General features: G+C 43.9%; 2 protein-coding genes across 13 annotated transcripts; both read left to right on the top strand.

The window, feature by feature from the left end:
* The first annotated feature begins 13678 nt into the window (after positions 1-13678).
* Positions 13679-151995, top strand: SLC23A2 (solute carrier family 23 member 2). Of its 10 annotated transcripts, XM_061592427.1 has the most exons (18): positions 13897-14202; positions 22976-23041; positions 67423-67688; positions 70553-70651; positions 80206-80322; positions 85823-85980; positions 104425-104513; positions 110190-110260; positions 111488-111669; positions 120218-120338; positions 124131-124287; positions 125242-125389; positions 126911-127016; positions 141078-141207; positions 142335-142472; positions 144448-144543; positions 145807-145927; positions 149325-151995. In XM_061592427.1, the coding sequence occupies exons 3-18, from the start codon at positions 67584-67586 to the stop codon at positions 149350-149352; spliced, it is 1866 nt and encodes a 621-aa protein (XP_061448411.1). In that variant the 5' UTR covers positions 13897-14202; positions 22976-23041; positions 67423-67583; the 3' UTR covers positions 149353-151995. The 10 variants fall into 10 exon arrangements, with proteins under 10 accessions (XP_061448404.1, XP_061448407.1, XP_061448408.1 ...); XM_061592420.1 differs by lacking the exon at positions 13897-14202 and adding an exon at positions 13679-13777 and having other exon boundaries at positions 145807-151995; XM_061592423.1 differs by lacking the exon at positions 13897-14202 and adding an exon at positions 13687-13761 and having other exon boundaries at positions 145807-151995.
* Positions 151996-162009: 10014 nt separating this feature from the next.
* Positions 162010-206434, top strand: RASSF2 (Ras association domain family member 2). 3 transcript variants are annotated; one of them, XM_061592923.1, is made up of 11 exons: positions 162010-162138; positions 178211-178302; positions 179014-179089; positions 180401-180543; positions 182942-183030; positions 192726-192886; positions 195686-195787; positions 196348-196399; positions 197992-198113; positions 201567-201664; positions 202395-206434. In XM_061592923.1, the coding sequence occupies exons 2-11, from the start codon at positions 178244-178246 to the stop codon at positions 202462-202464; spliced, it is 972 nt and encodes a 323-aa protein (XP_061448907.1). In that variant the 5' UTR covers positions 162010-162138; positions 178211-178243; the 3' UTR covers positions 202465-206434. The 3 variants fall into 3 exon arrangements, with proteins under 3 accessions (XP_061448907.1, XP_061448908.1, XP_061448906.1); XM_061592924.1 differs by lacking the exon at positions 162010-162138 and adding an exon at positions 162627-162644; XM_061592922.1 differs by lacking the exon at positions 162010-162138 and adding an exon at positions 166364-166458.
* The last annotated feature ends 2723 nt before the right edge of the window (positions 206435-209157 follow it).

Here is a 209157-nt window from a genome sequence, read left to right as displayed (position 1 = left end):
TAAGGAGATTGCAGAGAAGCTAAATGAATTCTTTGCATCTGTCTTCACAGTGGAAGATATAGGGCAGATCCCTGAACCTGAACTAACATTTGCAGGAAGGGATTCTGAGGAACTAAGACAAATAGTGGTAACGAGAGAGGAAGTTCTAAGCTTAATGGACAATATAGAAACTGACAAATCACCGGGCCCAGATGGCATCCACCCGAGAGTTCTCAAAGAACTCAAATGTGAAATTGCTGATCTGCTAACTAAAATATGTAACTTGTCCCTCGGGTCCTCCTCCGTGCCTGAGGACTGGAAAGTGGCAAATGTAACGCCAATCTTCAAAAAGGGATCCAGAGGGGATCCCGGAAATTACAGGCCAGTTAGCTTAACTTCTGTCCCTGGAAAACTGGTAGAAAGTATTATTAAAGCTAGATTAACTAAGCACATAGAAGAACAAGCCTTGCTGAAGCAGAGCCAGCATGGCTTCTGCAAGGGAAAGTCCTGTCTCAGTAACCTATTAGAATTCTTTGAGAGTGTCAACAAGCATATAGATAGAGGTGATCCAGTGGACATAGTGTACTTAGACTTTCAAAAAGCGTTTGACAAGGTACCTCACCAAAGGCTTCTGAGGAAGCTTAGCAGTCATGGAATAAGAGGAGAGGTCCTCTTGTGGATAAGGAATTGGTTAAGAAGCAGAAAGCAGAGAGTAGGAATAAACGGACAGTTCTCCCAATGGAGGGCTGTAGAAAGTGGAGTCCCTCAAGGATCGGTATTGGGACCTGTACTTTTCAACTTGTTCATTAATGACCTAGAATTAGGAGTGAGCAGTGAAGTGGCCAAGTTTGCTGACGACACTAAATTGTTCAGGGTTGTTAAAACAAAAAGGGATTGCGAAGAGCTCCAAAAAGATCTCTCCAAACTGAGTGAATGGGCGGAAAAATGGCAAATGCAATTCAATATAAACAAGTGTAAAATTATGCATATGGGAGCAAAAAATCTGAATTTCACATATATGCTCATGGGGTCTGAACTGGCGGTGACCGACCAGGAGAGAGACCTCGGGGTTGTGGTGGACAGCACGATGAAAATGTCGACCCAGTGTGCGGCAGCTGTGAAAAAGGCAAATTCCATGCTAGCAATAATTAGGAAAGGTATTGAAAATAAAACAGCCGGTATCATAATGCCGTTGTATAAATCTATGGTGCGGCCGCATTTGGAATACTGTGTACAGTTCTGGTTGCCTCATCTCAGAAAGGATATTCTAGAGTTGGAAAAGGTTCAGAAGAGGGCAACCAGAATGATCAAGGGGATGGAGCGACTCCCTTACGAGGAAAGGTTGCAGCATTTGGGGCTTTTTAGTTTAGAGAAAAGGCGGGTCAGAGGAGACATGATAGAAGTGTATAAAATTATGCATGGCATTGAGAAAGTGGATAGAGAAAAGTTCTTCTCCCTCTCATAATACTAGAACTCGTGGACATTCAAAGAAGCTGAATGTTGGAAGATTCAGGACGGACAAAAGGAAGTACTTCTTCACTCAGCGCATAGTTAAACTATGGAATTTGCTCCCACAAGATGCAGTAATGGCCACCAGCTTGGATGGCTTTAAAAGAAGATTAGACAAATTCATGGAGGACAGGGCTATCAATGGCTACTAGCCATGATGGCTGTGCTCTGCCACCCTAGTCAGAGGCAGCATGCTTCTGAAAACCAGTTGCCGGAAGCCTCAGGAGGGGAGAGTGTTCTTGCACTCGGGTCCTGCTTGCGGGCTTCCCCCAGGCACCTGGTTGGCCACTGTGAGAACAGGATGCTGGACTAGATGGGCCACTGGCCTGATCCAGCAGGCTCTTCTTATGTTCTTATGTTCCTGACTGTTAGAGCCATACAACAATGGAACCAGTGACCTAGGGAGGTGGTGGGCTCCCCAACACCAGAGGCATTCAAGAGGCTACAGGACATCCACCAGTCAGGTATGGCTTAATTTGGATTCCTGCATTGAGGAGGGGGTTGGACTTGATGGCCTCATAGGCCCCTTCCAACTCTACGATTCTATGCTTTCCATCCAGAGTCTTCTCTGGAGTCCTCTCTGGAGGTGCTGGGGATTGAACCTGGGACCTTCTGTATGCAAAGCTATAGCCCCATGTAGAGCTGAAAGGGCAATTCAACAGCAACAGTGGACCACCAAATAAGGGCCAAAAGTCAACGGGGAAACAAATCCCAGTGTCAACTCAGTCGTTATCTCTGCTAACTATGCCACCACTCTAATTATAGGACCAAAATAATATCAACCAACTATTACAGGCTCATTGACCTGCACATCCTCCAATATGATACCAGCTGCCACCACCTACCAACAATGTCTTTGGCCACCATGTGAAGCTCTTTAAACACTAAAGTGCATTATAGATTCTTAACACTTTTTGTTCAAACCAAGACTGGACCTTCTAGTCTTCATGTTTACTTGCTGCTCAAAATCATGTGTATGGGAAGAGCACGTTCTGGCCAGGCTTGAGTTTAAAGAGGAAGTGCTGAATAGGCAGCAGAAACGCTTGCCAAATTATTTATTTATCTGTCCATTACGAATTTATGCTGCCGACATTGTCCACCATATCACAAGGAAACCCTGACCCTACATGGCTTTGCAATTTATTATTTTAAAATATCTGTAAGGAACACAGAGGACGAAGGACAAAAAGGGTTGAGCAAGAGTGTATGGTACAGTTTGTGACTGACTGAGGCAAGCCCTGCCCCCCACTATGCAGAGTGGTGGCCCTGGAGTGCTCAGCAGCCGCCCCCTCCTCAGGCAGGGGGGCCAGAGGTTTCTCAGGGGAAGGGGGTCACCTTACAAGGGAGGTTGACAGGCTGCATTAGGCTTAGGAGTTACAGCAACTGCTTCCACGTGTTGTTGGCAACTTCTGACCTCAAAAACAGCAGCTGCCTGGGTGGGGACAGCGGGCAGAATCACGGCAGGTTAAGCCAGGGTGTAACCAGCTTTGGGTGGGTCTCTTTCCAGCTCAGACCACTGATACTTTAGTAACCTCCAGAGGGAACTACTGTCTCGCAGGATGCCTTTGAGAAGCCTTCAGAAATGTCAAGTCCTGCCACCAGATTGCTGACTGGAGCTGCTGATCAGAGCAAATTCCTCCAATCTTACACAGTCTCCATTGGTCGCCTATTTGTTTCCAGGCTCAGTCCCAAGTGATAGTTCTTACATTTCAAGCCATTACATTTTCAAGGAAATGTGAGGTTAATTTTTCAATAAATAAATAAATAAAATTAAGCCTAAAGGGTGTAATATTCCTAAGTGGGTCCCTCCTCATGCATCTGCTCACACAGCTGCAGCCCTTCCTGTGGACCACCCTGGACTCCAGGAGAACAGCCCACGGCTGCTTTATTAAATAGGATACACAGGACTAGCTCTGAGGTGGCCAGTTTACACAACTGAACTAGAGGGATGAAACACACACACACCAAGCACAACATAAATCCCACCCACTGAGTCACTGGAGAGGCAAGGGCTGCAGTCAATCTCATTTTAACCCTTTATACACCATATACCACAGGGTATTGGGTGGCGCCTGGAGAAATTTGCACAATGGGCGTTGGAGCTGGGACAGAATCCAGCAGGTGAGGGGGCCTAGAAAATTATGGATGGACAGCAAGGTGCTCTGATGCTCTGACTCTCTGTCATTCTGAGTACCTTGGCTTCTAAAGCTTAATTCTGCATGTGACTAGGCAAAGTGGGTTTGTGCAGCATGGCAGAGGAAACATACTGTGGCATAGAGTAGCCGCCCTCTCCTGTTGGAGTTGCCATTATCCTCCTTGTCTACAAGATGCAAGGACTCTAGATGTATTCAGTTATCTAACTTTGCACCTGTCCCCTTTCGCACATAGTCACCAGAGGCACAGACTTAAACTTGGTCATGCCAAGGACCAAAGCACTTTTCTAAAAAGCACTGTTGCTACCAGTACACTAATCAATAGTCCTTTACATATATTTGTAAAGGTGAGGACCCCTACCCAGATCTGCACACTGAAACCTTTCCACTCCCTCTGGTTGCTAGATGACTGAGCATGCTCAGTCTGTTCTATTAGCTGCAGTAGGTTCCTTTAAAAAGCCCAGCAAGTGTGAACATCTGTGTTTTCCTTGCCTATGCCTGGTAGGATACAGCTAAAATTCAAATCTTTGTTTGAGCAATGTTATGCTTTTGTGCACAAGTTATGGGGGGAAGAAAATAAAGGCACCATTTGCAGCAAAATGAAAAAGGCCAGCAGAATGGAGGAGAGCAGCCGGAAGTTGATTGTCAGCCTACTAGAAATAGGAAAGAACTCTTCGTCTTCTCTTATACTCCTTAGTGTGGCCACCCGCTCCATTCCAGGCTTCCCACTTTTTCTTCCAACAGTGCCACCAGGATGCACTTATTGCATGTGTATGTTGTTCTCAGGCAAGAAACCAAACATTGCATACACTTTTTATGAAAAAGCGGGGGTGGTAGAGAAGAGATACTTCTCACTGAAAGCCTCTCTGCAGGATCACTACAGTATTGCTTTGCTTTCGTCAGATCACTTCATATTTATTTTCAAATTTCAAAAAGCATTTCATTTCATTCAGCTATTCCTTCCTTGTGCTCAAGGAAACACAAGCATTCTGTACTCATTAGCTGCAGCACTAGGGGACTGAAGAAGACCTGCCCTGGGAGTGAGTATCTGAGCATCTGGGTGCTTGCCCCTTGCTCCTTTGGGTTGCTGTCTTTTGAGACAGCTGAAGTCCCTGGTAAGTGCTGCAAGGACTGGGACCCCCTGCTTGACCCTGGCTTCAGAGAGAGGCTGCAGTTAATCTTGCAGCCTGTTGCATCAGCTCCTGGCTAGGTCAGGAGGCATAAAAGCCCAGCTGCCCTTGGGTGGCGGGTCTGCCACCAGCGGGCTTGCCACCGAAGGGGCAACACCAGGGAGTCCTGAGGGCGAGGGTGCTACCCCCCTTCTATTACCTTTTTACTTTTTAAAATTTGTTTTCTGTTAAACCAATCTAGATGGTGGTGAGGAGAGCGCGTGGTGCATGTGTAGTTCCTGCACAGGGTGAGAGCCTGTGCAGTGAACTGAATGCTTGCACTGAGTGATGAACGTGGTGAACTGCTCCTTATTCCCACTATATCGGGGGGGGGTAGACCCACAGGTGTCTTGTCTCTAGGCATAGGCACTGGTGGGGCTGGGGCAGCCCCCTGCTGTAAGGTCACCACTTGATTACTGAGCTGGTTCACTTGTTGGTCAAGGTCTGATTCTCCGTTCGGAGAGTCTGGGTGTCAGCTCAGAGTTGCTGGAGTTTGGCCAGCACGTTCTTGAAGGTGCTCTGGTCATCCTCCCCTATGCCCGCTCGCTTCCTTCTCAGTCATGGGGTCATTGGGTGGAGGAGGAGGTGGCTGAGTCAAACTGTCCTGACCGAAGTTGAAGAACTCAAACTCTGACACGGTTGTGGTTTTTTCTTTTATTGTAGTAAGAGACAGGTTCAATTCAGGGTGGTTCATGAATCTATCTGCGCTTACTCAGAACTCAGCATCTCTCCAGAACTGGCTAAGCATGACTTTGCAACTCTAAGACATTGACTCAGCAATCTCTGCCTCCCCGAGTCCACTTAAGTATGCTGGGTGGGCTTCCTGCTTGCATGTGCCAACTGTCAGTGCTGAGAGTGCATGCATAAGTGAAGACTGCATCTTAACTGGGTCTGTTGAATTTCCTGCCTCATTCACTTCCTTGTGTGAGGCAAAGGCAGGGCCTCAGTCACCTTCTCATCTTACCTCTCTGATGGAGGGGGGCTGCTAACTGACAGTCTGGGTGTGGGAAGTGGGGGTGCACCCGGCTGGGAAACGTCTGACAGGCCAGGTTGAGTTCCCACAGGGGGGTCTGGAGTTGTGGGGCTGAGCTCTCAAGATGGGAGCCGGGGTGCCTTCTAAGTCCGTTCTGCTATGTGGCCCCTCCCCAGGTTGATCATCCCAGTCCATCCTCATCCTCTGCCTCGCTCTAGTCTGATGGCCCCCTCCCAGCAGGGCTCACGACAGACATATCCATGGATTTGATTTAAGCAGCCTAACATTATCACCACTGATTCAGACTGAGATGGCCTAGCGTGACCTGGACGTTTTTTTTAAGATGTTCTAGAAGTGGTAGACTTACATTTTTATTGGCAGCCTTTCCACCAACTAATCACATCCATTTTCAGTCCAGTAGTAATTTCTTTTGTTTTGTCTACATGCAGTTCCAATCTAATATATATTTTTTCTAGTTCACACCAGTATGATTCTCCCTGCACACACTCTAACAATAAACTGTACAGTATGCTATGTGGAAGGTATTATTTGTATAGGTGGTATACATGTTCCAAGTAACTCTTCCAACAGGATGCTGAAGTACTGCTGCCAGGAGAGTTCTTGGGCAATGGTGTGGCTGTTGGACCTCACACGTGGCAGAGACCACATCAGTGTTGACAAACTCTGCATTCTGAGAGGTAGGAAGGGGCTCAAAGAAACAGTTGCACACCCCCAGGCCTCAGAGTCTTTAAAATGTTCTAGGTAGGCTCCAGAGAACTGTGCACTGAGTTCCACGTGCACATGGAGCTTTGGACATGCTCTCCAAACAGCATACGCAACCTCCTCTATCTCAGTCATGCTGCACGGGAAACTACTTTCAAACCTCAGGAAAGTTCCAAAGGCAGTTTGTGTCATTGCATGAGATCTGTTGTTTATTTATTTATTTATTATTTGATTTATATAATGTATACAGTAGGAGCTGATTACAAAACTAATTTCATAAGTAATTACATAATTCTCAGTGCGGATTTAAAACAGGTATGGTGTCACCGACAGCCAAGAACACATGCAAAGAATGGGGGCCTATTCGATCAGGAGACAAACTTAAGGATTATCCCAGAATTCAATTCCAAATCCGATTTTGCAAATATTCTACACCACCTCTACTTGGGAATAAGCCTCAATTAACTTGACAGGCATTTTCCCAGATAAACACATATGGGATCATATTAACAGCTCTTTTATTTTAGGTAAATTAATAGGATCCTTGCCACAGGCAATAGGAGCACCCCTTACAGAGAGAGGGGGGAGTTTAAAGAAGGATGTTCAGGTACACCGCTAGGTAGCACTTCAGGATATCTTGAGGGAGTCCAAAGTCACCCAAAACTTTTGTCTTTATTTGACACTCATGACTTTCCCTGCTATTTTATAATAAGTAATACTGTGAAATCAGCCAAGCTCTCTGCAAACAAGAAGTCATTAGCAATGAGTGACAGATCAACAAAGAACTGCAGGCCAAAGTGGAATGTTGTAACATGCTGAAGTTGGTGTCACTGGACTAGAGAGCGTTCAAGTGCTCAACCAGTTCACTTGTACTAAAAATGATATTGGTGCACTCTTTTGGAGATTGAACCACGTGATAACAAGGCAGCCTGATGAGACTTAGGCTGCCATTCTGCACACCTGTAACCTTTGTGGGAAGGATGGTTTTGCTCAACAGGGGTCCCAATTGCATGGAAGAGTTGAACAGATTAAGGTTCCCCCTTTAAAAACCTGCCTAATGAAGGAAGGACTGGGGGTGGAGCTGGCTGGGATGGGGAAGTTTTGGGCGAGGCCACATTCTCCCACCACCACGTCATTTGAATGTGTGTAGGTGAATTTCTGGAGTGGTCTGATGCCATCATCACATTGTCCCTGTACTCCTTCCGTCTTTTGTCAGATTTTCTTTTTTTTAAAGGACAGAACAGCAGGCCATTCTCTTACATTTTTCTAAAGGTGGATGGCTTTGATATGTGTAGTGACTTATCAAGTGGGTGAACCTATCTCTTTGCATCTATATCTTAATAAAATTGATCTTTTCAGATGTGTTTTTTCTATTTTTTATTATTTTTAAATGTTTTATTCTTGTACAATCAAAAAGAAAAAAGTGAAAAAGAGGGGAGGAAAGAATACAAGTTAACAGAATGACAGTCTACTATATTAATGAGAAATAATTATATGGAGAAATGTTATCTATCACTTTTTCATTTCAATACTGAATAAACAAGGCCCATCTCTTAATCTATTTATTTATTTATTTAATTTTATTCGATTTCTATACCGCCCACAGCCCGAAGGCTCTCAGGGCGGTGCACAACATATTTTGCTTTATGTCATTTACAGCTTTCCTTATATATATATATATATGTCAGTAACGCCGTCTACCAAATTTTAACAGCCACTCTGTAATAGATGGAGAGTTTGTATTTTTCCATTGTTGAGTTATATATACTTTGGCAACAGTCAGAAGACTAGTCACCAAGATCAACACTACTAGTTTCTGATCACAGCATACAGAGGATAACTGTTTTCAGGTTTCTAGTAAAGTATACCCTATTATTTCCTGTATTATATTCAATACCATTGTCTAAAAAATTTTTGTTCTAATGCAAGTCCAAAAGTATGCATGTAATGTAATCCACTCTTCTTAACTCTCCAACAGAACATATCCTGGTGGTATATTTTGCTCGGTCTATGTGGAGTGAGGTACCACTGACAGACTGATTTAAATCAATTTTCCTTCAAATTGACAGTAATTAATGTTGAAACATTATATTTTGAAACAACCAATCCCATTTCGTTTCTTGCATTGTTAAATTGCATTTAATCAATCCCTTTCCCGTTTTCTTCTGTGAGTTGATTGCAGTGTCCTCTTTTTAATTTAGATAAAATCAGATATATATTTTTTAATTGGTTTTTTTATCCATTTGTAGTAGAAAATCCTCAAATGAGGGTATTGTGACATGGTACATCATACTTTGTTAACAATTGCTTCATTATGTTTCTTATTTGAAAAAATTGAGAAAGCAGTGGTCATGCTCAATTCAGTACTATTGTTGCTTGTTCATATGAGTTAATATACTCTGGTTTAATCTGGGTCCCAAAATAAAGCAAATCTTCCCATAATGAAGGACTGATTTTTTGTTGTATTTGAGTTCCCATAAATTCACTATTTAGAAATGATGTTAAAGGAGATAAAGAGGGATCATGTGCAGTCTTCTTTGGTTTAAATCAGAGTAATTCCTACAGTTGCTCCTTATATAAATTCTAGTTCAGCCTTTAATAATATATTATCAGTATTCCCAAACCACTCAATTTTTGATAATTTTATAGCTTTGTAATATCTTATGACATTTGGTATTCCCAGTCCTCTGATACTCATTTTTGGTACAAATTTTCATTAGCCATTCTGTTTTGTTTGACCAAACAAATTTCATTATTTTTTCCCTGTAACTGTTTAGAGCTTTCTATTTCCAAAGGAAATGTGCTAAGTGTAAATAAATTTTTTGGGAGCGCATCCATGGAGGCTGCTACTATTTTCACTGGCCATGATAGCTGATATTTATTCCATTGTCTTCAGTCATTTTCAACTGGTGTCCTTATTCTTTTATAATTGTGTTAATGTATTGTTTGAGGTTTTGGATGCAACCATATTCCTACATACCTAGTAGGGTTCTTCTTCCATTGCATGCCTGTGTAACAGCCCTCTGTTTATTCTTTTGTCAAATTAATCCCAATACACTCTGACTCAGGATGCAATCCTCTTGAGGGGATTCAGGATGCAGCATAGCTGTGGAGGAGGAGGGAGAGTGATGGCATAGCTGAGTTGCACTGGAAGGAATCCCCCACCCGGGTGCAGCCAAGACTTGGCCAGCACAGCTGAGGCTAGTACAAGGCCTGAAAAAGGGGCGTTCGGGGGATGTCAGGGACAGAACTGAGGGGAGAGGGACTTACACCGCATCCTGGCCCCATTTGGCTCCATCCTGCAGTTCCCAGTCCCAGCAGATCCTATGCTGGGAGAAAAGGTGTCAGAAGGAAATATGCATTTGTTTTCCTTCCGCTGAGCTCTGCCAGCGCATCCAGCATGCTCTCCTCCCCAGGGCTGCTGAACAGAGGTAGGATGTGGCGGCCCCTTCCGCTGCCCTCCCTTCTGCCAACTCCATTCCCTCTGGCCTCCTCCATGTTGGATTGCTCCCTTAGTTGTGTTGATTTTATACCCTGAGGCTTCACTATATATTTTCAATATTTTAAAAGTTTCATTAATCAGTATCTCAGCCTGTAGCTGTATCATCTGCATAAAGCACTATTTTAAATTCTTCATTTCCATTCTTAATGCCTGTTATCTGTTTATTGTTTATTACAAGATTGGCTAACAATTCCAAAAAAAGTGCCAACAGCAGAGGAGATAACAGGCATCCTTGATGAGTACCTCATTTTATTCTATGGATTTCATCACAGGATCATGCTAGAAGTTTCTGCACCGTAATGGTTCCCACCTACACCCTCACTTTTCTGCAGTTTAGTAGTTCCCACAGCTCTCCCCTCCTCCCATATATATATATCCGTTGGCTTGCCACTAGGCTTAATAAACCTAGAACTGATTATCTGTGGCCTGTTTGATTGAATCCTCTTCTTTAGCCTTTCTCCATGGTCTAAGAGGAAGGGACTCTTCAGGCAGATAAGGAAGATAAGAGACAACCTGGGGCTCTGAGGATCCTTGGGATCTTACCTAACCCTTTCTTATAGATGTAAAATAGTATGGGAGACAGAATGGAACTATGTGGAACATGGCAGCCTAACAGGAGCCTTCCAATGCTACTCTCTGGTAGTGATCCCATAGGGTTCTGGTAGGGGCTGAGCCACTACAACATAGTGCCCCCAATCCCCAACCCACAGTGCAGTCTAGGAGGATACTGTGATCCATGCAGCCCTCCCACTGCCATCCCTCTCTCAATAAGACAATTAATCAAAGCAACCATGGCAGTTTCCATGCTGAAACGGGCAGAAACTGGACTGAAACAATCCAGATACATCTTCATCCAGGTACACCTGCAGTTGCCCAGCCAGGTTGCAAGATTTGAGATTTCCCCCTTTACTTCGAAATCTCTTGCTGGAGGTGATGCAGCCATTGTATCTCCTGCCCATTCCTCCCTCCCACCTTCTACAATGAAGGGGAATGTTGGTGTGCAGCTGTAGATGGAGGAGATGAATAGATCATAGAAGTAGTGATAAAGTGTTTTGCATGCAGAAAGTCCCAAGGTCCAGTCAACAGGATCTCAAATAGCAGAACTGGGAAGGAGCTTTCTCTGCCTGCAAGCTGCTACCAGCCAGAAGAAACAATATTGAGCCCAAACTGACCAATGGTTTGAATCAGTATAAGGCAGCATCATATCATAACATATAGCCAGAGAAAAAATGTGTGACTTCTGCCTGGCCTCTCTATTTAGATAGAGGAATCTCTGGGTTGCAACATGGCGATCCTAGTTAAAGACGTGACCCATTGATTAACACAAGTACTACTAGGTTGTAGGCTATGGTCTGAAGGCACATGAGGCCAGCTCCCTGCTGAAGCTACGCAGGGTCAGGTCTGGTCAGTGCCTGGATGGGAGACCGCCTGGGAACCGTATGTAAGCCGTCAATCATGAAAAGAAAGGTGGGGTATAAATGTAATAAATAAATATATAATAAATAATAGTTAGTGCATGGTCTCCTCTCTGAAGGAAGGAACCTTCCTTCCTGCTCTATGGGACATCTGAATTCTTTAGAAAATTAATAAAAAGTTTGCAAGTGTAGCCTGGGGAGAGAAGGGGTAGCACTAAACTGGATTCCTTGTTAGTTCTGCTTCAGTAGGAAAGGCCAAACTCCATGTCTCTCGGTTTCCCTTTCTTAAAAACTTGCTTCCAGCATTTGAAACATTAGTTGATTCAGTAAAGACCATTGCTTACGCACTGTGTGTTGGAATCTCACAAAGAAACACTCCCTAGAGCCACCTGGGAAGATCAGCTTCTAAGGGCTTACACTGATTATATGTTGTCAATTGGCGGTCGCTCAGTGGCAGAGCCTCTGCCTGGCATGCAGAAGGCCTCGGGTTCAATCCCTGGCAGCATCTCCAGGTAGAGCTAGGAGAGTTCCCTCTTTGAAACCCAGAACAGCCACTGCCAGCCAGTGTGGACAATACTGAGCTACACGGACCAATGGTCTGACACAGCATAAAGCAGCTCCCCATGTCCCCTGTTACAACATTTATTATTGTTGTTGTTGTTGTTAATATAGTACTAACTATGAGCACAGTGCTTTAAAGAATACAAGAAAGCAGGTTCCTGCTCCAAGGGGCTTTCAACCTAAAATTGGGGAAGGCAACAAAGGAAGAGCAGGAAGATGGAGGCTTGGGTAAATGGGAAGAACCTGAATTACTTCAGCTACATGTTCTTAGGCTTTCAGCACAAGCCTATCTATACATGTATTATTGTATCTTATTCTTGCATTTATATACTGCCTTTTTTCTGTCATGGAACTCAAGGTGGTGTACATAGAGTTCCCAGGCAGTCTCCCATCTAGACACTAACCAGACCTGCTTAACTTCCGCAAGGTAGGTGCTTCATGTGCCATCAGACCATGCCCTGGGACATGCCTATTCAGAATTCAGTATGACTTATTTCCTAGGAAATGTACTTTACAGTGCATCATTAGTTACAGTAGAGTACAGTGATGAGAGTACAGTGTCAAAGGCTTTATGGAAACAGTGGGATGTGTGGGAAGTAAGAGAGGCAGTAACACAGAGGTGTTTGGGGAGGAGTTCCAAGTGCAAGGAGAAAAAGCTCAGTCATTTATGTAAACACAGATTTTCATGTAGGTGTAATAAAAACCCAACAGTCATCTGGCTGCCTCCCATGGAATTTGCTTGGTCATTGACATCCTTTGTGAGAATGCAGCTATGGAAAAGCAGCATGTCATTATTTGTGCAAAAAACCCAAAACACATCCTGTAGCAGCTTATAAACTAACATATTTATGACATAAGCTTATGTGGACTAGGAGTCTGCTCCATCAGATGCATTTGTGCAGGATATCTCAGGCTTCGAGATGCAGAGGAGGACAGGATTCCTGTAAATTGTGGAGAATCAGAGATTTTTTAGCAGATGCATTTTCACTCAAAAGGCACATTATACCATCACCATAAAGGGGTGCCCACATGGTCTTGAGGCAACAGCCTGGTCTGGGGTCTGCTATCACAGCGAACTTCAGCATTGGCCCCAAGTTGTTCTGGCTATCCATCGCTTGCCTATTGAGGGTGAGCTTCTTCAAACATCTGTGAATGACAATTATGTGATTCTAAGTGGCCCTGTGACATTGCCATTAATAGACTAAATGTAAATGTACTGCTCTCAAGTCGATTCTGACTTATGGCAACCCTACGAATAGGGTTTTCATGGTGAGTGGTATCCAGAGGGGGTTTCCCATTGCCTTCCTCTGAGGCTGAGAGGCAGTGACTGGCCCAAGGTCACCCAGTCAGCTTCATGGCTGTGGGGGGATTCGAACCCTGCTCTCCCAGGTCGTAGTCCAACACCTTAACCACTACACCACACTGGCTCTCATTAATAGACTGCAGAGTGCATTTTTGATATATTGCCGCCCTGGGCTCCTATTGGGAGGAAGGGCGGGATATAAACCAATAATAATAAATAAAATAAATAATAAATACATATTGTTACAGTTAATTTCAATTACACCACTGCTTTGGGGGCATTGTCAAAAAGTGCCCTATAATATTTCAAAATTTTAAATCCCTCGTCTTATTATCCGCGGAGCTGCTTCGGGGCTTCACCTGCCTTGCCGCGGGCGCGCGCGCGCGCGTGGGTGTCGGGCGGGCAGCTGAGCCGACTCGCTGCTGAGGCAATCACAACAACGTTAATAACCCGAAGAACACATAATTCAGTCACGTATAATTGTTTCCAGGTTTTGTTGATTTCACCTGTATTTTCTTGATAATTGGCTTCTTGTTGCATAGAGACCGGTTAGATTTTTGTGTTCTTGTTTTTATTATTAAGATTATTATTTATAATTAGCATCGTCCTCAGGCGGGCGCGCTCCCCGACCGCGGCAGCGACGCAGCAGGCGAGCAAGGCGGGGAAGCGAGGCGGCGGAGGGCCGGCCGCGCACTGCCCGCACTGCCCGCGGGGCCGGCAAGCGCCATCTTGGGAAGGGGCGGCGCTCCCCTGCACGCCGCTCCGCCTCGCCTCCGCCTCCTCCATGCCGGGGCCGCGAAGGCTCCTCGCTCGCGCTCCCTCCGACGCCGCCTCACCCGCCGCCGCTCTCAGAGGCAGCGCAGCTCGAGCTCGCGACAGGCCGCCGCCATTTCTAGCCGCTTCCAGGCATGGCAGGTGAGGTGAGGTGAGGGGTGGCGGGCGGGCGGGGAAGGTCGCGGGATGGAGGAGCGGGAAGGGCGGCGGCAAGGACGAAGGGGCTCGCTCTGGCTCTCGCCGCCGCCGCCCCCCGCGCCTTCCTCAGCGCCCACCTGGCGGGGGAGGTCTCCCTGCCGCCCCGCGCCCTCGGCAGCCTCTCCGCCCTCCCCAAAGGGCATTTCTGGCCGGCTCGTCGCAGGACCGCTCGCCGCCGCCGCCGCCGCCGCATTGTGCCCTCCGTCGCCGGCCCAGACGCTGCCCAGCGCCCTGCGCGTCGTTCTGCCCCGGAAGAGTGGCCCTGCCCTAAAGCGTCGCTCCCGCGCCCACCGCCGCTCCTGCCGGCCAGGCATGGCCAGGCCCCGCAGCCCGCCCTGCTTGCCGGGCACCTTCCTGGGCAACTGCAGCCCGCCGCCGCCTCCCCGCTACTCTCCAGAATTCGGCCGTCTCGGTCTGTCCGCTCCCTGGATCAGTCGCGAACTGCTTTGCCTGCCACTCTGCCCTTCCCCTGGCTTACCATGTGCAATTGTTGCCCCCGCAGAACGGCCGCTCTTTATAGACTGCTCCTGTAACAATCCCGCTGCACAGGCACACCTGGCGCATCCCGCGTGAAAGCCGCCTCTGCCTCTTGCCGATGTGGCGGGGGCCAGGGACTTCCACACACTCTGGCTCCATCAGTTGCTGCTTCTTTCCACCTTGCCCTCTTCTGCCTGTCGGTGTCACGGCATCCCTCCTCTCTTCCCCAGGCCTGGATTGTTACCGTCTAGATATATATTTTTTCCTCCATGCCAAGCTAGAGCCTTTGGCATATTTTGTGAGATGACCAGCCCCTGGCTCTCTTTTCTTCCTGCTGTAGCTGATTTTAAATCTCGCGTTCTACTTTTAGCAACTCATTTCCTACACCTATGGAAACTAAGTATCTTTCTGTTTATTTTTATATTAACCAGCATCTCTGTAGTTTGATTAGCTGTAACTGACCCTTTATTTAAAAACAACCCTTTTTATCATGTGTAATATTCATTTCTTCACCATCATTTCTCTCTCTCTCTTTCTGTCTGTGTTATCATGTCGCCCTGATTATGTTTTGCTGTTCCAGCAGATATTAGCCTCATTTTGCTCCCTTGTTGTCTGTACATTTATAATAGCTTTCTAGCCATTCCCAGTGTGATACAAAAGCAAATATCAAGCTAATTACTGCAGGATTTTTGCCTTCAAATTGACTGTTGGGTAAGAGAATTGAAATGGGTTGGTGCCATTGAGAACCGTCCATTTGATTAAAAACGAGTACTTCCTCCAGCCCCCAACACTCTAGTGGGTGTAACCTCTCTTTTCACTTGTTATGTCCATCTTTTTTTTTAAAAAAAATGGGTAGCAGACATATAAGGCTTGTAAACTGGGTGAAGAATTTAGGTTAATTCATCTGCAGTGATGGACTGCATTCTCTGTTGGGTTGGGCTAATTTAATCTTGATGCTAGGATAATGCATTTCTGTTACTTTTTCTTATAAACTACCTTCTGTTCAAACTAGAATGCATTTCTTGTATATTAACATATCTTTATTGGAGTACAAGGAATGAGCTCTGATTTGTTTCAGTGAGCAGCATAATTAAAGCTTTTCTCTGCTTATAGATCAAGTGTATTGTCTGAATGCTGAATGACATAGTTGATAGACATAGTTGATATCTTTTAACATTTATCAATACACTTATTCTTAAAAGATATGTTCACCTAAAGGAGTATGTATACTTGCTCACTTTTCATCTCTTCATTTTGAAACTGACAATGGGATTCCCCTGCCCTTCAAAGATAAGCTTGCAGCACAACCTTGATCTACCCCTAAAGGTTTTTATTTTCATGGGCAGCGCAGAGTATAGTGAGGCTCTGTGCAAGATTCTTGAGTGTGGGAAAAATAATTAGGTTGATGCAAAGTAGATCAGGCTGTTAGTTTCTCGAAATCAACCCTGTAGTGAAGGTTTTTCCCATTCTGCTTTAAATTAATTTGACTTTTTAAAACTACAGTTGGGGTTCTGTGCATGCAGTCACATCTGTAAATGCAGATTTAACTGGTACTCTCAAATTCCATAATTACTACATTTCTGTATTAATTGCAAACTACAGTTTTTGCACAACTGATTCATTCTAGCTGTTCCTTCTATCTTATTTGAATGCTCAATCCCCTCTAGAAAAGCAGAAGATGAAACAATCTATGAATTTGTTTTGGATGACTGAAATAATTGCTTCTGTTGTGGAGAGTTTTTAGTCTTCATTTAACTGGAAAGTTGAAGACTCCTCAGGACAGGAAAAGCTGTGTTGGAGAGATCAGAAACTTGGCCTAAATATATCCCCTGGTGTGTGGGCTGACTATTAAGATTTGTGCATTTGGGGGAGGTGGGCAAGAACAGAATGACTCTGGGCACAAATAATAGCATGGCCTTTTGCAGCGCATTACTGACTAGAAATTAAGAGGACATTGGATATTTGATGGGTGGAATCCTGCCATGTAGTCCAAGCAGTTTGCTCATTTACAGAATTGCCTTTGATGGATCAGTCTTGCACTCCAGTAGCAGCAAGCTGTTTCAGAAAATAATCTTCTCCTTTGGATGACTTGTGATTTTTTTAAATTAGTTGTTAAAGAACTATTTTTTAAATCTTGCAATACTGTTTATATTAGTCTGAAACAAAGAATTAAATATTCCACTGATTGGAATAAAAGCTATCCTTGAAGCAAGTGTTGTTGCTTGGTTGAAAATGGAAATGGACTGCCTTCAAGTTGATTCTGACTTATGGCGACCCAAGAATAGGGTTTTCATGGTAAGCGGTTTTCAGAGGATTCCCATTGCCTTCCTCTGAGGCTGAGAGGGAGTGACTGGCCCAAGGTCACCCAGTGAGCTTTGTGGCTATGTGGAGATTCAAACCCTGGTATCCCGGGTCGTAGACCAACACTCTAACCGCGTTGCCACACTGGCTCTCTTGTTGCTTGGTTAATCAACTGTAAACAAAAGGTTTTCCATGAAACTGGATTGGATGGCAGAAATGGATGGTGCTTGAAATAATAATAATAATAATTAATATTTGTATCTTGCCTTTCTTTCTAAAGGAGCCCAGGGTGGCAAACAAATGATAAAGCACTAAAAATATTTTAAAAACATCTTTTAAACACTTTTAAAATTATTTTTAAAAGATTAAAAACAATTCTAATACAGATGGAGACTGGGATAAGGTATCTCTTTCAATGAGCCCTTTAAGTAAAGTCTTCAGTAGGTGTCAAAAAGACAACAGAGACGGCACTTACCTCATATTTAAGGGGAGTGAATTCCAAAGAGTAGATGTCACAACACTAAAGGTCCACTTCCTGTGTTGTATAGAACAGAACTTCTAATGAGATGGTATCTACAGGAGGCCCTCACCTGCAGAGCATACTGATTGATTGGGTACATAAGCTGTAAGATGATTTTTCAGGTATCCTGGTCCCAAGATATATAGAGTTTTATACACCAAAACCAGCACCTTGAATTTAGCCTAGTAACTAATTGACAGCCAGTGCAATTCTTAATAATAATAATAATAAATAATAAATAAATAATTCTGCATGAACTGAGTGTTGATCGGGAATACTAAATATATTTGTAAATGTCAATTTTTGATTTCACCTGTGATTTATACTAGTAAATATATCTAGATTCATAATCTTAACACCTAGTTAAATTTTACAGCAGAAAGATAGGTCACACATTGGCATGTATTTCTGTGAGTGGAGCTTAATGGTTGGGGACGGGGGGGGACTAGTTAATAGAGCTTAATACAAAATACTAGGATTATAGTCCCCCTCCCAGCTGTAGTTCATTAGCCCTCAGTTAGTTTCTTCTGTTTATTATTATTATTATTTATTCAGTTTCTATACCGCCCACAGCCAACGGCTCTCTGGGCGGTGGACAACATAAATATAAAAATACAATAAGATAAAATCACATAATAATTACCACACACATAATAACAATTCTCAAAGCTAAAAACATATTACACAATTAATTTAGTATACCAGAGTGTTATAAATATACTAAAATATATTAAAATGCCTGGGAAAAGAGGTACGTTTTAACCCGGCGCTGAAAAGAAAGCAATGTTGGCGCCAGGCGCACCTCGTCAAGCAAACTGTTCCATAGTTCGGGGGCCACCACTGAGAAGGCCCTAGATCTTGTCGTCATCCTCCAAGCCTCTCTATGAGTCAGGACCCGGAGGAGGGCCTTCGATGTTGCATGCAGTGTACGGGTAGGTTCATATCGGGAGAGGCGTTCCATCAGGTATTGCGGACCCACGCCGTGTAAGGCTTTATAGGTCAAGACCAACACTTTGAATCTGGCCCGGAAACATATAGGCAGCCAGTGCAAACGGGCCAGAACAGGTGTTATATGTTCGGATTGTTTGGTCCTAGTCAACAATCGGGCCGCAGCGTTTTGCACGAGCTGCAGTTTCCGAACCGTCTTCGAAGGTAGCCCCACGTAGAGCGCATTGCAGTAGTCCAGTCTTGAGGTTACCAGAGCATGGATAACTGAAGCGAGGTCGTCGCTGCCCAGATAGGGACGTAGCTGAGCTACCAACCGAAGTTGGTAGAACGCACTTCGTGCCACCGAGGCTACCTGGGCCTCAAGTGACAATGAAGGATCTAAAAGAACTCCCAGACTACGAACCTGCTCCTTCAGGGGGAGTGTAACCCCATCCAGGACAGGTTGAGTATTCACCATCTGATCAGAGAAACCGCTCACTAACAGCATCTCAGTCTTGTCTGGATTGAGTTTCAATTTATTAGCTCTCATCCAGTCCATTATTGCGGCCAGTCAACGGTTCAATACATTGACAGCCTCACCTGAAGAAGATGAAAAGGAGAAGTAGAGCTGCGTGTCATCAGCATACTGATGACTACGCACTCCAAAACTCCTGATGACCGCACCCAGCGGCTTCATGTAGATGTTAAAGAGCATGGGGGACAGAACTGACCCCTGCGGGACCCCATACTGGAGAACCCAGGGTATCGAGCAATGCTCCCCAAGCACTACCTTCTGGAGCCGACCTACCAAGTAGGAGCGGAGCCACTGCCAGGCAGTACCTCCAACCCCCAACTCCATAAGTCGCTCCAGAAGGATACCATGGTCGATGGTATCAAAAGCAGCTGAGAGATCAAGGAGAATCAACAGGGTTACACTCCCCCCGTCCCTCTCCCGACATAGGTCATCATACAGGGCGACCAAGGCTGTCTCAGTACCAAAACCGGGCCTGAAACCGGATTGAAATGGATCTAGATAATCGGTTTCATCCGAGAGTGTCTGGAGCTGGTTAGCAACCACCCGCTCTAAGACCTTGCCCAGGAATGGAACATTTGCTACCGGCCTATAGTTATTTAGGTTTTCTGGATCCAAGGAAGACTTCTTTAGAAGTGGTCTAACAGCTGCCTCTTTCAGGCAGCTGGGGACCACTCCCTCTCGTAAGGAGGCATTTATCACTTCCCTGGCCCAGCCGGCTGTTCCATCCCTGCTAGCTTTTACCAGCCAAGAGGGGCAAGGATCCACAGCAGAAGTGGTCGCACGCACCAGTCCAAGCACCTTGTCAACTTCCTCAAGCTGCACCAATTGGAACTCATCCAATAAATGAGGACAAGACTGTGTTCTGGATGCCTCATTAGGTTCAACTGCTGTAATATTGGAGTCTAAGTCCTGGCGGATGCATAAGATCTTGTCCTGGAAGTGCCTAGCAAACTCATTGCAGCGAGCTTCCGATGACTCTATAATGTCCCGAGGACCAGAATGTAATAGCCCTCGGACAACCTTAAAAAGCTCTGCCGGGCGGTAGAGAGATGACTTGATAGTAGCAGCAAAATATCGCTTCTTTGCTGCTCTCACCGCTTCTGAGTACCGCTTAGTGAAGGCCCTCACCAGTGCAAGATTGCATCCATCAGGAGTTCGTCTCCATCTGCACTCAAGCCGCCTCCTGTCTTATTTCCTCACTCTCAGCTCCGGGGTATACCACGGAGCAGTATGAGCTCTACATAGGAGGGGGCGCGCAGGAGCGATCGTGTCAATGGCCCGGGTCATTTCCGTGTTCCACAGTTCGACCAGGGCCTCAACAGGAGCGCCAGTCTTCTCAGCCGGAAAAATCCCCAGAGCCTTTTGAAAACCTTCAGGATCCATCAGTCTCCGGGGGCGGACCAACTTAATGGGTCCCCCACCCTTGCAGAGGGGAAAGGCCGCTGTGAGTCTAAACTTCAACAAGCGGTGATCTGTCCATGACAAAGGAATAGACGAAAAATTCCCCACCTCCAGATCACCTTCTCCATGTCCAGTGGCAAAAATCGGATCTAGAGTATGTCCCGACACATGTGTTGGGCCTGTAACAAATTGGGACAGCCCCATGGTTGTCATGGAGGCCATGAAGTCCTGCGCCGCCCCTGATAAAGTAGTCTCGGCATGGATATTGAGATCCCCCAGTACCAATAGTCTAGGGGATCTCAACAGTGCCTCCGAGACCAGTTCTGTCAGCTCAGCTAGGGAGGCTGTTGGGCAGCAGGGTAGACGGTACACCAACAGAATTCCCAGTCTGTCCCTATGGCCCAAGACAAGGTGGAGACACTCCAGACCAGTAGTCACATGGACAGGGTGCTTGATGAGAGAGAGAGAACTCCTATAGACCACAGCAACCCCACCACCCTGACCCTCGGATCTACCATAGTGCTGAACCATATACCCAGGTGGGCAGAGCTGGGAGAGAGTAACTCCTCCCTGCTCACCCACCCAAGTCTCGGTTATACATGCCAGACCGGCCCCCTCCTCCACAATTGAATCATGGACAAGGGAGGTTTTATTATGTACCGATCTGGCATTTAAAAGCAGCACTTGGAGATCCGAGAGCTGGCTGAGAGGACATCCAGCAACCCTGTGGATGTGAGAAGGACCGGAACAGGGCACAGCCACTAATTGTCTGGGCTGAGTTCCCCTTACCTGGCATGTCCTTCTCCCACCACCATACCTCCCGCTACCCGTCACTACGCTAATTGGGGCCCCCGCAAGTCTCCCCACTCGATGCAAAGTCCTCTCTCCCAGGCACATGATAAAACACACACATACACACACACACACTCATTCACACCTAAACAGATACAATCTGACCACTTATAAAATGGCAGCCAATCACTCCCCCAATTAAGTAATAAAAACTGCCAGCCGCTAAATGTTGTAAAGCGCCGTTATATTTACCACCCCCAATATAAACCGTATTCCGAAAAAAAAGGGGGGGGGACAGGGAAACAAATCACATCCAGTCTCTGATCATTCTCCACGGCGTTCTCCCGCTGCTCCGAGTCGCACCCACGCTCTGATTACTCCTCGTGGCATTCTAACCCTCCGCAGCGTTCTCCTGCCGCCACCACTGCCACCGCCAACAACCGGGCCGCACCGACAACCTGGCCTCCTCCCGCGGTGCTCTCACCACCGCTGGGCCAGGGTGTTTCCCACAGCCCTTCACACTCAGCCGCTCCGTGTAGTGCTGTCCCGCCGCCGTTACTCTGTGCCGAGCTGCACTTGGCCACGCCCAAAACTTAGCCGACCTCGTCAGTGCTCTCACCACCACCGGGTTGTTCTGCGGCCCCTGGACGTTCACTCGGGCGCCCGCGTTGTTATCCACACCCCGGCCGTCCCGTTCCTCCCGTTCCTCCAGTGCCACTCTGCGCGGTGTCTTCTGCGCCCCGAGCCTGGTCTCCTTCCGCGGTGCTCTCACCACCGCTGGGTCCAGGCTCTCTATATTCTCCGCACGCAATGCCCCGAGCTCGGCTGCCTTCCTCAGTGCTCTCACCACTGACGGCAGGCCGATGCTCTCTGCGGCCTTCGGCACCCAAAACAAAGGCAAGCCAAACGACCCAGTCGCCTCCACAGCACTCCTTCGGCGCCACCACTCTTGCTCCCACTCCACGATAAGGTGGACAAGCCGCATCGAAAAAAAGGGTGTGTGTGTGTAAACTAAATTACGAACTCACTTAAGAAGATGTAAAGGCGGTGGGTTAGCTATTATAAATTCGGTTCGTGGAGCTCCGAGTTAACACGTCCGCCCACTATGCCGCCATCTTGGAAATCTTAGTAATGCCCTTTTAAATGGCTTTTGCCCTATAGCCGTCAGTGCCAGTAAATCTTGAAAGTAGGTCTCATTGATTTCATTTGAACTTGTTTCCAAATAACCATGTTTGAAATCAGTGAGGGTTAACTGGAAACTTCACTTTCTTCCTCATAGATATCTGAACTATTTCTCTCCACCTTTATAGAAGCTCAGTTTTTGATTTCCACAGGTTCTTCCTGAAACTATACCTAAGGTGACATAATTAGGTAGCTTAAGACTCATGTGTGTAATCAAATACTAGCAGTGTAATTGAAAACTATTGATTTGTTCAGTTCTGTAGTCAGCTGGAAAAGTCTGTTATGTAAAGATGACAGTGGGTGAGCAATTCACCACATGAGTGGGTATGCACACATGCAATGACCACAAACAAAAGATGCAGGGGGTACTTGACAGTCCTCAGTGCCTAAGTGGACACAGAATAGGATGTGTAATGCTAGCAGTATTCCAACTGTGTTACAACTGAAACACAACATGAGGTCTCATAGCTGTTACAGTTGTGCAGAGGAGGCCACTTTGGCAGGTGCAGCTTTTGTATTTATTAAATAAGCTATTATGAAAAGCTTTCATTGAATTAAATGTGCTTTTTTGTTTTACTCAGAATCTGCAGGAAGAGGATATTAACAGTCAGGCTAAGCATGGAGTGCCCATCGTGATGTAGTGGAAGGTAGGAACAGAATAAAACATTGAAAAATAAATCTGCATGTCCTGTTCCTTTGCTGTCTTCAAAGCAAGGATGGGATGCAAAGTGGAATGTGTTTTTGTATCTTTGATTTGATAAAAGTCTTTGAAAACATCTGTCCAGCAATTTTGTGGAAAAACGGTACAGGTACAAGGACCTTCATTCTTCAAATAAAGAAATCAAAAGGGGAGCTTTTCACCATTATTCTGTGAAAGCTTGATGTTTGCACAGTCAGCCTATAAAGTTGGGTTAAAAATTCTCCTTCTATGGGAACACCTGTCTAAGTCTTGACTCTCAAGTTTCTGTCTCCGTGCCATGCCCACTTTCTTCAAAAGAAACCCACTGGTTCATATTCTTGTCTGAACATCATTCTGCATAGATTCCAATGTTTGTTACTGGAAGAGATCACATACCCTGATGCTTTCTAAAAAATAAATATTTCAATACCAATTATCTTGACATAGATTTGTCCTTAAAGGATATATATGCAAACCTTTGCACAGCATGATCTTTTTCTACAAGCCCCTACCTTTGGAGTGTAGATATACTTTCTAAATGTTTGATCTGTTTCCGATGAATGGTGCTTTTTGTTTGGATAATAGTAAGTATTTGTGCTGAAACAGAATTTCATTGATCTTCTTTCATGACATTTCAGACCCAAGCTACCAGGGCATTATTGCCAATAACAACTCTTAAAATGGCCAAAGAGGATTCAAGCATGGAATAACTGATCAGAATAATAGAAAATACCACCTAATTTCAGGGTGGATTAAAAAAGACATTTTTTAAAAACAAACCTGGATTTAATAAAGTAAATCAGTTTGCTTTGTGTTAGATCAGCTTTTTTTAAAAAAAAACCCAAGATGTAGTAATTTATTTATTTCAAAAATAACCCAGTTTAAAATGAAATCTGAACTCAATGCAAATACATAATTTCTCAATTTTAACCCTCTTATGAAATTATGGCAGGCTGCTCTTCTTTATAAAGAAAAAAGTGTGGAGAAAACATCTTTTCATCTTCTTCAGGTGAGGCTGTTGATGTGCTGAACCGTTGCCTGACCGCGATAACGGACTGGATGAGAGCTAATAAACTGAGACTCAATCCAGACAAGACTGAGACATTGTTGGTGAATGCCTTCCCTGCCCAGATGGTGGATGTTTATCCTGTTCTAGATGGGGTTACACTCCCCCTGAAGGAACAGGTACGTAGTCTGGGGATTCTTTTCGATCCTTCGAGGCTCACGTGGCCTCGGTGGCACAGAACGCGTTCTACCACCTTCGGCTGGTAGCCCAGCTACGCCCCTATCTGGACAGGGACGAGCTCGCCTCAGTTGTTCACGCTCTGGTAACTTCTAGATTGTATTACTGTAATGCGCTCTACATAGGGCTGCCCTTGAAGACAGTTTGGAAACTTCAGCTAGTGCAAAACGCAGCAGCCAGACTGTTGACGAGGACCAGCTGGTCCGCGCATATAACACCTGTTCTGGCCCGTTTGCACTGGCTACCTATCTGTTTTCGGGCCAGATTCAAGGTGCTGGTTTTGACCTATAAAGCCTTATATGGCGTGGGACCGCAATACCTTGTGGAACGCCTCTCCCGCTACGAACCTACCAGGTCACTTCACTCAGCAGCTAAGGTCCTCCTCCGGGTACCATCTCACCGAGAAGCCCGGAGGACAGTTACTAGATCTAGGGCCTTTTCTGTAGTGGCCCCTGAATTGTGGAACAGCCTCCCCGAAGAGGTACGCCTGGCGCCTACGTTACTATCATTCCTGCGCCAGGTTAAGACCTGGCTATGCTCCCAGGCATTTTAAGGTTTAATGTTCATAACTTTTAAACTTTTATATTCTGTTTAACATACTATTTTGTTTTGTTGCTTGTGTTTATCGTTTGTAATCTGATTTTACTGTGTATTTCTGTATTTTAACCTTTTTGTACACCGCCCAGAGAGCTACTTGCTATGGGCGGTTTATAAATGAAACAAATAAATAAAATAAATAAAATAAAATCTTTGTCAGTCAGCTTACAACCCAATAGGTAACACTAAAGGTTGTTTGAAATTTGTTTAATAGAATTACAGTTTTTGTGATGTATGTGGGTAGAATTCTAATACATCCTAACATAAACATCATTAACTAAAAATAAGCAATGTTATTGCTTCAAAAATAGCAAAAAAAGTTGCATATTTAAGAAACGTTATTGTCAATCCCAACAGCCATTTCTGGGTAGAGCCACTGAAATCCATGGACTTAATTTACCCATTGATTTCAATGAATACGAGTTAGTTGGATGTCCCCCATATGTTTTAAAGGTCATAGTAGCCAATTAGTATGCTCTTTTATTTAAGAAATATCAAAATAATACATGGAAAATCTTGACATATAAATTTACAAATTACAGTATAATTAATTTTTTATAAAACAATCGAATTTAAATTTTAAAAGTTCCGTGCATTTTTTTAGCCAAACAAATTGATTTTTTAATCCATCCTGATTTCCTGAACTGTGGCACTAGAGAGCTGGTGTGGGATGGTGGTTACGGTTTCGGACCTGGGAGACCAGGGTTCAAATCACTGCTCTGCTATGAAGTGAACTGGGTGACCTTGGGCCAGTCATTGTCTCTCAGTCTAACCTAGCTCACAGGGTTGTTGTGAGGATTAAATCTGGAGAGGAAGAACCATATTTGTATGCCATCTTGAGCTCTTTGGAAGAGAGGTGGGATATAAATGTAATAAATAAATAAATAAATAGTACTTTTGTTTCTCTTGTTTAATTGTGTGGAATATATATATTTAGCCCTTTTTGCTTTGATAAAAGAAAAGAAAAAGTGAGCCTAGGCAATTTCATGTCTTATATTCTTAAAACGACAGAAGAGCATGTAATGGGATTATTTGAGCACCATGGACAGAAACATCTCTGATCATTACTAGAACACAAATGTTATATATGCAAGTGGTGGTAACTCCTTTCAGGAGTACATGACTTTACCAAAATAATCATTGTTAACCCTGCTTCTGTAAGAGAATTCCCATAAGCAAAGGAGCTTACACCCCACTAATGACAAGAGAATAAACCATTTTAATTGCTGTGCTAGCTCTTCTTATCAATGGTAACAATGCTGTGGAAAACACTGGCTGTGCTTAAATATAATGCTAAACCATGTTCTGTGCTATGTGAATGAACCCATCCTCCTTCTGGATTTGCACACTCTGCCCCTCTCCTGAGGCCAAAAGGAGGAGTCCAGAGGCTTCCATTTCTGCTTTTAGTTAACCATGGCTTCCCATGTCATCTGAACCAGGAATTGTAGTTTAATCCATGATTTGAAGTTAGCTTTTTAAAAAATGAACTAACCGTGGTTTGAATGAAATGGAAAGCTGTACTTTACTAAAAGCAGAAGCGAAAGCTTATGAAATCCTCCTCTTGACTGGGCAGGAGGAAGGGAGGAGCTCATGAGTCCTGCAGGAGGCTAAACTCATTCATATAGTGCTAAACCATGGTTTAGCATTGCACCTGAGTATGGTCATTGAGTGCATTCAGACATAATACCAAGTCATAGTTTGAGGATACATGAATGAACAATAGTAAGGCTTGGGCTCCCTCTCTCTGCAGCACAATTTCTAAACTGAGTTCAGAGTTCTTGGTAAATCATAGCCTGCTGTTGCCTCCAAAGTTAGCTCAAACTATAGTTTGCTCCCAAACCAGAATTTGTTACTGTTCTGTTGCTACTTTCCAGGCAAATCGTGGTTTGAACAAATTGTAATTTGTTACCTTAGGTTGCAGTGACAAACAATGGTTTGCTGAGAACCAGAAGGTATTAGTTATATATGGTTCTCAGCAAACCATTATTTGTCACTTCATCCAGATGCAACAAATTATGACATGCCAGTTGCATAAGTCATAGTTTGAAACTGATGTGCTTTGAAACTGATCAGAATTTGTTTTAAACTACAAGCAGAGATTCAGGAAAAGGGAAACTGAACACAGCTCATGCCCTCATCCTGGCTGTATGAAAAGAAGATAGTTGAGAGATAGCACAAGAGCTCAAGGCTTACTTGGGCTTGTTCCAGCTTATGCATATTGTGCTAAAATGATTCAGCTTGATGTGAATGCAGCCATTGTGTCTTAATTCTGTGATGTGCCTTGATTGTCAAAGTGGAGCGGGTATTTCTTATTTCAATAAAAGGGTGAAAGTTCTTTAGTTGGCAGAAATGAAAATATTGTTACCATAGTTGAAAAAATGGGGATCTGAGAGTTGAGTTTTTCTTGCCTCTTTCAAAAGAGTAGGTCATTAAATAGTGGAAGTACTTGAAGTTAAGGTCATTATCATTATAAACTAATTTATAGTGTCTTAGTTCCAAGCACAAATGCATTGTAAGGGCTGTATGACAAATTTGCTCTGTTCAGAGTGAAACTTACATGTGATTTCTATTAGGGCTATGCACATACACCCCAATCCGGTTTGTGGCACCTATTCGTAAATACAGATCGGGTTCAGTTCAGTCTGGACAGAGATGGATCCAGTTCATCCCGATTCGCATCTGAATTTGGATCACAATCCAGACATTACAAATCTCCAGAAATCCCATTGACTTAAATTGCAAAACCAAAATGGCCACAAGTTTCTTCTTTTGTGACCTGGAGACATTAAATATGGAGACATGGTAGCTGCGATATCGGGGACAAAACCTTCCAATTTGCAGATGGATAGCTCCAGGGGCTTCATGCTAGCCAGCTTTAAAATTTGCTTTTTCTAAGAAAGATTTTTCTAAAAAAAGACCCTATCATATAGGGGACAGATTGCTAACAGCAGTAGTGAGTGAGGGAAAAATAAAAATATTATTTAACAATAATGTTTACTGTGCTTAGCAATTGGAAATAATAACAATAATAATAATGTTTAACTCAGAATGCTGGCTAATATGCCCATAAGGTTTGGCTGGCTAATAATAAGAAGACTACAAAAAATGTGTAACTACACAAGCTGGCTGCTTCTTATTGTTTGGGGGTAGCAAATGGATAATAACAATTCTGACTTCAGAAAGCTGTGGCTAAATATGCCCACAAGGTTTAATAATAATTCTTAGTAATGAGAACTGAATAAAAAAAACAAAAAAGAACATTAAAAAAAATATCAATAAGTATGGGAATGGAATTGATTGGAAAAGAACAGAAAACATACACAAGCAAATGCAACCCCCCAAACATTTCTAAGAGACAGAACTTCACAAAAGTTTGGCATTTTAAGACTTCACTGCTTTCAAGCACTAACTGGAGGGTGTTGGGTAGGGTGATAGCATTCTAGTCTTCCTCCTTCTGTCCCCACCCTGATGTTCTCCTTTGTGGTGTTGTAATTGTTCCATTTCAGAGACACCACCTGTGATGCCCTTCCCTGGCTCTCCCTGTCAGGTTCCTACCTGCTTGTGGCTACTGCCTTTCACGAGGCACCACCAGGGACTCCACCAGTCCGGACTGTCCTTTTTTATGGTTTCTCTGCTCTAGCACAGATCTCACTAGATCCCCCTGCTAGGCAGCACCACCAGTCACGTTCTATAACCAATGTTCCCAGAGACTTTGCCTGAGTCTCCCTCTATCCGGTTACTTTTGTGACTGCGTGCTTATGCTGTTCCCAACCCCCTTGTATCAATGTAGATAACTCATATAACTCGGGGTTGCTCTGGATACTTGTAATGTTATTATTCTCCTCTTCACCGCTGCCACCATTTGTTACTGTTGCCCTTCACCTTGATCATTACCTTACCCTCCCTTCTGGTCTGTGAAACCCCAGCCAAGGATCAGGCCTTCGGTAAACCAAAATAGTATTTATTAAATAACAGAAATAACAAGATTACTTTTCTAATGGTACTTAAGCATATGGTTTCACCTATTCCTGTGATACTTGACTTATCATTAACTAGAACTCCCACTCCCTCTTTCTCCACACTCTCCTGACATCCACCACCTAACACCCACCTCCAAACACCCCCAAAACTACCCACAATCCCTCTAAAACTCCTCTCAAACACCTCCCAGATTCAACTGTCATTCTTCAATTTATACTCTCAGCCATTCAAACGCTCAGCTAATCATCCAGCATTCTACTGCTCATCTATTCCCGCCTCCTCTTTCATTCCACTTACCATGTATCTTCTATACAAACAGCACTTACCATATTTACATTAATACAGGAACATCACAACACCCTGTCTGGGTTCATTAGCGATTGTTTTGAGTACAAATCTGTACAAATTGATTTGGGACTAGCCGATCCGTTCTGTAGAGATTTGTAGCTGCTTCAGCTATTCTAGACAGGAAACAAATAGGCTCCAAATTGGCCCTATTTGGTTTGTTATTTCAGATTTGTACAAATATAGTGCACAGCCCTAGTTTCTATATAGCAGATACTGGGTCTGGCCCTTAAGCTGCACCTTAGCTCCCTCTGCAACAGATGCCACATTAAGGGGGAGAGTTAGCCCCTCTCCATTTTAGCACAGAGAAAATGTAAGATTCAGGCATGAGTCTTAGGCATTTCCTTTACTTAACAGAACAATCAAACATTACAGAAGAGAAAATAAATGAAATTAGTCAATAACATAGAAGCATTATAGAATACAATAGCTATTACTATAGTTAGAAAATATTGATGCAGAGCTGAGAAACCCTCTTAGATGATCCTAATATAAGCAAGGCTATTTAGGAAGCAAGGAAAGGCCTCTCAAAAAGAAGAGCTCCAGATGCTCAAAGGGAGGGATATTTATACTAAGTTATAAGTTTAGGAATGCATCATAAATCTAGTTCCTAACCTTCTTAAATATCATACATACCATAAAATATCCAACTCCATGAAAGACTTTTTTGATAAGTCAAATGTCAACTATATGCCAACACATTGCAACCTTTGTAGTAATTTTGAGTAAACACAGTCTATTACCATCAAAGTGAAATAATTTTAGCCACATCTAAAAGAATTACATCAAATGCAAACAATTGCTATTTTATTATCAAAACCTAAATTATATGATAATGTATCTGATTCATTTTGAAGCATAGTAAAAGTATTAATGTTAAAAACAACATTTGCTATAAACATGATTTGTAATCTATAAATGTTGCAAATGGATTGTTTGAGTCTGGGCAATTCAAGGATTTCTCTTTGTAACAGGAGACATGGGTATATTGGTCCAAGCAAGAGAATATGGAGTAGTCATGTACCAGTCTGGTTTGCAAGTCTGGTCTGTCTCTGAAGAGCATCACAAAAATAGAAAGATGCATTCTATTCCCAGAATAATAATTTTAATTGAGCTGCATCAGGGTAAGGAAAAGCATGAGTAAAAGAATCAGCTATGGGGCATGGTTGAACGTCTCTGGAACAAGCCAAAATGGGTGCAGAAGTGTCTATATTTGCCACAGCTTTATGTGGCTGTATTGTACTTCTTCCTGTAAGTGTTTGAGGCTGCATTTGCAGATGAGCATAATTTAATTGTGGGTGTTTTTATAAATGATTTATAGTTAATTTGTGGAGGAATATTTAATTATTATTTACCTGCTGTTTAGAGGGGCTGAGATTTGATCTTTAAAGCTCATACTATACACAAAGACCATTTGTGTAGTCAAATTTATTTTGTAGTTTTCCTTGCTGTTCAAATTATACAAGACAAAATCCTGTATGTGCTCCAGGGAATGTTCTGTTACATACTGGAAGTCGGCATCTTAGATATTAAATGAAACTTAATATCGTATTAACATGAAAGTTATAGGTGTTTTTCATATACTTTTAGAAAATTTATTCAGCCATGAAGCTCCCAGGATGACCTTGGGTCAATCACTTTTTTCTGTCTTCTCCACAGATTTAAAATAATGTGGGTTGTCTTCAACTAGGCCCTATTCAGAGTAGACCCACTGAAACTAATGAACCTAAGTCGTTAATTAACTTCAGTGGATCTACTCTGAGTAGGACTAGCATTGAGTTACCCTCTGTATGTGTAACAATGTATGCAATTTTAGAGGAAAGATTAGATAAAATACTTATAAATTAATCGAACAAACCTTCAAACAATCCCTGATTCTGATTGTCCCCCACATTCTAGAAGCTTGACACGTCACTCTGCTTGGTCCTGCAGCTCACTGATGAATTGCTCACTCATCACTTAAGAGTATCTGGCATCTATTTTTTTTCTTGAAATTTGTTCAGCCTTTCTGTCTGTCTGAAGGTTATCATAATGATGACAAGATACAGTCTTCAATGTCACATGAAAGCTATTGCTTTCTGATCCCCCAAGTGAATGTGATCAATCGGATACATCCACCAATGAGAATGAGGTACTCTAATACAAAGTAATTTAATCCTGCTGAAGTTGCTAATGTCTTCAAATGCAGGCAGATAGCATGTAAGTAGAGTTAACCTGCATATCCGTTTCTTGGCAAAGATGAATGTTCAGAAAAATATCCTGTATCAGCCCAAGGAATGGATAACCTTTGCAGAAAAGGCAGTCTGATTCAAACCATGCTTAACTGGCTTTTAGATAATAGTTGGAATGTCTACTTTTCAACTGTTATTATACTACTTGATCTTGCAATATTTCAATATAGAAAGGCACTTAAAATATTTTTGATGTCTGACAGAGGTTTGTCACTCATAAAGTTGTACCTCTAGTGTTGCAGAATAAAATACAGTATTTACATCACTGCCATGTCTGGTGCTGTAGCAAGTAAAATGCCCTGCAATAGAGTACTTTTATTGATGTGTAATTTGAACGTGTTTCTTTGCTTGTCTTATGAGCAGACAGGCTATTTACTCTGATATGAGGAAATTCCAACTGTGGCAATAATTAGAAACACACACGCACACACACACAATCTGTCAGTTGATATCCTTGGCTTTGGTGCCTGAGTTAAAAAATCCAAATGACATCCTACCTAATTGACACTCCTCCTAATTAACATTAGGATAAAATCCATTGGGAGTATATGTCCTGCTGAAATGAACAAGAGGACAATAAAATTCTTGTGCATTCAGGTTAGTTTCTGCTAAGGAAAACCTCTGAATAGATGCTGCCCCCGTTCTACGCTAAATCTGCTGCCTGAGGTAGCCACCTTATGTGTCTAATGGTAGGGACTGTCTGTCTAAACTAATTGGAGTTGGGCTTCTTCATTTGTCCTCTTACACAATTTGTTTAATGACAAGCCTATTATACAGCCATGAGAGTGGCTGTATACTGTAGCCAGCATGGATTTTTCGCCTTCTGCCATGTTAAATTGAAAATACCCCCCAGTGCCATTCTGATCCTTCCCATAAGCTCATTTCAAAACAAAATCTTACACAACTTATAGTCTTGAACTTAGAAACGCTTGCTTAACAACCCCCTAAGTTTCCATGGCAATAACCAAAACACTCAGACTCTAGAGCTGAAAGTGTAAACAAAAAAATCCAGACCCCTGTTGGACTCATAATTTGTTGAAATTAGTTAAAAATCAGCCATGTTCACAGAGTTCCTGTAATCCTATTGTTGATCTTGCCCCATACTCTGACCTTCATCTTCTGCAGTTTAAAAGTTAAAACAAATGCATGGCTGATTTTTAATTAATTTAAGAAATTTAGCATTGGAGTGTATGATAGCGAAGGCATGCTCAGTAAGAAAGAACTGTCAGCATTCTAAAAATGAGACTCATGGTTGTTTGGCTTGGCTAACAGGGGCCACATCCACACCAGACCTTTACTTCACTTTAGACAGTCCTGGCTTCCCCCCAAAAATCCTGGGAAGTGTAGTGTATGAAAGATGCTGAGAGTTACTAGGAGATTCCTGTTTCCCTGACAGAGCTCCAGTGGCTGGAGTACTTCAACAGTCAGCCCCTTTTCTGATGATTGTAGCTCTGTGAGGGGAATAGGGCCTCTCCTAGCAATTCTCAGCACCATTCACAAACTACACTTACCAGGATTCTTTGGGGGAAGCCATGACTGTTTAAAGTGGAATAAATGTCTGGTGTGGATGTGGCCAGGGACAGCTTTGGTTTAAATTTGGGTGGAAGACTACATGTGTCTGCTGTAGAATAAAATGGTGGGAGAAACCCTGAAAAATAATGATACTGTTAACAATGTTTTGCTTTTGGAAAGGAAAGGGGCTTTCCCTCTGCCCAGTGCCCACTCACCATATGCTCAGAGGCACGTTACCAAATCTGTCCAAGCTACACAGGAAGTGGATTGGACTGTGAAAGACCAACCCAAATTGTGTTTGCATTTTTACAAATTCGTAGGGCAGTACAGTATCTCAGAGAAGAGGTCAGGTCTCCTGCTCGCTTGGTGAATTCACTATAGCTGCCCAATTTCCCTGCTTTTTAAAGTTTGATAGAAATATCTGTGGACTTATAGGTATATTCTTAAACTGCAGGGTTTTTTTGCCTATTAGTGAATTTTTAACTAAGAGACAGTCTCTGCCTAAGTTGTATAATAAAAAAGTAGGTAGGGTTGATGCAATTGTGTGTGTGTTGCTTTTGGTAAGCAAGCTGCTATCCTTCTTTCAAGGACCAGCTTGCATAACCATTCTTTAATAGCTCATTGCCTCTGACCTGCATTTGTAAAGGTCTCATGTTCTTTGGCAATCCTCTGTGCTGCAGAATCAGGACTGTAGGACAAGTTTTCTAAATATCAGACTAGGTGCATCTACATTACTAGTGCTGTTTCTAGAAAGAATCTAAAGCAAAAAGCCAATGGTTTGAAGTCATATTTGGCCTAGGAAAAACAGCTGTTGCTTCAGCTACAGCTAAGTATGAACAGAGTTGAAGAAGACATTTTGTGGAGGATGCTTAGGAGAGTTTTCTGTGGGATCTGCCAAAAATGTTCTGAAGTGATTTTCAAGCTTTCTATAGGCAGGTAACTCCTTCTGTATCAACATGTCAGTTGATTCCTATAGGATTCTAGGACATGTTTTAGAATGCATGCACAGTTTGTGCATGACTCTACCATTACAGTTACTGCCAGATATTGATTTAATGTCACCACTGTACTAGGTATGCATGAGTGGCAATCATTTCTGCTCAGAGGCTTATAATCTACAGCAGATGATCAAGATGGAGTTGGGAACTGGCACCAAGGGAACAAAAAAGATGGTTCAAGAAAGGCTTTATTAGGTTAGCTTTACAGTGAATCTGGAAATGACTTAAGTGTTACTTCAGAAAGCAATCAGATCTGGTGAAACAAACAAACTTGGCTGGGTGGGTCTTTCAGATGGTTTTGGGATAGTGGAGTGATACCTGCCAGCATTGGCTCTCATGGTTCTGAACACGTTATTACAGCTTCGGTTTTTACATCATATCTATTTATTTTGTTTGCTAAGTTTCAGCTAGGCATAGATGATGTCTGCCCTGGCTCTCAGTGTGGTCCTTGATAGTTGTGTTTCATTTGTAGCCACCTCTGTTAGTAAAGGTGTATCCAAATACTCTTTCTGCTATATGAAGAGTTTTTGGTGTAAATTTTATGATCATATACAATGTCACCACCACTTATTTTTAAAAGATAGCTCTCTTCCTGTTTGCCTTTTTTATACTGGATCACTCTTACTTTCATCAATCATTCAATAACTTTTTAAGGCTTGGAACAACACATTTTTATTCTAATCACAACTGGAATGGTTTTCTTCTGAAAGCAGTTATGACAGCTAACAGTTTGTTGAATGGCCAGAAAATCCCTGTCAGAGGCAAATACAGTACAGGCATACCCCGCTTTAACGTTCGCAATGGGACCGGAGAGTATACTTTAAGTGAAAATGTACTTTAAGTGAAGCAATTGTCTTCACTTGTACTGCACTCAATCACCACTAGATGGCAGCGGTGTCATGCCAATAAAATCTACGTTATTGCGAAGTGCGTGAACGTTAAGCGGGGTATGGGGACGTATGGAGCATATACGTTATAGCGAGGCATTGTTAAGTGAAGCGACATTAAGTGGGGTTTACCTGTATGTATTTCTCCTCAAAGAAAGGGATAACTAACTTTTTCCAGTAACTGGAAAACAACAGGCTAATTTGTTTGTTTAAAAGTTTCAGTACCAATACCAGGGTGGGGTTTAACATGAAATAAATTAGTGAAAGCTATTTTACAACAAATTCTAGAAACAACTGAAAATAGCTAAACAGAGGTGAAGACTAAAACAGTCACACATCAAACAATTACAAAACCTGATTAGGGTATGTCTTCACTTGCTGACCAAATGGCAACAGTACCAGCGCTGGATGTAACTGTAGTGGGGGGCACTCCATAAATGCGGTGCCGCCACAGAAAAGGTTATACCATCACCAGATGTGCCTCCCTTAACAGTGTGATTTGTAGAAGACCCGCTGTACAAAGCAAACTGTGCGTTTTGACTGGGAAAGATGAATGCCACACTTGCTCTGGAGAGAAAACTCTGGTCAAGTGTTGTTGCTGTTAAATGCCAGATCCATCTAGAATAAAATGTCTTATCATCCTGTTCAGTGATTAGTGAACCACCATGGATTTATCAAGAACAAATCCTGCCAGGCTAATCTTATCTCATATTTTGATCTGGTAACTTACCTGGTAGACTGTGGGAATGCTGTAGACAGTGCCGGATTTAGGCATAAACTAAACAAGCTACAGCTTAAGGCCTCACAATCCGCAGGGGCCTCAAAAAATTTCAATATATATATATATATATTAACAAAGGGCCTCCAAGCTTTATATAGCTTAGGGCTTCACCAAGTCTAAATCCGACACTGGCTGTAGACTTTGCCGCCCTGGGCTCCTACTGGGAGGAAGGGTGGGATCTAATAAACAAACAAATAAATAATAATCAACTTCAGCAAAGCTTTTGACAGAGTGCCCCATGATATTCTAATTAGCAAGCTAGCTAAATGTGGGGTGGATGGAAGAAATATCAGGCAGATCCACAGTTGTCTACAGAATCATACTCGAAGAGTGCTTATCAATGGTTCCTTCTCAAACTGGGGGAGATAACAAGCGGGGTACTGCAGGACTTGGTCCTGGGCCCAGTGCTCTTCAACATTTATATTAATGACTTGGATGAGAAGATGAAGGAAAGCCTTATCAAATTTGCAGATGATACAAAATTGGGAGGGATAATGGGCTCAAGTTGCAGGAAGCCAGATTTCGATTGAACATCAGGAAAAGCTTCCTAACTGTTAGAGGAGTACAACAATGGAACCAATTTCCTAGGGAGGTGGTGAGCTCCCCAACACTGGAGGCCTTCAAGAGGCAACTGGACAGCCTCCAATTGAGTATCCTTTAACATGGATTCCTGCACTGAGCAGGAGGCTGGACTCAATGGCCTTACAGGCCCCTTCCAACTCTACTATTCTATGACTGTACGATTTGATTGTGGGTAACTTGAGAGGGAGTCTTGGCATGTATAACTGAGGCATGGGTGGATGAGCTGGGAGGCCTTTTGCTAAGCCAGTTGTTTCCACCTGGGTACTGAGCGCAACACCAATCCAGGTCAGAAGAGCTGGGGAAGGGGGCACAGTTGCCCATAGAAATTCCATATCCCTTGCCAAGAGTCTGATCTGCACTGTGTCTGGGTTCAAAGGATTGTTTGTGGTACTGGACTAGAGAGACAGGACAGGGAAGTTGTTAGTGTACCATACACCCTGTGGCACCACAACCTTCCTAATCAAGCTGGAATATTTTATTTATTATATTTATATCCCTTTCCTCCAAGGAGCTCAAGGTGACATACATGGTTCTCCCACCTCTCCCATTTTATTCTCACAACAACTCCGTGAGGTAAGTTAGGCTGAGAGACTGTGACTAGCCCAGGATCACTTAGCAAGCTTCGTGGTTGAGTGGGATTTGAACCCTGGTGTCCCAAGTCCTAGCCCAACACTCTAAACACTACACCACACTGCTAGTCTCAGATGTGATGTTGGAGAACCCCTTCATGGTAGTGTTATATGACTGCAGCGACCATGCTGGGGTTACCTCTAATGGGCTGGCTCAGGGCTTCATGGCCTCCATGACAACCATGGGGATGGCTCAGTAATCACTTGCATGACACATGTGGCCAGACATACCCTGGACCTAGTCTTTGCCACAGAATGGATTGGTAATATGTTGATTGTGGGAGTTCACTGTGAATTGATTGTCATGGACAGATCATTGCCTGGTGAGTTTTGGGCTACTTCACGTTGCAGGGGTGGGGAACCCATTGAGATATTATTACTACTATTACTACTGTTAATGGTGATGATAATGACTTAGCCTGCCCTCTAAGAATCTGATGGATTTCTAAATACTTGGGGGGGGGGTTGGCTGACACGGCTGGCGTTTCTGTTGAGGCTCTTGTCACACTTTGGAATGGTGAGATCTGTAGAGCCACTGACACAATTGCTCTGAGTGCCTGTGCCTCATTGTGGAGCACATAGGTCATCTTGGCACTCTAGTGATCTCCATGCGGTAAAACATGAAGAGGATTGGCAGCTAGAGAATAGGTGGTCTGAACCTGACTGAACACAGGCAAGGTCGCATTACTGCACCTACCATATGATGGTGGCAAAGAAAGCTTACTTTACCCCCCCCCATTCTGCCTGCAACTAGCCATCTAGCAGAGCTTTTCTGAGTTGTGAATGAGCTTTTGTAATCTGACTAAGAGAGCATTGCTCTGACACCCTCTACAAACTGCTGTAATAATTTTGTGAAGCACTTTAGGGGCAAAATTGCTCATTTGGACATAATTGGATGCCACAGTTAGAGCAAGTCCAGTGAAAGCATCCGGAGCACTGTCTGTTCCATCTGTATTGGATCAGTTCCTATTATTGCAACCTGATGATGTGGACAAGCTGTGTGGCAACCACCTGCTGCCTTGACCCCTACCAACCTTCACTTCTTAGAGCTAGCCATAGGGGATTGACTGGGTGGATCTAGGGAGTGTTTAATGCAGTGGTTCTTACCCTTTTGGGGGTCATGGACCCCTTTGAGAATCTAATAAAAGCTATGGACCCCCATTCATAAATTATTTTATTGCATTGTAAATTGATTTTTTGTGCCCAGTTCATGGACCCCCTGAAGCCCATCCATGGATCCCCTATGAGTCCACAGATCACAGCTTCAGAACCCCTGTTTTAATGTTCATTGGAGGGCAGGGAAGTACCATCTGCTTTGAAAGAGGCAGTGATGTATTCCCTCCTTAAAGGACCTCCTTAGATCCAGGAGTGTTAAACAATTATCACCCAGCAGCACATATCACTTTTTGGGGCAAGATACTTGAGAAGGTGGTGGTGTTCCAACTTCAGGCATGCTTGGAGGAACGGATCTGGATCCATTCCCATCTGGCTATGGCACTGAAACTGCCTTGGTTGCTCTGGTTGGACATTTGTTGCTGTTTGTTCTCCTTGACGTCTTGGCAGCTTTTGATACTGTGGACCACAATATTCTTCTGGAACAGCTCAAGGAGGTGGGGGCTGGGGGCACTGTACTTAAGTGGCTCTGCTCCTATGTCCAGGGCAGCTTCCAGAAAACATTTATGGAGGAGGCAGTGTTTGGCACCGTGGGAACTGTAGAGTGGTATCCCTCAGGCTTCCATCTTGTTACCCATGCTATTTAACATCTATCTGAAGCAACTAGGAGCTGTCATCAGGAGATTTAGAATGAGGTGTCGTCAGTATGCTGATGATGCCAAGCTCTATCTCTCTTTTCCATCTCAATCAGGAGAGGTGGTGGAGATTCATACTTTAAAAAAACAAAGTATGAAAGTAATGAACACGTGTATCGCATAGCTACACTTGTTGCTAAAGCTCCCTGTCCAGTATTCGCTTGGCAATCGACCCAGATTTGCTTAATGTAAGAACCTTATAGAGTACAAGTGGTAGGCAGTTGTTAATTGCTCTTAGGCAAATCTCTTCCCAACATGTCCTGAAGCAGTTCTTGAAGGACTTCTATAATCCTTGTCCCCAGGTATCTGTTGTAACCCTTATCCTTTCTGCTCAGACCTGTAGCACTTGTTTCCTTTCTCTACCCTTCATTAAAGTAGAAATGGCTTGCCAGCAGGTTCTTATTGGGTGGGGCAACACAATTCTAGATCCCACTTGGCCTCACTGGTGGAGAAGACATGAGGGCTGAGCCAGGATGTGAGGGCCAGGCAGTGGCCTTCCCCAGCACTCCATCTCCATTCAGAGACTGTGTTAATTTACATGAATGAAGTTTAATCTGTTGAATTGTCTCACACTTTTTTGAGAGATCCCTAGGAACACCAGACTCAAAAGCTTGACTCTGTCTATTGCAACAGTCTGCTTTCACCTGTGGTCTGTCCCTGTGTTCTGATTCTTTATGAACTGAACTAGTTTGGTAAAGACAGTGAGCTCCTGAGCTTGGCTTTGGTGCCTCATTAGGTATCTCAGTTTTAGAGTCTACCTGACAAACAAACTTGTCCATGCTGCAAGTTAGGGAAGGGCAGAGAGAAAATAAATACTTTAGGGTATGTTTGTTAACTCCTCCTTGAGAGTCCCTCCTTCTAGACTCATTCTTGGCCTTTAGATTTTCCTTCCTGTTGGACAATCAAGGAAAAACTGGCTGCTATATAAAGGATGAACTGGCTGCTATATAAAGGACAAACTAAGCAACTGGAAACTAATTGTGGAAAGCAATTGGCTTTTTTTTTTTTTACTGGTTACTGGGTTGATTTTTCTGACCACAAACCCTGAAATGGCCTCATGCTGAGCTGCACATATTGGGAAAATGAGAAATTAGGCCTGAGTTACAGCTTAGGTGTCCAGCCAGCCAGCTTACTAACTGTAGTGTGCACAGCAGTATTTCTGTTCTTCTGGGGCTGTGTTCATCCTTTGCGATTAACACAGTACTCAAGAAAAAGAAGGAAATAATAGCCGCTATGATTGTGTGTGTAGTAAGTGCTTTAAAAGAGTAAAGGGTAGCCATTTTTTCAGATCGCTTTAAGTTATATCTTTATTTCACCCTTTAGCAATAAGCACCCAAGCACCCAATCCTGCTCTACTCATTGTAATAACTGCAGAAAAAACAAACTCTTACTTCTTACTGCAGACAAACAAACATGCAGACTTTGGGGGACTTTTCCAGATAAGACTTCTGTTGTGCGCTCACCCTGCCTTATTCATTGAATTTTTCAGAGGGTCCCATTCTTAAATTGCTCCGTAAATTGCTCCTGTTCTCAAAACAAGCTATCATTCTTTAAATGGAGGTTGTCATTGTTGATCATGTCACAAATTAAAAAGAAGACAATTTCCCACAAACATCGGGGTGGGTTGGCGCCTGCATTCCTACCCCCCCCCCCAGCTACAGGCCTGCCTCCATCTATAATGTGGCGTATGATTTTATCATACTAACCTTACAGAATTAAAGCATGATAATGTGCATGAAACACTTTAGTGTTTAGTTAAGTCCTATATAAATGCTATAATTAGCGTCTGTGGTACAAATGTTGAGAAGTGCATGAGAAGTGTGAGCTGTCCCATGGCTTTGGGAAGATTCTCATTCTGATTTTCCTTTTTTCCCTTCCCCAAGTGCACTCATACTCTATTTTGCTGCTCCGCTATGCATTCTTGTCTAATACTGCAGTGATAATTGCTGTCAGCCACTGTGATCATGGTGAATCCAACACAGTGCTTACTTCAGCATGTGGAGTGACTCTGCAAAGGCTTTGGAGGAAGGAGGGGGAGAAATGGAAAGCCCACATTGTGTAACTATTTTTCATGGGCTCCTACCTCTCTTAGATTCTGTAGTAGTGCTATAAAAATAGAATAGTAGGAACAATCTGTTCAGTCTAGATTTGTGCTGTTACATGCCTGCATTTAACCACTTTCATGGCCACTATTATTTATTTATTTTATCGTTAATTTATATCTTATACCCCATTCTTCCTCTCATGAAAGCCCAGGGCAGCTAACAATAAAAATAGAACATTAACAGCAAAAGCAGAACCACCATGCAAACTACAACATATGACAATAATCAAAATAACATTATACAGGTGGTGTCTCTCCTGTTTATGCTCCAAAGGCCTTAAGCTGATGCCTGAATGCATATAGTGGGGTGGGGAAGCAATCTGAGCTGTCTGAGAGGGGAGTTCCACAGCAGGAGTGTTGCCACTGAGAAGGCCCTGTCTCTTAGGGGTGACCTCTTGGGCCACATTCCACAAGGGCGCAATAAGCTGGGCCTCGCCCGCAGACTGCAGAACTGGGTTTGTCTGGTTCCAGGGAAGCTTTATGCATTTTGGTCCTAAGCTGTTCAGGTCTTTGTACGCTAGTGGCAACATCTTGAATTGGGCCTGGCAGCTCACTGGCAGGCAGAGCGGTGCTTTTCAGGATCGGCCTAATAAGATCCCATCTTCCTGCGCCACACAGCATGTGGGCAGCAGCATTCTGTGCCACCTGAAGCTTCCAGATCAGGAAACCCTGTGTGTAGCTCATTGCAGCAATCCGATTTTAGAGCATTGTGCCTCGCTCTTTAGTCAAAAAGGTTCCTAGAGCGACTTATATACAGTCAGTTAAAACCATTGGCAACCAGGTGAGTGAGGGCTGGTGGAGGGGCAAAATGCTCTGTTTCTTGTTTGTCAGCGTCCTTGGCTTTTGCACTGGCCTCGGAGGAAGGGGTTTCACTTCCTCTGGAGCCAGTTTAGAAACGCAGCAGACCTGAAAGGAAACACTATTTCCCCTTTGTGAGCCCACTGTGCTTCTGGCTACAGATGTATGGGTAAAGATTGTGTGTCCCTCTGATGAGTAAAAAGCAAGCCAGTAAAATTTTTTGCAGGCTAGTAACTCTTGGGGGGGCCTAGTAATAAGGCTGTGCTGTTACATAACATAGGAGTTCTTTGTAAGCACCTGTATAAATACCATGTGGAGTTCAAGGATATGTAAACAGGAAGAAACATTTGCTCTTAAAACAGTATTGTAACTGAAAATGGGATGCTTTCTAGCTCCAAGCCTCAGGCTTGCATGGGTTGTTTCTAAATATGCTTATAATATATAAAACACATTTTCCAGTGATTGTCTGCTGTGTAGTGGAATGAATATGATGACATCCTCCTTTACTGTGACTTAAAAATCACCTGCCTGCACAAACTGCTGTGGCTTGAACCCTGACTGGGAGAGTTCTAGAATACAAATGAATGTCATACATATGAAGAAATTATTTGTACAGTTATGTTTTAACACCTTGCCCAATGGCAGATTAAAAATAATAATTAGTGTGGGTGAGTGTAACAAAGGTGATTTCTTTAAGTACTGGATATACCTTTTACATGCAGAAGGATGTATTAGTGGAAGTTCCACGTGCTTCTGCAATTTGGAATGTGAAGTTTGCTGCAGTACAAGTTCATGTCTGTATACACAGTGCCTTGCAAAAGTAATCAGACCCCTGACCAATACAGAATTACAAATGGTACATTGCAATTTTGTTCTGTATGATATTTTATTTTGAAACACTGAGACTCAAAATCAGTTATTGTAAGGTGACATTGGGTTTATGTTGGGAAGTGTTTGTAAGAAACATAAAAAACTGAAATATGTTGCTTGCATAAGTATTCAACCCCTCTGCTGTGGAAGCTCCCACTTTACACAGATGAAAGAAGTTGCCTTATTGAGGATACAGTTACCTTAGCATTGGCCTCCACCTGTGAACCATTAAAGTTGCTGTCACATTGTCAGAATGAAAAACCCACTGTTGAAGGATCATTGGTCAGGCTGTGGATCTGAAGGAAAATGAAGACCAAAGAGCATTCTACAGAAGTGAGAGATAATGTAATACAATTGCATAGATTAGGAAAAGGGTACAAACTGATATCCAAGTGTTTGGATATCCCAGTGAGCACAGTTGGATCAATAAGGAGGAAGCGGAAGCTGCATCACACCACCCAGGCACTGCCAAGAAAAGGCCATCCCCCAAAACTCTGTGCTCGAACAAGAAGGAGACTTGTGAGAGAAGCCACAGAGAGGCCAACAATCACTTGGAAGGAGCTACAGAGTTCAGTGGCTGGGAGTGGAGTAATGGTGCATATCAAGAGCTCTGGTAACACTGGCCTGTACGGGATGGTGTCAAGAAAGAAGCCTTGACTCCAAAAGTACCATCTGAAAGCACGCCTGGAATTTGCCAGAAAGCATGAGAGTGCCCCAGCGGCGATGTGGGAAAAGGTTTTGTGGTCAGATGAGACCAAGATACAGCTTTTTGGCCAAAACTCAAAGCGCTATGTGTGGCGCAAACCTAACACTGCCCATGCCTCAAGACAGTGAAGTATGGTAGTGGCAGCAATGGGGATGGTTCTCATCAGCAGGGACTGGGCATCTTGTTAAAACTGAAGGAAGAATGGATGGCGCAAAATTCAGGGAAATACCGCAAGAGAACCTGCTTCCGTCCACTATAAAACTGACGCTTGGGAGGACATTCTGTTTTCAGCAGGACAATGATCCCAAGCACAAGGCCAAAGGAACATTGGAGTGACTCAAGAACAAAAAGTGAATGTCCTTCAGTGGCCCAGTCAAAGTCCTGATCTCAATCCCATTGAGAATCTGTGGTGCTCTTTGAAAATTCTGCTTCACAAGCGACATCCAACCAACCTGAATGACCTGGAACAAATCTGCCACGAAGAATGGGCCAAACTCCCTCTGACACTGTGTGCAAAGCTGGTACATACCTGCACCCAAAAGATTTAAAGTTGTTATTGCAGCGAAAGGTGGCTGTAGCAAATATTGATATGTGGGGTTGAATACTTATGTAAGCAACATGTTTCAGCTTTTTATGTTTCTTACAAACATTTTCCAACATAAAACCAATGTCACCTTACAAGAATTGATTTTGAGTTTCAGTGTTTCAAAAGAAAATATCATACAGAACAAAATTACAATGAACCATTTCTAATTCAGTAATATGAGAGCATTGGTCAGAGGTCTGATAATACTTTTGCAAGGCACTGTAGCTCACCTTTGTCCAAGAGGACTTTTGGCAACTGAAATCCTATTTTTTAATTCAGTGCACAAAATATACATGTCACATTAGGACAATGCTACTGTCTTTTAAAACTTTATGGAATATAGAAAGCTGCCTTATACCAAGTCAGAACCTTGGTCCATCTAGTCAGTATTACTGACATTGAAATCTGGAGAGCCGCTGCCAGGGGTTGAACCTGGAACATATTGCATGCAAAACATGTGCTCTACCATTGAGCTGCCCTTCCTCTTTTATTGGAAAACCAATAAAATACATATAGTTTAGTATAGTAATAGAGAAATGAACAGGGATATGAATATAAAACACATTTATGTTTCAAAAATGTAAGCTTTGGATCCAAAGCAAGTTACTTGTACTTGAGCCCCATTGATTCAGTGGGACTTAAGTAAATCTTGAATATTTGAATTTATTTCAATGGGACCAAAGTGCAACTACTTGCTGTAGTATTTCTTCTGTTTGCTAAATGAATCACAGGAATCGGGGTGGTGGAGATTCAAATTTTTTCCCTCTTCCTCCTCCGTGTTCTAGCCCCAAACAAGGCAGAAGCTCAGTAGTGGTGTAAAAACAATAACTGTGAAGGGTATTAAGCCAGCCACAAGACTGGCTGCCCCTCTGGAAGTAAATAATACTTAATTACTTTTAGTTCAGTGCTGGAGGAATAAGCGCATTAATAATTCCATTTATTTTTGGCATCCTTGTCATTAGAGGCACAGATAGCCTCGGTGGCACGGAGTGCTTTCTATCAACTTCGGTTGGTGGCCCAACTACGCCCCAATCTGGACAGGGCCAACATTGCTTCAGTTGTCCATGCACTGGTAACCTCTAGATTAGACTACTGCAATGCACTCTACGTGGGGCTGCCTTTGAAGACGGTTCGGAAGCTGCAGCTTGTGCAAAATGCAGCGGCCAGAATGTTGACAGGGACTCGGAGGTCCGATCATATAACACCGATTCTGGCCCGCTTGCACTGGCTGCCTATATGCTTCCGGGCTCGATTCAAGGTGCTGGTTTTAACCTATAAAGCCTTACACGGCCTGGGACCACAATATCTGTTGGAATGCATCTCCCGATACGAACCTACCCGTACACTGCGATCAACATCTAAGGCCCTCCTCCGGGTGCCGACTCAGAGAGAAGCCCGGAAGGTAACAACGAGAAAAAGGGCCTTCTCAGTGGTGGCCCCCGAACTATGGAATTCGCTCCCTGAAGAGGTACGCCTGGCGCCAATGTTACTATCCTTTCGGCGTCAGGTAAAAACCTTCCTCTTCTCCCAGGCATTTTAACATTTTAATTTTAACATCTTAACATTTTAACAGTTTAATGTTTTAATATTTAATATACAACATTTTAACATCTTAATATATGAACCAGTTTAATACTTTTTTAACAGTTTATATTTTAGTACGAAGTTTTGTATTTGTTGATGTGTTTAATTGTTTTGGTTTTTTGGTATTTCATTTCATTTTTAGTTATTTAATAATGTTTTAATTGTATTGGATGTTTATATGTTGTGAACCGCCCGGAGAGCTTCGGCTATGGGGCGGTATAAAAATCTAATTAATAATAATAATAATAATCTCCATTTTAGAATACAGGAATACCCCGCTATACGGACCTTCACTTTACAGACACTCGCAAGTACGGATGTATTTACAGTAGCACCATTCCCCTGTTTACGTATGCTCGTTTCGCAAGAACGGACACTTAACGGCATGACACCACCGCCCGATCAGTTTCCAGCTACAAACTTTTTCTTAAAATAAGGCCTACTGTGTTTATTTTAGTTATAAATGCGTTATTTACATCCGTTATGCCCGTATATGATGATTGCAGTGCAGTATACGCATCGATAAGTGAAAAAAGGTAGTGCTTCACTTTAAGTACATTTTCGGTTTACGTACTCGCTCTGGACCCATTGTGTACATTAATGTGGGGTACAGCTTTCAGATTATGTACTGAAATAACATACAGAAGCTTGCAGGGTGTGAACAATAATCTTGGAGAACAAGATTATCATTATTTATTTATTTATTTAAACATAAATTAAATTTTATTTTATATGAACAATTAAACAAAAAACAAGAGAAGGAAAAACCAAATAATTAGTGAAATAAGTTACAACTGTTGTCTCTTAACATGTAGAATCACAATGATATTGTGTTGGCAGCAAAACAGAAACTTAGTGGGATCATATTGGAGATGTTCTATTACAAGATTTAACAAAGTATTTTAAATAATACCACAATGAAAGAAAAATCCCTAGGATAACCATATAGTTCTAGTAACCGCTGGTGGAATACTGGAGGAACTTGTAAAACTTGCTGCTACAGTATTTAGAACTGAGCATGTGGTGTGAAAGACTCCTTTTCCTAATGTTTTGGCTTCTTGTTTTTCTCCACCCACCACATCTCTGAAATATATTGTATATGTAATGGTTAACCAGACTTGTGCCTTGACTTACTTTATGTTTGTTGCTATTTTGTGTTTTTATTGTGTTTTTCTATTGATTGTGTATTTTTATTGTTTTTATTATATTTGTAAGCTGTCCTGAGCTCTGTTTTTAACAGCAGAAGGGCAGGATATAAATCCTCTTAATCAATCAATAAATATTCCATAGTGTTGGAAACTAGAATCTAGGCATTTAAGGCTGAAAATGTAAATTTTTAAAAAAAAGATTTCTCACATCTTTCCCCAGTTTTTGGTGGTAATTCCTAGGCACAAAAACAAAACAACTGGACAATCCAAATATTAATATGCAAATATTTGCATAATATGCAAATTAGCCCACCCAGATTTGTGGAACTTGAATATGGCAACCCTATCCAAATACCATTTGCTGGAAACTGCAGGAGGGGAGAATGCTCTTTTCACTTGGGTCCTGCTTGCAGGCTTCCCATGGGCAACTGATTGGCCACTGTGAGAACAGGATGCTGGATTAGATGAGCCACTGGCCTGATCCATTACACTTGTTTTATGTAAAGAGAGCTAGTAGTATGCTATAGTGTTTATGGTGTTGGATTAGGACTGGAGAACCATGTGCTCAGATCCACACTCAGCCTTAAAACTCACTGGGCCACTCACTCAGCATAGCCTTCCTTATATGGTTGTTGTGAGGATAAATGGAGGGGGAGGAACTATGTATGCTACTTAGAGTAAAGGTGGGATATATATGTCGTAGATGTATAAAGAAAAAAGAATGGAAAACAAAATCTGTTCAGTTACAATAGATCTGCCTTGTCATTAGTAGCTTGCCCATTCTCTGGTCAAGTTCTCAAGGTGCTCTTTAAGTACATTGTGATGAGCTGACTTGTGAACGCTTTTTTATGGGCTGATGTATCACTTGCAGGGCTGTACTAAATCATGTGGAAATCATGTTTATATAGTTTCAAATCTGTGGTGGGTGGATATTTTTGTGTGTGTGTCGGGGCAGAAAGAGCAAGCTCTGAAATGCCAATGCTTTGCATGTGCATATCTTTTCTAACAGCAGAAAGAAAATCTTTTACTGTGATGCCATTCTTCTGAAAACAGCAATTAAATCTGCATGGCTTGTAATTTGCATTAATTATGGTGTAAGTCCTGTATAATTGCACACTCGGAATATGGAATCCACAGTGAATTAAATTCTTGAGACATTGATATGGGGAGACATAATTTTCTTGGTGTATTTTACCCATTAAAATGAATTTTGGACATTTTATTTCTTTATTTATTGTATTTATATACCTCCCCATAGCCGAAGCTCTCTGGGTGGTTTAAAATAATTGTACTGTATACAAATACTAAAACAGGATTACAATGCAACTACAGTTCTTCCTTTTCTTTAATACTGTGACTATAATTCTCAAGTGTCTTGAAAACATTAATATGTTTTTGTTGTGTGTTCTTTCTCCTTAAATTCTGGGTTTCATGTAGCTAGCTGCATTCTAAGTGAGTTTATCCTTTATTTATTACTTAAATCTTTAAGTAAAAGAACACCTATTTTTTTTATATATATTTCCAGAAACTATATAATTGGAAGTTTTGTCCTATACGTTTTGTGGAGCTCAAAATCCAAAATCCAGTGAAGAAATAAAGCCCAATTGCTTTCCCCTCAGTATTGTTCACACTCTAAAGAAGTGAAATAATTGGATTGTGAAATAATTGGATTGTGTTTTATATGTGTTGCAAAACTTGTAAGAAGAGAGATGTTTGCATCATCACAGGTCCTTTGTGGGGCCAAATTTGGGTCTATTTGGGTCTCCACAGTGAGTTACATGCACCAATATTTCCAAAGTTTATCCGGTACTAGAAATATGATGTGCAAATCTTTTTGGTTTCTCAAAATATATAATCTTTATTTTTGAAATTTTAAATACAGGTGATCATATTTTCTTTTACATAAAAATGAAACCAAAATCAATGGCATAACAGTCCTTGCTGTGGTTGATGGAAGTGTGAATATTCTCTTCACTTCTGGTGCTTTTCTCTGCTGCTTTGTGGGCAGGGCACAGGGAAGCTAGGTGGCAGTGTTGGCTTGTGTTTTTCCCCATCACAATTGCAAGTAAAGGCTGTGGGTGTTTGAAAAATGTTGCATTCTGGGCTGTCTCATCCTATTACCATAACAACGTGAATTCTGTGTTATCTGCAAACCATTTTAACACTTCTGAACAACTGTTACATCCACTGTGTACCAGAAATGATTATTTATGAAATAATAACTGAATTATACTGTATAGGTAAAGAGATTACACTGTCAGCTTTTCATTTTTAAAAAACAAATTAAAGACCCTGACTTGCGTTGCTGATAATTTTCTCCTACAGAAAGTGGAGGTAGGAACTAGAGGATCAGCTATCCTTGACTTGATTCTAACCAATAGAGATGACTAGGTGGATGAAGTGGCAGTTTACAGGAACTCTGGGGGAAAGTGACCAGGGCTGGTTCTAAAGGGCAGCCAGGTTGGGCACTGGCCCGAGGGCCCCGGAGCTACAGGAGCCCCTGAGGGGCCCTCTGCTCCCCTTCCACGATCCGCACCCCCCACGCCCCCCACTTACCTGTCAGCCGGCTTTTTAGCATTGCCCTTAATGAAGATGGCCGCAGCTTTCCTAAGGTACTGAAGCTGCTGCCGCCATCTTAGTTGATGGCAGAGATGTGCGCGCGTAGCATGCACATGTGCCATCAACAAAGATGGTGGTGGAGCCTTCATTCCCCTTAGGGAAACCGCGACTGCCATCTTCATTAAAAGCAATGGTAAAGACTAGACAGGTGGGGCCATGGGGGGGGCTCTGCACGTGCACATATGCACGTGCGCGCACACCCACCCACCCACCGGGGGGCCAGGGCAAGCTGATGCCCATGGGCCCCCGCATGCCTGGAGCCGGCCCTGAAAGTGACCATGCTATACTAGAGTTCTTGATTTTAAAGGAAGCAAAAGCTGAGAATAGCCATACGTATACCCTGGACTTCAGGAAAGCCAACTTTAATAGAACCATGATAAGTAAGGTCCGATGGCAAGCAACTCTAATGAGAAAAGGAGTCCAAGTTGGGTGAGAGTTTCTAAAAAAGGAAATTCTAAAGGCACAATTGCAAACAATTCCAACAAGGAAAAAAAGGTAGAAGACAGTAGAAGAAGCCAATGTGGCTTCACAAAAAGCTTAAGAAATGACCTACAAACAAAAAAGGACACATACAGGAAGTGGAAGGAAGGCCAGGACACAAGGGAAGAGTACAGACAGGTAGCATGGAATTGCAAGGATGGCACCTGGAAGGCTAAAGCTGAGAATGAGCTGAGGTTAGCAAGGGATGCCAAAAGCAACAAAAAAGCTTTCTTCAGGTACATCTGTAGTAAAAGACAGAGAAAATAAATGGTGGGTTCTGCTACTCATGAGGATGGCAAAATGGTAACAGATGACACAGAAAAGACAGAAGTGCTAAGTTCCTACTTTGGTTTTTAGTTTTCTCCCAAAAGAGGGCCTATGACCCTTCTGGCAAACATGAAGTATTAGTTGAAGGGGCAGGATTGCACCTTGAGACTTTGAATGAGTTCAAACCTCCAGGGCCCATGAACTGTATCTGAAAGTAGAATCATGGAATAGAATTGTAGAGTTGGAAGGAGCCTATGAGGCCACCAACTCCAGCCTCCTGCCCAATGCACGAATCCTAATTAAAGTATCCCTGACGGGGCTGTCCAGCTGCCTCTTGAATGCCTCCAGTGTTGGAGAGCCCACCACCTCCCTAGGTCATTGGTTCCTTTGTTATACTGCTCTAACAGTTAGGAAGTTTTTCTTGATGTTCAGTCAAAATCAGGCTTCCTGCAACTTGAGCCCATTATTTATTTATTATTTGATTTATATCCCACCCTTCCTCCCAGCAGGAGCCCAGGGCAGCAAACAAAAGCACTAAAATCTTTAAAACATCATAAAAACAAACTTTAAAACACGTTAAAACAAAACATCTTTAAAAATGTTTCTTAAAAAAAGCTTTCAAAACATCATCTAAGATTAAAACATTTTTTAAAAGGTTTACTTTAAGAACATATTAAAAAGCAGTTCCAATACAAACGCAGGCACATTATTCTGTGTCCTGCACTCTGGGACAATTGAGAAGAGATCCTGGCCCTCCTTTGTGTTGCACCCTTTCAAGTTCTTAAACAGTACTATCATATCTCTCCTCAGTCTTCTCTTCTCAAGGCTAAACTGCCCAGTTCTTTCAGTCTCTCCTGAGTTTCCAGTCCCCTGATCATCCTTGTTGCCCTCCTCTGAACCCATTCCAGTTTGTAATGAAGGAATTGTAATAAAGTAATGAAGGAATTGGCTGAAGAACTCTCAGAACGGACGAATTGGTCATGGGAATTAAGTGACCACGTAATGCTGGAATTTGTGATACTGGGGAAAGCCAGAGAAGAATATTATCAAACATGGACCTTGGATTTCAGGAAAGCCGATTTTAGCAAGCTCAGGGAAATGATGGGTAGGATCCCGTGGCTAGATAGACTAAAGAAAAAATGAGCCCAAGAAGCATGGGAGTTCATGAACAACATATTACAAAAAGCGCAATCGCAAACAATTCCAAAGAAAAAGAAAATCGGAAAAAGCCAGTGTGGCTACACGGAAGACTGGTGGAGGAGGTAAAAGTAAAAAAGAGCATGTATAAAGAATGGAAGGACGCATCACCAAGGAAGAGTACCGACGAGCGGCTCAGGCTTGCAGGAATAGTGTAAGGAAAGCTAAAACCCAGAATGAGCTGAGGCTGGCGAGAGAAGCGAGGAACAACAAAAAGGGGTTTTTCAGATATGTTCGAAGCAAGAGAAAGACCAAGGAAACGGTGGGACTGCTGCTCAAGGAGGATGGCAAAATGTTGACAGATAACAAGGAAAAGGCAGAACTGCTCAACGCCTGTTTTGCCTCCATTTTCTCCCAAAAAGGGAACAGTGTGCAACCTTGCATCGGTAGCAATCTCAGTAAGGGGTCGGGATTGCAGTTCGAGATTGATAAGGAGATAGTCAGGAAATACCTAGTTAACCTAAATGAGTTCAAATCTCCAGGGCCTGATGAACTGCATCCCAGAGTATTGAAGGAACTTGCTGATGTACTCTCGGAACCTCTTGCCATCATCTTTGAGAAATCCTGGAGAACGGGAGAGGTGCCGGAGGATTGGAGATGGGCAAACGTCATCCCGCTCTTTAAAAAGGGTAAAAAAGAAGATCCGGGGAATTACAGGCCGGTCAGTCTGACTTCAATACCGGGAAAGATATTAGAACGGATAATAAAAGAGTCCATTGGCAACTATCTAGATGACAATGCTGTGATTAGTAGGAGCCAGCATGGGTTTGTCAAGAAAAAATCCTGTCAAACTAATCTCATCTCTTTTTTTGATCGGGTCACTAGCCTAGTAGATGGTGGAAATGCTGTAGATGTCATCTATCTAGATTTCAGCAAAGCGTTTGACAAAGCCCCCCACGACCTTTTGATTAGCAAACTGGTCAAATGCGGACTAGATGGAAATACTGTCAGGTGGATTCACAACTGGTTGGAAAACCGTACTCAAAGAGTGGTCATCGGTGGCTCTGCTTTGGACTGGAAGGAGGTTTCGAGTGGAGTGCCACAGGGTTCTGTCCTGGGGCCGATACTCTTCAACATTTTTATCAATGACTTAGATGACGGGGTGGAGGGAAGCCTTATGAAGTTTGCGGATGATACGAACTGGGAGGGATAGCTAACACAATGGAAGACGGATAAAATCCAAAGGGACCTGGATAGACTAGAAAATTGGGCTGAAATTAATAAAATGAAATTCAATAAAGACAAATGCAAGATTCTGCATTTAGGCCACAAAAACAAAATGCACAGGTACAGGATGGGAAATACCCAGCTTAGCAGTAGTGCATGTGAGAAGGACCTTGGAATTGTAGGGGATCGCAAGTTGAACATGACCCAGCAGTGTGATGCTGCGGCAAAAAAGGCAAACGCGGTTTTGGGCTGCATAAACAGAGCTATAGTTTCCAGGTCGAGGGAAGTAATAGTCCCACTATATTCTGCATTAGTCAGGCCTCATCTGGAATACTGCGTTCAGTTCTGGGCACCTCATTTTAAGAAAGATATAGACAGGTTAGAGCGGGTTCAGAAGAGGGTGACGAGGATGATAGCCGGTATGGAGAACAAGTCTTATGAGGAAAGGTTGAAGGAACTTGGCATGTTCAGTCTGGTGAACAGAGGGGTGACATGATTGCACTCTTTAAGTACCTGAAGGGCTGTCACATAGAGGAAGGAACAGATTTGTTCTCTGCTGCCCCAGAGGGTAGGACTAGGTCTAATGGTTTTAAGTTGCAGGAGCGTAGATTCAGATTGGACTTTAGAAGGAACTTCTTGACAGTAAGGGCAGTTCGGCAATGGAACCGACTGCCTAGGGAGGTGGTGGGATCCCCTTCGGTGGATGTCTTTAAGCAGAGGCTGGACAGCTATCTGCGGGAGATGCTCTAGCTGTGGATTTCCTGCTGTGAGCAGGGGGTTGGACTCGATGGCCTACAAGGCCCCTTCCAACTCTATGATTCTATGAATCACTGTCTATTTTTGCGAAATCCTGCCAGGCTAATCTTATCTCATTTTTTGATTGGGTAACCTCCCTGGTAGATTGTAGGAATGTTGTAGACATAATATATCTTGCTTTCAGCAAAGCGTTTGACAAAGTGCCCCATGATATTCTGATTAGCAAGCTAGCTGTATGGATGATCATTATAAAGAATAATTTGAAAATGAAAAAGACCATATGTGACCAGGAGAAACTAAATAAACATTTCTGCATGTGAAATTGTGCAATTTTTTGTGAAGTTGCTATAGTTGACAGTGCCTTGTACAAAAAGAAAGCAGTGGGCCAGACTCAACTCTGTGGCATGCTGTAGGGGACTTTCCCCTAGTGGTGTGGAAGTATAATTTGGGGTGACCCAATGTTTATTTTGGGGTGCACAGCTACAGTTCCCTTATTCATAATTGTGGACTGTGGTCATTGCACATTGATGTGCTTTGCACAAAAACAGCACCTTTTACCCAAGGGAACAATGATGCATCTTGAAGGGGAGGATTTCCCAGTGATGGAGATGTGTGATACAAGGTATCATAACTCATATTTTGTGGTGTAGGGTCCAATAAACTATTCACACAGCAATTGTTAAAAAATGAACTGGGAAATGGACACCAAAAACAGGATCGTAAAAACACCTAACGCAGTAGTAACTTCAAGGTCACTACCAGTTTCCAACTCCTGAGGTATAGATCTTGCAAAAATTGACATTGAACCTTATTCAGCACACTTGGTATCAATTTACCATTTTTGGTGGTACCGTAGGTCATGTGCTACTTGGAGCAGACCATTTAGGACAGCTTGTAACTAGAGCAAACTTTTGTCAGTCTGGCAGGAAGTGGGTTCCCAGCTGATGGAAGATAAAGCATAGGTGGCCTGCTTATGCTTTTGTTGTGCCTAGATTGCATCACTTGGTTTTTGACAATATCATGATAGATTGTTAGAACAATGAGCAATGGTGGGCTGGCTGACTTGATGCTGCCTTATGGAACTTGATGACTGGTTTTGTTTACCTCAAGACCTATAGTTTCAACAATAAGCTTAATGGATTGTGCTACATGTCTGTAATTGATAACAGAAGGGGGTGGACCAGAATGAATTGTCAATCTGACTATAGTTCTTCAAAACTGGGATCTAAAGTTTGAAGGGTTTGGTTTTGTTCTTCTAGGGGTTTCTACTGTGCATTTCAGAATATGTAGAACAATTTATGATGATGTAAAGAACCAGCACTTCTCTTTTTTTAGTTTTGTTTATAGGGATCAAGTATATTATTGCTACTGTAATGTTTACTTAAGGTTTCTTTAGTAAATGTTATGTCAGAGGCATGTAGTAACACCTTGTGACCATGTGGTGTGTCTTGGTCTTTTTAGCTGCTTGTAATGTAAAAACACTTATTCTGATTGGATAAAGTACAGCTCTATAATATCTGGAATATAAAATCCTTCTGCATCATGTGTGTGTTGCTATCTCTATAGCTGGCAATAGCTGGTAGGAAGCATATGAAACAGATTTGGATATCTGCACTGGTGTCTTGAGGTAAGATAGTAAACTGACTAAAAGATATAACTAATGTAAGAGAGAAGCTCAGCCTGGTGAGATAAAGACTAATTTATATACAGGTTATATACTTGGCTGAGGTTTTGATTTTGCAAAGATCACCGTTCAGTAATTTGGATTTTCATAACTTGAAGATTGTCCTCTTCAAGTTATGAAAATTCAGATGTTTGAGAAGTAGAAATGTCAGTATATTTCTGTGTCCCGAGATAGATAAATCTACCCTAATATTAAAACTGTCTTGTGTGTAACGTTAATAACGTTGGGGTTATGGCTAGGCACTCAGTAGGTGGCCTTAGGCAAGCCACACTCCCTCCCAGCTTTAGCTTTCCCATCTGCTGCATGGGACAATAATACTGATAAAAGTTTACAAGATAATGTATGTGAAATGCTTTGAACACTCTAAACGAAGCAGAGTGCCGCTGTCTGATGAGGAAAATGTGGAGGAGGATGCCATGTAGGGGGTTAGGAGGAAACTTTGTTTTGGAGATTTGATCGGGGACAGTGGTAGGAGAAATAGGAAAACTGTTTTTTTTAGATGGCCTTCCTGTCCCTCAGACCTCTGCCTATATAGAGAAAAGAATGTCAATTTTAATTTTCTTGAGCTGTTACCAGTCATAAAATTAAGTCTATATTATGTATCTGAATTGCTTGGCATGAAAGGTGATGTCTGTGCTTAGGAAAACACCTGCTTAAAAAACAACATTATTAGTTAACCTTTTGTGATCCAAACAAAAAAGTGGCAATTACGATGGACACCAAGCAAGAACAACTGATTTAACATTTCAGAACATCATGTAACTACTAGAGCAGAAATTTAAATATAAGAGGTGCAAGTTGATTCTGAACAGACAACTTTTTGCTGTCTCCAACTGAAGGTAGGAGATACCTCCAGCACAGCTGTTTTCAAAAAGCATGATCTGAGTACTTTTAAACTCAACACTGTGAATTAATTCTGTACGTTCTCTCTCTCTCTCTCTCTCTCTCTCTCTCTCTCTCTCTCTCTCTCTCTCTCTCTCTCTCTCTCTGTGTGTGTGTGTGTGTGTGTGTTTGTGTGTTGGGGTGGGCAAAGTGCTGCATTAGTAACAGACGCAATCATACAAAAAGCAAAAAATGGAAGTTGATAGGAACAAAACATAGGCAGGACACAGGATAGTCTTGTCCACGCCATATCTAGGAGGCATTTGACCATCATTGTTCCTTCTACTTTACAGCACAAACCTACAAACCTAACATTTGGGGGTGACCTTTATATGATCTTATGTCGACTTCAAGGTCATCAGAACAGGCCCATCTTTTTATTTGTTTGTCTGTTTATTGAATTTATATGCTGCCTTTCTTCCCGAAGGAACCCAGGGCAGTAAACAAACAAAACAATGTAACAAGAAAAAGAAAAGCATACTAAAATTAGTTAAAAACATTCCAAACCCCAATTACAATTTACAATATTCCAAAACACAGTTGAAAACATTCATTCATCAGTGATCTTCAGGTTGCCCCTTCAACCATCAAATGCCTGGGTAAACTGGATTTTTTTCCAAATTTCTCCTGAAAGTCAATAGTGATGGAGACAGACACAGACAGGGAGCCATCACTGAAGAGGCTCTGTCACAGGTCAGTGCCAACCAGGCAGCACCCTGTGGCAGCACCATCAACAAGGCCTTGCCTGCTGATCATAGGGTCCGAGGTGGTTGATACTGGGGAAAGCACTCTTTTAAATACTTCGTCCCTAGCCATTTAGGGATTTATAAGCTAGTACTAACACTGTGAATTGGGCCCATTAGGTCACTGGCAGACATTGTAGCGCTTTCAGGACCGGTGACACATGGTCCCATCAGGCTGCCCAACTTACCAGTCTAGTAGCTGCATTCTACACGGATGCACAAGTCCTGCTCCCATCTGCAATATCGTTGATGGGAAAACACCAGAAGGCTGTTTTTGGTTGTGGCACACACTTTGTGGAACTTCCTATTCAGGAGAGCCACATTGCCCCCTTTATGGTGGCATCCAACCACCAACTGAAAAAAAAAATTTAGGCCAAGGGTGGGTAGCCTTTGGCTATCCAGATGTTGCTGGACTCCAGCTCCCATCATCCCTGACTACTGACCGTGCTGACTGGAGCTGATGGGAGCTGGAGTCCAAAAACACGGGGGGGGGGGGCACAGTTTAGCCACTCCTGGTTAGGCAGCCTATTAGTTGGACAATCTTTTTCCTTCTTCTTATTTCTCTCTCTTTTAAAAAATAAAACCACAGCAAATCAGATAATATGATCTTTGACTTTTATTCATTTATTATTTAATTTGTATCCTGCCCTTCCTCCCAGCAGGAGCCCAGGGTGGGAAACAAAGCACTAAAAACACTTCAAAACGTCATAAAAACAGATATCTTAAAATACATTAAAACAGAACAGCGTTAAAAACATTTAACATTTTTGTTGCATTTTTTGTTATTTTGGGGAGCTGCCAGATTTTTGAACTGGAGAGGGAGACTATAAATACTCGACATAAACTGATGGATAGCAACCGACAGGCAGTTCTTAACACGTAGGATCTACCTGTATTTAGCCGCTAGCCCAGCTGTTCTCATCCAGATGTTTTGGCCTACAGCTGCCATCAGCTCTGGAAGTCACCATTTCAGGAGTGTTGCACTAACCACTTCCTACACCTTTGTTGACATATATCTATTCTGGCCCGCTTGCTTTGGCTGGCTGTATGTTTCCAAGCCCAATTGAAGGTGCTGGTTTTAAGCTATAAAGCCTTACACAGCTTGGGACCACAATACCTGATGGAATGCCTCTCCTGACACGAACCCACCCGTACACTATGCTCAACATCAGAGGTCCTCCTCCGGGTGCCTACTCCAAGGAAAGCTCAGAGGATGGCAACAAGGGAGAGGGCCTTCTCAGTGGTGGCCCCCAGATTATGGAATGATCTACTTGACGAGGTGTGCCTGGCACCAACACTTTTATCTTTTCTGCTTATCTCTTCTCCCAGGCATTTTAACAGCATTTTAACAGCATTTGAATAGCATGTGTTTTAACTTACCTGTCGGTTTTTATGGGTTTTAATTTGGTATGGTACACTGCCCAGAGAGCTTCGACTATGAGGCGGTATATAAATGCAATAAATAAATAAATCTAAAAGATCATGGTATAGATGTAGTGTGCTGGGCAACGTTACACAACACAACCTTGAAATAATGGAAATGTTTTTTGTTTTTTTTAAACTAACCTAAAAATGATTTGGTATTGACCAGGAATGTATGTTATTATTTATTATTGCTGCTGCTACTGCTATTAAAACAACCTAAAATCACGTCAGAAAAAAATAGGGTGGGTCCATAAAATGTACATCTCGAGTGTCAAAAGCCAGGGTAAAGAGCTGTACCTTCAGCATTCACTGAAAACTGTATAGTGAAGTTACCACGCGCACCTCAGTCAGAAGGGAGTTCCACAAATTAGCTGCCACAGAGAATGCCCTCTCCTGGACCATCCCCCAAGCTTCTGAGGGTGGTAGAGAAGGAGGCGGTCTTTCAGATATTTGGGACTTGTCATTTAGGGCTTTAAATTCGAATGCACCTTGACTTGGGCCCAGAAATGAATTGGCAGTCAACGCAACTGTTTTAAAACAGGAGTTATATGAGTTCTAATGCCAGTAATCTGGCTGCTGCATTTTGGACCAGTTGAAGTTTCTGACTCATCTTCAAGGGCAGCCCCACATAGAGGGCATTGCAATAAACAAAATCTGGAAGTTACCAGAGCTTGGCGTACTATGGCCAAGTCATCTCTGTCCAAAGGTGGCTCAAGTTGGTAAACCAGCCGGAGCTGGAAAAAGGACTGCTAGCCACTGAGGCCACCTGAACCTCCAGTGACAATGTTGGATGCAGAAGTACTCCCAAGATGCAAATCTGCTCCTTCAAGGGGAGAGCAACACCATCCAAAACTGTCTCCACACCTCCTGGAAATGAGAACTCAGGACACATAACCCATATGTCTTTTTGGGTTTCAGACTCAGTTTATTGGCCCACATCCAGCCCATCACTGCCTCCAAGTACTGGCTCATTATGCCAACCACGTCTCCTGATTCAGATGGAATAGAGAGGCAGAGCTGGGTGTCATCTGTATATTGATGGCGCCTCACTCCAAATCTCCTGATGACAGTTAAATAGCATGCAGAACACCATAGGTGTTCCATGGAACACCATGGTGCTGAGCAATAGCTCACCATAACTACGTTTTGGAAGCAGCTCTGGAGGTATGAGCAGAACCACTGAAGCACGCTCCCCTCAACTCCCATCTCCCTGAGACACTCTAGAACGATACAGTGGTCAACTGTATCAAAGGTCACTGAGAGATCAATGAAAAGAAGCAGGGTCACAATCCTCCATCTCTCTCCTGGCAGATGTCATCAGCCAGGATGACCAAGGAGGTTTCCGTGTCATGGCCAGGCCTGAAGCCAGACTGGAATGGATCCAAGTAATCAGTTTTCTCCAAGCATGCTTGAAGCTGGACTGTCACCACCTTCTTAAATACCTTGCCCCAAAAGAGGATATTTGCCACTGGGCGATAGCTGCTTAACATTTCTGGGTCCGGGGAAGTCTTCTTAAGGAGGGGATGCACCACCACCTCCTTTAAGGCAGATAGTACCTCCCCATCCTCCAGTGAAACATTAATCAGTCCCTGGACCCACCCAGTCAATCTCCTATGGCTAACTCTATGAAGCCAAGATGGGCAAGGGTCAGGTGGTTAGCTGCACTTCATCAAGCAGCTTGTCCACATCTTGAGTACTGTGTCCAGTTCTGGACACCACACTTTCAGAAGGATGCAGACAAACTGGAACAGGTTCAGAGGAGGGCAACAAGTATGATCAGGGGACTGGAAACAAAGCCCTATGAAAGAACTAGGCATGTTTAGCCTTGAGAAGAGAAGACTGAAGCAAGATATTAGTTATTGTAAACTGCCCAGAGAGCTTCGGCTATGGGGCGGTATACAAGTTTAATAAATAAGTAAATATATCACTGTTCAAGTACTTGAAAGGCTGCCACACAGAGGGAGGGCCAGGATCTCCTGATGTTCAGTCAAAATCAGGCTTCCTGCAACTTGAGGCCATTATTCCATGTCCTGCATTCTGGGATGATCAAGAAGAGATCCTGGCCCTCCTCTGTGTGGCAGCCTTTCAAGTACTTGAAGAGTGCTATCATATCTCCCCTCAGCCTTCTCTTCTCCAGGCTAAACATGCCAAGTTCTTTCTCCTCGTAGGGCTTTGTTTCCAGTCCTTGAGGTCTTCAAGAGGCAACTGGACAGCTACCTGACAGGTAAGCTTTAATTTGGATTCTTGCATTGAGCAGGGGGTGGAACTCAATGTTCTTATTGGCCCCTCCAACTTTATGATTCTATGACATCCTCAGGCTGTAATAATCAAAACTGATCCTGTATAGATGGAACAGACAGTGCTCTGGATGCTTCCATTGGACTTGCTCTAACCATGGCATCTAGCTGTCCAAATCTGAGCCAATTTGTCCCTGAAGTGCCTTGCAAAGTTGTTACAGCAGGTCTCCGAGGGTGTTAGAGCAACACTCTCTTGGCCACATGATAAAAGCTCATTCACTATTCGGAAAAGCTCCTGCAAGTGGGTACTTATGGATGCAGTGGTGGCAGAAAATAAGCTTTCTTCATTGCCACCACTACCACGTGGTAGGCATGATTGTACAATCGTACTTGTGTTTGGTCAGGTTCGGACCAAGGTTTACACCACCTGCACTTTAGCCACCACCCCTCCTGTTTCATCGTACACAGGTCACTGGTATACCAAGGTAACCTAAGTGCTCCACAGCAACAGTGGGGGCACTCAGGAGTGATCATGTCAATTGCTCTATGCATCTTACAGTTCCACAGAGAGACAAGAGCCTCAACAGGAGCACCAGCCACGACTTCCCAGGAGGATCCCTCCGCCTGTGCTGCCTCTGAGACGGGCTCCCGTCTTGGATGAAACTTATCCAGTTTTAAATTCAGTCAGAAGGTTTTTTTCTGACTGGGGATGATTTCTTCCGGATAAGGAAGAAGCGTGAGATCTGCCACATAGTTTTGTTTTGATTGTTGGAGCCTGGAATTCGTCAGAATTGTCTGTCTTCCAGCAGTTCAGGCAGAGCGAGGATTTTATGCTAGCTCAGCTGGATAAGTGACCCGTTTTTTTTTAACGGACTAGCAGGCAAACCTCCTGTCTACATTTATCATTTTCTTATCTATATAGCTAAAGAGATTTGTCAAAGTAACAGCAATTAAGATAACCTAGATGAGGTAAGACTTTCCTTCTTTATTTACGGAACTAAGGGGGAAGAAAATATAAATAGCTTATCTTTTTTTTTTTATTGCAAAAAGCTGACATGGAAAATTGCGTTTTAAAGATTACAACGGATGAGAGCTTTCTGATTGGGAGAGATAAGAAATATTTTTGATTTACAAGACTTTTGTGTAATATATATAAGGGACTATTTTTTCTGATCTACTTTTTTGTTGTTGTTGTTGACGAATCTGCTCATTCTCTCTGCTACTAGTTATTTGAACGCTGTGAACTAAAAGCTGTTTTTGCACTTCTGGACATTTAAGAGATAAGGACTGTCTAGCGTGTGACGTTAGTTGGTTGGAAAGATTAACTCCTTTGTAACTGGATAAAGAAATAAACTGCTCTTTGCTTGGGACATTGAAAATTGAAGGAGTTTTGTTCTTTTGGTTTTAAGAATGGCAATTAAGAAGATCATGGATGTACAAGAAGGGACTTTATTTCTAGACATGCTTCAGAAAATAATGGATGGGATTAACTCAATAAAACAAGAACTGAGAAATAATAGACAAGCATGGAGAACTGAATTTCATGAAATGAGACAGGAGCTGAAAGAAACTCAGGATTCTATGAGAAAGGAGAATAAAGATAGATCTGGAAAACAAAAAAAGGATGAAAGAGAAATTAAAGGCAAGGTTCAATCTATGGAGATTGGCTTAAATATGGACATGAAAAAAGATTTGGATTACCTGGTTGTGACGGATCCTGGAGATAAATATTACAGTTTGGAATACAGCGCTGTCTCTGAAGGAATTGAAGAGATTGGAGATAAAGATATTATCGGTTCAAAAAAATTCCTGGACTGGAAGGATTTGATGGAACTTGAAATGGAGAAAGTTAATAGAATTAATCCCTGTTTTGTGTCAATGGAAAAACCTTCAAGAAATGTACTAGTGTATCATGTGGAAAAGAGGAGCAGAGATGCGGCTTTGAAACAATACTTCAGTGTTACGTTTGGATTTGATGGTAAGAAAATATCTGTGATGGAGGAAATTCCTATCAGACTTTTATTATATGACTATGACAGCAAGATTTTTGGGTGCGTAAAGATGGAAGATGGACCCAATATGGATAATGACAGAAGAGCGATTTGAAACTACTGGACTCAGTAGATTTGATGAGTTGGATTAATTGACATGTTTATTTAGAAAAAAAAATTGATTGACATATATCTCAAGGATTGGAAACTTCTCTTTGACTTTTTGTGGAAGATTAAAATGATATGATGTTAATGAGATTTGAAACCAACTAAGATAACTGCTGGAGGAAGGTGATTTTATAATCTATTAAGAGATAGGTATGTTATATATTATAGATTTATAGTTGAATTATAGTGTTTTGAAATTACTGGATTTAGTAGATTTGATGAGCTGGATTAATTGGCATGTTTATTTAGAAAAAATTGATTGATATATATCTCAAGGATTGGAAACTTCTCTTTGACTTTTTGTGGAATATTAAAATGATATGATGTTAATGAGATTTGAAACCAACTAAGATAACCGCTGGAGGAAGGTGATTTTATAATCTGTTAAGAGATAGGTTTGTTATATATTATAGATTTATAGCTGAACTATGACAAATCAGAAGTCAATATTTTATATATATGTATTTTTTTTGTATTGTATTAGTTATTGATTTGTGTTTTCTTTTTGTATTATTTTGGTTTTGAAAATTAGAATAAAAATTAATTGAAAAAAAAAAACAGGAGCACCAGCCACGTCAGCCAGAAAATCCCCCAGAGCATTCAGGAATCCATCAGATTCCATAAGTCTCTTAAGGGTGGACCATCTCAATAGGTCCCCCACCCTTGCAGAAAAGAGTAGCTACATTCAGATGTGAAGGTATCTTATAGATCTTGTCTGGGGATTGGGCTGTCCTAGATTGACCATTAATACCTTGATTTTTTTTATAAGTCTCCATCATCCCACAAAAATAGTATCTCAGTCATATCGTGTATTGCTCTCTACGAGAGCTTGTGTGGACTTGAACTCTTGGTAGTCCGTATTCTGCAGATCTGTGGTGCCTGCATTCTCTCATAGTGCTTGTAAACTTCTAGTGATTTCCAGGTACTTCCTGTCCAGGTCAGAAGGGGAAGAGCAGAGAGAGAGAGAGAGAGAGAGAGAGAGAGCATCTTCAGCAGGAAGCTCAGTCCTTTTCTTTTCACTGGCACTTCCCTTCTTGGGGAGCAGGCAATGAGGTGGAGGTGAACTCAACTAGACATGAAGTCCAGGAAAGTCCCCACTTCACTGATTATCTGTCCAGGCAGCACCTGTGAGGAGGACATGAAGGCCTGTATTGCTTACTCTTTAACCTGGCCCAGCCCACCTTTGACAAGTGGCAGCTGGGAATCACTCAAGTACTATAGGATGTTTTGTTCCTTTTGTCGTATGTTACTTCATTTTTTAAATAGAGAAACCGTTTACAAGCTTTATAAATAAAATGGGATTCATGTCTACCTTGACCACTTCCACATCCATTCCTAAGCTAGTTCCATTCTTCCTAAACAGAGCTTGAGTCTTTGCATTACCTTGTTATGAGGGAAATATGTGAGCTGGCTATTCATCTAGCTTCTTTGATAAGCTGTAGTGCTAGAAATGCTTTCGTTATTTCAACTTCTGGCCATGTATTAGAATTATAACTTCAACCTGTCCATGTGGAATTTTCCAGTTGATAAGATCTTGTATCTTATCAGTGGTACATCCAGGCTTCATGCATCCATCTTTCTGCAACTCTTTCTTCCACTGGAAGAAAAGTAAGGTTGATTTGGTGTCACTGGCCTGGACGGTGCTGAAAAGAGACTAAAATCTGTGCAGAATTGAGGCTCTGACAAACATTGGCTCTGTCATTGAACTATTGTGGTTAATCAAAGCTTTGCCGAAGTCCTGTAATTATGTGCTTCACTTGTTTAAAATGCTTAAAAGCATTCTTGTTTTGCTAATCAGGACAGTCTGTAATTTCTTTTAAAATGTTCCTGGTCTGGTGACCAGTCTAAACCTATTTGGAAAGTGATGCCAGTCTCACTGCAATTATCTGCTGGCAGCCAAATTCATTTTGACTGATTCCCCCACTTTCTTTCTTTCTTTCTTTCTTTCTTTCTTTCTTTCTTTCTTTCTTTCTTTCTTTCTTTCTTTCTTTCTTTCTTTCTTTCTTTCTTTCTCTTCCTTCCTTCCTTCCTTCCTTCCTTCCTTCCTTCCTTCCTTCCTTCCTTCCTTCCTTCCTTCCAGCTTGCTGACTCAAGAATCTGCTGCAGATGGCTGTACAAGCATTTTCTACTTCAGGCCAGGTCAGATAGTAGAAATATAATTATGGAGTATTTGTAGTTTACATAGTTGCTAGGCCTCCTGCTTCTGTGAAAATGAAAAGCAAAAACTACAATAGCCCTCTTGTATGCATGGATTATATTAGAATTCCATCAAGTGTGACAACAAAACTCAGTGATGCCCCATTACTGCAGGCCTTCACAATACACGAAGTTGAATGCAGGTCTGCCCACCACATAATGTGCCTGACAGATATTTCATAGACAGCCCCTTTCTGTTTTCTTTATAGCCCCAGACAGACTGCAAAGGCTGGATGGTTGCTGAGCTTCTAGTGGTCTCTGTTTGCCTTGGACTTGCAGGCCCTTCTGTGTCTCCTAAAAGGCATGTTAGCATTTCTCAACCTCCTTCTCCCTTGCCTATTGACAGCTTTTAAATGTGCCTGTAGTCACTGTTTCTAGGCAAGCTTATGAGAGAAGGGAGAAAACAGGTCATATTTTGTTAGGAATTTTTGTGCAATTATGTAGGGATTTATTTCTCGTGGTGATTTCTCAGTGGCTTTTTCATTGCCTTTTACCTCAGGAATGTAACTGAAAATGCCACAGACTAGCTTTTGAGTTAAAGCGAATGAACATTGGTTTAATAGTCTTGATTGCCTTTTAGAAATAATTCCTCTTTATTGTGCCTTTTGAATAAAGCATTTTGTTATTGCTGTTTCTGGCTTCATGATTTATCATATACTTTTCCTTGGCACCTAGCCCCACATTTGTTATCTGCTTTCTAACTGCAGCTGTCTCCTGATAGAGAGCCAGTATGGTGTAGTGGTTAGAGTGTTGGACTAGCACCTGGGAGACCAGGGTTTGAATCCCTACTCAGCCATGAAGCTCACTGGGTGACCTTGGACCAGTCATTGCCTTTCAGTCTAACCTACCTCACAGGGTTGTTGTGGGGATTGCATGAGGAAGGGGAAACCATGTATGTTATCTTGAGCTCTTTGGAGAAAATGTGGAAGATAAATGAAATAAATAAATAATAAAATAAATTTCAGAACAAGAGCAGAACTTGGTTGTTGACCATCTGCCATTCTTTGAAGGGACTCTAGGGATGGTAAACCTTTGCTCTTCTAGATGTTGTTGAATTCCATCAATCCCAGCCAGAATGGCTAATGGCCAGGGATGACAGAAGTTGTAGTCCAGCAATATCTGGAGGGCCAGAGGTTCCCCGTCCCTGACTTAGAGGAATGGCAAACACCTGAGAGCAAAGTTACCATAACACAAAAGTATATGAACAAATGATTGATACTCTTTCTGGTTAAGGAGAAATTATACTTGCAATAAGACACTGAGGAAGGGATTATTGGCATCTCAGAGGCTCAATCCAACCTTCAGGGGCTAGTCATCGGGCTCCAAGCACTGTGTCCAGTTCCAATGATTCTGACTTACTGTGTACCTCAACTGCTTATGCAAAGCCAAAGGCAAAATGTTCTTTAATGTACCCACCCACACAGCAGCGGCAGCAGGTCTTGCTGAGTTTTGTTCCCTAGCTTCTCTGGATAGGGCTCCCTTCAGCTGAGAGAGGAATGGACTGAAGAGCCCTTTAGCTGTGTCTCAACTTGTATGTAAGTGGGCTAATGGATTGAACCAATGTTATTGGGACCCCTCTTGACATTTCAGTTGCTTGCTAGGGCTCTGGCACATGGATATGGTGACCTTCCCATCATTCCATTTCTCTCATGTTTCCTTTACGTTCCCAGCCATAGATACCTCCAAACAGCCATGTGCCTCAGGAAGATCATTTTTCCCAACTGTTCCATGTGAGGGAGGCTTCGCGTCTGTCCTTGAGTAGTGCATTCCAACTTTTTTTTTAAAAAAGGTTATTTGTTCTATATAGCCTCTAACTATTGCTGTATTAATCTTAACACTCAGTCCATCCTCTCAGTATTTTAGAGGAATATTTTTAATGCATTTGTAATGAGCCATGTACTTCAATATTAGCCTCATGTTAAGGTTATATTGAAAGGTGAGACAGGCATGGTGCACTAACCTCAGTGGATGTAAAGTGGAGCAATTATTGCATAGAGATCTGTCTGGTAGTAACAGGAATTTGGTTAATCTGGTCATGCAAGAACAAGATGTAAGAGACTGTGAAGGGAATTTTCAACAGAGGCAAACATTTCTGGACATTTTTCAAGTAGCGTCCCTTTGTAAAGCAAGACTTTGCAGCAGTCTAAAGAACAAATGTGTGAACTCAAAAGACATCATACCCAAGCATACCAGCTGCACATAATACACATGACGGAGCGCTGGGTAGCTGTTGGAACAGCTTTGGATATTTTGATTGTTGAAATCTGGGCTTGCATAATTATTTTGTGTGAGAATTTTGTGGGAATTAACTCATTCTTGTTCATTCTTCAAAGGCAATCTGTACACAGTGAGACTGAAACTTGATCTGTTTTCACCTCTCTACTTCTGATTAGACTCATTGTCTTAGTGGGACCGGCTCTAAATTGGCATGATTTTTAAAAGTCTCATTTTAAAAAACTTGATAGCAATAAAGTACCTAGGCTTTCTTCGGGGTGCTTCTGGTTGTTTTTGTGGTTGTTATTGTCATTATTATTTACATAGCACCATCAGTGGGCATGGTGCTTCAGAGGAGCCTGACCTGGGCAGCTTACAATCTGAAATTCCACAGCGAGAGGCAGTAGAGCAAGTTTCCCCAATTAAATGCCCTCCTGGTGTTTTGACTGATGGGAGTTGTGGGAGTTGTGGCCCCAAACGTCTGGGGGATACCAGGCTGATGAAGGCTGCAATAAAGGGAGAGGAGGAAGACAGAAGTGAGGGCAAAAGGAAAATAACATATGTTCAGTTCATTACTTGAAATGAGTTTTAGTAGGCAGGGGATAAAGAGTAAGTGGTTATGTCAAAAGCTTCATGTTAAGTTTTCAGGAAGAACTGGAGCAAATTGGCATCATCAGCTTTGAATAGGTCTGAAAAATATTTCTGATTCCTGTCACTGGCATCAAATAGGTTTGGGGAGTTTTCCTGCTATGTTTGAAGGAAGACTGCTTTCTTCTGTAGCGCAATCTTGATCATTGGGTGAAATTCTCAATGTAATTAACTTGTCATAAAACCTGGATTTTGAGTGAGGTTTATATACTACAGTAAATGTTTTGTGGTATTATTTTGCAAAAAAACTTTTTTTCCACTCACTTTTCATTTCTTCACTTCTAGGCACCACAGAAGCTCACATTACTTACAGGACCTAAAGATCTATTGTGAATTCCTGTGATGCTCTTCTGATATCTGAGGTGCTATCTTTGTAAATTGAAAACTCCATCCCCTGCACTGATAACATAGTGACTACGTGAATTTTCAGAGCATTGTGGAAAACAATGGGAATTGGCAAGAACACCACTTCTAAGTCAGTAGAAACTGGAAGTCCAACAGAAGGCAAATATGAGGATGAATCCAAGCATTCTGCTTTCTTCTCACTACCAGTAAGTTAAATATTCTAAAAGGTTAAATTGCTTTCCTATGGTGACACAATGTAATCACTCAGCCACAACATCTAGTTCAGCTTAAATAATCACACTGACAAGTGGTATTGAATTAGTCAGGTATTTCTAGGCACTGATCCTCTAAGGAGTGCCCCATAGACATGATTGAGGTCCAGGTAAAAACTCACACTGGGGAAAAAGCATTCTGCCATGGTGGAGATCTGAAAATAGCATGGGTAGGTGGTGCATGTGATATGCCTCCCACTGGTGTCACAGAGGGACTATCTGGAACTTGCTATTTATTTTTGGAGGAGTAAAAGACATCTTGCTAATCTGAATCTCTTGAAAGCTGAGACCTTAGAGTAATAAGTTTAAAAATAATGATGATGATGAATAAATAAATAAATGTATTTATAATAATAATAAAAAATATGTTCACTGATTGGATTGCTCAAGTGACCAAGGCTCTTATTGTTTGGTATTTTAAAAATATAACATGAAATAGGAACTAAGTTTTGTGGTCCTATTTATTAGCAGAAATATAAAAATGCAAGCAGCAGAGTAAGATAAACCAGTCCACACCTTCCCTAGGCACAAATAACAACAGACACAATCTTCTTAGGTAAAAGATAAATAATATTTCCTCACAACCTTTCATATGTTCAGAAACATAGGCTCTATGCTTAGATAAGAGAAAAAGTAGAAAGTCCATCTTAGTCTTTAGTAACGATGCTCTCAAAGGAGAGCATCTGCCATGCGGCCTCCACAGCAGTAAAAAGATCAGCAATGGAGATTATTCAAGAAATCTCCAGGACAAAGGAGGAGGAAGCCAGGTAACGAATCCCACCCATTAGGAAGTTACATCATGTTAAACAGGTACATGGGATATTTCCTCAAATATCCCTTAAAGTGAACATGCAAGTCTGCCTATTCCAACACTTATTTCATTGAGTACAATTACCTAGATAAGGTAGATGGCTTTAAACAATTTCATTTTATGCCACAGATTACAAAACTACGTTCAAGTACTGTAATTCATTAAAGATCTTTTGAGGATAGTTTGACGTTGGTTCATCTCAACCTGGAAAAACCAGGCCATAGCATCATTCTACTGTTTGGTGTACTGTCAGCCACTGAAGGCTGCAGTAAAAAGATGGGTCTTTAAGGCCTGTTGGAAACAGGCCTGATTTTCCATGAAATTAAATGCCTCCTTGGGCTCTTTTGGGAGGAAGGGCACAATATAAATTGAATAATAAATAAATAAAATTCCACAGCTTTGAGGCTACTGCCAAAAAGTCCCTAATCTATGCGCCTCCAGCATTATTATCTTTGCAGACAAGCACCTAAACTAGGCCTCTGAAGCAGATCTTAAAGTACTGGGAGATTGGTGTGATTGTATGCAGTCCTTTAAGTAATCTGGTCCCAAGCTGTTGAGGGCGTTAAAGGTCATTACCAGTACTTTAAATTGGACCTGGAATTTGCTGGCAACAGTTGCAGCTGGTACAATATATGCTGTAGGTTCTGACTACCTGGCATCAACCAATAATTTGACTGTCGCATTTGTACCATTTGGAAGTTTCTGAACCATCTTTAAAGGCAATTCCATGTACAATGCATTGCAATAGTCCAGCCTGGAAGTCACTGCAGCATGAACAACTGAGGCACAGTCCCCAGTTATTGTTGCAGCTGGCACACTAGCCAAAGCTGATAAAAAGTACTGCTGGCCACCACTGTCACCTGAGCATCCCCAGTTAGCTTCAAGTCCAGCAGGACAACTGCGAACAGTCCTTCAGAGGGAATATAGCCCCATCCAAGACTTGTTGCAAACCTGCATCCAGAGTAGTTAGCTTTCTCTCTTGCAGAACCTCTGTCTTGTCTGGATTAAGTTTAATGGTTTACCCTCACCCAGCCAACATAGCCCCCAGGCATCAGTTCAACAGCCTCCTTTCAATGAACAGAAAGAAAAGTGCATATTGATGGGGCTTCAGCCCAAATCCCTAGCTGACTTCTCCCTGTGGTTTCATTTAGAGATTAAACACTTCAATACTGGATAGTTCTGAAATATTCTAATTTGTTTCTGAGCGCTTTCCCCCAAAGGGTACCATGATTACTGTTCAAATTCTCTTCCTAATTATACTCAATGCTTTTCTAGGAAAACTGCTATTTAAATTTTTTTTGTCTCTGCTTTTTCAAAAGTGATGCATCATTGCAGGGGGTACACTCTTTGCCATCAGATTTTGTTAACAGCTGTTTTCTATTACTTCTCTGGAAGTATATTGGTAACCACGTCCAGGATTATTGTATTATCCTGGATGAATAGTTTAAGTTGACATAATAAGTGACCTCAAACATTGCAGACGTAAAACCCCTCAAAAGTTGCATACGTTCATCAGTAGGACTTGATTTTCAATAAGAGTGTTATCTTGTGGTAGTGTGCTGCACACACTTTGCTGGCACACTAGAGAGCTAATGTAGCAAAATGGTTAGTGTGTCAGACTGGGGCCTGGGAGAACAGGGTTCAAATTCCTACTCAGCCATGGAGTCAACTGAGTGACCTTGGGCCAGTCCCAATCTCTCAGCCTCACCGGATGGTTGGATAAAATGGAGAGGGGAAGAACTATGTACACCACCTTGAGCTCCTTGGAGGAAAGGCAGAATATAAATGCAGTAACAAATACTTTTTTTTCTAGTTGGTCAACTATATAGGAATAATAGTTTCTCGAAAGATGGGAGTTTGCTCTTTAAAAATTCAGTGAGTTAAAAATGCTGTGCTCTTTGTTTAGAATATAATTATGTATTTTTCCTAGAAGATACAATTATATAAAAATCTATAGGAACTATCTATTCCTTTTTATTTTTCTTAGGTTGTGATGAATGGCGGAGCAACATCAAGTGGTGATCAAGATACGGAAGACACAGAACTTATGGCAATCTATACTACAGAAAATGGAATTGCAGAAAAGGTATCTTTCAGGAGTAGAATCAAAGATGGGCTCTGGTACAACCAAATTAACTGTTGCTTGCTCCACTCAGGACGGCTCTGAGATTGTCTCTAGCTGGTCACTTGATATTTTGTTGGTGGGGAGGCATAGGAAGGTAATTCAGCCACTGTCAAGAGGAGTATGTGAATGCTGGTAATATGTGGAGACGATGAGGAAGATCTTGAAGAATTGAGATGAAGACGGTGGGGATGTGTTTTAAGAGAACTCTCTGAGTTACAAAAATGGATCTACTGATTAATTTTCTTGTAAATTTTCTGGTTTAAGGCAGGCAGTGCAGTTTTGAAAAAGACATTGCTACCGCTAGCTCAAAATGAACGATGAAGTATGGAGCAACATTGTTCTGTGCTCTTGGTTGATCATGATGAACAATATATCTGGTTCATGAAATCATATTTGTTGCATAGTTATTGCCATGTGATAGCTGGTTTTATGAGACTGCCTGTCAAACATTTACAGTGTTCCCATCCTGTGAACCCTATATATCAATGGAAGACAAGGTTTATCAAGTGACACACTCTGCATTCAGTAATCATTATCTTGACAGGCATTGTAAACAGACCTTGACAATCCTGTAGAAGCTCTCAGCATTCTCTTGTCCTCCTCAGTTTTAACACTTCTACTCATATTACTTGTTTTTTCCCTTTGTTTTCCTTGTGGTTCCTGACATTATCCATGGTTTTTGTTAAGGCTTCAAGGCAATGCCTCTAGATATGGTAAAGGCCAGCAATACTCATTCCATAAATTCTGCTTACAAAATGAATATAGCTTGTGTAGTCTACCAACAAGTGCTGAATTTACATTGCCATATTCCTTTTTTTGAAATTAAAATATTTCAAAAAGGTTGGAGACTGTAAAGCACAAAGAAACAAGGTTCATTTCATAAAGCGTCTTTTTTTTCTGAACCTTTAGGCTTTTTTGCCATCACATTTTCATACTTCTGTGCAAATCTTCAAAATGAGAAGTAAGAATATCTGGTTTCCCTCAAGATTTATAGAAGAGCTTTTGGAACTACAAGTTGCCCTTCCTGATCTTATGTGATCTGAAAAATTACTCTTTAACTAATTTCCCTTCTTTTCTAATCGTCCATAATTTATATTTAACTATTAATCTCTGAAACAAAGGTGGCATTACAAACAGAAATCCTCAATCATTTTGCCTTCCTGAATAAATTATTGTTTACAGCTGAACTCTGGAAAAAGGTTTGTGCAGCATGACAACTCCTGATATTGTAAGACTGAACATCAAATTGTCTACCTCAGCCCATGCAATGCTGTATAATCCTAAAATCCACTGATAAATTATTATGGTCAAAAGCATAAAAAAAATCAAGTACAGTTTTTCCAATAGGTGCTTTTTCTGCAAGCATGATCAATATTTACTTCATTAAACAAGTGATTTGATGTTCAGTCTTATAATAACAGGAATTGTCTTGTTGCACAAACCTTCTTTTTACAGAGTCCAGCTGTAAATACTAAGCTTGTTCAGGAAGGCAAAATGACTGAGCATTTCTGTTTGTAATGCCACCTTTGTTTCAGATATTAATTTGGCAGCTAGGGATTTGCAAGGGAGCCGGTGCCAGTGTTGGACCACCTAGACTATTTCCATGATTGTAGAAGGTAGCAATCATAAGGGGATTAAGCAATTGCATCATGTTTAACTACTAGGATAAAGTTATACAACTGGATTTCCAGGCTCTAGATTCCAAGACATATAGTTTTACTGCCTAATCTATCTAAAGTAATATTTTTTCCTGGTCTGACTTGTAGAGCAGAACAAACACAACCCCAGATAGTGCAGCTGCTGCCTTAGTACGGGATACTCTGCCTGTGGTAGTAAGAGGAAATAATTTCTGGCCCTTTTTCTAAAGGAATCATGGTGGCTTATGTTACCATTCTTATTTTGAACAAATGTTTCCCACATCACAGCCCAGCACTGTATCAACTCTTTTTACATGACGCTCCTTGTGTCCAGTGATGTGGGGCAGACTAGAAAATTTTCCACCATTATATTTTTCATGGGGAAAAATCCAGTTTTAGAAATACATTGTTTTCATAAAATTAATAACGAATTACACATAATTAATTACAATGCAAATTAAATGGGGCCACTGCAATGGGCAAAGTCAAATTGAAAAATCAAAGTTGCAATTAATTTTTTTTCAAGCAACTCCTGGGAAGCACATATATTTGTGCCCACAGCTCATTAGCATTTTATGTTAACAGATCTCTTTTTTGAAATCTCAATAATGTAAAGGAAGCTCACACTAAATGATCTCATCTTAAAATATTTATAAGTATTCCAGTAAAATAATTTCCAGTATTTCAGTTCAGCTACTTTGGGCTATCAGAAAAAACTTTTTAAGGTATTTATACAGCAGATAAAAAATACAAATTTTCCTTACTGTGAATTCCTATTTGTAGATAAGGCTGGAGGACATTCTCTGATAGGGATGGCTCCTCCTACTGGTCTTGACAGGCAGGGTCTTCAAATCATTTTACCTCCTCTCCAGGGGGAGGAGTGGTCCCGCCTTCCAAATCGTCCTGGCAGATCAAACACAACCCCTGAACCCCATCTGAAGATTCTGGTCAGAAACCCATCAACTGGAACAGTGAACACCGAAAAAACTGATAACAGGGAAAGAACGGAAACCGGAAAACGAAAGGCAAATAACAACCCATGGTGGAAGACACAGACAAATCTAAACATCATATGAACATGTAAGGCAGTGGCATAAGTTCTACACACCCCAAACCCCTCCCTCCAGACAGATGCTGCGGAGGACAGAGAGGTGGGCAGAATGTCCTCCAGCCCTGTCTACAAGTAGAAATTCACGGGAAGGAAAATTTCCATTTTTGCTCCGTAGGGCTGGAGGACATTCTGTAACAGGAATATAGCAGAGTAGTATGTGCAGCCACTGGCCGGGCTTCCTCTGTCCCCATCTAGATATGCAGCAACCTCTGGAGGACCTTCCTTCCAAACCCAGCATTAGCTGAGGAATATGAGTCTACGTTGTAATGTTTAACAAAGGTCTGTGAAGAGGCCCAGGTGGCAGCTCTAAAAATATCCATAATGGGGAACACCCCCCCTTGCATGTCGCTGGTGTCACCACCCTCCTGAGCAAATGCATGACAACACCTGATGACTCACTCCATCTGCAGAAGATCCTGCCTCCGAGTACTGATCAACACCAGAGAAAGAAGCACTTGAATCTGACTGGTTCCCCCCTGCGGACGACCGCCAAAGCCAGAAGAGGCAGAAGCAACATGCAAAGCCATCAATGCCTTCCCACACAACCAGGGGCGGAGAGCAGCCAGCCATGCACAAACACTGCCCACATGTTGCTCAACACCCACCCACCCCGGAACGCCCAATGCCGAGGATGCTGAAAAGGCAAGAGAACACTGAAATTCAAAGCCATGCTAATCGATGATGCAGGAAGAGGGAAGCAATCAAGTAATCCCGCAGGGATGTTGTATGCCGAAACGCATGACCAATGGAGCAGTTGGGGCAAACCTTAGGCATGAAAAGGTGTATCAGATTACACCACTACCTTAAACAGGATGGGAAAAAATAAAACACAAGCTATGCATGGAAAGACATGACCTCTAACACTGACAACGTACTGGTTGACATATATTGCCACCAGAAATTCCATCTTAAGGGACAAAATCTACTGAACAAATAGCTGTCAGAACAGCGAGGACACAATTCAAACCTCAAAAGAGAAATTGGTGTGCCCCTGGAGAGAAAAAAAAGCCAAACTCTTCATGAGATGTTTCTGGAAGAGGTGTGAAGACAAGGTTGGATCACCCAAACTCGCTAGAACCCTACTTGAAATGGCCGCCTGTATTTTAATGGTGCTGTAGACCAGCCCCTTATTGACCCCCTCCTGGAAGAAAGCCTCCGAAGCACAGAAGAGAAAACACCTCCGGGGGAGCTGGACACCCCATTGCTTGAGACCCGCTTCGAGGCAGGTAGAGTATTTAAAATCTTGGGTCAACAGACGGGCACCCTGAACATCTGAAGCCAAGGACTCCAGGTCCAGGCAAATGACCTGAATCCCTAGGGTGCTGACCCCAGGGTGACTACCTGGGTGGGAAGAGCACCCCAACTGAACAGGCTGGCATCTGTGGTCAGGATCAGTCTCTGCAGTTCCTCCCACTCCATTAATTGGAGAGAGAAGAACTACCATTGTAGCCCCCTCCACTCTGGGTCTAGAATGGACACCTTAATTCTCACCTTTGCTGGAATGGGATCTTGGGATGGAAGCAGATGCTGCTGAAAGGACAGAGAGGAACCACAACCATCAGACCAGATGATCGCCTGAGAACATCAGATGTTGAGACGGCAAGTGCCATCCTGCAATCAGGTGTGAAGGGACATGCCTAACGGCAACCGGTAAATTTAGCTACTATACTTCAGAACAGTTTGACATCAGCCAAAATTTTGAGAAAGAAGCTTCTCCAGCTAGATGAACCTTCTCTCATTTATGTGTCTGCCAGAAACATGGCAGCTTGTGCAGCACCAGCCATCCTCATAATCAAACCTTTGTTTAAAGGGACATAAAGGACTAGAAGGGTTGGGGCTGCTTTTTCTCTTAATTAGACAATACAGAAACAAACATTTTCTCCCCAGATATCTCACCCCTTATGTTTCAGAGGGAGGAGGGAACAGACACAGCCAACCTGAAGGTCAACAAGGTTTGAGGGAATTGCTTTGTGTAACTCCTTCGCACAGAGAGAATACACTGGTCGTTCAGATAGCCACATTCTGACATGATATACGACCTTCTCCAGTGAGTGCACTAAACATATCCACAGCTCCACTCCTTGATCTAAACTCCAGGCATAACAGGGCTGGACACAAGGAAGAGGGGATCCATTGCTACCTGTAGTGAGTTTCAACATAGACATCACAAACTTGAGTGATTAACACAGTCTCCTAAATCTAGATTAGCACCCATTGCTTCAGCTGATAAATTCTGGGTAAAGGGACCCCATCTCTGCCATCAAGGCAGAAATAAGGGGAAACTAGGACAATTCAAAAACTTCAAGGAAAGAACCAACTTAGCCTTCCAAACGGTACTGAAGTGTTGTAGGAGACACAAACAAGCACCCATAGCCAGGAACTGGGAGGAGGGATCAGGCACCACAGGCTGTTCCTTGTTTTACACCAAAATCTGCCTGGCCATAGCCAAGGAATCAGGTGCAGAACCCAATTCCTCCACTGAAAACTCAAAGCAGAAACAGCCACAGACTTCTTACTGGTGCATCCCTCATAACCTGGATAAAACACTGCTGGAGGAGCTCAAGGGAGAAGATCCTGCAGAATGGCTGCTTGAAGGAGAACTGTAAGATCTCCTTATAATGTGACTCATAGTCCCAAGTCCCCCTTACCCTCATGTCTCCCCCAAGGGGGGAAGGCCCCTTAATCTCCTGGGAATATATATATAACCTCTAACCAGGAAAGAAGCGGAGGAAAAACACCTTCTGCAGAGAAGGACACTGGCACACCAGAAAAAGCAAGGTTACTCACTCCACCCTGATAATAGCACAACTGATTCATGGGCAGGCAGAAAGGTTATAGTGCTTTGTAGCAACCCTAGCAACTAAGTTAGTCTTATTACTGTACACCGTTAAGTTTTCCATATGGCAGCAAAAGCCAGAGGAAAATAAACTGATAGGTTTACCAAAAATGGAGGGGAAAACCTTCACTGTCCCCATAGCTGATGAATGAGAGGAACGCCTCCAGCATCACCAATTATGCCACCAGACAAGATCAGCCTCACAAGACCTCCTCTCGGTCCCACCAGTCAGAACAGCTAGGCTGGTGCGGACCAGAGAGAGGGCATTCTCGATTGTGGCCCCCACCCTCTGGAATTCCCTTCCTTTTGACCTTTGACATGCCTCCTCCCTGATGGGTTTTCGCTGAGCCTTACAGACCTGGCTATTCAGGCAGGCCTACAGGATTTCTGGGGTGGATTAGTCTTATGATGTATTAATTGAAGGCTGGTTTTAGATTAACTGCTGATTGTGGCTTTTTGATTTGTATATTGTATTTTACTATGTTATTGTATGTCGCCTAGAGTGTCCATTAATTCGGACAGATAGGCGACTCACAAATAAAATTTTATTATTATTATTATTATAAGCTATAAGGCCTCCATACTTTTTCCCAGTAGGGGCTGAAAAAACTTCACAGGCAAGCCGCCTTGGTTGAGGCTGAACCACCAGCCCCTCTTCCTCAGAAAGTCCACCCTCCTCCCTAGCAGGATCAGAAGGTGAATGAGAAGAGTCAGGCAGTGGTCTCTCTTTCTTTCAGGGAATTGTTGAAGGCAAAAGCATGATCTGCATCATCTTCCCTCACAGCACGATTCTTAGCCGAGTGCACAATGTCGGGAGAAGAACTGGAACAGAGAGGAAGGAGAGCCCACAGAACTGCTACTTGTGGGATCTCTTTCCCTTATGCCTCCTGGAATGGTGCCTCCTTTATAGGCTTTCTGTGAAGACGATCTCCCCCTCCTCAGTTACCACGAGGGAGGGAGTCCTTACCCTCTTAGAAAAACTGGCATACCCATGAGATAAACCCTTCGAGAAAAGCTCATGACTGACATAGGAAGCAACATGATGGGAAAGGCACAAGACTTAACCCAGGACATGAATTTAGGGAACTCAGAGTGCGGGGGGGGAAACATTATGGCCATCACCATGAAATGGAGTACTCACCCCCCCTCCCGCTTCTGCTTGGGGTGGGTGAAGAAACCGCCCTGAATTCTTTTAGCCATGAGGCATGTTGGTCAGACATGTCTCCCACATAACCAGAGGCGTGGTGGGAGACTGTTGAAGCAGCAGAGGAGTCCATTAAAATGGCGGTCATGACTGTCCTGCGCAGCTATGACAAGTGCGGGAAGCTCCTAAGGACACGCTTCACCGGCACGCGAGCGCTGCTCAACCCCCGGATCGAAGAACAGCCAAAACCCGGATGACAGCACTGAAGCAGGCAACATTGCAGGGGAGCCTGGTGACCACAATCCCTCTCGGTATGGGTGTTGCAGAAACACGGTCCCCACAGAACTACCGGCCAGTTGGACCCACAAAGTCTAAAGTGGCAGCCATAATAGCAGTAAAGCACAGCACCTTGCCAAGCTCTGTAACCTCCATGCTGCAAAAGTGGTCCCAAATGCCCAGCTGGAAAGTCTCATCCCTCATATTCCACCCCAAAACCACAGTTGTAAAGGTGGGAGAAAGTCACGACAAAAGGAAAACTGAGGAGATAACAGAGAAGAGGCTTGTGGTGAGGGACAAAAACGAGACAGAAAATCTGAAGAATGAAGGAGACGAGAAAAAATTACTCAAAAGAGGTAAAAAAATAACACAAAAGAGGTAAAAAAATACAAAGGATTTGAGTAACAGCAAAAAGACCCAACCTTCACAGACTGTAGGCAGGGTTGGTCTGGAAGGCAGGCCGACTCCCGCCCTTGGAGAGGAGGCTAAAGGATTTGAAGGCCCTGCCTGTTAAGACCACTAGGAGGAGTCACCCCTATTAGAGAATGTCCTCCAGCCCTGTCTAGCAAATTAACATGACATAATTCTAAATGTTTTGTTTACTTAAAAGTATTGTTTAGTCAAACATACGAAATCTCCATCAGTTTTAGACAAGTTGAAAAAAATGTTTCAGCAAACTCATGTCATTGGCCTGGTTCATACCTAACATGAAGCCATGGTTTGTTTAACAAAGCTTAACCATGAGTTGCCACACAGTTGATCAAACAAACCATGGCTTGTTTTTTTCAAAGTTTGTTTTGTTTCTCAGCTCTGTTTTGGTGAGTGTCCTGGGTGGGGTGGGCACCAGTCACAAAATGGCTGCCGGGGGGCATGGCATAACATGAAATGGTTGCCATGGGCAGTATGAAATAATACAAAATTAGACTGAATAAAGTCATGGCGAAGCTTTTTCCTTAATGGCATTTGTATACTAGAAGAGTTTTAATTTACTGAAGTTCTGCCTGCCATACAGCTGCTAAAGGACCGTACTTTCCCCCAGTGACAACCCTAAGCCAAAGCCTAGATTGCCCTCCTGTACCCACTTACCTATGAATAAGCCCTATTAAACACAAAGAGACTTTGGAGTAGACATGTACACCATTGTAGTGTAAGTTAACTATACTGTGAATTCTTATTATGCCTTAACGTGGTCCTGTGCAGCAGGAGACATTACTAAACCTCTTTACAAAGTTTTCACATTCGCACATTTGGGGGTGCGGGGTTGGCAGTATTCTTTAAAATCCTCCTGCACTTATTGTGTACTAATGCTTGCAGAAAATAACTTCTAGGGCCTGATCTCAGACAAACCTACCACAGGAAAGAAGCAAGTAAAGGCAAAATACAGAGAATCCTCAAACTAGAAAACAAGACAGAAACCAAAAAGTACACTAAAGGGGGGGGGACAGCAGCTTTTTAGGACCCCAGGGATTCCTCTTGCCTGATGTCCACACAACTCACTTATTAATCACAGCTCTGACTAAAAACACTGACAGATGGGGCAGCCAAACTGGTTTAGTTCACGGAAGTTGCTTAGAGGGGTACCTGCACATCTTGCTTCAAAGCTTTTTTTTAGGAGGGTTATAGACTTTATTTATTTAAATTATTTCTATCCTGCCATTCTACCCTGTAATGCGGCATTCGGGGCAATTCACAATAATACACAGTAAATAAAAATGCAATCAAACATTAAAATAGATAAAAATACATAAAATACAATTAACAATTCAAGGAGAGTGATTTTAAAAGGGGGGGGGATACAATCAGTTTCAGGCTTACTTTAAAATATAAACAAACCCAGAAAGCTCAGAGTTGGGGTCTGCTGTCCACACTTGTTGCTGCCATTCTTCCCATGCATGCCACTTTCACAACCCCTGCTCTAAAGGGAAGCATTGCTTTCACTCCTGCCATTGTATATGTGGTCAAATGTGTTACCATGTTGTGTCTTGCTCGAATACAACCCTGATTTGAGTCTATCAACAACGATTCAGCTGTATATTCTGAAAGGAACACATTCCTTTTAGTAAGTAGTAGTACTTAGGAAATTTCTCTTATGCAAGTTTAGCCCCGTCCGTATTTTTAAATGTCCTTGTACTGATTTCATATGCGGTTTGCTGTTCCTCATGCTCTCCTTGTTTGTGTAATCCAGTTGGTTATCATAATCTTCCTTTTGGCATAATGTGCTGTGGTTATATCACAAGAAAGGAATAATGCCATTCTTGTATTAAAAGGCCAGATGTTGGTTATATGAAAGAGTGGTGTGTGTATCTCTCTTGCATACTTAGTGCAAATGATCACTTGAAAGGTAAAAGGGTTTGGCTTTAGCTACGTGTATTAACATTGCTTTGAAACAGGACATAGATCTTGCCAAAGGTGCCCTCATAATTATGTTGCGAAGCATGCTGAATTCAGTGCATTATTCTATAACATTAAATGATTATTGATTTATTTCTCCCCCTGATCTGTTTTTGACAGAGTTCTCTGGCGGAGACACTAGATAGCAGTGGAAGTTCAGACGCACAGAGAACAGATATGATATACACAATTGAGGATGTTCCTCCCTGGTACCTCTGCATATTCTTGGGATTACAGGTACAGTTAATTTATGTTAAGGGAAAATATCGCTGTTGTATTAGTCCTGCTGAGTAATATTTAATATTTTAAGTATTACTCAGCAGGAGGAGAACATTTAACTAATGCAGACAACTGGCATAGGAATGAAAGACTGTAAGAATTGGTGTTGGATTGCAAACAGCTTTATTCTAGTTCTCTAGTCCTCTGAATTTAATTACTGAAGTTGGGAAGGTGAGAAGGCAGCTGCTTTCATGGTGCTTCAGTGTAGCAACAAGACATTAGTATGCTGGACAGAGTGAAAGTATTTTTGGAGCCTCTGGAAATAGGAAAATGTTTGTCCTGTTGCTTAAATAGGCAGATTTTGCATGGCTTATGAAGTAACTCCAGGTTACCAAAAAGTCCACAAAGCTAATGTGTCTCATTACTGGGTGCATTAATTGGGCACCTTAAATATAACCCATAAGCTAGTGCTGTGGTTTATCAATGGGTGATGCTGGGATTTTTAGTCTGCACAACTTTGCTGCCAAAATGAGATCACTGGGAGGGCAGAGGTGGTTTCACCATGAGCCAAAAGGAGGAGACTTAGATCAGTCAGCTGATCTAAGATGTCATTAAGAGCAGCAGAGTAGGAGAGAGACAGATCTAGCCCTTGGACACAACAAGCCATTGAAATGAATGGAAACTTTGGAAGTGCATGATAATGCTTTTGCACAGTTTTTATTCATTTCATTTGGCCTTGTGTAGTCTCAAATTTAGTAGGAAGGGAATGCCATTGATCTGGCCCTGCTGAAGAGCCATATGTGTACATGTCCTCTGGTTCAGAATAATTCAGGAGAAGAAAACCTAAGGGGGCTTTGTCTGCAGTGATGTTTCCAGCCCTCTGAGGAATGGCTGAAATACCTGGATAGGTTTAGCCTGAAGAAGAGAGGATTAAGTCGGGGTGATACCAATATCTGAAGGACTGTCATGTAGAAGATGGAGAATCTCTGTTGCTGCCAAGGGCAGGAGTAGAACCAATGGCTGGAAATTGTAGGGAAGCAATTTCAGCTAAACAGAAGGAGGTGTTCAATAATAATGCAGGCTGCTTTGGGAGGTGGTGGACTCTCCTTTGCTGGAGGCGTTTAACCAGAGTCTAGATGGATATCTGTGAGGGATGCTGTAACTGAATTCTGTATTGTCAGTCCTGCACTGAACAGAAGGATGCAGTAGATCCCTTCCAACTATGATTCTAATTGATAAACCTTCTGGCCTGTGAGCTTTATTGTTCCTGTGCCCAGGCTCACTGCTTTTGGTATCAGGGTGTTCCAAAGGAAAAGGTGCCTTCCAGTATGTTTCTGATTAAACAGTGTTATTGAGTGCTCTGTAATGCTGAAGTATCATTTTTTAAGTCAATGACTGTCTTTTGTATGCATAGAGGCTATTGCCATTTTATTAGATATTTAAAGTTTTAGAGTTTATCTGTTTATAATTTATATAGCATCATTATCCTTATGGGAATAGATATATAACCAAAATTTCCCCAGAGCTCTTACAATATAAACCTATCTCCGTCTCTATGAGTGCTTGACTCTGCCCAGAGGTTTTTCCATCACCTCTGCAGAGACCGAGAGTTTGCTGAAAGCAGGGCAGTGGCAGAGACTAACTGGCTCTGATTTGTAACACCTGGGGCTGGTGAGCTAATCTGTGGGCTCCCAAGAGCTATAAATTGTGAACCAGCGCAGCCTGACTGGCCAGTACCATTGTTGATCCCAAAGGGGATTGCTGCATTGGGGTTGCAATGATGGTGAGTGTGCCACCTCCTAATGTTATGCTTTTTTGTGGTATGTTGTTCTAGGTCTATGGGACGTTATTTCCTTCTTTCTTTTTTAAGAAATGTGGATTAATGTTGCCTCTAGTATTGCCAGGGTGGGAGTGTGCCAATCTAGTGGGAATGAGCACCCCTAAATGGGGGTGGGGGCAGGCAAATTATACGAACCCCAGGAGAGAGGTGGGGTAGGCTGCTGGAATCTGTGGGTTTTCCCCTTCTTTCTTCTCTCTCTGCTATAATTCCTTTGTATCCCTCTCTCCTTTCTTCCCTGCTGTCTGGGTATCTTCTTGCTGTGGTTGATTGGATGGGCACTCTATTGTGAGTGTCTGGTACACTGAGTACTGTTTTGATTGGTGGTTAGCTGGTTGCAACATGTGTGTTTGTGGGGAGTTACACAGGGCTGGGATACGCTGGTATCATGTATCTCAGTGACCAAGGGGAGAGATAGGCATGGCCGGAGATGGGGAGTGTGGAGACAGGACAATAGATGCTTGTATCTCATGGCTATATCCAGCTCCGCACAGCCCCACGGTTCTATTGGCTGCTCTTCCACTGTGCCCAATAGCCTGGTGGTGCTGTTGTTAAATGCCAGGTCAGTACATAATAAGACTATGCTCATTCACTGTTTAATTGTTGGTGGGAGAGACAGGTGGGCCAGATCTTACCCAGGTCTGCCCTGCTTGGGTACTCGGCACAGCACCAACCCAGGTTAGGGAGGGTGGGATTGCCGTGGTTTACCAGAGTTTATTCTCCATCACCGGGAAACCTCTCCATCTTGGAGCAAGACTTGAGGGCCTGCATCTGAGCTGGGCCTTAGAGATAGACTAGGGATACTTTCGGTGTACCATTGACCCAGCTGCCCAACAGCCTCCCTGACCAAGCTGGCCAAGGTAGTCTCAAGCGTGATGTTGAAGGAATCCCAGATGATAATCCTGGATGACTTCAGTATTCATGCTGAGGCTGCTGCCAGACTAGCTCAAGATTTCATTGCCTCCGTGGCAGCCATGGGACTGTCTCGGGTTGTCATCAGCTCGACGAAGCACAGAACAGGACATACCCTTGATTTGGTTTGCTCCAAGTGGGGAGAGGGGTGTTTTGGAAATGGGGAGGGGGGTCTCTGTGATTCCACTGTCATGGTCAGACCACTTCCTGGTGAAGTTTGGACTCATGACAAATATCCCCTCTGCAAGGTGGTCCGTCCCCTGGAGACTTATGGATCCTGATGATTCCTGAATGGGGGACTATCCAGTGGATAGGGCAAGCAATCCTGTCAAGGCTCTTGTCTCACTGTGGAACTGTGCAATGCGGGGGGCTATTGACACGATCTCTCCTGCACATCCTCTCAGGCGCTGTGGAGCCCACAATGACCCCTGTTAATTTAGGGAGCTGTGTACAATGAAGCAGGCTGGACAATGGCTAGAGTGCTGATGGCTTAGAACTTGCTTCGAGGCTGACCAAGCACTGGCCTCCGTGGCAAGCATGGGATTGCATAATCACACCTACCATGTGGCAGTAAGGGCAGTGAAGAAGGCTTACTTCACGTCCTTTATTGCATCCTCGAGTAATCATCCAGCAGAGCTCTTCTGGGTCGTCCAGAATCTGATCCCACCTTCTACTGGGGATGGGTCTCTGGAGGCAGTGGAAGCCTGCTGTGACCTTCTGGCCCATAATTTTGAGGAAAGCAGCTCTACTCTGTAGCAATTTAGATGCTACCATTGTGGCTCCAGCTACGTTTTCTCTGACTTTGTGGGATCAGTTTCAGTTTAGAGGCCTGATGGTGTGGACAGGGTGCTCGCAGGGATGCATCCAACTCCATGCCTTCTCAATCCCTGCCCGTCATGGCTATTGGAATTGAGCTGAGGAAGGCTGACCAGGTGGGTCAGGGAGTGGTAAATGCCTCTTTACATGAGTGGGTGGTGCCTGCTGCCTTAAAGGAAATGGTAGTGTAGCCACTACTGGGAAAAAAACAGCCCTAGTCCCAATGTTGTAACAGCTATCGCCCGATCGCAAATACTCTCTTCCTGGGAAAGGTGGCTGAGAGGATTGTGTTGGAAAAGCTGTAGACATTCCTGGATGAGACACATTATCTGGATCCATTCCATTCTAGGTTCAGGCCTCGGTTTGGGACTGAATCAGCCTTGGTCACCCTGATGGATTATCTGTATAGAGAGAAAAACAAGGGGAGTGCAACTATGTTCTTGCTGCTTGATCTCTCAGCAGCTTTTGATAAAATTGACCATGGTATCCTTCCGGACCGGTTCTGTGGCATGGGCATTGGTGGCACTGTGTTGTGGTGCTTCGTACTTGCAGGATCGTGTCTAGAGAGTAGTATTGGGAGAGTGCCCTTTGCCCCACTGGTGTTTACACTATGGCGTGCCACAGGGCACTATCTTGACCACGGTACTATTCATCTATAGGAAGCCATCGGGAGTGGTCATCAGGAGTTTTGGAGCAAGGTGCAATTAGTACACTGATGGTACCCAGCTCTATTTCTCCATTTCATCTGAATCAGGAGAGGCTGTGCAAGCCCTGGACCAGTGTCTAGATGCAGTGGTGGACTGGATGAAGGTCAATAAACTGAGCTTGAATCCTAGAAAGATGGAGGCCTTGTGGGTGGGTGGTTCCCATGTCTGGGAGATAGGTCAATTGCCTGTCCTGGATGGGGTTGCACTCCCCCTAAAGGAGCAGGTACAGTCTGGAGGTATTCCTTGATCCATCCCAGAGGCTCAAGTGAGCTCTGTGGCCAGGTACCTGACTCATCCTTCTGCATGCAGAGCATGCACTTTACAGTTCAGCTAGGGCGCACTCCCCAAAGTCTATCATACTCGAAATGCTGATTAGAATAATTTTCCTTACAGTGAGGATTCTTGGTAGGATAATATGCAATTTGTTGCTTTTATTTTATACTGGCATTTCCTGATCTTTAATAGCAATCTGCCCAAGTGAAGGTCTGCATCAAGGTGTTGGTCATTAGGAAGTGGTGGTGGTCTTCAGATGGCTTGTAACAACTTATTGCACAGATACTTATTTATTGTCTCATTATACTAGTATGGTTTGGATATAACCATTGTTTGTTAATTTCAAATCCCATATATCCAAATGTGTATCTGTGGAAAGAAGTACGGCCAGACCTCCACTTCCATGCCCATACTTGGATGTTTTTAAGGCTGGAAGGGCCACTATTTTGAGACCTTGCAGATGCATATCATGAACATCTATAAGCCAGGTTTCCTGGAGGCACAGCAGATCGAATGATTGCATACAAGGGATAAACTCAGGATCAACAAACTTGTTTAACCAACCTGCCATCTAAGGTTTTACAAATGTTTTATAAATATGTTTTATTATAGGTTTTCCATATTGTTACTTATATTGTAATGGCCATTGGCTAAAAACAATAACAATAAAAACGTCTGATTATATAAGCTGCTTCTGCTTGTTTTGTGCTGAGGTGTGGCACCAGTTCTGCTTTTGTTTTGCTGATGACATGAGTATTCACAGTTAAGCTTTGTTTTAAAAAAAAAATGTTTATCTGTAAGTAGAAGTTAATTGATGGTTGCTTGGAAGTAATTTAACACAATCAGTTGAGTGTCAAAACTTGGAAATATATTGCACTAGAAAATATGTTGTTGAGCTATTAGTAATTGTATAAACAGGTTGAAGGCAACAATACATCCTGATTGTAAATAAGATAACCCTTTGTATTTGCAGCACTACCTGACCTGTTTCAGTGGCACTATAGCAGTGCCCTTCTTGCTAGCAGATGCCATGTGTGTTGGATTTGACCAGTGGGCTACTAGCCAGCTGATTGGGACCATATTCTTCTGTGTTGGAATCACAACTTTGTTACAAACAACTTTTGGGTGCAGGTGAGTTAGAGGATGGTATTTTATCGCATGTTAACTCTTTAGAGGTATTTCTGTCCCTATCCCATGCAACTTGTTAAACTGTGGCCAGCGATACAAGAATTAGTGCAGCCTTTTTAAAAAAAGTTGACAGAAATAACTAGCCCATCTGAACATACTTACTTATTTATTAGAATAATCATTAACTATTAAAAATCAAATAAGCAGTCAAACAGCATGACAGATGATTAAAACATCAGAATCATGTGAACCTGCCTTCTGCCAAGTGAGGCCGTTAGTCCACCCATCCCACTGTTGCTTTCTCTGACTAGCAGCAGCATTCCAAGCTCTCAGCCAGAGGCCCTTCCCATCCCTGCCATTTGCAGTTCTTTAGCTGGGGATGCTGCTAAGGATTGAGCATGGAATCTTCTGCTTGCAAAACAAAAGCTCTGCCTTTGAACTTGGGTGACGTGGCACATCAGCAGTCTAGAATGGGGAGAAAAACAACAGTGAACTGCTTTCCAGTTACAGTCACTGTGCTGCCTAGTTGCCTGGAGGTGATTCTTGCTCACCATAGGCCTGGGGTCACCAACCCGTCGCCTGCAGGTGCCATGGCACCATTGAAGGCCTTCATTGGAGCCCTCTTGCAGGGGCCCCAGACCTTGAAGTTTCACTTTAAAAAAAGTCTATAACCCTACTAGAAATAAAGTTATGAAGCAAAATGTGTAGGTACCCTTCTAAGTTATTTCTGTGAAATGAGCCAGTCTGTCTGCTTCTGCCTATCACTGTAAATAACCAGTGAGTAAAGTCAGAGCTGTGATTGAAAAGGGAGTTGTTTGGACACCAAGCAATAGGAATTCCTCTCCCCTTTAGGGCATTTTTCCTGCTTCTGTTGTATTATCTAGTAGTCCTTGGAATCTCCATAGTTCCCCCTTCCTTTTTTCCTGGTAACTAAGATGCATATTTCCTGTGGTGGGTTCTTCTGAGATCAGGTACTCCCTAGAAGTTACTTTCTGCAAATACTACTACACAATAAGTGCAAGAGGATGTTAAAGACTCCTCAACCACCGAATGGCAAATGCAAAATGTGAAAACTTTGCAAAGAAGCTTAGGCATTTCTCCTGCTGTACAGGAGCTGATGTCCAGGCACTCAGTAAGAATTCACTGTCTAATTAAGTTACAGTAGAATGGTATACATATCTGCTTCAAAAGTAAGTCTCTGTGTTTAGCAGGGCTTACTCATAGGTAAGTGGGTGCAGGATGGCAGCCTAGGCTTTGGTTTAGGATTTGCATTGGGGAAAACAGGGTTCTTTTAACACCTGTATTTCCACAATCAGGACCAGCAGCATAGCTGACTTTTCAGGATGTCTGGTAGAGGGGGCAGGGGAAGAGAGTAGCAGCAATGACTGTACACTCTCTAATTTTGTGTTATGCCATAGCACCATTTTGTGACTGGTGCACTCAGTGCTCTCTCAAAATTCAAAATGTGCCCTGTGGACCAAAAACGTTGGTGAGCTCAGCCATAGGCATTGAGGAATAGCTTAGTTGTGTTACCTCTAATGGCTGGTAGACCAGCTAGCGTTTTAGTAAATTAGCAGAGTTTAGCTTAGTGTAGCTTGTTCAGAGTTCTGTGCAGCATGGGTGTGATTTTACCTGAGACAAAGCAAGCTTTTACCTTGCTTTGCATCTCTGAGACTTTGTTTCAAAATAAGGAAAGACTACTTTATTAAAAGAGATACATACTGGATAGGAAAAGTGCTACTTCTATCTCACTAAATAAGTTGGAGGATGCAGTGACCGTGCTTGGACATTGCCCCTCATGCGAGAGGAGAGAGACAAAGAGAACATGGCTCCTTCTCCTCCGGTGGTCAGTAGAGAAGACAGAAATGAGAAGGCGAGCCAGAGGTGTTAACAGCTCCCTGAGATGTATCAGTTTACATGGAAGGAAGACAGAAAAGATGAGCACAGGTAAGGGCAGTCTAGCCAGCTAGGAGGACTGTCTCTCTCCCCATGCAAAGAGGACCAAATGGGAGTTGCTCTTGTCATACTTCTAACACCCCTTCTCAATGAGCATTTGGTTCCGTTCACGAGGTTCATCCTGTCTCACAGTTTCTTGAACCTGACTTTTCCCAGTGCCTTCATCAGAGTGTCAGCAGTCATCTCTACGGTTGGACAGTACTCCATCTTGAGTAGTCCTTGAAGATAAGTGTCTCTAATGAAATGATGCTTCACATTTATGTGCTTTGTTCGTAAAGTCACACCTTCTGACTCCACAAGTCTGATGCATGCTTGGTTGTTTTTAATGCATCATGACAGGCCCAAGTATAGAGATGCCTAGTTCTTTAAATAGTGAAAGCAGCCATTCCAACTGTCTGCTTGCTTCAGAAGCTGACACATAATCTGCTTCTGTGGAAGAGAGTGTTACAGTTTCTTGTTTCTGACTTGCCCAGCAGATCACTGAATTTCCATAGTAGATGTTTCCACTAGTGAATTTCCGATCTGTGGTGTCTTCAGCCCAATCAGTGTCTGTGTATCGCACCAGCTTGGGATCTTCGGTAGCAGCTAACTTCAGGTTCATAGCTGCAGTGCCCTTCAGGTATCTCACCGCTCTCTTGACAGCTTCCCAGTCCTTCTTGGTTGGCAAGCTGGTTTTCCTTCACAAGTATCCCACTGCTATTATCACGACTGGCATAGTTACAGTGCTGATATACAGGAGTTTCCTGATGGCTTGTATGTAGCTTTCATGTCTTCCTATGGTTGGTTATTGTGGTCTGATTTCAGGTATCCTACTTCCATTGGAGTAGATGCAGGATGTGCATCCTTCAGTCCTAGACTCTTGAGAAGGTCCTGGATCTTTTGCCTTTGGTTCAGCGAGAAGGATCCATCATCTTCTCTTTCAGTTTGCATTCTGAGGTGGTGAGTGGCATCACCTAGGCACTTCACTTCAATCTCCTTGTTCAGATGATTTACTGTTGCTTGTCCAGTGGGTCATCATAAGCTAACAGGAGATTATCTACATACATAAAAAGATAAGCCCATGTATTCTCTCAGAATCTACTGTACAGGCATGGTTCCACCACACCTTATACAAATCCTTCTTTCAGGAATAATTTGCTTAGTTTCTTGTGCCAGGCTCTGGTACCATAGATGGATTTTTGTAGTTTACTTCTAGGGTTTCTTTTCCTTGAACTTTAAACCCTGGTGGTTGGTGCAGGTATATTTCATTTTCACCATGCAGGAATGCAGTTTTTATGCCCATGTGTTCCACCTGCATTTTCTTGTTGGCTGTAACATTCAGAATCATTCTAATAGTCGTGTGTTTTACTACTGGAGCAAATGTTTGATCATAGTCTATGCCATACTTCTGGAAGTACCTTTTTGCAATAAGCCTTGCCTTGTATCTTGCAACATTTCCTTCACCATCTGGCTTTTTCTTGAAGTTCCACTTTTACCCCATGGCATTCCTCTCATGAGGAAGCTTGGTCAGTGTCCAAGTCTTATTTTTGTGTAAGACTTCCAGCTCTTCTCTAGCTGCCTGCCTTGATTTCTCAACTTCAGCCTTGGATAGGTCTTCCAATTTCTTGCTAGGTCTCCAGCTCTGGGAGTTCATCTCTCACTAGGTAGGTGAATCTGGTGAGGTAGTGCCAAATTCAGAAGTGCAGGGTCCCTTCATGTTAATCACAGCCCCTCCCCATTTTTTTGCTGTGGGGTTGTGAATGAAATCCTTGATAATGCCTAGGAATCAATAAGCATGAAAGAGAAGGGTGTTGGCTACTGAGAAGAGTCTTCTCAATTGCTAACTCACCTTTCACTCTGATTGGTGCCAATCTGCAGGAAAGGACAAGGAAGTGTTTTAGAAGACTTTTCTCAGTGGCCAACTTTTGTGCTGATTGGCTTGTAGGATGCTGGAGACATAGGGACCCTGCTAGGGCCCTGCTCCCAAAAAGTAAAGGGTCTGAGACCCCCTGAGACCCTGCATGACTACACCCCTGGGTGGCACACCTCTGTTGGTGCGTTCAGAGCATCTAGATGCTGGTGCTTCGGCAGTCCCTTCTTGCTCCAGTGCTGCTTCTGGCTCAGATTCTTCCTCTTCCTCTACATTACTGTCATCCCTTTTGTTGTGGATGAATAGATCGATTCCTTCTTCATCATTGCTGTCATCTGCTTGAAGTGGTGCCCCTGCTGGTTGGTGTGTGCACTTTCCTTCTTCAAACTGAACAGCTCTACATACTCTAATTTCTCCAGTCTTGGGGTCTATTACTATGTACCCCTTCTGCTTGGCAGAATACCCAACAAATATTCCTTCCCTTTCTGTGTTATCAAGTTTGGACCTCTTTTCTTTTGCTATGTGCATAAAGCATTTGCATCCAAACATGTGTAGGTGTGACATACTTGGTAGGCGCCCATGCCACAACTCAAATGGTGTTTTGTTGGTTGCAGTTATAGGAAGCCAATTCTGCAAGTAGGTGGCAATAACCACTGCTTCCCCCCAGCATTTATGTGGTAGCTGTGCATCTTCCAATAAACATCATTTCCATAATGCAGCTGTTCCAGTATTCTGTGACCCCATTCTATGGTGAATAATGTTGGACAGCGGCCTGGTATTCTGTCCTTTCCTCACATAAAAATTCCTCCATATTCTTGGATACAAATTCTCCACCATTGTCAAATCTCAGTATTTTTGGCTTGTAGCCAAACATGTTGGAGACAGCTCTAACATAGTCTTTGAATTTCTAAAGTACTTGACTTCTCTCTCTTAGCAAGTACTTAACAATATATCTCAAATAATCATAAATGAAAGGCAATAGATAGCGATTTCTGTCTTGTAAGGGGGTCTTTAAGGGTCCACATGCATCAGTGTGAATCAGTGCTAGAGGCCTTTTAGTTTTCCTCTCACTTTTCTTTGAGAAACTTGGGTTTGTACTCTTAGCTTTGAAACAGCATTCACATTTTTCCATAGATTTGCATTTTTCAGTTTTTATGGCTCTAGCCAAACTGTCCTTCTCTAGGGCATTAATTCTAGAAAAATGGGCATGTGCTAATCTTCTAGGCCAGACACATGCACAGCCTACACCACATTCATCTCGTAACATTGTTGGCATACTCAGGTGGATAACACTGCATTTCCAAAAGGCCACCTCTGAGTCTTGCTGTACAGCAGATTTCATCCTCATCAAAAACATTGCAAATGCTATCAAACAAATGCAAATGAGCCCCAGATTTCATGACAGGAGCACTCACCAAACTGTCCTGAAATTCAAGAATGAGCAGAGACGCCTTAAGTTCAAACTCTCTAGCACCTTTTGGTATCTTGCACAGCAGCATTACATTGCCTACTGCCTTGGCTTCAATATATTGTTCTTGAAGGCAAATAAGCTTTTCTTGAACAAGGCCTCAAACTTTTAAATACATTATTATTATTGAAAATGTGACAGCTTACACCGAAATCTAATAGAATTCTGCCACTCATCAGAAATATTAAAGCTATTTCCCTTTCTGTCTTTGATCTGTTTTCTGGTCTTTAAAATTGCCCTTCTGTGCTCTAGGCTTCCTTGGGCAGTCTGTGAAAAAATGTGCATCTTCCCCACAAGAAAAAACTAGTCTCTTTTGTTTTTCTGCTTTACTGCAGGCCTGTTGTTGCCTTAGGAGCTCAGAATGACTCACCGCCCTTTGTCTGTAGTGAGAGAATTCATTAACATTTTCACAGCCTTTCAGTTCCTGATTCCTCTACTTTAATTCAAGTTCTTTCAGAGATGCTATAGATTCTTTGATGGATTTGTCTGAATGTTCCAGAATACACACCATTATTTTATGATTTTCATCAGTTTCAAGACTTGCATACAGAATAGCTAATTTCTGTTGGTCAATTATAGTTTGTGCACATCTCTCCAGATCTTGGATTAAGGTTGTGAATTTGTCTAGATGCTGTTCAAGAGACTGAAGGTAACTTTTCTCAGTGTAAACAGCATTTTATACATGAACATACGTTTTTGAGGATTTCTGATGCATTTGTTTAAGCCTTTCCCAAATCTGTTTAGCAATTTCACATTCCAGGCATTCATTCAGATCCTTATCATTTAGACATGTCATAAAAATACTCAGAACGTTTGAATTTTCATATGCCGAACGAGTTGCAGCTTCTTGATCCTCGGCTCCAGGTTTTTCTTAAGACAGGATTCTTCATAAACCTTCTCCGTCCAGGTACTTTTTAACTCAAACACTCCCCTGGGGATAGTTAGTTCCATCCAGTTTCCTGATGTAAGCTTTGAAAACTAATTCTTCCGCCATGGTTTCACACACAGATCTCTGCAAAACTTGTTCAGCGGGTTTTCAGTCCACACAACTCAGATAAGCTCTGGGCCCATAACCTGTTGGCTGTAATGACTTGTAGGCCAGTTAAGAGTTTTAGTAAATTAGCAGAGTGTAGCTTGCTCAGCGCTCTGTGCAGTGTGGGTGTGATTTTACCTGAGAGAAACAAGATTTTTCCTTGCTTTGAATCACTGAAACTTAGACTTGGTTTCAAAATAAGAAAAGACTACTTCATTAATAGAAATATACACTGGATAGGAACAATGGAACTTCTGTCTCGCTAAGTTGGAGGATGATTGCCCTTCACGCTAGAGGAGAGGAGACAAAGAGAACATGGCTCCTTCTCCTCCGGTGGTCAGCAGAGAGGAATAAACAGGAAGGTGAGTCAGAGATGAGAACGGCTCCCTGAGTTATATCAGTTTACATGGAAGGAAGATAGAAAGAAACATATGAGTACACGCCAATTGCAGTCTAGGCAGCCTGGAGGTCTCTCTCTTTCTCTTTCTCTCTCTTTCTCTCTCTCTCTCTCCCTCTCTCTCTCTCTCATCCAAAGAGAACCAAATGGGAGTTGCTCTTGTCACACTTTTAACAAGTTGATACTGTTGTGCACCACCCAAATCTCCAAGCGGTGAGATTTCCAGGGGTCCCTGCGCTTGCCCAGGGTTTGGTTTCCTTGGGAAGAAGGTCAGCTGAGACTGTGATATCTTTATGTTTATTTACACACATTCCAACCTGAGCTTAGGACAGAGCTTGGAAGATTACTTTTAAAAAGTAATAAATTACAGTTACATGGCCCAAAAAAGTCGTAATTACTGTTACAATTACAATTGCTCTGAAACTTTACTTTTTCTCAAAAGTAATCACTACAGTTACATTTCAGTTACTTTAAAAAAACCGCCTACAAAGTGCTGGCCTTGGCTGCTGCACATCTCAGTAGCCTAAAACAACATTGAAAATAAACACACACAGAAGGTAGTAGAATAACAAGGTAACACAGGAAAGGCTCTTGTCCACCCTGGTCCTGTTTAAAGATGGGAGGAGCTGAAGAAGGACCTCAGTCAGACAAAGATCTTCATATCTGAGTACTTTCATGTATGTAAAGTCATTCTTTCAGGTTTGCTGCTCCCAAGTGGTTGTAGGATTCAAAGCTTAAGGCCAGCACATTGAATTGTGCCCAGAAACAAACCAGTTGCTAAAACAGTTATATTAAGACAAACAAAATGTGTTCCATTCTTGTCTTGACCAATATGGAAGTAGCAGCAGACCAAACACACTACTCTGATCTCGTGTGTGTGCGTGTGCGTTGGAAAGTAGCTTCACAGCCCAGCCAATTGCATTTTCCATTTTTCCAGAGAGCACACACCTTCCATATGCACTACACAAGAATGCAACTGAATCTGGCACACAAAAGCCCCTTAGGATATCAATATAAATTGGCTGAGATAAACCTAATGTATTCCTCTTTTTTAAAATTACAAATATTGCTGTATTGAAGTAAAGTGTGCTGGAGACTGTTGTGATGTGAATTAAGAACAGCAAGAGAATAACACATAAACATGTCATAGGCCATCAAAATCAGTGTTACTCCTCCACACCAATTATGTTCTTCACTCATATTTCCTAAAAACAAAAGTGATAACCAATGTAGAAGCAAACAAATATCCTAATTTATTTAATGTCATTTTAATGGATTCAATTTACCTTTTTCCCCACTACACAAATGTCAACTTTCATTGTAGACAATAAATCTTGACTTTTATTGTTAATATATCTTTTGTACTCACAATTACTTGCAAAATGCTAATCAGGCTTATTTCCTGCCCAATCCTTTTAGCTTACCACTTCAAAAGCGTGATTTAAAGACAGTTTTTGAATAGCCTTCCCCTCTTCATGGCACTGGAAATTAAACTCTCCCTCCGCACTCCAATCTTTAGCAGAATGTTTATTCTATCAGGGACAATTTGCTCTAATTAAAATGTGTGTGTTTGTTCTGAAACTGTAGTCATTTCTTGAAGAAATGATTTGGTGTCGAATCATTCCATATAACCATATCAGTTTTATAAACAAACTTGAACCTCAAATTACAGAAACAAAAATAGGATTTGTCCTACTGGGTCAGCCACCTAAAGTAATAGTCACAACTAAAGACCACATATATTTTTTTAAAAAAATACATAAAGTGTGCGAGCTTGGGGAGTGGGGGGGCGGCTGAGCGAGTGGGGGGCAGGTGGGGTGAGAGAGCAGGGGGGCAGTAGGATGAGTGAGGGAGTGAGCGAGTGGGGGTGTGGTGGTATGGCCAGTGTGCTAGCAGGCAGGTGGCGGAGGGAGGGCGAGAGACATCCAGAGTGAGTCCGGAGATCACCCCTGAAAGCCAGAAAGGTCTGGTAACCCTAACACACACAGAGAGAGCTCTTCACCTCCATCCTGCTGCTGTCTCCTCCTCCTTCATCATTGACCTCTGGCTTTCTCCTTCCACTCCTTTCTTCTCCACCACCGTCCATTCTTGAAGTATTTTTTTCCCTCTTTCCACTTCCTCCCTTGTGGCCTCCTAACACAGAGCACGAGGGAAGAGTGACACTGCACAGAAGCCCAGTATGAGGCACATGTCTTTCCTCTACCAATCACAACAGCAGAAGACTTCCCCTGCTTCCCCCCCAGGTAACGCCCAAAAGTAACACCAGAAACAGTTGCAGCTGGAAAGTAATGAAATTACCACTCGTTCTGTTACAAGCAAAATGTAACAAAGTTACCCACTCATTACTCAAAGTAACTTGTTATTTGTAACGAGTTACTTCCAAGTGTTAGGTCCAAACCCAACACGCAAGTCGCCCTGTCAACCCCAACTCGCTTATTACACCCGGGAAGAGTGCGGAGTTGAGTGCAAATGAACCCACTATCAGAGATCAAGTAACACGAGACAAAAACCTTTGCAAAGGGGACCCAATACTTACAAGCCGAAGCAGGCCAGCATGGGAACCTCGTTTATTGGTGTCATAGGGTTTATATAGGCTCACCCCGAAGTTTACAGTATCGGGCATACGTCACAAAATACAAAAGAAGCAGTTGCTAGACACTATAGCTTTGGGGCAGACAAAAGGAGGTAAAGGGGTGTAGGGGGAAGGACGAAAGTGGAAACACTAAGATTATCTCTTAGATTCCATGTCTGCATACTTCGCATGTCCTAGAGATAAGCACTATGCAACTACAGAAGAAGGGAAGAGTAAAGGGGTGGCGCAACCGGGCGCTCCATGGGTAGGAGACAGACATGAAAATTACTACGCTTGCATATCAAAGGGTTTCACAAGTCAAGATCTGAGGGGCAGCGGAACAGCTTATAACATTTCTATGCAAGGCACCTTTATAGCAATAAACAAGGTCATAGGCATGGATGTGATACAAGAGATACATAGTAGGGAAGTTTCCAGCTTAAACCGGCTTTTATTATGCGAGCCACTGGAATGTAGGTAAGGGTCAGGTCACCAGGAAATAAACCGACATTTTATATCAAAAGTCAAATAAAGGCCACTTTGGTTCTATTTCCCATAAAGCCCAAGCTGGTTTAGATAGGACAAGTGAACTATAATTTTACAAGCACTGGGGATTTCAATTTAACCCCAACACAAGCTATGGCTTAGGATGAAGGGGTTCAAGGCATCAGCAGTCCAATATCCAGTTTTTCCATCAGGGTTACAGGAGGCACCCCAAAGCCATGGTGCAGAGAGCCAGTCTCTCTGTCTGCCTCCAGTCCCCAGCCTTTCTCAGACACACTCAAAACACAAGCCTCTCCTCGGCCCCAGGAGGGTGTGTGTGTGAGGCTCTCCTGAAGAGTTTCAGTGACAAAAGGATCTCCCTGGCCCATTCACCCCTTGATAGGCACCTGATAGACCCATTAACCCACTTGGCCACTCTGTTAGATTAACAAAAGAAACTCATCTGACCAGCAGAGTGGGTTTCTCACCCCCAGGCACAGGATTCCAAATCAGAGGCTGGAAGGGGACTGATAGAAATTATTCATCTCAACCCCAAACCCATAACAATATAAGCATGGGTTAGTGGATGGAACACGGTGTTTATGGGTAGTTTTGCTCTGTGCCTTCCCCCCCCCGGCCAAAAAACCCTTTTTAAGGTAGTAGGGGATTCTGTTCCAATAGCTATCAATTCACAAAGTGGCTTTTAATATCAATTAGATAATGAGAAAACTGAAGTTTCTACCTAATTTGCATTGTTCTGTGCCTCAGAATAAATACTTAAGAGATTTGAAAGCAGCACAGATTTTTCATTTTTGTCCAAAGTATAGTGAGTACTCTCACTTATTATATATTTAACCTAAAAGTAAAAAAATGTAAAAAAAAGATATTGAAATGAAAAATGATATTGAAAATTTGCATTAAGTTCTTGCTATCTTCTTCTGTGGTATATACAAACATACAGGTAAAGTATAGTTGATCTAGTTTCACTTCAAATGATCCACAGAAAGAAATCAACTGTCTTTTTACCTATCTTAGAAAAGACACTTTTTGTGCTTTACTTTCCCGTGACTTGCTAAGAATGTTTCTGCTGTTCTTTTCAAGTAATGTGATGGTATAAGGCACCTCGGCTGTAATTCCTGGAAAGTAAATAACGTTTTATTACTCCTTGTAAATGCAACCTCTTATCCTGTTCTTCCTGTGAACTACCCTGCCCTGTAAATTCAGACAAACCAATTCTTAAAAGCAGTTCTTCCTTGAACAGAGGAAGACTAAAGTTCATAACAGTCATATAGAAAATTCTTCATAGAAACGAAAGCTAGAGCTGTTACTTCTGTTTATCTCCTTGCAAAAATCAGCACTAAGTGTAGTTAGTGTTGACGTGCTGATCATGCTGCACCATGGTTAAAGCAAACTGGGGAAGGGAGAAGTCGGGCGTGCAAGAATCGACGCCATGCTCCTGATCTCCTAAGCATGAGCAGGAGATTGAGAATATTACATCTGCCCCAGGCTGTAGTCTTGTCCTTTCAATCTACCTCTTTCTCTTTCAATCAAACTGTTCTTATAGTTCATGAGCTGAAATTACATTGGTACAAAAATTCTGGTTTCAGTCAATTACCTCTGATTTTAAGATTTTACACCAGAATATATTCATCTAAAAGTCTGTTATATATCTACAGGTGAACTTTGATGGCTTGGAAGGTCAAAACACATACTTGAAATTAAGGGCATTTTATATCAGCTCTTTGAACTATCACCATAATAATAAAGTCTTCCCATCCTTCATGAAATGATGTACATTTCTGTGTAAGCTCTAATTTGCTTTCAAACTAGTTGAAATAAGTGCTGACATCTTAATTATTGCTCTTGCTAACTATATGAACTCTGTGCATTAGAAGAATATTAGTAAATGGATAAAAGGTCATTTACACACACCAGTCCTTAAAGTATTCTGTTTTGGTATCTCCAGATTTTTCTCTTAAACTTTTTGCATTCTAAGTGTGCTCCATTTTAAAATGCTCTACATGAAAGCCTAATATAATAAATTAGCACTGGGCTTTTTCTGTTCTGATTGTGAAGCTATGCAAATCAAGGTGCTGTAGTATGTTAATAGGTTTTTTTTCCAAGGAATAAATAGGCTACAAGTCTAGCTAAGCTTGTGCTGCATGTAGGCAGGCCCTCGACAGAAGAATTCCAGGGTATTGTCAGTGTTTCTGAGAGATTATTGTAATGGACTGTTTGGGAAGGAAGAAATGCAGTTGATAAGCCTGATATTTCTAAGGTATTCTTAAAGAAATTTGCTAGCAATGTAAATTACACAAAATCTGTAAAATGCTGAAAAGATTAGCCTTAATCATTGCAAAAAGTGAGTTCATGTCCTTAAATGAAATTTGATTTAGGTGTGTTTAAAGAGAGAAATAAATTCTAAACACTCAATGATCCAATTTTTGAATAATGTTTTTAATTGCATACATTTAATTAGGTTTTTTTTAAAAGGGTTATGTGTACGTGCGGGAGGGGAGCAACAGCTTTGCCAGGGGCACAATATGATGACCAACAAAATATCTGTGATATTGAGTCATCCATTCAACGTACCTCTTTTTGCCTTTGCTAAGAATAATGTTCAGATTTTGTTAATGTTGTTAAATCAGACAAATTTAGTGTCTGTGTGTTTCTACCAGCAAAGCCACTAACTATGCTCACTGCACCTACTTTCAATATGGGTGGTTGTGTGGAGCTGCTCTTCAAAACCTGTTGTCACAGCTTATCTCCTGTGCAAACTTGTTATGCTTTATAAATAATGATCTTCTGCAAAAATAACTTGTATAATATGCATTGCACTTCACAAACTTCCATCAGCAGAATGGGGACAGAAGCCATTTTCAGCTATTCCCCCCAGGGCTGTGGAGTCGGAGTCGTGGAGTTGGAAGCAATTTTGGGTGGAGTCGGAGTCGGTAGAAATGTACTGACTCCAACTTCAGAATAAAATTAATATTTTAATATTAATATTAATACATTAATATACATTTGCCATTTATGAAGGAGTCAGAGTCGGAGTCAGACAGTGGAAAAATTAATATACATTTGCCATTTATGAAAGAGTCGGAGTCGGACAGTAGAAAAATAAAGGAGTCGGAGTCAAAAGTTTGACATACCGACCCCACAGCCCTGATTCCCCCTCCCACCTGCAGTTCCCACAGCTTTCCTAAATCTGCTCCAGAGCATATTCTTCCCAGAGCAGGGGGAAGTGATTTCTAACCTGCCACAACAAATGGGCTTGGGTGGGTAGCAACATTAAAAAGGAATGGTACAGAGTAGTGCTTTACTGATAAAGTAATGTTGAGACAATGCTGAGACTGGCTTTAAGAGAATCCTTGTCGAAGAGGAAAGCCGTACATAGGAGGAGGCCCATATGAGGAGCCCTATTGGATCAGACCAAAGGCCCATCTCGTCTAGCATCCTCTTTTCACCACATACCTCTGCGCCAACCAGATACCTCTGGGAAACATTGCCCTCTAATCATTAAGCTATGCAGAACCTAACCATTTAGGGCCTTTCTTGATTAAAACCACCCCTTTGAATTGTACCCAGAAATCAATAGGCTGCTCTATTACTGACTATTGTTTATGCCACATTCCATAAAAAGCTCTCAAGAGTGGTTTATATTAAAAGTAATGTTTATCTGTCATATTCATCTTCAGTATGTAATATGAGAGAGCTCACTATATCGTCATTTTACTGATAGGGCAACATAACTGTTAGTCCACAGATAAGCTGGGATGTGAACTTCACTCTTACTAATCTTGCTGCCATTTATATCAACATTCCTTGTAACCTGGTCAAACAAATACTAAGTTATCCAAGAGGGACGCCATCTTCTTATTCTTAGAAAAGATTCACTAATAGGCAAAAAACCTTGCAGTTTAAGAATGTACCTATAGCCCACATATATTTCTATCAAACTTTAAAAAGCAGGGAAATTGGGCAGCTATAGTGAATGCACCAGGGGAGCACAAGACCTGACCTCCTCTCTAAGATATTGGACTGCCCTACAATTTTGTCAGAATGCAAACACAATTTGGGTTGGTCTTTCACAGTCCAATCTGCTTCCTGTGTAGCTTGGAAGAATTTGGTAACGTGCCTCTGAGCATATGGTGAGTGGTGGCAACACCTGCCATCTCCAAAGATGGAGAATTACATTTTTGTATGTTTGTTGGTGTTCTTCATACTTTGCTTCTTTCCTGTGTTACTACTGTTTCTACAGAGAATCTAACCTAGAAATTTATATTTCTCTCATTCATCCTAGATATCTGTGTCAAATTTATTTTTAATAATTTCAAAGCTTTTTTAATATCATATGATAGTGAAGACAGCCTTTTGTGTTTCAAACTGGAGGTTATGTTCTATTTCTATTTTGGGTGCATTAACAGTTGAATCTGAAACTGCAGTTTGATGTAAAATCAGACTGATTACAATATGTTGCTACTTTGGCAGTCACTCTAGCTGTTGGAAAAAAACAAACTTGGCCTGCCCAAGATGCCAGCTAAAGATCAGCCCCACAGGAAGTGGCTCAGGGTTTATGTGCCCTGCCACCTGTGCAGCCGTGGGCAAGCTGCATAGTCCCAAGGAGCCCAGTTGCCCCCCCAGCTGGCAGTTGCGGACAAGGAAGGGGCTGACTTGTGCAGCTGTGGCAAGCTGAGCAGGTCCTAGCAGCTCGGGAGGACTAGCCTCAGAGGGAGGCAATGGGAAACCCCCTCTGAATACTGCTTATCATGAAATCCCTATTCATAGGGTCGCCATAAGTCGGGATCGACTTGAAGGCAGTCCATTTCCTTTCATGCTTAAACTACTCCACTTAAGGAAAGATGGGCATGGTCAATTAAAAACATAGAGCACACCTAGAATTTTGCTAGAATATATTTCACCTCCCACTATTTTATCTTGTGCAAACTGAGACACTCCTCATGGCCATTGGAGACTATTCTGCAGAACAGTTAGTGCCATGGACAGCACGATGAAAATGTCGACCCAGTGTGCGGCAGCTGTGAAAAAGACAAATTCCATGCTAGCAATAATTAGGAAAGGTATTGAAAACAAAACAGCTGATATCATAATGCCATTGTATAAATCTATGGTGCGGCCGCATTTGGAATACTGTGTACAGTTCTGGTCGCCTCATCTCAAAAAGGATATTCTAGAGTTGGAAAAGGTTCAGAAGAGGGCAACCAGAATGATCAAGGGGATGGAGCGACTCCCTTAGGAGGAAAGGATGCAGCATTTGGGGCTTTTTAGTTTAGAGAAAAGGCGGGTCAGAGGAGACATGATAGAAATGTATAAAATTATGCATGGCATTGAGAAAGTGGATAGAGAAAAGTTCTTCTCCCTCTCTCATAATACTAGAACTCGTGGACATTCAAAGAAGCTGAATGTTGGAAGATTCAGGACAGACAAAAGGAAGTACTTCTTTACTCAGCGCATAGTTAAACTATGGAATTTGCTCCCACAAGATGCAGTAATGGCCACCAGCTTGGACGGCTTTAAAAGAAGATTAGACAAATTTATGGAGGACAGGGCTATCAATGGCTACTAGCCATGATGGCTGTGCTCTGCCACCCTAGTCAGAGGCAGCATGCTTCTGAAAACCAGTTGCCGGAAGCCTCAGGAGGGGAGAGTTCTTGCACTCGGGTCCTGCTTGCGGGCTTCCCCCAGGCACCTGGTTGGCCACTGTGAGAACAGGATGCTGGACTAGATGGGCCACTGGCCTGATCCAGCAGGCTCTTCTTATGTTCTTATTATTCCACAATTGTTTTTTGAGCTTTTTTTTAGTGTTGCAAAGTGTTGCTGTAGTTCACAGATTCACAGAAACAGAAGCAAAAGAAAATGATTTACTATAGGAAACTTCACTAAAATTGCAAAGTAAATCAAACATATTTAAAGTGACTATCTGACCTATATCAACTGTTTTAATATTGTTGCTTCCTCCGTGCTAAAACAAGATCAGCACAGCACATCTCTTGTTTCTGTTATTTGGGCTGATTGCAGGTGTTGCCACCACTAACTGTATACTCAGAGGCACATGTTACCAAATTCTTCCAAGCTACACAGGAAGTGGATTGGACTGCAAAAGACCAACCCAAATTGTGTTTGCATTTTGACAAATTTGTAGGGCAGTCCAATATCTCAGAGAGGAGGTCAGGTCTCATGCTCCCCTGGTGCATTCACTGGTGCAGCTGCCCAATTTCCCTGCTTTTTATAGTTTGATAGAAATATCTGTGGGCTATAGGTACGTTCTTAAACTGCATGTTTTTTTGCCTGTTAGTGAATTTCTCTGCTTTTTAATCCGGGAGGTAAGAAATTGGATCCTGTGCAAGGTTGCTGAGAATGGATTGATCATTTGCATGCTTATTGAATTCAGTGGGATTTACTCCCCTGCAATCATGCTTAGGATAGGTAAAACTGACCATGGGGAGGGAGGCCTGGAGTGGGTAGGAGAAAGGGAAGAAGAGGGGAGGAGAGGAGAAAGGGAGAGTAGAGGTGAAGGAAGAGAAAGGCAGATCTGATCATTTGCTTATTGAATTCAGTGGGATTTACTCCCCTGCAATCATGGCTAGGATAGGAAAAACTAACCGGGGGGGGGAAGTAGAGGGAAGGGGGGAGAGGGGAGCAGAAGGAGTGAGAGGGGAAGGAGGGGATTGCAAGGGGAGGGGGAAGGTGTGAAAGAAGGGGGAGAGAAGGGGTGATGGGAGGGGGAAGGAGGAGGGGAGGGCAGGTTTGATAATTTCCATGCTTATTTATTATTTATTTATTTATTATTATTTATTTCGTTTCATTTCTAGACCGCCCATAGCTAGTAGCTCTCTGGGCGGTGTACAAAACTGGATTAAAATACAATAATATAATAAAATCAATAACACATAGCAGCAAGTTAACTAACAAAATTAAACGTAAAAACATTAAAATGCCTGGGAGTATAGCCAGGTCTTAACCTGGCGCCTAAAAGAAAGTACCGTAGGCACCAGGCGTATCTCCTCAGGTAAGCTGTTCCAGAGTTCGGGGGCCTTATTGAGTTCAATGGGATTTACTCCCATGCAATCACGCTTAGGATAGGTAAAACTGACCATGGGGGAGGGAGAGGGGAAGTAGGAGGGGATTGGAGGGGGAAGGGGAAGGAGGGAAGGGGCAAGAGAGAGGGGATAGGACAGCCTTTCCCAACTAGCATTGCCAATGGTCAGGAAAGATGGGAATTGTGGTCCAACAACATCTGGTGGCCCACTAGTTGGGAAACACTGGGATAGGAGGAGAGGAGGGCAGGTTTGATCGTTTGCATGCTTTCTGAATTCAGTGGGATTTACTCCTGTGCAATCATGCTTGAAATGGAAATGGAATGCCTTCCAGCTGATTCCGACTTACGGCGACCCTATGAATAGGGTTTTCATGGTAAGTGGTATTCAGAGGTGGTTTACCATTGCCTTTCTCTGAGGCTGAGAGGCAGTGACTGGCCCAAGGTCACCCAGTGAGCTTCATGGCTGTGTGGGGGTTCAAACCCTGGTCTCCCAGGTCATAGTCCAACACTAACCACTACACCACACTGGCTCTCTGCAATCATACTTAAGATAGGTGAAACTGAACTGGGGGAGAGGAGGGGGAGGGAAGAAGATTGGATGGGTGGGCACTGGGCAGGGGGGAAGCCCCTTTCATTTCATTTCCTTTCAAAACATTGTGAACAGGATCGTTCTTTTTCAGGGTTTCCTCACCTTTCTATTCTACAGCAGGCACATGTAGCCTCCCACCCAAATTTAAACCAAAGCTGTCCCTGACCACATCCACACCAGATCTTTATTTCCCTTATAGTCATGGCTTCTCCGAAAGAATCCTGGGTAGTTATTGAAGGGTGCTGAGAGTTGCTAGGAGACTCCCTGTTCCCCTCACAGAGCTTCAATCAGAGCAGCTGACTGTTCAACTTCTCTAGCCACTGGAGCTCTGTCAGTGAAATAGGAGTCTCCTCTCAGCACCCTTCACAAACTACACTTCCCAGGATTCTTTGGGGGAAGCCATGATGGTTTCAAGTGAAATCAAAGTCTGGTGTGGGTGTGGCCTCCTGATTAGGCAAGCCCAGCAGCTGTGAGTTTGGCTTTTAGAACACTGACAATTGGTTCTTACTGAGCATGCCCGCTGTTATCATTCAGTTCAATGCAAAATTACTTAAATTAATTAAAAATCAGCCAGGATTTTTTTTACCTTTTAAACTGCAGAAGATGAAGGTCTGAGTATGGGGCAAGGTCAGTAATAGGATTACAGGTACTCTTTGAACATGGTTGACTTCTAATTAATTTCAACAGATTATGAGAACTCTGACAGAAAAAAGTCCAAAAAGGGTCTGGTTTTTCTCTCTCTCTTTTTACACTTCGAACTCTCAATTCTCTCTGACTGTGTATTGCCATGAAAATTTAGAGGGTTGTTAAGCAAGCATTTCTGAGTTCAGGACTATAAGTTTTGTAAGGTTTTGTTTTGAAATAAGCCTACAGGAAGCATCAGAATGGAATAGGGGTATTTTCTATTTAACATTGTGGAATGCGAAAAATCCATGCTGACTATAGTTGACAGCCACTTTCGTGGCTGTATAATTTGCATGAAAGGTACGACACTGTCACAAAAGTCTGAGCTCTTTTCTTTTCTCTTTTCCTTCTCTCAGGTTACCTTTGTTCCAAGCCAGTGCTTTTGCATTCTTGGCTCCTGCCAGAGCTATTCTCTCTTTGGACAAATGGAAATGCAATAACACCGGTAAGCAAAAGTAATTTCCATCTTACTCCTTCCATTAGTTCAGAGTGGGAGATGAAATAGATAAAAATTGTGTTAGTACAGTTTTAGGCTGATAAATAATTTTGTCTAAAGTTGAGAAATAGTGCTCTAGTGACATACTCTGTTCCCATGGATTTTTAGAGTACTCCTAGGGGCACATTTCAGAATCTGCCCCATAAGCACCCAAATCTGGGCTTCAGCGAGGCTTGCCAGATTACTCTAGCATTCCACTTAGACATGACCCTAGGAGGGGAGTGAGTGAAGGTAGGCCTCAAGTTGGTGCTTGGAAGTGGCTACTTACTATGTGAAGAGTGCCAAACCAAATGTTTTGGTGGGGTGTTTTAGTTTGAATTTGTCTCATTCCAGTACATGCATTAAACAACTCAAGAAATGAACAAGTCTTCCAGCGGCTACTAGTAGTGATGGCTGTATGGAAGCTACATCTTTCAGAAGCGGGCTGGGAGCAATAGTGGCAGAGGACTGTTGCTTTCATGCCTGCTTGTGGGCTTCTCAAAGGCATTCAGGTAGCTAATATGGGAAACAGGATGGACTGATCCAGCAGGGCTGTTCTTATTTATACTTAAGTATGTTGGCGTATGACCTGGTTCACACATAATGCTAAACCATTTAGTATGGGGGGGGATGTTGTTGGACTGCAACTCCCATCATCCCTGATCATTGGCCATGCTTGCTATGTCTGATGGGAGTTGGAGTCCAATAATATCTGGAGGGCCACAGGTCACCTACTACTGTATTACAGACAACCATGGTAAATTTACATGTTCACACTTTCCCTTCCAGTACAGCTGCAAGGAGACTGAAAAATTCCACTTCCATTTTAGAGTACCCATTGTTTAGAGTTATGTCAGGACCCTTAACTGTTGTTAATAACTGTAGTTTCTTAAACCAGCTTCATACAGTACAGTTTGAACTTTTATTTGTTATCATTTATTAAATTTCTATCCTGCCCTTCTTCCCAGAAAAAGCCCAGGCTAGCAAACAAGGGACAAATCTCCAAAAACATCCTTAAAAATGTATTTAAAAGCAATTCCAGCACAGATTCAGACTGGGATAAGTCTCTACTTAAAAGGCTTGTTGAAAGAGGAAGGTCTTCAGACTTCCGGGAAGGGTGACTTCGCTTGTGCCTGCTTTTTGAGATGAGCTCTCGTCTCAGAAGAAGCTTTTTCAGATTAAATCAGTCAGAACGTTCTTTTTGACTGGTGAAGATTCTCTCCCGGGCAGGGAGAAACGTAGAGATTAACCATAAAAGCCTGTTTTTGTTTGGGAGGACTGGATCTCATTAATTTATGAGAGAAGGTTCAGCCAGCAATGCCGGAGGACGTCCATCAAGCTCTAACTGATTAAGCGACACGTTTATCTTTTCTTTAAAGAAGAATGGACTTAAACAAGCAAGCATCCTTCTTTCTATCTTTCATTTGGTTTAAATCGTTGCTGCAAAAAGAGATTTGTCAATGAATCAGCTATAAAGATCTTCTGGGTGAGTTAAAACTCTTCTCCTTTATTCACGAAACTAAGGAGGAAAGAAATTGAAAAAACCTATCTTAGTTTTTATTGCAAAAAGCTGGCCTGGAAGTGCATTCTAAAGATACAAACGGAAGAGGGATTTCTATTTCGAGGAGGGAAAAAAATAAATAAATTTGATTTATGAACTTTGGAGCATTATATGTTTGGGACTATTCTCTTTTTGGTCTATTTCATTTTGACGAATCTACTTGTTCACGACGCCACTAACTCTTTTGAAGCTGGGAACTAAATCTGTTTTGTATTCCTGAACATAAGAGATAAGGCAGGCTGTACTGTCTACACTGTGACTTCATCGAGCCTGGAATATTAACCCAATTGTGACTGAAATAATTTTTGTTTTTGTGGTTTTAAGAATGGCAATCAGGAAAGTGGCTGAGACCATGGAAGAAATTATGTTTCAGAAAATAATGGATGAGATTGAGATAACGAAACAAACCCTGAGACAGGGTAGACAGGAGATGAAAAATGAATTTAGCAAAATGACGCAGGAGTTTAAAGAAATAGTGGATTCTGTGAGAGAGGAGATTGTTGAGAATAGAGATGAGAAAAGAAAAATTAAAGGGAAGATACAAGCTCTGGAGATTGGAACAAATGTAGAATTGGAAAAAGATCTGGAGTTTATGGATACTAGAAATAAAGCTTACTGTTTGGAACTTAACGTTGTCTCTGAAGAAATTAATGAAGATAAAGTTATCAATGTCTTGGATAATTTTTTGGACTGGAATGATGTGATGGAGCTTGATATAGAAAAAATCTATGGAATTGACTACAGATATGTGACAATGGAAAAATTCTTAAGAGATGAGCCAGTACATTTTGTAAAAAAGAAGAATAGAGATATGACTTTACAGCAATATTTCAGCAACATATTCAGAATTGATGGCAAGAAAAGATTTGTGATAAAGGAAATTCCCATCAGACTCTTATTATATGACTATGGCTATGACAGCAAGATTAATATGGGATACTGATAATGGAAGAATGGATACTGAAAATACTGGACTGAACAGGACTATTGAAGATGGAAGATGGAATCAATATTGATATTGGAAGAATGGCTAATGAAATTATTGGATCAAACTGGTTTGACAAGATGGATTAATCTATATGTTTATTTGGACTATAGCTATGATAACAAGATTATTATGGGATACTGATAATGGCAGAATGGCTACTGAAATTATTGGACTTAATAGGATTATTGATAATGGAAGATGAAATTAATATTGATAATGGAAAAATGGCTATTGAAATTATTGGACCTAACAGATTTGAATGAGAGGGATTAATCGATATGTTTATTTGGAGAAAAATTGAAAGATATATCTCTCAAGGAACTGAAACCTCTCTTTGACTTTTTGTGGGAAGAATAAAGTAATGTTTATGAGATTTGATGATTAATTAAGATAACTACTGGAGGAAAGTGATTTTATAATATAATTTAGGAGACAGGATTGTTATATATTGTAGACTTATAACTGATCTGCGATAAATCGGAAGTCAACATTTTATTTTATTGTTTAATTATTTTTGTTTTGTTTTGTTTTTTGTCTTTAAAAATTTGAATAAAAATTAATGAAAAAAAAAGAAAAGAAAGAGGAAGGTCTTCAGTAGGCACCAAAAAGATAACAGAGATAGCCAAAGTGTAGGTGCCACCACACTAAAGGTCTGCTTCCTATGTTGTGTGGAACAGACCTCCTGTTAAGATGGTATCTGCAGGAGGGCCTCACCTGCAGAGCACAGTGATCGACTGGGCATATAAGGAGTAAGATTATCTTTCAGGTATCCTGATCCCAAGCTGTATAGGGCTTTGTACACCAAAACCAGCACCTTGAACTTGGCCCAGCAGCTGATGGGCAGCCAGTGCAATTCTTTCTGCTACAGGGTAATATGTAGGCAATACAGTGAGCAGTTGCATAGCCACGTTTTCCACCAGCTGTAGCTTCCAGACCAACCTCAAGGGCAGCCCCACATAGAGTGCATTACAATAATCCAGCCTGGAGGTTACCAGCACATGGACGACAGTCCTCAGGCTATCCTGGTCCAGAAATGGCTGCAGCTGTCTTACCAGTTGAAGCTGGTAAATGGCAGCTACTGAGGTCACCTGAGCCTCTAGCAACAAAGATGGATCCAGGAGCCCCCTGACTCCAAATCTGCTCTTTCAGTTGCATCTGCAGTTGCAAGAGCAGTTGGCATAATGAGCAAGTTTATAATCCAGACGATCCCATCAAAGGCATGTAATAGATCAGTTAACCAGACTCAGGAACCACCTACTCACCAAACCTTCCTCTTGCTAGGATACAGGGTCAGTTTATTGGCCCTCATACAGCCCCCCCCACTGTGTCCAGGCACTGTAGCTTAGAGCAGCCTTTCCCAACCAGTGTGCCTCCAGATTACTAGACCACAATTCCCATCTTTCCTGACCATTGGCAATGCTGGCTGAGGCTGATGGAAGTTGTGGTCCAGCAACATCTGGAGGCACACTGGTTGGGAAAGGCTGGCTTAGAGAAATTGTCGTTTGTCTAGGTTTGGATGTCCCAACAAGCCGTAGTTAATGTAAACCCCTTTTTAAAAATACATATTGTGTAAAATATGTATTCACCAAAATTCAGGGTCCTTATTCAATAAGACTGGTTTTGGGGTTGTGTCAATATAATTGAACAGGAAACACTCTTTCGACTGCATCTGCAAGAGCAGTTGGCATAATGAGCACGTTTATAATCCAGAAATGCTAGATGAGGCTGTGGGTGTTGCATTTATCCCCCTGACTTACTTGCCTTGGCGGGCTGCTGATTAGGAGACAGGTGGTAGCATTTTACCCAGCACAGGTCCCAGTTTCTTCACAGTGCTCCAAATCATCTTTTCCAGATGTGTTACAATAAAAAGGCAAATGCTTCCAGATTCTGAAAGAATAATCTAAAAAGTGTACAAAATATTAAAATACATACTTCTATTTGTAAATGTGTGGCTTTGATTTTTTGGTTACAGAATCAGTTTTTGATTCTTGTTGTGTAGAAGCTCAGACTCTCCTGGGCATCGATGATGCTGAGCATGTGTTATAGTGTGTTAATTGCTGTATTTTAGGTCAAATGGCCTGACTACAACTCTAACAGCAGATCAGGATGATTACATTTCTCCATGCCTCAGGGAGAACTACTGTGTGGAAATTAGGAATTGTAAATATAGAACATTTTGTTTATGAAAAGAATCCTTGTTCTGTCTTCTTTGACTAGGCCTAATCTTCATGAGGCGTCAGACAGGAGCTGCTATTGCAGTCTAGCCAACCAAATTAATAGGCGACAGATTCAGAGACACAATATGCAGAAGTCACATTATCTGTGCTACGAAATCACCCCTACACAGCAAATGGAGCTTTGCCTCTTTTTGTGCCAATTGGAATCACCCACTCTTGTATATGTAGCAATAGAGGTTAGCCCTTGAGGAATGAATGCAGTAAATATAGCCTGTTGTAGGAACAGAAACAATTTTTTTTACAAACTATATGGGGAAAGAAAAAAATATATAACCTATAAAAGGAGAGGGGGGATTGAAATCAAGATATATGAAATTATGTCCAAAAGAAGTGTTTGGGCAGTGGGGGTAGTAGACAATTGACAGTAGAATGGCCAAACAGTTGAGATAAACCAGTGAAAGGAAACAGGAAGTTAAAACACCCAGTGACACTGTACTAACCAGAGGAGCAATCCATATGAACTCTGCCTGTGCCAGCAGTTCCACGAGTGGCCAGTCAGATGCCTTTGGTCACTTACAAGCTGAGCCCAAAGGTGATGGTTCTCCACTGCTCTTTGTATCCAGTCTCTGGTGTTCAGAGGTATAGTGACTGTCTTTCAAAAGGACAAGAGCAAGTTGCTAAAATTCTGCAGTTGTCTGTCTTGGAGATTTTCGAGGAACGTTTGGATGGGTTGGGGATGCCTTACGCAGATGATCCTCTTCATGTTACAAGGGCCTCCTTGGGCTCTTTCTTGTTTTAGATAAAATTTAGTGTTGAGGTGCAGGGAACCTCAGACATTAGAAGAAATTTTACTCTTCTGTCTTTCAAAGCATTGTACTTTATTCTGTCATAACAAGAAGTGTTTTTTTTATCCTCCCAAGCAATAACGGTTACAAATGGAACAACAGAGCTGCTGCATACAGAACATATCTGGTACCCCAGGATACGAGAGGTAACTTGCACAATGTATTCCGTCCTGTGTCCTCTCTTCAGGAGGTGCTTTTCATCCAGATGTCTGGCTGTTGAAGCCCTCTTTCATGCTGCCCTTTGCATGTAGCTTCTTCTACACGTTCACTCTGTGCAGATTATAATCGTTCCTATATGTTCATTGTGGGTGCAAAGCCCTCCCCCATAAAAAACATGTTGAGGTGCACTATGGTGTTGATGGGGACATGCTGTCATGTCAGGAGAGTTGGCATTCTGTGTACAAGTGCATCTGGCTGGTAATAACTAAAACAACCAATTAGCTTCTAACAAACTATTGGATTGTCTTACTCAGCAATGCAGTCAACTGCTTTGAATGAGAATAATCAGCATTTATTGTATTTTTTGTTTTGGAAAGCTAGGTAGAATTGGAAGGAGCACCTAGCTTTCTCAAAACTATCTGTAATTTTGCTGTTCAGTTTTTCCTTCTCCTCTGACGTTCAGTCTTTAAATGCAAATATCCTTTATCCTTAAGAATCCAGGACAGTTGTCTCACTGCAGGGGGGAAAAGTACCATAGACTCCAATTCACAAATGTGTCATGGAACTTTTCTCCCATCCCATTGCTTTGGGCTACCAATTATTCCTTAATTTAAAACATCCCCTCTCTCTTTCCCATCTTCAAACCATAGTTCCATCCTGCCAAGAGGCCTGCAGCCAAGGGGGGACTGACAGTCTCCTGAGACCACTGCGCTGCTCTATACCAGCTTCTAAAGAGCACATGTGACCAAATGCATCATACACTCTGCCCCTAAGAGCTAAGAGCATCACCTCCGTGGCACCACCAGCCCTTGCCGGTTTGATCTGAGAGCTTTAACGGTTAGCTTGGAACCCAGGTCTGCCTGTATGACAGTGTGATGTGTTATTGACACAACTGCCATACTAGTCTAATGACCCCACTGTGCATTGAAAACTAAGCAATGTGCTTAAGCAGTAAGAGGACGTGGATGAAGTTGGTAAGTTTTCTGTTGAATCAACTTCTGTTGGTATCATTAAACCTACCTCTAAACCTCAGTATTCTTTAGTCTGGAAAACTTACTGCTTAAGCACTAAGCTGAATAACACATGCCATTGCCCAGTTCTGCCTAGTCAATTAATTATTTGACTTGCAGTTCATAATCCATTAAAAAAAACTCAGAAATATATAAAAACTGTAAAAATCTAGTTAAATTATTGTGCTTTTTCTTTGTGTTCAGATCCAAGGTGCTATTATTATGTCATCTTTAATAGAAGTGGTGATTGGGTTCCTGGGCCTGCCAGGAGCACTCCTGAGTTACATCGGACCTCTGACTATTACACCAACGGTAGCTCTCATTGGCCTTTCTGGTTTCCAGGCTGCTGGTGAAAGAGCAGGCAAACACTGGGGCATAGCGATGTTGTGAGTATTCTTGGTATCTCAACAATTGATGTAGTAAAGTCGGTGTGTATGAGACTGCCAGTGTCAGTCACACTATAGATTACTTCCTCTTACCCACTACAGCAAATATCCTAAAACTAATGTGAATCTATAAAATAAGGATTGTCCTAAGTTATTTTTTTAAATATTTCTTTAAAAGTTGGCTTTCTTGATGCTTACAGCAGCTAGCAGTGATAATGAAAATACAAACCAAAACATAGTAAACAAACACATAAACAACCCGTGATGTATGGCTTGGAAAAACTGACCCAAAAGGCTGTGCTTTGCATTACTCACAGGAGAAATGGAAATGGACTGCCTTCAAGTCGATCCCGACTTATGGCGACCCTATGAGTATTTTAAGGTCTGTTTTTATGATGTTTTAAAGTGTTCTAGTGCTTTGTTTGCCGCCCTGGGCTCCTGCTGGGAGGAAGGGCGGGATACAAATCAAATCAAATCAATCAATCAATCAATAAAAATCGCCCCATAGCCGAAGCTGTCTGGGCAGTTTACAGCAATTAAAAACAATAAAAACAAATATACAAATTTGAAAACACAAAAAACAATTTAAAAACGCAATTTTAAAAAAATTAAAAACAGTTTAAAAACACATGCTAAAATGCCTGCGAGAAGAGGAAAGTCTTGATCTGCTGCTGAAAAGATAACAGTGTTGGTGCCAGGCGCACCTCATCACAAACAACATTCCATAACTTGGGGGCCACCACTGAGAAGGCCTTCTCCCTTGTTGCCATCCTCCCAGCTTCCATCAGAGTAGGCACCCGGAGGAGGGCCTTAGATGTTGAGCGTAGTGTATGGGTGGGTTCATGTTGGGAGAAGTGTTCCATCAGGTACTGTGGTCCTAAGCCATATAAGGCTTTATAGGTTAAAACCAGCACCTTGAATCCAGCTCGGAAATATACAGGCAGCCAATGCAAGCGGGCCAGAATCGGTTTTATGTGTTTGAACCGTCTGGTTCATTAGCAATTTGCCTTTCAAAAGGTTCCTTCTCGTCGTCTTCTTGATTGGGCTGTTGGTAGTAGACTCCAGCCATCATACTCCTTTTATTCCTTGCCCCATTAATTTTAATCCAAATACTCTGGGTGAAGCTACCAAACTCATCCTCATGTATTTTTGTGCAGGGATATGTATTTTTAACATATAGTGTCTCCCTTTCTATTCCTTCTGTTCTTTTTGAACAAGTTATATCCTTCAATTGCTGTATTCCAGTCATGGGAGTCATCCCACCAAGTTTCAGTTATACCTATCAAGTCGCATTTACTCTCTTCTATTAAGAGTTCAAGTTCATCTTCTTTGTTTCCCATACTATGGGAATTAGTATACAAACATCGAAGCCTGTGATTTATGGTCTGGCTTCCTTCCTACATTTTTATGAAGACTATTATTGGGACCTATTAGAGCTGCTCTCTCAGTTCCCGTTACTGTGCATAAGACTTCATCAATCATTAACTCTGACCTAATCATTGGTGTGCACATGGGCAATGGAACTCCTGAGTCTGGATGCTCAAGGGGGTAAAATGTCCAGTCTCACATGAATCTGTGGCTTCTGGGTCAAGGCGTAGCATCTCGGTGATTTCTAGGTCATTGAGGCCTGTCCATGACAGTGGCAGGGGTCTCGGTTATTGGTGGCCAGCACAGGGGGCTCCAACATCTTTTCCATGGTTGCTGATCTATATCTCTCAGGGACTCCGAAAGTTGCTCTGCCGTGTTCCAATCCACCTCAGGAGATCATTGAGAAGGGGCTCTTTCTGAGGAAGGTACTGAGGTGGTTGCCCCACAAGAGTGCTTGTTTCCCTCTGGCCTTTTTTTGCCTCTTGTTTTTTGCACCTAGGGTGTTGCAACTTTCAGAGGAGTCGTCTTTGGCTGAGGCTGCTGGGATTCCCCCAGTCCCTGGGGCTTGCATGTTTTTTCCTTTTGCTGCCGCAAAGCCAGCCATGGTGCCCTTTCACCAGTCATTTGAGGATATTTGGGGTGCAGAATGGGCATCTCCCAAAAAGTCTCAAATGATCCCAACCTACCAAGCAGCATTACATCCTATAAGGTGATGCAGCATCTTGGATTTCCTTCAGTAGACCAACCCGTGGCCATTTTGGCATCAAATACTGCTATTCTCTCAGAAAAGGAGCCCCCCCAAAAAAGATCCTTGTGATACGCACATTGAAGCTTATTTGATGTAGTTTTGCCGTGGACATTGTGGCCTTTAGGGCTGGAGTGACCTCCCCAATGTTTGCTAGGGTTGTTTTCATGTGGGCTGAGGAGTTGGGGACTATGGAGGATCTTCCCAAGTTTCTCCATAGTTCTTTTAAAAAGATCCCTCATGCTTTGGCCTTGTCAGCAGATGCCTCACTAGATGCACTCCAGTTTTCTGCTAGGTCAACAGTGGCCAGGAGAAACATTTGGCTCAGATAGTGGGAGGTAGATCCGACCTCTCAGAAGAAACTGGTAGGCCTCCCATTCTGTGGCTCGCAGCTTTTCAGGGAATTACTTGAAAAGTATTTGGTTGAAATGAAGGACAAGGAAAAGGCGCTTCCCTCAATCAAGAAGGATAACTGGAAGTTCCTTTTGCAATACCAAAGCCTTCACAAAGCCCACAGGGTATACTCATTTCAAGGCTTGCTGGGGGAGGTTTGGTGGGGGGTCCCTCCAGTGGTCCCTTCCCTCTCCTCTCCCAGCTTTCCAAAGGTGACAGGAAGGCCACCTCCACTTGACATAACCAACTTCCATTGGGCACTCAGCTTCTGCCCTTGGTGGACGGGTGGCATAGCATCACTGAAGACAGGTGGGTGTTGGACACTGTCAAAGTCAGCAGCTCACTGAAATTCTCCCAGAATCCACACAACAGGTTTCTTCCAACTCCTAGATTCTGGAAACCCAACAAGCACCAGAACCATAGGAAGGCCATTGACCATTTCATAGCCATTTGTGCAGCAGAACTGGTGCCTGCTTTGCAGGAGAGATGTGGAGTTTCTTCAGTCCTTTTCTGGAGTGGAGGACACTCAGCCTGCCTCTCACTTCCTCTACTTGGTGGGTGTTGTGCTGGGTAGTTATCACTGAGTTGGAGTGGATTGTGAATGGGCAGCCTCTGAAGTTCTGTTAAGGCCCAGGTATTTGCGGTTTTGTGTTACTGGGTTCCCTGTGTGTTTGGGGTGTTTTGTGTGTTGTGTTTGGTGGGGACTGAAGAGTCCTCTTGCACTGCCAGTTGGTCTGGGGAGAGGGATGGCTCCTCCCCCTGGAGAGGAGACAGAAGATTGGAAAGGACCCTGCTTGTCACTCCCAGAGGGAGGGTCATCCCTGTCAACAGAGTGTCCTCCACTCCAGTCTGCAAATAGCAATTCATGGTAAGTACAATTTCCACTTCTTATTTATTTATTTATTTATTTATTTATATACCGCCCCATAGCCGAAGCTCTCTGGGTGGTTTACAGTAACTAAAAACATTAAAACAAATATACAAATTTAAAAACACATCTTTTAAAAGCAATTTAAAACACAATTTAAAAATTTTAAACAATTTAAAACACATGCTAAAATGCCTGGGAGAAGAGGAAAGTCTTGACCTGGTGCCGAAAAGATAACAGTGTTGGCGCCAGGCACACCTCATCAGAAAGAGCATTCCATAATTTGGGGCCACCACTGAGAAGGCCTTCTCTCTTCTTATAAAATCCATGATACCTTTTTCCTTTATTGAACACATAGGTAATGTTCAGGTTGTTGCAACATGACTATAGTAGTAAGGTTAGCACTGGTGATGGGAGAGGCACCACTTTGAGATCCTCTCCCAGACAGGAGTTGGTGTTTGAAGTAGTATAACATCAGTCAGTGGTAACTGCCTGTATCTGTGGTGCTCCTCTTTTGCCTTCAGTGATGATGAGAAACTTTGGCTAATTTATACTAACTCTCTCCTGTTCACAACAGTAGCTTGATATTGCTAATGATAATGCTTGGTCACACATACATTCCTGATGAGGGCTGCTAATAGCAGTGGCATACCACTACTGTTGCAGAAAAATGATTACAGGACTGGCATGTTCATAAGTACATCATTCTTAAGTCCTACCTCAATCTTCATACCACCTGTAGATTCATTCTACACCACCTGTAGATTCATGATACAGTGGAGGTAATTTTGGCCTTTGCCTGGCGATATGAGTAAAATTGCATTTTATTGGTAAGGACTCTTTTTTTGGCAAGGTTTTGCTCCCCTGGGACCTTTTTCAGTAATCCGACGTTGTTTTGGCCATTTCCTTTGATCACCCTTTTGATTAAGCCAAGTAAAATTATTGAACAATCTATTTGCTTGGTTACAGTTCAGAAAGCTCCAGCTTTGATTTGGATTTGGATTTGGTAGAACGAGTCTTTAAGAACTGCTGCTTTAAAGAAAACCTGTTTGTGAGGCTTTATACCTTGGTAACCAGCTCAAATTTTGCTGTGCAAAGTTATTTGAAATTCTAGGAGTCTTAGAAAAGATCTCATTGTGATGGGAGAGGTGATAGCACTCCTGTGTGACTAGCTGGGCATAATAGGTGCCTATAAAACTTGCTTTTGCTGTAAGTGGGATCTGTACTGTGCACCGAACACATTTTGTGGGAATGAAAATTGGTAGTCCAATTCCTGTCTAAATGCATTTAAGCTAAGTCTGTTTTTTTTTTTAATTTGGGCATTGTTGCTTTCTTTATTGTAATCAATATAGGCAGATCATAAGTGACCTTACACCTTCCATGCTTAAGGCAGTTAAGCAAATTGCAAGAAAATTTACTCGTCTGCTGTTTAACTACAAGGGTGAAATATTTTTTATCTTGTGAATATATTGCCAGAGTTCAAATCAAAATCTAAACTAGTCTGCCAAATTCAAGGAAAGCAGAATAAAAGTGAACATTATAAAAAATGTCTTCATTCAAAGTTGATCACTTACACATTACACACAGCGTTGTCCAGCATTACCAGAACCATTAACAGTTTATTATTTAATTAATTAATTTGTTAGTCATCTAACAACAAGGCAATCTCTAGGCAACTTACAATCAAGTTTAAAAACATGCAAAATTGATAAAAACAAAACAAATCAATACATAAAATACCATGGGGGGCGCTAATCAGCAACCCAGAGCAAACTCACATAAAGCCTTGACTCAAGGCAGATTCAGTTGGATTGTTGACTCTGGAGATACTTATTGACCTCTTAAATCAATAATGTAGTGACAGGAGATAAGGCAGGACTGGAATCACTCCTGATTCTGCAAGTCTTGACTCTGACCCACTTGCTGAGCAATTGCAGCAAGATACGGATTGGGATGCATGAGGGGAGTGTAGCCTGGTTGCTCTGGCGACACAAGATCCCCCTTTAGAATTCTCCTTTAGAAGTGAGGATGGTGTGAGAGTTTTGTTTGCCATCAGTGACAAAATCTGTCGATGATGTGAGTACATTTACCTATGTGATTCCGATGGCTAAGATCACATAACAAAGAGTCATTTCAGTTTGTGTTTTTAAAATTGTCACAGAATCAGCAGCAGATTGGTGGAATAGCTAGTTATGGTGTAAAAAAGGGCAATAAAAGAGTGGAATCTGGTCTTAGGATGTTGGTGAATCCTCCTTCCCACTGCTAGCCCCTCCCCCAAAAAAACACCCCAGCAACTTTGCATAAACAAGTGAACATCATGAAAATATGATTCAGCAATAGATCAAAAGTTGTCAAAAAAGAAGCCATATTTTAAAACTATTTAAAGGTTTTTACTTTTTTTTTTAGAAAAAATAGAATCCTTCTTAGCACAAGAAGGTTGGTTGTTGTTTTTACTCATTCATACTTAACAGAAGGTCAAGGTGTCAAATAATACTACTGCAATGAACAAATCTTTGTGCCTCAGGAGGAACAAATGTCCTGTTTCCTTTTGGATTAAAGATTATCTCAGCCTCACTCTTTGATATATGGGGATGTAACCTGCGCTCCTGGAATTTCAGGGAAGTTTATTTACGGTATTATAGCTGTGTTTCTGTGAGTTAGCATTTCTCAGAGCTGTGTTTGTCACTCAGCATAAAGACAGTCTTGTTCCAGCACAGAAAATCTTAACGTGCACACAGATATTGTTGATACATGCATTTCAAGGATTTGGTTATGTAATCAGAAGTCAGAGGTTAATAATAATTCAGACCTCACCTTGAGTTTGCTTCCCATGGCTGTTGTTTCACAACTGGTGGCAGTTAAGTGAGGAAGCCCAGGCAGACAGGTGTGAGGCAGGGAGCTACTTCTGATCTCCATCAGAAGAGAAAGTGTAGATCTCCTCTTTTCTCCTTGCCACATTTCAATACTAATCATAGACTTAGATGCCAACAGAGGCAAAGAAATATACTTAATTAATTTATTGAGCCTCTCCAAGATTCTAGGCAGCTTACAGATGCTGTTAATGCAGATTAAAATGCATTATAAAAACAAACACAGGAGATGAAATGTCAGTCCAGCCCCCCAGAAAAAGCTCAGAGCCATATGAAGAAGATGTGTTTTGTAACTCTGTCTAAAATAAGGATCAGGAGAACTACTCACCTCTAGGGAAAGGTCTTTTCACAATCTTGAAGCAACTGATTATAATTTTGGGGATTCAGGGTATCTCTTCCTCAGTTTCACTTTGATTATATAGAAATCCAAACCGGAAGTGAGTTAAAATGGTTGTTCCATGAAAAACGATCTCAAAAGTCATCTTCTTGTATTTCAGCAGTTACTTACAAAACTGATAACTTTAACCAATGAGATCTTTTTGATCCTTCTTAGTTTACTGAATGCACCTGAGTTGTATTTGGTGACAACCATTTAGCTCAAATCGGTAAACAAGGCCACTTAACACCACAGAGAGCCTCTGATTCAAAGCCAGTATGTCAGTAGACATTCTGAATATTAAGTGGTATATAGATATCAGAAATAAAAATAAGAGGAAATTTCATCCCAAATCCAAACATGGTAAAGATTTATTTTATTTATTTATTTCGTTTCATTTCTAGACCACCCATAGCTAGTAGCTCTCTGGGCGGTGTACAAAACTGGATTAAAATACAGTAATATAATAAAATCAATATCACATAGCAGCAAGTTAACAACAAAAATTAAACGTAAAAACATTAAAATGCCTGGGAGTATAGCCAGGTCTTAACCTGGCGCCTAAAAGAAAGTACCGTAGGCGCCAGGCATATCTCCTCAGGTAAGCTGTTCCAGAGTTCGGGGGCCACCACAGAAAAGGCCCTAGATCTAACAACATTCCTCCGGGCTTCCTGATGAGTTGGTACCCGGAGGAGGGCCTTAGATACTGAATGAAGTGAACGGGTAGGTTCATAAAGATCTTGACCCTGAGCTTAAATGTTCAGTTGTTGCTTATCAAGGCTGGGCAGACAGAATAGTTTTCTCCCAACGGTCTTATTGTGGCATACACCTTTGTGGTATAAATTGGGTATGTTCCTACGTTTTGAAGTATGTCCTGCAGATTACCAACATTTCTTTTCTTTCTGAACTCCTTATGGCTTTATATACTCTAAAAGATGTTTTTTTCTTTAAAATCTGTATTTAACTTTAAAAAATTGTTTTTTATCCAAACAAAAATGGATTGCTTTCAAGTCAATTCCGATTTATGGCGACGCTGTGAATAGGGTTTTCATGATAAGTGGTATCCAGAGGGGGTTTCCCATTGCCTTCCTCTGAGGCTGAGAGGCAGTGACTAGCCCAAGGTCACCCAGTCAGCTTCATAGCTGTGTAGGGATTCGAACCCTGGTCTCCCAGGTCATAGTCCAACACTCTAACCACAAACCACACTGGCTCTCATTTTTTATCAGAATTACTCTTAATTAGGTTTTGAGACTTTGCATTCCCATGACTCTGAGGAGTCTGAACATTAGATTTCTCTCTTTAGGACTGGGCAGATTGTTCTGTCTGTCTTTACTCCCTAAAATGTGGATTTGATCAAGATTTCAAAATGTGCTAAAGCCTAAACTGGCCTTTTGCAGTGGTAATTTGGTTTTTTTCTCTGACAAAACTTCATCTGTTCTAATGGTCGTAAGTCTTGCAGACCAAAAGGCAAATTCACTGCGGCATTTTTTAAAAGTTCTTAAAGCTTGTGGGCAGAACTAATTCAATTAAGCTTATGCTTGTAAAACCATTTTTAAAAGGAAAAGAGCAACACCTCCAGTCTGCGTCTGTATTGGGATTGTTTTTAGATTATTTTAGATGGTTTATTGGTATTTGCCCCCCTGGGTTCCTTTGGGAGGAAGAGCGGAATAAAATAAATAAACATAAATACTTTTTTTATTTTAAAAGGTTAATTTCTTGCTTGCTCTGACTAAAAATAAAACCACTGTGTCCTGATAAAAATTATTTGTCTGCAGTTGTTACTGTAGCTTTATATATGCAAGTAGGCAGTAATCCGCACAGTAGTAACTGCTGGACACCACAAAGTTCTGTTGGCTAACTTCTACCTCTTACCTTAGTGAATAGTTAATTGCTTCATTAATTTTCTCTCTTTCTTTCCCCTTCACCAGGACTATTTTCCTAGTGCTGTTGTTTTCTCAGTATGCCCGAAATGTCAAATTCCCATTACCAATCTACAAATCTAAGAAAGGATGGACTGCATACCGGTTACAACTTTTTAAGATGTTTCCTGTAAGTAACCTGCAGAGTTCTCTGCTCAGTTTTAGCTGTCTTTTCTTGTTCCTTGAAATGGTTTACAAAGAATATAAAATATATTGTAATCTTGTAATTAAAAATCAACATTAAAAAGTTTTTTGAAAACAAAAAATAAAATCTATAAAAATATTCATTATAAACTAAAATTATGGATTAAAATACATGTCTGAATAGGCTTGACTAAACAGGTAACTTTTCAGCAGGCACTGAAAAGAATACAGTAAAGGTGCCTTTCTGATATCAATGGGCAGGGAGTTCCAGAGTGTAGAAACGGCCACACTAAAAGATTGGTTCCTTGAAAGTACAGAAATAACATTATGTGGAACTTGTAAAAGTGCTGTTTCCACAGATTGAAGTGGTTGCGTAGGCACATATAGGGTGAGGTGACCATTCAGGTCAACCGGTCCCAAGATGGTAATACTAATAGTAACACCTTGCATTTGACCTGGTAACAAATCAGCAGCCAGTGCAGATTTGGTCTGAACAGGGGAGTAATATGCTGACAGGGCCTCACCGTGCTGCAGTATTCTGCACTAACTGCAGTTTCCAAGGCAGGTAGAAGGGAAGACCCACACTGCAGTAATCCAGTCCTGAAGCCACCAATGCCTGCACTACTGTGGTCAAGCTCTTTGGATCCAGGAATGGCCGCAGCTTGTCATATTAGCCAGAGCTGGTAGAAAGCATTACTAGCCACTGAGACTTCCTGGTCCTTCAGTGATATAGCTGGATCCAGAAGTATCCCCAAACTTTGTACCTGTTCCTTCAGTGGGAGTGGAATCCCATATAGGGCAGACAATTGGCCAATTTCATGGACACAGGACCCACTCACCCGTATTGTCCCCATCTCGCTGGTATTCAAGTTCAGCTTATTTTCCCTCATTCGTCTCACTACTGCATCCAGGCACCGGTCCAGGGCCTCTGCAGCCTCTCCTGATTCAGGTGTTTTGGAAAAATAGCACTGAGTGTCATCAGCATATTGATGGCACGTTGCCCAAATCTCCTAATGACTGTACCCAGCAGCTTCATACAGATATTAAACAGCACTGGGGATAAAACAGTTCCCTGTGGAGAATACCATGGTCAATGCTTTCAAAAGCTGCAAAGAGGTTGCACTCCCCTTGTCCCAGTGTCAATAAGACCAAGGCTGGCTCAGTTCTATAGCCAACCCTGAACCCAGATTGGAATGGATGTAGATAGTCTGTGTCATCCAAGAATGCCCATAGCTGCCCCACCACAACCGCTCTAGGGAGGGGGCATTTCCAAACCAAGGGGTCCAGGGCTGGCTTCTTTAGAAGTGGCCATACCACCCCCTCTTTCAGGGGGCAATATGATTGTACCACCCTGCCACATGGCCACCCATACATATTATATCACTACCATTCATCACCACTATACATAGCACAGAGATTGGGGCCACAGATGATAACCCAAGGACCAGTAATACGCACCTCCCACACCACCAGGTGAAAGATAGTAGTTCCATATTCTCCAGTTCAGAGCAAGAACCACCAGTCGGAGACAAGGGTGCAATCAATTCTTGTTTTATTAAAGTAATGGATACATCAAAGGCTGTGCGCCTCATAGACTCACTATAATCCCTAACTGCACTCTAGACATGCTCTGCAACTTGTGAGGAAAGTTGACTCAGCGCCCACTTCCGGGTGCAGTAGCCTCAAATAGGAGAGGTCTTGGGGCATAACCTCTCACTCAGTCGCACACATGCCTCCTTCTGCCCTGTCTGCTTCTCCCGACGTGAGCGTGGTGAGGGGGGGGCGAGCCTCTGAGGGCTCATTGGAAAGCACAGGTTCCTGATTGGCAGGCGGGAGGGCGGAGAAGCGTCGGGCGTTTCTAAGATACTGCTTGGTGAAGGAGGAGTGTCTGCTCTCTCAGGAGCATCCCCCAACAGTCCCGTGGGAGTGCTGGGGGGCTGAGCACTGTCCCATTGAGGGGCAGGACCAGCCATGGGAATTGGTGGGGTGGGCGACTCGCTCTCTTCCCCAAGGTCGGGGTTAGACTCAACAACAGCTGGATCGTCCATGCTCCCTAACGGGTGAGGCTTCTGAAACTCATGCCTTCCCCCTCCTTCCTCGGGAAGGAGGCTGGGTTCATCACCCCTGGGCTCAACACATATCTACACTCCTCCCCTTGCCTCCTGCTCAGGGTGGACCCACCAAACCAACCTTCCCCTCACCCAAGCTCTCAGCCTGAGTCAGGGCCACAGACCTGTTTCTCCTCCTATGATAGCTGGCCTACAATCCCAAAGTCTCCCTCACAGATGATCCCTCCGCAGTCATTCCTAGCACTCATGGCAGAGTCTGTTCTTATAGCCAAGGCAGGCTCTGGACTGCATCCACACTCCAGCTGTGTTCAGTTACAATCCACTTTCTGCAACCAGGCAGAAAACTCCTCTTACCTTCAGGCAGGCAGCAATCCCACCAAGAAAAGTTATCAGAGTTATCTAAATTGAAGCTTCCTCTTTGGGGGTTTTCCCCTTTTTGAATTTATAAGAGGCTGCAATTGATTTTTCTACAACTACATGAAATCAATGCTCAGGGCAAAGCATTGGGGAAACTTTGAGTGTGAACAGTCTTTTCTGTTTCATGATTTCAGCCTAAAGAGTTAAAATCCTTTTAGGGTATGTACCCCTTTGGAAGTCTGAGGCAGTGTTGGTGAGATGTGCTTTGGCTGTGAAAAACCAAATTCAGTATTAGGAATTATTTTTAAATGGGATGAAAATAAAACAGGAAATAACCACAGATCTATGTAACAGCTTCTATAATTTGGAATGTTATGTGGATTTATTTATTTATTTATTTGATTTATATCTTGCCTTTTCTCCCAGTAGGAGCCCAGGGTGGCAAACAAAAGCACTAAAAACACTTGGAAACATCCATAAAAACAGACTTCAAAATATATTAAAACACAACAACAATTATGCTTTCCCCACCTTAAAAAGGATATGGTAGAGCTGAAATATAACAAAATTATCAATGATTTCGGGAACATTTTCCCCATGATGAAAGGCATAAAGATTTAGGCTCTTAGACGGCCATGAGGAAGGACACAGGATAATGATGTGGAGAGAGTGGTAGAGAAACTGTTCACTCTCAAAGCATGGAAATTAAAGCTCATTAAGTGAAAATTATTGGCAGTAAGTTTCACTTCTAATTACTCACTTAAATGGCTTTAATAAGAATTGAACAAACTTAGCTATCCATTCTGTTGATGGCAATTTAGCTGAACAAGATCCTCCATATTTAGCAACATTTTATCTCTAATAATCAGATACTGAACTAACAGGGGATGGACTTCATTTTGACACCTTGCTTATGAGCCTGGCCACAGTTGCAGTTAGTGCTATATTGAACTCCATACCAGCTCTACAGAGCATGATATGGTATTTCCCAAAAATCTGTTTCTTTACTAGTCAGTTTGCCCTCTGAGATCCACTGTCGCTTTTTTGTGTGTGAGTTTATATGAGTTGATCAATATGCACAGTGCTTAGTTTATCTTAAAATAATCAATAATCAATCCCTTAAGTGCTTATTTGGAGGCATTCCCAGTTTGGGGAATTGTATGAAAGATCCATTTTAAATTGGAAATATTATTTAAAAGGGAACCTTTCCAACAAAATCCAAGATAGGGTCATTCTACCCCTCCCCTGTTTGAATATTATTATGCTGTGTTGGTCATGAGGTCCTCTGTGGCCCTGAGCAGTTACCATTTCCTTGCTGCTATATTCTAAGTGTCTTTCTATTCCCACTGCAGATAATTCTGGCCATTCTGGTATCCTGGTTGCTGTGCTTCATCTTTACTGTGACTGACGTGTTTCCACCTGATAACACCAAGTATGGATTCTATGCACGCACTGATGCTAGGCAAGGAGTGCTTTTGGTAGCGCCATGGTTCAAGGTTCCATATCCATGTAAGTGTGTTTAGCAAGTATTTGAAGGAGAGCCTCCCACAAAGCTCTGCTTTTTGATGTGATTACACCTTAGTTTACTTCTTTCTGCACCTTGCATGGGTACAGAAGTTGTTTAGTCATTGGCATGTGCCTGTCGAAATTGAACTTTGTGGTTGGGCTCCGTGTTGCTTTCAGTGCAACTAATCACTGAGCTCAGTGATAGAGTGCATATATGGCACATGTAAGACCCATGGCTCAGTCCCCAGGATCCCAAGTTAGAAGGGAGCAGGACTGTGAGGGATCTCTGCTTTGGAGAGCTGCTGTCAGTCAGACTAAAGACACTTACTGGTCTTACTGGTCTAGCGGGGCCACTGCATAAGGCAGCATAATATGCACTGGCTTAACTTGTGAGAATTAAGCTGATGTAGCTCTTGGTGCTATGTGAGCTACAGAAACATCCTTTCTCTTGGGCAATGCTGTGTTTGTTATGTGACTACTGAAGGCAGCTTTGATTTTTGTTTTTTAACTATTTGTATGATCTAAGATGGAAATGGTCAGCTGGCAGATCCAGCTCTCAAGCAGTCTGATCTGACGGCCTCTAACTTTGCCCACAGCCCCATTCATGAGGAAAATGTACAGGTTTCAAGTTGTGTGAAGTCCATGTTCTACATCCAATTAATCTCACTTTTGGATTTTTTTTTATGTGACACACAAAGAAACCTATCTGTACGTGATGCTAAGCATGTATGCATAATCATGTGGGAATCACTTCTTACCAGATAGTACCAATTCATTACAGAAGCTGACTTCATATTTGTGTAGCAATTTGTCTAGTATGACCAGTGTCAACATGTCCCTGCCCACCCCCAAAATACAGAAATTGGCCATCCTTTGATCTAAGAGAACATTTTGCATCTTAAAAGTAATTTTGTTTTAAATATAAAAAGAAAGATTGTGGGATTTTTGTCTTCACAGTTCAATGGGGATTACCTACCATTTCAGCTGCAGGCGTGATTGGAATGCTCAGTGCAGTGGTTGCTAGCATCATTGAATCAATTGGTGATTATTATGCCTGTGCGAGATTGTCTTGTGCTCCTCCACCACCAATCCATGCAATAAATAGGTGAGCTTCCTGAAAAAGACCTTGCATCCCTCTCACTGGTCCCTCCTCCATCACCACCACTACTCAGTTGCCCTGGCAAAATGGGTGCGAATTTATTTCAGTTCTTGCAACATGACTAAATAGAATTGTGGGATCAAATTATTCACAGCTGTGGTATAACTGAGGATGAGTTTACATCTGTATATTCATAACTTAATGTTGTAGCATCAAGTAGTGATTTCAGTGATCAAATTACCATAATTGATCAAATCCCTCAAACAGAGGTTTTGTAGCACGTCACCTTACTTCAAACATGTTTTCACTAGAGACAGTGCACATTCATCTGCAAGTCATGAAGTGTGGAATAATCAATAGATTATATAGGCAAATCTGCACTGAGCAGGTTCAGAGAGAGAATTACTCAGCTACATTCTTCTCAATCACATTCCGCTTGGTTTTGTCTGACATATGAGTATCTCACAAAAGTACTTCTATATTCTGGTACTGCATGGCTCCTAGACTCTCAGCTGATTCAAAATAGTTGAAGCTGAGTTAGGATTGGCAGGGTGGTCAGCTGACTGGTCATATCATGCCCATTGACTACATATTTCCCTTTCCCCAACATGCTAGCTTTCTGCACGAAGAGATTAATGTGAGACGCATTCTGCCTTTTGATTTCCTGCCATTGGAATTGGTTCAGTTCAGGAATGCTTTTTCTCATATTAGAATCATCTCTCTGACTCTTAATGGTAAAGCCCAGGACACCTAAAAACCTTTTTTAAAAAAATAAAAATCAATAGCATATAATCTTGTTTGTTTGTTTGTATGATGCGTGTCCATAAAAACTATGCTCAGAGCAGCTTATGGTAGCAGTGGGAACACAACAGGTAGCAAAGATTAACAGTTATAATAGCAATTCTACAAGATCAAAAATCTGTAACAACATCAGTGCAGTGACAAGTTCATGCAGAACAATAATGATTTTTCATAAAGAATCTATTCAATGGATGCAGGATAACCTATCATGATAAAAAAATTCATAATGAGCAGCTTGGCATCAATCCATCACCCCTAAGTATTATCTAAACACAATCATAAAAGCTTCAGGTGTAAAGACAAAAGGAAGGGTGAGATTCCTTAGAACAAGTGTTAGGGCAGCTGGAAAGGAGATGAAGGCCCAGAAATTGAGAGTTGGTGAGAACTGCAGGAGAGTCTGTCTTCTAATGGGCACGTTCTTTCTTGGGTCTGTCTGCTGCAGGTTAGTAGCAGATGGTGTGGCTTTTTTCTTTTGCTTCTATGAAGTTGAAAGTACACTGCTTTGCTCTGTTGATAGTATTCTGAGTTATAAACGCATAAGAATATTTGGCCGGTTGGCCACATACTTATTTCACATTCCAAATTACCCAATCCTTAACAACAGTTGTTGCCACTCCTGCTTGAGTGTAAGAAAATAACAGTTACATTTGCCTGGCCTGAGCTGGTTTCTCATGCTTTTCTAACATGCTGTATAACTCCATCTCAAGATTTTTCTTTCAATTGCAGAGGCATTTTCATAGAAGGCCTTTCCTGTGTATTGGATGGAGTGTTTGGCACTGGGAATGGATCTACTTCGTCTAGCCCTAACATTGGGGTCCTGGGGATTACGAAGGTACCATACTTATTCAAATAAGTGAGTGCTGTATCCTTGAGATTAGTCGTGGTGGGAGCTTCCCCTCTACATGCGTAATGAAGAAAGAGGAACTTGCCCAAGAGCAGACTTTGATTAAAGTTGTACAGAGAAAGCACAGTTTTAAAATGCATCCTGTTTTCAGTAAATCCTAATGAAACTTTTGGGCTGGGATTAGACTCTGGCTAAAAGATCCTTTTAATGCTGGTTTTAATGTTAGTACCTCTTGTACTTGCAGAGTAGTTAAATATCCATAAAGATTAGCTGTTCCATCTGTTCAGTGCCTGAGGGCAAAGTGGGATTCTACTCTCCGTTATCACTTGTGAACATGAAATAAATTGGTTGTTCCCACTTAGTTAAAGTTTGATGAGTTGTCTAAATCTTTATATAAAAAAAAGTCCACCCTTTTAGATGTGGAATATCCTGAAATATCTTAGAACCAAACAACACATGATCGTCCCTGACCTGTGTCTTTAAACTTAAATCTGCCCCAATCACATATGAAGCATCTTTGAGCTCCACCAAGCACCAGCAATGATGACATTGTGGTACTTGTTAAAAATGTAGTTTTCTTGTATATTGTATTTTTTTGTGTAAATTGTTTCAGGATTTTTTACGTATGTGAAGTGATACATAAATTGAATAAATCTATTGTAATGTAAATAGTTTTTGATGTTTAATTCCAGTAAGCTTCTTAAATTATACCTTACTTTGTTTATAAGCTGAACTTTATTTATACTAAGATATTAATAAGTCTTTTAAGAATTTCTGTACACTACCTTGAGACTCATTATAGCCAGTAGTATATAAATATTTTTATAAATTAAATAAATAAGCGGTTTAAAGCACAACAGGGGAAGACCACATTTATTGATTTGTTTCATTTTTATTCTGCCCTTCAGCAAACCAGGTGATGGCACGGCAGGGTATACAATTTTTTAAAATACAGTGAATAACAATACCATTTAAAACCAGGTAACATCCATTAACATTACATCTCCTCCTCCTCTCTCCCAAGTATCAGTGGCCTAGTATATCAGTGCCTTACATCATTAAAAAAACTGATGAAAGTGGTAAGTTTTTAGCTGGGATCAAAATCCAACCAATGTAGGTGCCAGCTGAATTTCAAAGGGGAGGACTAATCCTCTTTCCATGCATTGCTCTTCTTCCTGTGACCCCTTTCTCTCACACACACCCCTCTCCTCAAGCCTGGCTCACTTTCAGTATTGAAGCACAGTAAAAATGTCCTTGGGACATTGATTGCAGGAAACGGGGAAGAAGAAGGAAGTTCAGTATTTCCCCTCATTTGTGTCCCCATTTAGAGCTGTAAGTTGAACCTCCCCATTCAGCGTGCTTTATACATGATTGGGACTGACAAACATTTAAAGACACAGGTCTTCTAGAGTGCAGTGTTTCCCAACCTGTGGGTCACAAAGCTTATGCAAGTGGGTCTTGGGCTTTATAAGTAAACCCTATATAATTATTGCTTTTAATCTGGTATCATGAACCTCTTACAACTTTTTGTTTTGTTGACGTATTGTAGTGCTCTGAGACACTTGTAACTGAACACCAGAAGGGCTCGAGTCTTACATTTTAACACTTGAGAACCGCTCTCTGACCGCTGGCAACAGACCTGGTGGCAGTTCACCACAAGGTGCTCGATCAGGGAGTTGTTTTGAATAACTGTTACAGTTCTCCTGTGATGCATAGCTCCTTGTGGCAAACAGCCACAGGATCTGCTGCCAGGGTTAGTTAATAGTTAAAGGTGCTTTGAAGTTTGCTTAGTCAAAATTTGTCCACTACTTTTATGTTGAAGAACCATCACTCAGTGACGTCACTAATGTCTAAAAAGTTGTCTTTGTGCAAAAGACAACACTGAATTGTCATGTGATAGGACCCTCAAAGATAAATTTCTGGGAGTGAGGTTATCTGAATTTTGGCTTTATGTTGCCAAAATTACTCAGTTACCAGTGAGTGTCCAGAGCTTGCTGATGAAGCAAAATCGGTGCTGCTGCTGCCATGCAGTAGTACATATCTTTAGGACACAGGTTTTTCAGCAATGACTGCTATGAAGACAAAATACAGTAGCAGTCTATGTATCGATAATAGGGTTGCCAGGTCTCCTCTGTTCGCCCAGAGACTGGATTTTTGGGGTCCTCCCTGGGACTCTGGATGAGTCACCTTAATCTCTGGACTCTCACCTTTCATTTAAAGAAAATAAGTTTCTAAGTGGTCTGGTTTAAGAGATATACCAAAACGTCACACACACACCATCAACTTCCGTTAAATGAGCTGGTAGCTGGCTGCTCTAACCCTGCCCTTTCAGATTTGTAGCCAATAAGTGAAGTCAGGATTGTGATTGACAAGGGATTTGTTGACCTCCAGACCATAGCTAGACCCCATTGCAAGGCCAGAAAACTGATGTTTTTTCCTGTTTATTTGAAAATCTCATAAATTGAGTAAGTATATAGCTTTCAGCAGTAGCAAAAGTCTTTTATTTCTTGTGTGCAGGAGTCATACAAGTTTAAATTTTCCTGGGCTTTTGAGAGGCCAATGTTTTGAAATCCATCCCAATATGAATTTTTAATCCAGTACTTGCTTTTCTGGGAGTAAAGCTGCAGTGTTAATCCCACATGCCTAGAGTAAACCTCATTGAATTCAATAGAACTTACTTTGGAGTGGACATACCGTATATTCCGGCGTATAAGACGACTTTTAAACCCAAAAAAATCCTCTCAAAAGTTGGGGGTCATCTTATACGCCCAGTCGTCTTATACGCCGGAATATTTCTCCTGCTCGCAGCCTGGCCCGGCGTCCCCTCCCCTGAGGGGAATCCCCATTGCTCCTCCGTCCCCGCCATCTCCGCCTCCTCCACCGCGGCGAAGGCGGCGCCCTGCGCGGCCTCCTCCTCCGTCGCAAAATGGCGGCCGGGGTGGGGAGCAGCAGCAGCAGCCTCCCCGCGTCCTTCTCCTCTGTGGCGGCCTCGCCTGCGCCGCCTCCCGCCACTGCTGCTGCTCCTCCGCCCGCGGCTGCTCAGGCGAGCGACGGGGCGGCGGTGGTTGCTCCTCCTCGGGCAGCCAACGGTGGGCCGCTTTTGCTGCTCTCGCCGCCGCAGGCTGCGCCGGCACCTCCGCTGACGCACAACCACCGGGCGGCGGCAGCAGCGGGAGGCGGCGGAGGCGGGAACCTGCTGCCGACAGCTGCCCCTGCAGCCTCCTCCTCGGCGCCCTCCGCCGCCACCTCCGGCCCGCTGGCGCCGCGGAAGCCGGCCTACAACTGGCAGGCGACGAAGCCGACGGTGCAGAAGCGCTTCGCCTTCCTCTTCAACAATGAGGTGCTCAGCGACGTCCACTCTTGGTGGGCAAAGGCCGCGCCGGGGCGCAGCGCATCCCTGCCCACAGGTCGGTGCGGGCTATGGGGCGAGGGGGCTCTGGCCACGCAGGGAAGAAAGGGGAGAGGGACGCTGGCTTTTTAAACGGGGATCAGGGTCAAAAGCTGGGGGTCGTCTTATACGCCCAGTCGTCTTATACGCCGGAATATACGGTAGTTAGAATTGTGCTGTAAAATAATGGGGCTTTTAAGTGAACATAGCAAAGGAATGTGTTCCTGTTGTAAATCTTTCTCTCCCTCTCCAATCCTATTTTTAAAGCAATTAGGCAGGGCTTACATGGGTATCACTGCTTTACTATGTAGGAAACTAATACTTATTTTATTTTTTAAAAAAATGTTCTGCAATTACCAACTGGTTTTGGCAATAAACTAATACATTTCCAGTGTGTGTCCATATATGGAGTTTTTTCCAACAACCCTGTGAGGTAGGGTTGGTGGTTTTTATTTATTTATTTATTATTTAATTTATATCCTGTCCTTCCTCCCAGCAGGAGCCCAGGGCAGCAAACAAAAGCAGTAAAAACACTTTAAAACATCATGAAAACAGACCTTAAAATACATTAAAACAAAACAACTTTTAAAAAGTTCTTTAAAAAAGCTTTAAAAACATCTTAAATAAGAAGGGTAAAAAAACATATTGTTTAGAAAAAAATGTTTTAAAAAAACATTAAAAGCAATTCCAACACAGACACAGACTGGGATAGGTCTTAACTTGTTGAAAGAGGAAAGTCTTCAGTAGGCGCCGAAAAGATAACAGAGTTGGTGCCTGCCTAATATTTAAGGGGAGAGAATTCTACAGGATAGGTGCCACCACACTAAAGGTCCATTTCCTATGTTGTGCAGAATGGATCTCCTGATAAGACGGTATCTGCAGGAGGCCCTCACTTGCAGAGCGCAGTGATCGACTGGGTATATAAGGGGTAAGACAGTCTTTCAGGTATCCTGGTCCCGAGCTGTATAGAGCTTTGTACACCAGAACTAGAACCTTGAATTTGGTCCGGTAGCAAATGGGCAGCCAGTGCAATTCTTTCAGCAGCAGGGTGACATGCTGGCGATACCCTGTCCCAGTGAGCAGTCTCGCCCCCGCATTTTGCACCAGCTGCAACTTCTGGACCAACCTCAAGGGCAGCCCCACATAGAGCGTATTACAGTAATCCAGCCTGAAGGTTACCAGTGCATGGACAACAGTGGCAGGCTATCCCAGTCCAGAAATGGTTGGAGCTGTCTTATCAGCCAAAGCTGGTAAAAGGGACTCCTAGCCACGGAAGTCACCTGGGCCTCTAGCGACAAAGATGGATCCAGGAGCACCCCCAGACTACGAACCTCTTCTTTCAGAGGGAGTACAACCCCATCCAAAGCAGGGAACTGACCAATCATCCGAACTCGGGAACCACCAACCCACAGTGCCTCCATCTTGCTAGGATTCAGACTCAGTTTACTGGCCCTCATCCAGCACACCACCGAGTCGTTACAGAGAAATAGAGTTGGGTATCGTCAGCATACTGCTGACACCTCACCCCAAAGCTCCTGATGACTGCTCCCAAGGGCTTCATATAGATGTTAAACAGTATGGGGGACAAGATGGTACCCTGTGGCACCCCACAACACAACTGCCAAGGGGCCAAAAGACAATCACCCAAAGCTATTCTCTGAGAGCGACCTTGGAGATAGGATCGGAACCACTGTCAAACAGTGCCACCAATACCCATCTCACCAAGTTGGCGCAGAAGGATACCATGGTCAATGGTACCAAAAGCCGCTGAGAGATCAAGTAAGAACAACAGGGTCGCACTCCCCCTGTGCTCCCGATAAAGGTCATCCATCAGGGCAACCAAGGCCGATTCAGTCCCATAGCCAGGCCTGAACCCAGACTGGGATAGGTCAAGATAATCTGTTTCATCCAAGAGTATTTGCAATTGCTGTGCCACAACCCTCTCAATCACCTTCCCTAAAAAGGGGGCATTTGCAACCAGTACCGACTGGTTGTCACAAACCAATGGGTCCGGGGTGGGCTTTTTCAGGTGTGGTCGGATCACCACCTTTTTCAAGGTGGCTGGAACCACTCCCTCCCACAATGATGCGTTGACCACACCCTGGATCCACTCGGTCAAACCACCTCAGCAAGCTTTAATAAGCCAAGAAGGGCAAGGGTCGAGAGAACAAGTTGATGGCCGCATCATCGCAAGCACCTTGTCCACGTCATCAGGCTGCATCAACTGGAACCGTTCCCAAGAAGTTGCAGCAGATATTGCACTGGACACTTCATTGGGGACTACAGTAGATGTGGATGAGGCATCAAGACTGCTATGGAGGGAAGCAATTTTACCCTCAAAGTGCCTTGCAAACAATTCACAGTGGGCCTCCGAAAGGTCTAAAACTCTATTTCCTGGAGTTGATGTCAACAGACTCCTGACAGTACGGAAAAGCTCCACTGGACGGCTACTTGAGGATGCGATGGAGGCAGAGAAGTGGGCCTTCTTCACTGCCCTCACCACCACACAGTAGGCACGGTTATGATGTTTTACTCGTGCCCAATCAGCCTCACAGCACGTCTTTTGCCACTTGCACTCTAGCCGTCGCCCAGCCTGTTTCATTGCCCTTAGCTCACTGCTGTACCAAGGTGCAGACCAGGCTCCACAATGCTGGAGTATCTACTGGGAACTCCCCCAGGGTATTCAGGAATCCAGTGGATTCCATTAGGCTCCGGGGGCGGACCATCTTAATCTGTCCACCACCCCTGCAGGGAAGGATCGGAGCCATAAGGCTAAACTTCACCAGGAAGTGATCTGACCATGACAATGGGGTGACATCCACCACCACCCCCGTCTCCAGATCACCCCTTCCTCCATCTGGAGCAAAAACCAAGTCGAGGGTGTGCCCTACCCTATGCATCGGGCCAGTGGCAACTTGAGACAACCCAATGGTCGTCATGGAGGCCATGAAGTCCCAAGCCGGAACACTAGAGGGAGCCTCAGCATGGACATTGAAATCACCCAGGACTATCGTTCTGGGCTCCTCCAACACTACAGCCGAGACGACCTGAACCAGCTCAGTCAGAGAAGCTGCCGGGCAGCAGGGTGGACAGTACACCAGCAGCAACCCTAGTTTACGGTCTCCTTGGCCTGACACCAGGTGCAGGCCCTCACAGCCAGCTCCAAGACAGAGTGGTTTCCTGGTGACAGAGATGGAAGTTCTGTAGACCACAGTAACCCCCCCTCCCGGTCCCTGCAGCCTGTGCTGGTGTTGCACCGAGTATCCAGGTAGGCAAAGCTGGGTCAGATCACCCACCCAGATCTCGATAATGCACACCAAATTGGCACCTTCATCCACAATTAAATCATGGATGAGAGTGGTACCTATCTGGCATTAAACAACAACACACACAGGGCAGTGGGCACAGCAGATGACCAATGAGGAACCCATCCATGAGAGGAGTGGCAGCAAGGAACAAGGTACAGATAGCCTTGCTTTCATCTTCTATGGTAATTCACTACATCCCCATGGCTATATTTCCCTCTATCCGTGATCACTGCAATTGGGGTGCCATGACCCATGTGATTGGAAACTAAGGCAACTTACAACAAGAAATAAAACCCTTTAAAATCCAATAACTATGAAAGCAAGTATAAACAGTTGCAAAACAGCTTAAAGTGGCATGATTCTGAATGTTGGGTTGGGTGAGTAAAGTTCCTTATCCCTTGAGGTTGCAGCTCTGTGCACGCGTCACTGTTTGAGTAAGCCCATTGAATACATTGGGACTTGCTTCTAAGTAAACAAATATAGGATTGTACTGTAAATAACTTTACAGGTTGTGTAAATAATAAACATCTTTGACAATCATGCTTATATAAATATTTCTTCATACTATGTCCTGATAAGTAGCTGATTTCACACTATGGTTGTACATTATTATTTCCTCTACATTTTAAGGGTGCCCTTATTCCTTGGGATGGTTCCCCTCTGTCATTTTCATTCTGAGGGGCAGATTAGGCTGAGAGATGGTGAGTAGCCCATGGTCACCCAGTAAATGTTATAGCTCATTTCCATTTTAAAAAATTAATTCAAATTATTTACATGCAGGCAAACTTTATTAAGTAGATCCACACAATACATTTAAAGCACATCCAACTTACATTTAAAGTGCATGACTTCCCCTAAAGAATCCTAGGAAGTATAGTTTCCCACACACAGTTCCCACCACCCTTAACAAACTACAGTTCCCATGATTCTGTGGTGTGATTCATGTTTGTCAAATGTGTGTTGAATATACTTTAAATGAATGGTGTGGATCTGCCCTAGGTATCACGTGCATTCATTAGTGAATTGAAAAGAACAGTTTTAAAAGACACTTTTTTAAACAGGGGCAAGGTTGTAGCTCAGTGGTAGGTCATATGCTTTGCATGCAAAGGTCCAAAATTCAATTTCTGGAAAAAACTATTGCCTGGAATCCTGGAGAGCCAATGCTAGTGCATCTCATCAGTACTGAGCTAGATGGTACGAAATGGCCTGAGTCGGCATAAGGCAGATTCCTTTGTTCCTAAAAGTGGAGAGACCCAAGGGCCACAATGACTCCAGAATTTATTTATGTATTTTATTTACAACGTTTATATGCCCCTTTATTGTAAAAAATCTCAAAGCAGTTCACAGAAAGAATTAAAACAATAAAATTATTGGCAAAAACAGTTAAAGACAGGTATTTAAAAACATCTAAAAGAATAAAACCAACAATGAGTTAAAATACAGATTAAAAACACAATAGCTTCTACATGCCTGAGTAGGCTAAACAAACATGTTTTTAGCAGGTGTTGAAAAGAGTACAATGAAGGCATCTGCCTAATGTCAATAGGCAGGGAGTTCCAAAGTGTAGGTGCTGCCAAACTAAAGGACTGATTTCTTACAAGAGCAGAATAAGCACTATGTGGCATCCGTAACTTGGAAAGCCCACCTTGAACTTGGCCTGGTAGCAAATCAGCAACCAGTGCAGTTTTCAGAGCAGAGATATTATGTGCTGACAGGGTCTCACTCATGTCAGCAGCCATGCCATAGCATTCTGCACTAACTGCAGCCCAGGGTCAGGTTGTGCCACATGGGGATTTATGTGACCTTGGCTGACTGGCTGCCAGGATTTTTTTAGTTTTGGTTTTTAGTTAGGAAGCTTGATTGGTTGTGGGATGCTGAGTTGTCTGTCTTAGTCATAGGAATCTCATTGTGGTTGGTATGGTATTGCATTTAGGAAATCGGCACTGTCTTTTGTTTTTCTATTTGCATTTCATTTACTTTTAACCTCATTCCCTTACATCCATAGAAGCAACAGCAGTGGTTCAGCTCAATTTCCTTAAACCCACTGATGATGCACCTTGTTGGTTGCATGGTGGTTTGTTTCTTTCCCAATAGCGGTAAAAGAGAATTCACATACTGGGAAGTGTGGCTGCAATTGTGGTTCCCAAGCTGCTGCCTGTGAAGGTAGATCAAACCATGTATGTTTTCTCCCTGTCAGTTATTACTCACTGGGATTGGGTTGGCTGCCAAAGTGAGTTTATAGCAACCCACAGGGTAGACAGAAAAGGGTAGAGAATCTTCTTACTCTTACTCATTTCTCAGACCTCTTTTGGAAGTGAAGGGTCAAATCTGTAAAGAAGGAGTACCCATGTTAAAAGGTAGGGGCAGGGCATTCCAGGCAAGGGGTTGCCAACCCTGCTTGGATATGGATATCTCTGTAGAAGATCCCTAGTCAAGCTTTACCAACAGCACAATCCAAACCTACTCAGATGTAAGTCCTATTAAGTTCTATGGGGCTTAGTCCCTTAGTAAGTGTGTTTAGAATAGTAGCCTTCGGGGGCATCCATCTTTACTCCTGAGTGCTCCCATCTAACATCTCCACGACACTAGGCTCCTTTCTTCTTACAATGGCCTTCTGGTGACTGGGCTGGCCTGATGGCACTTAAACCCTTTTGGCCAGAAGCAAGTTGGCTAGATTAAATGTTCCCTACCCAGGCTGCATCTTTTAGCTAAGATTTTTATCTTAATTTCCAATCAGAGAAATGTTTTTCTTTGAATTGCTTGTATGTTCCAAGCAACTGTGGTTGATGCTTAAAGTATCATGGCTGATGACATCACTAAAGCCCACCCCATGACATCACTCGGGCCCACCCTTGTGACATCATTAGGGCCGCCCTTAAAATCTCAGGGTTTGGGATGCTTCTGACCTGGCAACCCTAATCGATAATGATTTGAGACTGCATCTGAAAATCATCAAACCCCACATTAACATACTTGTTGGAAAAATGCAAGTTCAGCCATCCCACCTTGCGAAAATGGACTTTATCATGAACAAAACTATTTAAAATATTTGCAGTTCATTATAACTAATGCTGCTTGTGTAGCCATATGTTTTTAGGAAAAAAAGTATAGCTTATGAAGCAATTTCCTGCAATTAGATTATTGTCCTCCTTACATTCCCCTAGAAAAATGCTGTGAATAACTTTGTAGGTACTATAAATATTTCAACAAATTGGACATTAATAAGTTAAGTAAATTTTTGCTTGGATGCCTCCAGTAATGACTATAAAATAGGCAAACCAACAGCTGCCAAAGATCTAAGGTCCAACATTCATGTGACAATAAATCGATAGGTCACCACACCAAGTAAATTTGGGAACCACTGTTCTAGAGTCATGCATAGTTTGGCCCTTAACTGTTTTGTTTTTTTTAAATCTTCAGTGATTTGTGTTTGAAAGTCTAAATGTGAACATCGCCATCTGCTGGATGCATCTCATTGGGTGAAAAGTTTCTTAAAGAAATAATGGAAGTGTAGTATAGGGTTGATCTCTATTTTACATTTAATGAGGGAATATTCAGATGGCCAACCCTCAATGCAAAATGTATAGATTTGTGTCCCTCGTGATCCTGAAGGTTCAGGGCTGGTTGCATGCAGCAATAAAGCTAGAGAGAGAAGATGGACACTGGATGCAACAAAACTGAAATCTCATTTCTACCCAAATAGAAGCTTAATCCTGCCCACCAAAAGTCAGTTCAAAGTAGAAAGATGTGCTTTCTGTTTACTTTCTTATTGATTGGGAAACCGACAGACAAGGAAATGGAATCAAATAAGCCATTGTGTCAATATTCAATGCTATTCAGTATTCAGCGCTAGTGTTACTCAGAGTAGGTCCACTGAAGTTAATGGACATTATTAACTAAAGTTCATTCATTATAGTGGGTCTACTGTGAGTAGGATGTAGCTGAATACAACCCAGTGAGACATTCTATATTTAAAGTTCTGCCTTGGCATGCTGAAGTGGTACAGGTGTATTGTATTATTAATAATAATAATCGTATTTGTTAGATGTTTTTCTCACTGAAGTGACTCAAAAGTATTAGGTAGTATATCTGGTTCTTCTTTCATAAGATTAATTGTAACCCTAAACAGAGGTCCACCAGCAACATCTTAGTTAGAACATTAATGCCTCTTAAAAATGTTAGGGATACCAGGGTTATCAGTCTGATCACATTTGTGCTAATGTGCTACATACCCTTTTTTCATTTATTATCTGCAGTTTGCTATGCAAATATTTAGAAACTTATGCACACCTGTTTTACAGTCGAGTAAGATACTGATCTTATAACTTCCAATCATAGATGAAATAATTTTTGAGCAAAGGGCTAGCAATGTCAAATCAGTTGTCTTAAGTTGTTGTTTTTTTGTACAAGCAAATGCTACAAAGACATTTTTACATTGTTTCAGAACAAAATGTCTGTTTATGGGATTGTAACAAACAGAAATTAAAGCTGTTTTAGAAAAATATCTCTTTGAAAACATGTTCCGTGCTGTGTTCTGCCAGTGCAGCCTGCCTTCATTCATGGTCTTTCCCAGCATAGAGATAGCACTAAATAAGGCAGCGGAACAGTGTTGTGGAAAAGACCTTTGTCCACATGGAGAATGTGATTTGGTTCAAATGAAATGTGATTGTCACATGAACTCTGGTGCTTGTGAAAAAGCTTTTAAGGAATTGAATTGTGCTGCTCCTGAGAACCTTTGTTTGGAGTGAAGCATCCTTTTATTCAGTTTTGCTCTTCAAAGAGTGCAGCTTCAAGCAATGGAAATGGTTGTGCTTTATTCTGAGATTGTTAAAATCTGTTATGTAATTCTACAAGAATAATCTTTTTTAAAAAAAACCTGAAATGCCCAAAAGCAAAGATTGTAATGCCAGGTCTCACATTTAGTTGAAATGAAATGGTTTAATTAAAATCACTTTGATCAGTTGCCTCCATTGATGAATACTTGGGACCACATGATAACAGAACTCTGACTGCCAGGGCCGGCCCCAGACATGCTGGGGCCCTTGGGCACAAGCCTGTCCCAGTGCTCCCCTTCTGTGATTCGTGGCAGATCGCTGCTGTAGATTGCACGCCCTGCCATTCCCTTGCTTAACCTACCTTTCTCAGTTGTTCTGCAGTTGCACACACAGCTCTGCCCTTAACAAAGATGGCAGCCGAGGTTTCCCTAAGGGGCTGAAGCTTCTGTTGCCATCTTGGTTCATGGCAGGGGCCCTTAGGGAAACCTCAGCCGCCATCTTTGTTAAGGGCAGCACTGCGTGCGCAACCGCAAAACCAGGTAGGTTAAGCAAGGGAATGGCGGAGCTCTGAAGCTCTCGCAGTGTGATCCATGGCAGCAATCATGCTGCAAATCGCGGAAGGGAAGCAGAAGTGCCCCTCGGGCCCCTGTAGCCCCAAGGGCCCTCGGGCCAGTGCCCCACCTGGCCACCCTTTAGAACCCGCCCTGTGATAGCTGGTCTACAGTTTCATCCAAGCAAGTGATCATATGATAAATGTGGCCATATGAATCAGTCTTGGGTGTTTTAAAAATTAAAAAAAGTTTCAAACTCTTGAGTTGGTTTATGGAGCAAAGAAAAGCTGAGAATGTCGGGCACCTTCCACCTAATAAACTGAAGATGGTGAGGTTTAGTTGGGATACCCCTCTAATAATAGAGATATTAAACTTTGTTTTTAATTCTCCATGCCACTCAGTCCCTAATGTGTTTCCTCTACACCTGTTGTTGCAGCTACCCATAGTCCTTCCCCTTTGCTGTTGTTGCCTAATTAGCTCTGAAAGAGATTGTAATGTGGCATTGTAACCCTGGTTTTGCTGGCACTGTAGTGCTGCATGGATATAAACAGGCCCATCCGCATCTCAATATACTTGTCAAGTATCCCTCCTTATTGAGAAGGGTACTGCTTGCTCTTCAGCAGAGAGCCATCATGGCATTTCCAGTAAGACGGCGTGAGGAAATTGAGTAAATGAAGATTCTTTTTCAGAGTGTTTTTTTAAAAAAATCCTTTATCTTCTGAGCAGGGTTTTAAAACTAATGAAATCTCAAGTTTTCATCATCAGCAAAAAAATCTGTTGGGCTACATCAGCATGCTATCTTAAAAGATCATGATCTTCACAGAATCCTGGAAATGTGGGATACAACAGGTTACTTTACAGTGTGGGATTTTTTTTCCCCAGTGGTTCCCTAGTGATGAGGGAATAATCGAGGGTGGGATTCGGAGAGCAAGCTTTGCGGCGGTTACAGGAGCTGCAGTTGTTTCACCTTCTGCACTCCAAGCCACTCGCCCCTTGATGACACTTGAACACTTAATTTCGACCTCTGAACAAAACCATAAGGGGATGGTGTCAGGTATATACTATACTGCTAGAGGTCTTCATGGGAACTTTAAACGTTTTGCAATGGAAGGCACATTTAGGATGACCATTGGATGACCAGGACTGGAATAAAATATGGAACTCTGTGCCTCTGCAATCCACTTCTGCCTATCTTAGGAGAAATGCTCTTAAAGTGTTGCATCAGTGGTTTACAATCCCAGTACAACTCTCCCACATAGCAGGTGGGCTATCCCAGGACTGCTGGAGAGTATGTGGGCATAAGGTGACATACATGCACCTTTGGTGGGAATGCCTATGGGTAGCTCAGGTCTGGTCAGTGGTCACTCAGGAAATGTTAAAATTACTAACTGAACAGATTGAATTTACTCTTCAGTTGTTACTTTTGAATGTACTTGAGGATTAAAATTTGGGTATTAAATTGAAAGACCTGCTAATGTTTTTGACGGTTACAGCACGCCTCTCCAGTACCCCAAAATAGAGAAGGCTTGGATTTGTACCTTTGGCATTGGCAGTGTTTGGACCATAGCACTAGCCAAAGGGCTGACCCACCATTTAAGAGTCCTCAGGGGCAAGGAAAAATCAAAGAGTGTTACAGTATATGGTACAGGTTTATTGAATCTTTTTTATTATTTGGACCTTGACTGCCCCTTCTGCAATGCAGCGGCAAGTTTGGCTGACAGCTTGATTGGTGTCCTTGATGGAAACTCACATGGCGGGGTCTCAGGTTGGTTGGTGGCACCTTGGATCTTTGGCCTGAAAGGCAGTGGAGGAATAAAGACTTACTGTGACATTCTGGCACTGGAGATCCATTTTGCTTTTGCTTTATTGCAGTATTATGGGGTATGTTTATATGTTTATGTGTTTGCCACATGTGGTTGTTGGTTTCTTCCGTTTTGTTGTTGGTTTTTTTAAATAAAGTTTTTCAAAATTCAAGAAACTGTTGGAGATCTCCAAAGCATTTTACTTTATCCTGTTTTGTGTTTCAGGTTGGGAGTCGACGAGTTATTCAGTATGGGGCAGCCTTCATGTTGCTGCTTGGAATGGTTGGCAAGTTCAGTGCGCTGTTTGCATCCCTCCCTGATCCAGTGCTCGGAGCTCTCTTCTGTACCCTCTTCGGTATGGACTTCTCTCCATATAGTCTGTCTGTTAACGATAAGCTCTGTATGCAGCCATGTTAGCTGCCACTTGCCCAGCTTTTCCTTGGAAAAAAATGGAGGATTCTCTTGTGTCCTTAATTCACTTGTAGCACTTGCTGGAAGGAAGTGCCTTCCAAACTCTCGCCCTCACATCTGCGCTCTTCTCACACAAAATGGAGGAGGGAAATTTTACTATTGAGCCGTGAATTAAACAGAGAAAAGACACATTGACATTCACATCCCCACAGAAAAGTCTGACTTGAATTAGGAAAGTCTAGAAAACTTGTAGGACATTTTAAAATTGAGTTAGCATCATTTTTCTGTCAGGATGAATTTTTTGGGTGTGGGTATGTGTATGTGTGTTAATGTTTCTACTATTAAGCAACTGATTTGAATCCATAAAAAAAATTAAATGCACACACATTCCCAATCTAACAGTCTGCTAACAGTGGGAGAGGGAGGTTTTGTGCAGCAGAAAAATGGAACTGGATTTGGAAATCCAGTCAGTTTCAAGCACAGTGTATCAATGTCACTTCTGAAGGCTGTATGTCCAGTTAATCTGAGTTTTGGCATAGTTCTCGTCCTGTAAGTAAACAGCACCTGTTCAGAAGTGACATAAAAATGGGACACATCCAGCACTTCAGAAGTACCATTGGCACAAATTAAGATCAAACATACAACAAATTATCAACAATGAAGTGGCTCTGAGGAATGTTATAAGGGATATAGCAACAAGGGTGAAAGGGCTGCATGTGAATGTGGACTGAAGCTGCACTTATACCTGCACTGGAGCACTGAAAACCTTATACAGCACTTCTTAATGTGCAAAAACAGTTTAATCTTTACGTAGTGACAGCAGAGATTATACATGCATTTTGCACTTTAAAGAAGTGCTGTATAAAGTTTATAATGCTCTAATGAAGACATGTAAGTGTCCATATGACTCTAATGCCATGCATAAGACTATCACGGTATACTTACACATCACTCACTTACAAGATGTCTCTTGGCTTCTGCAAAGATCGAGTTTCTCTGAAGGTTTTGAGAAGTTGTAGTATTTCATGCTGCATGCCATAGAGGCTGAAAGTCTTACTTGTTTTTGTTTAGGGATGATTACTGCAGTCGGACTTTCTAATCTGCAGTTCATAGATCTGAATTCTTCCCGGAACCTTTTTGTGCTTGGATTTTCTATCTTCTTTGGACTGGTCCTTCCGAGTTATCTCAGACAAAACCCGCTTGTCACAGGTACAAAGTTTTCATTTTTCTTAATCTACTATATGTATTAAAATAAAATTAAAATTGAATCATAGAATCATAAAATAGGTGAGTTGGAAGGGGCCTATAAAGCCATAGAGTCCAATCAAAGTTAAATGCAGGAATCCAAGTTAAAGCAGCCTCCTGAATACCTCCAGTGTTGGAGAGCCCACCACCTAGGCCATTGGTTCCATTGTCATACCACTCTAACAGGTGGGACATTTTCCTGATGTTCAGCCAAAATCTGGCTTCTTGTAACTTGAGACCATTATTCCATGTCCAACACTCTGGGACAATCGAAAAGAGATCCTGGCCCTCTATGTGACAACCTTTCATGTACTTGAAGAGTGCTATCATATCTCCCCTCAGTCTTCTCTTCTCAAGGCTAAACATGCCCGGCTCTTTCAGTCTCTTTTCATAGGGCTTTGTTTCCAATCCCCTGATCATCCTTGTTGCTTCCCTCTGAACCTGTTCCAATTTGTCTGCATCCTTCTTAAAATGTGGAGTCCAGAAATGGACACAGTACTCAAGATGAGGCCTAACCAGTGCCGAATAGAGGGGAACTACTACTTTGCACAATTTGTAAACTATATTTCTGTCAATGCAGCCTAAAAGACTCTCAATTTTGTCTCATTTGCACATCTGATAAACATTTCCTGCACCTCCTCATCCAAGTGATTAATAAAAACGTTGACGAGCACTGGGCCCAGGACTGAGCCCTGCAGTACCCTGCTTGTTACCTCCCCCCACTTTGAGAAGGAACCATTGAGAGGCACTCTTTTAGTACAGTTCTGTAGCCAGCTGTGGATCCATCCAGCCCACATTTAGCTACCTTGCTAATCAGAATGTCATGGGGCACTTTGTCAGTCATCTTATTGTGAACAAAAATTATTCATACAACCCATGTGGAAATGGGTCTTGTAAACATTTCAACCTGTACTCAGTCAGCAATGACTGGAATTGTTCATCAGTCAGCTGGCATAATTAGTAAGCTTTAATTGAAGACTAAAGTTTGGATTACCAGTATTACTTGGTGGTGGTGGCGGCGGTGTGTTGGTGTTCTTGAAGGCTTCATAGGTTAATCCTGAAAGAGACGTAGGTCCCTCTCCCTATATTTAATCAAAAATATCTCTTCAACATGGATCTTCCACAATCCTTATGGGTTAGAACATTGTTTTTCAAGCTGTTTTGAATCTGGCAAGAGCATTTTTGTTTATCTTATTGTAAGTTAGCTTGCACTTAGGAGAAACTGCCAGGGTTTTCATAGGCACGTTTAAAATATTTTTGAAAACAATGCCTAACGATGGGTTCAAATCCAAAGAAAAGAGATTTAGACTACTACTAATGGTACATGCTGTGTAACAGTAGAACAGATGGTGGGTCCTCCTTCACTAGAGGTTTTAAAGCAGAGGCTGGAAGGTCACCTGTTTGGTATGCTGCAGCAACATTTCCTGCACTGGTAGGGGCTTGGACTGAATTAACTTCCAAGTCCCTTGCAACCCCGTGATTCTATGAACTGCCTTACAGTGTCAAACCACTGGTCCATCTAGCCCAGTAGAGCCTCCTCTTCACTGGCAGCAGTTTTCCAAGATGTCAGGCAGAGGTCTTTCCCGTTGTTTGCCACCCAATCCTTCTAATGAGATATTGGGGACTGAACCTAGAATTTTCTGCATGCAAAGCCTGGGCTTTGCCCATGAGTTATGGCCCTTTCCTAATATGAGGGAAATTGGCACAAGGTCTGCTGCCCCACTCTATCGACTTCCCAGCAATTCTGTGCATCGTATCCATGTGGGAGGCAGGGGTGGGTGGAAGAGCAGCATATATGAGCATTGCAAAGTGTTCCCTATTATCAGGCAACTGTACCGGGTGGCCTGTGCGATGTTGGCTTCTGAAACGGCATGTATGAATACAGTAGCTCTCCACATTATAGCCTCACTCTCTCCCCCCACCCCTTATTTTCTTGTAGGAATAGCCAGCATTGATCAAGTACTGAACGTTCTTCTCACTACAGCCATGTTTGTGGGAGGTTGTGTCGCATTTGTTTTAGATAACACCATTCCAGGTTAGTTGTGCAGTGTGCTGCCTCTTTTCCTGTTTGCCTTCCTCCCTTCCTGTCAAAGACACTGTAATGCTTGAAAGTCCACACCGCGACCACGGATTGACATGGGCCACAATCCACCAGAGTAAATTGTGTATTCTTGCACATTTCCCATTCATTTTAATGTGGCTTGTGCCGCAGACCCTCCCAGTGGATTGTGCTGCTTGGGCCGGATCTGTGTGTCATGTTCTGCTGCCCTGAGGGAGTTGGAACTCTGCTGCCTCAAAGGATCAGAAGGACTGCTTTTTGCTTGAACATCGGACTTGCATGCCCGAAACTCACCATATGGATAGACTGAATGTGCATCTATGGATAATTTAACTGTGGACTATCTTGTTTCATTTTTTAAAAAATTATGCATCTCCATTCAGAGTGCGAAATACTCAATTACAATTCTAGGTCCAAACCAGGGGTGGGGGAACCTGTGGCCCTCAAGATGTTTGTTTTTACATTTATATCCTGTGTTTCCTCCAAGGAGCTCAAGGTGGTGTACATTGTTATCCCCCTCCCCATTTTATCCTCATAACAACCCTGTGAGGTAGGTTAGGCTGAGAGGCAGTGACTGTCTAAGGTTACCCTCGGAACTTCATGGCCATGTGGGAATTTGAACCCTGGTCTCCCAGGTTCCAGTCTAGCTCTCTAAACACTATAAGCGCGCTTATTGAAAGTGAAAAATGAAAAATGGAAGAACAGTCTCCTAAGTTATAAAGCCAAAGCTTCATTATGCTTTTTTGTACAATTTCCTGAAAACAATGTCCATGGTATCTCATGTTCAATGTACATGAAGTAGAAGCCACTAAACTGGGAAGGGCTTATACCTGGACATACATATTTTGCATGAAAAATCAAACTAGTCACTTTGCTTACAACTACTTTAAAACCAGTTTTGTTTTCTTTAGTCCCTTTCACATGTTCTTCTGTGAATATACTAAATGCCTAGAGGGATAGGGCCACACCCTTTTGAGCAGGATGTCTGGAAAGAGGCATGTAGGTGCCTATAGTTCTACATGCATAGGTGCTCCATACATTGACCCTGTGTGATCGGGATCCCAATAGCGTAGAGCATCTGTGCATGTACACCTGTACCTGTATGGCTGCCCCTTTTCAGGTGTCCTGCTCAATGTGCAGGCATAGGGAGTGGGGGCAGCTTCCTTGTGAATGGGGCTCCTGTCTCTGATGTTCACCTCTTCTTGATGCAGCTCTTTCCTCCTTCCTTTTAATTTCCAGGGAGCCCTGAGGAAAGAGGAATCCGGCAATGGAAGAGAGGAGTGGGTAAAGGCAGCAGATCCATGGATGGCATGGAAACCTACGATTTGCCTTTTGGCATGGAAGTTGTGAAGAAGTACAGGTGCTTCAGTTTCTTACCCATCAGTCCTACCTTCATGGGCTACACGTGGAAAGGCTTCAGGAAAAACAGCAGCTCCAGGAGTTCAGAGGAAGCCTCTGAGGCAGCTGTATAGCCCCTGCTGAAGCCTCCGTCTTCTAGCTGCAGTCAGCAGATACATCCGATACATCTGCAGTTTCTTGCTGATCTTGCTTTATTTTATGGGGTTTTGTATATCTGCGTTTTACATTCTGGAACCAGAGCCGAAACAGGTTATAAAAATAGCTTTCCCATTGTGGACAGTGATAGCTATCTACAATCTCTCTATAATTGTATTATGTTTTTGTGTTTTAAAGTACTGTTGGAATTGCTTATCTTGTGTTTTGGGACAACTACTGTTCTGCTGAAAGTTTAAATCTAGATCCAAAATTGGTAAACAGCATTTGTATAAACATAGCACTCATACATTCCATTTTAAAAAATCCCTCATAAGCCTACAGGCATTTGTTTATACTATTCTGGCAAATTATACCAAAATTTTCCATACTAGGCAGTGCTTTCAAACTTTTCCAGTATTTAGTATGTAATGGATATGCTGACAAGTGACAAGGAACATAGCACATATTCCTAAGAAATCGACATAGATCTGGAGTGCTTTTAACATTTCCTAACATAGCAGGCAGAGTTGACTGAGGTGGTAGCTTTGTGCCTATACCTCCCTGCATATTGCACATCCCTGAACTGACAGTAAGAATGCCTAAACAGTTTGTTATCTTGCATACCTGCAAGTCAGACTTTTAAAACAATATTTATTAAGGACCCAAATTCACTAGTCTTCAGTGAATTGCTTAAATTAGAATAATCAGCTTGTCTCTCAATTTGTATTGGTCTATTTACGACATTTCTGCCAATCCCAAAAGCAGCCTTCAGTTAATGTTGCCTTGTTTTTTTCCTTTTTTAAGCTGAACATGGGACCTGTTTTTAAAACGGGAGAGACTCTGTGTGCATCACTGTCCACTGGATGGTTTAACGGGTATTGGGGGCCCATTGTGGGTGCCATTCACTTTTTTTCCTGTACTAGTCTTGGCTCTGACAATACATGGTTGTCAATGCTCATCATGCATTCATAATTGTGAAGATTTATTCCTGTTTAATGTTCGTACTGTTGCAAATTAGTTTTTAGCCATAAACCTTTTGTTCCTTTCTTATTTCTTTCCAATGTGGCCCAAAAGGCATTTTTAAGCTGTGGAAAGATTTGTCAGAGAGGCATTAGGGTAAGTGTTCCCTAAAGGCCAGTATGCTCTAAGGTGCTTGTGTTTTGTAGTCAGTCTCTCTCTCTCTCTCCTTCTCTCTCTCTCATATATTCCTAATGCAGGTATGGTAAATGGTTGGTCAGTTTCTCAAGCATGGCTACTAGAGAGACACAAAGGGACTTTCATTTATCTCTGAGGAAAGTGAAAGGAGCCTGGATGTATCAAGTATTGAATAGTTAGGAAGGGAAGCAGATCAGTGGATGGTGAATGTTTCCTGCCATTTCTACTACATTTTCCTTGTACAGCTTTTCACACCAGGATTATTTCCCCTGTCTGATCTTTCCTCACATAACTTCCAGCAGTGTGCTGTCTTGGAATCAAACCAAGTATCATGAAAACCAGCCAAAAGAGTAATTGTTTTAAAATAAAAAAGGTTAAATCAGGACTGGTGCACAGTCACTTGAGCATAAGAGACCTCCCATGACCTTGAGAAATATATAACACTAAGGCCACAATCCTGCTCGTACTTACCTAGAATTAAGCTTCATCGAGCACAGTGAAGCTTCCTTCTGAGTAAGCACACAGAGGTGGCATGTTTGCTTTCCACCTTGTATGTTGTGTGCAACCAAAGAAAAGATGGGTGGAAACAAACAGTTCCCCATATGTGGGTGGTGGCTAATAATAATGTAAAATGCCAAAGCCATTTTTTCTGCACACATTAGAGCAGCCTTCACCAACCAGGTGCCCTCTAAATGTATTGGACAAAAACTCCCATCAGCCCCAGCTGATGGGAACTGTCGTCCAAAATCTAGAGGACACCACATTGCATGAGTGAGGCAAAAGTTGTGTGTTTGTCATATTGTCAGAGTTTAGCATAGCCTTGTTTTGGTCATTTTTGTTTTGTTTCTTGCTAAGGTGCCAGTTGCTTGCTGATAGCAGAACTGAAATGTCACTGAATGCGATGTGCTACGATAACACACTCTTCCACAACTTCCCTGTTTGCTTCAGTAGGCTTATACAGGAGTAGATCCCCAATGGACAGTGCCCAGCACAAAAAACAAGAAGTATAGCTGCTAGCCATACAGCTGGTGGTAGGGCATGGTATTGAGTACCTGTCGTATTCTGCTAGCAACTGTGGTAAAGTAAACACTAAACTTGTAGCTTAACTATGCTTAAGTTGTAAACTTATCTTTAAGTGAAACAGAACTACGAGCCAATTCATACTTCATACCGAAGCAAGCGAGTTGCCCTTTTTGTCTCACTTTTGAGATGCAAATTACTGGTTTTAGAGGGTTCTCCCACCATCCTGGGATGTAGAATTTAAAAATGAAAAAATGGTTTCCAAAAACCTTGACTAGCTTGGCAGTCTTTGTACTGCATTAGCTGCACCAACCTGACTACAGACAGCTGAGAATTATTGAATAAAATCTTTGCCAGAGTTTTGCAGTGTTTACAAGCACAGTCTGGTTTATTAAATGACTCTGCCCCCCAAATCCTGTGAAAGACAAGACGATCTTGTCTGCTTACAAAAGGTTTTAACGGTCAGGATGTAGAGCATTCAGAATGTTAGGTGTTTCTGCAGTTATGGAAAGAATATAGGGAAAGTTAATGCATATACTTTGTAGTCTTGAGAAAAAAATGAGAGAGAAATTGAGAGTCAAATACAGGAAAGTGTGTGGCTGTGTGGCAAAGTGAGGTAGCAAGACTTGGGTATCACTAAAAGTGGGAGATGGGAGTCAAGCACTATTAAAACGAGTACAGCAATATTCTGGCACAGCTCCCATTAGTTTCAATGGTGCTTGAACAGGAGGATTAAGGTAGACTGCACCCCATGTTAAACAGTTGGGGGAATGGTCTTCTGAAGCATCCACCTCTGGGACCAAAATGGCTTAAGACTGTATATATGAAACAAAATTCAGAAAACTCCTTTCTCTGGATGCCCTCCAAGCCCTGTAAATTTCAGTTGTGTGTTGGGGGGGGGTATTTGATGCATCTCTTACTTTTTTTTTAAAGTGGTGTATGAACTTCAGCTACCAATTGATGGGCTTCAAAAGTGTGTATGTTGTAAACAGTATTGTTTAAGAGCAAAGAACACTTAGCTACTTACATGTATCCTAGCTGGGAGTAAAAACAACGTTGTGATACTTTCAATTGTGGCTTCTTTGTAGCCTCCTGCCTTTCTACAATCAAAATTAAACAATGCGGTCAAAAGAGAACATCTAATCAGAAGGGCTGGGGAAAAGCAATGAGAAATTTCAGTCAAAAGAAGTAAATATTCATGATTAAAACATCACCATGATGTCAAAGATCTATAACTATATATTCAAAGCAAAATCATTTGGGAGCTTTTGTATTTAACATAAAAACCTATGTTAATTTTTTTAATTAAGTCCTCTGGCTAAGATGTTTAAATGTGTCTTATAAAATGATGCCTCCTGAATTTATATTTAATTGTTAATTTTATCTGTGATTGAAAAAATGTATTAATCAGAATAAGCTGCATCAGGGAAGAGGTTTTTAAATTTACACGGTCAATTTGTTTTACACCGTTTAATACTAACTTTCAGTATGGCAACTTTGTAAATGAGTATTGCAGTATTTTATTTCCATACACTTTAAAAGGAAAAAAAAACACCCAACAAATAACATTTTCGCCCAAGATAATAATAGTCACAGGTTTCCTGGGCGGGAGTGATATGATTGTCATGACAATGTCATGTGATAGAATTTCTTCGTTGATGAATTGCTAGTGATTGTGTATACTTTATTTACCTATGCTTATGTTGTTAAGTGGAAACAGAGAGGAATTCTTGATCACCTCTCTCCTAAAAACATGGGACTGGCAACATTGCTTCAGGACCAGCAGCAGAGCACGTTGAGCATAGAGCATGTGCAGCCATGGGACAAGGTGCAAGGCCATCTCCGATAGTAGGTTTTTATTCTGCCTACTATTTCAAGGCGACATTTGGATACATCCAGTCCCTGACTCATAGGGGACAATCTGCAGGGGAATTCTCCTAGGCAAGCTTCATTTGAAGTGAACAGGAGTTCCTGTGTTCCTGTTCATTTCAGAGAGGTTTGTGAAGGAGAACCTTGCCATATTACTTAACGTGTACATGTTTGGAGGGGTGGGTGAGGAGAATGCCTTCTGGATTTTCTGCTTCAAGCTCCAAAATGTCTCGGGCTGGCTCTGGATGAGAATTAGAAAGAGATGCTAATCAGATGTAAAGATTAAGCAGTCAGACCAAAACATGTCACCCTCTCACTGATGGCACAAATTAGGCTTCTATCATCTGTGAAGTGCCGAACTCTAATGGCCTAACTTCAGGCTGCTTCCCATGTTATGGCCTTATTGGTGAGCATTCCTAGAGCCACTAGTCCTCTTGGCTTTCCCCTTGGCGCCACCTGGCTCTCAACCCAATCCCAGCCATACCAGCCACAGGTGGAGTTCCCAAGAGGCTCATGTAGGAGTTTGTCAGGAGGAAGGGGAAGAGCCTAGTGGTCAGAAACGTGGGTCATTTAGAGCCATTGGCTGAACCTAAGCCCAGGTCACCTGCAGAAGTATGTTACCTCTGTCAGTGTACTCCAAGGAGGCAGCTGCTGATGTGCTTCCTCCCTACTTTTGCTGCTTTTGCCCGCCTGGGAGAATAGCCCAGCCTATTGAAGGTGTATGATAAGCTGTTTGTGCGCACATGGATTTTAGCCAGTTTTAACATGGGCCATTTGGCTGTCGGCCCACCTACTCCTTTCCCTGCCGCCCTTGCTTTAGAAGTAAGGGACAGAGCCTCAGAAGCGACCCCCATCTCTTTTGGAGGCCTGCATCCAACTTTCCTGCAAGCTCAGCGCTCTGATGTAGCTTGTTCAGATGCAGTAGGGCCTCTTTGCAGTAAGGCTTCTTTGTCTTTAAACCATAAAGTGGGAAAGCAGCCTTTTGCCCTTGGACGTGTGCCGGCATTCCAAAGCGACACAACTCATATCTCAATATGCATGACAGACCAGCACAAAATGGCCTTTTTCTTTTGTTCTTCAGTGGCCTTCCTGAACCAAAATAACCATCATTAACCACCACCAGAGGAAGGTGCGGGGAGCAAGTCCCTGCAGAAAATGTATTCTCATCACTTGTGTTTTTTGCATGGTGCATGGTGCATTTCTAGAGCTTCTCACTCAAAAGGTTTCTTAGCCTGCCTGCACAGAGGACAGCAGATTGCTGGGGCTTCACATTTTGTAGTGCTAGATCCTTTGTCATTTGTGCTGTGAGGAGGCCACGTGTTAGCCAGTATTTAGCTTCTGCCCGTTAGTCTCTATACTGTTATAGTGCTGGGCTGCTTTAAGTATTGAGAATTCATCTTCAGCAACATCCAAAACATTCCTGTCTGGTTATGATTTACTTGTGGCTGTGATTAGTCATCAGTACATTTGATCGCAGAGAATTCCCTTGTGTGTTGCCTGGCATCTTTCCAAGTGAACCATCTTGCTGTGCATCTCCCCCCCTTCTTTGTTCTGTTCATAACAACTTTTGATGTAACAAACTCTTGACTGTTTTTTAGACAATGGGGATAAATAATTCCCCCCCCCCCGAGTTTTTTGTGAATGACTTGGACTACACAATCTCATGTTACATACCAAGTTCGGTTTTTTCTTTGAGATGTGTAATTCTTTTATTGAGATTTTTATGGATTTTGTTGTGTTTTGCTGGGATTTTTTTCTAACATTGCTTTATTAAACATTGAAATATTTAAGAAATATGTAATATTTGGACCAGATGTTGTGAATAATAGTAGATAAAAGCTATTTTATTCTGTATTTTTAAAAGCTGTTCAGTACAAATAAAAGGTGACATAGATGCAACTTTACAACTGGGCTATAGTGGTCATTCTTCAAAGACACAAGAATCAACATTTATTTATTTATTTATTATACTTTTATTTATTTATTTATTATACTTGTATACTGCCCCATAGCCGAAGCTCTCTGGGCGGTTTACAGTAACTAAAAACAAATACAACATTAACACGCATTGCCAACTCGCTCTAAAGGCTTATTTAACAATAGGAAGTAGATGTCATTCCGGTGCAGAGAGCCCTTCTCTGTCTCTGTGCTACACCAGCACAACAGTTTTTCCTCTTTACAGACACCTGTAGGCTGCAGTACCTTGGACAGCTACATCAGGATAAGTCAGAAACGGGGCTTGCCTTTCTCTAACCATTTCATCCTCTTTTGAGTAACAAAACAGAGCTTTTGAACATCAGTTTTTCCAACATGATGCATATCAAGGCAACACATTTCATTCTTCCAATCCATGCACTTTGGTTTTCAAGCAGTGCCCCTTGCCAAGCAAAGATGTTGATAGCCTTAAGGTTGTGAAGCTCTGCATTTGCTGATCAAAACGTGTAACAGAATAATTAAACACAAAGTCAAACCTTCCCCCAGCCTCCAGAAAAAATAAATCCAGAAACTCAACCAGCTTCTTGCTATATTGGATGTTTTGCTGAGAAAAAGACCAACTCACTTTACTCTTGCATCTCTATTTTCTAATAGAGATATATTCACTAATAGGCAAAAAAACCCCTAGTGGTTTAAGAACGTACCTATAGCTCACAGATATTTCTATTAAACTTTAAAAAGCAGGGAAATTGGGCAAGTATGGTGAATGCACCAGGGAAGCAGGAGACCTGACCTCTCTGAGATTTTGGACTGCCCTACAAATTTGTAAAAATGCAAACACAATTTGGGTTGGTCTTTCACAGTCCAATCCACTGCCTGTGTACCTTGGAAGAATTTGGTGCCTCTGCTTTTTAAAGTTTGATAGAAATATCTGTTGGCTACGGTGAGTGGTGGCAACACCTGCAATCAGCCCAAATAACAGAAACAATACATGTGCTATGCTGATCTTGTTTTACCAAGGAGAAAGCAACAATATTAAGGCAGTTGATATAGTTCAGATTAGTCACTTTAAATATGTTTGATTTACTTTTAGTGAAGTTTCCTATAGTAAATCCTTTTCTTTGCTTCTGTTTCTGTGGATATATGAAGTACAGCAACACTTTGCAACACTAAAAAAACTCCCAAAATAATTGTGGAATAATGGCACTGACTATTCTGCAGAATTGTCTCCAATGGACATGAGGAGTGTTTGATTTTCCACAAGATAAAACAATGGAAGGTAAAATATATTGTAGCAAAATTCTAGGTGTGCTCTATGTTTTTTGTTTACCATGCCCACCTTTCCTTAAGTGGAGTGGTTAAAGCATAGCAGACTGAAAACATGCATCTTGGACAGGCCAAGTTTGTTTTTTCCAATAGCTAGATTCATTCCAATAGCTAGATTGGTTCCCCATCGGAAAGGGTGTGAGACAAGGTTGTATTTTATCACCCTATTTGTTTAATCTGTACGCAGAACATATACGGAAAGCGGGATTGGACCAAGATGAAGGAGGTGTGAAAATTGGAGGGAGAAACATCAATGATTTGAGATATGCAGACGATACCATACTCTTAGCAGAAACCAGTAATGATTTGAAACGAATGCTGATGAAAGTTAAAGAGGAAAGCACAAAAGCAGAACTACAGCTGAACGTCAAGAAGACTAAAGTAATGACAACAGAAGATTTATGTAACTACAGTTGACAATGAGGACATTGAACTTGTCAAGGATTATCAATACCTTGGCACAGTCACTAACCAAAATGGAGACAATAGTCAAGAAATCAGAAGAAGGCTAGGAATGGGTAGGGCAGCTGTGAGAGAACTAGAAAAGGTCCTCAAATGCAAGGATGTATCACTGAACACCAAAGTCAGGATCATTCAGACCATGGTATTCCCGATCTCTATGTATGGATGTGAAAGTTGGACAGTGAAGAAGGCAGATAAGAGAAAAAACTCATTCGAAATGTGGTGCTGGAGGAGAGCTTTGTGCATACCATGGCCTGCGAAAAAGACAAATAATTGGGTGTTAGAACAAATTAAACCAGAACTGTCACTAGAAGCTAAAATGATGAAACTGGGGTTGTTATACTTTGGACACATAATGAGAAGACATGATTCACTAGAAAAGACAATAATACTGGGGAAAACAGCAGAGAGTAGAAAAAGTGGAAGACCAAACAAGAGATGGATTGATTCCATAAAGGAAGCCACAGACCTGAACTTACAAGTTCTGAGCAAGGTGGTTCATGACAGATGCTCTTGGAGGTTGCTGATTCATAGGGTCGCCATAAGTCGTAATCGACTTGAAGGCACATAACAACAGATTAATTGCTTAAGTAGCAACATATTACAATCAGTCTGATTTTACATCAAACTGCAGTTTCAGATTCAACAGTTAATGCACCCAAAATAGAAATAGAGCATAACTTCCAGTTTGAAACACAAAAGGCTGTCTTCACCATCATATGATATTAAAAAAGCTTTGAAATTATTAAAAATAAATTTGACACAGATATCTAGGATGAATGAGAGAAATATAATTTTCTAGGTTAGATTCTCTGTAGAAACAGTTGTAGCACAGGAAAGAAGCAAAGTAAGAACACCAACAAACATACAAAAATGTAATTCTCCATTTTTGGAGATGGCAGGTGTTGCCACCACTCCCCATATGCTCAGAGGCACGTTACCAAATTCTTCCAAGCTACACAGGAAGTGGATTGGACTGTGAAAGACCAACCCAAATTGTGTTTGCATTTTTACAAATTTGTAGGGCAGTACAATATCAGAGAGGAGGTCAGGTCTCCTGCTCCCCTGGTGCATTCACTATAGCTGCCCAATTTCCCTGCTTTTTAAAGTTTGATAGAAATATCTGTGGGCTATAGGTATGTTCTTAAACTGCAAGGTTTTGCTTTGCTTGTTAGTTAATTTTTTATATAGTGCCATCAATGTACATGCTGTTTTACAGGGTACAAGAGAGCAGATCCCTGGCCTGATGTGGTTAGAACCTAAAATTCAACCCAACAGAGATAAGGGGGAAAGAGGGAAATGGAGACTGAGGTTAAAAAAAACACACTTCGGATACATCAGACTCATCTAAATAAATACATATCCCTTCCTTTAACCCATGCACAAATCTGTAGTTGGTACACAACTCTTTCTTCACAATACACCCCCAGGTGGTATAAGAGCAGGACGCAGACTGTGTTGAAGTCTGGGGAAGTTTGACCATCTGACTGCCTTCTGCAACTTTGGCTGGGGGAAAGATGTTCTCCTTCAACACAAAGCCCCCTTTAAATAAATGTAAAGTGAATTAAGCCAAGAAATATACGACAGGTTACTTCCTTGTTAAGAGGAATAGATCTCTGTTTTCCTCAGCAGGTCTCTTTTTTTTAATTTTGCTTGGTTCCATTGGTGGACAACACCAAGGCATTCAGCTGATACTCTGTTCCTGCCCATGCTCCACACTGTGTCACATTTATGGGTGGGGATTCCCACCTGCAGGGTTTTCTGATTAGAGGCCCCCTGAATTGAATGGTATAGGAGGGGATTATTGGAAGAAATTGTAAGAGGTGGTACATGCTTCCTATTCCAAAACTGGCTTTCCCAAGAAGGTGCGGGGCAATTAGGTCCCCCCACTTAACGGCTTTTCAGAGTCACTTGGGACCTATTGTTTTGATTCTTCATGCTGGGGTAGCTAATCTGTGGCCCTCCAGATGTTGTTTAACTCCAACTCCCACAGCCCCAGCCAATTGCTCCCTACCCCCGTACCCCCCAGTACCAGGGATTATGGCAGGAGTCCTCCAGAAACATCTGGAGAGCTGCAGGCTCACTATCCCTGCCTGAAGTAGTTTCCAGCACTGCCTCATGAGTCAGACTGGCCCCCGTTACCTCTCACAGGCCAATAAAGGCCAGGTAAAACCTGGTCTTTTCAGAGTGGCATGTTTGATTAGGGGTTGGTGAAACGCATCGAGACAAAGCCTGCCTGACATTGCACTGTTCAATTTGGCATTCTCATTACAAGATGGAGAACCTCGCATAATTTCCCCTACCACATTAAGCAGACGAATTGCTCTCTCGCTCTCGCTCTCTCTCTCTGTGTGTGTGTGACAGAGAGAGAGAGCACTTTGTAACTTGAATTCTTCCACAAGTGGAAAGAACATATGGAAGATTTATGCATTTTAACCTGTACTTTGTTCTTTGTTCTTTCCAACAGGGGGTTGGACTGAATGGCTTTACAGGCCCCTTTCAACTTTATTATTCTATGATTCTAAGGAGTTCAGAGAGAGGTTTTTTCCCCCCTCAGGGCTGAGCACCCTACTCTTAAAGAAAAGACAGTTCTGTGCGCAGGCATTGCAAATGCCATGCCAAAAGATGCTGGACTCTGTGGTGTGTATATAAATGATGCAGTGGACCATATTTGCATCTTTTTTCTTCTTCTGCATAATTTATTCTGCATGCCCCGCTAGCAGTTTTTCTACTCATGGGGAGGGGTAAGGAGTTATCCAAGCACTGAAGCCACACCTCCAGCCCATGGAAATCACATTGAGACGCTTCCTTAGCTTTTGAGGTTTCAGCAGGCATAGCCCACCCATTTTTAAGCATATCATAAGTCAAGGGCATTTTATCCTTGACAGAAACTTGCCAGGGAGCGGCGTGTCGCTTGAGAAATAGCTGCTTTCCCAAACTAACCCACTTTGCCTCATTGCTGAGTGGAGATTTGAATCTGGGCTTCGTCATGACTGTGACTCTGCACTGGAATGGATGCTCTCTTGTGCCTCAAATAAAGGTTTTCTCAGCTGGAAAACTGGGGGAGCAGGAGAGGGAGTTCAGAGCCAAGCCTGCATCTTTGCTTGCCCTGCCCTCCCCAATCTGGTGACTCTCCTTGTACACCAGCTTCTCTCAACTTGGTGGTCTCCAGATGCTTTGGTCTACCTTCCCAATGTTTTGGCCCTGCTGAAGTTATAGTTCGAAACACCTAGATGTCACCAAGTTGGGGAAGGCTGTTGACGCAGGATGTCTTGCCATTCTTGTGCCACGTTTAGACCTTGGTACCAGACTCTGCTCCCATCACATTGAGGAACAGACACAGTGAAGGTGATTGTTCCCAGGGAATGGTGGCAGCTATGCTGCACTGATGATCTGACCACTGAGCAAGCCTGCTTAAATTTCGGGGATGGAGCACCCCATGGCCTGTACTGGCCTATTGCTGTGAAGAGGTTCCAGCACCTGTCTGGTTGGGTTTCCCTGTAGTTCCCTTGTTGGGCCAGAGTTTGGCAGTGGCACAAAAGCCATATTGCTGCCTGATACTCCTGAAGTTCAAATATTGGTGGGTTAGGCTAGGCTAGGCAGATACACTTGGGCTCCTCTTGGGCTGCAACTGGTGGTGTGAACCAAACTATAGATGATGCCAACTGTGTGAAAGCAACTCACATGCACATTTTTAAAAAGAATGTAACTGGGCTCCCTGAGCAATACTGGGACCATGTAGAGGGGAGTTAACACCTCCCCAACCCTGTTGTTAGCCCTGGGAGGGAAGCTGTAAAGAACACATATGACACAAGGCCAGGGTGTCTTCTGGGTCAGCTGTTCCTATGGAAATAGTTCTCAATTTGTAAAGGCAGCTCACTGAATAGTTTCTTATCCATTCCAGTCAGCTGTTTTTGCCATCAAGGCCCTAAATAACACAAGAATTAACTGAGTTTTATAGGTATATGTGTATGCTTGAGATCAGTTTACAACAGCCACAATAATTAAGCTATTTCTAGAAGAAATAGCTTATTCTTTTGTCAATATTTGAAGCAGCAACGCTGGATAAGACTTGCCCAAATAGAGTTAAGTATTATAAATGTTTAATATTATACCGTACAAAGGAGGTTAAACTAATTGCAATCTGAAAACAGCCCTTTGTGAGTTTTCCTTCCTTGCAATTAGATACTTGATAACTGAGAACAATCAGCACATGCATGAATGATTGTGAATAATGTGCATTATCTCAGCTGAAAGGTGCCATGCAAGAATGTATGTGGTAGCTTCAAAAGTGTGCAAAATAAATGAAAATCTTTTACAGGTAAAGAAATGGGAACAAATTTTGGTAACCTGGTTTTTCTAACATGGATTTCCTGAAGCTGACCAGAACTTCATTTTTTTCTACAGAAGTGCAGCAGTGATTTAAAAATGTTCACTAAGGAACAACAGGAGAGAATGTTTTGCTTGCTTAAGTCCACTAAAAACCAGTGGATCGACCTCTCTTAATACTGTATTGGATTTGGCAACCATTTCTGGGTATTTCCACACAGAATTTTCAAGCACTCTGGTGCTTCAGCATGAATCTGGGAGTGTTGCATAATGTATTATAAAAATGTTTGGTTTTAGTTGTCAAATTAATATCTGGCCATTATGATCCTGCATTGAGCAGGGGGGTGGACTTGATGGCCTTATAGACCCCTTCCAACTCTACTATTCTATGATTCTAAGTGAAATAGGTTTATTAAAAGTTAGGGGTTGAACCTAGGAACTTGTGTGTCCAAATTACTGTGCTTTAGCACTGGGGACGGCTTGTCAAGGATTATCAATACCTCAGCACAGTCATTAACCCAAATGGAGACAATAGTCAAGAAATCAGAAGGCGGCTAGGAGGGCAGCTAGGAGAGAATTAGAAAAGGTCCTTAAATGCAAAGATGCATCACTGAACACTAAAGTCAGGATCATTCAGACCATGGTATTCCCGATCTCTATGCATGGATGTGAAAGTTAGACAGTGAAAAAAGTAGATAAGGGGGAAAAATCAGCTCATTTGAAATGTGGAGTTGGAGGAGAGCTTTGCAGATACCATGGACTGTGAAAAAGACAAATAATTGGGTGTTATAATTGACTTGAAGGCATATAACAACAGTGTATGCAGCCAGTTACACTCCTCCTTGCTACTTGGTGGAATGAGAGTGGGGGGGGGAGTGGCTTTTCACATTATCTTGGTAGGGTGTGAGCCATGAGAGCAGAGGTGGGGAACCTGTTCAGGCAGAGAGCCAGATTCTTACCTGTCCAACCTTCCAATGGCCAAGTGGGCAGGACTAAAAGCTAAGGGAGCAGCACTAAAATAAATCTGAACTGATGTTATATGTGACTAGACCACATGGAGAACAGCTGCTATGTAAAGACTGAGAGGGTGAGCTGTGAAGTCCTTGGTTTGAATCTTCCCTCTGCCAGGAGCTTCCAACTCATTTGCTGGCATTGTCATTCTTGTTATGTGCCTTCAAGTCAAGGACTTATGGCCACCCTATGAACAGCGACCTCTAACAGCATCTGTTATAAACCACCCTGTTCAGATCTTGTAAGTCCAGGTCTGTGGCTTCTTTTATGGAACCAATCCATATCATTTGGTCTTCCACTTTTTCTACTCCTGTTTGTTTTCCTCCCAAGTCTTTTCTAGTGAATCATGTGTTCTCGACATAGCTGATATAGCCCAGTGGGGAGGAGAGCCTGGCTGGGAGTCCAGAGTCTGTGAGTTCAAATCCCCGCTTGTGTCTCCTGGGTGTCAAGCGCCAGCTAAAGATCACCCCCACAGGGAGTGGCTCAGGGGTTACGTGACCTGCCACCTGTGCAGCCGTGGGCAAGCGGCATGGTCCCAAGGAGCCCAGTTGCCCCCCAGCTGGCAGTTGCAGATAAGGAAGGGGCTGGGTGGTGCAGCTGTGGCAAGCTGAGCAGGTCCTAGCAGCTGGGGAGGACTAGCCTCAGAGGGAGGCAATGGTGAACCCCCTCTGAATACAGCTTACCATGAAATCCCTATTCATTTCAGGGTAGCCATAAGTCAGGATCGACTTGAAGGCAGTCCATTTCCATTTCATGTCTTCTCATTATGTGCCCAAAGTATAACCTCAGTTTTATCATTTTAGCTTCTAGTGATAGTTCTGGTTTAATTTGTTCTAACACCCAATTATTTGCTTTTTTTGTGGTCTGCTGGGATGCCGTTATTATTATTAATATTAGTCATTAACATCATCCTCATTTGTATTCCACCCCTCATCCTGAAGGTTCCCTGGGCGGTAGATAACAAGATGTTAACATAAGCACATCAATACCACAAAACATAAAAACCCCTTTCCCGGGACCTTTGGTAGATAAGTTTGCATCTCCTGTGGCACTCATTGTTTACTGTGGTAGGGCACAAGCTGCCTTATTGTGGTGTTGGATGAGAACGTGAGGAATTTCATATTGTACATTGTTTGCTTGATTTTTGGCTTTTAATTGGTTTTAACTGGGGTTGGTTACAGGGACCATACAACTCCCCTGTTACAACAGCTTCACTGGCTGCCAATTAGTTTCCGGTCACAATTCAAAGTGCTGGTTTTGACCTACAAAGCCCTATACGGCTCAGGTCCAGACTATTTGACAGATCGTATCTCCCTACATGAACCTGCCCGGGACTTGAGATCTTTAGGTGAGGCCCTTCTTGTGTTCCCTACACCTTCGCAAGCACATTTGATGCAGACACGAGATAGGGCCTTTTCGGTGGTCGCTCCTAGGTTGTGGAACTCCCTCTCGAGTGAGGTACGATCAGCTCTCTCCTTGCCATCTTTTCGGCGACAAGTAAAGACTGTTTTATTTTAACGGGCATTTGGGACAGAGAACGACCAGGATTAATGTCTCATAGGCTTGGTGATCATATTATATGATTTTATTATTTTAAATTGTTCGCTGTTTTAACTTTTATCTTATAGTTTTTAATTTTCCCTTATAGTTTAATTCTTTTTAAATAATATACTCTGTATGTTTTAATGATGTTGTTTTTAGTTGTAAGCCGCTCTGAGTCCTATTGGAAAAGGGCGGGGTAAAAATAAAGTTTTATTATTATTATTATTATTATTATTTTATCTGTTTCCATTTTATCTTGTCATTTTGAGACTTTTTTAATAAAGTGACTATCAAATGTAATAAATAACAACACAAAACCTCAAGAGATTGATAATTCAGACAATCCCAAATTTACAATCAACCAAATCCGTAAACCAGGGAAAATAAACGCATCAATCTGAGGCCTAAACACGGGAGGTGTCCTTACATGGTTTCTGTGTGCAGAGTGCCACATCTGGGGAGCCACCACAAAGAAGGTGCTGCTTGGCTTCTTCACACCATGAGCTACAGATGCCAACAGATCCATAAACTGGGCCTCTCCTACAGATCTTAAGGCGGAGGGGCAGGTAATAGAGGCGGCGCCTCTTCCAATACTTTGCCCTTAGGCCCCATAGAGCTTGATAGACCAACATCTGCCCTTCAATTGAGCCCAGCAGCAAGGAGGCTGGGAGTTTCGCGATCCCGCTTTGTAAAGTGCGCTGAATGAGGAGGGCCAGGAGTCCTGCTCAGGCCCCAAGGGGTGGAGGGTCTCCCCCAACAAGAGCCCCCCTTCAACAGGGTCTCCAGCAGTCTAGATTTCTTTCTTTTTTCAGACAAAAAAGGGGGTGTATTGAAAGTGGGAGGCGCGCCCTGCCCGTGGCGGGCGCCTGCCTGCCTGCCGCCCCCAGCGCCCCCTTGGAAGCCGAGCGGACTCCTCCCTCCTCGGCTGGCCCCGCGCCCCGTCCGGCATGGCCCTCGGCGGGGCGGGCAAGAGTGCCTCGCGGCTCGCAACGGGAGGCGTTCCCGCTCCTTCCCTTCCGAAGGGGGCCAGGCAGAGCCCGGCTGCCTCGGGCGCGGTCCAAGGGGCTCGCAGGTCTGGGCCACGCGGGCGAGCACCTGCCTGACCTGTTTGGACCGGGGGGGGCTCGCCGGGTCGCCTCCCGCCGGAGAGCAGCGCCCCCTCTGGCGCCCGGCCCGGCCCGGCCCGAGCAGCATCGTCCGGCCGGCCTTGGCCCCCGCCCCCTGGCCGAGGCGCCTCCAATGAGCGCGCAGGAAGCGGGGGGGGGGCGGCGCGGCGATTGGCTCCTGCGGGGCGGGGTCGAGACGCAGCGAGGGAGGCGGTGGCTCCGGCAGCTGCCTGCCTCTGCTGCACCGGGCGGTCTCCAGCCTGCGAAGACGCCCGGTGGGATCGGGCCGCGGCGGGACGGGGCGCCGCGCAGCCAGCTCACGGTAAACGCTCGTCGGGCTTGCCCGGGGGAGGCGGCGCTGGGCACGGTGGGCGCACAACAAAGCGCCCGCCCGGCCGCCTTTCCGTTGGGACGGGGGCATCGGAGCCGGTCCTCCGGCACGGCCGGCCGGCGGCCTGGCCACATGCCGGGCAAGTCGAAATCTTGGGGGCGGAAAGGCTCTTCCCTCTGCCCGCGCCGCGCCGCTCCCCGGCTCGTCGGGCATCCTTGGACAGCCGTCTCCGCGCGGGCCTGGAGAGCCGCCCGCCGAGGTGATGGGGAAAGGCGGCGGGTGAGGGTTGGCCCAGGAGAGTCGGCTTCGGGGACCCTTCGGAAGCAGCCCCCCGCGCACCCCCAAGTCTGCGCCCGAACTGCGCGTTGCCTCTCCGCGGGCAGTGAGTGGGGCTTCCTCTCGGATTGGCCCGGCGGGCCCTGCCGGCAAGGAGTCCGGCGGCGACCCCCGCCGCACCGCCGCCACCCTTCCTGCAGCCTCGGCAGGCCGATTCCCGAGTAAGCGCCCCTTCGGGGGGAGGGCGTCTAGGGCCCTGGCGGTCCCCCGCGCAAGCCCCTGTGGGATTGAACGAGCGAAGGGGCGTCGGCTGAGGGCGCTGGGCTCCTGTGCGCCCCCCTTCATCTCGGTCCCGCAGGACTGGGGCCCAGGGAGGAGGGCCTAGTGGTTAGAGTGAACGAGCCTGGCGGGAGCGGGCAGACCAGTCCAGGCTCTGGGAGGACCTGGGGCGGGATGAAGGTCGGCCAGGCCCGGGTCGAGAAGTTTGGGGGCTCTTTCCTCGAATTGTGCGCCCCCCTTGACTCGCCTCATCCATCTCGGCGATGGGCTGTCGGTGTCTCTGGGGCAGCCACGCAGATTCTGGCCCATCTTCCCCACCCCAGCACTTCGGGGCCTCTTTGGCCTCAGATTCTCTGATCCGCAGAGGAGGAGGAAGTGGGGGTGAGAGGGGAGGGGAGGGCAGAAGAGGAAGGCGGCGGCGGGGGCGCTGCCTGCTGCAAAGGGCTGCTGCCCGCAGACCGGGCGGTCGGGTCAGTTCCTGTTGGAGAAACCGTTGGCTTTGTGGGGTGCCGGGCCTGTGGCTTTAGGGGGTGGCGAGAGGGCCTGTTGCGGCACTCTTGTGGGGATCCTCCAGGCACACCCACACCCCCGTGCGCAGATGATCACTTCTGGAGTGCTCCGGCTTCCCCTCCACCTCTGACCTGTGAAGTCCGCAGAAAGGGCTTTTGCTTAGACTGCGGAAGCTAATGCCATTATTTGTGTTCCACTGTCAGGCACCAAAAGACTGCTTGTTGTTTGGGCTGCAACAGGCTAAACGCCCTCGAGAAACTTTTGCTTTGACTCTGTTTCGGCTGCATTTGAGAACGACTCTTCTTTGCGCCCCACGGCTCCTTCTGTTGTCTTGCGAGCAACCTCCAACATATCCTTGCCTGTTTTATTTGTTAGATTTCACCACAGTATCTTCTGGGTATTCTCCACATCTGTTTATTTCTTCATCTGCTCAGTGCTCAAAGGCTGAGGGTGCAGCACATTCAAAATGATAAATATCATTTTATGGCTACAAGCACAGAAAAAGCCCCTGCTGCCTGTGATAGTTTCTTTCTCCAATACAAAGATTGTTTGAAACGGGAAGGGGGGGAGGAGTCCCACACTCTCCTGTGATATTGCATGTATGGTTTGTCCTAGGTCAGGTGTTCCCAAACTGTGGCCCATGGACCACCAACGGGCCACCAACGTCATTACAAATTGAATTCAATGGAATACAATATATATAAAAATAAAATACAGTTAGAATTCATACCACCTCTAGCACAGCATATGACAATTGTTACAAGAGGCAGAAAAATAATTAAGTGGTTCGCCAAAACCCTGAGCAATTTCCAAGTGATCTGTGGAGGGGGGAAATTGGGGAGCACAGTTCTGGGTCCTGAACTAGCGCTGCAAGCCACACTTTTCTGCTCCAACAATTCTTGAACAGGGGCAATCACACAGGCACTTGCTAGGGAGCTGCTATTGTAAAGTATATTTCCTTGTGCTCACTTTGGGCATGTGATTCCTAGACTTTTCTAGTGATCGGGATGCTTAGGACCCTAAACAAACAAACCTGTCATTCTCTAGTTTCATCTTTCTTTGTATTCTGAAAGGACCCAGACCGTTTTGATATCTCTGCCAGTAAGACCCAGGCGCTCTCTGCTTTCATTAGAAGCACCCTCTTGCCACTAAAGGGATGGGAACAGTAAAGAAAACAAACTCTGTGTCAGTGGCAGGGTACAAGCTTTGCATGCAAAAGGTCCCACGTTCGGTCCTCAGCATTTCCACGTAGGGCTGGGCCAGGCTTCTGTCTGAAATTTGGGAAACTGCTGCCAGTCAGTGCAGATGATCCTGAGTTGGATGGAGCATGGGTCAGGCATCTTCCTACATTCCTAATAGTCAAGGATTTTTAAGCGTTATTAGAACAATAAAATGATACTTTGGCTATCAAAAGCCTAATCTCCCAGATGAATATAGTGATATCAGATAATGGTGACTGGATGTGTCTAGGCAGGCAGGTAGGAGGGAGTTGCAAGATGCTGCCCCAGTTTCAGTGGTGGTGGGCAGGAGAAGGGTAGCTGGAGCAGAGGGGCTGACCACCATCTGGGGTGGAGACCTAGATGTTTGGTTCCTGCCCTCCACCTCAGCCCTGGAAGTTACTGGTGCTTCTCTGCTGCGTCCTCTGGTTGGGTGGTGCTGTTGCTGAATGCCAAGTCCATAATAAGTCCATGCTGGTCCATGACTTGATCATGGATGAAGGGGCTGACTTGGCATGTACCACTGAGACGTGAGCTGGGTGGGCCTGACCTAACTCAGCTGTGCTGTGTGGGTGCTCAGTACAGTGCCAGGCTAGACTGGGGCATCAAGGGGCGTGTTGCTATTGTCCATAGAAGCACCATCTCCTTCACCAGGGAAACTTGATCTTGAGATGGGCTTAGGAGGCCTGCTGCTGGTGCTGGGCCAGAGAGACAGACGGGGGGTGCTGCTGGTCTAACGGCCACCCTGTTGCCCAGCAGCATCCCTGATTGAGCTGGCTGAAGTGGTCTCTGGTGCGGTGCTGGAGAACTCCAGGGCGGTAGTTCTGGGTGACTTCAGCATCCACATGGAAGCTGCTGTTGGGCTGGCGCAGAACCTCATGACAACCATGGGGCTGTCTTAAATGGTCATCGGGCAGGGCGTCCCTTTGATGTAGTCTTTACGCCAGGTGATATGAGATGGGGGTTGCAATGTACTCTCTTGTCGTGGTCAGACCATTACCTGGTAGTGGCAATTGCCTCCATCAGGCTGATGGGCCCATTTGGATGGCCCGTCCTTGGAGACTGATGGCACCTGACGTGTTCCTGACTGCCCTGGAGGGTTTTCCAGGAGAGAAAACCGAAGATCCGGTTGAAGTCCTGGTCTCGCTATGGGATGGCAAGATGAAGCAGGCAGTTGCCATGATTGCTCCCTAGTGGCTTCTCTGGCATTGTGGAGCCAGAGCGGCTCCTTGGGATTCTGGGGAGCTTTGGGCTATGAAGCAAGGCAGTCGAAGACTAGAGCACAAATGAGGCAAGTCTCCCTCCGAAGCCAACCCAACACTGGTTAGTGCATATAATTGTGCCTACCACTTGCAGGTTACGGAGAAGGCTCATTTTGCAGCTGGCCGTAAAGATGTGAATGCTTGGGGGTGGGGCGAGAAAAATTGGGGGGAGAGTTTCTTTCTGAAACCTTTTTTGATTTTGATTTTTAAAAAAATTGGGAGAAGGGGAAATGGTTTCCCCCAAAATCTTTTGGTTTTTTCCCCCCGGGCCTTCACATCCCTAGCTGGCCCTGACCTTCGGCCAGGCTGGCTACAGGGACTGATGAGAGTTGTAGTCCAGCAACATCTGGGGGCCAAAGGTTGGGAAAGGCTGCTGTGAAGCATTCAAGGGTCTTCTGTAGCCAGCTATGCACTTTGAGGATAAAATCAGTCGACTTCTATTCTGTCTGTGCAATCTGGATAATGGTAGTGAGAAGCTATGTCAAACACTGAAGGCCTTATTCCCGCCAATCTTCCTCAATCTCACTTTGGCTTCCGAAATGTCGTCACAACAGATGAAATGGATTGCAGCTGACTAGAGGTGTGAAGGCTCATGAAAAAATAGAAAAAAAAACTTTTTTCACCATTTTCCCCACTTTTTAATTTTTTTTTCCAGGGGGAAAAAAAGCTTTGCAGGGAGGAGGAAAAAACAGAAAAACACCCCAGGTTTTTTCCAGGCCTTCCAATCTCCATAGCTGAAAACCGAATGCACCCAATTCAGAGCTCAGGTATTTATTTGAGGACAAGCTGCGCCTACATTGCAATGAAAACTGCATCCTCATTTGCCACTTATACTACTACCCTGTCACGTCCCAACAGACTTGCCGTTATTTTCCAAAGAAGCACAAGAACACTCTGTCTGTAAGCCTGGCGTACACTAAGATGCTGGGAACGCTTCAGTGTGAATATTGACATAAGCACCATCACATAAACGTACAGCTGTGAAGCGCTTCCCTGGTGTCCTGCTGGCTAATGCTGGGGCACAGGCAATTCTAACAGAAATATTAGGGCTTGGAATGACAAAGGGAAATATTCAAATAGTGGATCTATAGATTATCCACACTGTGAAGATAAAAGTCGCTTGGCTTCAGCGTGACCTTGACCCTGCAGCTGCTGCCGTTCCAGATGAAGGACCCAGTGCCAGCGCTGGTGATTTGTTGGCGGATCGGCTTCTGCTTCGGCAGTCAGCTGACGTGGACAAAGTGCTGTGGCTATCCGCCCAGCCACGGGCCCTCTGGGTCTCTGCCCTTCCTGGCTTAGGAAATCTAGCAGAGGGGGTTGACTGGTTGGGTCCAGAGTGTGGTGTGAGGTCCCTGCAGCCTCGAAAGAGGCGATGGTGAGGCCACTCCTGAAGAAACTGGCCCTGGGACCCTTGGACTGGAATAACTGTCGACCGGTCGCAAATACCCCCTTCCTGGGGAAGGTGGTGGAGAGGATAGTGGCAGGGCAGCTGCAAGTGTTCTTGGAGACATGATTATTTAGACCGTTGGTGTCCAACATGGCTGCCGCTCGCCACATGTGGCAACATGATGACTGGCCTGCGGCAAGGTGGTGCTTTATTTCTACTACCTACTTTTTAAAATAAATGTTTAAATCAATTTTTTTTATCAGGTACCAGTTCAAAAAAGTGTCCACTGTCCGCCCTTTACACTCACAGATTCATCCTTGGGTGCTATACGATTTTCCAATTGTGAGAAACAGGGAATTCACGCAAGAGCCATTTTACTTTGACATCTACAATTCTCAACTAACTCAAGAGCTTGTGAGGCTTCTTTCTTCGGAGAGGCACCTTTTCAAGACGGATGTGGTTTTACTTCAAAGCACTCAACATCTGAAAGATGATTAAATTGTAACGGATGTGGACTATATAATCTATATAGGAAATAAGAACGTGTGTGTGTGTGTACACCAAGACACAGGATTAACTCCTGTCTCCTCCCCCCATACTTTTTTACATGCAACTTTTGAAAGCTAGTCACAACACAAGTATGATTCGTGCCATTTCATCTACCTCAGTGCCACTCAATCTTTGCCCTGGTGCTGACCAGGAGAGCTCTGGACCGCTGCTCTGAGGGGCCTAGCAGCCAGACTTTCATTACATGATGGCTTGCCGCTAGTTGGCAGAACAGATGGGTTTTCTGGGATCGGTAAAAGGGGTTTAAAGTTATTTTTAGTTCAGATGATGGCTTTTTGGGGGGTCACCTTGTCCCCTGAGAGTGATTATATGAAATGGAAGCAAGATGTATTGGGTCTGTTTAGAGCCTGGCATTCAGGTTCCTGTTTGTGGTACAATTAATGTCTTTCAAAATATCATCTATTTCTAGGTCTCTGTATCTGCACTGTAAACTGGTATCAGCTTAACTCTTGGCTCCCCTCAGTAAAAGCATGTTTCTAGCCCCTGTAGTCATGGATAAAAGTTGGGGCATGTGTGGGTTGTGAAGTGGGGCTGTGCTAGATGTCAGTGGTCGGAGTGGCCTCTTAACTCCTTGTCCTTTGTCTGTGTCCATTCTGGGCTTGCAACCGACTGCTTCTCGAGTGACCTATTTCTCTAGGGCAGGGGTAGCTAACCTGTGGCCAGACATTGCTGCCCTGTAACTGGCATACTCCCTGATCATTAGCCATGGTGGCTGGGCCTGCGGAGAGATGTAGTCCAGGAACCTTTGAAGGGCCACAGGCTCCTCATCCCCGGCGGAGCTGATAAGGCGTTCAAACTTCATTGCAAAATTAAGATCATGAAACTGGCATAAATTATGCAAAACAAGCCAATAGATACAGGCTATAATATTACTCTGAATGCTTCAGTTGGACTCTGGATTTTTCATACCAAGCTTCCAGCCTTGCTGCATACTGCAGGTGCATGTAGGGAGCATGGCGGCTGCCTGATCCTGTGTCAGACCACTGGTCCATCTAGCTCAGTGTTGTCTACACGGACTGGCAGCAGCTCTGCAGGGCTCCAGGCAAGGGTCTTTTCCCATTCTTCCTGGGAATGCTGCGGTCTTCTGCACACAAAGCAGCTGCTCTGCTACTTGGCTATAGCCCTGCTTTCAGAGGACTCCTTAAGGCAGCCTTCTCCCATTTGATACCCTCTGGATGTTTTGGACCACAGCGCCTGTATCCCCAGCCAATGTGCGCCCTACAGAAATTCTGTTAGCGAAATAGTGTTGTTGGGTTTTGGTGTGGGTTTTGTTTTTTGCTATTTATTTTCTTAGCATGTCGCTGCTTGCTCTTGTCTGCTGATTTCTCATACACTGGTTTCTGTGCATCCTTTGGTACATTAAAATGGGGGGGCATATGACTGGGGGAGAAGGAGGGGCTCTGAGAGTAAGAAGTGAGAGCTGTGGTTACTCTGGGCTGGTGCGAATCTCTTAACCAGGAGAGAGACAGAGAAAAGGAATCTCCCACCGTCTTAGCTCTCTTGAGCACCAATTCTCTCTCCCCCCCCCCGCCGCCGCCTTTTCCCACAAGCCTTAATTATGATTCAGCCAACCAGACTTTTGTTTGTTTATATCGGGGAAAATGTACCCATGGCCTACAGACTGGTCCTGGTCCACAGAGCCGTTTTTAGTGGACTGCCACCCTCTTCCAAAATCGGGTGCCTCATCTTTGAACTGATAAAACTTTATATAGATCAATGTGTGTGTCACTTTACAAGTATAAGAGGGCAAGTCCCTGTCCTGCGGTGCTTACAGTCTAAATAGTGGCACAGGAGAAGGAGATGAAGGCAGGGGAAAGAGGATATATACTTGGGCTTGTTCCAATAGGGTATGGGGAATCTGGTGAGCAAATCGTTGCTTGTTTCTGATTTCCTCACCAGCTGATTTGGGGGTTGAGGCAGCTTACAAAATATCAAGCAGCTGCACATTACAATTGCATGATTGTTTAAGTCACGCATAGGGAAGCCATGGCCCTCCCAATGTGGCTGAACTACAACTCCCATCATCCCTGGCCATTGACCATGCTTGCTGGGGCTGATGGGAGTTGAGTTGTAGTTCTGCAATCTGGAGGTTCCCCATACCTTGTTTAAGGGTGTTAAAAACCCTCTGAAATGTCAAAATCTATTCTTAAAGCATCAGGCAGTAAAATATTCACTAACAGGCAAAAAACTTTGTGGTTCAAGAACATACCTATAGCCCACAGATATTTCTATCAAAGCAGGGAAATTGGGCAGCTATGGTGAATGCACCAGGGGAGCAGGAGACCTGAACTCCTCTCTGAGATATTGTACTGCCCTACAAAGTTGTCAAAATGCAAACAATTTGGGTTGGTCTTTCACAGTCCAATCCACTTCCTGTGTAGCTTGGAAGAATTTGGTGACTGTTTTGTGTATCGCCATGAAAATTTAGAGGGTTGTTATATACGTTATATGACTATACATTTTGTAAGGTTTTGTTTTGAAATGAGCTTATGGGAAGCCTCAGAATGGCATGGGGGGTATTTTCAATTTAACATTGCGGAATGCGAAAAATCCATGCTGACTATAGTATACAGCTACTCTTGTGGCTGTATAATATATAAATTGCTCAATATTGGTTATTTGTATATCTGTCGTGTTGGTTGCTTTGGGTTCCCTGCATGAATTTTGAATTAAAAATGAATTGACTATAGGTGCTCTCGACCTGCTGAGAGTCCACCAACCTGCTGAAAATGGAAAGAACCAGCCAAGTGGGTCTGCCTGGGGAAGGGAGCGTCTCGTAGGCAAAACACGACCGTGCCAGCCTTCTGGGCTTAAAAAGGAGCCCTGGTTAGCAGCGCTCTGGCACAGCCTGGCAGTGAGGCCAGTCCATGCATGGGACTGTACAATCCCACCCTGATGGACAGGCAATAAATAAATTTTCTAACAATCCTGTGACCCACTCCCCATCTCTAACTCCTGGTTTAGGGACGGGCAGCACCAGCCCTTTATGATGGAGAGAAAGCCCTCTCTTCCAAGGTCTGTGTGCTCCTGGGTTGCCTGGCCTTGAAACGGGTCCTGGGATGAGCCTCTCTTCCCACAAGGACCAAGTGGGATGTCGGGACAGAGGCCTGTGCCCGGTTCTGAGTGGCTGTTCGCTGGGGCTTCTGACAGATTTTCCTCTGGGGACTTTGGAGGAGCATCGTAAGGACAATCCCTGCAGGCACTAACCGTCTGTCTGAACTTGAGGCATGAAGTTTGTGTTCCTCATGCTGCTGCTTTCGTTTGACACACTTTTATTTTTAGCAGAGGATTGGTGTGTGTGATGAATAATCTTGAGTTTCCTTTTGCATGCCGACTCCTTTTCAACTTCCTGTGGCAAGTGTCCTCCAAGTAGCAAGATAAGATGGGTCCTGAAAGTGCAATAATCTTACCATCTTTCTTCACCGCCTTGAGGACTAGAAGCCTGTTTCTTTGCTTAATTTATTATTTATTTGTTTCTTACATTTATACCCCACCTTCCTTTTCATGATAGAAACCCAAGGCAGCTTGCATATGGTTCGCAGGCAGTCTCCCATCCAGGCACTGACCAGGCCTGACCCTGCAGGGAGCTGGCTTTGTGTGCCTTCAGACCATAGCCTGGGTCTTTAACTAAAGCTATCATTGCCCAGATGGAACTGTCACACTAGTGTGGCTTGGGATGGGCCTGTTAGGGTCTGATCTTAATTACGCCTAGGCCTATGGTATCCCTGAGGAAGCCAGTCCAGTCCTGCCAGTGTATTCACCTAGCTAGAGGAGCTATTGCGTGGCATGCTTGAAGCCTCTGCCCTTAGATCCTCTTGCTGCAGGCAAAGGCAATACCCTGAGGATCACAAGGAGCATAAGGCTCTCCCTTGGGCCAGGAGTCAGGCAACAACGCCACCTGTCCCTATTTTCCGATCTCTGCTAAATCATTGTCCCATTTTTGCCTGTTTTTGCCTTTCCTTTTAGCAAAAAAAATCTGTTTTGCTATGTCAAAATGCTGCATTGCTAGACCAGTCTTCAGTCTTGTCTCCCTGAGAAAGCTCTGAGTTGGCAACTGAATGGATTCTGGCTCACATCTGTGTAATGCAGCCTTCCCCAACCTGGTGCCCTCCAGATGTTTGAGACTGCAGCTGTATCAGCCTAAGCCAGCATGGCCATACTCCCATCAGCCCCAGCATCTTACGGCTTCGCTGGCTGGGGCTTATGGGGGTCGTAGTCCAGAACATCTAGAGGGCACCAGATTGGCAGAGGCTGGTGTCATGCGTATGCTCAGCACAGTGCTCACCCAGTTGGTGCACACTCTGTAGCTGCTGAGTAGTATTTTGAACTGTTGGTAACCTACTGCAGGGCAACTAGATGTTTTAGTATCTCTTTCACCCAAGGAATAAATGGCTTCTTAGAATCATAGAATAGTAGGGTTGGAAGGGGCCTATAAGGCCATCAAGTCCACCCCCCTGCTCAGTGCAGGAACTTCTTTCTTCTAAAGAAGTTGGGTAGAAGTTACTGCAGACCATGTGCAGAGTTTAGTAGTGTGAGACTCTGGGGAGGGACCTTGTGGAAAGACTGAATCCCCTCCCCCAATCTCTGGATTGTGTCCCTCAATTTGTTTACGAAATGCCAGTGGGGAAAGTCTCTACAGCCGCCATGGGGTTCAATTCGACCATTCAGTTCCCAGCCTGCAAAAGAGTCTGTGGGAATGTGCAGGGTTAGCCCCATACCCCTGGCAGCCCCACACTCATGGGCCAAGCTCCTAGGCTTTAGTCTGAAAAGGGGTGTGGCTTCTCTGTACTCAGGTTTCCAACACAGGGATGGGATCTTCCGTCGGTTAGTGCTGCTGTTCCCCATGCTGGAAACCTTTTGCGCCTTGAAAGTGCCCCCCTTTGGACTGAGGCAGTTGCACATTGGTTCTGGGTGTGGTGCCATTGAGAGCCTCAGCTTGGCTCTGTGCGTTCTTGCAGGCCTCTTCAGCATTTGGAACCCTGGCATTCTGCATGCCTGAGCAGGGCTCTTGGATGTGCAGAATCACTTCTTTTAAGCAGGATATCCAGATGTGCTCAGTAGAACTTATGTTGATGCGCCATGCAGGTTTGGCTGTTTCATGCCCGTGTGCTGCCCCTCCCCCTTTGTCCACTCCATCCCTCATTCCTTTGCAGCGAGGACTGCTCCTGTCAGGGTGATGGATGGCGGCATTGTCTCGCCGTTACAGGAGAATGGCTGACAGACGCAGGAGAATTTCAGCACAGTCAAATGTGAGGGGTGCCTATGAGAGCGAAGGAGCAAACTATGCTGGAGGAGGAAGGGTGGGCGGGCATTGTGGTCCCGGGGCAGGAGAAACGGGTTGCAGACTTAACGTCTGATGGTCTGGTACAAAAGGCCAACCTCACTTGATGCTGCACGATACCCTGTTGTTTGCAGATGCCCTTGCACTCCACCGTTAGTTGTGTTTTTTGAAATCCCATTTGTATCCCCCTCTTCCTTTCAGGGAGCACGCAGCATATGTGGCATCCTCTGCAACCTTTTATGTCACTGGACTACCCCTCCCATAATCTCTGTTGGTTGGCTGAGACTGATGGGAGTTGGAGCCCAACCACCCATCTCTGGAAGGCGCCAGGCTCTCCATCCTTGCTGTAACCACAGAGTGGCAGCTGCCATATCCGTGGGCTGTGGGACGGCTCGTGAGAGTGTTGCTTCCAGCACCTCCTCCATCTGGCCCCAGAGCCAGAAATTTAGGAGTAGCAGTTGCTTGGACAAGCTTTATTGCAATAAAGAAAATACTGATGTACATCAGGAGAGAGAGTCAAAGAGTCTCCCTCCCTAACCATGGACTCACAGGCTTATATAGTTTTACATACGTCACAGCAAAAAGCACATCTTATAACCATATCTAGCAATATCTTACACCCCTTTATGGGTGGTCACCTTACACATTTGTTGCCCTGCCCATCCATGTGCCAGGTAATTGGTACCTGCCCCTATCCGAAACCTTGCCATTCTAAAGACCAGCTTGTACCATCCTAAAACCCAGCTTGTACCAGCTGCTCACGGCTTAACATTTAAACTGACACTCTTTGTGAAATCTTTTGCTCGACCACAACTTCTTGTTTTCCTTATCTTGGTTCAGTTCCAAGCTGCTAGCTGGCATCACACAGAACTTTCTCGTTTCCTTTGTGGCTGCAAAATGTACCTTAAGATGTGATAGAAAGCCTCCCGGCTCTTATAAGCAAATAGAAGCATACTGATTATAGAATCCTACTTCTCAGAAAGGTCAAAGTTCATTATTCATTCGCATGAGGAAGCCTGGCTAGCCGTGAGGGACTAATACCTGCTGCTTTGGCAGACATTTCTAGGCCAAGCAATTCTGCAGCAGAGTAAAGATGGAGCATCAGGGATCGAGGGGGTAACTTGGAGACGCTTTGCTCTGCCCTAGAAAGAAACTCTTGCCTATTTTATTGTATGCCACGTTGAGAACTAAGGCATAACCCTGAGAAGTAGGATAAGCAGCAAAGCCCTGTCAAGTTTAAGGGTACCCTCAGCAAGATTCCCTAGCCAGCCCTCAGCCCCTTCCTCTGGCCTTGTCGTGACAGGTGGCAGCCATTTTTAACTTTCCGTTTTGGTTTAGCAGCCTGGCACTGATAGGAGAAGGGGCCGGTGTGGGCAGCTGCAAGCACAACCATTTTACTTCCCCACAGTGCTTCCGGACCCAACACAGTGTGTCCCGGACGCGTTGTGGGGGAGGCGGAGAAGATGGCAGTGGCCATAACTATCCGGATTGGCCCTTTCTCCTATCCATCCCAGGCTGTGGATTCTTTTCAAAAAGTTCAAGCGCATGACGCACGTGCAAAAGGGATGCAGGATCATCAGTCCTGGGGGGGGGCATGGGGGGATTTGGGTCCTGCCACTTGCCTCACCATCCCAAGCGCTGCCACTGGGCCTGCCAAGCTGGGGGACAGTGTCTGGGCAAAGGTTATCTAGCTTCATGGGTGGGTCATTTGAAGACCGGCAGCAGCGTAAATCATCTTAGGCAGGTATTTAAGTCAGTGCTGCTTTTTCATTTAAAAAAGTGTTAAAAGCAACGCGCAAGAATAAAAACAGTAACAATGCATCATAAAAACAGCAACGGGTCATAAATTTACTAGAACTTTATTACCTTAAAATTGTAGAAAATGAAGCTTCCAAAGCTGTAAAAAATGTTGGTCTTCTAGTCCCCTCCTTTAAGCATGCCTATTTAGAACCTTGTTGTCTTTTTCTGCTGTAAATGGCCCCAGCAGGTTACTTCCTCCCATGCTTGTTTGTCTTTAGCACAGCTGGTTCCAAAATCTCATATTTAGGGAGAAATACCTGCTTGCACAGCTGGCTCTTCTTATTCCTTCTAACTGTTATCATAGAATAGTAGAGTTGGAAGGGGCCTCTAAGGCCATCAAGTCCATCCCCCTGCTCAATGCAGGAATCCAATTTAAAAACACGAGCCTGTCCAGCTGCCTCTTGAATGCCTCCAGTGTTGGAGAGCCCACCACCTCCCTAGGCAGCACGGCAATGGAATCAATGACCTAGGGAGGTGGTGGGCTCTCCAACACTGGGGGCATTCAAGAGGCAGAGATCCTGGCCCTCCTCTGTGTGGCAACACAATACAGTCCATCTTCCAGGAGGTGCAGCCCGTGGTCCCAGAATCCAAATCTCTCTCATTGGTACCACCTTCATAGCCAGTCATTCACCTGGAGTGTTTTTCTTTCTCTTTGGCCCTGTGCTGATTTCTAACCTTCTATGCCTGACTGTGTTACTCAACCCACAGCAGTTTGTGAATATTCTGTGACATCAGAGCAGGCTCAGTCCAACTAAAGCCTCTGGGACTTTGAAGACATGGAATAGATAGTCTCTTCAATATGTATATATGATGACATAATATTGTGCAAGGGAGATAATTACCCGGACATAGACTGGCTGCATATGTGTGTTCCAGTCATGACAAAGAGGTAACATTTCTAGGTACTCTAAATAAATGTGCCCTAGAACAGGTGGTTGTGGAACTTACCAGAGGGGCTCGAACCTGGACTTCAGTGGTGCCCAGGAGATGGAAGTTGGTATTGGGACAGGGGCTTCTTAACTTGTTCATCAATCTAGAATTCTAGTGTTAGGGGTGAGCACTGAGGTGGCCAGGTTTACAAAATTGTTCAGGGTTGTTAAAACAAAAAGGGATTGTGAAGAGCTCCAAAAGGGCATCTCCAAATAGAGTGAATGGGCAGTAAAATGGCACATGATTTCAATCTAAACAAGTGCCCAGTGATGGTTGATTTTATGCTCTCAAGATCACATCTGTGTGTCTCAAGCTCTGCCACTCTGCCAGGGCTGGCCCTAAGGTGAGGCGCTTGCTTCAGGGGGCAGACGTTGTAGAGGTGGTGGCAAACCCTTCTATCCAAACAGGGGCGGCTCCAAAGGGTGGCCAGGTGGGGCCCTGGCCGAGGGCCCCTGGGGCCCACATCCCTGCCATGAGCCAAGATGGCGGCAGAGGCTTCAGCCTCTTAGGGAAACCTCAGCTGCCATCTTGGTTAAGGGCAGCGCTGCGTGCACAACCGCACAACAGCAGAGAAAGGTAGATTGAGCAAGGGAATGGTGGGGGCTCTTGGGCTTTCGCAATTTCCTGCTGTGAATCATGGAAGGGAAGCACCGGGGTCCAGAGCAGGCTTGTGCCCAAGGGCCCCGACATCCAAATTCCCCTGAGTTCTCCTCCTCCCCTGTCCAGCTATTCCTACCCTTCTGATCCAGCACACTGTTGGTGATGGTTGCTGCTGCTGGGCTGGCCAGCGCTCGCCCCCTCCTCCCAGCATGTCACAAAGGCCCTTGACTTAGAGGTAGGCAGCCCTGGCCAGGTGCTTCCAGGGGGCGTCTCACATGCACCTGCGTTGCTCTGCCTAAGTGATGCACGTGGGCTGTGCCATTGCTGCATTGCAGCAGCCAGAAGGCTTCCAGTGAAGTGGCGTGGGAACAGTGGCAAGGGGGGGCACAGCTGTATGTGCCACGTGCCCTACCCTGTGCCTCCTTGGCTAGCCTGCGGCCCTCAGGGGCAGTGGGGGAAGCGGTCCTATTGCCAGGGGTGAAGAAAGAGTCAAGTGCACAATAGTTTGGTTGGCTTCTATATGTGGAATGGGGAGAGAGATCATCTTCAGTCTTTGGCACATGCAGTAAATTGTCATGAGCAGCCCCAAATGCTACTGTTTGAGGTGGGAGCAGAGGGGATGCACAGCAAAGTGGCCATGAAATATACAGTATAGGGGTGCTAATGGAAACAAGCACAACAAGACAGGAAATGGAACGTTTAGTCAGCTGTTCTGCTGGTAGGCTGGGATATTATTAGGACTTCTCTTTTGCTCCCCCAGAGAACAATGCACGACAGATGCAGTGAGAGCTTTAAACTTCTGAGCTTCCTGCTTTGTATCCTCAGACATAACAGGCCTGTGTTGTGGACACCTGCTAGATTACAAAGGCCAAAACAGAGATTATGCCCTGAGTTCTGTATATGCTGCAATGGGAAAGGTGTTCTGTGCAGTATTGGGCGTAGCAATAGAATTTAGCATTTGAGAACCTCACCTTTCCAGATAGATAGATATAGAAAGTTTCTAGCCCTTATGGCTTCAAACATATGCTTGAACATACATGAGTGATGCCTGTGAAAATTTCAGAAGCTATGTGGGGTGGGCTAATAAGCCTGAGCTTGGTCCACTGTGGGGCTTCAATGCTCTCTATAGTCCTTTGTGTTACTCAGTGACATGCAGATCCAGTCCAAATTGTATAGCATCACTTAAACTTCCAGAATGCATTGTGCAAAATAAGAGAAATTGTGCAAAACATGCTTAATTTGAGTAATGTATGGGCTGCAGAACTATTCTGCAGAATAGAACGTGCAAATAAAGTGTGTGCTGCATAACGCCTCTTGTTTTGCATAATTTACTTTGCAGTTCTACATAACTAACCCTTGCTCTGTGCATGGTGAGAGGACTGAAGGACTGTTCTGGCCACTGAATCTCCCAGACTGCAGCAGGCATTGCCCAGGCCGTTCCCTAATTTCCCTTTTCCCTCTTTCTTTTTGAATGGAGAGTGAGATTCTCAGGAAGATTAATTCCGTGCCTGGTACCACTTCAGTGGATCTTCTTGTTTTCTGTGGAATTGGCAGCATATACGTGGCCTGAATCATACTGCCTGTAACTGAGGGGAGTCAGTAGCTGGAAGCCTGAGCCGGCTGCATAGCCTGAACTCCCCAGATCACCAACCTAAAGAATAGGGAGGTGTGAAGAAAGTTCTGTCATGTGCAGAGCATGCTGGCATTTAGTGGTGGTCTGGTGTGGGCAGGGGGAGGCTTGAGGTGCTGGCCCTCCACCCGTCCCTTGTTTCTGAAAGTGGTCTTTCTGGAAAGTGATCAGGGCTGACCTCCTCCTGCACTTTTTGATTCCCCACACCATTTGAAGTCTGCAAATTGCCATTGAATCTCATGATCACTGGATGTTCTTTTCGTTTATCTAAGAAAGTAAATCATAGTCCTTTAAAGAAGTTTTTTTTTCTTTGCTTTCCCACAGGCCTCTGTTCCTGATGAAAGACTCTTTCCAAGGATGGACTACATCAGCGGGAGCTCCCGGGTCCCTTGTGGACACAAGAAATACATTTCCAAGTAAGTCACAGTCTCTCTCTCTCTCTCTCTCTCTCTCTCTCTCTCTCTCTCTGTGTGTGTGTGTGTGTGTGTGTGCCAGGCAGACCTTCACTCTTTGCAGCTAGTTCACCTATCCGACCCTCGTGCTCCAGAGATAGTCAGTCCAGGCAAAAGGGCTCTGTAGTTGGCCTCCCTCTTCAAAGGTACCTTTTTCTCTAGCTGCCTTTCTCCAGCTTTGCTAGGATCCAGTCATCATAAACGTATTCTGCAGATGGATGGGACTGCCAGCACTTGCCTTGCTGCTGTGGAGTGTGCCAAAAAGCCCTGAAAAAATGTGGAGGGGTGGGTGTCCCTTGAAGGATGCTAGCAGACGTGTGTGTGTCTGTATGAGGGTGAGTTTGCCTACAGCAGGAATTCTCTGTTATGCTTCATTTCCAAGGCCCACCTGAATCGTTTTGCTGTTGCAAGTGGCTCAGTGCCCAAGAATCAGCCGCAAGGTTCCTTGCTCCTGGTGTCAGTGTGCATGGCTCTGTGAACTGGCCTGAAGTCCATCTAGAGAAGGGACTTTGCATGTGAGCTCAGAGACAGCTTGTGCCCCAGAGCATGGTTCCACTGGTTCAGTGTTTTTAAATCCAGTTTTGGATGTCAGGATCCTGGAGGTGGGTGCGGCTGGCTGACCTGTGCTGCATTTGTTCTCTGCCGACTGTTCTTGTTCCACTTTAACCCTTCTAGAAATGAACTCTTGCTCTACTTAAAGACATACAACCTCTACTATGAAGGTCAGAACTTGCAGCTACGGCATCGAGAGGTAAGAGAGGCTTCCTATCCAGAGACAAGTTAGGGAGCATGTCATGACCAGGGTGGTGTGACCCGGGCAGGGCTGGCTCCAGGCATGCCGGGGCCCTTGGGCATCCGCTTGCCCTGGGCCCCGGCGTGTGTGTGTGTTTGCATTGGTGCGTGCACAGCCCCCCCCACCTACCTGTCTCCTGTCTTTTGCTATTGCCATTAACCAAGATGGCGACGGTGGTTTCCCTAAGGGGATGAAGCCTCTGCTGCCATCTTTGTTGATGGCATGCATGCGTGCTATGCGTGTGCATCTCTGCCATCAGCTAAGATGGTGGCAGGGGCTTCAGTACTTTAGGGAAACCACGGCCGTCATCTTCATTAAGGGCAATACTAAAAGGCAGGAGACAGGTAAGTAGGGGACATGGGGGGGGGGCGCGGATTGCCGCAGATTGCAGAAGGGGAGCGGACGGGCCGCTGAGGGCCCCCCTGTTACCCTGTAGCTCCAGGGGCCCTCGGGCCAGTGCCCCACCTGGCCACCCTTTAGAACTGGCCCTGGCCCTGGGCATGCTTCCAAAAATACGGCTCTGCACCCAGGTAATCGGAATCTGGCACCCAAAAGAGCCTAGTCCTGCAACCTGTGTAATACATGTGAAAAATATCAGAGGTGCATGTTTTAAAATTATTGTTACACAGAGTTTTTGTTCCAGTTTTGCTAGTTTGCTAAACACAAGGCCCTGAAACTCTGCCTCCAACTCTGTGATTTTTATTTCGCCTCTCCCTTTTGGGAATTCAGTAGGCGCTGCCCATGTGCTTTCAGTCATGCATTCACAGCTGCAAGTGCTAGGAACCTGCTTTTCGAAACTGAAACGATGATCACGAGGAATGCTGAGCTGTGCACACCACACGCAGGTCTGCAGTTTTTCCAGTATGTAGTTGAAAAAGGGAAGCTGCCTTGGTATAAGTCAGACCAGTCCTGCAGTGTAGACTGCCATGCCGGGCAGCAGCGCTCCAAGGGCTTAAGCAGGAGCCGTTCCTGGCCCCATCTGGAGGTTCTGAGGATCTAACTTGGGCCTTTTTGCGGGCAAAGCGTGTGCTCTGCTACTGAGCACTACAGAGTTCATCTCTGGCAGTCTGGCCACGAAGCAATGGTAACATTCATTCGGAATGTCTGTGCAGTATTTGTCGTGCTTCTTGGTTAGTTGCAGGTGTGTGCAGGCTGTATGGGGCTTAGTGGTGTTTTGTGCAGCGCCTTTGCAGCAGGCCAGTTTCTGGAGCATTCGTTAACCGCCACCCCCCACTCTCCAACCCCCACCCCTCTCTCTGTGCCCTGTAGGAAGAGGGGGAATTCATTGTGGAGGGGTTGCTGAACATCTCCTGGGGATTGCGCAGACCCATTCGCTTGCAGATGCAGGATGAGAACCAGCGCATCCGCCCCCCGCCTTCTTCCTCCTCCTGGCATTCTGGCTGCAACCTGGGGTCAGTACCTCATCCAGTGCGGTGTGTTTTTTACAGGGGCTAATAGCCATATGCTGCAGGCAAATGAGTGTGAGTGAGCTCCAGTTCATATTTTATTTAAGGAAAAACAGTTCTGCGGAGCAGCAGTTTTCTGCTGCAACCGCCATCCCTGCCTGTTTTTCTCCCTGTGAGGTTCCTGATGAGTGTTTGGAACCTTGCAAGGATTTGGCGGGGGTTGGGAGATGGGCGGGCTGGTCAATTTGGAGCAGAGAAGCAGCACGTGGGAGATGAATTAAAGCATTCCCTCTGACTTTTCAGTCACAGCCATTTTTTTCTGTAGTTCTGGGCTCCTGCTGGAAGGGCGGGGTAGAAATCAAATAATAAATAATAAAATAAAGTTGCCTATCCTTGAATAAAATGGCTTCTGGGGCTTCCCCGAGAGGGGTTCAGATCACTGGAAGGACACATGAGGAAGGTCATAGGGCTGTGCAGGCAAGCCCTGCCCCTGCCACCAGTGTGCATGGTGCACGCACCCCAGTCACATGTTCACCCATCATGTGCAGAGTCCCTTTACACACCCAGCCAAATGCCTGTGGCTGCGGTGTACTTCAGTGGTGGTGGGGCAGGGGTAGCTCATTCAGTTCCACCACCCCCACCTTCACACACACACTTTCAGTGAATACACAGCCCAGGCTGCATAAGTGGCATCATAAGCTTGGTCCTTTCTGTTTGTGGGACACTATAATCTAAATGATCACAAGTTGCAGATAAATTAAAGTGTTTTTGTAGGCAGAAATTACAGTCAGGATAGCAATAAAGCCTCATTTTTCAATGCTTTGGAAATTGCTGAGTGAATTCTACTGTAATCAGAGTCTGTTATTTGCTGCTGCTAACGTGGCACAGATCCGCTGCATGCATTATGCAGAGGACAGAGGTAGAATTGTGGATGGTAAAATGTCTCTAGCCCTGCTGGAAAGAAAGCTATGGAGCAAAATGTGCAGGTACGCTTTAAGTGATTTCTGTGAAATGAGCCAACGCCTGCTAGCCAATGAGTGAAGTCAGAGCTGCTTTTCCCTCCCTTTTAGTGCATTTTTCCTGTTTCTGCTTTTTTCTGTTTTTTTCCTATTCCTTGGAATCTCCATAGTTTGCCCTTCCTTTTCCACTAGCAACCAGGATGCATCTTTCCTGTGCTGGGTTCGCCTGAGATCAGGTAGTGCCTGGAAAGTATTGTCTGCAAATACTACTACACAATAAGTGTGGGTGAATGTTAAAGAATCCCCCTCCCCCCAACAGGCAAATGTGAATATTTTGCAAAGAGGCGTAGACATGTCTCCTGCTTTTCAGGAGCTAAACAATGAGGAGCATTAAGAATTCACTATATTGTTAACTTACAGTACAGTCATTACACATCTACTCAGAACTAAGTAAGTGGGTATAGTATAGCAGCCTAAGTTTTAGTTTAGGGTTGGCATTGGGGAAAAAATAGAGTACTTCTGCCTTTAACAGGTGCATGGCAGGCAAAAATTCAACAGGTCAAGCCTTTTCTATTATGGATACATTTTCTTTTATGGGGAAAGCGTCACCATGACTACATTTTGTCTCTGGTGCCCCCAGCACTCTCCCAAAATTTGAAATGTGCCCTCAGGTCCAAAAAGGTTGGTAACCCCTGGTATACAACCTAAAAACAGATCAGTGCAAATAAAGATAAGTCTTACAAGATGTGCAACGTACAAAGAGGCCATTTGTACTTAAAGCACTTCAAATTAAGGGCCAAAAGCCCAGTAAAAAGTGTTGCCTAAAAAATGGATAATGATAATGCCAGGCGTACCTCTCTGGGGAGAGCATTCCACAAGCAGGGAGCCACCACTGAAAGACCCATTCTCATGTCACCACCACCCCCCTCCCTTGAGGAGAAGGGCCTTTGATGAGGAACGCATGATGGCACAAAAAAGGACATTTTGAAAGAGGCCTGTTGTATTCTGTTAACTTTAAGTCTGTGATTCAGAAGTTTGTCCTGAGCAGGACCCAGTAGTTGAGGGGAGAGATGAGGGAAAGGAGATGCGGGGGAGAGAATAAACAGAGAATGTGACAGGATGTCAGGAATAAAGATCTCCTTAAGAATTATTTAAATATATTTCCTCACAGATAATGCAGTAGATCTGAAATGACTTTTCTATAATAAACACCTTTCCATATCTGGAAAAGGCATCTATGCTGATATTTTGGCGATAGGCCAAGGAATTTAAGCTTAATTAATTGGTTGAAAGGCAAATGATTGATGAACTAACCATTCTTTGATTGGTTGGCAGCCCTCATAAGAATTGTTTGCATTGATCTGTGTGTTTAGACCAGTTGGAAAAATCTGGGCAGGTTCTTTGGCCAGCCACGAAGTCTGTCCCTTTGCCTCTTTCACGCCCAGGTCCGTCATCAAGCCGACAACCTTGCCAGACATTCAGGTGACGGAGGCCGAGCCCTCGTCAGACGGAGATGGAACCAATGGCGGAACCGGTAAGGCAGAGGGAGCTGGGGGTGGGGGAATGGTGGCTCCTCGCTGCTGCTCAGAGGCCGGGAATCTCCCGCTGAGAGCTCTCACCTTGCATTCTTTGAATAATACTGTAATAACGGAGCATAATCATTATCTACAGGAGGGCTGGAGAAATCTTTCTGGATAAAACTCTGGCCTCAGCCTGGAGGACAACTTTGACAGGTGGGCAGGGAAACTCACCTGTGTCAATCACACCAAATCATTATGATGTCACATGATTGACGGGCCGTTATCCTTGGGAGCCACAACACAAAGGGCATTGCCAGCCATATGTTTTGCAAGCCTCCCCACACTTCTCCTTTCCACCCCTGATGTTGGAGGTGAGAAGGGCAGCTTCCAAGTGCACTGCTGGGAGGGAGAAACAGCTTCCTCCTCCTTGAGCTCCTGCTGCCCATCAACTGCACCATGCTGCAGCCAAGGAGCCATTGGGAGCCCACCTTCAGCTCCTGGTAGGAACATAAGAACATAAGAAGAGCCTGCTGGATCAGGCCAGTGGCCCATCTAGTACAGCATCCTGTTCTCACAGTGGCCAACCAGGTGCCTGGGGGAAGCCCGCAAGCAGGACCCGAGTGCAAGAACACTCTCCCCTCCTGAGGCTTCCGGCAACTGGTTTTCAGAAGCATGCTGCCTCTGACTAGGGTGGCAGAGCACAGCCATCACGGCTAGTAGCCATTGATAGCCCTGTCCTCCATGAATTTGTCTAATCTTTTAAAGCCGTCCAAGCTGGTGGCCATTACTGCATCTTGTGGGAGCAAATTCCATAGTTTAACTATGCACTGAGTAAAGAAGTACTTCCTTTTGTCTGTACTGAATCTTCCAACATTCAGCTTCTTTGAATGTCCACGAGTTCTAGTATTATGAGAGAGGGAGAAGAACTTTTCTCTATCCACTTTCTCAATGCCATGCATAATTTTATACACTTCTATCATGTCTCCTCTGACCCGCCTTTTCTCTAAACTAAAAAGCCCCAAATGCTGCAACCTTTCCTCGTAAGGGAGTTGCTCCATCCCCTTGATCATTCTGGTTGCCCTCTTCTGAACCTTTTCCAACTCTATAATATCCTTTTTGAGATGAGGCGACCAGAACTGTACACAGTATTCCAAATGCGGCCGCAACATAGATTTATACAACGGCATTATGATATCGGCTGTTTTATTTTCAATACCTTTCCTAATTATCGCTAGCATGGAATTTGCCTTTTTCACAGCTGCCGCACACTGGGTCGACATTTTCATCGTGCTGTCCACTACAACCCCGAGGTCTCTCTCCTGGTCGGTCACCGCCAGTTCAGACCCCATGAGCGTATATGTGCAATTCAGATTTTTTGCTCCAATATGCATAATTTTACAGTTGTTTATATTGAATTGCATTTGCCATTTTTCCGCCCATTCACTCAGTTTGGAGAGATCTTTTTGGAGCTCTTCACAATCCCTTTTTGTTTTAACAACCCTGAACAATTTAGTGTCGTCAGCAAACTTGGCCACTTCACTGCTCACTCCTAATTCTAGGTCATTAATGAACAAGTTGAAAAGTACAGGTCCCAATACCGATCCTTGAGGGACTCCACTTTCTACAGCCCTCCATTGGGAGAACTGTCCGTTTATTCCTACTCTCTGCTTTCTGCTTCTTAACCAATTCCTTATCCACAAGAGGACCTCTCCTCTTATTCCATGACTGCTAAGCTTCCTCAGAAGTCTTTGGTGAGGTACCTTGTCAAACGCTTTTTGAAAGTCTAAGTACACTATGTCCACTGGATCACCTCTATCTATATGCTTGTTGACACTCTCAAAGAATTCTAATAGGTTACTGAGACAGGACTTTCCCTTGCAGAAGCCATGCTGGCTCTGCTTCAGCAAGGCTTGTTCTTCTATGTGCTTGGTTAATCTAGCTTTAATAATACTTTCTACCAGTTTTCCAGGGACAGAAGTTAAGCTAACTGGCCTGTAATTTCCGGGATCCCCTCTGGATCCCTTTTTGAAGATTGGCGTTACATTTGCCACTTTCCAGTCCTCAGGCACGGAGGAGGACCCGAGGGACAAGTTACATATTTTTGTTAGCAGATCAGCAATTTCACATTTGAGTTCTTTGAGAACTCTCGGGTGGATGCCATCTGGGGCCCGGTGATTTGTCAGTTTTTATATTGTCCATTAAGCCTAGAACTTCCTCTCTCGTTACTACTATTTGTCTCAGTTCCTCAGAATCCCTTCCTGCAAATGTTAGTTCAGGTTCAGGGATCTGCACTATATCTTCCACTGTGAAGACAGATGCAAAGAATTCATTTAGCTTCTCTGCAATCTCCTTATCGTTCTTTAGTACACCTTTGACTCCCTTATCATCCAAGGGTCCAATCGCCTCCCTAGATGGTCTCCTGCTTTGAATGTATTTATAGAATTTTTTGTTGTTGGTTTTTATGTTCTTAGCAATGTGCTCCTCAAATTCTCTTTTAGCATCCCTTATTGTCTTCTTGCATTTCTTTTGCCAGAGTTTATGTTCTTTTTTATTTTCTTCATTCGGACAAGACTTCCATTTTCTGAAGGAAGACTTTTTGCCTCTAAGAGCTTCCTTGACTTTGCTCGTTAACCATGCTGGCATCTTCTTGGCCCTGGCGGTACCTTTTCTGATCTGCGGTATGCACTCCAGTTGAGCTTCTAATATAGTGTTTTTAAACAACTTCCAAGCATTTTCGAGTGATGTGACCCTCTGGACTTTGTTTTTCAGCTTTCTTTATACCAATCCCCTCATTTTTGTGAAGTTTCCTCTTTTGAAGTCAAATGTGACCGTGTTGGATTTTCTTGGCAATTGGCCATTTACATGTATGTTTAATTTAATAGCACTGTGGTCACTGCTCCCAATCGGTTCAACAACACTTACATCTCGCACCAGGTCCCAGTCCCCACTGAGGATTAAGTCCAGGGTTGCCGTCCCTCTGGTCGGTTCCTTTGCAGCCCTGTTCTTACGTGACCCACACCTGATGTCATGCAGATTGGTGTGGCTCTCCCAAAATGGCATCACGGGCCAAGTGGGTAGACAGGGGGGCACTGCCCCGATCTATTATGATATCCCACTGTGAAGTGTAATAAATCAGTTTCTGAGAGGCACAGCCATCTTTCTGGTAGCTAAACCTGTCCGAAAACTCCCATAATTCTGTGACTGAAAGGAACAAAACAATCTGTTTCTTTGTCCTGGTTCTCTTCCCTCATCTAATTCTGACTGATCACCTACATGCCAAGTCCCAGAGTTCTGTTGCGGCTGGTGTTGCACCCACCACGAAACAGGTCTGAGGGGCAGGGCAAATAAGGGCTGTCCCAGAGGTCCCCATAGAGTTCTGCAGAACATAGTAAATTCGGGTGAGCAAAACCTGACCAGGACCGCCACAGTCGCATCCCTTAACCATTCCCTCTCTGAGGGAACAGTAAAATCCCACATTTACATGGGAAGCTGCAGTGGGGGCAGCAATGGTGGATCCTTCCAAGGCAGTGAGAGGGCAGCTTGCCACAGTCGTCATGGGCTGCACTTGTGGATTTTGAGCATGCTGCAGTTTTTCCCCGTGATGGACTTATCAGGCTTTGTTTTCTTCCTCTCATCATCTGAGTGGATATTGGGAGGAGTTTCCTCCTCTCCTAATCCTGGGACCAGCTGGAATTATCCAGTGAAGCTGAATTCCGAGAGATTCAGGACAGCCAAACGGGGATGCTTCTGCATGCAGCGCTAGCTTCTTCAAGATGTGGTGATGGCCACTAACCTGGATGGCTTTAAAAGGGGTGCAGACAAGTGCATGGAGGATTTGGCTGCTAGTCATGAAGCATGTGTACTGCCCCCAGGAGGAGAGGCAGCGGTAGGCCTCTGGAAACAGCAGCAGGAGAGGGCTCTGGGACTTAAGTCCTGCCTGTGGGCTTTGTGAGAGGCATCGGGTTGGCGCCTCTGGAAAACAGGATGCAGAACTCAATGGGCAGGGCTCTTCCGAGTTCATGTGGCCAGCATAAAAGTGTGCGCACGGAGTGGTGTAGAAGAATGAGCTTTGTTCCCCTTTTCCTTGGCAAGCCAGCCCTCCTGTCTTTAGAAGGGGAACAACAGAAGTCATTGTTACGGAGGGTGGCCATGGAGAGAAATAAACAGAAGCTGTCTCTCTCCGGATCTCTGTCTGACCACAGATTGGCCTTCCTGCTTAACGAAACAGAAAACCACCACACAGGCTTTGGCATTTAAAGGCTTTGTGCAATCTGAATTGTGCTGTTTTATTATTTCTTATTTTTAAAACCAAAACAAGCAAACAAACCAATCCTATCAGTCCATCCTACACCAAAGTCAGCATCTGCATTGGCCACACACAACGAGAAACACAACGTGAACGAGGCAATTTATGGGGAGTAACAAATGTTTGAAATGCTAGACACACGGTTTTGAGCTGGATCTTCAGGAAGGGGGAGGAGGGGTAAAGCCCAGTTTTTTTGTGGCCAGCCTGCCACAGTGCCATAGTTAGCCATGTCTACTCCCAGGACTCTAAGGCCACGTGCCCCCTGGAAACCAGCACTGGGACAAACGAAGAGGAGTGAGTTGAAGGTCCTGCAGCTGAAATTCCAAGTTCTGGCTGCTCAGAAGCATTTCTGCAAAAAAAGCCTTGATGTTTTCCCCTTCGTCCATGTGTAATCGTCAGTGGTCAAATGTGTTTTGTCGTGTCAGTTTACAGTCCCTGGGTCAGTTAGAAGCTTCCCTCGTCAAGCTGCAGAGCTTAATTATTCCATAGCGAGGGTTACCAGCCTTTTTGGACTGGAAGGCACATTTCCAATTTTGAGGGAGTGCTGGGGGCACCAGTCACAAAATGGCTGCCATGGGGGCAGGGCATCAGACAAAACTATGGAGGCTGCAAGTACTAGAGAAAAGACAGAAGCAGGAAAAGTGCACTGAAGGGGAAGGGAAGAGTCAGCTCTTTAGGAACCCAGGGATTCCTATAGCCTAGTGTCCAAACAACTCATTTAACAGAAATTGCTTAAAGTGTATCTGCACATTTTATTCCATAACTTTAGCATAACAACAAAAAGCTTTGCCTCGATTGGAACTGCAACAACTGCAGACTCAGGGTCACTCCTGAGTCCAACAACTTTATCCTTAAAATGTGCAGCCAGTTAGTCACAGTGGGCCCTCAAATGCACCAGGGGTCCTTCCCTCCTCGCATGGTACTCAGCATCCTCCAGACCACCCAAAAGAGCTCTGCAGACCACATGGTAGAGGATGCGATGGAGGCTGCAGAACGGAGTGTTCTTTGCAGTCCACGTGGTAGCTACAGTCATGTGCACTATCCAGTGTTTGGTTCACTTCTGAGCAACACTTGTGCCACTTGCTCGCGAGTCTTCATCCACCTTGCTTCATAGCCCATAGTTCCCCAGAATACCAAAGAGCCACTTGCGCTCTGCAACACCGGGGAGGATGCTCAGAGGCGATTATGTCAACCGCCTGTCTCTCCTCACCTTTCCATAGCGAGATCAGGGTGTTGACGGGATTGTCAGCTTTCTCCACTGGAAAATTCCCCACCCCACCCCACCCCAAGTATTCAGGAGCCCATTCAGAGTAATACCATAACAAGTAGGCAATTGTCAGGCAGCCTAACCACCCCTAACCAGGAGATGAAAAACAGCACCATCCAGAACTTAAATTATCAGTCAAGGCCCAGAATGTAAAATGGCTGGCCAAAAAAGTCTTGGCCATTTCCCCAAAGTGGCCAGGTGGATGGCCCTGAGGAGGATGGTTCAAATTCTGGATGCCAACAGAAACAGCCTTGTGCCTATAGATCCCAAAACTCAGGCAGAGTTGACTGTGAGGAGTATTTTTTCAAGATGCTCTGGCCCTTGACCGTTCAGCACTTCCAAGGTCAAAGAGTCAGCACCTTGACCTGGGCCTGGAAACAAATTGTAGGTGACAAAAATAGGTATAAAATCTGAATGGCTGGTTCCAGTTAAAATCCTGGCAGCTGTATTTTGGACCAGATGAGGTTCCTGAGCCATCTTCAAAGGCAGCCCCACCTAGAGTGGATGCACTCGCTTCTCCTGGAGCTGATTAGAGCCTGAATGCTTTTCCCTTGTGTTACTTTGTCAAGGGCCATGTAATGAATGAACAAGTTAAGGCCCCTCAGCTCTGCAGCTTCCTCCGGTCTTACCATCTGCTGATCATTGCCTAGGACTTCCTTTCACACCCCCTCTTCCCATTTGCAGTGTCCTTCTCTGCACTGCCACGTCTCCTGCCTCCAGTCCGGGCGGTGGCATTTTGTAGCTGTTGCAAAATCATTGAATGTAAATGGTGGAAATCACATATGCTCTAAAAACAGAGTGAGCTGTGAGAATCCAGCCTAAATTGCTTGTAATCTGAACGTGGGGGGGGAGGGATCTTTTTATTTAAAAAACTCCCCTTGAGTCCTTTGAACCTTTGGGGGTATTTGTGTGTGTGTGAAAATGGTGACAGAATGGCTTTTGGAAATGCACATCCCGTTTTATGCTTTTAAATGGGTTTCTCTTTGAGTTCCATGAAAGGGAAGGCTACCTTGAAAGGCTTCAGATCCAGGAGGAGTGGGTTGCAGTGGAAGAGGTGTACATGGAAGTGGTCCCCAAGACGGGCTTCCCATATTGGGGCTTGGCTGTCCAAGGCCATCCCAGTCAGGCCATCTAAAAGGCAAGCATAAGGACTTGGAAGTTGTCTAGCAAGCACCTGGCAGAGGCTTCCTTTTATTTTTCTATTTAGAGAATGTTTATGCTGCTCCCAGAGTGTCTTGTAAATCACACACGCACACAAAGACAGCCTCTGCCCTCAGGCTTACAATCTAAAAAGTCACGTCACACAAGGAAAATGGATTGGGTAGTAGTAGGAAATAAGAAAACTCATGTGCAAGTTTCTAATTATCTGTTCCTCTAATGATTAGCTAGGTCGGAAAATTCCAAGAGATGAGTCAAAAACTGCTGGTCTGCCTGCTGCACCAGTGGGATGGTCTTGCATCCCTTCTTTTACTGCAGCCTAATAGACAGTTTGCTGCTGATAGTAGACAGTTGACGAAGGGAAGAGCCTGGTTTTGCTCCTTCTCGTTGGGCCTCTGGCCTTTAGCGAAGCATGGCATAGTGGGTAGAGCCTCAGAGTTAATTGGTGACCTGGGTTCAAAACCCAGCTTGACCATGAAGCTGATGAAGTGATCCTGAGTCAGTTAGCCTAATACACCTTGCAGGGTAGTTGTGAGCATGAAATAGGATAACTTCCCTCCCTCGCTGTCCTAAACTCCCTGGAGGAAGTATGCAAAAGGAAGAAATTTGAAGGATATTTGTGTGACCTTCTGCTGCTCAAGTCTGAAACCTCCATGCACCAGCTGAGAAGTGATGCCCAGGTAAGGGGAGAGTTGCCCACTCCTCCCCAAGTGGAAAATATAGCTAAGGGTGTGGCAGAAAGTTAGATGTAGCATGCAAGAGAGCATGCACATCTGAGCTGCACATGAGAGTAACTGAAGGAGTGGAGGGAGGAGTGGGAGAGTTCCCAAATGACGCTGTGCCTCTTTCTACTTCCTTCCTGGCAGGGGGATGGGATATCAGCCTTAGGTTGACAGGGAGAGACAGACAGACACCACCACCACCCTGGACTCTTTTCTTAATGTACCACATGCGTACGGGTTGTTCCTCATTTTTTAAATTCTACCCAGTTTGTTGTGAATCTGAAACTGCAGGCGTGGGAGGGTTGATGCATGGTGTGATCCAAATGCAAGTTCAAGGAGCCTGTTAAAATGGATTAAGATGGATTTCATTATATTCTGGGTCCATGCCATGAATCTTAGATGAACTCTATGGAAGTGGCCTGTTCCCCTCTCCTCGCCCCTCTCATTTCACAGAACATGGCACTTGGAGACAACTCTTGAACTAGAATTGCCACCTTTTTCAGTCTGGCAACGATATATTTATAACTATTCAGGAGGCAAAATTTGCTCTAGCTGCGGGAAAAGTAAGAGGTAGATACCAAAAACACCTTGTGGGGTGACTGGGATGTGCCCAGTGCTATTATGACTAGTATTTATACCCTAAGTCATGGGGTGGATCGGGGTATCTTTCGCTCGGGAGAGGAAATGTTATTTGAAATGTATTGTTCTTTTACTGTATGTTGTTGAAGTGTGTTTCGTTGAAATATGACTTGTATTTTAACATGTATTTTGTAGTTTCCTTTTACATGTGTTTAATTGTGGTAGTCTATGGCTCTGAGCAATAAAAATTCATTCAGTCTGGCCAGTTATGGGCTAAGCCAGCCGTTCACCATTGGTGAAGCTGAGAAGTCAAGATGCCAAGGTGCTGGTTGTGGCCAACTTTGAATATCTAGTCATATCACTTGAGTTTTAATTAATTAGGCATGGGCTTGGAAAACAGGCTGCCAAGGGTGATCGATGCTCTTATTATCCTTCACAACTATTCCAGTGTTCAGAACCCCTGCATTATGTACTGCATTTAATATCGCGATTGTTAGGGAGCTCACTTCCAAATGACCTAGAAAGCTGAAATGTGTTACAAATGTAGCCCGAGAAAATGATGCAATGTTGGCTTCTTCTAACAATCAAAGTGAAGTTCATAAATTTTATCTCCTAGTAGTGGCAATGCTCCAACCCCCAGTGAGCACAAATGGAAGGGAATGTTGGCTGCAAGAGGCGCCCTTTGGGAACTTGAACTGGCTTTTGCAGCATTCAGGAACATTAGTTGCGCTTGCAGAATTCCAGCTGAATTCAGCAGTATTTCAAGAAAACGACTTCCCAATATTCCTTTCTCCTTTCTCTCTACTTGCTGCTCTGCTTCTCTGCCTCCTGCAGCCTCTTTTCCCTACTCCCAGAATCCTGTAGTTAAAACCTATAGCAGCATTTCATGTCTTCAGACACACAAGTCTGCCTTCACCAAAAGCACAAGCTCACTAGCCTCTTTGGGGTTTTTACTTGAGTGTAAAAGCAACCTGGGGAGGGGGGAAGCATGCTGAGTGCCATTCTGCATGAGGTGAAGGGTAAACTTCTGAGACAGGGAGCCGCCTCCTTCTGGAGGTTCCTCCTGCAGTGTAGGCCCTTCATCTTGCAGGGTTCTAAATTACGCAGAGATCCTCCATACTTACAGGTGGCTCTCTGCTTCAGAGGTCTGCCTTCCAACTTGTGGAACGCGATGGGGGTGGCAGCAAAGGGGTTGGAGTTTTGCACACTTCTCCCTGCTCGAGTGTTGCTTTTCCATATGAATAGAATGCCTGAAAAGGCTTACTCTGTATGCATAATGCGTCTTCAGCTTGTTGCAAACAGAGTCCCATGTGTTAGGGAGAACCCATGAAAATTGGAAGCTGGTAGTAGCATCCCTGTGCTAAAATGCTTTTCTTGCTAGAAGAAGGCAGCAAGGTGGGTTATTTATTTGTCCCATGATTCTTACCATCTTTCTTGTGGACTTCCTAGAAGCATCTGGTTAGGCACAGTTGCGTTAGTCTGATTTTGCAGGGCTCTTGCAACGGCAGAGAGAGAGAGAAGGAAGGAAGACCTGTGTGTGTTGCTTACCCTGTGCTTTTTCCACTTACTGGATGGGACCCGCCCTGTCTCTCCTTTTTAAAACTTTAGCCTGCAGGTATCTGACCTCTTTGAGGTTCATGTTCTTCTGATACACCTTTTATTTCATCTCCATTTCAGATGACAAAGATCTGAAAGCCCAGCAAGAAGATGCACCTCAGCTGATGCGGACACGGAGCGATGTTGGCGTGCGCCGCAGAGGAAATCTCCGCACACCGAGCGAACAGCGGCGGATCAAGCGACACCGCTTCTCCATCAATGGGCATTTTTACAATCATAAAGTGAGCCTTCCCTCCCTCTGTGTCCCCAGACCCAGTGAGAATCTCTTTAGGATGCCAGAGCAGCTTGATTTATGAATGGCCACAGATTGAGAATAGAGCTCTCAATACCTGGAAAAGAATGTTGAAGGCAGACATAAAAAGGTTGTTCCTTTTATTGTTTGATATTTTTATTATTTATTTATTTATTAAAGATATATCCCACCCTTCCTCCTAGAAGAACCCAGGGTGGCAAACAAAAACACTAAAAACATTCCTAAACTTCTTAAAAACAGACTTTAAAATATATTAAAACAAATCATCTTTAAAAACACCTTTTTTTAAAAAAAAGCTTTAACAACATATTAAAAAGCAATTCCAGCGCAGATGCAGACTGGGATAAGGTCTGTACTTAAAAGGCTTGTTGAAAGAGGAAGGTCTTTGGTAGGTGCTGAAAAGATAACAGAGATGGCGCCTGTCTAATATTGAAGGGGAGGGAATTCCACAGGAAAGCTACCACAACACTAAAGGTCCACTTCCTGTGCTGTGCGGAATGGACCTCCTGACAATGTGGGGAGGGCCTCATCACTGATGGTCCCTGGAGCAGAGTTTCTTTTGTGACAATTTCCATCTTCTCGTCAATCTCCATAGCCCAGCTGTCTCTGCAAAACCTGCTTGAATGGAGAGGGCCATTTATATGTGTGTGTTTATATGGAGAGCCCGGAGAGGCAGTGACACAGGTGGAGTGCAGTTTCTCCAGGCTGCTGTCCAAAAGAAAGGTGGCTGAGAGCCAGACCTTCACTTTGGTTTTTGCGTGTGAGAACCTGGTTCTCCACCCCCTACATCCTTCACGTCCAAGGGCTGAGGACACTTGTCCCCAGCAATAGGGTCCTTGTTGTCTCGAGAACTGCAAACATTGGTCTCCTGAGGACTAACGTGAGCGCCTTATGATGGGTTTCCTTGTTCTTTTGATGAATGCATCTACTCATGCTTGACCAGCTCTTTCTTGAAGGGGTTGAAATCTTGAAAGTAATTATTTCAAAATCAGCCACCTCCCACGAACCTTTGGGGAGCTTCCTATGTCAGGAATAGCTAACATAGAGAACTCCAGATGTTGTTGGACTCCAACTCTTGTCAGCCCCAGCCAGCATGTTCAGTGGTCAGGGAAGATGGAAATTGGAAGACAAGGGGCCCATTCCTTGAGGGACAAGCAGTTATCCTCTTGTGCTGAGGATTCTTCTCCAGAAGTGGGTGGGTGGAGGGATCTGGCAATGGGTGGTTCAATCGTTAGGAACATAGATAGTGGGTATGCAGACCACAGGATGATTTGCCTGCCTAGGGCGAAGGTTGCAGATGTCGCCCATTGTCTAGATAGTGTTGGGGAGGAGTCAGTGGTCGTGGTGCACAAAGACATGTGGAAATGCAGGTTGCTAGGTTGGATGCTGAAAGCCAAGACCTCCAAGGCAGCTTTCTCTGAAATGCTACAAGTGCCACACAGGGCCAGCTAGACAGGTGCAGCTGTGTATTCTCAACGCATGGATGAAACAATAGTGTTGGGAGGAGGGATCTGGATTTGTTAGGCACTCGGAGAACATGTTGGGACAAGCTGGGCCTGTGCAAAAGAGACGGGGTCCATTTGAACCAGGATGGAACCAGACTGCTAGCGCGTAAAATCAAAAAGGTGGCAGAGCAGCTTTTAAACTGATTTTATTTATTTATTTATTTATTTGATTTATATCCCGCCGTTCCTCCCAGGTGGAGCCCAGGGCAGCAAACAAAAGCACTAAAAACACATTCAAACATCATAAAAACAGACTTTAGAATATATTAAAACAGAACATCCTGAAAAACATTTTTTTGAAAAAGCTTTAAAAGCATCTTTTTTAAAAAGGTTACAAACATATTAAAAAGCAATTCCAGCACAGGTGCAGACTGGGATAAGGTCTCTACTTAAAAGGCTTATTGAAAGAGGAAGGTCTTCAATAGGTGCTGAAAAGATAACTGAGCTGGCGCCTATCTAATGAAGGGGAGGGGATTCCAAAGGGTCGGTGCCCCACACTAAAGGTCCGCTTCCTGGGTTGTGAGGAACAGACCACCTGATAAAATGGTATCTGTGGGAGCCCCCTCACCTGCAGAGTTCAGTGATCGACTGGGTATATAAGGGGTAAGATGATCTTTCAAGTATCCTGGTCCCAAGCTGCGTAGGTCTTTGTACACCAAAGCTAGAATCTTCAGTTTGGCCCAGTAGCTAGTGGGCAGGCAGTACAATTCTTTCAGCACCAGGGAGACATGTTGGCAATACCCTGCCCCACTGAGCAGTTGTGCTGCTGCTTTTTGCACCAGCTGCAGCTTCCAGACCATTCACAAGGGCAGCCCCACATAGTGTACATTACAGTAATCCAGCCTAGAGGTTACCAGTGCGTGGACAACAGTGGTCAAGCTATCCCGGTCCAGAAACATTGCATATATTAGCAAAGTTCAGCTTGCATGTTTGTATAAAATTACAGAACATTGACAATATGCATATGTCATTTGATAATTTAAAAGCTCAATAATAATTGTTCCAAAATCTCTTACCATTTCCCAGTTAATTTTGAAAGTTATTTTTTGTCCACAATCTTATTGCTGAGTCACCTGGGAAGTATTCCTTTTCTTCCCCTATTTTTAGTTTCTGCAAAATCATACACAGCTGCTTTTTCTGATCTGCCCTCCAAGAAGTGGCGCAGACCACTTTCTCTGCTGCTAACAGCCTCAGTCTTTCACACCTTCATGCCTTCCAGCTCTTCTTCCATATTCTGACGCTTTTCTTCTCCTTTCTCCCAGACGTCGGTGTTCACGCCAGCGTATGGCTCTGTCACAAATGTCCGCATAAATAGCACAATGACGACACCACAAGTTCTGAAGCTGCTGCTCAACAAGTTTAAGGTACGTGTTGCTCCGGCTGTCCTGATCCTCCGCATTGCTTCAAGCTGCTTTGGGTGACCCCAGGAGCGGCCCAAGCCTCTTTGATGCCTGAGGTGGGAAATCCAGGCCTGCCTGCCAGTGGTGTGTTCTCCTGCTGGCTCTTCCTTCCCTCTGGTTCATTTCAGTGGGGCTTGCACAGAAGGGCTGTGCCCCATAGGTTGACTGTCTGACCCAGCTGCCTCCCCTGGGGGATGAGGGGCTAGGTGAAAATATCAAATGAAATGAACCGCACCAAATGACAGCCGGAGTCCACAGAGACCCTTTGGGGCAGGGCAGGCACCCTCAGTCCCACCAGGCTCTGAACAAAAACTGCTTAGATCATCTAGGTCATGGGTAGCCAACCTGGCGCCATCCAAGACTCCAGCTTCCACCAGCCCCAGCGAGCAGGGCCAGTGGTCAGGGACGGTGGCGGCTGGAGTCCAGGAACAACTGGAGGACACCAGGCTGCCTACCTGTGATCTAGAGTAATGCGCTCTATTTGTGTAAATGTTACCTTTTCTGTGCTCTTTTCCTGTGTTTAGATTGAGAACTCAGCAGAGGAATTTGCCTTGTACATCGTTCACACCAGTGGAGGTGAGCAGACCATTCTGGTGTACCAGGTTGAATGGGGTTAGGGAGTAGCAAAGTGGTAAAGGATGTAAGCCATGGGTTAGCAACTCAGTGCCCACGGGCACACCTGTGCCTGCAGATGTTCAAATGTTCCACTCCTGTTTGAAATTATGCTTGAGAAAAGCCTTCTGTTGCAGCCAACAGAAGGCTTTTTTCAAGCCTAACTGTGGTTCCAGGTGTGTGTGAGTGTCTCAGAGAGAGATCCCAGCTGGGGAGAGAAGAATTAACCCTCCCCTGAAAAAGCCCCCTCCTCCCCCACCTCAACCAGGCTTCCAAGGAGGCTTCCCTCAAGCTGAATTACAACGGAGGAGGGGCAGTTTTGGGGAGGGGAGGATGGTCACTTCCCTCTCCATCTGTGCCCCCCCAAACACACACCCCCCAACAGCAAGTAGGTGTGAAAGAAGCTCTCCACTGTGAAACCCAATGGTGGGCTTTTCTGCAAGCCTAACTGCAGCAGGTGAGGCCATTAGAGAAAAAGCTTCCTGTTGGCTCCACAATGTGTGCAGGGTACCCAGGACAGGTTTGAAAATGTGCCCCAGGATTGGTGAAACCTGTAACCTGTGAGCCAGGAAGGCCTTGGGTAGCCTGTGGGAGTGTATCCGGCCCAGGAAAGGGATTTTTGAGGCCTCGCCGCCACCACCACCCAAAAAAAATTGCCATTAAAAGAGTAGACTGTTGTGCCATCACGATGTCACACAGCGTGCCATCGGGCTGGGGCAGCGGCTTATCTGGCAAGCCAGCAGGCTGTGTGTCGCGACAGAGCGGGAGAAGCCAGAGGAGACAGGCCAGCGATGGCACCTCGGTGGCTGGGCGAGCAGCAGCTTTGCTGACCCACAGGGAGGGGAGGGGAAGCTCTGGTGGCCTGTGGTGGGGAAGGGGGAGGGCTTTGGCGATGGTAGGTGGGATTGGCGAGCGAAGTGAGCAGGGCTGACAGCCCCTAGCGTGTGTGTGTGTATATATATATATATATAATTTTAAAAAATATTGACAATTCCTGTGGGTCCCCCGCATGCCATGATACCAAAAGGATTTTTGGGACACCCAAAGACCCCCCCATTTTTAAATTTCATTTAAAAACATTTATTTACTGACTGCTCCAGTAGGTGCTGTGATGCTAACTGTGTTGTTTTTTTGGGGGGTGGCCCTTAAAGCCACCACCATTTGTGTGTTCAAAAAATGTTTTAATTTGATTTAATAATGAATGATAAAAAATGATTTAAAATAGTGTAGTATAGCAGATGGGAAAATCTTTTCGAAGGCATCCTTGAGAACTGCAGTTATTGCCCCGTCCACTTTTACACTCTGGCCATGGTCACTTTGGCTTACGGCCCCCAAGGGGTTGACTGTGGGTCAGCGTGGCCCTTGGCCTGTAAAATGTGAGCCAGCCTGGCTGTGCAGCTCTGCTGCTTCTCAGAAAGGTCTTTCTTGGAGCAGCTGCCATGCAGTCAGTCCTCTTCCTGGCCTGCCTCTCCGCTGTGTGTGAGGGTATGGGGTGAACTTAGGGGTCCTTGCACTGTTTTCAGCAATGCCTCTTCCATGCTCCTTGTTTCATGCAGAAAAACAGAAGCTGAAGGCTACGGACTACCCACTGGTTGCTCGGATTCTGCAGGGACCATGTGAACAAGTTTCCAAGGTTTTTTTAATGGAGAAGGACCAGGTAGAAGAAGTCACCTATGATGTGAGTGGTTGCCCTCCTCACATGGGAGCCAATCTTAGTTTGCAGCACACAGGGCCAGTGTCAGCACACAGCACCCCTGGGCAGTTCCTGGGGTCACTGCTGCATATCCTGAAGCCCCCTTTTGTGCCCACAAGAGCTCAGGACAGCTAGTTCAGGGAGCTACCATTTTAATTTCCTGCAGATCCTTGAAAGAGTGCTATGCTGGAAGCCTTTTGGGAAGTTGGATCCAGAAGCCCAGGGCTAGCCAGAGCCCTGCAGGTCTTTTCTTCTGCCCTGCCAACCAGGCCAGCCGACTGGGGCCCTTCAGAACTGCAGCTGCCCCCACCAACTTTTCATAATTGTCATTTCTGGGATCATTTGATTTTGAAAAATGTTTTGTGTTTGTGTGCAAATGTCTATAAGTTGCAGCTTTACAAATGCCAGCATTTTGTCACATTTTGTATGTGGCGTGAGGGCCAAGGAGGCATAGACGCCCCAGCCATGGAAGGCTGCCCTAAAGGCATCACGCAGTGTCCTGTGAACCGCAGGGAAACCTGCTGGTCAGCACCTTACAGAGATGATGTAAAGGAGGCGAGCAAAGTCCTTCCCTATAAACTACTGCTGTTGCTGCTCCTTGCGATCCCCTGCTGCCCTTACTGCTGGGCTGAATTTATTGATTATAAAAATATATACCACTGTTTAGTTAAAAACATCAAAGCAGTTTACAACACATTAAAAACAACCACCACCATTAAATAAAGAACATTAAGAATACAACAAAAACAAAGGTCAACTGTTGTGAAAAAAGCATCTTCTTAATTGCCTGCATAAGCCTGGGGGAACAAAAAGGTTTTCAGCACCCGCTTAAAAGTTAAAACAGAAGCCGCCTGCTGAATTGAGGTGTTCAGCTGAAAGTGTGAGGAGGTGGACTGTGAGTGGTGATGCCTCCTTGATGACAGCATGTTCTGTGTTAGTGGAACAAGTCTAGGGCTTCTCCACCCAGCCAGGAAACCTGGCTAATCAGGGTTGCCAATCAGGGTTCCAGTAAGGAGGAGTAGCTCCACCTGAATGCCGTCTCTTCCCCACCAGTGCTGCAGGTGTAGATGCCAGGGGACACGGCCAGCAGGCATGTCGGTGCGCAGGGAGCCTGGCCAGTGGGCACCCTCCCACTACCCCCTCACCGTCACTCAAAGCCCTCTCACACGTATCCCTTTCTTCTCATCCACGTGGAAACAGGCACGTTCTGTTTTAACTTTTAATCATAGAATCGTAGAGTTGGAAGGGGCCTATTAGACTATCAAGTCTAACACCCTGCTCAAGGCAGGAATCCAAATTAAAGCATGCCCGACAGGTGGCTGTCCAGCTGCCTTTTGAATGCCTCCAGTTTTGGAGAGCCCACCACCTCCCAAGGTCATTGGTTCCATTGTTGTATGGCTCTAACAGTCATGAAGTTTTTCCTGATGTTCAGTCAAAATCTGGCTTCCTGCAACTTGAGCCCATTATTCTGTGTCCTGTACTCTGGGACAACTGAGAAGAGATCCTGGCCCTTCTCTGTGTGGCAACCTTTGAAGTACTTGAAGAGTGCTATCATAGCTCCCCTCAGTCTTCTCTTCTCCAGGCTAAACATGCCCAGTTCTTTCTGTCTCTCCTCATAGGGGGTTGTCTCCAGTCCCCTGATCATCCTTGTTGCCCTCCTCTGAACTCTTTCTAATTTGTCTGCATCCTTCTTAAAGTGTGGTGTCCAGAACTGGACACAGGACTCAAGATGAGGCCTAACCAGTGCCAAATAGAGAATAACCAATGTTTCACATGATATGGAAACTATACTTCTGTTAATGCAGGCTAAAATAGCATTTGCTTTTTTTTGCAGCCACATCACGTTGTTGGCTGATATTCAGCTTTTGATCAACAACAATCCTAAGATCCTTCTCACATGTAGTATTGCTGAGCCATGTATCCCTCATAACTGTGCATTTGGTTTCTTTTTCCTAGGTGTAAAACTTTGCACTTATCCTTGTTAAATTTCATTCTGTTGTGTTCAGCCCAACGCTCCAGCCTATCAAGGTCCCTTTGAATTTTATTTCTGTCTTCCAAGGTATTACCTATCCCTTCCAATTTTGTATCATCTGCAAATTTGATAAGGCTTTCCTTCATCTTCTCATCCAAGTAATTAATAAAAATGTCGAAGAGCACTGGGCCCAGGACCAAGCCCTGCGGTTCCTCGCTCGTTACCTCCCCCAGTTTTATTTTATTTATTTATTTTATTAATTTTTTATACCACCTCATAGCCGATGCTGTCTGGGCAGTTTACAACATAAAAATCAGTATACAATGTACAATATACAGTTTGTGTTTGGTACAATTGCTATTAAAAGGAAATACAATACATCACATTTAAATAAACATAACTAAACATAAATCCAACAATGTACATAACATAATAACAGAATAAACGAAACAAACGGAATATAACAGTTATAAAAATATCTAAAACTATTCTCCAATGTCCCATTGTGCCTCTCCCCATCTAACCCCACCTTCTGTGACCAACAGCACTAGAAACATTTGCAGTTTGAGAAGGAGCTATCGAGAAGCACTCTTTGAGTACAATTCTGTAGAGCGATATGACAATGGAGCCCATGACCTCGGGAGTTGGTGGGCTCTCCAGCACTGGTGGCCTTCAGGAGGCAGCTGGACAGCCACCTGTCGAGTCTGCTTTAACGGATTCCTGCTCTGAGCAGGGGTTGGACTCGACGGCCTGATAGGCCTCTTCCAACTCTACCATGCTATGATTCTATGACTTCCTTTGTTAATTGAATATGAGTGTAGTACTCAAGTCTGGACAGGGAGATGAGCTGAAAAGGCTGGAGGCTGGATCCTGAAGTGCAGCAGGTAGAAACTCCTGCGGTGCTGGGTATGCTAGGGCAGAAAGCCACATCCCTGATGGTTGATACCTGGCTTGGTCAATCCAGAGGCTTCATATTGCCTGCCAATCGCAGGGGAAGAGATGGCTCCTTGTTGCACACCCCTGATCCTCTTTCTGCCTGAAAAGGATCTGGGGTCTGCATATTCTGTACCACCCACCCACAAGGCCTCCATCTTTCCAGGATTCAAGCTCCATTTGCTGACCCTCATCCAGTCCACGAGTGCATCCAGGCACAGGTCCAGGGCTTGCACAGCCTCTCCTGATTCAGATGAAATGAGAAATAGATTGCCTCCTCTCTCTCTCTCTCTCTCTCTCTCTCTCTCTCTCTCTCTCTCTCTCCCCCCCCCCCCCGCAGCTAGTTTTCTCTTCTTCCTGTGAAGCATGCACTGCCCTGTCTCAGGATCCTCCAGGGTGCTCCAGAACATGCATGTTTGTCACATTCTTCTATGCTCTCAGATGGAAAGAGCTGAATGAAGCCATTCATGGGGTTGTGCATGTCTTGCAGGAGCGGTGGGTTCAATAATGGTGCGTTTTTTCTGTCCGTGCAGGTTGCTCAGTATATCAAATTTGAAATGCCTGTCCTGAAAAGTTTCATCCAGAAGCTCAAAGAGGAAGAAGATCGTGAAGTGAAGAAACTAAGGTGCAAGTAAGTTCTTCCTTTCCTGGGAAGTAGCAACAGGGGATTCTAGTCCTCAAGGCTGATTATTCTGCAAGTACAACAAAGCACAATTAAGAGCTGCTCCTTTTATTTTATGGCCCTCTTCCAGATGTGTTTTTGTAATGATGAAAGTGCCCTTTGCAGCCCAGTCTTACAACATGTCGCTCAGAAATAAGTCCCCTGGAATTCCATGGGACCCTCTACAGACTGCCTGTAAAGCAGCTTTGAATGTTTCCTCAAAGGGGCATCGCATGTTGGTGGCTTAATTCCCATGCAGAGCAGAGCGCATACACTTGAGTCAGGACAGCCCCTCTAGCCTGGGACAGATGGCACTGGGAGGCGACTGGGAGGTCCAGCAGAGCCTAAGGGGCAGTGGGATGGTAAGGGGTTGCAGGGGACTCCTGGCTCTGTGGCAGCCCTGCATTCAAGACTTATCAGAAAGCACTGGGGGCCTCACGTCTGTGTCTGTCCTTCAGGAGAGGAATGCACGGGTGCTTATGATAAAGAGCAGCCTTGGCCAACCTGGTGCCCCCCAGATGTTTTGGACCACAACTCCCATCAGCCCAGCATCACCACCTGGCCTTGCTGTTGTACTCCAAGCGACTGGAGGGCACCAGGGTGGCAACAGCTGATGTAGAGTGGCCCTCCCCCCATGACGGAGGTCTGACACAACACAGCCTTTTCCCTTGAGCTACTACAGACTTTGCTTATTTTAAAGGTACTCTGTCCTGCGTTTAATGATCGAGCAGCGATTAGAAGAGATCTCTGAAGGCCCAGCAACCATGTAAAGCCTTTGGCGCGGTCACTGCCTGGTGTCCAGCAGAGAGGCTTCTTGAAGAATATTTGTCGACAAGAAGAATGTGCTGTAATGAGCAAAGATGGCTCTTCCTCCTGGAGCCTGAACACAGAACCCACTTGGACCAACTGCATTTTCCTTCCTCCCCAGTTACTGAAGGGGAACTCTGTGGAGCCTCTGTGTTTGGGGGCAGTATACCCTTCAAATAATACTGCTTGCTAGGGACAGGCAGGATGGCCATAGACTGATCCTTGCCCTGCTTGTCAGCTTGCGAAGGCATCTGGCCGGCTGCCATTGGGAAGAGGATGCGGGGCCAGAGGGACCATTTCGCCTCTCCAGCTGGGCACTTGCCTCTTCCAGAGTTTTCCATTTGACTGGAACTTTTTTGTTTGGAGAGGGGGTGCTTGAGGCAGCCTTCCTGGCTGTCACAACAGGGGCGAGGCTTTTTGTCATTCTTGATCTCTAAGTAAAACACAAAAACACTCCCCTGCCCCACGGGGAGGGCCTAGTCGTGGACATGCCCCCCCTCCCATTCTGACTGCTCTTCTTCCCCATTGCTGTTGCAGACCCACAAGCTTCAGGCCCATCCTCATCTCCCCACCCCCTCTGTCTGAATTGGGGCCTCGGCTACTCCTTGCTCCCCTGATGCCTCTGAGGCAAAGCTGTCACGTGCAGGGACGATCCTTTCTGCTTGCTGCTCCAGCACCCTGGCATTTGGCCCGGCGAAAGCATAACGTCTCCCAGGGGGGCCTTTTCTTCATGGGGCCCCTTCTCCAGGCACTTCTGCTGCCCATGCCAGGAAGCTTTGAGGGAGACGGAAGGCACAAGGGCTCCATCTTGGTCCAACAAGAAGCTCCCAGAACATATTCATTGGGTCAGGGTTGCAGATGGCCCCAAAATGCAAAGCATGGTTGCCTTCTCTGGAAGGTGCTCTGGTGGCCCCAGTTTTATACTCTGTGTGATTATTCCCACGCTGAGGGACCCTTGTGAGCGGCATTTAAATAGCCTGTGGCCCAGCTGTGCAGGCCACAGTACAAATCCCATTGGCAAACTTTTTTTAGAAAGGTGGCTATTAAAGCCATGTTAGTTTGGCTATAATGACCACCAGATGCAGCAGGTGCTTTAAGAATGCCCCATTTACTTTCCAGTTCAGTCGTGAACATACCCAGGAGTGAGCTGGCAGGCCTTGCCGTGGATCTTGGCCCTCCTACTTGAATCTTTGCCCCATCCCTGCTCAGAAATCCTGAAGGTGTTTGATGTTTCTCCGTCTCCCCCCCCCGCCAGCTCTGGAAATGGCTTTAGTATTGCCCTTTTCGATAACCTTTCCCAGTTCTACAGGTTTGGAGGCAAATCCCCGGGGCCATTGCAAGAGACGTCGATAGAAGCACATCTCCTAGGGTAGCTCAGCAAAGCAGGGCGTTTCTCACCTCCCTCTTATGTTGGTTTAGAAGAGCTGGGGAATCCTCCTGCTGCAACAAGACAGCTCCTTCCGGGGGCAATTTGTAGCAGAGAGGTGGAAGGGTGCTTCACCGTCTCCCTGTCTTCCACACTGTGCTCATCCCTAGGCTGTTTTGCCTCCTGTGGAGCTCCAGGCATGGGTTTACTCTTTCAAAAATAGTTCTGGGGACTCCTCAGAGGGCAAAGTTTGCAGGGAGGGGGGTTGCAGCAGAGGAATGGGTTGGGAAACGGTTCAGCACCCTGTTTTGCCCACCACTTCTGCATTCCAAAGTGGTCTCTTCCCTCCTAGAGTTGCTTTGCACTAACAGAAGAGGCCATCAGGTGTTTGTTATATGTGTAATATGTAGTCCTGCCCTTAGTAGTGTCTGTGAAAGTTTTTTTGAGAAAATAAATAATGAGCAGGTTACCCTGTTTGGAACACCCTCTAGAAAGGTTCTTTTCTCCAAGGTTGCTTCTTAGGACTGAAATTACTGAGGAAAGTCCCACTGAAAGGCGATGGAACTTCCTTCTGAGTGAACACACTTCAGATTGCACTGGACGTCTCTCTCTCTCTCCCTCTCCCTCCCTCCCTCCCTCTCCCCCTAGCTAACCCCTTAACAGCATTTCACTTCTAAATTGCACTAGATTGATTGTGGATATTTTTTTAAGCTCCAGCCTTTCTGTTCTTAATATTATCTATATGCCAAATATTACTGCACAGGAAAATGACAGCAATAATTTATATAAATATTATTATTTTTTGAAAAGGAGCCAGCACAAGAACAGCCCTAGCGCCGCTGATGCATTTTGAGGCTCCAGAATTCCTTTCTGGGCTGAAAAGCACAAATGGACTTGCAACTCTGACTGTTGTCTGTGGGTTGGATCCTGATTTAATGGTACTTGGAGACTCCACCTGCAGTGGAGGGTAGTTCATTGGGCCGGCTCTGAGTACGTCTAGATCTGGATCCAATCCTGTTTAGTTCAAAGGTTCATTTTATTCCAATTCATGTTCATTGTTTCAGTCTCTGGTTTGTCTGTGGAAATGGGAGGGTGGGACACCTTTTAAAAAGTGTGAGTCTGTTGTTGTTTTTAAGAACTGTTGGGTTCCAAGCAAGCTCTTAATGAAGGTACAACTCAGGACTGCAAAGCTGACACATTTCTCTGATTAAGGGCTGGTCCACATCACTTGATCACTGGCAACCGATTATGTGAACTGACTTGTATAGCATCTTGTGAAAGTTCTGCCTGCCATGCTAGATCTGCAAAAGTCCTCCTTGCATGGGATTTTGCAATAATCAAGTGTAAAAAAGTGCATGTATGAGCCAGCCCATCATGTCTGAGGTAGAAGTTTTAAGCCATCTGTTTCAGCGTATTCACACATGAAGGAACTTTTTTTTTTATAACAAACGACAAGTATGCTTGTGTGAACCAAACTTTAGCATGGGACAAGATTAGAGTTGCCAACAGTCTCGTGTTTTAAGGGCCATCCTTAAGGAGGAATATTCTGGGATGTAGAACTTTGTAGGGAAAAGCAGCACAGCTCTACAAAGTGCCCTTGTTTTAACATAGTATTAGCTGATGTGCAATACACCTCCAATTGCACACTATTCTTACCTGAGTGAGGGTTAGCAATACGGTAAAAATGCACTCTTGATGGTAAGAGTGCCATAACATAGACTGATAGCTGTGAACTGAGAGGACTCCAATTCAGATTTTACCTCTACTGTGAATTCATTAGGTGGCTGTATGCAAACCACTTTCTCAGCCTCAGACCCCCCCTCCTTTTGTAGAATGGGGGGGAGGAAGGGGTAATAATATTAGTCTACCTTTCAGGGTTGTTGTAAGGATTGCAGAGATAATGTATGTAACATGTTTTGGCATCTTAGGATGCATCTGCAAATGCTGAGTATTTTTATCCACAGGTGGTATTTTTTACATGTACTCCTCAGGCCTGCAACATAAGCATTGATGGGTCTCCCAATTGTAATAGCATGTAACACCCCTGCTCACGGATCTGCATTGGCTGCCGGATTGTTACCGGGCCAAGTTCAAGGTGCTCTTATTGGTATATAAAGCCCTTAACAGTTTTGGACCAGTTTACTTGCGGGACTGCCTTACCGCATATGTGCCCACTTGACTGCTTCCATCTGCAAAAGAGGCACGGTTGCAGGTGCCACATAATACTCATTACACACTTGTAAGAAATCATTCTTTTTGTGTGGCAGCACCTACTTTTGGAACTCTCTGCCTCTTGATATCAGGCAGGTGCCTTTGCTGTATTCTTTTCAGCACCTGCTTAAACCTTTTTTTCCCTTTTGGTGAGCCTATTTAGACACATAGATGTGGATGTGTTTTAATATTTTTAGTCTGTTACTGTTTTGCTTAAAAATGTTTTTAATTACATGTTTTTAACTTTTATTGATGTTTAATCTCATTTGTAAACCACTTAGAGATTTTGTGTGTCTGTGTGTGTGTTTACAATCAAGAAGTATATAAACTTAAATAAATAAATGATATGTTTAGAACAGGGTCATCTTTATTTATTTTACTGCACTTTCTGTCCCACGGTGCTGCCATAGTGCTCCAGATTCCCAAGCAATCCCCAGTCCAGACAACTGACCACATCCACGTCTGCCTCCCTTCAGCAATGTGGTAGCCTCAGGTGCCCTTAGACCATAACCTGGGAAGCCAAGGCGATGCCCTCCAGATGGCATTGGACTACTATGCCCAGCATCCCTGACGGTTGCTGGCACAGCTTTTGGGGTTTGGGGCAACTTTGCTGAGGAATGTTTGTCAGGGGCTGAGCTCAGAGAAGGGATGGAATCATCAGTATATTTTGGTTCTCTCCATTTCTCTCCATATCTCATTGTTTGGAAATTCGGTTCTACATATTTCTGCCACAATTTGTGGGGTTTTTTCTTATTACAAAATCCTCATGAAAATTCTTCACCATTGTAGTGCAAATGTATCCTAATTTTAGTAAGTCCTCTTGACTAAGGTACACATTTTCTGCAAGCAATTTATCCTAATATGATGCATGTTTGTATGTCAGCTTCACCAATATTTTCACTTTGGGCACATTTCCCCCTAATACATGCATTTCTGTAAACATTACTCGGTTGGAGAAGTGCATTGCAAAATTCGGATAAGTGTGAATTTCAAAGGATGGCTGCGTTTCAGTTCTAATGTTGTATCAGAAAGTTTGATAAATTCTTCTTGAAGGGCAATCTGAATCGAATTTCTCCCCCAGACCAAGCCAAGAGGCATTCTGTGGGCAAAGTAAGAGGGTGGCTGCATTGCCTAGCACACCTCCTCTCAAAGCCCTCTCAAACCTGCCACCAACCCCCTCCCCACATATGAGTTTTCAGCCCCACTGGGAAGGTGGCAGACCACAGCTTTGGGGTACAAGTAATCTGGTGCCACACAGACTATAAAGACAAATGGCAGGTCAGTCAAAATTGACTTTATTTCTGAATCTAAAGATTAGAAAATACAATATATCTATAACAACAACAAAAGCGCTCAAGAAACACACACACACAGAGAGAGAGAGAAACAGGGCTCCCTCCCTTCCTGTGCTGCCTCTTATTCCAAATCTTCGATCTGCAGCTCTTCTAGGTGGGGAAGAAAGGAACAGAAGTGGGTCTTCCTTGTGGCTGCTTTATTTGACTTTGCACGGTCCAGACTCCATCCCTGGCATACTTAGGCAACTGATGGAGGTCCCATGCCTGGCTGGCCCAATGGGGCTGCCACCCCCCCATCCTCACCACCCTTCTGGCATCATTTGGCCCCCTCCTGCTGCAGTCATCAGTCTTCACCACTGAGGGAGCAGCTGGCAACTGCCACTTAGTTCTGTCCCCCACCCCACCCCACCCCACCCCACTTGTTTCACCTTGGGGCAGGAGGGCTGGGATTTCAAGAGCCTACAACTTGAGAGATCAGCTGGTGTGACAGCTCAGAGGCCCCCTCATGCCCTGATGAGGCTACAGACGATGCCTTTGTGTGGGAAGTGAGGCCTGTGGGTTGGCTCTCTGCTTCCAGGATGGACATCTTACCTTCATTGGTTTAGAGGCACAGCCAGGACAGCTCAGGAAGGCCGATTCTTCTCACGGACTCCAGCTGTAGAGGAGAAAATGCTGCATCAGGTCCCAAAAATTAAAGCGCGGGTAACCCAAAGCAGGACTAACTGAGCTCCAGCTTGCCAGAGAAAGCCTCTGTGGGTGCTGTTACCTAGTGGGTGGAGGATGAAGGACAGCACCACAGGGGACACCCTCTTCCATCTGCGGTTCTGCAATGAAAGAGGAGGAACAGATATGAGGAAGGGTTTGCTCCTCACATGCGTTATTCTACCCTCTTCCTGCTCATCCTCCCACTGCAACTGTCCAGTCTACCCCCTTTGTGCCAAACCCTCTCAACCCTCTCCCTGGCTCCATCCCTTCCCTCCTTTCGCTCCTCCTCGGACCCTTCACTGGGTGGGACCTTGCCCTCCCCTGGCTGAGCTTGAGGGGGTCCCCTCTGCTCCCCCCTGCCTCCCTGCCACCTTCCCTCCCTCAAAGGCCTTCCCTTGGGCTGGGCATCCAACTCCTCTTCCGCCATTACACAGCTGGCACCCTCCTCCCTCCTCCCCACTTTTCCTCTCTTTCATGTGTCCTGTTATTCCGCATCGTAAGGCGGGAGGCGTGTAAAATGGTGCGTGGAGTGGACAGGGAGAGCTGTTTCTCCCCCCCCCATAATGCTAGAACCTGGTGGGGTCTTCCAGGGAAGCGGAAGGGTGGGAGATTCAGGACACACAAAAGGAAGGACTCAAGGACGGAACTCCCTGCCACTAGATGTGTTGATGGGGGCTGCTGGAGAAGAGAACTATGAAATGATGGAGGAGACTTCCAGCTAAGGTGGCCATATATTCCACCCAGAAGAAGAGACATTGTGCCTCTACATAGGAGCAGTTGTTGGGGATCCCAAGTGCGAGAGGGCTCCTGTTGTGGGTTTTGTCCCTGCAGCCTCCGGTTGACCATTGTGGGAACAGACTGCCAGGCTAGATGGGCCTTTGGCCTGATCTAGCAGGGCTCTCTGTATGTGGAAATCCTGAGCTCCAGGTGGCCATCATCGCAAAAAGGGACGCCTGCTCATCTGGCCTGGCTTCGCGGAGAGGGGCCACTTGCTTCCTCCTCCATGTGAAGCAGGGGCACTGCTGTCTTGGGGGGGAAGCCTCCCCTAAAGGGGTCACCTTGGGAGTGCGCGCCAGGAG

This window comes from Rhineura floridana, chromosome 12 (genome assembly GCF_030035675.1).
Source record: "Rhineura floridana isolate rRhiFlo1 chromosome 12, rRhiFlo1.hap2, whole genome shotgun sequence".
Classification (NCBI taxonomy): domain Eukaryota; kingdom Metazoa; phylum Chordata; class Lepidosauria; order Squamata; family Rhineuridae; genus Rhineura; species Rhineura floridana.
Note: the sequence above shows the minus strand (reverse complement) of the source record. Positions and strands in the feature narration are given on the sequence as shown.

Bases quoted from the DNA above. Each gene is read 5' to 3' on its own strand.
- RASSF2 (XM_061592923.1), top strand. From the start codon at position 178,244: ATGGACTACATCAGCGGGAGCTCCCGGGTCCCTTGTGGACACAAGAAA. The intron at 195,788-196,347 runs GTACGTGTTGCT...TCCTGTGTTTAG, and splicing joins TGCTGCTCAACAAGTTTAAG to ATTGAGAACTCAGCAGAGGA. The intron at 201,665-202,394 runs GTAAGTTCTTCC...CTTATTTTAAAG, and splicing joins GTGAAGAAACTAAGGTGCAA to GTACTCTGTCCTGCGTTTAA.
- SLC23A2 (XM_061592420.1), top strand. From the start codon at position 67,584: ATGGGAATTGGCAAGAACACCACTTCTAAGTCAGTAGAAACTGGAAGT. The intron at 70,652-80,205 runs GTATCTTTCAGG...TGTTTTTGACAG, and splicing joins AAAATGGAATTGCAGAAAAG to AGTTCTCTGGCGGAGACACT. The intron at 80,323-85,822 runs GTACAGTTAATT...TTGTATTTGCAG, and splicing joins GCATATTCTTGGGATTACAG to CACTACCTGACCTGTTTCAG.